A 243,793-nucleotide genomic window follows, 5' to 3' on the forward strand; every position below is an offset into this window, starting at 1 on the left:
TTGTTAAAGTATATCAGTATCAGCCAGGTTAATTGGAACTTTAATACATAATTGATGTTAATTTATGGCCCTTTTTGTTCAAGCCGCTTAGGCAGGCCCTCAAATCAGGATACAGTTTTCTTGTTATTAATTATATACCGAAAAGTAATATCTCCTGGAGATGAGGCCAGAATTATCCACAACTTCTAAGAATCAGCATGTCTGAGAGAGATTGGCACATCCATTGTCGCTCTCTGAAATCTGTGTTTTCGCTTTTAGGTCAGTTCATTGATATTCATCACAAGAAGTCTCCCACCCAAATATGTGTGTTGAACGAGTCCAGCACAGAAACCTAGTTGTGTATTCTCTCTGTCTCTTAAATGCAAAACAATAAGATGAAATTGTGCGTAGAACTGAATTCCAAGAAAGAAATAGTTTATAAAGTTACTTATACTTCCTTGTTCAAGGAAACTCTGCTAAAAGTACAGAAATATTCTTGCAAAGAAAGCAGTCCCCAACAATGAAAGAAACCCACCCAACTCGTTACAAGAATTGCAAATGACTTCGTCAGCTCACTCAGTTATTTCAATAAAAATCTCATTTTCTATGTCTACATATTCTAGCTATAAATTTTTTAATTGATTTTTTTTAAACCCTAAGATTTTTCATCCTTCAGTGATCTTTCAAGCAATTACTTTAACATCTTTCTTATGCCATATTTATGTTTACATATTTATTCAAAGCTTCTTGAACAGAAAAGGTACAAAGCTAACTGAGTAGCAGATTGACCCAACATATTAAACCACAATAAACAAGCAAATAAATAAGGTTACAATTTTCCAAGTTCAGCACATGGTGAGCAGGCTGCTATTCACCTTTTAAAGGATGATGTCTGAACTGAGATGATGCAATTCCCATGCATTTTCCATGAAAATCTGATTCCAGTAGAAACCAAAATAAGAGAGGAATTTGGGAGACAGGCATGCCTTGTTGTGATATCATTTTGGGAAGAATTTGAAGCTAACCAAGGAAACACAATTGAATAACAGTTTTGAAGGAAAAATTCCTTTTTTTCCTTTTTTTAATCCATTACTGAAACATACAAAAACAATCAAAATGTGACCTTAACAACCATCACTTATAGGGTTTGTTTGGAATAACACTCTCTATGGGTCTACTTGAGTATGTATCCTATTCAAATAATGGACATGATTTTCATTGAGTAGAACAATAGAAGAGTACAAAATAACAAAGTTGGAAAGGACCTTAGAGATCTTCTAGTCCAACCCCTTGCTCAAGCAGAAGACCCTATACTATTTTAGATAAATGGCTGTCCAATCTTTTCTTAAAAACCTTCAGTGTTGGAGCACCCACATTTTCTAACAGCAAGTCATTCCTCTGATTAATTGTTTTGTCAGGAAATTCCTCCTTAGTTCTAAGTTGCTTCTCTCGTTGATTAGTTTCCATCCATTGTTTCTCACCTTGCCTTTTGTTGCTTTGAAAAATAGCTTGACCCATTCTCCTTTGTGGCAGCCCTTTAGATACTGAAAGACTACTATCGTGCAATTATAAAATGTAATTAAATGAATAGTTGGTGTCTTCCTCATTTTTAAAAATGGTAAAACTTCATGTCCAGTTTCTAAATAAGATTTTGGAAATGGGTGAAGTGTTGCAGAGGGTATTTTATTTCTGAAGCAGCTGCTGGAGTCTGAACTAAAGCAAAGAAGACCCCCACAGTCATGGTTTAGGATAGGTCTAGTAAATTTAAAAGCCACTAAATTACAAATCAATCCATTTTCCTCTGCCTGTTTTCTCAAAACTATGCCGACTTGACTTAAACAGTTCATCTAGTGACCATTCTAAGTTACACTGTTACTGAAAAAGTGACTTATGACCGTTTTTCACACTTAAGATCGCTGCAGCATCCCCATGGACATGTGATCAGAATTTGGACACTTGGCAACTGACTCATAAAGGTTGCAGTGTCCCAGGGTCATAACAAGAAAGGTCATAAAATGCGGTCTGGGGGGAAATGGGTGAGCAATGTTGGAATTTGTGTGTTGTATTTTAATTTCTTATGTATCTGAATTTTTTTTCTTATGATTGTAATGAAAATAAAATAATAAAAATTGATTAAAAAAAAGAAAAGAAAGGTCATAAAACGGGGCAAAATTCATTTAACAAATGTCTCACTTAGCAAGAAAAACTTTGGGCTCCATTGTGATCGTAAGTCGAGGACTACTTGTTGTCCATATTGGTAGCTTAGCAGATTTGATGGGCATGTAAAGTCTTCTTTACCTGCGATGATGCAACACCATAACCTGTCACAATTGGATACCTGAACATAACAGCTTGGGAGTTTTTGGGGTTTTTTTTTCTTGAGATGCTCTACCAGGTAGAAGGACCAGTTATGCAATTTCTAATCCTTCCTCCTCCGCCATCTCCTTTAATTTGTACCTTGGCTTGCTTTCTTCCTGGAGAACCAGATTTGACAGAACACGATAACATGCCTGTAGGTCATGCTGGAACAGGACACAACACGATATGCTGCGTTTCCTTTGAACTCCGTGCAGATCGTGTGTCAGCCGAAAGGAGGTCATTTTAATTATCAGATGATTAATTAATTAGACAGTAATTGTCTGACACATGAATCCAAAGATTATGTAGCACTCAACACGGATGTCTAAAATAGGAGGGGGGGGGGAATAGCTTTGCTTCGCTATTTAAAAATGCTTTCCTTTTTCACCAGAACAAACATTTATTCAAGGGTATGCAAGAGAGTTCACCTTAAATCTTTAAAAAAAAAAAAAAATGTCTTTCTTACCTATCCAAAAGCTGATCTCAGTATTCTGACTTGGACTGAGAATGATTGATACTTCAGAAAGTTTATGTTTTCAGGCAATCTAGAATGGAACAGTAGAGAGGAAGGGGGAGTTTATTTGTTTGTTTTGAAAGACCAGGACTGAACAAGGTTCAGCTAAACTCAGGAGGAAATCTCTGGCTAAAGCCTTGAAAAACTTTGAGAAACAGCTCCAAGTTGCCTACTCAATATCCCAGTTGCCAAGGGAAACCAAAAACTCACTTCTCAGCCATAACAATGAAAAGCACTTACTATTTAAACGGGGGTATATTTTAATGGTCTCTCCTAATCCTGCTCCAGACATTAGTACAGCCACTACGATAGTTTGCAAGGTTTTATGTGTTGCATGATAAGCAATTAGAGCAGTTTTAGTCATGGATAATAAATGCAAAAGTGGGTCTGCTTTATTATGATCAGGAAGGAGCAGCTAAGAAGAAGCTACTGTTGTGGTGGTACAGAAGACTTTGGATAGATTCTGAATGCAGTTGTTTCTCTTGTTTTTAGATAGAATTTGGTTTATTTCCAGAGGAGGCAGACTGTATTTTTTTTTTATTGAGAATTTTTTAAAAGTTTTTACAAATAACAAAAAAATAACAAAAATAACAAATAACAAAAAAAGAACAATAAAAAACAAAAAAACAAAACAAAAATACAGGCAGACTGTATTTTTGAGACGTTTTTAGAGTTCAGTTCCTATAAGGATGCTGGTATGTTTTGTAATAGTGCTGGAGAAGGGTATGTGCTGATGGTGGGCCACAGGAGGTGGTTGTGGAAGCAGGCAGTAATAGTGGTTATGGGGAGAGGGGGGGAGAGAGACAGGGAGAGAAAAGGAGGAGGAGGGGGAGAGGGAGAGATGGAGAAGGAGAAGGAGAGACGGACAGGGAGAGAACAGGAGGAGGAGGAGAGGGAAGGAGGTGGAAGAAGGGGGAGGAGGGGGAGAGGGAGAGATGGAAAAGGAGAGAGGGACAGGGAGAGAAAAGGAGGAGGAGGGGGAGAGGGAGAGATGGAGAAGGAGAAGGAGAGACAGACAGGGAGAGAACAGGAGGAGGAGGAGAGGGAAGGAGGTGGAAAAAGGGGGAGGAGGGGGAGAGGGAGAGATGGAAAAGGAGAGAGGGACAGGGAGAGAAAAGGAGGAGGAGGGGGAGAGGGAGAGACGGAAAAGGAGAGAGGGACAGGGAGAGAAAAGGAGGAGGAGGGGAGAGGGAGAGATGGAGAAGGAGAAGGAGAGACAGACAGGGAGAGAACAGGAGGAGGAGGAGAGGGAAGGAGGTGGAAAAGGGGGAGGAGGGGGAGAGGGAGAGATGGAAAAGGAGAGAGGGACAGGGAGAGAAAAGGAGGAGGAGGGGGAGAGGGAGAGATGGAGAAGGAGAAGGAGAGACAGACAGGGAGAGAACAGGAGGAGGAGGAGAGGGAAGGAGGTGGAAAAAGGGGGAGGAGGGGGAGAGGGAGAGATGGAAAAGGAGAGAGGGACAGGGAGAGAAAAGGAGGAGGAGGGGGAGAGGGAGAGACGGAAAAGGAGAGAGGGACAGGGAGAGAAAAGGAGGAGGAGGGGGAGAGGGAGAGATGGAGAAGGAGAAGGAGAGACAGACAGGGAGAGAACAGGAGGAGGAGGAGAGGGAAGGAGGTGGAAAAAGGGGGAGGAGGGGGAGAGGGAGAGATGGAAAAGGAGAGAGGGACAGGGAGAGAAAAGGAGGAGGAGGGGGAGAGGGAGAGATGGAGAAGGAGAAGGAGAGACGGACAGGGAGAGAACAGGAGGAGGAGGAGAGGGAAGGAGGTGGAAGAAGGGGGAGGAGGGGGAGAGGGAGAGATGGAAAAGGAGAGAGGGACAGGGAGAGAAAAGGAGGAGGAGGGGGAGAGGGAGAGATGGAGAAGGAGAAGGAGAGACAGACAGGGAGAGAACAGGAGGAGGAGGAGAGGGAAGGAGGTGGAAGAAGGGGGAGGAGGGGGAGAGGGAGAGATGGAAAAGGAGAGAGGGACAGGGAGAGAAAAGGAGGAGGAGGGGGAGAGGGAGAGACGGAAAAGGAGAGAGGGACAGGGAGAGAAAAGGAGGAGGAGGGGGAGAGGGAGAGACGGAAAAGGAGAGAGGGACAGGGAGAGAAAAGGAGGAGGAGGGGGAGAGGGAGAGATGGAGAAGGAGAAGGAGAAGGAGAGACGGACAGGGAGAGAACAGGAGGAGGAGGAGAGGGAAGGAGGTGGAAGAAGGGGAAGGAGGGGGAGAGGGAGAGATGGAAAAGGAGAGAGGGACAAAGAGAGAAAAGGAGGAGGAGGAGGAGGAGGAGGAGGAGGAGGAGGAGGAGGAGGAGGAGGAGGAGGAGGAGGAGAAAGAAGGTAGGAGATTGGGTTAGGCTGCCTGCGAGGAAGATGGGTTTGACGCCTCAGGTTGATCCGATGTGCCAGCCCCCAAGGGCTATTCGCCTGTGCCCAATTACTTAGTGGCCCTGAACTCTGGCTACTGCTACAAATGCTACAGTTAGCTTATGTTAAGTCTCCCTCAAACATGACTTAAGAGTGGAAGAGAGGACTAATCTGGTATGTATAACTGTGGCCTAGTTGGCCACAAAGGAGGGACTCTCTTCTCAGGGATGTGAACTCTTAGTTTTGAAGGTAGCATCAGACAGAACTCCAGGACAGGAACAGGCATATTCTAGGCATCTGATCAAGCAACAAATCCACTGTGCAAGTTCAATAGAGCTCCTTTAACAGGGAAGAGGGAAGAGTTTGAACCTGTTAGTCCAGCAGAACCAGACAGGATCCTCAGGATTGTTGGCTCACTCACCTTTGGTTTAGACCAGTGTTTCTCAACCTTGACAATTTTAAGGCATGTGGACTTCAACTCCCAGAATTCCACAGCCAGCATTGCTGGCTGTGGAATTCTGGGAGTTGAAGTCCACATGCCTTAAAATTGTCAAGGTTGAGAAACACTGGTTTAGACCCATGTTCTCACTGGTTGGTGAAGATATCCCGGTAGATGACATGTAATTGTGTCTGAGCAGGAGTGAATTCATCCTTGGATAAGGGGGTGATCTTTATTGATGGTCTACTGATGGTCAGAACTGAAGACGCTTCTTGGATGAGAAGTGAAACGTTTTCAAAAGTAAAACCCAGAAAATCCAGTTGCCTTTTGGAATAGCACTTTTATGACAACCATGGCCTGGATGATTGAGAACCTTCATAGACATTTGATGCTCTACTTCTTGTTTAGAAGCCATCCCTGGGCCTAAGGATGCTGGACAACTTTTATCCATCTTCAGATACAAATAAAAAATTGACAGAGCTTTGATTGCACTGGGTATGTCGCTCTCTTTTTTTTTTAAACCATACCCTGTGGGCACACCTGGTGAACTGGCTAAAGGGCAAAGAACTTTAATTCTTTAAAATAAAGACAATATTTTTCCTCCACTGATGGGCAATAAATAAATAAATACAGGTAGTCCTCAATTTACAATCACTTGTTTTAGCGGCCATTCAAAGTTGAAAAAGTTATTTGTAATCGGCCCTTGCATTTACAACCATCGCAGCATCCCCGTGATCACGTGATCAAAATGCAGGTGCTTGCCAACCAGCTTGTATTTACAACTGGAGTCATGTAATCACCATTTGGCACCTTCCTAACCAGCTTCCAACAAGCAAAATCAATGAAGGAAGCCAGTTTCACTTAATGACCACATGATTCACTTAACATTTTGCTTAACAACTGTGGCAAAAATGATCATTAAATCACGTATGATTCACTTAGCAACTGCCTTGCTTAGCAACAGAAATTCTTGTCCCAGTTATGATTGTTAAGTCAAGGACTACCTGAATGGCAGAAACAGAGTGTTCTCACTTTTTCAAAGAACCTGATTGTAAAATTTCTTGACAGCCAATGTGGGAATGCACCAACACACTTGTCCCATGCAAAATAAAAAATCTGGCCCAATTGCAGAGCAAAAGAACGAAATTCCAAGATGGCAAAATGTGATTATATCTCTAGTTCTAAAAGGTAAGCAACTCAGTAAAAATTTGAGATATGTCAGACCAGAAGATTCAATCCCAGACAAATCAGTACATGCCAATAATACAACAGATACCCCAGGATTTACAATTTCTCTAGTTTGCTGATTTGCATACTCCTAGCTCTTCCCTCATGATTTGATTAAGTTTGTTCTATGAAAATGGCCTTACAACCTCGCTCTTAGATTTCTGCACACTTCATAGTTATTAAAAAATAGTATGCAAAAGAAGTATAGTCCCCATTAGCAAAAAGATTGGTTGTCCTTGATCTGTATCTCTAATTACATCTAAGAGCAATTGAAGATGAGTAAACATTGATACATAAAAGGCCCATCTATGCTTCCATGCACGTAATTCTTTGTAAATAGTGAATTGTTTTATGTACTTACTACATATTTCAGCTCTATCAGTGTCTAGTATTCTTTTCTGATAAGACCAAAAGCAACAACTTAAACATCTTGATGATTACCTTTAAAAGATCTGCAAGCCTTTTAAAATCGATATGGATGGGTACAATAAAATTACAGGTCTACAATCTAACCCACTTCTTATCCCAATGCCAATTTTACCTACAGTAGTTCCCTTATATGTTCAAAAGATTTCCATTTGCAACAGAACAGACATAAAAAGAGCCAGAGTGCCAGAAAATGTACACGTTAAGAACTGTTATCTTCTCCACCTCTGGTCGTATGGGATTTGTGATCCCATCAATTAGACTCAGGAACCTCCAAAGGTCAAAATCTACAAGATGGTGGCTGTGACAGGACGATTTAAGTTCCAGCTTCTTTGTTGATGTATACCGTATATGCCGGCGTATAAGACGACTTCCGGAAGTGCTAAACTCGGCGCCAAAGACGGGGGTCGTCTTATACGCCAGGTCGCCTAATACGCCAGCATATACGGTACATCTATCAAAAGGGCAGGCTTCAGTCTCAGTGCCATCTCCACCATCTTAAAGGTTTTATCTGACACACACACATACAGGTAGTCCTTGACTTACGACCACAGGTGAGCCCAAGATTTCTGTTGCTAAGTGAGACATTTGTTAAGTGACTTTTGCCCCATTTTATGACCTTTGTGACCACCATGGGTAAGTGAATCATTGCAGTTGTTAAGTTAGTGATATAGTTGTTAAGTCAGTCTGGCTTCCCCATTGATTTTGCTTGTCAGAAGGTCACAAAAGGTGAGCACATGATCCCGGGATCCTGCAACTGTCATAAATACGAGCCAGTGGCCATCTATCTGAATTTTGATCATGTGACCATGGGGATGCTGCAATGGTTTAAGTATGAAAAACACTTGTAAGTGCCCCTTTTTCAATGCCGTTGTAACTTCAAACAGTCACTAAATGAACTGTTGTAAGATGGGGACTACCTGTAATTCCATAGCATTCAACCCAATGGGAATGTTCCAGGTTACCTGGGGATTTGGTATTTCAGTACATCTGGATGAGACTGGGCCGAGAAACAATGTTTTAGAACATGTTTCACACAGTTGGACGTCTAATGAAACAAAGAGACGCACCACAGAATTTTGCCTAAAGACTAAAATTAGTTGAGTTTTTCAAATTGTTTTTTCACCCATTTCTTTATTCAAGTTATATCCACCTCTCACCCAAATATTGAAGATACCTAACCAGAGATCACTCTTCATTTTATTCCCACAACAACAATATCAGTGGTTGGCTGAACTGAAAGTGTGACTGATTTCAAATCAGCCGATATGTTTTGGACCTGAACCAGGGTTTTTCTAATGCCTTAACCATCCCACCATCTAATCTTAAGTTTCATGTTCCTACAGAAATTGAATATCTGAATGTCAAAATCCATAACTTTTGTGGTTATCTGACAACTGTATCTACAAATGGATGGAAAATGTACTTAGAATTCATATTTAATATTTGCCTGATATCAAAAACATGACTGCTAGCTAGAAATTGTACTTTTTTTGAAAATCAAAGCTTAGTTGATATCTTACTGGAGAAGCAAAATATTCTAATACTTACTAGTCCGTCTTTCTGCCATCTTATTTTGCATTAAGCCGCTTTGGGATTTAATACTACCATCTAGTGGGTATTTTAAAGTATTGAGTTTTCCAATGTCCTCATTGCAATGTAGAGTTAAACAAAATGTTTGACTGTCTTTTAAATGCGAAGTATGTGAGGGTTATACACAGTGCTTTTTTCTAAAAAAAAAAAAAAAAGTTGCTGGAACTCACACACGTCATACAACCAGCCTTGCCTACCCTACAAAGTTCCATCCAAAAAAGGTGCCGGAACTCCGTTCTGGGCATTCTATGAGAAAAAAAGCCCTGGTTATATATAAAGGGCTATAAGGAAGTGTGTAATAGCCATTAAAAGATTAGTTTTTGTTAGCTAATGATATAAAGTAAAATTGGGGTGAAATCTTATGAATATTAAACACCTATGGTCATCCCCATCACTCATCATGGTTAAATTTGGACCCTGGATTCCAACATTTAATGCTAAAGTTTCATAAATTAAATGAACATGGATCCTTACAATCTGACTGCTTTTGATCCATCCTCTATGTTGGTAAGATGGATTCATTATTTATAAAAGCAACTTTTTATTCCTAAACATGTTGGATCTGCATAACAAGATTGATAGAGCAGTCCAATCACACTGATCTGGATTATTTCCCTTTTTTTTGTAATTTGCCTAATTAAAGATATAAACCATACCATTAGAAGGCATCAGATAAGAACAAAACTTTTCATAAAACTGAACATTCTAAACACAAAGTCAGCAGTTGGTTTTTCATGTCACAGCACTTATGCATTCACACAAGCTCTCCCACAGTAACAGATGCTATCATCTTCTCTTCCCCTCTGACTAGAATTTTTAAAGGTCCCTGCCTTGTCACTTCCTAGAATCTTCTAAGAACCTTTCTCTTTTGGTAGATATTATACAGAATGCAGAATAACAGAGTTGGAAGAGACCTTGGAGGTCTTCTAGTCCACCCCCCTGCTCAGGCAGGAAACCCGATACCATTTCAGAAAAAATGGTTGTCCAATCTCTTCTTAAAAACCTCCAGTGTTGGAGCATTCACAACTTCTGGATGCAAGTTGTTCTACTCAGGGGCTGCCCCAAAGAAGAGGGAGTCAAGCTCTTCTCCAAAACACCTGAAGGCAGGACAAGAAGCAACGGGTGGAAACTAAGCAAGGAGAGAAGCAACCTGGAACTAAGGAGAAACTTCCTGATAGTGAGAACAATTAACCAGTGGAACAACCTGCCTCCAGAAGCGGTGAATGCTCCAACACTGGAAGTTTTTAAGAAGAGACTGGACAGCCATTTGTCCGAAATGGTATAGGGTTTCCTGCCTGAGCAGGGGGGTTGGACTAGATGATCTCCAAGGTCCCTTCCAACTTTATTATTATTATTAATAATAATTGTTCTAACTGTCAGGAAATTTCTCCTTATTTCTAGGTTGGTTGTCTCCTTTCACTAGTTTCCATCCATTGCTTCTTGTTCTGCCTCTAGGTGTTTTGGAGAATACAACAATCTTCTTTGTGGCAGTCCTTCAAATATTGGAAGACTGCTATCCTGTCCCCCCTCGTCCTTATCTTCATTAAACTAGATGTACCCAATTCCAGCAGCCATTCTTTATATGTTTTAGCCTCCAGTCCCCTAATCATCTTTGTTGCTCTTCTCTGTACTCTTTCTAGAGTCTCAACATCTTTTTTACATTGTGGCAACGAAAAGCTGGATGCAGTGCTCTAAGTGTGGTCTTATCAAGGTATTATAAAGTGATATTAACACTTCACGTGCTGTGATCGTTTTTATTAAGTGCCACTAATACATTGTCAGCTGTAGGAACCATGAACATAAACCTTCTCCAGGGATGATCTGTCCCCAATCTCATCCTCTAAGTCTTCCACAGTTCACCCATTGCCCCTATAATTTAGTCCACTGGGCTGGATAATTCAACACTGGATTAATTATTGGTGACCACATTTTGTCCATGACATTCTCAAGACTCTTTCCTGACATCACAGTTTAAAAACATCAATATTCTTTCTAATGCTCAACAGAGCATTACGGGGGTGCTGTGTCTATAAAAGCTCTTTTATTCCAGATTACACCTCCTTACCTGTCCAAAAACTTGATCCATTCAGTGATGTGGCAACGGAAGGGAGTCAAACAAGCAATATGTGGCCACAACATTACAATGGAACTATGTAATACTATCTTACCTGTTTTGACACCCTCCCTTTCCTGGGACAACACTACTAAGCATGTTTCCATGAGCCTGGGGTTGACTTCAATAGTTCTGCACAGCATCTTGTCTTGGCCACCATTAATCTCTTCTCTTCAGAATGTCATTGCTGTTTTATCATCCTTTCTCACAACATTTCTTTATTTAACTGATTTATACCCCCTGCAATTGCAAGACTGTCTATGGTTTACAACGTGCATAAGCAGACAAGTCTGAAATAAATCATTCACCGTAGGACTAAAACATACACATTTACTTCATGTTTATTTACTTCATTTCTATAGCCACCCAACTCTAACAAGTGACTCTGGGCGGAGATTATGAAACTGTAGAATCATAAATTTTACCTTCATAATTATGAAACTGTAGAATCATAAATTTTATAACCATAATTATAAGATCATAGAATCATAAATTTTATCATCATAATTATGAAGCCATAGAGTCATAAATTGTATAAGATCATGGAAACTGAGGTGCCTATCATTCAGGGTAGAACCTCTGGATCAACTGGGTTTTCTGGAAAGCCAGACCACTGGCAGACAACATAATTTCTGCAGCAGGGATGCTGATCCATGATAGAGCAGCTACTGCTGAAAAGAAGTTTCTGAGAACCTTCACTTGATTCTACCCTGAGGTTGTACCTCATAATATCTTCCTGAGACATTTATCAACCAGTATGGAAGTTATCTTCCATTGCTTTCTTCTAGGACAGTGGTGGCGAAGCTATGGCACGGGTGCCAGAGGCGGCACTCAGAGCCCTCTCTGTGGACACACGCGCCATCCCCCAGTCCTAGGCCTTTGGCTGGGTTTTATAAAACCTTTTTGCTTTGGCCTCCACCTCATGTGCAAAAAAAAAAAAAAGGTTCAATCAGTCAATTTTAACTTCTCACGGGGAAAAAAAAGATCTTGCAAAGTTGGAATTGATTGATTGAACTTTTTAGTCCCACCCAGTCTGCCATTACCATTGCAGCCACGCCCACCCAATTGGCCATGCCCACCCAATTGGCCACACCCAGCCAATGGGCCACACCCACCCAGCACTCGACAATGCATAAGTGGGTTTGGGGTTGCAGTTTGGGCACTCAGTCTCTAAAAGGTTTGCCATCACTGTTCTAGGATGTTTTTTTTAAAAAAAACTTCCAAATCCGACTGCTTTTCCAAATCTATGGACATATTTTGGTTGTCCCTAGAGTTATCTTATCCTGTTTATATCTCACTTTGATTCAACTAATAGTTCAGTTTTCACTTGTCACAGAATAGAATAACAGAATAACAGAGTTGGAAGGACCTTGGAGGTCTTCTAGTCCAACCCCTGCTCAAGCAGGAGACCCTATACCGTTTCAGACAAAGAGTTGTCCAATCTCTTTTTAAAAACCTCCAGTGATGGAGCACCACAACTTCTGAAGGCAACCCATTTCCTTATTGCTGTAAACGTTTCTAGATTTTCCCAATTTTTTTTTTAAAACACACATTTATTCTCCACTTATACATAAAAATGGCAACATATAAGCAAGTATGTCTTTTGTTTACCACTGTTTACCATTGCTAATTACAATATATATAATTCAGTAGGAATGTTCAAGTACCCTGTTGTGATATATCATTTTCCTTAGACTTCATTCCCACGAGTTTTGGAAATAAGTCCCAAGGTTTACGAGTTGAAGCTTGATCATAGTAATTAGATTGTTGCATTCTCTTTTTAAGAATATATTTTAAATATATTTAAATATTAATTAGCATATTCTTGCTCAAATATTCTGGAAATTAGTTTATTATACAGATAGTTATACACGTGTGCACAGCTCCCACACACACACACACACACACACACACAAACACACAGAACACAGTACATAGAATAACAGAGTTGGAAGGGACCTTGGAGGTTTTCTAGTCCAACCCCCTGCTCGAGCAGGACACCCTATACCATTTCAGACAAAAGGTTGTCCAGTCTCTTCCTGAAAACCTCCACTGATGGAGCACCCACAACTTCTGAAGGCAAGCTGTTCCACTGGTTGATTGTTCTCACCATTAGGAAATATCTCCTTAGTTCTAGATCAGGGGTCTCCAACCTTGGCAACTTTATGACTTATGGACTTCAGCTCCCAGAATTCCTCAACCAGTTGAGGAATTCTGGGAGATGAAGTCCACAAGTCGTAAAGTTGCCAAGGTTGGAGATCCCTGATCTGGATTGTTTCTCCCCTTGATTAATTTCCAACCATTGTTTCTTGTCTTCTGGTACTTTGGAGAATAGGTTGACCCCCTTCTTCTTTGCAGCAGCCCCTCAAGTATTGGAACATTGCTATCATGTCTTGCCTGGTTCTTCTTTTCCCTAGACCAGACATATCCAATTCCTACAATTGTTCTTCAACCTCTAATCATCCTTGTTGCTCTAAAGACTGCGTTCACACAATGTGCTTAATTATTCCAGGTACAGATGCACCTTAAATATTCTAACTGGATTAGTATTAAGATGGTTTAGTTTTGTTTTATGACTTAAACTGTTGTATAAAGCCAACCTCGTTGATTACTTTATGGTTCAATCTATTGAGCAGAACCAGAAAGTGAATTAATTCAAGAATCAGGTTAAGTGTGTTGCCTATAATTTATAATGAATTGGGCAGCACACAACTTTATGGAATTAATCAATCAGCTACTTATATGTTCATTTCTTTTCTTTCTTCCCATCCTGCTTTCAAGGGGAAAAGATTCAGCTACAACGTTGAGCATTTTGAAAGCTAAAGTTAGTGAAATTATAAATTAAATTTGTTGTTACATCTTTTTTTTAAAACCTTTAAATACTCAGCCTTCTTTCTCACTTTCCAGTGCTTTATTGTGCAAGTATCCTTCAAAAATAATGCATAAAATTACTTGCACTCAGAAACAACTAATTAATCCCATTTACGTTGTAAAAGAGCTGTTTCTTTCCTTCCCTGTTTTACTATCTTGTCCACTTCAATAGGTAGATTTGTTCTGAGTCTGGAGCTCCCCTTAGTGGCTAGAGCTACACTATAGATATTTTGCTCAAGCTAGTCTAAAACTCAAGAAAGAACTGCAAGTAGTTCTCAACTTACAACCATTTGTTTAGTGACTGTTTGAAGTTACGACGGCACTGAAAAAAAGGTGACTTATGACCGTTTTCCACACTTAGGACTTTCCAGCATCTCTATGGTCATGTGATCAAAAATCAAACACTTGGAAACTGGCTGGTATTTATGACGGATGCGGTGTGTCCTGAGATCATACGGTCACCTTTTGGGGCTTTCTGACAAGCAAGGTCAATGGGGGAGCCAGATTCCGTTAACAACTAACTTAACAACTGCAGCGATTCACTTAACAATTGTGGCAGGAAAGGTCATAAAATGAGGTGAAATTAACAACTGTCTCGCTTAGTAACAGAAATTTTGGGCTCAACTGTGGTCGTAAGTCCAGGACTGTCTGTACAATGAGGAAAGCCTAACAAAATGTCAGCAGGTTCTTCATTCCTTCGTCTTTCATCATGCGGATGCAGAAAGTTAGATTTTTAAAGAATTCCAGATCGTTAGCTGAACAGTAGGTACTTGAAATAAAAACTGGACTGCAGTTTCTCTTCATGCTTCAATTACGTTATCAGTGGTTTTAAATTATAAAAAAAAACCCAGCTGTTTCAAAAGGGTGCTAAAATGCAAAGGAAATGTTTTGGATTCTTCTGTCTAGCATGTAGATAATTCTATGAAATCAAAATAGAACAGGCCTAAATTTGATATGAGTGACACGCAGATGAAAGGAAGATTGAGTTCCAAAATGGCCACATCAAACTAGAAACTTGTAAAGACGAAATAAGATGCCAAGATGGCCTCCTGAATCAGGAGTTCCTCATTTCAAGTGCCAGCATGCCAGGGAGCAAAGAGAAAAGCTAGATCAGATGTTGTAAAGCAGAGATGTCTAACTTTGACCACTTTAAGACCTGTGGACTTCAACTCCCAGAATTCCCCCGACAGCATTCTGGGAGTTGAAGTCCACAGGTCTTAAAGTGGCCTTGCTGTAAAGTCTCCAGTTAAAGACCATCCTTGTGAAGAACATCTCAGGATGTGAGAATAATAATAATAATAATAATAATAATAATAATAATAATAATAATAACGATGATGATGATGATGATGATGATGATGATGTTGGAAGCGACCTTGGAGGTCATCTAGTCCAACCCCCTGCTCAGGCAGGAAATCCTATACCATTTCAGACAAATGCTGTCCAGTTTCTTCTTAAAAGCTTCCAGTGTTGAGCATTCACAGCTTCTGGAGGCAGGTTGTTCCACTGATTAATTGTTCTAACTGTCAGGAAATTTATTCTTAGTTCTAGGTTGCTTCTCTCTTTGGTTAATTTCCATCCATTGCTTCTTGTCCTGCCTTCAGGTGCTTTGCAGAATAGCTAGACTCCCTCTACTTTGTGGCAACCCCTGAGATATTGGAACACGGCTATCATGTCACCACTAGTACTTCTTTTCTTTAGATTGGCCAGACCCAGTTCCTGCATCTGTTCTTTATGTGCTTTCATCTCCAGCCTTTGATCATCTTAGCTACTCTTCTCTACAGTTTTTCTACAGTCTCAACATCTTTTTTGTCGTGTGGTGGCCAAAACTGGATGCAGTATTCCAGGTATGGTCTTACTAAGGTTTTATAAAGTGGTAATCCAAAGCATAACAGAAACATGATGTATTACTTTTAAGTCCAAGGTAGCCCATCCCAATAAAGAATATCTTCTCATCCACCCCACTCCCCCAAAAAAATCTCCAAAACCTTTTGGAATTGTCCTGTTGACCTATAACTCGTGTGTCTCCTCAAGTCCCTAAGGTGCTCCATTTTAACGGGTAAAAAAGAGATGATATGATGTCATCAAAACTGCTACTTCTGACAAACTTGTTTTATTTAATTCCAGCCCAAATATGTGTTCTATCTACTCTTCATGAGCATTGAAATTGCATTTTTCACAGGGATGCTAAGAGGTGCATGATTAATGGGGGCTGTGGGAGGTGTGCTCGCAAATCCAGTTATCAGATAATGGGATTAGCCAGTGTAGCTCTGGAGAGCTGCTGCCACGCTTTCAAAAATGCCTTTCTGAATCTACATATTCAGCTCCAAGTCCAATCATGTTATTGCATAACAAATAAAAATGCTAGGCAGGCATTTTAAAGAGCAGCTGTCATAATTTAGATTTTTAGCAATAGCAGCAGCGAGAGACTAAGGACAGGTAAAAGAGAGCACTTCCCTATCAGGGCTGTCCCATGCCGTATGCAGAAGGCAAGTTAATCCATTGTCTACCTTTTATTTGCATGTGATAATAATGGGTAGGGGGGGTCTATATCAAAGGGCCATGATGGCTCAGCGGTTAAAGTGACAGCCTGCATTCAAGACCCAAATGCTGCACAACAAGATGATCTCTCATTACTTGCCCCAACTCCTGCCCACCTAGCAGTTTGAAAACATGCAAATGTGAGTAGATAAATAGGTACCATTTTGGTGGGAAGGCAGCAGCATTCTGTGCACCTCCGCATATAGTCATGACGACCAAATGACCACGGAAGCAATCAACACTGGGTCTCTCAGCTAAGAAACAGAGATGAGCACTACCTCTAGAGTCAGACATGACTAGACAAGGGAAGCCTTTCAATTTACTTTTAGGTGTCTAAATAATAGAAACAAATCACAAAAACCACCTGGAGAATTGCCTCTTTGTCCAGGATTTTATTTATTTATTTATTTATTTATGAGACTTATATACCGCTTTAAGTGCAAGCACTCTCTAAGCGGTGTACACCAGTAAGCAATGTATATATATATTTACATTGCCCCCAACAATATGGGTCCTCATTTTACCTACCTCGGAAGGATGGAAGGCTGAGTCAACCTTGAGCCGGTGAGATTTGAACCGCTGACCTGCTGAACACAGTCAGCTAAAGTGGCCTGCAGTACTGCACTCTAACTGCTGCGCCAATTCATTTTGGTGTCTCTTAGATTCTCATCATTACAGATCGGTCAAGTTTGATTTATTGATTTATTTCACTCAAAGTTTGCATGAAAAACTGTGTGTATATTTTGATGCCCTTTTGTCTAGTGGTAGATACGTTCACCTACCACTAGACAAAAGGGCATCAAAATATACACACAGTTTGTCATTTGGCCTCCTATCTCACGTTTTTATAAATAATTTCCCCATATGTGAGATAGCATAACATCTGTTCACTATTTTCAGGAATGCCTGTAAATAGAGATTTATTTGGCTGAATAGGATGCTGGAAGTCTTTTTAATGTCTCTGAGTCTACAGGAATATGGAGATAGGCTTGAAGAAGGACCTCAAGGACTATTATATAAACATCAGGGGATAAGGAAAAAACATAAGATTGCCTTAACAAGACTGACTTTCTTTACCGATAAAGAAGCATCTTTGTAAACTCGGGGTTGAAATGGGGGGTCTTTGGTGCTTTCTGAGCTTGGTTGTTTCCTTGCAGATGTTTCATTACCCAAACTAATTAACCTCATCTTTCACATCTGCAAGAAAACAACTAAGCTCAGAGAGCACCAGATACTCCTGACTTCCTTTAGACTACGAAGAGAGAGAATCTCAGCCATGCTTTCAATATTCTGTTATTACCTATATACTGCCAAAACTCTCATGTCTGTTACCATGAACTGGGTGAAACGGTGTATCCTAGGTCAAAATGTTTTCAACCAAGTTGCCTCAAATGGGCTAATTTAAAGAACGTATCCAAAATCTGGAGCCCACATGGAATTAAAATTTGGTAGATCAGTGGTTCTCAACCTGTGGGTCGGGACCCCATTTGGGGTCGAATGACCATTTCACGGGGGTCGCCAAACAACGCAGTCCGCCATTTTTTTCCCCCTTTTCCTTAGCTGTGCTACTCCCTTTTATTCTATTGGCTTTTGAAAGCAATAGAATAGACTCTCTTGAATAGAGTCTAATTCTATTGGCTTTCAAAAGCCAATAGGAATTGTCCAGGCTGTCTCTGCCCTGCTGAGCCCATTAAAAGTCCCATTCTGCAAACGGTGCTGCACCAGTTGAGTAGTCCTCGACTTACGACCGGTTGAGTAGTCCTCGACTTACGATCGGTTGGGGGTCGCGGCATTAAAAAGGTTGAGAACCACTGTGGTAGATTTTATAAAACATTTTATTACATACAAATGATCACAAGACATTTGATGACGTGATACAAAAGGTCATAAAACATTTCCTGTGCTCAACTTCTAATGTTTGACCCGGCTATGTAGTTCAACATGGGCTACTTTCAAGACAGATGCATTTTCTGAATATCCCTCTGAATTTTTGAGAACATACAAGTACATTAGAAACTGAAGCCAGAATGGGACAACTAACTGCAGCCAACTCGCCGTGGTCAACTCACGGCAGTGCAACTCACCGTGCCCAACTCACAACTCACTCGCTGTGAGAAAATTCAACAATTCAATTTAAATATTTAAAATAATTAATAAAATACTTTAACTTTTGTCATTCACATTTCCTTCGGTCTCCCCTTTTGCACCCTTTCTTTAATAGTTCTATTTTACCATTTCTTTGATATTAATGTAACTCAGTGGTTCTCAACCTTTTTAATGCCGCAACCCCCAACTGGTCGTAAGTCGAGGACTTTCCCTGTCCGGGAGCGCCACACATGTGTGGTGCCGCCCCCTGCGCTGGCCGAGGCATAGCTGGCAAGCAGCAGAGACAGAGCAGGCCGACCACCAGCTGGGCCACCAGCTGGCCCAGCCCAAGGGAGGTAAGGCACTCGCCAGGCCCCACGCGTGCCAGCAACCCTCCCTGCACCCACCGGCTTCCCACCCCTGGCCTTATATTTTTAGTAATTGCTCAGCAGGGAGGGGTGGAAACTTCCAGACAGCTCGCCTTCGCTGCAGACAACTTGCAGAACCGTTTGCAGAATGGGACTTTTGGCGGGCTCAGCAGGGCAGAGACAGACTGGACAATTCCTATTGGCTTTTGAAAGCCAATAGAATTAGACTCTATTCAAGAGAGTCTATTTTATTGGCTTTCAAAAGCCCATAGAATAAAAGGGAGTAGCACAGCTAAGGAAAAGGGGGAAAAAATGGCGGACTGCGTTGTTTGGCGACCCCCGTGAAATGGTCGTTCGACCCCAAATGGGGTCCCGACCCACAGGTTGAGAACCGCTCATGTAACTCTTGTCCTGCAGAGAGTTATCCCATGGAGATTTGGCTGTAGTGAGTTGTCCCAGAGCAAGCTGGCCAAGGTGAGTTGTCCCACAGTGAGTTGGTCACACTGAATTGTCCCAGACTCATTGGAAGCTCTGCCATTGTTGAAGGCATTGAGGAATTTGGTAAGGAAATATCTCTGAAAAGAGATCCAATGAGTCACTGGTTGCCTAGTACCCTATAACAATAAACTGGAGTTCCAATACTATAATGTAGCATCTGATCCTGATGTGGCCTACTTCGAACTGCTGATATTGAAATGACTGGGCAGAATATTCCTTTGTTTTTCCATGCCCATCCTGTTCTTCAGGAATTCTTTTCCTTCAGTTCATACTTATCCAACAGCTGAGTCAAATTATGAAGTGTGCAATACAATCACATAACAGGTTTAGGGCTCATTCTAAATCAGGTTATTTTTCTAAAGCAGTGTTTTTCAATCTTGACAATTTTAAGGCATGTGGACTTCAACTCCCAGAATTCCACAGCCAGCAATGCTGGCTGTGGAATTCTGGAAGTTGAAGTCCACATGCCTTAAAATTGTCAAGGTTGAGAAACACTGCTCTAAAGCAGACATTGACTGACTGATTACATGACATCAATGGTTCATTCATTTTTTGACCACATAACTACATTTATTTACAGTGCTTTTATCTCATTTCAATCATGGGGCTTTAAACTTCATTCTTAGCAGGAATTCCACAGAACTAGATATTATAGTACAGATAATCCTTGATTTAAGGTTGGCAATTGGGACAAGGATTGCCATTGGTAATGTAGTCATAAGAACAGTTTGGTCTAATGGTTAAAACATCAGGCATAGAAAATGGGAGACTGTGAGCTTTAATCCTTTCGTAGACATGAAAGCCAACTGGATGACTTTGAATTAATCACCAGGAGACTGTGAGTTTTAGTCCCGCCTTAGGCAGGAAAAAGGGCTGGGTGACTTTGGGCCAATCACTCTCTCTCAGCCCAACGTACCTCACAATGCTGTTGCTGTGGAGAAAAATAGGAGGGGAAGGAAGTATTATGTATGTGTGCTGCCCTGAGTTACTTATAAAGTAATAAAGGCAAAATAAGAATCTAATAAATAAATGAAGTGCAATGTCAGATGTCTGCATCGCTTAGCAAGGCACGCCTGGTTGCCATAACCCAAGGCTGTTAAATACGATGTGGAGGGAGTCCCAAGTAATGAGGATGGGGTTGCTGTGGAAAGTGGCTAATGAGTGGGTGGGAAAGATCTGGTGCACATGTTGAGACAGAGGATACATTAGCGCATTGCAAGATGCATGAATTCAGGAGGGCCAGAGCAAAAGGATTCAGGATGAGTGCAAGCACAAGAAGAGGGAAGGAGGGCATTCATGGTGTGTGTGTGTGTGTGTGTGTGTGTGTGTGTGTGTGTGTGTGTGTGTGTGCTTGTGCATGTATGTGTGTGCCTGCAAGTGGAAGGAGACCTAGGAAGGAGGGCACTAGTAAATGTGAGCATGTGTACAAAGCAAAACACATTTTAAAAGCTCTATGTAACACCACACAGCAGTACTTTGCCAGTTCGTCTGAGCCTGGAAGCTAAATAGAATTGTGTCTATTAATACATGGATGATTGTCCTCCTTTCATGTCCAGACTCCTGGCCAGCTTGTCCAACTTAATCCTTGAGTTTGCTAATGTCTGAAGAAGAAGTGAGGGAAATCCATATAAATCTTCCATGTACTCAGAAGTCCTGTATCAGGTAAAGATCTCTGCTGCCTCACCTGCTGTAGACCTAGGAGGTGTGGGGAAATTCAAATACATAATGGTATGATAGCTAAACCAGGGCTCTCCAAACCTGGCGACTTTAAGACTTGTGGACTTCAAGTCCCAGAATTCCCCAGCCAGCATGGCATGGCTGGCTGGGGAATTCTTGGAATCAAAGTCCACAAATCTTAAAAGTTGCCAAGTTTGGAGAGCCCTGATCTAAACAAATCAGGAACCGTTCAGGACCTTGGATAGCAGAATTCCTTGGCTGGAATTCAATGCTGGCTGTGGAATTCTGGGAGTTGAAGTCCACATGCCTTAAAATTGTCAAGGTTGAGAAACACTGCTGTAGGGATTGCCACAAGGTGGCACTGTCATATTAGCCTTTCCTCGAAGAGAATTGCAAGAAGCCAAAAAGTGTGGTGTCAGTCTTGGAAGATGCAATAAATCACAGCAGCCCCATTCCCATTTAGGGCACAGCTGGGAAGAAGCTGCCTACTTGCGAAGATTATTTGAACAGGTCTATTCACTAGACATTAATTATTGGCTTTGCTAGACGGAAGAAAAAAATTTGTTCATCTCTAAGTGAGAACTGAAAAAGCTGAGCAGGTATAAAAACTGGGAGGTTTAAAACTAAACCAGACACCAGGACAGTGTTTCTGAAGCGTGGCAACTTTAAGGTGAGTGGATTTCAACTCTCAGAATTCCCAAAGTAAAACTCACAGTCTCCTGGTGATTGGTCCAAAGTCATCCAGCTAACTTTTTTGCCTAAAACAGGACTAGAATTCTCAGTCTCCTAGTTTCTGGTCGGCACCTTAACCACTAGACCAAACTATGTTCATATTTGGGGGACAACCTGAATAGTATACAGTACATTACCCAGCCTACTTCTGTAGGTTCCTATCTTCTCCGTGGACATTTCATGACGTCTAAGGATTGCAGGATTAACTTCAATCTTCCTATCCAATATAATTAATGCCACTAGCCTACTCTATTTTTAGCCCGGCCTGACCTAGATTATTATGGGACACTCCATTGATAAAAGTAACTTAATCAGATGTGGCATTGTACAATGGAATCACTATGTAGTAATATCACAGCCAGTCTCCCCAGTCCTCAGTGAGAAAGACTGAAACTGTACTGCTTCATCTGTTTGAATCCAGTAAAGGACATTGAGACTTTCTTCTGTCCAGTAAACTCATAGAATAGAATAGAATAGAATAGAATAGAATAGAATAGAATAGAATAGAATAGAATAGAATAGAATAGAGTAGAGTAGAGTAGAGTAGAGTAGAGTAGAGTAGAGTAGAGTAGAGTGTAGAGTAGAGTAGAGTAGAGTAGAGTAGAACAGAGCAGCACAGAGCAGCACAGAGCAGAACAGAACAGAACAGAACAGAATAGAATAGAATAGAATAGAATGTTGGAAGGGACCTTGCAGGAAACCCTATACCATTTCAGAAAAATGGCTGTCCAGTCTCTTCTTAAAAACCTCCAGTGTTGGAGCATTTACAACTTCTGGAGGCAGGTTGTTCCACTAATTAATTGTTCTAACTTGCAGGAAATTTATTTTTAGTTCTGGGTTGCTTCTCTCCTTGATTAGTTTCCATCCTTCGCTTCTTGTCCTGCCTTCATATGCTTTGCAGAATAGCTTGATTGCCTCTTCTTTGTGGCAGCCCCTGAGATATTGGAAGACTGCTATCATGTCCCCTCTCGTCCTTCTCTTCATTAAACTAGACATACCCAATTCCAGCAGCTGTTCCTTATATGTTTTAGCCTCCAGTCCTCTGATCATCTTTGTTGCTCTTCTCTGCACTCTAGAGTCTCAACATCTTTTTTACATTGGATGCAATATTCCAAGTGTAGCCTTACCAAGGCATTATAAAGTGGTATTAATTCACTTTTCTTGTCACTGTGGGCTGTTTTCTGCATTCTGGTATTGCAGTCTAGAGCAGACTGGAAATGTTAGGATAGTATTTCTCAACTCTGGCTGCTTGATGATGTGTGGACTTCAACTCAGAATCCCCCAACCAGCCAGTAGTAAATATAGACATCAGACGAGGAAGTTGGCTATAGTACAGGTAATCCTCGACTTACAGCCGTTCATTTAGTGAACATTCAAAGTTACAATGGCACTGAAAAAAATTGACTTATGATAGTTTTTCACAGTTATGACTGTTGCAGCATCCCCACGGTCAGATGATCAAAATTTAGACAGACATATTTATGATGGTGGCAGTGTCCAGGGGTCATGTGATCACTTTTTGAGACCTTCTAACAAGCAAAGTCAGTTTCACTTAACAACCGTGTTACTAACTTAACAACTGCAGTGGTTCATAACTTAATAACTTTGGCAGGAAAGGTCACTTAACAACACCTCACTTGGCAACAGAAATTTTGGGTTCAATTGTGGTTGCAAATCAAGGACTACCTGCATTCATAGTTTCTCCTTCCCCAGTGGATCTGATCCTCAGATGCTGTATCTTTTTTCTAATATCTTTATTGTTCTTCAAATTCCATTTCTTGATCTGCAAAAACAATGGTTTTTTTATCCAGTTTAAATCTTTCAGACAATTGCATATAGGTAAACCAGTGGCAAGTATAACCTTCCTTTTCCAGTTTTCTTCTCATTTTGGGTCTGAATTTCGCATCATCACAAACCACCCAATCAGCATATATCATCCCTGGTTGTTTGACAATCCTTTCCCTCCTAAAAATAGCTTTTGAGGTGACACCTGTAAAAGCAATTTAGGAAATGCTCTTGTTTTATATCTATTCCAAATTCTCAGTATGGCACATTTGCAAAATGATTCTCAAATGCTACATTAATTTTTGACTTCTCATACCATAAATAACCGTACCACCCAAATCTCAATTCACGACCTTCTAACTCCAATAGCCTTTTAGTTGCTTTTTTTAAAAAAAGTTATCTATTCTTTTATCCAACTCAAACAACATACCTCAAAGTATCGTTTTAGGTTGGGCAGAGCTAATCTTCCTCTTTTCATAGCATCTTGAAGCAATTTATATTTAATTCTAGGGGTTTTTTCCCCTTGTCACACAAATTTAGAAATATCCATTTGCCATTGTTTTAAAGGTAAATCAGTTGTCATATTTGGTTCAGTGTAAAATAAAAACAACATCTATGATAAATTTATTTATTTATGTGTAAAATTTATTAGCCACTCATTAACAGTGGGATAGAATCAAAATCACATGAAGGGTTAATACCACTTTACAACGCCTTGGTAAGGCCACACTTGGAATACTGCATCCAGTTTTGGTCACCACGATGTAAAAAAGATGTTGAGACTCTAGAAAGAGTACAGAGAAGAGCAACAAAGATGATCAGGGGACTGGAGGCTAAAACATATAAGGAACGGTTGCTGGAATTGGATATGTCTAGTTTAATGAAGAGAAGGACGAGGGGGGACATGATAGCAGTCTTCCAATATCTGAGGGGCTGCCCCAAAGAAGAAGGAGTCAAGCTGTTCTCCAAAGCCCCTGAAGGCAGGACAAGAAGCAACGGACAGAAACTAATCAAGGTGAGAAGCAACCTAGAACTAAGGAGAAATTTCCTGACAGTTAGAACAATTAATCAGCGGAACAACCTTCCTCCAGAAGCGGTAAATGCTCCAACATTGGAGGCTTTTAAGAAAAGACTGAACAACCATTTGTCAGAAGGTCGCAAAAAGTGATCACATGACCCCAGGATACGGCAACCATCATAAATATGAACCAGTTGCCAATCATCTGAATTTTGATCATATGCTCATGGGGATGCTGCGACGGTCATCAGTGTGAAAAACGTTCATAAGTCACTTTTTTCATTGCCATTGTAACTTCGAATAGTCAGTAAATGAATGGTTGTAAATCAAGGACTACCTGTATTTCAAAGCGGAAGGCCACTGCAGAGGGAAGCTACATGAATTTTCTTTTAAACCCCCCCCCCCTTTATTGTCTGTAAATAAGGAGAGAGGGGGTTTCCTGTATTTGCTGGGATCTGAAGAAGCTGCTCAAACAACATCATCCGCAAGAAAAACACAACGTTATCATTTTCCATTAATGCCAGTGGCCCAAAATATGGAGATAACTCTTGGGAGTCATATGTTACCAACAGCAATCAGAGTTAGGAGAGCAGAGAAGGAAAAAAGTTTGGACCTCAAGGGCCAAGTTCACTTCGATTTAATTTTTAAAAAATCCAACGTATGTCTGCCTTGTTCTTGTGTTTGTGTGTGTGTGTGTGTGTTTCTTCCTCCCACCATCCCCATCTCTTCCCCCTCACTCAATTATGGATAAAGGTCTGCAAATGGTTTGGGCCTCTGAAAGGATTTGATTTTAATTTATTAGTTTTCCTGCATGAGATGAAAAGGCAATAAATTTTATGCTATCCATAGAATGATCCAGGTCTGGGCAGTTGTACATCATCATCCCCAGTGGATACAGGTGCAAAGAGAACCACAAAATTTCTCAAGATAAACTCAAAAGAGTCTGGACTCTCCTTCTGAGTGTAACCTTTTTTCTTTGGCGAGATAGAGAGAAGTCCCAGGCAAAAATGTGTGCAATGATATATGACACAAGCTTCACCCTTGCATTTGTCTTCCTGACACATGTTTTATCCCATGCCCTCAGCTCCCTGCAGATGCACATTATAACTTCACATTAAATCATCAAAGCCACAGAAAATTAAGGAGTGTGCTTCAGAATTTTTGTATAAAATTGGATAAATTTCCAGGTGGGCCAAAGAGAGAAAGAGAAAGGGGGAGGGGAGAGGGAGGGAGGGAGAGAGGGAGGGAGGAGGGAGGGAGGGAAGGAAGGAAGGAAGGAAGGAAGGAAGGAAGGAAGGAAGGAAGGAAGGAAGGAAGGAAGGAAAGAAGGAAGGAAGGAAGTTATAAAACTCTCCTATGTAGATACTGTATAAGAAAAAAGTGACAAGAAATAAACTTGAGTCTAAATAAGCATGTGTGTGTGTGTGTCTATACACACACATATACATACACATACATACATACACATACATACATACATACACAGAGGTAGTGGTATCTATTAGCAACTGGCATCTTTTGATTTTTCCCTGCCAGCATCAAAGCAATCAAGGTGGACAGGAAATTCTGAAATGTTGAAAATCTAGGCAAAATATTAAGTTTGCAAGCTGAATTTCACTTTGCTGACAATTTACCATTGGATGAATTCTGAATTTTATTGGAGATATTTTTACCTCAAAACCAAATATCAATTAATGTGACGAGGTAGGGACACCCAGCTTGGAACCACAATATCTGAAGAAATCCCCATTCCTGCAAATTTCTACTTGAACCCTAAGATTGTCTACCACAGTTGAATAGCCAGAAATGGGATTTCTCTGTGGTATCCATCCAGTTCTGAGATGCCTCTCTCTGAATTCCTATTTAACTATTTGACATCAATCCAAACATGGTTATTATTTGAGGGAAGAACCACAAGGAAATTTCAGTGCTAAGGGCTACATTGGAAAAAGAACAACCACATGAAACGGGTTTTATTCTGGAACATCTATGTAACCCTAACTAGAGAGCAGATATCAGCATGTTAGAATGTCTGGCAGTTATTGGGTTAAATGCTAGGTATGTGGATGGGTCAGTGGGAGGAGTTCCAAAGGGTCATTGGGAGACTTCCTGGACAAAAGCCACATGGGAATCTCTTTGTCTGTAAGAAGCATGGGCCATGGAAGGTCACACAATAAATAAAGATGGCATGGAAGAGCATCATACTTTTACCTAAAGAGATAGTCTAAAGAAATGGACAAAGGATGTATTTTCCAGGAGTATCAACCACAGCATGAATGCAAATAATCTTTCTAATAAATATATTTTTTGTTTATTATAAGATCTTTTCTTTTGAGTTATCTATCTGACTGGATTTAAAAGAAGGCGTTTTTTTATTTCTGAGTCAGAATAGGTCTCCTTAGAAAACTAGATGGACAAGAAGGTTGACGTGAAGGAGACTTAAAGGAGCATTGCTTGATGTTGTCCTAATTGAGGGAGACACATAAGGAAGCCAGCTCCTCGGAGACTGAGCAAGCAAACAAACAAGAGAGGGCAGTTAAGGACAGAGAAGAGGAACAAGTCAGAGGAGAAGAAAGAGAATGGAAGAGCTAAGAAAAGTTGAGACTATGGACTCTGGATAGCTGTTGCTGCCTCCTGACTGCTCTGAGATGCTTGCTGAGTGTGTGTAAGTTTGTCCATTGTGTAAGATTGGAGCATTGTTTGCTGTTGCATTAGGCGAGGCTGCTTCAGAAGATATACAAGGATACAAGTTCCCCAGAAAATGAATTTATTGAGCCAGCAAATAGGAAAGCAGATGGAAGCAAACAGTCAGAGGAATACAGGTAGCCCAATGTTTTGTTTGTTAAGCAAGACAGTTAAGTAATTTTTTTTTCGCTTTTATGACCTTTCTGGCCACAGGAGCTAAGTAAATCACTACGGTTATTAAAGTAAATCTGGCTTTTCCCCAATGACTTTGCTTGCCAGAAAGTCAGCAATGGGGATCACGTGACCCCAGGACACTACAACTGTCATAAATATGAGTCAGTTGCTAAGTATCTGAATTTTGAATACGTGACCATGGGGATGCTGCAACGGTTTTAAGTGTGAAAATGGTCATAAGTCACTTTTTCCGGTGCCGTTGTAACTTTGAACGGTCACTAAATGAACTGTTGTAAGTCGAGGACTACTTGTATGCAGGGGGAAAACCAATCACGTTCATGCAGCATGGAGAGCAAAGGAAGCTTTATGACAATCTGTAAGGTATATGCAATGTTTTTTCCTCTCATCTGAAGTGAACCCAACTACCGTAGTCCTTGACTTATAACCACAATTGAATCCAAATTTTCTGCTGCTAAGCAAGTCAGTGGTTAAGTGAGTTTTGCCCCATTTTACGACATTTCTTGCCACAGTTGTTCAGTGAATCACTGCAGTTGTTGTTAGTAACACAGAGAGGGAGAAATGGAAGAAGAACTTAGATATCCTCAGAATCAGTGGTGGGATTCAGCCGGTTCTCACCACTTTGGCAGAACCGGTAGCTAATTTTTTGTTGTCCAGGCCCAGAACAGACTTCCGGATGCGGCATCCACACAGAGAACTGATTGTTCATATATTTGAATCCCACCACTGCTCAGACTACTACAGCAGAAGAACAAAGGCAGGGTATCAAACAGAATATCAAACATACCTGCACCAGCACACAGAATCTGAGAACCAAACAAGAAGAATTTGAAATCCTAACAAATATGATGACCATGACATCACTGAAACTTGGTGGGAGGACATACATTAGCCCGGAAGGCTACAACTTACTCAAAAGGAACGCGCAAAAAAGGAAAGGGGATGTCATTCCTCATATCCATTCACATAAATTCATGACACAAAGCACAGAAATCCTGGTAAAGACTTTGAGTGAGAATTAAAAAGACAGAGGGGGAAAAAAGTGACATCACGATGAGAGGTGGTACAGATTGGCTGGAGAGGCGATGGATGAAGTCTTTTTGTGCCAGATGATCAGACTTTTGAAGGGCACAGGTTGGGGACACTGGATGTTAGCTATCTGACATCTGCAGGAAATCTACGTCTGCCAAAAGTCAGAGGCTCAACACATTCTTCATTGTCAGAAGAGGTTTGTGGTCTTCAACCTAATCCCATCAACAGCTGGCCACATGGGTGAAGGTGGCTGAGTTATCCTTGAGTGTCTCTGATATCAAAGGGAGAAGAAATTGAGATGTTCAGATATATACGCCATACTAGATTTTATAAGAATTCCAGGCCAGTATGATCCAAAGTCAGAATAAACTCTTAAGAGGGATTAGGAATAAGTAGGAATTAGCCCCAAAGGTGCTTTCTCAAAAGGCAACTGGATTTTGTTTTTCCCTTGAAGACGTTTCGCTTCTCTTCCAAGAAGCAGTTCTTGGAGAAGAAGTAAAACATCTACAAGAAAAAAACAAAGTCCAGTTACCTTTTGAGAAAAAGCACCTTGGGACAACCATGACTTGGATGACTGAGAATCTCCATAGACGAGTAGGAATTAGGAATAAGTAGCTCTCAAGCATCTGATTTCCCCTTGTCACCTCCTGAATCCATCATTTGTTATTGAAAGATTCTTAGAAATAGAGATCTAGAACAGTGGTTCTCAACCTTTTTAATGCCGCGACCCCCAACTGGTTGTAAGTTGAGGACTACTCAACCGGTAGTCTATTCAAGAGAGTCTATTCTATTGGCTTTCAAAAGCCAATAGAATAAAAGAGAGTAGCAGAGCTAAGGAAAAGGGGAAAAAATGGCAGACTGCGTTGTTTGGCGACCCCCGTGAAATGGTCGTTTGACCCCAAATGGGGTCCCGACCCACAGGTTGAGAACCACTGTAATAGACCAACCCGTAGACTGGAAACCAGAGAGAACCAGTATTTTAAACAGAAAATATAGTAAAGAAATACAGTACTTAATTCTACATATAACAACGGCAGCAAGAATAGTATACGCATAGTTCTGGAAAAGTGAGAATATACCATCAAAGGAAGAAGTGATAAGAAAAATCCTGGACTGTGCTGAGATGGACAAATTAACAAAAGAGATAAAAGAAAAGGAAGACACAGAGTACTATCTAATATGGAATAAGTGCTATGACTGGTTGGAGACTAGAAATAATAAATCAGAATAAATGTGGAAAGGTCAAAAATGGAAAATGTGTGTATAATAATGTATAGTAATAATATGTATTATTTTTAGTAGGAAGTATAGTATGAAGGAAAAAAAATGCAAACAAGAAACAACGGGACAACAAGGACAAATATATCTAAAGAAGAATAAGGGGGAGAATGTAAATAATAGAAGATTACTGTTACGAAATTGCTGTTAAAAAAAAGGAGGAGTATACACTGTGTGTGTATGTGTGTTATGTTTCATTGTTTTAAAAAATAAAAATTTATTAAAAAAAATAACACAGTTGTTAAGTGGATCTGGCTTCCCCATTGACTTTGCTTGCCAGAAGGTCGCCAAAAGGTATCACATGACCCCGGGACACTGCAACCATCATAAATATGAGTCAGTTGCCAGGCATCTGAATTTTGATCACGTGACCACAGTACATACATACAAATAGACATATGCCTTCTAATACAGGTAGTTCTCAAGTTACGACCACAATTGAGCCCAAAGTTTATGTTGCTAAGTCAAACATTTGTTCAGTGGGTTTTGCCCCATTTTACAACTTTTCTTGCACAGTTATTAAGTGAATCACTGCATTTGTTAAGTTAGTAATATGGGTGATAAGTGAATCCGGCTTCCCCATGGACTTAGCTTGGCAGAAGGTCGCCAAAGGGGATCACATGACTCCAGGACACTGCAACTGTCATAAATATGAATCAGTTGCCACGTGTCCGAATTTATTTATTTATTTATTTATTTATGAGATTTATATACCGCTTTAAGTGCAAGCACTCTCTAAGCGGTGTACACCAGTAAGCAATGTATATATATATTTACATTGCCCCCAACAATCTGGGTCCTCATTTTACCTACCCCGGAAGGATGGAAGGCTGAGTCAACCTTGAGCCGGTGAGATTTGAACCGCTGACCTGCTGAACACAGTCAGCTAAAGTGGCCTGCAGTACTGCACCCTAACTGCTGCGCCACCTCGGCTCTTTTTGGTTCACCTGCCCACGGGGATGCTGCAATGGTCATAAGTGTGAAAAATGGCCATGTTACTTTTTTCAGTGCCGCTGTAACTTCAAACAGTCACTAAATGAACTGTTGTAAGTCGAAGACTACCTGTACTGGGGTTTTTTTTTTAATTTTTGTTTTTGTTTTAGAGGAATACTGTGCCAAGTTCTGTCCTTCAGTTTCCTAGAATTTGGCTTCACTTGCTGTGAAGCAACATGGAGGTGACCTTGAGAACGGGGAAGGCAGGAAGGAATGAGCTGATAAAAGGACATTTTGAGGGGAAAAAATTACCCTAGTTCTGAAAACGAGAAAAGAGAGAGAGAAAAAAATCAAAATAACCCCACCTTGAATTTTTGGAGCAGAGAGAAACTTGGACAAGCTTTTAAGTTTCTGTTATTCTACTCTGCTCCAATAAAGAGCATTCCTGAGAACTGTCATGTCTGTTTCTTGACCCGATTTTCCTTGAAGGGCTGATACCTGCCAAAGACTTTTCTGTTTTTCTACTTAATTCTCCAAGTATGTAACATTTCTTCAGATCATTATAGCAGTAGAAAAGCAGTGAGGATTCTTTTATAGGATCCAATCTGGATTGATCACCAGGACCAGAATTTTTGTCTTCCGAGCTTTTGAAGTTGTGCCGGAGCCCAACTTCCGGGAACTTCTATCTAGCAGAGTGTGTGCTATTCTGTGTGTGGTATTTGTATGGTGCCTGTTGTATGTGGCTTTTTAGATATTATTTGGGGTGTGTTGATGGTTGGCTTTTAAGTCATTAGCTGCCATTTACTTGTGCTGCCCAGCCTTTGCTTTCTAAGTACTTGATAGGCTGGTGGTAAATCAGCACTCCTGTTCACTGACAAGAGGCCCGTTTCCCAGGCTTCAATCACGTCCCTGGCTGTTTTTGTACCTGCTTATCCAACAATCTTAGTAGCTGCAAAATTTAAAGTGTGTCCTTGTTCATTGCAGTGTGAGGCTACCAATGACCACTCACTTCTGTTCTTGCAGTCTGGTGGTTAGCTTCCTCCCCATCTGTCCTACATAGTCATAGGGACAGTCCATGCAGGGGCTGGGCAACACAACAAACAACAGCTAATGACTTAAAAGCCAGCCATCAACACACCCCAATCAACATCTGAAAAGCCACATACAACAGGCACTATAAATAGCACACACAGAACAGCACACACTCTGCTAGAGAGAAGTTCCCAGAAGACGGGCTCCAGAATGAGTCGGAAAGCTCAGAAGACAAACACCTCTGGTCCCGGCGGCCGATCCAGATTGGATTGTTGTTGTTGTTAATTGTGAAGTCGTGTCCGACCCATCGCGACCCCATTGACAACGTTCCTCCAGGTCTTCCTGTCCTCTACCATCTTCTGGAGTCCATTTAAGTTCACGCCTACTGCTTCAGTGACTCCATCCAGCCATCTCATTCTCTGTCATCCCCTTCTATTGCCCTCAATCTTTCCCAGCATTAGGCCCTTCTCCAGTGAGTCCTTCCTTCTCATTAGGTGGCCAAAGTATTTGAGTTTCAACTTCAACATCTGGCTTTCTAAAGAGCAGTCAGGGTTGATCTCTTCTAGGACTGACCGGTTTGAATGCCTTGCAGTCCAAGGGACTCGCAGAAGTCTTCTCCAGCACCATAGTTCAAAGGCCTCCATTCTTTGGCACTCAGCCTTTCTTATGGTCCAACTTTCACAGCCATACATTGCAACTGGGGAAACCATGGCCTGGACTATACGCACTTTTGTTGGCAGGGTGATGTTTCTGCTTTTTAGTGTGCTGTCTAGATTTATAGTTCGCCTTCATTCGTAAGAATTCTTTTCCCCAGTCAGATCCCATGAGTTTTTTTTTCTGCCCCCTCCATAGATGATGACCCCTCTTCCTGAGGGACCATAGCCCGACAGGAGAAGCACTTTTATAATGTCTTTGCTTCAGACTTCATTGATGTTGGAAACTCCTGAGTACACAATTGGAAGGACACACCATTTAGCATAAAGACTCTGTGCCACATTCTCTGAAAATGTTAGCAAAATGTTATTCAGAAGCCTGTTCATTTACCTTAAATTGAATGGTGAAAGAATACAGAATGTTTGCAAAGCACCAACAGAAAATGATCTGCAGGACAGAACTACATTTAGATTTTGGATACCCAAAGGATAACCTATGTAAAATAATTTTATGAGTCTGTCTTCCATTTCAAAAACTTCTAAGATCCTCTTGGTTAGGACAAGCAGAAGCCAAGAAATGTAACAGAATAAGAGGGTAACATAGGTGGAAGGGACCGTGGAGGTCTTCTAGTCTAATCTTCTGCTCAAGCAGGAAACCCTTTACCATTTCAGACAAATGGCTGTCCAACCTTTTCTTAAAAACTTCCAGTGTTGGAGCACCCACAATTTCTGGAGGCAAGTCATTCCACTTATTAATTGTTCTGTCAGGAAATTTCTCCTTATTTCTAGGTTGGTTCCCTCCTTGATTAGTTTCTGTCCATTGCTTCTTGTCCTGTCCTCTGGTGCTTTGGAGAATAGGTTGACACTACCCCCTTCTTTGTGGCAGCCCTTAAGATATTGGAACACTGCTACCAGTCTTTCTCTTCATTAAACTAGACATACCCAATTCCTGCAACCGTTCTTCATATGTTTTAGCCTCCAGTCGCCTAATCATCTTTGTTGCTTTTCTCAGCACTCTTTCTAGAGTCTCAACATCTTTTATATATTATGGCATCCAAAATATGTTGCAGGCTAACATTTGGTAGAATCAATGAAAAAAATATCTAGCTGCTGTGACTTTTCTCGTCGTACGTAAATAAGAACCATATTTGCCATGTTTTTCTCTGTGACGCTCTATGAAAGCTGAAGTTGGACTTTGAAAAGGCTGGATAGAAAGAATATTGATGTTTAGAGCTTAGCTATTAACATATACAGACATTCTCACTGTAAAATTTATAGCAATCGGAACATTTGAGGCCAGACAATTCATTAAATGTAACTATGCATTTTGGCAGATCTCACGTTACACCCAAAATCAAAGAAGGAGGAATTACACTGAAATAGGAAACATCTGTGCAGGAGCTTCAAAGATTTGTAGTTGAAAAACCAACCATTGGTGACATTTTAGTTTTCATAAACAAGCGTCCCACTTCTCAAGTCCCAAATATCTGAAAAACTCTTATCTTATTTCCTCCATATTTTCCCATTGTTCTTCTTCTACTGATTTGCAATTCAGAAAGGTGGTCATTCTTTGAGTTAAAACATTTACTTATTTATTTATTTAGAAATTTATTTGCTACCCATCTTGTATCTAATGACTCTGTATTTAAAAAAAGCATTGTCCTACTATGATCAATGTTTTGAAACAGGTTTTAATATTTTTTTTTCAAGCTACTTGTTCTTTTGGACGAAAAGGATGAGTCTGAAATTCAGCGTTCTTTTCTCTTTTGATGCTGTAAACACAGCCTAATGTGAGTTTGGAAAGAATTCAACTCCTTTTCCAACTGGCAGCTGTGGTTTTCCCATTTGCACAAACATTGCATTATAGCTGGAGAAAATGGCATTTAATCTTTAAATTCCCCTTGGTGCTCCATCTGCAATCATACATCAATATTTTGGAGGAGAATTTATTCAATGTAATGTGATCCTTTATTGCAAGAGCAATTGTCATTGTGCCACCCTGATGAAGTCTGCATCACAACTTTTTTCTTTGCCTTTTTCCAGGACAGCTCCAGAGGTATAAAGAGCCCAGAGTGGAATATCCAAGGTCTAATCCCCATTCGCCCCGATATTAGGTCCAGCCCAGAATTAGCTCTGCAAATAAGGCCTTTTTTTTCCTGCAACAAAGTCTGCAATAAATATTCTTGATTTATAATACTTCCCTTTTCTGCTTCCTTAACGTCTCTCCCCCTTCTCTGTCACATACAAAGACCATTTTACAAATTAAAGCCATAACATTTGACCAATAAGCACTCCATTATTATCTAGCTACCTAGCTGTTTTTCCCTATTGTATGTCCAGTTGCTATTTCTTTATTTTGCAAATTCATACTTCCCCTTTCTGCTTATATTAGCACTCAAGCCTACTGACTGCAACTAAAAAAATAAACCCAAAGTAGAAAATGTGACGCTCAAAACAATCTATTTAAAATCTGTTCAAAACTAAAAGCTTGGGGGGAAAGGCATATTGTTACCATTTCCTTAAATTTTGGAAAAGAGAGGGCTGAAATTTCTAAGGATGACATTGTTCCCTAAACTGGGATACAGGAGAAGGCTTTGTCTTGTCCAGAAGACAGCTGAGCTTGTATCAATGGGGAGATCCTAAAGGGAAGTTTTTGATCTAAATAACTGGGTTGTTCAGAGCAGGTGAGACAATTCCTCAGATTGTTATGCTCTAAGTTGTTGAGGGCTTCAGCAGTCAACTCCAACATCTAAATTATGCCTAGTAGATGAAAGGTAACCACTGCAGATGTTCCAGGAAAAGAATTGTGGAAGCCCATGAATCTTGTCCTGATTAACAGCTTAGCAGCAATTTTGTGCTATAATGGTATCTTGCATCTCTGAACTTTAATGGCCAGCTGTTCTCCAGTAAGCCCATAGAAGGTCAGTTTTTCTTTTCCATGACAAATTCTGATGCTCTTGTCCACTGGCGTCCAATGAAGACACTTTCTAAGCACTGCAGTTGTCACCTTCAGTTAAAACTCTGGAAAGATTTCAGAGCCATTACTGTTTTCCCTGTGGGAAAATTAAGGTTATTCAGCAGTCCTGGCAAGATGTAGTTTTACATCTCCTTGGACAAGTTCCAAAATAGGAATAGTTTCTGTTAAGCAAGAGGATCTGTTGCTTGATAGACAAAAATCACAAGATAAGAGGAGGGTGAATAGAAAAGTGGGGTGGGCAACTCACAGTCTGAATGTCCCCTTAGTCTTGCTTTGGGATTCAGTATTCCCCATCACAAAAAGGAGGTTGAAAAACGCATCCCAATCCTACTGGAGACAATACCGTTCAATGGCCAAAGATGACCTCATAGAACATAGAATAATAGAGTTGGAAGGGACCTCAAATATCTCCTAATCTAACCCCCTTGACCAGGAGACCCCATACTATTTCAGACAAATGGTTGTCCAGTCTCTTTTTGAAAGCCTTCAGTGATGGAGCACCCATAACTTCTGAAGGCAAGCTGTCCCATTGGTTGATTGCTGTCACCGTTGTGCTTAGTTCTATGTTGCTTCTCTCCTGGGTTAGTTTCCAACCATTATTTCTTGTGTTGCCTTTTGGTGCTTTGGAAAATAGTTTGACCTCCTTGTCTTTGTGGGACATACAAAATTCTTCATACCTCAAAGAACTATCAGCTCATGTTGCATTTTCCCCTTGGGGAAAAGCTAAAATACCTTCTGCTAATTGGTTCTCGAGAATCTGGGACCCTAGGGAAACCATTGGAAAGAGGCAGACCTAAAGGCATGCTGGTGGACAGTTTTGGAAATATGGCTATTTCCCTGACGACAGGGAAATGGTTAGCTCTTTACAGAACAGATTCCTCTTCAGGACAAAATAGCCAAAGCCAAGAAGCTTGGAGAGTTATTTAGGAAAGGCTAGGACATAAAATAAGATGTTCTGGGTAAAGCAATCACAGGGTAATCTCCAGTTGACTATAGGGTGAAGGATCTTGCCTAAAATGGGGGAAATCATTCACAAGACCCAGCAGCCTTTCTAAACAGAATAACAGAATTGGAAGGGACCTTAGAGGTCTTCTAATCCAGCTTCAGCAAGAGACCCTATACCATTCCAGACAAAACACTGTCCAATCTCTTCTTAAAAACCTCCAGTTTTGGAGCAACCACAACTTCTGGAGGCAAGTCATTCCACTGATAGATCATTCTCACTGTCAGGAAGTTTCTCCTTAGTTCTAGGTTGCTTCTCTCCTTGCTTAGTTTCCATCCGTTGCTTCTTGTCCTGCCTTCAGGCACTTTGGAAAATAAATTGACCCCCTCTTCTTTGTGGCAGCCCCTGAGATATTGGAAGACTGCTATCATGTCACCCCTAGTGCTTCTTTTCATTAGACCAGACATACCAATTCCTGCAATGGCTGTTCAACTGTTTCTAAAGTCTTTGTAACCTAAAGATGTGTGCCAGCAGAGACCCCAACATGTGAAAAGCGTGGTTGTAGTTCCCAGACCCCAAAGAAATTGTTAACAAATTCTCATTTGCTCATGAGACACAACAGAACAATATTAGTTCTATGAGATAGGGCTGCACAGTGCTTTAGATCCAGTTCCGAGAACGTGATTCAGAGTACATTGGAGGGCAAACATAGCTGCCCTCTTCAACTTTTTAAAACAGCTGTATCTATTCTCAGGATGATGTGACAGCCAGAACAGGCAACTCCATAATCCCAGAAAGAGACACTGGTGCTTTAAAGATTCAGAGGTATATTTCCTGCTACCACCCTCTCCAAAGCACCTTTTGAAAACACTTCCAAAATGTTATACACATTAACTGAATTAGTTTTTCATTCAATATAAATGAAATAAAACAAAACTCGAGTTTTGGTCCCAGCCCTCCAACTCCTTTTGGGAATATAGACCAGAGCTGAAAACCAAGGGTGACTCCTCAGCTAGAAAAAAATTGGATATCCATGATAAAGATTGCCTTTTAGCCTACAAATTACAGTGTACTTTGCAAAATGACAGGCCATAGCTATTGGCATTCAGTATAATTTATGTGTATACTGTGTGCATGCGCACATACACAAGTGTCTTGGCATTTATTAATGCAGAATGGACTGTGTCCTTCTGCTTCCACAATCTATCACCCTTGCCCCAGGAAACAAATCAAACTGAAAAATGCAAATGCCCCAAACCATTGAGAAATGCAAGGCAGCTTTTTAGTTCCAGAACTGGCAGCAGGACGAGAGGGAGAAATATCCGGAGAAAGATTAAGGTTAGCATCGCTCGGGCAATTAAATAACATTTGACTGCAATTTGATTTCAGAAAAAAAAGCCAATTCGATTTTCATGAGACATGGTCACTTGGGTAGTGGTGACTACAGGTGGTTCTCAACTCACAACCACAATTTATGTTGCTAAGCAAGACAGTGGTTGAGTGAGTTTTGCCCCATTTTACACCAGCTGTTAAGTGGCTCCCTGCAGTTCTTAAGTTAGTAACATAGCTGTTCAATAAATCTGGCTTTCCCATTGACTTTGCTTGTCACGTGACCCCGGGACACTGCAATCGTCATAAATGTGAGTCGGTGGCCAAATGTCTGAATCTTGATCCTGTGACCGTGGGGATGTTGCATCGGTCGAAAGTGTGAAAAACAGTGAAGTCACTTTTTTCAGTGCCATTGTAACTTCGAGCGGTCACTCTACTGAGTGTTGTAAGTTGAGGACTACCTGAATTGTATCTCCAGCCCAGGATAATATTTGCGAATATTGTAAAACTTCATTCTCATTCATCACCCCTCCAGAAGTTCATTTGTGACATACAATAGAATACAATAATTGTTTCGATTCTAGCAAGGAATCAGCTGGGTACAGAGGTTAAGGCATCGGGCTAGGAAGCAGAAGACCAAGAGTTGTGCAAAGCGCCAGAAGGCAGGACAAGAAGCAACGGATGGAAACTAACCAAGGAGCGAAACAACCTAGAACGAAGGAGGAATTTCCTGACAGTGAGAACAATTAATCAGTGGAACAACCTGCCTCCAGAAGTTGTGAATGCTCCAACACTGAAAGTCTTGAAGAAGAGACTGGACAGCCATTTGTCTGAAATGGTATAGAATTTCCTGCCTGAGCAGGGGGGTGGACTAGAAGACCTCCAAGGTCTCTTCCAGCTCTGTTATTCTATTCTACTCCATCCTTAGGCACGATGCCAGCTAGTCACCTGTCCTCTCTCTCAGCTCTACAAAGCAGAAGGCAAGGGCAAGCAATTTACAACTTTTCTTGCCACATTTGTTAAGCGCATCGCTGAAGTTGTTAAGTTAGTTCTTAAGTGAATCTGACTTTCCCATTGACTTTGCTTGTCAACAGTTTGCAAAAGGGGATCCCTTTTTTCAAGGCCGTTGTAACTTCGGCCACTAAACAAACTGTTGCAAGGCGAGGACTACCTGTATTTATTGGTGTAAGTTATTATAATCAACACGGGTACACTTCCCCTTAATTAGGAAAAGTCTCCTAACCTGGATGATCTGACAGCGATTAGCTGCTCTAACAGAAAGCTCTGCAATTGCACCCATTCAAGAAATACTAACCGGTTTTATGTTAAAAGGGAATTAAAGTGTATTATGGATTTGGTTTTTATATAGTTGGTTAATGTTATTTAGATTATGATTGTCATATTTGTAACCCTGTATCCAGCTCTGGGAAGTGTGGGAGGGGGTGGGGGGGTTGGGGTTGTTTTGTTGTAAACTTTTGTAAAATTTTAAGAAAGGTCACTGTTTGTTCACATTGTTGGTTAAAGTGAGCCAGTCCCTTTTTCTCAGCCCTGGGGAAAAGGCAGTGGCAAACCACTTCTGAAAACCTTGCCAGAAAAGCTACAGGGGCTAGTCCAAGGAACTGGAAGGAGTTAATACTGAATCTGAAGCACTGGAAAACAAACAACAGAAAAAGGAACCAGGCATTCCCTTTTATAATAACTAACTTTTTCTTTCTTTTTTAAAAGTGTGCACAAATATTATAGGGGTGAGTTCAAGGATGGTCTGCCAGTTCATTAACAAAGGGCTCTCTAGGCTGAGACAGGAGGGGTTTGTGAGAAAAATGGAGATACAGATAGTTCTTGATTTACAACCACTTATTTAATGATCATTAAGGTGACCAACTTTTTTACAGTGAAAAGGAGGACACAAATAAACTGAAGAAAAAAATATCGTAAATAAAAGAAACATTTTATTCATTGCAACAATAATACAGACAACTTGCATGTGCAAAGTTTGCCGGCTGCGCTCAGCAGCAATTCCTATTGGCTTTCGAAAGCCAATAGGGGGAGTAGCACAGCTCAAGCAAAAGTTGAAAAAAAAAACATCAAAAAAAGGTGCCGGAACGGCGTTCTGAGCATTCTATGAGGGAAAAAAAATGCCCTGCAGATTAGTCTCCAAATATCGAAAAGGAGGACATGAAGGAGGACACTTTTTGAGGGAGGACAGAACTTACAAAAGGAGGACTGTCCTCCCTAAAGGAGGACAGTTGGTGACCTTATGATCATTCAAAATTACAATTGCACTGAAAAAAAGTGATTTATGGCCAGTTTTCCGCACTTATGACAGTTGCAGCATCCCACATGGGGGTCACATGGTCAAAATTAAAATGCTTGGCAACTGACCCATATTTATGACGATTGCAGTGTCCCAAGATTATGTCATCAGCATTTGCAACCTTCTGACAAGCAAAGTAAATGGGGAAGCCAGATTAACAACCAGGTTACCAATTTAACAACTGCAGTGAATCACTCAACTACTGGGGTAGGAAAGGTCATAAAATGGGGCAAAACTCACTTAACAATTGCCTTGTTTAGTATCGGAAATTTTGGACTCAGTTGTGGTTGTAAGTCGAGAACTACTTGTGTATGGGAATATGCAGATCCAGAAAAAAAAAAAGAAATCCTATTTTGTTTTGTCTCTTCATTCAGAACTAAGTTAGTCAGGAGAGGGTCTAATACAGTGGTTCTCAACCTTTTTTTTGTGGTGACCCCGTCATAAGGATGCACCGCGCATGCGCGGTGCAGCGCCCATGCGCGGCAGCGCCCCCATGCGCGGCGCCCATGCGCGGCGGCGCCCCATGTGCAGCGCACATGCCGCGGCAGTGGCCCCATGCGTGGCACGCATGCACAGCGGCATCCCCGTGTGTGGCGCACATGTGCGGCGCGCCCCGTGCATGGCGCACATGTGTGGCGCACATGCGCGGTGGCGCCAGCTGACAAGAAAATGGCGGATCGCGTTGTTTGGCGACTCCCGTGAAATGGTCATTCGACCCCAAATGGGGTCGCAACCCACAGGTTGAGAACCGTTGGTCTAATAAAAGTGGGTAGCAATGCATCAGCTCACCCTTTCTTGGGTCTTCCTTCCTCCAATGCTTGACATGGGATCAAGCTGTGATGCTTGCCTGAGTTCCTTCACAGCTTCAGATGCAACCAAGTGCATCTGATTTCTCAGCCCGTTCCATGGATGCAATATTACATTTATTCCAATCATTTTATACTGAAACACAAAGGGGCTTAACAAGCCTGGTTACATTTCCGCCACACATTTAACCAGATCCGGGATGGAAAGAAGTGCTTCCATTTCATGATACATATGCTTGGTTGCTGGTAATCTAGGTTAGATTACTTACGGTTTGGAGCAGGGTTATCTCAAGCCTGACACCCTCAAGATGTGTGGACTTCGATTCCCAGCATGCTGGTTGGGGATTTCTGAGTACTGAAATTGCACATTTCAAGATTGAGAAACCCTAGTTTAGAGAACAATGGAAACACAGCCCATTTGACTCACTGATGCTTCAGAATGGGGGTTTGTTACCAAATGAAATGTGTTATGGGATCAAAGCCTGCAAGAAACCAGAACAACTCAGACACACTGAATCAGATTGCATAATAGCCTGATTTCATAAGGAATAGCTTTTCATTCTCCTGTAGATGACAGCTGTGAGTCTTAAGATTGTCAAAAGCCATTTTATTTTGCTATGGTACTATCCCACAGAGAAGAAAAGAGTTTAGTTGGGGACTGAATTGCAACCAAGATTAATATATCATCACAACTCTTGGTGAGGCTGCAATGAAGTATGTACCCATTATGACCGTGGCCATTAATTTAGAACAGCCGAGACATTTGGTCATTTGCTTAATGCACAACATTCTTGATATATTTTTTAAAAAAGAAATGGCTTATTGAATAAGATTCCGTGATTACGACACCAGCTGCTTGGATTCATTCCATGAATAAGATGGAATAAGGCAATCAGAGAAAAGCAATTGGAAGATCTTGATGAGACAGACACAACTGCATTTGATCTGCAGGAGATCATAGCAGGTAAAGTAGCATTAGCAGCTGTGGCTGGCAGTTGGCAAATGAAACAGAGTTAGATCTAGTTAGTACCTGAGGATATCCCAGCACTATAAGCTAGGCCAGTGATGGTGAATCTTTTAGAGACCAAGTGCCTAAACTGCAATTCAAAACCTACTTATGCATCATCAGGTGCTGAGTGGGTTTGGCCCGTTGGGTGGGCGTGGCCCATTGGGTGGGCGTGGCTGTGGTGGTAACAGCAGACTGGGTGGGACTAAAAAGTTCAATCAATTCCAACTTTGCAAGATCTTTTTTTTTCCCTGTGAGAAGTTGAAATTGACTGATTGATTGAACCTGTTTTTTGTTTTTTTTTTGCACACGGTAGTGGAGGCCTAAAGCGAAAAGGTTTTATAAAACCCAGCTGAAGGCCTAGGACTGGAGCGACGGCACACGTGCCCACAGAGAGGGCTCTGAGTGCCACCTCTGGCACCCGTGCCATAGGTTTGCCATCACTGAGCTAGGCTCAGTAACAGTGAAAAATAACCTACAAAGGAAGATATGGACAAACACTTCCATTTTGTTGCCAAAAAACACACATAAAAGCTGAGCTTGACTAAAGTAAACTCGTTTTTTGAAAGTTTCAGTATGGACATTAATAGAAGATCATTGAAGCAATTACTGTACTCAGAATATTCAGAATTTATATGTTATTTGCCGTTATCTGTGCTGATTCTCTTCAGGAAAGTGCAAACTCTCTGGGGTAGACTTCAATAAAAATCTAAGTGTAGGAGAAGGTCAGGATGAGCCCGAGGGAGGAGTCAAATTCGTCATCAGCCATGAGTCCATGTGCACCCACAAGCCATCTAAGTCCAACCCACTTTGAATTCCTATCTACCGCTAATTTGCTTGGACCGTTAGTAGTTCAGATTCTTGTAGAGAGCTTACCATAAGTTTGCAATCTTTATATCCTTTTGAACTGCCTGGATCTTCTGATTTCCCTGAAGCTTAAATATGTTTTAATATGTGTAAACATATTTAATATTTCTAATAACTGCCTTAGGAATTTCATTTAAGATGGGACTATAATTTACCCTTCCTCCTGTGATCCAAGTTGTTGGTGCAATACAACAAATTACACAAAATAGACATGATTGCCTAAAATATTATGCAAATCCAAAATTGCATAATATTGCACAGTCCTGGGTAGGGCAATAGTATTAAAAGATTCGAGATAACGTTTGCCAGCTCACTGGGGCCTAAGAGGGAAAAAGAAGTACAATATGATTTTACACAATGTGTAAAAATCTGTTATGGGCTATCTCAATAAAGTATAGTTTAGGTCTTCCTGTAGTGCAGTGGTTCTCAACCTGTGGGTCGGGACCCCATTTGGGGTCGAACGACCATTTCACGGGGGTCGCCAAACAAGGCTGTCCGCCATTTTTTCCCCCTTTGGCCACGCCCCTGTCACCCGGTGATGTATAAGTGGTTGGGGGTCACCACAACATGGGGAACTGTATTATGGGGTCACAGCATTAGAAAAGTTGAGAACCACTGCTGTAGTATATTGATCTGGTCTACTTCAAAGGGCTGACAAATAGATAGATGAACTTAGACATAGGCTATTTGCATTAAATACCCACCGCATGAGACTCTAATCTTTCATCATTTGCACTGGTACTGATGCTGGGAAGGAAAAAAATATATTGATCCCCTAACATAGAAGGAAAGGAAGTCCAATCACATAGAAACTTCAGTCCCTTTTGCAAGATCATTCTTTAAAATCACCCCCATCTGTCATTTTTAATACACATGAGATTGAGATGTGATCAGAGTGTAAGGTCCCAGTTCCTTACGTGAACTTGAGATATCATATCAATCTAATCAGAAAACCCAAGCGGAGACTTCTTGATCAAGCAGCATTTTATTTGATCAAATTAAGCAGCTGGGTGGCCAACAATCTGGAACGCTGGCAGAGTTATGTCCAGAAGTGCCACACCTTAGAAAGTTGGTAGCATTGCTTTATAATAAATCAGACAACAGAGCCATTTCATCATAAGAAAGACATCAATCATTCCTGTACACTCCCTTATTCCTTCTTTCAGTATATCATATCCATGTACATGTTTCCTACACTTGCATGAAATTTCTCTAGTGCAAAAGCTGATTACAAAAAGCAAAAAAGCAACAGTTAGACTAAACAATTTGCCTTTGTTCCAGAACCCTTTCAAGGGTCTTGTCTCAAAGGACAGGCAAAATATTCTATCATTGAACATCTATAAGCAAAGCATAAGAAGATCTATGGACATAATGGAAATGTGGACTTTTTAAGGCTAAGCAGACACAAAGACCTGGAGAAGTATACTGCTGGCAAAGGAAAAATTTAGCTACACTTCCTTTTATTATCTCATGCCTTTAATTACTTTGGCTTACATTTTTTTTTACTCCTTGGGGCACTTAAATAGCAATAGCACTTAGACTTATGTACCACTTCATAATGCTTTACAGCAGACATGTCAAACTCGCGACGTCACGTGACATTGCACAACATATCGGAGCTTTTTCACCATTGCCGGCAATGGGGTGGGCGCGACTCCGGTATGATGAAACCGGCCAGCAGGCCGGCAGTTTGACACCCCTGCTTTACAACCCTAAGTGGTTTACAGCAGAGGTCCTCAACCTTGGCAACTTAAGACTTGCGGACTTCAGCAAAGCTGGCTGAGGAATTCTGGGAGTTGAAATCCACAAGTCTTAAAGTTGCCAAGGTTGAGGACCCCTAGTTTACAGAGTCAGCATATTGCCCCTAACAATCTGGGTCCTCATTTTACCGACCTCAGAAGGATAGAAGACTCAGTCAACCTTCAGGCAGTCAGGGCCAAACTTGCGGTAGTGGGCAGAGTTTTCCTGCAATACTGCATTCTAACCACTGCACCACCAAGTTCCTTTCCTGTAAGTGAACAGGATGATGGGCAGAGATGAATGGAATGTTCCAAACCTGAAAAGGGCCTATCCCAACCTTGGAAAAATATTCTTCTGACCTTGGGTTCCAGGAGTGGTCAGACTTGAAAACGGGGAAACAATTTCTGGAACGCTTAGAATGACTTATTTTCCAAAGTCTGGCCATTTCCATCACACTTGAAATGGCTTTTTCCAAAGTTCAAATATTTTGCACATTTGTTCTTCTTCCGTCTAGTTTGACTGCCAGAAATGCAATTTATGACTTTTGACAGTGCAAAAAAACTTAATTCTTGTCTGCCTTGTAGCTTTCTTATGGAGAACAGCACAGAGCAGAAGATGCCAGAGAATTTTTAATGTAGCCTTTGGTGAAATCTGTCAAACTCTGTGATTTTCTACACAAAGAAGGGTTTGGGGGTTTTTTGCTGAAAATTTGAACCTCAATGCAGAAAGACAGCTGAGCAATGAATCCCAGATGTTGGAGATGAAAAGGTCATCATTTTCCCAAATTCCTTGAAGTATCTGACAGATTGCTGTGATAGCAAGAGGATTTTTTTTTAATTTAATAACACTACACAGTTACAGACTCTGTCAACATTGGGGTGTCATTAATCTGAGTTATTCTCCTTCGAGAGAGCATATGAAGACCTATATAAGACTGATATTGGTTGAAATTAAAAGCCAGTTTGCAGCAACCTGAGGTATTCAAATAAATTAATAAGAGGTTAATAGCACAAGATGGTGAGATTCCACTTTTTAATTAAATGATGCACTAAGCTATCACCAGATCATAAAGTAACTATTGTTTTTTTTTTGCAGGTGGTTTGCCCTTCTATTAGCAGTGTATTTTGTACTCAATTGGAAAGGAAAACTATTTCCCTTATACACAGAGTCCTCGACTTACAATCGTTCATTTAGTGACCATTTGAAGTTACAATGGCACTGAAAAAAAGTAGCAGTAGCAGTAGCAGCAGCAGCAGCAGCAGCAACAACAACAACAACAACAATAATAATAATAATAATAATAATAAAGTTGGAAGGGACCTTGGAGGTCATCTGGTCCAACCCCCTGCTCAGGCAGAAAATCCTATACCATTTCAGACAAATGGCCGTCCAGTCTCTTCTTAAAAACTTCCAGTGTTGGAGCATTCGCCACCTCTGGAGGCAGGTTGTTCCACTGGTTAATTGTTCTGTCAGGAAGTTTCTCCTTAGTTCTAGGTTGTTTCTCTCCTTGGTTAGTTTCTGTCCATTGCTTCTTGTCCTGCCTTCAGGCGCCTTGGAGAATAGCTTCTCTCCCTCTTCTTTATGGCAGTCCCTGAGATATTGGAACACTGCTATCATGTCCTCCTCGTCCTTCTCTTCGTTAAACTAGACATATCCAATTCCAGCAACTGTTCCTTATATGTTTTAGCCTCCAGTCCCCTGATCATCTTTGTTGCTCTTCTCTGTACTCTTTCTAGAGTCTCAACATCTTTTTTACCAAACATAAACACATTGTTGTTTTATTTTTGCCTTAGCGGTTGAGTATACTCAGATACTGTTGCTTGTAAACCATGGTTTATTGTTTAATATGTAGTACACGATGGTGATGATGATGATATCTATTCAGTTGTGTCTGATTCTTGGCGATTGGATGGGCCAGGTCTTGTCTCATCTTCTGGTCTTGCACTACATTTTTGAGTTGTTCTATGCTCTGGCTGGTGTCAGCTTTGATGGTGTCTAGCCACCGTGTTCCTTGATGGTCTGGTTTCCTTTTACCGCTATTATTTCCAAACAATTGCTTTCTCCAATGAATTCTCTTGTATATCATGACCAAAATAAGCGAGACAGTTTTGTGGGTTTTTTTTCCTTCGAGTGACATGTCTGGTGTTATGTGCTCCAATAATTAATTGTTGGTGTCCAAAGAATACACAGGAGCCTTCTCCAGCATCATAGTTCAAATGAGTTGATTTTCTTCCTCCCTTGCTTTTTTAAGGTCCAGGCTGATTCCCTTGCTTTTCCATATTTGGCTCATGTTCCTCATTGCTGTGTGACCCTGTGCAATCCAAAATATGTACCCAACTGCAGTGTACTCATGTTAAGGAAAGTATGGTTGGGTGTGATATTTGAAGAAGAAAGTAATTGGATCTCTCAATCCAAAGAAAAATGTTTTAAGACATAGATAATTATTTTAAGGCTTGCTAATTCCCAAAACACTGAATTATTCAGCAGAAGGACCAGTGAATGAGAAATCAATAGCTAATTTCCCATCACAAGCCTTATTATCATTAGATTATGGCCCAGAGCTCTCGCTCTTATTGGAAACAAAGCAATGAATAGAAAGTGAAGTATTTAAAAAGAAAACAGTCCCTCTAGACAAATGTTGCTTGCAAAACAATCTAAAACAGTGGTTCTCAACCTGTGGGTCGGGATCCCATTTGGGGTCGAACGACCATTTCACGGGGGTCGCCAAACAACGCAGTCTGCCATTTTTTCCCCCCTTTTCCTTAGCTGTGCTACTCCCTTTTATTCTATTGGCTTTTGAAAGCCAATAGAATAGACTCTCTTGAATAGAGTCTAATTCTAGTGGCTTTCAAAAGCCAATAGGAATTGTCCAGGCTGTCTCTGCCCTGCTGAGCCCGCCAAAAGTCCCATTCTGCAAATGGTGCTGCACCAGTTGAGTAGTCCTCGACTTACGACCAGTTGGGGGTCACGGCATTAAAAAGGTTGAGAACCACTGATTTAAAACATTAGGATTCAGTTTGAAAATAGGACAATATCAGTTGCTGCATGCAACAGGAATCAACTGAGAGTGGCTCAGATAAATATTTTCCATGATAAATATTTTCTCTGATTTAATCCAACATGGTAAACCCTAACCTTGTTGACAAAGTGCCATTTCTTTGCTCATTGGACATGCTAGAGGTCAGATGAACTGTATTAAAATTGTGACGTTTTGGATGATGCAACATGCTAAGATATTTAAAAGAAAAATTCATTTTCTCAATGAATTGATATAGATGCAATATTGCCTAGAGGGGAAGACTATTACCTCCCACTTGGAAAGTTGAGAGTTCAATCCTAGGCAGCTGCAGATGTTTCTCTGTCAGGATGCAAAGAGGAAATATCTGCTGTGAACTCTGTGTAGGCATCAGGAAGGGCATCTGGCCAGTAAACACACAGCTCCATTCAATTGCCCTGACTCCACCCTGAATAAAAGGGATTAAACTAGGGTTGTAAAAGGAAAAAAATATCAATAAATATATTGCTGCAATTTCTTGCAGAACCAGACACGACTTAGTGTGTAACTCAGTGTTTTTCAGATATAAGATGTGTGGACTTCAACTCCCAGAATTCTCAAGCCAACTTTGAAAAACGTTATTGTACATTTTGAAAGTATGGTATTCTACCAAAATTTGGCATATCCAATTAATCTTTATTGCCAAGAGTCAACTTTTAGCAACTAGATTTCTCCATGACAATCTGCCCTCCCCCCCCCCCCCCGTTTGTCCTTCAGGTCTTCTAGCACTGCACACATCATCACTGTAACTGAGTCTATCTACTTTATAAATATTTGACTACAGGTATACCTATTTCTCTATCCTGACATATTCACCTTTATAAAACTCATAGTTCGTGAAATTTGGAAATCCGCCTGGAAATGGAAATGCTTCACTATGATCCATATCTTACTTGCACAGCTTTGATCCTTTGATATGAAGTTTTTGATAGAGAGGAAAAACAGGAGACCAGGAAGCACAGCAAGAGAGTTGTGTTTTCTTTGGCAGTTTGGTTGCTGCAGTGTAAATGCAAAGCCTTGTGACAGGAAATCAGATGGTTATTTTTCTCCGTACTGTAAATGATGCTATTGCGCAGTAATTGGACATCTGGGAACACGGATGCCATAATATCAGTTGATATCCCTTGAGTAAATGTTTTTCACTCCCGACTGATCATGCAATCACAGGTTTTCTGTAGCATGTGTTTAGATATAAGTGAGCCAGTGTTATGTCAGGCTTATGCAGTACCTACAGCACAAAGAGTTTCCTTGCTGAATTAGAAAACTATTCTGGGGGATTTCCAATTTAGGGCATGTGGAGCATACTCTGAGTCAATCTATATTTTCAGATTAGAGCATGTACCCACATACTCAGTTCAACTAGCAAAAATATACCTGGATGTTTATTTGTTAAACTTCAGCAAAGATCAGAAACAGTTACTGTAATTGGCAAACAGAATAAAAGGCAAGCAAAAAAAAAAAAAAACCTCACAGGAAACAGTTTATATTAGAGTTTGCAATCTTGGCAACTTTAAGATTCATGGACTGGCTTTAAGACACGCTAGCTGGGGAATTATGGGAATTAAAGTCCACATACGATTTATCCATATATTTATATCAAAAGGCACAGAACCATCAGAGCTACTGGATACAACACTTCAGTTAATTATTTAGCATGGTGGGCTCTGAAGAAGCAGGATAGAAGGAGTAGTGATGCTTTTCAACTTTGCTATTGGAGAAGATTCCTGAGAATACCTAGATACTTCAAAAATTGGATCACATTGGATGATCCATATTAGATGAATGAATGTTTGATCATATTGAACAAATTGGGTTAAATCATCCAAAGTTCTTGCGTGCAGCAGAAAGGGCCAGTCTCAAATTATCATTATTTTGGACACATTATGGATTGAGAAATCCACAATACAGCAAATATGGAAAGAAAAAAAGGACCACTGGCAACAAGGTGGATGGATTCAACTACATCAATGATAGAGGCACCTTTGGAAAATCTGAAGGGTCAGGCTGGAGATAGATCTTCCTGGAGAAAAATCTATTTATCTAGTCCAGTGTTTCTCAACCTTGACAATTTTAAGGCATGTGGACTTCAACTCCCAGAATTCCACAGCCAGCAATGCTGGCTGTGGAATTCTGGGAGTTGAAGTCCACATGCCTTAAAATTGTCAAGGTTGAGAAACACTGATCTAGTCACTAAGAGTTGATACTGACTTGATAGCACATAATCAATAAATCGAGTAGCATGGACAGTCCTAAAAGGAGTGACCTCTGGTTATTCCAGCCTTTTAATGAACATAATGGCAGCTGAATAAAGAAAGTAGGACACAAGGTCAACCCTCCTATATTCTGCACCAGGAAGCAAACAATTCAGTGGATTAAATGGACATGATGTATCCACCAACATGGACCTGGCTAACCTACTTCACAGGGCTGCTTTGGCCAAGAAAAAATGAAGGAAGACCCTCCCCCCCCCCGTGCACACCACCACTTTGAAGCTCTTTGTAATATCACCTAGCCATTGTTTGATTATAAAAAGGCTCTCGTTCTTATTGTTCTTTTGGCTCCAAAATGGTTGGACGACTCTAGATCAGCGACTTCCAATCTTTTGGGCACTAGGGACCAGTTCCGTGGAGAAAGATGTACCGGAGGGGTGTGTGGTTTTGCATGCTGCCTGCATCCCACAGATGGGGCTTCAATTATTTGTGTAGACCAGTTGCTGGCATGCCATGGACTGGTCCCAGTCTACGGGTTGGGGACCCCTGCTCTAGAACATGGGTCTTCAAAAGTGGCCCTTTTATGACTTGTGGACTTCAACTCCCAGAATTCCTCAGGCAGGCACTCTGGCTGAGGAATTCTGGGAGTTGAAGTCCACAAGGCATAAAAGGGCCAAGTTTGAAGATCCCTGCTGTAGAAGATTCTATTAAGTCTGTTTCAGGAAAATGACCATCAAGAGAAAATGGGATAGAAATATAATAAAAATATAGACATTTTGGATGTAGGGCTAACAACTAGAGCCTAGGCTAAAGGCTAAGCCATAGAGTGTCACTACCATCTATTTTGTTTGCTAATGTGCTCCTTAAAGCCTAAAATGGATTACACAAAGCTAGAGTTAATAACTTACTTATATGCAGAGCACATCATGAGAAAGGCAGGGCTAGATGAATCAAAATTAAGATTGCCGGGAGAAATATCAACAACCTCAGATATGCAGATGATACCACTCTAATGGCAGAAAGTGAAGAGGAACTAAAGAGCCTCTTGATGCAGGTGAAGAAGGAGAGTGCAAAAGTTGGCTTGAAACTCAACATTAAGAAAACCAAAATCATGGCATCCAGTCCTCTCAATTCCTGGCAAGTAGATGGGGAAGAAATGGAGGTAGTGACAGATTTTATTTTTCTGGGCTCCAAGATTACCTCAGATGGGGACTGCAGCCAAGAAATTAAAAGACGCTTGCTCCTGGGGAGGAAAGCTATGGCAAATCTAGACAGCATACTAAAAAGCAGAGACATCACCCTGCCAACAAAAGTGCGTATAGTCCAGGCCATGGTTTTCCCGGTTGCAATGTATGGCTGTGAAAGTTGGACCATAAGAAAGGCTGAGCGCCAAAGAATTGAGGCCTTTGAACTATGGTGCTGGAGAAGACTCCTGCGAGTCCCTTGGACTTCAAGGCGTTCAAACCGGTCAGTCCTAGAAGAGATCAACCCCGACTGCTCTTTAGAAGGCCAGATCCTGAAGTTGAAACTCAAGTACTTTGGCCACCTAATGAGAAGGAAGGAGTCACTGGAGAAGAGCCTAATGCTGGGAAAGATTGAGGGCAATAGAAGAAGGGGACGACAGAGAATAAGATGGCTGGATGGAGTCACTGAAGCAGTAGGTGTGAACTTAAATGGACTCCAGAAGATGGTAGAGGACAGGAAGACCTGGAGGAACGTTGTCCATGGGGTTGCAATGAGTTGGACACGACTTCGCAATTAACAACAACAAGAGTTAATAACAAATTGGGGATGAGAAACTGCAACAGTCGTGTGAAAAATGGCCATAAGTCACATTTTTCAGTGCCATTGTAATTTCAGTCACTAAATGAATGGTTTTAAGTAGAGGACTACCTGTATATATTTACAGAATGCTATAGACAGTGGTTGATATTGACTTTCCCTCCCCTTAGGCTGCTTTCTTCATAGCTAAGAATAAAACTGCTAGTTATGTCATTATCTGTTTCTTACATACATTTGGATACAGATGGCAATTACTTGGGCTACAGTACAGCTTATGTTATGTCTGGGAAGGGCTTTAACTGCAAATTAAGCCACTAAAACCATTTTCATTGGAAAAATACACATAATATTGCTGGCTGATAAAAGGAAAGTTGGTCAGCCAGTCTGTTCAACTATGTAATCTATCTCAAAGTTTGTAAACTGTAAAAGAAAATCTGTAGCTAATTTAACAAACATCTGCACTTTGCTTCAGAAGGTAGCTAGTTTAACTATTTGAAATATACAGATGTCAGGGATCTAATACTAGTAATACTAATAATAAAGTTGGAAGGGGCCTTGGAGGTCATCTAGTCCAACCCCCTGCTCAGGCAGGCAACCCTATATCATTTCAGACAAATGGCTGTCCAGTCTCTTCTTAAAAACTTAGTGTTTGGAGCATTTGCAACTTCTGGAGGCAAGTCATTCCACTGGTTAATTGTTCCGACTGTCAAGAAATTTCTCCTTAGTTCCTGACAGTCAGAACAATTAATCAGTGGAACAACCTGCCTCCAGATTGTTGTTAAGACACTAGAGTTGTCTTAATGATGTAACCGTGTTTTTCAAATTTGACAAATTTTAAGAAGTGTGATACTTCAACTCCCAGAACTCCCCAGACAGCGCAAAAATCTGGAATATTAAATTTCTCTCTCACACGCACACCCCCAGAAAGAAAACGATCTCCCCTGGAAAACATTCCGCAAATGCAGGAAGCTGAGTTCAAGCAAGTTGCATGAACGCAGCCCGTGAGACTTCAACTCCTCGGATTTCTTCACCCATCATTGCGAGCGCTGCAGCTCCGCAGTCCTGGGGGCGCCAGCTTGGGGAAGGAGGAGGTGGCACGTCATTAGCAGACCCCGCTCTCCGATCACTTTCAACCAGCAGGAAAGAGAAGCGCTGAAACCGAGCCGCTTATAAAGGCAGCCTAAAAGTGGTACGTTCCACCCCTCCCTAAAAGATGCTCCCGCTTCCGCTCTCCCCTCCCCCCGCCGCTTCTCGAAAGAGACAGACTCGAAGTGGTACAGCCCGCTCCGCTCCTCCAAAGACTGCCCCACCCTCCCGCTCTGCCACGTGCCGCTCTCCTTTCCCCCCTCCCTCCCTCCCTCCCTCCCTCGTTTCTCACATCTGGCCCCACCCCTAGCGCGCGCCTCGCCCGACTCCTCCCACCCATTTCCCGCGACGCTTCCCATTGGCGGTTGGCCGCTCCCCTTGTTCTCTTTTCCCCGCCCTTCCATCACTTCCTGGGCTCGCAGGCGCGCGCGCGCGCACACACACACGAAGGGGGGGGAAAGGGGGGGGAGGGAGTAAGGGGGCCGGCCCTCAGTGACAGGCCGCGGTCGGTCTGGCTGGCTGCGTGATGGCGGGCGGCTGGCGGCGGCCGCTCCGAGGTTTCTTGTGGTGGCGGCGGCCGCTGCGGGTGCCACGGTCGCTGCTAGCGGAAGGACGTCCGCGTCGCGGGTAAAAGGGAAGCGCTCGGCCTCTGCGCGGATGGGGAGCGGCGGTTGCGAAAGAGGGCGGCGGCCTCCTCCTCCTCCTTCTTCTCAGCACCGCCGGTCTTTCTGACAGAGCGTGTTTCTTCTCGGGTCGGGAGGGAAAGGAAGTTCGCCCGCCGCCGCCGGCTGGGAGCCACCGAGCCGCCCGCCGGACGAGGGGATGTTGCGCTGGATCCGGCAGCAGCTGGTAGGTGGAGCGGGGCGCGGGGCGGCCTTCCAGGAGCGGCAGGAAAGCCCCGTCCCCTCTTCTTCAGCTTTCTCCCCCATCCACTGAGGAGGCCCCGGCCCTCACAGGGGGCCCCACGAGGGTTGCCGACGGGGCGGCTTTGGACTCCCGCGCTTTCCTCCTCCCAGCAGCTGCTCGGCCCCGCAAGTGCCCAGCACACGCCCCAAAGGCCAGTTTTGAGAGGCCCGTTGCAGACTTTTCCCTCTTTTTTAATTTTTAATTTTTATTGTCATTTCGTCCCAACCCACATGGCCCGGCGCAGCAAGAAGAGCTGCCTTTGCTTTGCAAAAGTCCCTCGTCGCAGGAGGTGCAGGTCAAGGAAGTGCTGCTGGCTGACCCAACGTGGATTCGGGTCTCTTGGCTGGGATATTTGTAATTTGTGATCGCCTCTTTCTGTAGCTCCCCTGTGCAAGTAGTCCTCAACTTAACAACAGTTCATTTAATGGCCATTCGAAGTTACCATGGCACTGAAAAAAGTGGCTTCTGACCATTTTTCACACTGATGACCAGGGCAACGTTGCTTGGCAACTGACTCATATTTATGACAGTTGCAGCGTCCCGCAGTGTTGTATGATCCCCTTTTGCGACCACCTGACAAGCAAAGTCAATGGGGAAATGCAGAGTCACTTAACCACCGTTTTACTAATTAACAACTGCAGTGATTCACTTAACTGGGGCAAGAAAGGTTGTAAAATGAGGCAAAACTCCCTTAACTGTCTTGGCAACAGAAATGTTGGGCTCAATTGTGGTCGTAAATCGAGGACTACCTGTAAACCCTTAGCTTCAACCCAAACTTTTTTTTTTTTTCTGGTACTGTTTAGAGGTGGCAGGTGAGTGAAAAAGGTTACTCTGATAATTGCCAGAAAGTTCACTTGGGAGCAGCTGGGTTTCTGGGAGGAGAAGGAAGTTGCCAAGCTGTGGCCAGCTGAGCCCTTTGCTTGTTCAAGGTGTTTTTCCAAAGTGCAGTGGATTTGCAGTGCTGTAATGTCAGAATGGGTGCTCTTCATTTTTCCACTTCTTTCATAGAGGTTAGCACTACATCTATGATTTCTGGGCTTTGTTCTGGTTTTTTTCCCTTCCACAAAAATGTCAGAATTGAAATTAAGATCTGTTCTAGCCCCATTCCTGTGATAATTAATCATGGTGATTTACTTTAAAATCCTGAATTGTGTCTTTTCAAGGCATAACAAAGCTGTGGTTTGTTAGGAAGCAGCACATTTTTTAGGAATAAAGGTGGGCGGATCAGCTGGGAAAAATATACTCATTTCCTCTTGGCTGTCTCTTTCTAAATGTTGTTTTATCTTTTGCTTTAACTCCCAGCTCCATCTCGTTTCCTAATGCCTAGAAAACATTTAGACAGATAAGGTGTGATTCAAATTTCCTGCTTTTTAGAACAAATGTTAATAAAACAATTTGGGGCATGTTTTTTTGGTAACACAAAATACAGTAAATGAGAGCGTATATCTGGACCTCATAGTAAAAGTAAATATTCATTTATGTTAATTGCCTTCTCCCATCCCCAAGACCATCTTATGTTTGTGTAATCAAAATTATTTGCCAGCTAATGGGGAAAAATAATATTAAAATTGCCTGAATGATTCATGAGGAGCGGCAGTGATAGCCAATACGTCAATTTTAATTGTTAATATAGTAAATATCAAATATAACTAGTATAAACAAAATCTGGGCAGGGGGATGACTTCTATTTTTTTTAAAAGTGGGAAGAGGTTCTCAGAAAAAAAGTTTAAGAAACACTCTTTTAGATCAACCATAAAATGAGCAATATAATTTAATAATGCATCAGAAAGGTGTAAACTACTACAACTAAATGAAGAAAAATGCTTCAAATAACTCAAGATCCATCTAATCAATTTTAATAGCTTGTTTATTTTTAACGGATTACATTTACAACACTGGCTTGGTATTCATAGCAGGATTAAACCTTCTTATATAACCACCTCAGAGAAGGTTCATTATAAATAAAAATATAATACACTTCTAAACAGCATTTAGTGATTTAATATCTCCTGGAATTTTATTAGCAGTAATTCAAGAGTCCTTTTCACAAATTGGCTCTAGAGTATTTCATTTGAAATGCAGTTAGCATTAATTTTTCTTGACAGCATATAGTGCTTTGGTGTTGAAGCTAAACTAGTTTTGGTATAATACGGTTTTTCATACCTAGGGGCAAGAGCTTTCTTTCCCCATGGGGCTTGGTAATTCACTTCATACATTGTAGGAGACTGTCTTAGATTAAATTGTTTTCACTGTTTGATTAGAGCTGAGAAATGGTTGTGATGATTTGTATTTCGTCTTCCATATATGCTAATTACATTTGCTGATAGGATTTAACACTTGACAGCTCCCTAATACGATAATCCAAAAATTTCCCAGAAGGGTCAGACAAAAATGACAAAATAGTAAATGTGCCGGGTACATAGCTTCCTCAGTCTGATGCTCTCCAGATTGCTGCAGATCCTGAATGTGCAGTTAACTGAGTGATCTGATCATTTTTGGTCCCATCATTTTTAAAGAGGACCTGGCTGAGGAAGGCTGTCTAGTATAATCTTAGGTATCTCTGCATTATTCACTGGGTTTTGATTTTACTTTTCTCATTAGTTGTGTTCAGAACAATGAAATTGTGTAATTTTTATAAGATGCACTTTTTACTCTTTATAATGTATTCTAGAAAAGAAAATACCCTATGTTGATTACCCAAAAATAGACATATACGTTCTTCCTTCATTTGTATGCTGTTAGATATATTTAGCACTCTTTGTAGAAAGACTGTTTATGTCTCATTAATGAGAAACTTCATTCTAGAAGGGGCTATTAATCTAGATATTTAATTATTTTTTTTAAAAAAATGTTATATTAGCCTAAGTCAGTGGTGGCGAACCTATGGCACGGGTGCCAGAGGCGGCAGTCAGAGCCCTCTCTGTGGGCACGCACGCTGTCGCCCCAGTCCTAGGCCTTCAGCTGGGTTTTATAAAACCTTTTTCACTTTAGGCCTCCGTCGCCGTGTGCAAAAAAAAAAAAGGTTCAATAAATCAGTCAATTTCAACTTCTCGTGGGGAAAAAAAGATGTTGCAAAGTTGGAATTGATTGAACTTTTTAGTCCCACCCAGTCTGCCGTTACCACTGCAGCCACGTCCACCCAATGGGCCACACCCACCTGGCACCCAACTATGCATAAGTGGGTTTTGGGTTGCAGTTTGGGCACTCAGTCTCTAAAAGGTTCGCCATCACTCGCCTAAGTATTAATTGTATGTGCTCATTTATTAATCATCTATACAAAATTTTCAGTATTTCACGGAAGTAGGAAGGTAATGGACTTATGATGAGGATTCGTTGTAAACTAGATGTCTCTGAGGAAGTGGAGATGGCATTGCAATGAGTTCAGCTACACCAGGGGTCCCCAACCCCCAGTCCGTGGACTGGCACCAGGCTGCGGCATACCAGCAACCGGGCCGCGCAAACAAGTGAAGGCCCATCCGCTGGATACAGGCAGCACACGAAACCATGCCCCCTCTAGTTCATGGAAAAATCTTTCTCCACAGAACCGGTCCCTGCTGCCCAAAAGGTTGGGGGCCTGTGAGCTAGACAGCATTTTCTGGACAGCGAAACCTCTCCAGATAAAAGAGAGATCATGAGATCATCCAGTTGTACTCCGGATAGCCGTTCGTTGTGAGTCAACTGTTAGGAACTGAGTTGGCTCATGAATGGAACGGCTGAGAGTCTAGGGACTCCATCAAGCTCACAACCACAACGTAGCCTTATGGACACAAACCTCTGTCAAACCTAATTTTTAAATCACTTTTCGGAATTGCTTTTTAGCTGCTTTTCAACTATTAATTTTCCAATCGACCTGTCTAATAATATGCATTGGGTAAGTTCACAAAAAATATTATAAAAAGAAGTATAATGACATTGTAAAATGTTTCTGGAATAAGCTGCAAAAGGAACATTGATTTTTTTGAAAGTTTTAAATAGACTAGGGTCCAGATATATTTGAAATAAAGATTTTGAAATTGTTTATGGGAATCCTTTCCTGTAGAAAAACGCTGCTTTGCATTCTTTAAAGAAAACATGATAGAATGACAATTTTGACATTGGACACTAGAGGGAGCCAGGGGCAACTAAAGATTTAAGGAGAACGCTTAAATTTGACTTATTTACAAAGAATGGAGCAAAATAACATGGAACATATTTTAAATTATTTGTGAGCAGTGGTTCCAGAAGTTAATCTTCAAAGTATCTACCATTATAGATAGACGGCTTTTAAGAGATGTTGTGGAAGAGGAACAAGTTTTGCCGGACAGGGTTGGGACTGATCTGAAAAAAACATGCCAGGCTGCAAGACTGACATGGAAAAAAATGTTACCCTGGATATACAAATAAAACCAGCTGATGTCTTAATAACTGAAAGGAATGTACAAATTGCAAACCAAAAGACTTTTTTATATTGGATTTACAAAAGAGATCTATTAAAGTTCTGAAGGATTTAGTAGGAAGGGACAGAGAAAAAATGAAAAGAAAACAAGCTCCAGGATATTATTTGAAGGAATTAAATTGTATAAAAGGAAGGAATATAAAGTGGCTTTATTTGATCAAGATTAAAATAGTTTTATTGTTATTTCTGGCATCTCTTAATGGACTTTTTGCTGATTAGGACTGAATGATGAGTTTATAAGGATCAGTTTATAGATGAGATATGGGATGAAGAGATTTTTTTGTTGTATTCTAAGTTAAGGTGATAAGTTGTTAAAATTTTTTATAGTTGTGACAAAAGGGGAGTTATTTATATATTTTCTTTTCCTTTGGTGCATTTTACCATTTTTTCCTTTTTTGCACTATTTTTCTTTTTTATTTTCTTTTTTGTAGTTTCTACTAGTTTTTATATGCCTATAAACGTTAATAAAATTATTATTTGCAATAGTGATGAATATCTGTAGCTTGGGTGTAGGATGAGGGTAAAGGTTCGTTCTCTGAGCTTGTGGGTTGGTTTCCAAACGTTTCGTTATAGCAGAGTAGAAGATGTTACCTAGCCTGTTCACACAAGCTCGGAAAACGAACCTTCATCCTCAAAATTATTATTTTAAAAAAGGAAATATATTGTTAAAATAGGTGTATTTAGAATGGTAAGTGCTCTCCAGGCTGCTCTTCCTTTATAGCAATGTCACCATTGTATTGTAAATTTTTTTCAAGGGCTGATTCATCTTTGATCTCTTCAATCATCTTTGATCTCTTCGTTTTGTAATAGTAGGCAAGGCAGGCTATCATGCTATACTAGTGTAATCTCAATGAACTGAGATTAAATTTACAAAAATCAGTGTAACATGATTGAGCTGATAGCTAATGGGACTTTACTCCCATCCCAGTCCCTTGGCTGAGACTGCAGCCAAGAAATTAAAAGACGCTTGCTCCTGGGGAGGAAAGCTATGGCAAATCTAGACAGCATATTAAAAAGCAGAGACATCACCCTGCCAACAAAAGTTTGTATAGTCACGGCCATGGTTTTCCCAGTTGCAATGTATGGCCGTGAAAGTTGGATCCTAAGAAAGGCGGAGCACCAAGGAATTGAGGCCTTTGAACTATGGTGCTGGAGAAGACTCCTGCAAGTCCCCTGGACTGCAAGGCGATCAAACCGGTCAGTCCTAGAGGAGATCAGCCCTGACTGCTCTTTAGAAGGCCAGATCCTAAGTTGAAACTCACATACTTTGGCTACCTAATGAGAAGGAAGGACTCACTGGAGAAGAGCCTAATGCTGGGAAAGATTGAGGGCAATAGAAGAAGGGAACGACAGAGAATGAGGTGGCTGGATGGAGTCACTGAAGCAGTAGGCCTGAGCTTCAGTGGACTCCAGAAGATGGTAGAGGATAGGAAGGCCTGGAGGAACGTTGTCCATGGGGTTGTGATGGGTCAGACACGACTTCGTAACTAACGACAACAAAGTATTAGCCGAGAGCAATCCTGCTTAAGGTTTTTTTTTTTTTTTCAAGATTAGCTAAGGTCAGCTAGGTGCCAGCTGTTACTTAAAGCAAGTAAATCTTTTAGTTCTAGCCAATCCTACCCATGTTTGGAGATCAAACACTAAACGTCAAATAGTTTGTAACAACTGAGTGGAAAGATAGCAAGTATTCTAGGAGTATCAGGCAATGGTACCCACTGCAGCCAAGATTTGTTCCATTGCGCACACCCCACCCCCAAGCAAAGTTCTGGCACTAGTACAGTTTCAATGACTTTTGTTTGATCTCTGGCCTTGTGAGTCTGCCAGAGAGGGGCTGTCTCAAAAAAAGTATCAGCTCTGTAGCATCCTCAAGCTGTGCCTTCTTTATATTATGCTCCTGGGTCTCTATTGTATTTTATATTTATACATTGTATTTTAATTGTTATATCGTTGGGGGAGGTTATTTTTGTTTTTCATGCTGTACACCCACTCTGAGTTGGGTGGCCTTATAAATCTTGCTAATAAATCCTTCAACATTTTTTGTCAGCACAATATAGCTCTGTCTGGATTTTGCACATGGTGGGTTAAACCCAAGATTTAGCAAATAACACACTTGGCAAGAATATGGACATTTTGTATTTTCTATAATGAGAAGTTGAATGAATAGCAAATGAACAGGAAGGAACTAATGCTTTTATTAAATTTTATGCTGCCCATTTCACTGCCAAGTGACTTTATTCTCTAAATTAATTTTGTTTCCTCCAAATTATGCTATCCATTACTTTTTTCAATAGCAAATTCAGGTGGACCAAACAAACTCGAAAGTTGCTTATTCCTTTTCCCCCATGTCCAGATCTGTTTTTATTTTCTTTAAAATTGTTCCTTGATCTTATTGCCAATATCATTTTCTCTGTATACAAATCATTTTTCTGTCATCCCTATTTTTGCAGCAGTTAGACTTACATATATTACAGACATTTTTTTTTCCATTTTGTCACTCTATTAAGTATCCTTTTCCATATTTCTCATTAGAGTAACTATGAACACTTGTATGGTAACATAATTCTTTTCACTTTCTTCTAAATAACTTACTTCCTCTTTCCATATGTCTACTTAACATTCATTCTGTTGTTATATTAATCTATTATTACTTCCTCAAGTGGGAATAGTATTTACTTTTCATACAGTCTTTCTACTTTTACTCTCATTTATTTAATATTTTTCTCCCATATTTACATTCACTGAAGAGTCATTTCTGACTATAATGAAGGACTTTTCAACTTTTTTGCATCCTCTAATTCAGGGGTCCCCAACCCATGGTCCGTGGACCGGTACCAGGCCACAACATGCCTGCAGTTGGTCTGCACAAATAAGCAAAGCCCCATCTGTGGGATGTAGGCAGCACACAAACCCACACACACTCTGGTCTACGGAAAAAATTTTCTCCACGGAATCAGTCCCTGGTGCCCAAAAGGTTGGAGACCTCTATTCTAATTCTAACAATCTGTCCTTACAAATAGTGAAAAAATCATGCTTTCCTTGTTTAATTATGAATAAACCGTATTTGAAACCGATTTCTCTTTAAACAGATAGTTATCACTTTCATTCATGCTTGTTCCTGTAAATGGCCAAATAACTTTCTATTGTGTTTTCACTAATTCAAACATGTTACCTAATTTTTCCACAAATCTATCTGTAGTTCTTCCATTTTCACCATTTACTGGACTGTAACATGGAGATAACAGCAACTTGCAAATGCCTAATTTTATATAAAAAATCTAGGTGCTACCAAATCATATTTTTGTGATAAACACTTTAATCTATTCATATTAACTGTTCACTTCGAGCCCAGCTCACCCCACCGCGTTATTGTAGTGGGAAAAATAGGGGAAAAATTTGATCAATGCATGTTTTCCTATACTCGTTATTAAGATTGAGACAATGCAAGTCACAGTCATGCCACATTCAGCCTTCCCTGCTATCAGTGGAACAAAGATAAGCTTTGATTTAATCTTTCAGAGCACAGTGCAACTCAGTTTCTTTTCAAATAAGAATATTCTATCAATATCCAAATATAATAACAAAGGCACTAGGCTGAGATTGCCATACACCAAGATCTGATAGCTATAATTCAAGTAGAAGGCAGCATTTTTTGTTCCATAGGATTAATAAGATGAAGTGTAGAGCTATATTTAATTAGTGCAAATTAGGTAAATTAACCAGTGTAAATGTTTATTATGAATTAGATAGAGCTGTTCTTTCTCCTTACTACTGTGTAGTATATGCTTATGTTTGTGTACATGTATATGTATGTCATACATATACTTGGCGCTGGCAAAATTCCTTATTGTATTTTCAATGCTAAACTGGTTCTTTAATTGTTAATATGTACAATGAATAACTTTTATCATTGCTCTAGAATATTTTAGAATATTCGTTCTGACAAAAAAAGTAGTCTAATGTGGCTTACACTTGCAATGTTAGAGAAAAGAACAGTGTAGTATTAACAAGAGATTCTTCTCATTTTTCTCTCTGGAGTAAAGGACCAGCCCAGAATCGCAGGGAAGATGGAATTTATTTCTGAATGACAATTCACTTAGTCTAGTGCAGGGGTAGGCAACCTTGGCTCTTTTATGACTCATGGACTTCAACTCCCAGAATTCCTGAGCCAACCATGCTTGCTCAGCCATGCTGAGGGGAAAGAATTCTGGGAGTTGAAGTCCACAAGTCATGAAGGGGCCATAGTTCCCCCATGCTGGCTCAGGAATTCTGGGAGTTGAAGTCCACAAGTCATGAAGGGGCCATAGTTCCCCCATGTTGGCACAGGAATTCTGGGAGTTGAAGTCCACGAGTCATGAAGGAGCCAAAGTTCCCCCATGCTGGTTCAGGAATTCTGGGAGTTGAAGTCCACGAGTCATAAAAGAGCCAAGGTTGCCTACCCCTGGTCTAGTGGTTAAGGCACCAGGCTAGAAACTGGGAGACCGTGAGTTCTAGTTCTGCCTTAGACATGAAAACTGGGTGACTTTGTGTCATTCACACACACACACACACACACACACACACACACACACACACAGCCCAGCCCCTCTTACAGAATTGTTGATTGTGGGGAAGACAGGAGGAAAGAGTATTAGATATGTTTACCATCTTGAGTTACTTGTAAAGCAGTATAAAAATCTAAGTAAATAAATGAAAAGTATGGTGACAACCTTAAAACTGATTCACCTATTCCCCGGTGTGGGAAGTTGCAATAATAGGATTATGGGGGAGAATTTAATGACCCCTTGAGAATGCTCAAAAGCCAACCATGACATCCCTGTGTGTATGTGTGCAGGCCTTTGTTTTATTACAATATAATATCCCTGCATTATGATCATACAAGTCTGGCAGAACACCCTGTTCCCCCCCCAAAAAAAAAATTGATTAAGGCATTATTCCTATCTGTATTGGGCCAAAATTGCAATCTGTGTAGTAATCTGAAGTAAAATAAGGAAAAGCAAACGCATCCCCCAATCTATTCTTCCCTTCTCAATTTGAAATGCCAACTGTTACCTTAAATAATCCTAATATTCCCCAGAGCAGAATATGTATATATGCCTTCATTGAAATTAAAAGCTATTCTTTTTAATGCAATGCATAAGACCAGTCTAAGGGGATTTACGAGTTAACATTGTAATGGAGTCATAAAATAAACATGAAGGATAATTGGAGAAGAGACCCGATATGATTTTGAGCACTTCTGCTGCTAAAACATTAATAGGCTGGGAAGGAGGAAGTTAGATTGTTTCAAAATCCAGTGGTAGAGAGTTTGCATTTCTTCATGTTTTGTTCTTAGTAGATTGAGTTAGGATGGTCCCGTAATATCTGGATGAGCACAAGTTTTATATAAAACTTGTTATATAATCTAATATTATATCATCAAAAGACTAAGTCAAAATCTATATGCAAACCAGCCTCTTCATTGCCATTGAGTTCCCCTGGAAGCTGAGGTGGAATGCTAAAAGGCACAATGTTCAGATTCTTAGTTCCAAATGCAGTCTTATCTGTAAGCATAAATAAGAAACATGAAGTCATACAGCACTTCACCTTTTCTCCCTTGGAAGGGAGAATGCTACCTTGTACCACTGAGAGGATAACAGAGATAAGGAGCACTGTGTAATTGAAATCAAGTTTTGCTAATCAGCAGTGAAGGAGCCAGTTTATTCCACTACTTATGATTTGAGAGTTTCATAATGTGCTAGGACAGGTGTACCCATAGGAGCAGAAAAATCCTACAGGTCATATCGATGCTGTTGGTAAGTCAATTGCCTGATATTATAATATTAAAACTAGTAAAACGGGTTTGAAATGTCTATTATCTTTATCCCGCCTTCCTCTACAAAGTTCAGCTAACAGAGTTTGGATTATTCTGTTGTGTTTTTTTTTTTTTTCAGTTCAGAAAAACAACAAGGATATGATCAGGTTATCAGCAGAGTTGAGCTCAACTAGAGGAAACTCTTTTTAATCACTATGAAATAGTTTGAGAACAACAATCCAAGGCAATTTTGTTAGCTTTATAGTCTAAGACACAGGTCAGCAACCTGCGGCTCCGGAGCCGCATGCGGCTCTTTGAGCCTTCCCCTGTGGCTCCCAGCCTCTCTGCCTTTGCAGAGAGAGACAGAGACAGAGAGAGGCAATTGCACTTCCCTGCTTCTCTCTCTCTCTCTCTCTCTCTCTCTCTCTCTCTCTCTCTCTCTCTCTCTCTCTCTCTGTGTGTGTGTGTGTGTGTGTCTGGGTGTGTGTGTGTGTGTGTGTAAAAGTGTAAAAGAGTGCACTCACAGTGTTCTCCGAGGAGCTGAAAAGCTTTCTGGGTGGAGCTCCTCCCTTTGCTGCGTCTCTGAAGGAAGCAGGAAGCAGGAAGGGCAGGAGAGAGCTAGCTAGCCCAGCTAGGCTGACTCAGGAATTCTGGGAGTTGAAGTCCATGAGTCATAAAAGAGATGAGGTTGCCTACCCCGGAGGTTGTTGGACAACAGCTTGAAGCTTGCCAGGTGAGCAGCAGATAGGAGGGGGGGAGAAAGAGAGAGAGAGAGAGAGGGAGAGAGAGAGAGTGGGGGAAGAGGAGTGGCAGACCAAGGGCAGATAGAGAGGGAGGGAGAGAGAGACCCTTTTGACATCTAAAATGAAGATAACACTGCATATATCCTTTTTTTACCTGTGTGTGTATGTAATTTTATTCTCTTAAAGCATTCTCTTGGTGATCATTGTTTTAATAGTATGGATATTCCCAAGAGTCATATTTTTACTTTTATTTTTAATGTGTATATGTGTGTGTGTCTCTGTGTGTATACACATACACACACACACATACACATACACACACCTGTAATAAAGGTAAAAAAGGATATATGCAGTGTTATCTTCATTTTAGATATCAAAAGGGTTTTGCGGCTCCCAGTGTTTTGTTTTTGGTGGGAAACGGGTCCAAGTGGCTCTTTGAGTGTTTTGGGTTGCCTACCCCTGGTCTAAGATTTGAAATACTGAATATTCAGACACTTGTAGAATTGCTTGTTTGTTTGCCTTGGGGAAATACCCCCCCCCCCACATACAAACACATTTGCTTTAGTAGCTACAGAGTACTTGAGATATACATATGTAGATACCCAGTGATTCAGATAAAAATCCACAGTAATCCAGATTACAGGAGTTCTCAGTTTATCCTCTTTGATCAGCATGCTGCAGCTTGGCTTTTTTTTTATAGATGGGAATGCTATAGTGGTTTGTGACTGTATGTAAATAGGTTTTGATTTGTTGCTTTGCAAACTATCAAAGACTGGGTTCACAGAATAATTTTAATTGTAATTACCTGGTTTAGGGATAAACAGATTTCAATTTTATTGTAGTGTAGCATAAATCCCATCTATTTGTGATTTCACAGTTTATGGTTCAAACCACAGGAACTCAGCCACTTTTTAAACCAGTAAGAAAATATAGCTAATGATTCTGGCCAGTTTGAACTGTAACACTCAAACAGAGCTTGTTTTCCCTCCAGCCTGTTTTATCTTCATCAAAAGACCAGAGGGGCTTCTGGAGGCAAGACCATTCTCTTATCAGAATCTAGAATCAATTTCCATACCCATTAGCTGTTAAAGAGCAGATATACTAAAAATATATATCAGATTGAGTCAGAAGCAAATTACATACTATCTACATTCCTATTTTCAGTAGTTACTCCTTATATGTTCGCTTCTGAAAGAATTACAAATGGGAAGGCTCACTATTCCATCTTTTGCACAGATTTAAGACTATTTTTTTTCTTGAAGCAGAACAGTAAAACCTGCCACAAAAGTAATAAATTTATTTGTCATACAGAGTAGATTAGTGGTGATAGGAGGAGTCGTACCAAGCAAGATAAGACATATATTCAAGCCACGTGATAACTGTAAAAGTGAGAGCAAAGAAGCAAAACTGGCTTCCTGTCTTGCTGCATTTGCTGCATTCCTTTAATAGGTTAATAGGCAAGTGCATGTTTAGTAAACAAAGGGGTAATTTGGACTCTTAGTCAAAGTCACTGATGGATAATAAAGTGAAACTACCCACATCCATATTTATTGCCAAATGTCATACACCAGCTTTCATTTCTTAACACAAAGTGTTCATTGAGCAGTAGTGCATTATGACTATAATAAAATGTATTCTTGAGAAGCAACTTGTATAATCTAGGAACATAATTCAAATATTTGTTTTAAAGCCTATAAAACTGTATTTCTTGGATAACAAAAGACAGATTCACTGTCTTGCTTGCACCTCACAGCAAGCCAACATACAATTTTTGAGGTAAAAATGTGAATGGCACAGGCCGTGCCCGCTAGGTTTTTCATATGTCTGGGTGTAGATAACAGGTTTTGGATTGCTTGGTCCATAATGTGCACAAGTTTTTGTCTGAGGATCACGATTTGGTATTCAGTGGCACCATTTAGTACAGTTAATTTAGTACACAGAACCGGGTCTCAGGGGCAAGGAAAAATATATGTATATTTTAAAAAAATAATTAAATTAATGATTTAAATATGTAGATGCCTAATATATTTGAGGATTTCAAATTCATGGGGGACACCTACTCATAGTTTCGGGGGCAGTAAAACTTGGGCATCTTCTGTAAAGCAGCTTCCCTGAGAGAGGAATAAACCAGTGTCTGAAGAAATTTAGAGAACAATATCAACAGTTAGCTATTCCTCTCTTTGTGAAAACTGACCCAGTTAGTCAGGAGTATTTATATAATTGAAAGCTAAATCCTATATGTCAGTCATTTGGAAGGGAGTCATACCAAACAAGATAAGGCGTATATTCAAGCATCTAAAAACTTACAGAATTTAGATGTGGTTATTACTGGATTTTCTAGATAATCCTAGAATACGTAGGATGGTGTATCTTGGTTTCTGCAGCTATTATTTGGTGATTCCTCAATCTGCTGGGAAGAACAGTGTAATAACGCACAGCCTATTGTGCTATTTAAAGAATGTTTGTTTTAAATTATAAGGCATAGAAAAGTAGCTGCTCTTTCTGTGAGGACAACATACTGATGATTCAGTTTTAGTCATTACAGTTTACCGAAATTTCAGAGGTTGTGTATCTGTGCTTTTAAATTTGACTTGTCCACTCTGAACAGGCATCCTGATCTCAACATTGATGAGTGCCTGTTTGAGCAGATTTCCCCCCCCCCCCCATTTTTCAAACTGGAGGCAGAACTAGAAGAGGACACAACTTCTGTGTCACCTGAAGAAAGAGAAAGATTGAGAGAAAACTGAGATTGTTGGATCAGAAGCATTCTCATTTGACCATTGTTCGTAAAGAGATATATCACATATATTCAATTGTCTTGCTTTGTAGAACTCTCCATGTTCCATAAGGGAGTAATTAGGAACCTTGTTGGATAGCTGGAAAGATCAAAGATCTTGCAACACCTCCATCTTTTGGGAACAGTTTCTGCCTCTATCTTTACTTTAAAATTCACACATGATACTGGCTGCATTTCTGACTTACCTTCTAGAAGTGTGAGAAACTGTTCTGTGGTGTAACTATTGTGTTATGGTTTTCCTGTTTTCTTCTCCAGAATGTCATGTGACATTCAAACTTTCATATTGTGCTTTTTTCTAAAGATATGCTCTCTGTGTATTGTTACATCACAGGTATTTGAATGTAAAACTGTCCTGGAGATTAGTTTTAAAATGTCTAGTGACTCCTAAGATTTTCCTATTAATGTCTGGCAATCTACAGATGGCAATGTTTTTCTCAGTTGGAGATTCTAGCATTGTTTCATCATTTATGTGGAACAGATGGTGAGCTTCTGAGTGTGGATGATGAACAGCTAAACCTGGCTTGGCTCCATAAATCACCGTGGCCTCTGATCCCTGGAGCTTCAGAGTAACATGTAATTGGAACATTACATCTACCAGAATCATTTGAGAATCAAGCAGTTTTATCAGCTTCTTGAAACACACATTTCAAATTGTCATACGTTTGAACAAATGTGTGATGTGGGTTTAAAGGGGAATTATTTTTGTATCTGACTAGACAACCCATGACCTGTTGGGACCATCTTTGAGAGAAAGAAGTAATACATTTTGATGTGACCAGAATGAACATTACCTTTTAAGCCAAACACATTCTTTTTTTATCCTGATGCTGAACTAGATACTTTAGTACAACAGGGATAGCAGTACAGGTAGTCCTCGACTTACGACCACAATTAACCCTAACATTTGTTGTTAAGTGAGAAATTTGTTGAGTTTTGCTCCATTTTACGACTTTTCTTGCCACAGTTGTTAAGTGAATCTCCACAGCAAATAAGTTAATAACTTGGTTGTTAAGTGAATCTGGCTTCCCATTGACTTTGCTTGTCATAAGTTCATAAAAAGTGATAACATGACCCTAAGATATAACAAAGATCATAAATATGAACCAGTTGCCAAGCATCTGAATTTTGATCACATGATTATGGAGATGCTGCAAAGGTAACTATGAAAAATGTTCATAAGTCACATTTTTCTGTGCTGTAGTAACTTTGAACAGTCACTAAACAAGGTAGTCAAGAACTACCTGCATTAGATATGCTTCATATTTTGGCTCACATAACAAGGCAAGGTATATATTTGAAAAATGAAAATATCTGGAAAATAACGTCATAAAAGCCCAGCTACCTCGTCAGCTCTGCAGTCCCAGGATAGCTAACACTGAGTGCCAGTTCTACGGTGTAAGACGCTAAGAAAAAGACACAGGCATGTCTTAAGCAGAGGTTAAGCTGCAGGACATAGCTTGACAAACTCTGAGTTTATTGCTTCTTATATACTTGTTACATACTGTACATAGGCTTTACCATTAAATGTTGACAAAGGTTTCTTCATTGGAAAATGTCTTCATGTAAGCAACTATTTTCTAGTAACACATTACATGGTCAAAGATCAGGTAAAGAGCAAACAGGAGAAGGAACTAACAAAGGCAGGAAGAGATAGGAAGTAACTTAAGCATATTATCTATTTAGGTAGATAAGGCATTAAGTCAAAAGGGGATGACCTTCTGGCTGCTTCATTAGGACAAAGGGTATCAAAAGGTTATGAGGTTTGTGGGGGGGAAAGCATGGCAGTTTGCTGCGCATGCATTTTCCCCCACACTACAGTGCAAGATCTGTGAAATATTGGATCTGTGAAACAATATCATTAGTTAGGAATTTGCACCCTAGATAAAATTGATTATTTACAAAATTTATTTGACAAGTTTCAGCATAAAAATGCACATCTAGTAATTTACCCAGAAACATTCTCAGTGGATTTGGCTCCATCTGGGCTTTGGGAATGTGCCCAGGAGGATGTCCTCTGTTATATCACTTGTACTGTGTAATGTGAAGCTGAAACTAAAGCTGCTATTCCACCTGGTACTAACTTTTGGACTGTAGGTAAATTTATCGAGATCATCAACTTTCTAAAGACATCTCAAAATTTAGCACTTAAATACTGCAACTGAAAATCTACACTTTCAGCAATAATTAATTCTAGTTTTTGCGTGACTTCCAGCTGTTGATCCTTTGCTCCTTCAAAATATCATTTTGAGCTATCCAGAAATCTGGGTGTGGTGCAGTTTATTATCTTACCAAATGCATGCTTTGCATTTTATTTCAGTCAAGTTGAAAGGCAAAGTGTTTATTTAGAACTTTGCAGAGTACAATCATCTTGTGGGTCAGAAACTTTGCATCTTAAATTTTCTCATAGGCAAACTCTTTCCAGTGTGGTCCAGCTCATTTTCAGAATAAACCCTGGAAGTTCAGAAAAAAAAAACTGAAACCAGAATCAATATAACTTCTAAAAATTAAGCACTAATATACTATGTTTTCCACTGATATTCCTATCACCTCACGATGCTCTTTACAGCTTCTAACAATAACATCTCAATTGAAATAACATTAGAATTTCAAACAGTAAACTAAATTTAAACATTAAAATAATGTTTTTTAATGTTTTAATAAAGCAAGGGTCTTCAAATTTGGCAACTTAAAACTTGTGGACTTTAACTCCCAGAATTCCTCAGCCAGCTATACTGGCTGGGGAATTCTGGGAGTTGGAAGTCCACAAGTCTTAAAGTTGCCACGTTTGGAGATTCCAGCTATAAAAAGCATACCTAATGGGATCTGGGACGTCCGTTTCTTCTGCCCATGATTCAGTGTTATAAGCCAACCCATGTTCTTAATGAGAACATTGATGTAAAGCATTCAGCAACAGCATCAAGTAGTGAGTGGACAAACTGGTAAAACTACCTGGGTCTGTGCCAGAATAATAAGGTAACCCAGTTCTTAAGAGCTGCCCCAGATCCTGTATCTTCTGTTTCTGGAACATGTGTACAAGCCTCCCATTTATCCTGACACATTTTAATCCTTTCTTAAGAATTTTTTTTTATTAAAAAGTTTTATAAAAATTACAATATAAACCAAAATGAACCCACCCAAAACCCCCCTCTTCCTCCCCCACTTCCCAGAGCTGAGTACAGGGTTACAAATATAATAATCATAATCTAACTAACATTAACCAACTATATAAATAACCAAGTCCATAATGTGCTTTAACTCCTCTTTAACATAAATATAAACAAATTGAAAATAAACATAATAAAACAAACAAGTTGATATCCTAATTATTGAACAATACAATCTCCAAATTGTTAAACAATACTAATACTAAAAATAATAATATCATAATAATACTCTAAAATTGACTCATAGGATAAATGAAATGTTTAGTCCCATATTTATTCTGAATATAATTTATCCATCTTCTCCACACCGAAATGTATCTTTCTTGTGAGTGATCCTTTAAGTAAGCAGAATTCTTAGCCATTTCTGCTAAATTTGACACTTTAAGTGTCCATTCTTCTATAGTAAACAAGCAACCCTTCTTCCAATATTGCCCTACTAATAACCTTGCAGCTGTTATCAGATTCAACATCAAATTAATTTCTTTAGCATCACAATCTGTAATAACACCCAGTAAAAATAATTGTGGGGTAAACTTTATCTTTCTCTTGAAAATCTGTTGAATGTTCCACCAGATCCTTTCTTAAGCATCTTGAATCCTTTTTTCAAGGTCAAGATACCCATTAGGGCACTCCTTCATAGGCTACCTCACTGCCACCCCATCTATCTTTGCGGGCCAGATAGAATCAAGAAGGGCTGCTTGGTTGATGAACCTCTGCTGTGCTTCAGTTTTCTCCAAAGCAGGTGAAAGGCCCTTCTGGCTGGTTTGTTAGGGCTGCAATCTGATGAGTCCAGAGGAAAAAGCAAAGGAGATTATGTGTAAAACATGTCACAACATTTCAGCTGCTGTAACGAAACAACATTTCACCTTTTTTTTTTTTTTTGCCAAATGCACACATATGAGAAAGGTGGATTAGTTTTTTCTGTAACGTGAAGGAGTGAGCTTTTCAATAGTTTCTTTTTACAGTCTTCATTATATTTACAAATACATTTCTTTATGAATGTTAAGAGCCTCTCTAAAACAAAATTGGGAATTAGTGAGTTCCAAAGTGCTGAGGAGAGTTTCTCATTTAACATTATCCTTTTTATTAGCTGTACCTACAGATAGAAATCAGTTTTGTTAAATATCTTGCTTGATTTTTATGGCAGGATGGTAATAGTGAGACTGCAAGTCTGAGTAATACTTAGTGAGACTAACAGGTTAACAAGTCTGGAGTTCTAGTAAAAAGGGCTTTTTGAACATTTGAAAACATCCGAGCATCTGGTCCATACCTTTGGCTAATAATCTGTTAAGTACTTTTGGCCCTTACATGTGATTTTGAATTTATACCTCTGATTAACTTTCTTTCTCTAGCTGTGCCTTTTAAATTGCTTGTATAAGTCCTCTGAGGGCCAGCAGATATCAGTGAGCCAAATTGATTTGACAAAGCATTTGGGGAAATATAAGGTCAATTTTGTCTTTTTTCCACTGAAATTGTTTTTAAGAGCTGCCATTTAAAAAATAAAGAGCATTTATGATTGAAAGGGGGATGGGTTGACATATGAGTGTAGCCTAGCTGTAATTAAATTTTCTTCTCCCCATCCAGTGCTTTCTTTCACTTTGCTTAATTCCTGGTTCATTTGACAGAAAGATCTCCTTGAGTAAAAACAAAAGAATGAGATCATGTTTTTGTGCTGAAAGTGAGGAAGACAAATGAGGATTCCTTTTCCTTATGTCCTTGAAGCTGAAATATGAAGCCCAGCAGATATCTTTTAGGCAGAACTGTACTTGTAGAGTAAGCATCTTACTACAGCCTGCAGTCTGTTGTCTCTCTCTTACTTAGAAGCTTTAAAAACTTTTTAAAAGAAAGCTGTCTCTCAGATAAGAAACAAAATTTCTGTTTTAATGACTAGATTATATGAAATTTAATTGTGGCATCTGATTACAGCAGTCGTTTTTTGCTACCAGCACATTTTTCCAAACATCCCTATAATGTTATGAACTAGTTACAAAGATCAAAAGGGGAAAAGGTGTTAATTATACTCTACTTTTCTATGACCAGATGCCAATTAGAATAATAGTTGCTTGCTTTATTAGAGTAATCCAGTTTATGTCAATTGACATCCGCATAGCTTACTTGTATTACATCTGTAAGTAGACTTGTTTCTATTTACTAGAAATTCTTTTGTTAGCCAGGCTGAACCAGCTCCCAGACTGTGCTGTTCTTGAGATTAGTGATTTCCAGAATTAATTCTTCTGAAGTAGAACTGGAACTTATACAGATTTTGTTACATTCAGTCTAAGTGAGGTCTAAGTGGAATAATAGCACCTGTGTAACATTGTAATTGACTATTTTCATACATTGCAAACTATCATTAGTTAAGTGTATTTAAGATTTAAAAAACCAACAATGAAACCACCCTGTGGTTTAGTGCAGTGTGAGAATTGAGCCAATAAAGATAACAACAGCATACATCTTCCAGTTAAGATAATGCTGATTTTATTATCCTGTTTGTCTGATGGGCCAAGAATCTTTTAATCTCTGGGAGTCTAGACTGGAAAAATTAATTTCAGTTTTCCTCAGTTTTTTGCACTACAGATGTCTCTGCACTTATTGTCTTGTTGATTAATGGATGACTTATGTGTCATCCTAGCAACCATACAGATATATTTTCTCTAGGATAATCTACAAGTAGTCCTTGACTTACAGCCATTCATTTAGCAACTGTTAGAATTTACAACAGCGCTGGAAAGAAATGACTTATGAACTGTCCTCACATTTACAACCTTTGCAGCCCCCCCCCCCCACGGCCACATGATCAAAATTCAGATGCTTGGCAATGGACATGTATTTACAACAGTTGCATGTTTTGGGGTCATGTGATCATTATTTGTGATCTTCCCAACCAGCTTCTGACAAGCAAAGACTACGGGAAAGCCAGATTCCTTTAACAATCACATGGTTTGCTTAATAATTGCAATGATTTGCTTACGGTGGCAAAAGATCATAAAATTAGGTGTGACTCACTTAACCACCTTGCTTAGCCCCAGAATTCTGGTCCTAATTGTGGCTGTAAGTTGAGGACTATCTGTATCCCTAACCTGTTTAATTCAAATCTCCCAACAGTGCACTGATTGCTACTCTAAAATGAATTCATCTGCCTCGCTGCTGGTTATCGTCTTCTCTTTTCTTGCACCTTTCCCAGCATTAGAGCCTTTTCCAAAGAGTTGGGTCTTTGTATAATGTGTCTAAAATAGGATAAGAGGAGCCATTCCTGCTTTGTTATATAGTCAGTTTATTCATTACTGAGTTACAAAAAGTTTAAAGAAGTTATTACAGTCTAAATATTCTGCCTCTAACTGTATTAAATCTAAGGAAACTTTTAACTTGTTTCATTCACCCTGCAACACAGCAGCAGCTCCTAAACCAAGTAGAGTGCCAAATGAGCTTGTAATTAATTTGTAATTAATGTGTTAATTTAGATTCCAGCACTTAGGGGAAGGTTGGAGTCAGTGGCACGAGTGCAGACTTCTGCTTTTATCAATGTGTGTTCTTGGCTTTTACCCAGTTGGAGAAATCTACTCTAATTGTAACTTGGATGTCATTGGATCAGATTAAACAGAAGACAGTGAGGGCTTAATTCTCCAGAAAGCATCATCAATCACATTGGGGAAATATGCAGGGTTTGGAAAGAGGAGAATTTGATCCTTCTTCCCACTTTCACTTCAGCTAGACTTTCACTGCTGTTTCCAACCTCTGGAGGAAAAAGCAGCTTCTTTAGTATTACTGCCTATAAATCCCTACCTTAGATATTACTTTTAGCTTTGTGCAAATGTATGGGCAGCAGACTTCGGGGGGGGGGGGGGGGCTGATGGCAGTCCGTCCACGGATTCTCTTGCTAAACAAGTACATTTGCTGGAAAGAGAGAAATGTGTTTCAGCCTCCATTGGTGCTCTTTAGGGCTAACACTAGTACTGGTGAAACAATCAAGAGTTATTGATTGGAAAATGCCTGTAAAATCATAGGGACATAACTTTGTCTAGTTTTATATGAGTTATGTTGCACAAGGCTGCACAAGCAGTGAGCTCTTGGTCGGATGAGTGGCGTTATTTTGATATTTGGCTCTACGTTATAAGAAAGTTGGAAATCATGAGTTCTCGAAGCATAGGATAAAGTGAAAAGACTATATAACTTTATCTTTTGGCTGTTTGGAGTGTGTTTCTCTGCCAAATCCAATTCTTCCATTGGAGAACTTGAGGAATGGGAGAACTTGGATTGCGGTCAGCATCTTTAAGTTTTGGTTGTTAACCAAATATAAAGCCTAAGTGCTGGGCTAGAGTGAATCTGGGGCCTTGTAAAGTGGAATGCTGATTTGTGTTTGAGTGTTGCCTTTGGGGCACTCACTGGAAGTTGCTGTGGCTTTATGTTTTTTCATTATTTTGGGGGCAACTCAGCTTATGGTAAGAAGAGGGAGCCATAGAAGTTTACTTTAGAAATAAACACTGATTATAAAGTACAGTACCGATTTCTCTTAATGCTACCCACCATCCCTCTTTGTCACTCTACAATCACTACAATTGTTTTTATTTTTTAGGAAAGTTTATAAGAGCTGTTTGATGTAAAGAACCGTTATTGGACTTTGCTTTGGCCCTTCAATTGTCACTAGATGACAGTTTCCCATTTTATTTATTGTTGTAGATTCAGGTAGGGCAGAGAGCTTGGGAAACACCAAGTGAGATATTTACAGTCACATTGGCTACCCTGTCCATGTTGTTGGGGGGGGGGGGTCCTAGCAATAGAAGACCCAGAGCCAGTTGGTCACAGTTTCTTCTTTTCTGTGCACTGTAAGGGGAAAGAATAGTTTGGTCTTTATGTACAGTACATTGACAAAAGCAAGCAAGAGGAAGAGAGATCATCTTTTTGGACAGTTTTCTCCTCCCTCCTTCCTTATACTATCAGATACTAAAAGTTGTTTTGAAAAGCACACACCGGAAATTCTATGGTGTTAGCGGCTTGGTGATATTTTCCCAGAAGTTTCAGATTTGAGCAAGAGATCTGAAAGTTCTGTTTTTAGTTCCTTTTATGTACTCTGTATTAGACATCTTATCACTCCAGCTGCAAATTTCAATTTTATACATGTATTTTCCTTCTTCCGTTTAGCTTCACTTTTATCACACACCACCTGCACTATTTCCCATGGTTCCTGCCTTTCATGAGCTTTGAGGGGGAAACCAGCAATTTTTGGTTTGAGATGAGTTGTTTGCCAGGGGCTAATTTCACCTAATAACAACAATATACCTTATCTTCCACCCAGCACTTCCACCAAGTATTCCCTGCTATTAAATGCCAAGGGGTTCCATAGCAAGGCTCTCCTCGTCCGAGATCTGGATAACTCAGATGTGAGTGTTCCCATCTCTGAGATGTGCTATGAGGAAAAAAGGAGCGTAGCTGCACTTTGGAAAATACTGATTGGACTAACTCTGCCAGGCAGAAACAGCCACCCCATTCCAAGGCTACATTCAGCTCACCCCTCCATATCAGAATTAGTTATGAGGTTCTGGCTCTACCAGGAAACCTGAGGGAGAAGCACTTAATCTATCCCTCCCCTACAGCCTGCTTAGCGAGGCAGAATGACCAGCAGAGATTTTCCCCTACAGCAGTGGTTCTCAACCTTTTTAATACCGCGACCCCCAACCGGTCATAAGTCGAGGATTACTCAACCGGTCGTAAGTCGAGGACTACTCAACTGGTGCAGCACCGTTTGCAGAATGGGACTTTTGGCGGGCTCAGCAGGGCAGAGGCAGCCTGGACAATTCCTATTGGCTTTTGAAAGCCAATAGAATTAGACTCTATTCAAGAGAGTCTATTCTATTGGCTTTCAAAAGCCAATAGAATAAAAGAGAGTAGCACAGGTAAGGAAAAGGGGAAAAAAATGGCGGACTGCGTTGTTTGACGACCCCCGTGAAATGGTCGTTCGACCCCAAATGGGGTCCCGACCCACAGGTTGAGAACCACTGCCCTACAGACTCCCACAATGATATTTCAGCTAGCCAGTTGTCCACACCAAGCTGTTTGACTGGCATAACAGCCTCCACAGCTGGCTAATTGAGTGACACTCCGGCCTTTTCGAAAACATGCTGATGCCCATAGGTAGCCAGGTTAGCACACCTTACTCCTCTCAGGCCTTCAGCCTAGAAAAGGGGAATCAACCCAGAGAATACGTGACGAGCAGAAGAAGAAGAAGATGCATGACATAGATGAGGAAATGGGAAGTGACATCTGGGCAACAGCTACAGGTTATAAATAGGGCTGCCATCCAACTGCCAGGACCAGGACCAGGGGAAGCAGTCAACCTTGCTTTATCTCTCTGCCTGGAGCTCAGCTTGAGTGCTCAGCAGCAACATTTCTTAGAACAGACCTTGAAACCTAGCCAGGAACTCGGCAGCGAGTTTGCTATGCAACTGTATTTACAAAAAGTGTCGCTACGCTGAGGCAGCATATCCAATGAGTGCAAGAATTTTTGGATGGAGACGAGGACTCTATGTCACTTCAAGAACAGTAAGGATTGCTCTCCAAAGACTTGTTTATATGTGGCTAAGCCAACTCATAAGGACCAGGAGGAAGGAGTTAACCCTGCTCAGCCAAGGCAAAAGCTTTACATTGGAGAGAGTGTGTGGGGATATAATAAGGTGATGTGTAAAGTTTTCATCCAAGCTACGGTGTAGTAGTCTGTAGTTATTTACAGAATCCCAACTTTACACATATTTACTTGCTTTTTAGTTTGTCACCAGTCACAGTTTTAGAGCAGATGTAAGGCTGATGGTCTGCATTCCAGATGTTGGACCATCTATGGTGAAGTTGGACTCTAGAGACCATTTGGATTTTTAGCTGATACATCAGTTTTCCTAAAGAGGCTACTTGTCTCAGTTAACTGCATTTGCAATACAATCGAAAGATACAACAGCTCTCTGAGATTTTAACTTGCCTTCCTGTGGCATAGACCCTGGGATGGCTCAGGACTTTCTTCTGGCCACCCCTTGGTTGACCCAAGTTATTGAAACCCCAATGGGTTGTCACACCCTGGTTCTTCTCTCAGGCCATTTGCAACATGATATGACGTTGAGGACATTAACCTCAGTCCGAGTCATAAAATGTTATGGTTGCTTTTCAGTATGCCGGTGCTGCCTCTGCTTTCCCTTGCAAGGATGTAGTGTCAATTTGATCAGTCCACCCCAGGTGACCAGTGCTCCCAGTGGGGTTCAGAGGGAGCCTTTGTTTTCCTGAGAATCTAGTAGGCAATTTGACTGAGGGCAAAATTTCCAACTGAATGGATGGCCCTGGGTCTCACACACACACACACACACACACACACACACACACATATAGAGAGAGAGCGCCAGTTTGGTCGAGTGGTTAAGGCACCAGGCTAAAAAACAAGAGAACATGAGTTCAAGTCCCGCCATAGCCATGAAAGTCAGCTGAGTGACTTTGGGCCAGTTACTCTCTCAGATCAACCCACCTCACAGGATTGTTGTTGTTATGGGGAAAACAGGAGAAAGAAGGTGTGTTGGATATGTTCACCACCTTAAGTTATTTCTAAAAATAATAAAAGCAAGATACAAATAAATAAATATTATTTTTTGTTTCTTTTTAGTTATTGTATTTGTTTTTCGTCTGTGTTTCACCAAGAATATGTATTCTGAATAAGGAGACATTATTTCTCAGAATTATTGTGAAGAATATCAAGACGGTTTAAAATGTATTATAAATATTGAGATACAGCTATCAATAATATAATGTTCTTGGTTTTTTTTTCAGGGTTTTGACCCACCACATCAGAGTGATAATCGAACTATTTATATTGCAAATCGTTTCCCCCAGCATGGCCATTATGTTCCTCAGAAGTTTGCAGAAAACAGAATAATCTCCTCTAAGGTATGGGAAATTTTAACATCTATATGTATGCTTGGTAGAGTGCCATAGTTAAAGATAAATTTTAGTTAGATACATCAGATTTTTTTTAAAACAACAACAACTCTCAAATGTGCATCTGAATAGGATTAGGGCAGGGTTCCCCAACCCCCGGTCCGCAGACCGGTATTGGGCTGCGGCCACTTAAGAACTGGGCTGTTCAGCCGGAGGTGCGCTGAAAGCGCGTCTTCCACCTCCAGGAATGCTGAAAGTCTGCAGCGGTCTGGGCAGGGGCGGGAGAGTGGCAGGGCAGAAGCCGTCTTGCTCAGTGCAAGGTTCTCCCGACGGGTGCACTTACAATGTGTTTGCAATATCTGAGCTCCACATCCTTCATTCTGGCCCCTCCTCCTGCTTCTTCTGCCTCCTCCTCTTCCTGGTCCTGCTCCCTCTTCCTCCTGCTGCTACTTTTTCCTTCTCCTCTTTCTCTCTCTCTCTCTCTCTCTCTCTCTCTCTCTCTCTCTCTCTCCCTCCCTCCCTCCCTCCCTCCCTCCCTCCCTCCCTCCCTCCCTCCCTCCCCCCTCTCCCTCATGATTTTCTCAGTACTTCCTCAACATGCTGGGTCTTTGGTTTGTATTGCTGGAAGGCTGAATTTAGGATTGTCTCTTTTCCTCCCCACTTCCTTAGAACTGGTCTAGTCTAATACAATAATAAGTGGATTATTTATTTGTTTGTTTGTTTAGAAAATTTACAATAAATGTAATGCACTTGAATCATCCTGAAACCTCCCCCCCCCACCCCGCCCCGGTCCATGGAAAAACTGTCTTCCATGAAGCCAGTCCCTGGTGCCAAAAAGGTTGGGGACCTCTGGATTAGGGCATTTTATGAGCCATACTATCAAACTGGTCCATTCATATATCATTACAGAATTTTTTTTTGTGATGCATCTTATTTCAAAATCTTGCCTCACTAAAAAAGTTCTAAAAACTGTAACAGGTGAGTATATTTTAGGCTTTATAAACAACTTGCACAAAAGCAACGTGATTCCAATTTTCAGTTCTAGGTATGATTTGAATCAATATTACACTCTCCAGATATTTTATGTATTTTATGTATTCCAAATGTGATATCACTTATCAAGAATTCATACTGTAGGTTTGTGATTTTTATTTTTGATTAGAAACAAAGTCAAATTAAGCAAATGGCTTAATTTCGGCTTAATTATATTCAGGTTCTCAACTTTGACCACAATTTGGACTGGAATTTTGGTCACGAAGTGATGTGCTAATTAAGGGAGTCATCACATGAAGGACCCAATTTTATAACCATTTTTACCAAAATTGTTAAGCAAGTCACGTGGCATAGGTGAATCACACAATTGTTAAGTGAATCTGTCTTCCCCAATTGACTTTGCTTGTCAGACATTGACTGGGAATGTCACAAATTGCAATCACGTTGACCACAAGATGCTACAACTATCAAAGATGGTCCAGTTGCTAAGCACTCAAATTGCAATCGTGTGACTACAGGGTGGTTCAACGGTTATAATTGTGATGACAAGTCCTCAGCCACTTTTTCTAAGGCTGTCATAACTTCAAATCATCATTAAATGACCACTTATACGTTGAGGATTACCTGTAGGTGTTTGTGTTAACCTCCCTATTAATATAAACAAAGTTTATTTATTTACATTGTTTAAATACCACCGATTCCACAAAGACACTTAGCTGTTATAAAATTGAAAACAAAAAATGTTGAAACAATTAAAATTAGCAATGCAAGTTCACAAATTAATCTCAATAAAGCTCAGAGCACTGATTTTCGCTAGCATTTTCCCCTGTGGAAGTAGCGAACACCAGCATTTTGAAAGGCATTTGCTGTCTTTTTTTGCCAGAGGGAGGGAGGCCTGTTTCACTGAGGGATTTCCAGTAGCCAGCATTCTTACAGTTGTTCTCCTTGGTGGGGCGCGGAGAAGGCTCAGGACAAGCTGGGTGTGGTGGGAAGCCCAGGCAGGCATTCTCTCCAGCCCACCACACCTGGGAGGGCAGGACTCTCCCTCTCCAATGCTCCGCTTCGTGACTGCAAATGGGAGACTGTGATTGCAGTCATTGATAGAAGTGGTTGCATGGCATCAACCAATATCCCACACCTAGTTGTGCTTGTGGTGGAGGCAGTTGCAGTGCATTTATATGGTAAGCAGCTTCATAGACAATTCACTTTACAGGTTGTCCATCCGTTTAATGACTATTTAAAGTTAACAATGGCACTGAAAAAAAGTGACTTATAACCACTTATGACCATTGCAGCATCCCCATCAAACTTGGGGTGCTGCGATCAAACTTGGGGTGCTTTGCGACCAGCATGGTTGCAGCATTCTGGGGTTCTGGAATTGTTATCTGCAACCTTCCTAGGGAGTGTCTTGCAATGGGGGAAGCCAGGTTCCCATAATGAGTGCATGATCCACTTAACTGTAGTGATTTACTTAACCATGGCAAAAATGGCAAAATGGGGTATGACTCTCTTAACAACTGCCTTGCTTAGCAATTTTGGACTCAGTTGTGGTTGTAAGTTGAGGATAACCTATATTGTAATCAGAATGAAGCTTAGATGCTAGAAAACCCATTATCAGATGTAGGTTAATTCATTTTCTTTATGAATTTCAGTATTTTGTTGCAAATTTAACACATAAAGGTAAACATGGAACTTAGTTGGCTGATATGAATGTTCTAAGAGAGAGCTTGTTAACATATGTGGAATTTTGAATGCAGAATATACAATTCTTAAAAAATGATTAAAGCTGAAATGAATTACTTCAGCAGTTTTTAAATGTTACTTTTTTTTTTCTCTTGCAGTATACTGTGTGGAATTTTGTGCCCAAAAATCTATTTGAACAGTTTAGAAGAGTGGCCAATTTTTATTTTCTTATAATATTTTTGGTTCAGGTAAGTTGGATAATTTAACACTACTTAAACATGTGCAATTGAAATGAGGGATTTGAAAAAAAAATCTTGTTGAATATAACAAAGCATAAAGCTTAGTATATTGACTTTTGCAACAATTAGCAGCTTACTCTCAGAGATAGAATTCATTTATATCTAGTGACGTTGCACTGCCATTATCCGGACGTTTGTCCATATTTTTCTGTGGTTTCATAAGACGTTAGCTGATCTGCTTCGTAAGGTTTATTCCTAGTGACTAACATGTTTTCTTCACTCTAAAAGGAGGATGTTAAAATGTTGATGCAGTTTAGTTATTATATATAATATATTTTGAAACCTGGTTATCCATAAATTGGCATTTCACTTGATTGAATAGCCTCTCTTAATCCTTCCCACATGTAAATACAGACTGAGGAAAGATTAGTTGGCTTTAGTTTTGCAAAACAAATGCATGGTGATATGAATTAGTAATATTGTCAAAGAGACCTTTCCTAATTTGATATTTAATCTCTGAATGTGAGTTCCTGGAGGAATTTAAGCGTTAAAGCTATTTTTCTATTTAAAACCGGCCAGATGGGTGGTCATTTACCTCCTTCATCCTACCTGGAACCTGGTCAGTAATATAATCAGAAATTTAGCTATCATTTGGGGCTTGTGCTGTTGAAATTATATTGATTTTTGCTGTCAGGTCCATCACAAGATTTAGCAGATATTTAAAATGTTGTCATAGCATTGAAAAAAAAATCTATGTGCCTTGATGGCACATAATCAATCAATAGCATTGTAACAACAGGTGGGATACATAGGGTTGACTCATGGACTTGATTGTTGTCCAAAGCTAACAGGAGGGAAGAAAGAACAGGCTCTCAAAAAAATCCCCCTAGAAATATGAAATTATGCTATTCAGGGGAATATCTGTCTTAATTCTCTCTGCATGTGACAAGATTGCAGTTCTCAACTCTTTTTAAATGTGACGCAAAACCTTGTTGTGAGGGATGGACTGAACAATGTATTACTCAGATGTGTTTTGTGTATCCTGTAAATACTCTATTTCATAAGCCAATATAGTATTAGATTCCATTTATGTCTTATATTTTATATCTTTTGTAAATGCTGCCTCAGACCTAAGTTGCAATGAAATCCAGGTTGTGGCTGTTTCAATAAAACGGTTAAAAATCTCCCACCTACTGCATGTAAAGCATGCTTCCCCCCCCCTTTCATTATTCAGTGCTCCTATTCATATGACGATGTAATCAGAAAATAGTTGTTACTCGTTTTTGCCAAGTTTTTCTTCTCAACTTGTACTTATGCTTTCACAAGTTGTGCTAAAGCTTCTTTTTTCTAAAAACTTTAATAGAAAGGATTCTAAATTTAGCAAAAAAAAGTTCTATGGGTTAAGCTTTGTTTAAGTGTTAACTGTTAAGTACTAAGCTCAATCAGTAAGTCTAGTATGTGTTTTAATTTGGTTTTTTTTTTACATCCAGCTTCATCAGTATTTTGGCTGGCCTACATTTGAACTGTTCACATTTATGCTATGAAATAAATTCAGAAAAGCTATCTAATTTGGAAAATTTGTTTTGTGAGCAAGAGAACCATCAATAGTGATAGGATAGTAATGCTAGGCATTTAGTCATGAAATGGTTTACAATTTCTGTATTTCACTATACCTCTCTTTTCCTTCAATGAAATCAGAGTGAAATTACTTGTATTGTTTTTAGAAGAGAAACATTTCTCAGATTTTAAGAAACAAAGAGCAATCTACTATTAGTTGTGCAGCCATCATAGCCAATATTTCATAAATAATCCTTCAACAGATAATGAATAGATGGCCTTATTCAAAAATGAAGATCTGTTGCCCTTTAACACCTTAAAGTACTCCTCTTTGATTCCAACACAATTTGCTATGCTTTCTGTATTGATTCCTCTTTCTGTTGACATATAGCATTTCTTTATTGTGTCACCAGTATACATATCCTGTGGATTAGTTCATAAAGTAAACAGCATTGATTGATTATGTGCCATTAGATCAATGTCATTTCTTAGCAACATGGATAAATGTTCTCCATGACAAAGTATCCCTAACCTGGTCTTTTAGGTCTTCCAACATAGTGCCTGTTGCCTCTGTAATTCCACTTTGGTATTCCTGTTCCTCTCTTTCCTTCTACCTTTTCCAGCATTGTAGCTAGATCTTTCACAAAATGTGTTCTGAGTGTGATCATTTGAGCCTGATCAGTTGTATCTTGAGTGAGAACTCTGGGTTGATTTATTTATTTCTTTATTTATTTGTTACCTATTTGTTTCTTTGGTTGTACATGGTATTCTCAAAGGATTTTTTCCAACATCAGTGTTCATACTTTCACTTCCATAGAATGTCACAGGAAATGCCATTGCCTATATACAATTCTGATCATAGTTCTGCCACATCTCAAACACCTGAATACCTTTTCCAAGACTTCCATGGTTGTTCTACTGAGTGCTAGTCTTCCTACCATAGAAAGCATCCTGGTTTAAATAAGTGAATGAATGAACACAAACCATACTGCTCTTTATATTTGCAAGTACCCATCCATGGAGCAATTGTGGATCATTATTTCCAAAAAGCAAATTGAAGATTGTTCAAGAGGAATGAAGTACTAGTGGAGAGGGACTTAAGTGACACCTATCAGTGATGTTTATTGCTTTGCTTGTACGGTGCTTAGGCATAAGCATATTTCATGATTTAAAAAAAAAACAATTACTAGGAGGAATAGCTACCATACCTGTAGAGAGACTATTCTATTTAGTATGTCGTTCCAGGGTTTTCTTGAAGTGTATAACTGGGGACAGTAATATGATCAATTATTCTTGTAGAGTTTAAAAAGTAGAAATAGCAGGAACATTGAGAAAAATCGATTAGCAGGCTCAAATTCTTGACTTTAAAAAAAGCTAAAACTATAGTCAGATGTCCGGAGCTTGAAAAGATGGCTTCCTATTTGATAGGTAGGATTTCATGGCAGCAGATCCTGATGGGAAAAGAGACTTATGATAGAGGGAAGCTCATAGAAAGGATAGAGGCAAAAGCACAACCATGAACATTTCCATTGAGGAAATACAAATGGAAATCAGAAAATGTCAGTATAGCTGTACGTGAAGGTAAATGACTACCTGAAAACAAACAGTGAACACATAAGATCTGGGAAGAGGATCAGGCCATAAGAGAAGTGATATCTGGAAATAGTAGAGATTATTTCAGAAACATTGAAGTCAGAGCGAACTGAAGTTGACAAAACATGGTAAGAGCAACAAGGCCACCTTCAGATGAAAACGAAAAAGCAGTGAAGCAACCAAATGATACAGAGCCACTCAATTCTTATTTTACATATCTGTCTTCTCCAAAAGTGGGTACATACCTAATTTTTTAAAATTATATAACTTACTTACTTTCTTTCTTTCTTTCTTTCTTTCTTTCCTTACTTACTTATTTAATCTTGCATTTATTTGGTTAACGAAAGCATATTAATTTTTTTCAGAAAATTATGGTTTTGGCTTTATAGCATGCATGGTCAATTATCCTTGTAGGAAGTAAATCTCTTAGACTGATAACTAACTTAATTCTCTGTAATTATATTTACTTGTTTTTTCTTGAATTCATGCTGTGTTCTCTACAGGAAGGGGCTTTACATTTGACAGCAGGCAAATAATAGAAACAGAGTGGCGTGAGCTTTTTTTCCTTTTGCCTCAGCACCACAATATAATGCACACATCCCCTTCAAAATCCCTATCCTGTTTATACTGAGAAGGAAAAGCTCATTACTTCTGAGCTTTCAAAGGTCCTTCCAGACCTGGTTATATGAAAGAGGTCTGTGTTTTGTCACAATGTCCGCAATCTTCTTCCATTTCTACTTTGAGTGGAATGCTGTGTTCACACTGTGTGTTTAACCAAGATCTTGCAACTGAACTTCCACCACGTGTTATCCTGCAACAATTCTTAGCACAGTCTGTATTTTTAATTATTAACAACACATTGGTGTGATTGCCCGCAAGCATCTTTTAATCTGCCAAGTATAGAAGGGAAATTTTGCCAAGTTCATTTTCAGTTTTCGGGCATTTTAAAATCAGTGAGAATCTGGCTGCTTTCCAAATGCCATTAAAGTACTTTGTAGGTAGTCCTTGACTTATGACTGGTCTCTTAGCAACCATTGAAGTTATAACGGACCCCCAAAAAGATACTTATGACTAGTGGCTACATACACACACACACACAGAGAGAGAGAGAGAGAGAGAGAGACTGAGCTCATGTGATTGCATTTTGGGTGCTTGGCAACCAGCCCCCAATTAGGACGGTTTGCAGCGTCATGTGATCGTGATTTATATGTATTGCGAGATATTAGTATTTAATTCCAATTTCCAGCTGAAATGGGTTCACTTTATGAACTGTTACAAAAACAGTCATGTGGTGACCCACTTAACGAATGGCATGATTTACAATCATAATTCCAGGCTCAGGTTTGGCCGTACGTTGAGGACTCCCTCTATGTAATCAGCAACAGGCCACATCAAAAGACAGCCAATACACATTACCTCACAAGGATCTCCCAGCAAGAAGCAGCAGCATGAGTATTGAAAATAAAAAAGTGGTTAATGCTGTATTCTGTTACACCATAAAATATAAATAACATCAAAAGTCTATCCACTAACATTAGGCTGGTTTTGGTAATTTTTGGAAGCTGCAAACCATTTCCAAAGAGTAATAAAATATTGTAGTATATTCAGTGTGCAGTATTATAGTAGCAACCACAAACCACTATTTACAGTTTTCTAAATATAATCTACAAATGTAAACATAGATTTTCCAAAATTTGACTCATATGCATATTATTTCTGTCTGTTTTCTCTTCCAGCTTATGATAGATACTCCTACTAGTCCAATTACTAGTGGATTGCCATTGTTTTTTGTTATAACTGTGACGGCCATAAAGCAGGTAAGAAAATGTGCCTTTTTTTGGTAAGTTGCTTAGCACAGAACATACACATTATGTTCAATACAATACAATTATCAGTAGGCCATCATTGTTAGCTCACAATGTGCTAATGTGTTTAGCGATATCCGCACATGGTGTATTTCTTCAGAAGCCATGCCAGCAAAAGCAAGGCATGGTTCCAAAACACTAAATATGCAATCTGAAATATTGAACCAAAAAAGGAGAATGTGTTTTTAGTGGGATCTTTTTGTACAGAATAATGTTTGATGCAACCATTCTGCATTTTAAACATGAATATTTATACGTAGTGAGGGAAGAATCCTATAGATACTGGGTGGACCTTTTACCTTTTTGGTCCAACTGTGATATGAAGGAGGTAACTTAAATTATTTTGTCCCTAAAAATACCTTGTATCTTAAATCATTGCTATTCTATATTTTTTTTGCACTTCCTTGCATTGAAATGTAACTGTCAACGCTGCTAACATCAGATGTTCTTGCTTTGAGAACAGATAGAAATGCAGCCATTTTTGTCTATTGCTTTTAGAGTTAGTTGATGCTGGGAGGGGGAATGTGGATGAGAGTCCAGCTAGTCATAACAGTAATAACTCAGCCGTGGGAACCCAAGGTCATTGGGCCCTGAGTTGATAGAGTTTTGGAGAGCTGGGGAGAAAGCCTGTGCTTCAAGCTAATTGGGGAATGTGATTTATGACTGTTTATTGGAGGAGGGAAATGTGCTTTGTTACTTTGTATCCAGGGGAGGGGAATTTAGTTTTGGTTTCGACTATGTAGTGCCGATACGTTGTTTCTCGAATAAAAGATTATTTGAGATAAACAATGCCTCAAAGTTCTTTTGAAGAGGTTCATCTGTTGGAACCATGACAGCAACAGTATTTTGTAAGGGTTTGAGCATCAATTGAAATAAGAAAATATATTTTGGTGTTAGGCATTAAAGCACAAAATATGTTTTTACCTGGGATTTATATAGCTGACATGTTTTTGTGATTCACAAGAAAAGCCTTCAGTGGATACTAATGACACATAATAGTTGTGGTGGAGTTTTGTATCTCAATTTGTATTACAGTATATATACCCTTTTTTCCTGCTGTCTTAAAGGAATGAGATTTTGCAAAGAAATCTTCTAAAATTGATTTACACAATAAGATGTTGCATTGTTCACTTGTTTCTAGAGCCAGTATTCTGGCTCCTGGAAGTTGATGGGTCCTGATTTTTTCCCCCAGTGCTTCCATAATACCTGTGGATAGAAAAGACTTATTCACTTGTTTATTTGTTTAAAGAACAACAATTCAAAATTAGTCTGCATAATACATTGAAGCAGCACAGGCTGGCTCTTGTTTACTATAGAACTTCCACTGTCTGCTTTAAATGAAATTACCGTCAGTTCAGTTTTACCTATCATTCTTTATAGTTGATGAAATTTTGTTTTGTTGTTTTTGTCAAGACTGTGTCCTGTATAAACATAACTTTCTACAAACATGACCTTGGGAAGGACCAATAGGTAGACAAAAATGCTAAATCCAGTCTAAACATCTGGCTGACTGTGTGACCAACCTTAATTCATATATTGAGTGGCAGATGTTTGTCTGTTCAGTTCTTCATTTTCTATTACTTAGCATACTAGCAAGAACGGGTGGGACCACAAAAGAGACAAAGTAATAGAAAATAAAGTCCTCTGGGACTTAAGAATTTAAATGGACAAGCATCTGCCACACAGTACCCCAGACTTTTAACAGTTGTTGATAACAAAGACAAAAAAGTCTGGATACTAAACATTACAAGACTTGAAGGCAGCAGAATAGGGAAAAAAACAACTGGAGAAAATCATAATGACCTGTAAATAGAAACTGTGGCAAAAGAAAGCAAACATAGTGCCAATAGCAGTATGTACCTTGAATACAATTCCAAAATATCTGGAGCAATGCTTGAACACCATCAGCATTGACAAAATCACTTATCAGTCAATTGCAAAAGGCAACTTTACTTTGAAACAGCTTACATCCTGCAATAGTACCTTTCATCATTAAACAATATCTGCCTGTTCCAGGTCCTTGGGAAGGACTTAATAGGTGAACAGAAATGACATATCCAGTCTAAACATATGGCTGACTATGCAACCAATCACATTTTATTAAATCTATATACATCCCAACTCCCATCTGAGTAGGAATGACCATGCAATTGCACTTTTTTCCTCTTTTCTTGAAGTATACGTGCAAGACTTCTCAGGCAACCTATATCTGTTTTGAAAACTCTTCTGTAACATAACCACAATCAGACAGCAGAATTGCCATTAGCACACTTGCTTGAATTTATCACTCCTATTATATATGTTTTTAAAAGAGAGATATATGTTGTCATCTCCCTCACCTAAAGTGGCAGGAATATCATGTTAGAAGAAGATTGTCTGCTTTGGCTTGGCTCCATCTCCCCCAACTTGATCCCTTCCAAGTTTTTGGAGCTGATCAGAGTTGTAGTTTTAATTGGTATGGGCCATTAAGGAATATTGAGACCGTAGTCCAGAGCATTTCCATTTGGGAAAAATGGAAAAATACTGTTTCCCTTTTCTGAGGCTCTAGTTTGGTCCTCTGATAAAATTTGAGATGGCAGCCAAGTAGCAGGCAAGATATATTAGTGACTTCCTTTGCTTTTTTTTTTTTTCAGGGTTATGAAGATTGGTTACGGCACAAAGCAGACAATGAAGTGAATGGAGCTCCAGTGTATGTTGTTCGTAGTGGTGGCCTTGTAAAAACAAGATCAAAGAACATTCGGGTATGTGTCTTACTGCCGTGTTTCCCCAAAAGTTAGACCCAACCCTATAGTAAGCTCTACCTTGATATTTGGGGGTGGGCCTAATATAAGCCCTACTCCAAAACTAAGCCCTAGTTTGGGGGCAAGGCACACCCCTAAAAATCAAGCGAGGGTAGGGGGTTGAAGCTGCCCCATGCGCACCCCGCACCCGCTTTCCTTACCGGTGGACCACCATAGCCAGGTCTCCCACACCCGCACATCTGTCACGCCGCTACTTGATTTCTTCTGTGGCCGCTTGGCTTCACTTGTGGCCAGCCACCATGTGGCACATTGTGCCGTTGCCGCTCCTCCCAGCAGCATGGCGCTTTGGGGCGCTTCCGTTGCTCATACGCTTTGGGCTGCTTCTGTTGCTTGCGGCAGGAGGCCACGTGGCACATCGGGCCATTTCTACTGTGGAAATGGCCCAAAGAGCCATGCAGCGTCCTGCCACAACCAGCAGAAATGATGCAAAGCACCATGCAGCGTCCTGCCGGGAGGAGCGGCAACGACGCAATGCACCATATGGCATTAGGCCGCAAGTGGCGGCAAGCGACCACAGAAGAAGTCAAGCAGCAGCACAACAGGTGTCGGAGTGTGAGAGGCCTGGCTGTGGTGGTCCTAAGGTAAGACATTCTCCGAAATTAAAACCTAGTGCCTCTTTTGGAGGCAAAAAAATATAAGACCGGGTCTTAATTTCAGGGAAACACGGAAACATAAAACGAATGTCTTCGGTAATTGTGGGGTTTAAACAAAACAGTCATAGCCATGTATTCAGTTTTACAAAGAATTTAATTAGACCAAATAAGGTTTCGTTGGACTGTTTTAATCCAGTAATTTTGCAAATCAGTTTTTCCATACGTTCTTCTGTCTCTCCAGGTAGGAGATATTGTGAGAGTAGCCAAAGATGAAACTTTCCCTGCTGATCTCGTACTTCTGTCCTCTGATAGAGAACATGGCTGTTGCTATGTTACCACTGCAAGTTTGGATGGAGAAACTAATCTTAAGGTCTGTGGTTCATACTGTTAACATGAATTATTTTTTTGTTTCTTTGAAATTGTGGCTAGGGTATTTTATTACCTTTATGTAGAAAAGAGTATTTAATTTATTTTGAATTTTTTTGAGTTCATATCAAAGCTTTAGATTTTTTTTATAGCCAAAGGCCATGTTGTATTAATTTTTATGAATTTAAGGAAAAATATTAGAACGAGTTTCTTAGGCACAGTTAATATGATTCATTGGAATGTGTTGTGTAGTTAGTTCTGATTATAATCAAGGGACTAGCAAATGTAATAGAGAAGGTTATGGATATGCTAGAAAGCTCTTTAAGGACAGATACTTCTGTTTTCTATGTTATTTTCCCCTAGTTTGCCCAATTTTTGTCCTATTTTGTGAACTGGTATAACAAGACAGTAAGGTATGCATAATGTCTCAAATTTAAAATATTTGAGCTTGAAATACCTGTTTCTACTTAAGTAAACAAATGTTGAGTTCAACATGTGACATTATATTTTAAAATATTTAGAATGTGAGAGGTTTATATACCTGTCCAAAATAGCCAGCAGTAGGAGCTTTCTTTTTTCCTTTCCTGTTAAGACATTCATGCTTCCTTCCTTTATTTGTCCTGTCATTTAATGCTCATTAATTTTTTCCAGATAACCAAATCCTCACTTCTATGTTTTTCTTTCTCATTGGTTGTTTATTTTCAACTATTTATTTCTTGTCACAGACATAACTACCCACAATCCTTTTTTACTGGCATCCATATACCTTAATATTTCTCCAACTATTTCCCCCTTTTTAGTAAATATTCTACAAGAATACAGAGCTTCATCCAATTTATGATCTGGTTTTTTGTTTTTTCTACTTGTCAAGTGGTGATCATCATGTGAGGGAGTCTTGCACTCATTAGGATGAACAAAGAGCCCTCACAGATCATTTTGCCAGGCCTGAAATTTATGAATGCAACACCAGATGGAAGAAATGTATAGTTTTCCTATTGACAGATGACCAGTTTACCAAATCGTGGCTTGTTTTAACTCAGCATTTTCTGTAACACTGACAACTTATTGGCAAATTAGGAATGCAGTTTTAAGATCTCACAAGGGTTTTTTTAAAAAAAAAAAAAAAAACCAGGGCTTTGGACCTTTGGGGATCTGTCGAAAGTATTAACCGAGACTTGTCAATTCATTGCTTTTTTTTCTTGCTTTTTTTTTTTTAGACACACATTGCAGTCCCAGAAACTGCTGTGTTGCAGTCTGTTGCCAATCTGGACAAACTTGTAGCTGTTATTGAATGCCAGCAACCAGAAGCAGATCTTTACAGGTTTCTGTTTTTTATTACTCTCTCTTTTTTTTTTAAGGATTTGGGAAAGAAAGTTATGGCTATTAAAAATTAGGCTAAAACTGCTCTGGAAATTCTTGTGATGGTGTCGTTAAATGCCTATGTTGCTTAGGGAGAACAAGGGCATGACTTACTGGGAATGCTCTGTTAATTTCATTTGGGAGTTTCCCTGAGTTTGGAAAATTCTCCCAATGTTCAAGCATTCAACTCCCCACTCCCCAGGGAAAAAAAAACCAGGATGAAGCATTTGATTCTCTGTCATCCTAACACTGAGAGGTCTGCCAACAACTCTCCAAGACAATGCAGATTTGCTGTAGAAAAATTGTTACAGGTAGTTCTCGACTCACAACCTTTCATGTAACCGTTCGAAGTTACAATGAAAAAAATGACTTATTACCATTGCAGCATCCCCATGATCACATGATCAAAATTTGGATGCTCATGTTTATGACATTTGCAGTGTCCCGGGGTCATGTTGATCACCTTTTGTGATCTCTTCACAAGCAAAGTAGCAACCGTGTTACTAATTTAACAACTGCAGTGATTCACTTAACAACTGTGGCAAGAAAGATTGTAAACTCAGGCAAAACTCACTTAACTGTCTTGCTTAGCAACAAAAATTTTGGGCTCAATTGGGGTTGTAAGTCAAGGACTACCTGTATTATTTTATAGCTAAGGAAGGAAAAGTCCTACGTTAAACTATTGTATTTAAATGGAAGAAAGTTAAAGAATGTGGCTTTGAATTAAGCTAACCAGGAAGCCTCCATCTATGGTTTGTTTAGCACTATGTCTGAACTGGGATTTCTGATTGTTGCTTCCTGGTTTGTTCTTGGCTTCAGATTCCTGGCTTTGTTGATCATGGCATGCCAGGAATTGGGCTTACCATTACATGCAAACCAGGTCAGTTTCTTTAACTCATTTCCTGTGCTGTTATGGTCAGGGTTTAGTGGCATATTGAAAAATTAAATTTTCCTTTTATTTCTTGAATGGTAACACATTAATATTGTTTTACAGATTTGTTGGGCGTATAACCATAAGTCATCAAATTGAGGAAATAGTGCGGTAAGCCAAATGCCCTCAATCTCAGTGAATGTGATTTGTGACCAATTCTATATCCAGGCAGTCCAACTTCTGTAAATAAAATGAAATAAAATGCCTTTATATACATCAGGCACAGGGAAGATTAAGTACACTGACAAGATGTTCCTACACTAGTTTTGTGATCACTTTGCAGCTTTTTCTGTTCCTTGTTTTTTGTTGCCCTATTCTGTGGATCTTTTTTTTTTTTTTTTTGACTAGAATGCTTTTAGAGAACTACTGCTGCATAAATAATAAATTGTAGTGGAAGTATCTTAAACTGTGACGAATACAAGCTATTGCAAGTTATTGTAATTTGTGGTTATAAGCTATTATTCCTTCCTGGTTTGAGTGATGTTGCAAACTGCCAGTTAGTAATTTGACCAGCTTGGACTAATTCATACAGCCAGTTGTTTTTTTCTGTTATATAAAAGAAACCGTGTAAAACTAGTTTTCTTGTAACAGTTCATTCTGGATTTGTATAGAACAGTTCAGTCCCTATGTACCTGTTAAACTTGCTATTTCTTCTAATAATTACTCAGACATTTCAAGCCATAATAGACAGGTGCCCAACAGGTTTGTCTTAAAATTGAACATTGGGTCAGCGTGGCTGACAATTTTATTTGATTCAGGGTCTTTGCTCACCCTTTGTAAACATCTATATAAATATTATAAGAATTATTGCTGGTCCAAGGTTCTAGTCATTGCAGAAAACCTTAAGAGAAACAGGTGGAGTTGAAATTATCACCCTTGTTTCTCCGATAACAACAACAGAGCATTTCATAAATCAAGTATCTTCTCTGTAAGGAGGAATTCAAAGTATTGTTTGCTTGTGGCATGAGGGAGTTGTTCTTAAGTGGCACATTCAGATGAATCCAGAACTCCTTAGAGAAGGAGTTGTGGTAAAAAACAGCAAAGCGAACAGTAGCTGAGCAGCATGAATAACAAACAATATCAAATGACCTGAAATACTAAAGGAATTTTTGAATTACTTGTAAAATACTTAACTTTTGTTGAGGTTGTTTAGTTTCAATGTATACTTCTTTGATAGCACAACAGAATTAAAAAAAAAAAACCTTAAGAGCTTTACTGGATTGAAAAAAAGGATTCATGTAGGATCTGTTGTGTCTTATGACCTGCTGATGCCCCCATGAAGTTCACAAGTAGAATGAGATGGGCATTACATGACATGCTCTTTATGGCGTCTCCAAACTATATGTGTAAATTAATTGGGTTTTAGTGACACTATTCTATGAATTTATCTCTTCCTTTTTTAGGAAGTTGCTTACTGATAGGTCCAATAAAATTGCTGCATTCCAGAGAGGGGTAGTTAGTTCAAAACGATTTTGATTCCCAAAGACAAAATTATTCACTCTTTATCCTAGAGCAGGGGTAAGGAACCTTGGCTCTTTTATGACTTGTGGGCTTCAACTCCCAGAATTCCTGAGTTAGCATGGCTGATTCAGGAAGTCCACAAGTCATAAAAGAGCCAAGGTTCCCTACCCCTGTCCCAGAGAATCCTCTTGTTAGTCCTATAGCCATTTCATCTTTGACAAACTATTTCAAACTGTTCGTGTGTGTGCCGTCAAGTCAGTTTTTGATGCCTGACGATTTGCCTGGACTAGTCCCTTCAGTTTTCTTGGCAAGATTTTCAGAAGTGGTTTGCCATTGTCTTCTTTCCAGGGCTGAGAAAGAGGGATTGGCTCACTTTATCCAACAATGTGAACAAACAGTGATCTTTCTTTTGCAGACCCCTTGGACCCGAAAGTCTTCTACTTCGTGGAGCAAGGTTGAAAAACACTAAAGAAATTTTTGGTGTGTGACAGTAAAGTTTCACTAACTGGTTAATATTTCTTGAATGGATGAAATTGCAGAGCTTTCTGTTAGAGTAGCTAATCGCTGGCAAATCATCCAGGTTAGGAGACTTTTCCTAATTAAGAGGAAGTGTACCCGTGTTGATTATAATAACTTGCACCAAGAAATACAGGAAGTCTTCGACTTGCAACAGTTTGTTTAGTGGCCGAAGTTACAACAGCCTTGAAAAAAGTGACTTATGACTGTTTTTCACACATTGCAACATCCCCATAGTCACGTGATTGACATTTAGATGCTTGGCAACTGACTCCTATTTATGACAGTTCCAATGTCCGGGGGGTGTCACACGATCCTCTTTTGCAATCTGTTGACAAGCAAAATCAATGGGGAAGCAAGATTCACTTAACAACTGCAGTGATTCGCTTAACAAACGTGGCAAGAAATTGTGGTTGTAAGTCGAGGACTAACTGTAGTTGATGCTGGTGTAACCCAGAGAATCTGGATTCTATGTCTGTCTGTCTTTCACCTTTTTAAAGTCCTATTAGTGCTTTGTTCCCTCTGTTGTTCCAGGAACCTAGACCACTTAAGACCTCTCCTTAAAAGTTTCTATCTGTTGCCTCCTGGTCCATTTGATTTGGTTAAATATTAGAATATCTTTCCAATTTAAAAATCTGGACAAAAAAACTACTCACTTAAAAAAAAATCACGACTGCAATCATAGAGTGGATTTAGAAACCCAGTAGAGTGATCAGCCAAAAATTGAAGGAATCCCTCTGTGTCTGGCTCCTCAAAAGAAAGGGACAAGAATGAGCCTAGAACAGGGGTAAGCAACCTTGGCTCTTTTATGACTTGTGGACTTCAACTCCCAGAATTCCTGAGTCAGCCACGCTGAGGGGAAAGGGAGAGTTTTTAAGCTGAGCCATGCTGGCTCAGGAATTCTGGGAGTTGAAGTCCACGAGTCATAAAAGAGCCAAGGTTGCCTACCCCTGACCTACAGTAATACACAGTCTTGCTGCCATGCTGAACGTTCTTTTACTCTTTATAGGTGTTGCTGTGTATACAGGAATGGAGACAAAGATGGCATTGAATTATAAGAGCAAATCACAGAAACGATCAGCAGTAGAGAAGTATGTGGTGGGCAGTATTTCACTCTGTTAAAGATTAATGTATTAATTTAAATTGTAAAGCAAGAGGAATTCAGAAGAAGGGATGCAACGCGCAAGGGAACACTTCAATTATTTTTTATGGTCATAGACTAGCAGGATGGAATACAAAGAATAATTTTAAAAGCTAAAAAATACAAAAGACACGTAAGTTAAAAAACAAAGGAACATGTTGTAAAAACATTTTTTGAACATCTCTGTAGCTTGAACCATTTGATAAGTATTATTAGGCTAATGTTCTCACGTTCTACTTTAGCGAAATTAATATTCGCTTTTGGAATATTCAAATGTATTGAATGTGGACTTTGTTCCTCAAGGGAACTTGGAAATAAATCACCGCGTGAAATGGGATGTAGTCAGATCAAAGTTCTTTTTTTGAGAACTATTCTGATAGGCAATCAATGTATGACAAAGCACAGTCCTAGAAATATTGAATTCATTCTGCATATCGGTTTGCCCTTAAGTGTTTTATATCAGGGGTGCCCAACCCCCGGTCTGTGGACCGGAACCAGTCCACGGCATGCCAACAGCCAGTCCACACAAACAAGCAAAGCCCCATCCGTGGGATGCAGGCAACACACAAAACCACACACTCTTTGGTCCATGGAAAAATCTTTCTCCACGGAACCGGTCCCTGGTGCCCAAAAGGTTGGGGACCTCTGTTTTACATGCTTCACTTCTAAATGAACCAGCCTGTATCTTTTCCCCAAATCTTGTCCTACCATACCTGTTGTGATTCTGTGCCAGCCTGTGCTCCCAACAGCTGAGTCTGAGGAATCTGAGGAGGAGGAGGCATTTGAAGGGCCATCAGGGACAGAGGGAGGCTCTGATGAATTACAGGACTCACAGTTTGATGCAGAGCCTAGACCCTCCAGTTGCGTTCCTGATGAAGCTCAGCTGTGTGAGGAGAATGAGTCAGACTCAGAGGACTCACACCTGATGGACATGCTAATTGATGCACGCACACGTCGTCAATTAGTGAGAATAAATCAGCAGCAGTCAGTACGGCAACTCCAGGGTAAAAGGAGAAGGCACTGAGAGGCAACACCTTGGGACTGCTGTATAAAAAGAGGAGGTGTGGGCGGTGCTGGTTGCTGAAGGCAACCGTTTGCAAAGTACTTCTTTGAATCCTGGTCTGTTCGTCTTGCTTGTGACTACTCTTTTGTTTGCATCGTGTTTCCTGTGGACTATTTCCTTCATTTGGATTTGAGTTTTGCTGTTTGTGTTTTGGACTATTTGGCAGGTTTGTCACCCATATTAAAAGGGGTTTGTTTTGTTTTAAAGTCTCTAGCCTATTTTATCAACGGGTTTGGTCCTTGTGCCTTTAACAAAGACGGCTATAGGCTGGGATAGAACAATACCTTGAAGCTAGAAACTTCTCGTGATTTTCCATTTTCTGCCTTTAATAGAGAACTCTTTTTTTTTCTTTTTTTTGCAATCAAGGGTTAAGAGAGAAAAAGCAAAGCTGGTGGTTTTCAAGAAAAATTTGGACGTCCATTGGTCCAGGATGGTAGGACAGGGATTTGAACTAGAAGACCTCTAAGTCATCTCCAACCTAATGATTCTATCAAACGCTTCCTTTTTCAATCTCCACCCTTCCCCGTATGCAAAAGTTTAAGTTGGTTGAATACAACACAAAGATTGTTAGAATTATTGTTGCTGTAGTTTTTTTTTTAAGTAATGTGCAGATATAGTTTGAATTGCCCAGAGCTCCCTTGGTCTTCAGTGCTCCTCTTAGTTTTTTTAGCTATAGGACAGTTTTAATTCAGTAGCATTTGGGTATTCAATTGTCTCCCCTCCAGGTCTATGAATTCTTTTTTGATTATCTACCTAATAATCCTCCTTTGTGAAGCTGTTTTAAGTACAATACTGAAGTATGCCTGGCAGAATGAAGAGAAGTGGAATGAACCTTGGTATAACCAGCAAACGGATCATGAAAGAAACAGCAGTAAGGTAAAATGTAAATGATATGTCTGATTTAGGTGTTTTTTTCCTGTATCGGAAGTTTTGATTTGACTTATAAAAATAACTAAAGGGAGACAAGAATTCTCTTCAGTTAATTTCTTGCCCCATTATTGTAGCTGATAATATGTGACTATTGTGACTTACTTTTCTGCTTAAAGGGATGTTTTTTTAAAAAAACTCACATGCTTAGAAGTTGTTTCTATATTCTCGTCTCAAGCAAGAAGACCAAAATAATGCCTCTATGCAGCAAAGAAAACCTATCTTTACATATTAACCAGCAGTCTTAAGAGAAGAAAATAGATACATTCACATGTCACATTGGTCAAACTGAGATTAGATTTAGTATGTTATCTGAATCTACTCTTGGACTGATATTATGATTAAGGCTTCCCTGTCTCCCTTTAGCTATAACACTATTTGCCAACAGAGGCAAATGGAATGAGTGGCTTTTGTATACAGATAGTCCTCAACATATGATCACGTTTGAGCCCAAAGGTTCTGTTGCTATGTAAGACATTTGTTAAGTGAGTTTTGCCTCATTTTACAACTTTTCTTGCAAGAATTAAGTGTCACTGCACTTGTTAAGTTAGTAACATGCCTGTTAAGTGAATCTAGCTTCCCCATTGACTTTGCTTGTCAGAAGGTGATCACATGACCCAGGACACTGCAACTGTTATAAATATGAATTATTTGTCAAGTGTCTGAATTTTGATCATGGGGATACTGCTATAGTCGTAATGTGAAAAATGGTCATAAATCACTTTTTTTCAGTGCCATTATAACTTTCAATAGTCATTAAATGAACTGTTGTAAGTCAAGCACTACCTACACCAGTGGTTCTCAACCTTTCTAATGCCGCGACCCCATAATACAGTTCTCCATGTTGTGGTGACCCCCAACCACTTATACATCACCGGGTGCCAGGGGCGTGGCCAAAGAAAAGGGGGAAAAATGGCGGACAGCCTTGTTTGGCGACCCCCGTGAAATGGTCGTTTGACCCCAAATGGGGTCCCGACCCACAGGTTGAGAACCACTGACCTACACTAATTTCAGCTCAGTTGGAAAAGGGATGAGACAAAAGTATATCAAATATGGGGTAAGATTCCTGTTCCAGATTAAACTTATTTGATCACAAACAGAAAAGACACTACTTTTGGAAGAAACATAAGCTTGGTTTAGTAGTTCTTAGATGATATACAGGTAGTCCTTGACTTAACTACCAGGCATTTAGCATCTTTCAAAGTTACAACACTCCCAAAAGTACGTGCGACCCAGATTTGAAATGTTGATAGTCATCCCTTTCCCCATAATGCAACATGATTGCATTTTGGGTGGGCTCTATGACAATTCGCTATGCCTAACTTGCCGTGGCCAACTTGCTGCAGCTAACTTGCCATAGGCCAACTCACTGCAGGACAAAAGAAATGATGGAATGGAATCATTAAAGAAAGGATGCAAAAGGAGGGACAAAATGAAATCTAAATGACAAAAAATTAAAACATTTTATTTATTTTAAATAATTAAATTGAACTGATAAATTGTCCTACAATGAGTTGGCCTGCAGAGTGTTGGCTGTGGCAAGTTGACTGTGGTGAGTTAGCTGCGGCAAGTTGGCCATAGAGAGGTGGCCATAGCGAGTTGGCTGTGGCAGGTTGTCCCATTCCATTTTGGGCATTGGGCAACCAGCCCACATTTATAACAGTATCCCAAAGATACATAACTGTGATTTACAGCTTTTTGCCATAACCAGCGTTTATTTCCAGTTTAACAACCATGGCATTTGCGTAATGACTGTTGATTTGTTTAACAACCATAGTGACTTGTTTAACTGCCACAAAACATCATAAATCGGGTCAGTTACAGGATGACCACCTTAATGACCAGCACAATTCTTGGCTCAATTATGGCTGTAAGTCAAGGACTACCTGTTAGTTAGGCTGTTACAGAATATGCCCTCGTTATCTCAATATCACTGTTCTATAGAATTGCATTTTGATTGTATCTGTTATAATCTTGTCCTCAAATGCTTTCTCTCTTATTTTTTAGTTTAATAATACTGTTCCCTTTCTTCTTTTAGATCTTGCGCTTCATTTCAGATTTTCTTGCTTTCCTGGTACTTTACAACTTCATTATACCCATTTCACTTTATGTGACTGTGGAGATGCAGAAATTTCTTGGGTCTTTTTTTATTGGTTGGGACCTTGATCTCTATCATGAAGAAACAAATGAAAAGGCCCAAGTAAATACTTCAGACCTCAATGAAGAACTGGGACAGGTATAAAATAATTCAAAATAGTGTTTGAAACAAGATGAAGCTAATTTTGATTTAATTAATAAAAGTGATTAAATGCATAGTTGTTCTTTTTGCATAGTTAATATTCCCTATAGATTTTATAATTTTTTCCCCTTTTGTCTCACTAAAAAAATTGTAATTTGGAAGTGGTTCAGTAGTGGACCACAGTCTGAGATTTTAAATGAGCATTGTTGCCCTGTACATTGTGTAATTATTTGAAAAGTTTATTGAATGCTTATTTTCCATGTATTTATAATAAACCAATTACACCTATTTCAGATAAGTACAATAAATATGCACAAGTTGAAATGAGTGCAGTATATCTGCAGACCATAATGAATGTCCCACTAGTGGATATGAGGGAGACTTGCTGCCTTTTTTAATTCTTAAACTTATTTGACTGACGTAACTTCTTAACTCACTGTAGGTGGAGTATGTATTTACAGATAAAACTGGTACATTGACAGAAAATGTGATGCAGTTTCGGGAATGTTCCATTAATGGTCTCAAATATCAAGAAATCAATGGCAGATTAGTTCCTGAGGGATTGATAGAAGACTTTCCAAGTGGAGTACCGCCCAGTTTTGTAAGTTCTTTCTAAAATTAATTTCTTGAAATTAATTTTGAGCTTTCTACAGTCTAAAGTTCAGGTCCTTCTTGACGTTATCCCAAAGATGCTCTTTCACGAGGCAATTGGACTTTCACCATCCAGTGAGAGTCGAAGAAGTTTCTTGGATGAGAAGCGAAACATCTTCAAAGAAAAAACAAAGTCCAGTTGCCTCGTGAAAAAGCATCTTTGGGATAACTCTCATCTGGATGACTAAGAATCTCTATAAACATCCTTCTTGAAGGTTTTTTTATGAGTGTTTTTCAAAAGTAACTTCTAAACTTTCCGCTATATGAATTTTCTTTAATTCTGACTGCAACTAAAATCTGTTATTATTTAGGTTTCTAAGAGCAATTAGATATTGTCTGCAGGAGATCAATTGCACGATGCTCCATTTTTTATGTTAATGTTCTTATTTTTCCTAATGTTCTGTGCTAATTGAGAATGAGCATCTGTGTTTGGAATCCTATATTTAAAAACCTTGCATTCAAAACACTGATCCTTATTACTGTTTGAGTATAATGTATCAATTATCCAAAAGAATTACTTTCAAATCCCATCTCCAACTCTTATTTTTTAAAAATGTATTTTTACTCTGTCAAATTCAGAATATAATGGCAGCAATGCTAATGCAGTTTTAGCACATTTAGTGTAATACGTTATTAAAACTCTTCTATATTTTGAGGAAAAGAAATTCAAATTGATCTTAAAGTAGGAAAAGTATTGAATGTTTTGGCCAGCAGGTTGGAGAATTATGTATTCTGCCTTAAGATGCACAAAACAAAGGCAGGATATGAATTTAATAATAAAAAATACAAATTTTATTTTGACTGGCTGTATCTAATAGCTTTTAACGAAATTTTAATTAGAATAGGACAGGACAGGACAGGACAGAACTGGAAGGGACCTTGGAAGTCTTCTAGTCTAGCCCCTTGCGCAAGCAAAAGAACCTATACCATCTCAGACAAGTGACTTGTCTAACCTCTTTTTAAAAATCTCCAGTGATGGAGCGCCCACGATTTCTGGGGGCAAGCTATTCCACTGGTTAATTGTCCTCACTGTCAGGAAGTTTCTCCTTAATTCTCTCTTTGATCAGTTTCCAACCATTGTTTCTCGTCCTTCCCTCTGGTGCTTTGGTGAATAACATGACCCCCTCTTCTTTGTGGCAGCCCCTCAGATATTGGAACACTGCTATCATGTCTCCCCTATTTCTTCTTTTCTTTAGACTAGCCAAACCCAAGTCCTGCAGCCATTCTTCGAATTAAACTAAAACATATTCAAAATTTAAACTTATTACATAAAAACTCCTATGGCTGGGAAACCTATGTGAGATTGGGTATTCCTAATTCTGTCTCTTAGATTATAAAATGAAAAAGAAAGGTTTGACAAACTAGACTTCCTACATACATAATATCTATATGTACAATAATATGTTCATTATAAGGCCCATGTTTAGATACTGCATGAAATAATAGTAGAAAAATTTGGTAGCCTGTCTATATACAAGTGCTCCTCAACTTATCACTAAAGTTACAACAGACCCTTAAAAAAGGACTTAAAAATTGAATTTGAAATTCCAACATCCATTGTCAAATGACCATATTTGGGGCACTCAGTAAGCAGCCCACATTTATAGCCATTTGTGGCATCCCACAGTTCACAATGTTTTACCAGAAACTGGCATTTACTTCCCAATGCTCTGTAGTGAATATGGGTTCATTTTACAACCATCACATTTGCTTTACAACCACTGCATTTGCTTAATAACTCACACACACACACACACACACACACAAAACCAGCTTGTAAAATCAGGCACAGTCATGTAATGAGCCATTTTATGACCTCACAACTTATAACTGAATTGCGGGCTCATGTTATGTTGATAAGTTGTGGAACATCTGTAGATTGTCAATTGTTAATAAAATAATAATCTTAATAAAGTCGTAGACAAGTCCATTTGTGAAAAATGTAAAAACCCTGTCCAAAATTTTCATAAAACATTGTGAGACCTTGTTCACTACTTTGGACAGTATTGTGTGTTGTATTTTTAGTTAAGAGGGAAAAAATGTTCTCTAGCTATGATAGCCCAGATATTCACTATGAAAATACATAGGCATACATTGTTGTGGCTACTCCTAACTTTTTATTTTGGTAGGAGTTTGCTTCATAGGATAAAGATAAAATTAATAAATCAGATTCATCGCAGTGTTTTGTCTTTAATTTTTTTTTAACAGACACATGAGGAAGAACTCTTCCTGAAAGCTCTTTGTCTCTGTCATACAGTGCAGATTAATAATGACCAAACTGATGGCATTTGCGACAGCCCGTGGCGTAGCAATGGTCTACCATCTGAATTGGAGTACTATGCCTCGTCTCCAGATGAAAAAGCTTTAGTTGAAGCAGCTCGCAGGTAAGGATCATAAAGCCAGGCTCTGCATTATAAAAGGCAATACCAGTTCAATCTTTGTCTGGGGTCCAATTAGAGCAAGCAAGGAGAAGAGAGGTCCAGATGTGTTGTCCAGCCTTCCTTTAACCCTTACTAGATGTGCTCTTGTATTATTTCTAGAATACCAGGGATGAATGACCAGGAATGAGGGCATTGCATTGCTTTTTATAACACAACTATGGTTGGTTAGTAAAATAACAGCCATAATACCAAACTGATTATCTCTGGGCCCTCTGCTAGAGTTATCCTGCCTCGCTCTTCCATTTAGTAAATTCAGCTGATGAGTCTCAACAGAATTGCAGGCCCTTGAGAATCAGACATCATTATCAGCCATTCAGTCATGTCCGACCCTTGACCACTCTATCAATCAGCATTCAGATCTGCCATGGTCATCCTGGTGTCATATTTTATAGTGTCCAGCCAGCAGGTACTAGGGTGGCCCTTTCTCCTTTTTCACTGATTACTCCCAGCATGATTTACTGATTGAGAATAGTAATAGTAGTAAAGTTGGAAGGGACCTTGGAGGTCATCTAGTCCAACCCCCTGCTCGGGCAGGAAACCCTACACCATTTCGGACAAATGGCTGCCCAGTCTCTTCTTAAAAACTGCCAGTGTTGGAGCATTTACTGCTTCTGGAGGCAAGCTGTTCCACTGATTAATTGTTCTCACTGTCAGGAAGTTTCTCCTTAGTTCTAGGTTGCTTCTCTCCTTGATTAGTTTCCACCCGTTGCTTCTTGTCCTGCCTTCAGGTGCTTTGGAAAATAGCTTAATTCCCTCTTCTTTATGGCAGCCCCTGAGATATTGGAATACTGCTATCATGTCCCCCCTTGTCCTTCTCTTCGTTAATGATTGATTGACATGATTGAGAATTGGAAGGGATGGAGAAGTGTGACACTGAGAATGGCATTTAGGCCACAGTGTCCCTTCTTACTGTAGAAACCCAAATAAGGGGTCTACAACAGACACTTAACCTGGCATCAGCTTGTACACATCCCTTGAGGGAAAGCCACCAAAATTGCTCCTACTGTTTTTGTCATGAAGGCCATACTCATTATTCTCCAGTGCTTCGGAAAGCCTTCAGAAAACTTGTGATGTTTTCCAGAGCAACACAGGGATGGCCCCTGTAATTTGGAGAACTGAGTGTGTGGCCTCTGGAAGAAGGCCTAGGACAGGTGTGTCAAACTCAATTTCATTGAGGGCCACATCAGCATTGCGATTGCCCTTGGGGGGCTGGTGGGTGTGGCCAGAGTGGGTGCAGCCTACTGGGTGGGCGTGGCCAGCTCTACATCGTTCGCATCAAGGGTGCCTGGGGGGGCCTGGTCAGGAGTGGGACAGATCTGAGGGTCTCTGGCAGAAGGGGGTGGGACCGGGGCAAGTGCCAAGGCATGGTGCATTTCTTCATTCCTCAGAAAAGGTGACACCTCCTCAGCATGCACCCAGGGGGTGGGGCCAACGCAGCAGGGGCTGGTTCCTCGCTGTTTCTCGATGGCCTTGTGGAGCTAAAACTGAATGCATTTCAGCATAGATGCCCACCACAAAATTGTACATTGACTCCCGGGCGGCCAGGGCCGGGGCCAAGGCAGCAGGGGCCGTTCCCTCACTGTTTCCAGGATGGCTTCGTGGGCCACATGAAACCACTTCGCGGGCCGCATCTGGCCCCCGGGCCTTGTGTTTGACATGTCTGGCCTAGGACTTTCAGCATTTGCCTTGCATAGGGACAGACCTTAGTGTGCCTTGTCAGTGGCAGGAGGAAGATGGTGAACATCAGCTGGTCACGCCAGGGCTTGCAGAGTGCAGAGTGGTAGGGATTTTGCATTGCGGCACTGGTGCAATCTTGTTCCTTCTCCCAGTGTAACTAAAGTTATATGGCATACATTTTAATTGTTGTTCTTTAATAGAGTTGCATAGAGATTAGCAAAAATGGATTGGAGTCTAGATGTCAATTTCAAATTTTCATTTTTGATTAAATTAACTGGCTTTAATACAACTTGTTACTGTTAAGTTCAACCATCCTTAATTAGGAGTCTATTATGAAATCTGAAAGCACCTTCATGGAAGAATTATTCAAGATTCTTTCTAAAAGCATTTTACTGCTATGCATGGATAATTGGGAGCAATATTACTTTTCTACGTAAGACACTGTTTTTAATGTTCATAAGGTTATCCACTTATTTCACTTTCTTTTGAACTTTTAGGGTTGGTGTTGTGTTTACTGGGGCAAATGCAGAAAGCATGGAGCTGAAAAGCTGTGGAAAGCCAGAAAGGTAAAGAATACGTTTCCTTGTTTTTTTAAAAAAAATACTGAAATTCTGTAGTGTAGGAGTAAAACTTACAGTCCTAGAAATGTTGCTGAATGCAACTACCATCAACTTCAGCCAAAATGCATTAAAAAGATCCTAATTTCTGATATGGAGGGGGGGACATGATGGCCCAGTGGTTGAAGATCTAAACTTGTCAGTTGGAAAGCTGACAGCCCGAGTTCAAAACCCGAGCACCACATGATGAGGTGAGCTCTTGACACTTGCATATCTCCTGCCCTCTTAGCAGTTTAAACACATTCAAATTTGAGTGGGAAGGTAACAGCGTTTCATGATTCTTGGTGTATAGTCAAGTTGGCCACATGGCCACGGAAGCATCTTTGGACAATGCTGGCTCCCACAGCTAAGAAGATGAGCACCTAGACTGAACAGGAGAAAACTTTACCTTTAATTTTTGATATAAGGAATCTTAGCACATTTTGATATAAGGAATCTTCGCACATCTTCATCTCACTCCCTCTGTGTAGAAGAAGCAATATAGAAAGAAATAATAACTTAAGGAACATATTTGTTTCAAAGTGTTTCTTCAGATCTTGGGATCACCAGTTATATGTTTGTTGGAGTTAAGAAAAAGATGGTTCCCTCCCAATTGAAGGAAGCAATTAAATAGGCTATAGATTAGGTTAGCTTTTATCATTTTTCATCCAGGCTTTCCTCCAAGTAACTTGATGATCATATATATGAGGTGTTGTTATTGTTGTTGTTATTAGATTTATCTTTTCTATTATGCTGTCTGCCATATCCACTATCCAGACTTTTTTTTGTCTTTCTTATAGACAGTTGTTAGACTGAGTGCTTTGTGCCAGGTGATTGACTATTTGAATTCTAAAGTCCCGGAGTGCTTTAGCTTCTTCATTTCCTATTCCTTTCTCTATTTTATGGTGCCATCAGTTTTTGCTTGCAGGCAAATGGTATTTCTTGCAGATTTTCCAATGCACCATTGTTGCTACTTTGTCATGCCGTTGTTTGTGGTCAGTCTGTACAGTCTTCTTGCAGTAGCTAACCAGGTGGTCCACTATTTCTTCAGCTTCTTTGCAGAAGCAGCACTTACTGTCTGTTACTGTCTTGTCAGCTTGCATTTTGTTCTTAAGGCTTGGTCTCCTGCATTGTGCAAAAGACCTGGCTTTTCCCTCAAGCAATAATTGCACATTAAAAGAGATGAATGCCAGGTTTTTGTTATTTTTAATGTTTTAATCAGTCTTACAATTTTAAAGTGATGATATATGTCTTTTAATTTTGATTAGGAGCCACCCAGAATTGGTTGAAGGATAGGCGGCTATATAAATGTTTGAAATAAATATAATAAAATAAAATAAATCACCATTATTATTTGTTGTGATTATTCTGCTATCGTAACTGCTTTGCAAGGTAGCTTTGTATTCTTTTTTTATAATATAAAGGTTATTAAAAGTTTTAAAGAGAACATAAAACCTAAGACAAACTAATACAGAATAGAAGGGGAAAAAAGACAAAAGTTTGGAAAGAAAAGATAAAAATAAATTTAAAAAATGTTTCCAATGCTGCATTTTTCCTTTGTAGCAAATATTAAAGCATGATTTTGAAGTGATCTATTACTCTGATTACAAAAAAACTCACTTTTCTATTCCCTATTTTTTTTCTAATCTTCTAAACCACAAGTCATAAATGCATTTTTCTGTTACATGCAAAAAGTCTACAAAAGGTTTCTAGCGAACCATAAATGTAGATGCTGTGTTTTCTCTTAATATAAAAAAATTAATTTAGCCATTTCTGCGAGTTCTATCATCTTCACCAACCATTATTCTATTGCGGGTAATATTCAAACTTTCCCACTTTTGAACATATAGTAATCTCCCTGCAGTTGTCATATATAAAAACAAAGTTCCATGGCTTTTTTCTAGCTGTTTGTCTGTTAATCCCAAAAGAATCCCCAAAAGAAAAGTCTCTGAGTATACATTAGTCTTTAACTTTTTTCTGAATTAGTGCATTTATTTATATCCAAAATTGTTTGGCTTTTTTACCGATCTACCATATATGATAAAATATCCCTTCAAGTTCTTCACATTTACAGGAAAGATTTGAAATAAAATCCACCCTGATTCTCATGAATAAATTAAGTACTAACCTTGTAAACTCTAAAGCTTCCTCCTACCGTTATGTATTCAAGATGGACAGTGATTAATATTTATATGTTATATGTAAGTGTGTGGGTCTATACATATGTTGTATATAGTATGTTTAAATGTGTGTTATGTATGTGTACACTTTGAGAGCAAGCAACTAAATTTCATTTTTAATGTGTGCCATTGCGCCCACAGTAAAAAATGACAATAAAGGTTATCTATCTGTCTGTCTGTCTATTTGTCTGTCTATCTAAATTTTTGCAAAATTATTTTCAGTCTTTCAGCTAAAATCGTAATCAACTTTGTAGTAATCAACATTATAGTATTGATTGTAGTTTGTTGCCAAAGTCAAATTTATCCCTCTTCAGGCATTAATATTATATTAGCTTCTTTCCAACTCTCTTGTCATTTTTCTTCCCTGTAAAATAGAGTTCTCAGTGCTTTGTTGAGGTTGTAAACATTTATCCTTGAAACCCTTATAATGCCGCCTCAATAACTCATCTGGTCCAGGCTTAGTAGCTTCTTAACATTGTATCTTCCACGAATGTGACCTTACCATAATGGCATTCCTCCTAAGCTACACACCAGAAACTCCTCTTCTTAAATATCATGTCAGCTTTAAAACTTGCCTGCCCTGAGCATTTTGTTTTCCTAAGTACAGGCTGCATTTGGTTACACGGAAGAAATAGAACTCTACTTAAAATGAATCGCTATAAGTAAGCCACTTGGTGAAATGAGATGTGAAGATCAAGTGAACGGCACATGGCTTTGGGGAAATGGTGTCCCTTCACCTTTGTTCCTTCCTTTTTCTGTCCCTCCATCAATTACAGAAATGGCTCTCATGAGCCTCTCAGTTGAGAGGAGTCCTCTTCTCCAGGCCCAGCATGCCCATCAAGTATAACCTATGCGTGCAATGTCAGGCATGCAGTTTTCATAACGTTCTGCATTTCACGAGCATGGCCTTTATTTCATACCCAAACTAAGCATGAGCCTCTTCTCCTTTAAAGGTACAAATTACTACATGTCCTGGACTTTGATGCCAATCGTAGGAGAATGAGTGTGATCGTAGAAAGTCCATCAGGTAAGATTTTTTTTTTTTTAAAAAAAATGATGCTTTTGATGTTATGTATTCTCCGACCCCCTAAAACCAGTTCTATAAAAGGAACATGAATAGCCTCAGATAAGCACTACTAACTTGTATTTTTTTTGTTTTCATGGATAGGTGAAAAGCTTTTATTTACCAAAGGAGCAGAATCTGTTATTCTTCCTTCCAGTAAAAATGGTGAGGTAGAAAAAACAAGAATCCATGTGGATGAATTTGCATTGGTATGTCAGAGCCTGTTTTCAAACTTTTTGATAGAAAATCAGTGTTTCTCAACCTTGACAATTTTAAGGCATGTGGACTTCAACTCCCAGAATTCCACAGCCAGCATTGCTGGCTGTGGAATTCTGGGAGTTGAAGTCCACATGCCTTAAAATTGTCAAGGTTGAGAAACACTGTGATAGATCGTGGTAGAGGTGCTGCTAAATCAGGGGTGGGGAACTACGGCCCTTTTATGGCCTGTGGGCTTCAACTCCCAGAATTGAAGTCCATAGTTGAATTGAAGGGCCATAGTTCCTCACCCTTGTGCTAAATTAAGAAGCAATTATTACTGTAACAAATATAATGATACTATAATAAACAGTACAATGTATAATATTTCAGATCCTTTAAGTGTGTGGGTTAAGAACTGGTTGAAGTATGTGTTGGGCATCGATGGGCAATTTTATTCAGAGTGCTTTGGCTTGAGATCCTGGGATAGCTACCTGACGCCGACCCTATTTATGGATTTTGTTTATAAAGCTAGGGCTGATGGGAGTGTCTTGATTTTACCACAGACTTTCCCATCAGCCCCAGCTTTTATGTTCAGGGATCATAGGAACTGTGGTCAAAACATCTTGAGAGAATGGCATTTGGAAAAATAAACCATTTCAGCTTCTTCAGACCATGAGCCTTTCTCTACTTCCCTCTCTTCCTTCTATTTCTCCCTATAACCAGTTGCCTCTGATTCAAGTAGCGCCTTTTTCTCCCAGAGAGGAGAATCTCTTCATCGCCTTCCAAAATTAGCATTATTTGACAAGCTACAGACCACATCTGTCCTTGAACTTTGGTCTGTTTTGCTTGGTTCCATCCTCTTCCATTAATGGGAGTAAAACTGAAGATGCCTTGTCAAAAAAGGCACTTTTGGGGAGATCTAAACTGTCAGGACTTTCATTTCATGAAGCAGTACACTCCATCAGTAAGCAAACATTTTTGTCAGTGTCCTATCTAATAATCACTTTCTATTCTTTTCACAGAAAGGATTAAGAATTCTTTGTGTAGCTTACAGAAAATTCACAGAGGAGGAGTATAAAGAGGTGCAGCAGCGTCTTTTTGAAGCAAAAACTGCCTTACAGCAACGAGAAGAACGGGTGGCAGAGGCATATAACTTTATTGAAAAAGACTTGGAATTACTTGGAGCTACAGGAGTAGAAGACAAGTATATACTTCCTGTTTGGTTTATTTGGGAAAGAAATTCTGGCACAGACTAGCTCGATGCTCGTTCTTTTCTCCATAAATAGCAGTGTGTGTGATACATATAATTTTTCCCATCAGCATAAAGAAGGAAGATGGCAATTGGAGCCACAGCGCCCAGCCTTGTGTGAATTAGTACAGATAGTCCTCAGCTTAACAACCACGCGTTTAATGATCATTCGAAATTACAACAGCACTGAAAAAAGGAACTTATGACCATTTTTCACACCTGTGACCCCGGCAACATCCCCGTGGTCACATGATCAAAATTCGGATGCTTGGAAACTGGCTTATATTTATGACAGTTGCAGTATCCCAGAGGTCAGGTGATCACTTTTTGCAACTTTCTGACAAGCCAATCAGTGAGAAATCCAGGATTCACTCAACATTCATGTTACCAATTCACTTAACAACTATGGGAAGAAAAGTGGTAAAATGGGGCAAAACTCACTTAACTGTCTTGCTTAACAACAGAAATTTGGGGCTCAATTGTGGTCATAAGTCAAGGACTACCCGTATCCTATTGAACATGTTGCACTTCAAAGAGGAAAAGCTTTGTAGTTGCCACCCCACAACCATAAGATGAATTAGGAAGGTGGCAATTAGTATTTAACAGGCCCAGTATGTGATTACTGTTTAAAAAGGATTAGTGTGGTGAGACTGGGAATTGATACAGATAGAAAATAATATTTGTAGCTCAGAGTTGGGACTGTGGAGTCCTTGTTGCTTTCTAAGTTTAGATGTCTGAGTGGAACCTCTGCGAGAAAACAGCCAAGCTCAGAAGGCAACTAGGACTCTACTGGGAATTGAGACTATTAAGGTTTAGCTTGCATTAACCAGCGTGTTCCCTGTGACATGAAATCTGACCTGTAGCAGGGGTGACCATCCTATTGGTGGCCTAGATGTGTTTTATACTACATAAAGTAACAGTGTGAGTAAAATTCAATTCTCGGTGACATTTTCTTCACCACAGTGTGCAAGTAGTTTGCCCCAGTATTCTTTGGGAATACTTTTTTTGTAGCTACCTAGTCTAGCTTATACTGTAGGGTTTCCTGGTGATCTCCTAGTCAGGGGTAGGCAACCTTGGCTCTTTCATGACTTGTGGACTTCAACTCCTATTGGTGGCCTAGATGTGTTTTATACTACATAAAGTAACAGTGTGAGTAAAATTCAATTCTCGGTGACATTTTCTTCACCACAGTGTGCAAGTAGTTTGCCCCAGCATTCTTTGGGAATACTTTTTTTGTAGCTACCTAGTCTAGCTTATACTGTAGGGTTTCCTGGTGATCTCCTAGTCAGGGGTAGGCAACCTTGGCTCTTTCATGACTCGTGGACTTCAACTCCCAGAATTCCTGAGCCAGCCATGCTGAGGGGAAAGGGAAAGGTTTCCAAGCTGAGCCATGCTGGCTCAGGAATTCTGGGAGTTGAAGTCCACGAGTCATAAAAGAGCCAAGGTTGCCCACCCGTGTCCTAGGTCCTTCCTACTTTTCTTTTCTTCAAAATCAACCAAAGTCACTAGATGTCACTTCCCACTGTTGGGCTTGTTAAAAATGAACGTAGTTTCTTCAGTTGTTGCTTCTTGGAATAAGCCTGAATATGGAAATAGCTTGATGTAAACACCAAGTTTGAGAAAAGCATTGGATGCTTAGACATGAAATATCCAAAGCTGAAATAGTGCTTGAATATAAATATCCAGTGGTCGGAAGGCATACCTTTCGATCTTCTCCATTAATAGTAAAAACAGGTAACCTCCACAAAATCAAAAATCAGAAGGAACCTGTAGCTCCCTTTCTGACAAACATAATTTATTCTAAGGGATAAGCTTTCCTGAACTACAGTTCACATCATCACATCCATCTTCATCAGCTGTAATCATCTTTGAGTAAAATTTGTTAGTCTGGAAAGAAGCTATCAGAATCTTTCTGATTTTGGACTAACGGGTATGCTACAATGTCCAAGCAGAGACGTTTATGATCCTGACCAATGAATTCTGATATTGTTCACCAATGCAATTTGTTCACTTTCAGGCTGCAAGATAAAGTCCAGGAAACCATAGAAGCTCTTCGCTTGGCAGGGATTAAAGTGTGGGTGCTCACGGGAGACAAACATGAAACAGCAGTAAGCGTCAGCTTATCATGTGGACACTTCCACAGAACCATGAATATCCTGGAACTAGTGCAACACAAATCAGATAGCACGTGTGCAGAGCAACTGAGACAGCTTGCTAAGAGGTAAAACCTTGCACATTTCTGGTGATGTCAACCGCCTCTGATGGGGAACCGAGGTTTCTAAAATAGTTCCCCCAAGAAACTGTCAGGGGAGCTCAAAATCAAAATTATGTGCCAGCCTATATTTAAAAATGATACAGTATTAAAATCCTATCAAGCAATTGTGAGAAATGGCAGCAGCAGTAAATGCATCCGTTTTAATTTTTAATATGGCAGACATCGATAAATGTAACCCATACAATGAAAAGCTCTTTTGGGGCCCTCCATAATTTTTCTGTTGTTCAAAATATTCCAAAATAACCAACACAGTTCTAGCATTGGAGTCCTGAGAGAAAAAACAGTTAAGAAACACTGTTCTAAAAGATTCCAACATTCTTTTTTGTTTTTCAATAGAGACCTGACTTTAAGCTAGGAAAAACTTGGTTTTGAACTACAAATAAGTTGTGTTGGCATTAGCAACAATACTCTAAGCTCAACCTGGCCCCATTTTGAACTTGGAGCACTTCTAGAATGGTTGAAAACAACATCGAGGATACTTGTGATCAGCTCAGAACAACAAAAACAAAGCACTTCCAACTCGAAATGTTGTTTCGCATTACTAGCAGAATTTTCCAGTATGAAAATAAAGCAATCCTATTCCATCATCATCTTCGCTACAAAATGAGCATACAAGATGCTAATGAGCCTGCTGCTTAGCAGGTGGGAAGGGCTCCTAGTTCAGCCCGTTCTCATTGTCTGTAGTTGTTCTTAAAGCACTTGATGTGTCTTGACTGGTGGCCTTCATGAAACAATAACGGATTTGTTTCTCCCGTTTTTCTCCCTCCTTTGTTAGAATAAAGGACGACCACGTAATCCAGCACGGGCTGGTAGTGGATGGGACCAGCCTCTCCCTGGCCCTCAGGCAACATGAGAAACTCTTCATGGAGGTCTGCCGAAATTGCTCTGCTGTGCTCTGCTGTCGTATGGCACCTCTGCAGAAAGCCAAGGTGTGAATGAACAGGAGCTCATGGAGGTTGTGCGTCAGCCGTGTTTGGCTGTTATAACCTGCCACAGCCTCTCTCAACCTTCCTGTTTCAAGCTGAGTTTAGAACAGCGGTTCTCAACCTATGGGTCGCGACCCCATTTGGGGTCGAACGACCATTTTACGGGGGTCGCCAAACAACGCGATCCGCCATTTTTCCCCCTCAGGGGCCGGCGCCGCGCATGGGGCCGGCGCCGCGCATGCACACCATGCATGGGAGTGGCACCACGCATGCGCGCTGCGCATGCGTGCCGTGCCGCGCATGTGCGCCGTGTCCGTGTGACGGGGGTCGCCATCACACAAAGGTTGAGAACCGCTGGTTTAGAAGGATTGAGGGTTCTGCCTAATGACATCTGTCTACCTGACTACAAAATAGACAGGCAGTAGGGCTTGCTATTGACTGCCTTGTTCTATGACTAGCATGTGCTCTTAGGTGTACAGGCTGTCCTCAACTTTGAACGGTTTAGTGACAGTTCAAAGTTACAACAGCACTGAAGAAAGTGACTTATGACTGGTTTTCACACTTATGACCGTTGCAGCATGCCTATGGTCACGTGATCAGAATTCAGACATTTGGCAACTGGTTCATATTTATGAAAATTGTAATGTCCCGGGGTCATGTGATCCCCTTTTGGGAAATTCTGACAAGTCAGTTGGGAAGCCAGATTCACTTAACAACCATGTTACTAACCTAATAGCGGCAGTGATTCTCTTAAGAACTGCGGCAAGCAAGGTTATAAAGTGGGGCAAAACTCACTTAAAAACTGTCTCACTTAGCAACATAAATTTTGGGTTCAACTGTCATTATAAGTTGAAGACTATCTGTACCCAAAGTACGCCAACATTTCCCAGCTAGTCAGCAATTGGTGTAGCAATTCCTTTCAGCCAGTATGTACTGTTTAATAAACACTGCAGTGAGCCTTAATTATTTGCTTTGGGGTCCTGCATTTGATTCCATACAGTGAGCATGTGAGAAATGCTGGGAGCTAAAATTTAGCAGAAGGGGAGAAGCTCCCTATCTCTGATACAGAAGATGTGCCGTCCTTTTCTCTAAAATAGCTTTCCTGGGATTTTAAGAGAAGAAGCCAAGTAAACTAGCATTTTAGTTATGCGCCATATTTGCTTTGAGGGGGAAAAAAAATCTAGCTGTATTTGGATGGCGTTTTAGATCAGGAAACACTAAGTCTAGATCAAAGCCAATGTTCCTTCAATCAGTTTTCAGTGGAAATAAATTCTCAACTTGTTGGAAAGAGACAGTTTTAATCTCTGAATTGTTTTCTATCCATTAGAAAATGTTTTGGTTAAATGTTTGAATTTTAAGCATTGCCTTCTCTTGAGTTTGTTGAGAAACCTCAATGTCTCAAATCACTGATTCCCAAATAATGTCAGTTTTGTTTTAAAGAAGTCTGTCTTCCTTTTACAGGTTGTACGGCTGCTGAAAACATCTCCAGAGAAGCCTATCACATTAGCTATCGGTGATGGAGCTAATGATGTGAGCATGATACAAGAAGCACATGTTGGCATAGGTAATATTTAGGTGATGGTCAGAGTCTCACTGTATTTAAACTTCATTAATTGGGATTACAATGGGTATCATCTCTACAAATGAAAAAGTAATAAACTAAGTTCTGTGTATACAGGAGCCTTTCAGTTAAATAAAATAATAAGTAAAAGATATTTAAATAAACAAAGCATCTTTACATCCAGCTTGCCAACCAGGAATGGCTTTATGATTGCATCTTCTCAGTTGCAAACATTTTCTTTGAAATTTAGTTGTAATTGTTAATTCTTAGATTATAATTTTGTTTTTCTTTTAATCGTCTTAATGTCAGATGGAAATGCAGGCCACTCGAAATCTTTTCAGATTCATTAGAATTATAAGCCAAGTAAGTAAATAAATTAATAACACCACACATTCTGCAACTTGATGTCCTCTAAATATGCTGTGAGTGTTAATGCTGGCTAAGTATATACTAATAGCCTATTTGAAGGAACCTAAGTTAGTAAAGAAAGTAGGAATAATTGTTATTTTTTCTATGGGAATTGGTGGCTTGCCACTGCTTCCAAGCAGCTTTCTCTAGAGCAGAGAAAATGTAGCATGGGGTCCTCGAGATCCTTTCAAGTGTCTGCAAAATCAAGTAAATATGCTAATATTTCTCAGTTTTAATTTCGAATATAATATCGGTACATACTGATCCACATAAACCAAAGCTCTCTGTGACTCTCAGTCATTTTTAATAAAGAAAATTGGTTCTGAGACCAAAATGTTTGAGAACCACTAATCTGGAGCAGGATAGTAGATGGTGAGGATGGCTATTGGTAGAAGTATGTTCCCTCCCCCAAAAAAATATTTCTTTCATGAAAAAAGAAATTGGTTATGTACTTCGGCAATAGAAAATATTTACTCATGTTTACAATCTTTTTTTAGTTGTGGAATAAAAGGTGTGCTCTTATCTGCTCAGGTCTCCTTTAAATCTCCAAACAGCATACTAAAAGGCTGAATCTTCTGTTATTGTTGTACATGTTGTTTCACTTTGACTTACATGTGTCACTTAGAAAGACAAGTTATTTTTGTTATTTTTGCTTATCCAAATTGCAGGTATCATGGGCAAAGAAGGCAGACAAGCTGTAAGAAACAGTGACTATGCAATAGCAAGATTTAAATTCCTCTCCAAGTTACTTTTTGTCCATGGCCACCTTTATTATGTTAGGATAGCAACCCTTGTACAGTACTTTTTTTACAAGGTAAGTATCTGTAGCCTATAATTGGGGATTCTTTTAGCTCAGAACTTTTTCTTTTTTTTTCTAATGTTTACAAGGGTGATATTTAAAAAGAGGTATTGTAGAAACTGAATCTACTTCTATCTCATTGTTGATACCAGCATTTTCCCAAATTTTATTTCAAGCCCCAGCATTAACAATGACAGCATATTAACCATACTAAGACATTATGGGTAGCCTACATGTTCTATGCATCTGCTTATGCAGGAATGCATGCACAAATGTCTCCATCCTATTCATTTTCCTGATTCCCTTAATTATATTGAATGTAGGTGACACAAACAAAAGAATCCAGGTGGAATTCTGTATCTAACATTTCACCCCATCTTTCCTTATTGTTCTAGAGCAGTGTTTCCCAAACTTGACAATTTTAAGGCGTGAGGACTTCAACTCTCAGAATTCCACAGCCAGCGTTGCTGGCTGTGGAATTCTGGGAGTTGAAGTCCTCACGCCTTAAAATTGTCAAGTTTGGGAAACACTGTTCTAGAGATATATTATAGCATTCTACAAAGTACTTTTTAAAGTGAACTATAAACATGGAGACTTGGTCTCTAGGAAAAACAACCTTTGAATGTAGACGCGTAGTCCTCAGCTTTTGACTACAATTGGGACTAGAATTTCAATTGCTAGGCAAGGCAGTTGTTAAGTGAGTTGTGCCCAATTTTGCACAACTCACTTTTTTTTTGCCATGGTTGCTAAACGAATCACTGCAGTTGTTAAGTGAAGCTTCTGGTCATTAGGCACATCTAGCTTCCCCTGCTGAGTTTGCTTGTCAGAAACTGGGAAGATTCCAAATGGCCATCATATGACACTGAGATGCTGCAACCATCCTAAATGCTAGTTGCCAAGCATCTGGATTTTAATCACATGATCACGGGGATGCTGCAATGGTCATACGTGTGAGGTCCAGTCATATATCACTTTTTAATGCCATTGTAACTTGGAACAGTTGCTACATGGATGGCTGTAACACAAGGACTACCTGTAAAGTTTTTGCTTGATAATATTCAGTAGGAGCTCTTATCGCCTTCCGCTAACTTGCTGCTCATTTCTTCACTTCCAAGCCAAACACATCTGCAGTAAAACTATTTTCTTGTAAACCAACTTTTAATCATGGTTGCAATCTAGATTATAAACAGGTTGTGATCTCTTTTGATGTGCACGTCATCCAGATCGTAGTTTAAAGGCAAAGTGAGATGAGAGCAGTCTGGCGAGGTGTCAGGAAAAAAAAAAGGACACGATTTCCATTTCAGGCAAGGAGTCACGGAGCTTCTAAGTCTGAAGTGGATTAGGGTGATGGTATTAGTGAAGACTGCTTCATTGGTTGTGACAGTGATGGAAGCTGAGGTGCCTTGTGGGAGAATTTTCTCTCCACTGCTTCCTTCAGAGAGTTTAATTCCAGTCAGTGATATCATTATCCATCAGGAAGATGAGTCTCAGTAGACAGGATTGTTTTACTTCAGGGGTCTTCAAACTTGGCCCTTTTATGACTTGTGGACTTCAACTCCCAGAATTCCTCAGCCAGGCATGCGTGCCTGGCTGAGGAATTCTGGGAGTTGTAGTCCACAAGTCATAAAAAGGCCAAGTTTGAAGACCCCTGTTTTACTTCTTTACTTTTTCTGATATTCAAGATATGTTTGGATGAGTATGACAGAATTTGGTGTTTTATGTTTCTTAACTGGTTGCATCACATCTTGTTTTCCAGAATGTGTGTTTTATTACGCCACAGTTTTTATATCAATTCTTCTGTTTATTTTCACAACAAGTGAGTAGTCAACTGGGTTTTTTTTATTCTACTCCTCTTTCTGTCTTCATAGTCTGATTTGTAGGCAACCATTACTAACAGCTAGATCAGGCATGTCAAACTCGTGACGTCGCGCGACGTATGGCAACTTTTTCCCCATTGCTGGCAATGGGGTGGGCGCAGTTTTGGCGTGACGCATCCGACCTGCGGGCCAGCAGTTTGACAGGCTGAGCTAGATGGTGTTTCATTAGCATCTGTTTCTCCATCCCTATTCTGTCTGCAAAAATGGATCTAAGAGCAATCCCATTTCTTGTGGGGAAGCATTTTATTGTTAGGAAGTCATAAAGATAAAAATTGAAAGTTGTGTTAAAGAGTTCCATGCGGAATAAGAATTTAGTCAAAGTAATATTTACCTTTGGATAATGCTGATTAGTTGCTAATTTTTTTCTATGTTACAAAGCCAAAAGCACTTTTAAAAATGGGTTTCATTTTATATCTGGGAGACAAGTGACAGTTATAGCTAGGTATATTTAAATGTATATCAGTTTAAATTTAAGATTTAAATTTAAGATGCGCTGTACTCAGATTATCCATAGCCAGTAATGTTTGTCCTTTCTTGCATTTCTGAAATTAATTGCTCTTACTATATATATAGTAAGAGCAAATAAAACCTAGTAAAGACTATTGATAATCCTGATTGGCCCCATTTAAGAATGATTAGTGATTGAGTCCTATCGCAGGCTGATTTTCCTACCTCCAAATTCAGTATTTTAAGTATTATTCTAAACAGGCAATAATAATATGAAATTAAAAAGTGGGCTGACTGAAAAGAAGTTGGGCAACACTCAAGCAGAAGGAGTTTTTGTCTCAAGTGAAGAATAAGATGATAGCAAATGCCCACCCCACCTTCCTTGCAAACTACTTCAGTTCTTATTTTTCTTCTACATGGATCGTGGGATGGTCTGCACTGAATTTGGTGACAAGTCGCTTCCTGCTTCAATAAGGAAAAAAACCTTTAACCAATAAGGACACAGACCTTTTCTTGACCACTCAGCATCTATCATCTAATGCAGCGTTTCTCAGTCTGGGCAGCTTTAAGATGTAGGGAGTTCAGTTCCCAGCATTCCTCAGCCAGCAATGCTGGGAATGGAAGCCCACACACCTTAAAAGTTGTCCAGGTTGAGAAACACAGACATAAAGTGACTATTATGATAGCCTTGCCCAATGTTAAAGCCTCTTCTCCTCCCTGATACATACACACAGAGAGAGAGAGAGCATTTTCCAAGTTGATGTTCTTTTTTATACCTTTTTGGATGTTGCACCAAAGAACTTCTGTTAACCCATACTTAGCTAGAATTAAACACAACATTTCCTGTTCTTTCAAGACTTCTCTACACTGATATTTTTTTAAAAAAGAATGTTAAGACTATTCGCGTTTGAGAGGGAGAAAAAGAAATTTAAGTACGGTATGGAAGGAGTTTGTAATAATTCTTTATAGTTGTACAGCTTCAAGTCACAGAAACTGGCTTTCTTGCATTCCTTTGTTAATGTTACCATAATAAAACAGACATTTAGATCTGGTTGTTGTTTTTTTGCTGAATTCTCCGTATATGGGTTTTAAAACAATTCTCCCCCTTTCTCACCTTTCAGACTCTGTATGACAGCGTGTACCTAACTTTGTACAACATTTGTTTCACATCCCTTCCAGTCCTCATGTATAGTCTTTTTGAACAGCATGTGCATCCTCATGTATTGCACAGCAAGCCAACACTCTACCGGTAAGCATAAGTCTTTTCAAGGGAGGGTTTTGCTTGGTAAGACACAAGTTGTATGGCTCCTCCTACTCAAAAACCACTTGTTAGAGACCCAAAGGGTGCTGGGTTTTAAAGTCTAGGTCAGGGGTAGGCAACTTTGCCTCTTTTATACTCGTGGACTTCAACTCCCAGAATTCCTGAGCCAGCCATGCTGAGGGGAAAGGGAGAGGTTTCCAAGCTGAGCCATGCTGGCTCAGGAATTCTGGGAGTTGAAGTCCACAAGTCATAAAAGAGCCAAGGTTGCCTACCTCTGGTCTAGGTTGTTTATAGAAAAACTAATACTAATTTGATATATTAGAGGAGTCCCTGTGCTGCTAAGCCAGTGGTTCTCAACCAGTGGGTTGGGACCCCATTGGGGTCGAATGACCATTTCACGGGGGTCGCCAAACCACGCTGTCCGCCATTTTTTCCCTTTTCCCTAGCTGTCCTACTCCCTCTTATTGGTGGCCACACCCACTTGGGGGTCACCACAACATGGGGAACTGTATTATGGGGTCACGGCATTAGAAAGGTTGAGAACCACTGTGCTAAGCCATGATGGAGCATATTCTTTATATCGTAAGTATTTAGGGTCGGTTCTACCATCTTCAGTTAATGAGTTTGTTATTTTATTTTATTATTTTATTTTATTTTCCTCCTCACCCATCTCATAGCAAAACGACTATGGGTGGCTTCCAGAATTAAAACAGTAAAATCCTAACAAATACCTTAAAAAAATAGAAATAGAAATCCCAATCAAGGTAAAACATAGTTAAAATAAAGTGGAGGCAGGGAAGAGGATGCAGGGGTGGGATTGCCTCTTAATCCAATAACCATCTCCAGTGTGATGGTCCTCCATTAGGGCCCCCACCATCTGGCAGAGCCAGGTCTTCAGGCCCCTGCAGGAGGATAGAAAGATGGGAGGCAATTTTACCTCAGGAGGCAAGATGTTCCAAAGAGTTTCTGGAAGCAGAGCCAGAAATTGCTCTGGCTGGGATATGGATAACCCTTACAAGGTAGAGAAGAAGACACTATACTAAGGATCAGAGTATAGAAAGCAGGGGGCGTTCAAACTGGTTGTTCACATAATTTTAGAGGCCCTTTGCAAGCAGTTAGCTTAACACTCTGAGGAAAGATGTCTGTGGAGATTCTCAGTCATCCAGGTCGTAGTTGTCTCAAACGTGCTTTTTCAAAAGGCAACTGGATTGTTTCTTTCCTTGAGGAAGAAGAACCAAACATTTCATTCCTCATCCCAAAAGCTTCAGTTGTAATGGTGAGGGGGGTGGGACTGGAAGGCTAGGTACTAACAGTTGGGACCGGGATGGTAGGGGAATGAAAGGATAGGTTTTGACCAGATGGTGCATCACAGTAATTTCCATTCCTTTGAAAATAGCTGCCAGAGCAATGTATCTTTTTTTCATTTCTTTCTACAGAGATATTAGTAAAAATGCCCACTTGGGCTTTCAGCCTTTCCTCTACTGGACCTTCTTGGGATTTTTTCATGCATTTGCTTTCTTCTTTGGTTCCTATCTTCTAATGGGAAAAGACACTTCATTGTTAGGAAATGGCCAGGTAAAGTAGAATGCTAATCTATTATGAAAACTGTATTGTGGGGAATGTAATGTGCTATGTAAACTAAATCATTGTAAAACATATATCAGCCAGAAGTGTTTGTGCTTTCTTAATATCTTCTTAACATAGCTATTGAGATCCAAATTTCCTTGAAAAAGAACTGAACTTTAATTACCTGGAGAAAAACTAAGTATTATGTAAATTGAAATACCAAAAAGTTGGATATTAACTCTGAGGTTTCAGGAACTGACTGTCAACTGCTCATATTTCTGTTTTATATTCTGTGTGGTGTACTTCCTCTGGATTTCTCCACACAAATTTGCAACCAGAGGATTGGGTGCCCTAGTTATTTATTGACAGTTTATGAATAAGCATCTTCTGAAAATGACCAGAACTGAGCAAAAACCTGTTTCCCACATCCCTTATTTGACTTACTTGTAATCTGTTATACTTCAGTTACACAACTATCTAACATATCCTGGGTGGACCTGGTTTTGTCTCATTGTGTGGGCACAGTCAGGAATCTGGGATAGTCTAACCACAGTCTGCTATTTTTAGCTGGAGTACAAAAGTACACCATGGGTTAACTCTTAATTTCAGCATAGCTGGCATGCAGGAAGAAAGAATCCACATTGTTATGTGTGAATTCTGTGGGTTGGTTTAGCTTTGCACTGTAATGGCTGTATACTACAATTTTGCACTTTTAGTTTCCTTCTAACCTACCCCTTTTTTTCATGCTGTGCATGTCATCAGCTACTCAAACCTAACAGGCAAATGGTAAGATTTTATGTTGTAGGATAAAAGACATGCAGACGCTAAATGCAGTACCTTTGTAGCCGTGTTCAAGAATGTATCGCTCATTCTCCTTGAACACATTAGGAGAAACTGATTGGAAGAGCTTTCCAGTCCTTCTCGTTCTAAGTGGACAACTAATAGTGTTCAAGGAAAGGTTCTTGTGTATTAGTGAAATGTTGCCAAGTTACGTGCTTTTTGTCTTCAGTCTCTTCCCCCCCCCCCGCCCGCCTTTCTACAAACACAATCTTCATGCAGATTGTGGGTGGTTTGGGGTGTTTACCAGAATCTTCTCCTCTTCCACCTCTAGCAGTCTCCATGGCAAACACCTACTAATTAATAGTGTTGCTTTCTGCCAGCTTAAAGAAAGCTCTTTGCAGACAACCCATCTTTACGTGAAGGGGACTTGCATCCTCAGCTGTTCACCAAGCCTAGATTTTTCCCAGTTCTCAGGATTTTCAATTGCCTGGTTGCAGATAGCTGTCCAAGAAAAAGAGAATTAAAAAAGGATCAACATGCTGTTAATAGGTACAAAGTGAGAGGACAGCACTGCTATTGAGGATGGAATTTGCTTCTTCCTTGTGGGCTGGGCTGGGCTCTTTTGCAGGGAAACTCGGATAACCTTTCTGTTGAGCTGTGTATCAAAATCCCTTTTCTGGCGTGGAATAATTTCAGTTTTAAAATGTCTTCTTTAGAATGTAGTGCAATAAATGAATGTAATACAGTTAGTGGATGCTCTTTTCCCCACAACCATACTTATACTGGATTTTTTTTCTGTAGGATCTGTATTTATCAAGTTGAGGCTTCCTATACCATTACAACACAAACAAGCAGAATAACTACATTTTAATCACCCGTAAACTAAAAATAATTCATGAAATGAGGAGAAACAATATTTAACACAGTCTAGCTCTTTCAAGAAATAAGTGCATAAGTCTAGATCAGCGGTTCTCAACCTATGGGTCGCGACCCCATTTGGGGTTGATCGACCATTTTACGGGGGTCGCGGAACAACGCAATCCGCCATTTTTCCCCCCAGGGGGTGGCGCCACGCATGCGCGTCGCGTTCGTGTGACGGGGTCGCCGTCACACGAAGATTGAGAATCGCTGGTCTAGATTTTCCATGAAATGGGGTAAAGGAAATACCAGATTTTTGTGGGTGACACTAAATTGGGTGAGATAACCAGTACTCTAGAAAGAAAGCAATTAGATTCAAAATGAGACATGAGCTGAAAAATTACACAGAAATCTAACAGGGACAACTGCATTTTTTTTTTACCGAAGAAGTAGAAATTCATTTATTTATTGGCTTGTTTTGTCTTTTGCCCTACTGATTTTACTAAGTTGTTCTAAATGGGCAAGTGTTCATTTGAGCATCTGATAGGTCTAGCTCAGGGGTCTGCAACCTTAAACACTCAAAGAGCCACTTGGACCTGTTTCCAAGAGAAAAGAAAACACGTGGAGCCGCAAAACTCTCTTTCTCTCTTTCCTCTCCCTCCCTTTCTCTCTTTCCTCTCTCTCTCTTTCTCTCTCTCTCTTTCCTCTCCCTCCTCTCTCCCTCTCTCTTTTTTTATGTCTTTCTCCCTCTCTCTCTCCCTCTCTTTTTTTCTCTCTCACTCTCTTTCCTCTTTCTCTCTCTCTCTTTCCTTTCTCTCTCTCTCTTTCTCTCTCTCTCTTCCCTCCCCTCTTCCTCTCTCCGATCTTCTGCTCACCTAGCAAGGTGGCTTCAGGCTGTTCTCCAACAAGCTGACACACATTATTGGGCTGGCTCTCTCCTGCCCTTCCTGCTTCTTGCAGAGACACAGCAAAGGGAGGAGTCCCGCCCAATAAGCTTGTCAGCTTGTCGGAGAACAGCGTGAGGCCACTCTCTTTTGCCACTCTCTTTTTTTACACACACACACGCACACACAGAGAGAGAGGGAGGGAGGGAGGGAGGGAGGGGGGAAGCTTAAGTGCCTCTCTCTGTCTCTGTCTCTCCCAGGAGGCTGGGAGCCACAGGAGAAGGCTCAAAGAGCCACATGCGGCTCCGGAGCTGCGGGTTACCAACCCGTGGTCTAGCTTGTTAGCTAACTGTGTTGCCTCTTAGGTGTCTTCCATCTAATTAAATTTCTTGTTTTCCTTTTTAGATGTTTGGAAATTGGACCTTTGGTACTCTGGTCTTCACAGTTATGGTTATAACGGTTACAATGAAGGTACTGCAGTGCATTTATGATTTTGCTTTCTAAGCTATTTTTAATTGTCTTTAACAACAGTCTGAGATCAATGCTGGAGCGATTTGACTATATTTAACTGGAAGAGTTCAATTAATATTGAAACCCATCAGTTTTGTTTGTGTTGGGATTTTCCTAACTGAAAACTCCCAATGTCAGTGAGGTTGTATTCTTCCAAACTCAAGTTTTCTGAGACCAAATTATTTATTCAAGCGAGGTCAAAAGAAGCTTCTTTGTCTTTAAACCCAGCTATGAAGAACTCCTCATCTGGAGAAAAAAAACATAGGCTCAAGAAAGTCCAGAAGTTAGTGCCAAGAGAATACTTTGATGCCTGAACAGATGCCTTATTATTGTTGATCACACAATCAACAACGTTTTTACTGTTTTAATTGTAATATATGTTTTGAACCGTGATCCACTGAGAGTTATTTGCTGAGGTGGATGGTTTTTTATATATATATAATTGAATAAAACCAGATGTTTAGATTGAATTTTGCATTGTTATACACCTACTGAGTCCTTCCCAAGGACAGAGTCAGCTATATTCCACCATGATCGTTTGATCAAGAACTGCCCTTTTTTTTTCAGTTGACCAGCGTAAAAGTCAGCTACAGGGAAGAAGCCATTCACGTGCAGAACCAAAATTGTGTTAGGGGTTTCAGAACTAAGGTTGTGCACAGCTTGGATTTAGAATACCAGTTCTCAATAAAACATATAAAGTTAATTTGGTGTAGCAGTTAAGACATCAGGCTAGAAACCAGGAGACAGGCCAGAAACTGGGATGCTCTGAGTTCTAGTGTCACCTTAGGCACCAAACTAGCTATGTAACCTTGGGCCAGTCCTTTCTCAGCCCTGGGAAGCAGCCAGTGGCAAACCACTGCTGAAATCTCGCCCAGGAAACTGCAAGACTTGTCCAGACAGTTGCCAGCAGTCAGCACTGACTTAAAAGTACAAACAAACAAAAATAATAAAACATGCAATGTTTTCACAGGCCTTAACTTTGTAATTACTTGTTTATTAAGAGATACAATTTTCTTTTTGTGTGTGTGTGCATAGATGGCAATAGAAACCCACTTTTGGACTTGGATAAATCATTTTGTTACTTGGGGATCCATTGTGTTTTACTTCATCTTTTCCTTATTCTATGGTGGAATAATCTGGTAAGTAGTTAGTGTACCCAAACAGAAGAGTAGCGAAATATTGCTGCCTTAAATTCTTGCCATCAACAAAACCATGTTTGGACCTGTAAGCAGGCTGTGACCAGTGACGCATGTGTTTGTGTGTACACACATGGTGCATACGTATGCACACAAAACTTGTATTGCTGCATTTTTCTGAGCAGCTAGACTAACAATCCGGCACACAAGATGAAAAGAATAATAAAAAATAGAAATACTGTCGTGTTACCCATGTGTTGTTCATTTAGCAGGGCTTTGTTGTTCTGTAGTGGCCCTTCTTTGTTGCCCAAACTTGAAGATGCAGTTTTAATTCTACTTCAAAATAGAATTTGACATAGTATCAGAGATGGATGATCACATCAAACAGCGGTAGCTTTTACACAGGCAATCTACTATGTTTATAAAGAGGGAACAAACTCCACATTCGCTAGCACTAATGATATTACCTAGTTGGGTAATGAAACGTCTACAAGCAAAGAACCAAGTCACAACGTACCAAGCACCCCAGAATTCAACCTTGAGTTACATGTTTTCTCTTTTTGGAGGAAAGGCAGGAAATAAATCTTAAAGGAACAAATAAATAATTGATTATTTCAATGTCCCATTTTTCAAATCTATGAAAGCCAAAACTTCTGCCAGATTAATTTTTAGAGAAATGGATAAAAAGCTGATGCCTCCAGAATTTTAGAGCTTAACTGTACATGCTGACATAGCTTTCAAAACGCAAAATACAATTATCAATTTACTAGTGGACAGTATTAAAAATAATAATGTATTTGGAATGTACTTCTCCTTTTTTTACTTTAGATTCTCAGCCCCTAGGTTTTGCCTCATTTATTTCTAAACCACAGTCAGCCTTTTAAACTTCAAAAGTTTGGAGCTACATTCATTCATTGATTACTTAGGAATGCAAACTTACATCTCTTTAAGTTCAAAATGTCATATGCCACAGCCTTCATTAGAGAAGCTGAGTGCTGATTTTTATTATTATCACTATCCATATCCCTAAATTTCCTCATTATCTCCTTCAATGTTCTAAGGAGATCTGTCTCTACACAGTTTCACATGACCAGCCAAAGTTGAATATGTGCAGTTGTGAACCTGCCCAGACCTTAAGATCAATGTTAGAAGTGATATTCTCTAGCTCCAAAGCCATGAGGCTGGTGGATACTAGTAGTAGGAACAGGGCTTTCTCTATTACAGATTTTATATCTTTGGAATTCAGTCCCTGGGAAATACAAGTAGCCCTAGATCAGGGGTAGGCAACCTTGGCTCTTTTATGACTCGTGGACTTCAACTCCCAGAATTCCTGAGCCAGCCATGCTGAGGGGAAAGGGAGAGGTTTCCAAGCTGAGCCATGCTGGCTCAGGAATTCTGGGAGTTGAAGTCCACGAGTCATAAAAGAGCCAAGGTTGCCAACCCCTGCCCTAGATTAATGACCACAATTGAGCCAGAATTTCCATTGCTAAGCAAGACAGTTAAGTGAGTTTTGCCCCATTTTACAACCCCATTTTATGACCAGTGGTTAAGTGAACCATTGCTGTTGTTAAGTCAGTAACACAGTAGTAAAGTGAATCTGGCTTTCCCCCATTGACTTTGCTTGCTAGAAGGTCACAAAAGATGATCACGTGACCCTGGGTCACTGCAACCGTCATAAATATGAACCAATTGCCAAGTGTCTGAATTTTGATCACCTGACCACGGGGATGCTGCATTGGTCATAAGTGTGGAAAAACAGTCATAGGTCACTTTGTAAAATGCTGTTGTAACTTCAAACAGTCACTAAATGAATGGTTGTAAACTGAGGACTACCTGTACTATAATTTCATCACTTTTTAATATTTAATATTTCCCACTGCTCTTAATAGTGTCATCTAAATCAGGGGTCCCCAATCCCCAGGCCGTGGCCCACCACTAGGTTACGGCCTATTCGGAACCGGGCTGCACGAAAGGCGGGCTGATGCGCACACGCAGTCCACTCACAAGTTGCTCGCTGGTGTGCATATGTGCACACGGTAGCCCACCACTCACGTGGCCCGCTTCCCCTCCCCCCCCAGCCAAGTCACAAAGGTTGTGGACTGCTGATCTAAATGTTTTCCTTTGCTGCTTGTTAATGTCCATTTTCTTGTGTCCTTTATCCTTCCAGGCCGTTTTTGCATACCCAAGACATGTACTTTGTATTTGTTCAGTTGCTGTCCAGCGGTTCTGCTTGGTTTGCCATAATCGTCATAGTTGTCACTTGCTTATTTCTTGACGTCGTGAAAAAAGTGTTTTACAGACATTTACAGCCCACAAGTACAGAAAAAGTCCAGGTAACTTATGCTTATGAGTTGTTTGATTAACATTTGAGTTATTGGAAAGATTAAATTTTTGAGCGTTTCTCTGGATCTTTGTTGCTATTTTGCCTTCAGTTCTTAATTTACTATAATTCTATGGTGAGTAATTTTTTAAAAAAATCTATTTTCCAGCTTTTAAAATGTAAATTTTTTGTTTTCCTCTTGGTCATATTGCAGTGTAATGAAAGTATTAATAAAGCTAAGGAAGTAAGATTTCTAAAAAAATTTAACTAAGACATGGTGAGATAGTAAATATCCAATGATTCAGTCGTGAACTAATTCCATTCTTGCCACTCAATTGCTTATTTATTAGTAATGAGTAAATATTAACTTAACATCTATTGTAATGATTTAATAATACATGTAATTACTGTTATCAAATGACCTTGGGTTTTGGGGTAGCTATTTTTTTCCAAGATACATAGATTTCTTGCATGGACAATATTTAATATTTACTGTAACATAACCTAGAATAGCCTTCCCCAACCTAGACTCCCAGCAGATGGATGAACTATAATTCCCCAAATTCCCAGCTGCCTGTGGAATTCCAGAAAAGTCTACACATCTGGAGAACAGATACCATTCCCAACATTTCTTTGCTTTTGACAATTGCTTAGAAAAGGGGCTGGTAAATGTTTGAAAACGCAGCAGGTAAAAATACTTCAAGGAATGGGACTGATTAATAAATGTATATTGACAGAGATTAGATCCTGCTGATCGTAGGTTCTTTTTTAAACTTTGGGGAGCGGAGTATCTTAAAAACTGCTCTATAGTTCTGCTTTCCCATATTTGAGTTTATCGTATGATCACTTATTGGTCATCTCTTGTTTGGAGAAAAACACTTTTCCACAGTCTCATTGAGCTGCACTGTAGTGCATTTTCTGGGAGATGTTACGAGAGTGCTGATGGACATTTGGTTTCCATTACAGAATCATTTCAAATACAGTAGAAACTGGCATTTCTGGAATGAGAAAATTCAGCTTTCTCTGTGGTTCACAATAGCCTCAGAGTATAATCTTTGCAATGCATCCTGTATGTTTCATGAGAGCAAAGCATTCTTCATCACTTTATGCTACTTTATGAAAAATGACCATTATTAGAATCATATGCTTCCTTACAAGCTAACATTATGGTAATATTAACCATCACTTAGTTGGACATGCAGTAATCATAAATTCATTCAGCAGAATGAATATGCTAGATCAGGGATCCCCAAACCTGACAACTTTAAGACTTGTGGACTTCAACTTCAATGCTGGCTGAGGAATTCTGGGAGTTGAAGTCCAAAAGTTTTAAAATCGCCAAGTTTAGAGATCTCTGTGCTCGGTCATTCTTCCTTTTTTCACATACTGTAGTTAATGAGTGAAAGTGAAGCGTCTCTTGTTTTTTTAAATGGCAGTTGATTTTTCCTTTGAAATCCACTTATTAGGAAAGCCTATGCCAGGGTTCTGCAACCTTAAACACTCAAAGAGCCACTTGGACCTGTTTCCAAGAGAAAAGAAAACACTTGGAGCCGCAAAACTCTCTTTCCTCTCCCTCCCTTTCTCTCTTTCCTCTCTCTCTCTTTCTCTCTCTCTCTTTCCTCTCCCTCCTCTCTCTCCCTCTCTCTTTTTCTATGTCTCTCTCCCTCTCTTTCTCTCCCTCTCTCTTTCTCTCTCTCTCTTTCCTCTCTCTCTTTCTCTCTCTCTCTTCCCTCCCCTCTCCCTCTCTCCGATCTTCTGCTCACCTAGCAAGGTGGCTTCAGGCTGTTCTCCAACAAGCTGACACAGATTATTGGGCTGGCTCTCTCCTGCCCTTCCTGCTTCTTGCAGAGACGCAGCAAAGGGAGGAGTCCCGCCCAATAAGCTTGTCAGCTTGTCGGAGAATAGCGTGAGGCCACTCTCTTTTTTTACACACGCACACACACACACACACAGGGAGGGAGGGAGGGAGGGAGGGAGGGGGGAAGCTTAAGTGCCTCTCTCGGTCTTGGTCTTGGTCTCTCTCTGCAAATGGCAGAGGAGGCTGGGAGCCACAGGAGAAGGCTCAAAGAGCCACATGTGGCTCCAGAGCCGCGGGTTGCCAACCCGTGGCCTATGTGATACGTTGAATGTCCTTGGATCTGTGCAGGATGCTGTTAGCTGTGCTTAAGACTTCCTAGCAACATTAGGCAGTTGCAGTACCCACTATTACTCCCACAGACAATTGATGTGGTGTGTGCTTTGTTTATCTTGACCAAAACCACAGTGGCTTATATTAAGCAAATAGTTATGAAGAGACAAATGGACACAAATAAAAGGCCTAGGTTAGATTACCTGCTCGTTATCTCCTGTTCCTATGTTTTAAATGTAGCTATTTAAATAACATGGCAATCCTAATCTGTGTTTAAATCTCCTTCCCAATCAACCCTGTGCAGTTAATACCTTTTTTAAAAAAAAAAAAAAATCAGGAATTTCTGTAACATAGAACAGCCTCCCCCAACAAAATTGAAATTAATAGATGAGTGGGGTGGGAGTACAGTCTGAATACATCCAGAGGGTGCCAGATTGAATATCACTGGTATGGGATAACATAAGAGTACTGCTTTAGAGAATGGGACCCATAATGACATCTCTTGAAAGCATGGATCTGAAGAGGGCACTTGCACTTAGAGATAAAGCAAGATTGTTTTTCCTGTTTCTTTCAGGAAGGTGTTTCTGTATGCTTGTAAGCGTTTTATTTTCTTCATCCTCTCTATGATGTGCAGCTCATTAACTTGTCCACGTCGTAGGACTGGATCATGTTGGGAAGTTAATCAAATATATGTGCAGTAATGGAATAAATTGATTAATCTGTATCTGAAAACTTCTGTCTTCTTACTTGACTGAAGATGTTGTAGGTTCCTAAATGTTGCTGAACTAGAACCTCCTCTTCAGTTGGCCAGTCGAAATCAGGGCTGTTGCAAGCTGTACTTCAGCAAAATCTGGAATATTCCATGTTCTCCATTCATGTCTCATTTGACAGATGTCGGCTGTACTGAAATGAGTCCCTGTTTCTAGTTGGATCAAATCTGAGGAAAATCCCCATGTTGTGTCTACCTATATAACTGTGTGCAGCTCCTGAATATAGCTTCATTTTTAAGAAAATGAAATGAATATTTGTTATTGTAGCTTTTCTGCTTCTTTAAGCAAAAGTATTTTGCCATATATATTTTATGGTTCTGCTGAACAAACAACTTCTACTTTTCACTCACTTTCATTGGAGTTTTATTTTTAAGTAATAAGAACTCCAATTTTGATGATAAAGGGCTAGTTGAGATGAAAAATCCAGGTAGAAAAAAATCTAGATTGCCCACTTTAGTAGAGAAAATGATCCAAGAAAAATCTAGGTCCATATAACTGATCTGACTGGTATCTTGAGAAAAAGCAAGGTCAAAATCTTTCTTTTTGACGTGCTACCTTAAACACTTCTTGCAAAATGATTTCAGTACATATACAATATGTGAGAATCTGCTTATGAAGCAGAATAACACCCTTAACCAGGTTAGTGTAAAAACCTTCAGCTGCATTTATACAGGTAATCCTCAATTTACAACCACAATTGAACCCAAAATTTTCGTTGCTGGGTGAGACGGTTGTTAAGTGAGTTTTGCCTCCTCCCTTTACGCCTTTCTTGCCACAGTTGTTAAATGAATTGCTGCAGTTGTTAAGTAAATCTGGCTTCCCCATTGACTTTGCTTGTCAGAAGGTCGCAAAAAGTGACTGTCACAAATAGTTGCCATTGTTGCAATAGTTGACTATGGGGATACTTCCATGGTCATAAGTGTGAAATCAGTCATGACTCACTTTTTTTCAGTGCTGTTGTAACTCCAAACGATCACTGAATGAACTGTTGTAAATCGAGGACTACTTGCACAACATTCTAAAGGGGCAGGGTGTGATGGTGGAGTAGCTCAATCCGTTGTGTGAACTCAGCTGATTTAATTATTAACCACCTTAAGCATCTTGCATGTACCCAGCTAATAACTGCTATTCTCAAGATTTGCTGAGAAGTTTCTGTGCTAACGTTCACAATCATTAATGGTGATAATACAAAGTTCCTATTGAGTAAGCCTGTTATATCTTCAGATTATTTTTATGTAATTAACTTGACCTTCATGGTGAACTAGGAGTCTGGCTTTTTAAAGGCTATTACTTGATTTAGAAAGCCATGGCATTTCTTGTTGAAATTGATACTGAAAGTCTGAGTGGGGATGAAAGGTACCATGCAGAAGTAGTTGTATTCCTTTTAAAAATTAGCTATATGTAAATGATCAATTTTTAACTTTAGAGCAAAAGAAACAATTCTCTGCCTAATTAAATTACATTCAAACAGCAAATCTGTGATCATCTGATTATACTACTACTTTATCTGGAGGGAACAAGATTGGAAAAAGCCAAGTTAGAATCATGTACTCATATAAAAATCAAGGTTTTTTTTAAAGTGTTTAAGAAATAACAAGATTTGATTTATTTATTTTGCTAAGAAATCCCAGTTAAATGGAAGTCCTACTCTATTGACAATAAAAACCTGTGTTTTCAAGACAACCTTTTAAATTACTTTGCATTGTAAATACAACAATGAGTCACACAAGCATTTAAGAAGCCCTTGAACACCAAATTTATTTGCATCTAGTATCTATTTTAAATTTGTACTTAATTGTGGGGAAGTTCCTGAAGGCCTGTTTTGTTTACCGTGTGATGGCTGTTTCTCAATCTAATTGGAAGTGGAAATGCAGTTTTGATTTGACTTTACTATTTTGTATCTTGCTCTCATCTTCTATGCCCGTGGTGGCGAACCTATGGCACGTGTGCCACAGGTGGCACGCAGAGCCCTCTCTATGGGCACGCACGCTGTCACCCCAGTCCTAGGCCTTCAGCTGGATTTTATAAAACCTTTTCGCTTTAGGCCTCCGCCACTATGTGCAAAAAAAAAAAAAGGTTCAATCAATCAATTTCAACTTCTCACGAGGAAAAAAAAGATCTCACAAAGTTGGAATTGATTGAACTTTTTAGTCCCGCCCAGTCTGCCGTTACCACCGCAGCCATGCCCACCCAATGGGCCACACACACCCGGCACCTGACGATACATAAGTGGGTTTTGGGTTGCAGTTTGGGCACTCGGTCTCTAAAAGGTTCGCCATCACTGTTCTATGCCATTATGTAGTATATAGAAGGAAAAAAACTACCTCTAAGGAAAACACCTCTGTAAGAAATCCCCCTTTTTCCCTTTTTAAAAAATAGAATGTGGTTATCTGTCCATCCCAACCCGCGTCTCTAAATGCAAACAGCAGCTTTAAAATTCGGCAGCTAAGACTGAATGACATAGATGGTTTTAGAAAATGGCTTACTTATATTAAGTCTCCTATGTGTAAGGAACACTGGTTTGCAACAGCCAACAGCTAAAGTCGAATTGTAACCAGGAAGTAAATTTAGTACAAATTCCCCTTAAACAATGCAGATGGATATAAATACTGAATTAAACTGCAAACCAAAATTCTTCTCTGCATTGATCATGTGGTTTCCCCACCCTTAATCGTTCAGAAACCAGTGTCTCTGCACATATGTGCTTTGCAAATGAAAGTTGTGTCTTTTTGAGACCTTTGTCCTGTATCTGCCTTATTGAACAATGTGACTACTTCTCACTGATCTGTGTGTTCCATCCCTTCTTTATCCACTTGTAGATGTACTCCAGCAGAGTTGCTTTAAGTGAGGAATGCATCGCACTACAGCCTTTGTCCAGGGCAACGAGTCAGCTGAGCAAAATTAGGTAGAGTAGGAGGGGCAGTTCTCCATCCAATTTTATGCATGATGAAGGTCAGCTAACCAGCACTAAGAGAAGGGGAAATGGCATGTTGGACTCTAGTGTGAACTAAGAGGGGGCAGTCACAGCAGCACAAGTTGGTATCTTTCTGCCTTCCCCTTAGCTTTGCTACGTATGTTCGCAGGCCAACTCTAGCATGTGTTTCATTTCTTCCCTTATACTTCTTGGGGTGGAGGGGCAAGGGGAAAATTGCAAGCATGATGATCGAGTGCAGAATCCCAGTCTACTCCATGTTCTGTGATAAAAATAACACTTTAAAAAAAAATCAAGCATGGTCTGAGCGCTTCTGCCTAACTCAACTATCCATGATGTTAACGGTGCATGTGGCATGCACTGTCGAATAGAAACAGCTGCAGCAAGAGTCTCTCCTTTGTAGATCATTGTGCCTTTTGCTAACTAGATTCTTTTTCCTCTTACTGTTTACGTAGCTGTATGTTTATGTTTTGCATCTAAGTGTATTATGGGTATGTCTACTTAACAGGACAGTTGATGGAAAGGGAATGGGCTGGGTGAGGACTTTTGCAGTTGAAACCCATAGCTGATTCATTGGGTCAGGATTAAATTTGCCCAGAGATGGGATGCTAGAGACTAAGCATCCCATCTCTGGGCAATTAAGATAGAGCCATGGTGAGGCAGTGAATGCAGTATTGCAGGCTAATTCTGCTGACTGCCAGCCTGACCAGCTCAAGGTTGACTCAGCCTTCCATCCTTTCGAGGTTGGTAAAGTGAGGACCCAGATTGTTGGGGGGCAAATATGCTGACACTATAAATCACTTAGAGAGGGCTGTAAAACACTGTGATGTGGTATATACTGTAAGTCTAAGCACTATTGTTATTGCTAAATATAGAAGTAATTTGCACCAATATGCAAGACCTTGTTCTTAGTTTCCAGATCTATTGTTAACATTGGGAACCAAATGTTCCCTATCAGGGAAATGTCCAGGTATGTGGACTTTAGCTTCCAGAATTTCCATCTGTGACTATCTGGAAAGTCTAGCAGTTGAAGTGTCTCTATTTTGCAGGTGCCCAAGTTAGGGAGAGATGGCACAAAAGGTCGTGTGTCTTTAAAATGTAAAGACTAGAGCATGGTCTAGTTCTGCTTAACTAGCCAAGTTTTATCCAGTCATTCTGCGTGTGTGTCTCAACTTGTGTCACCCCCTCTTTCCTTCCATCAGCACCAAATGGTGGTTTAACCATGGTAACTGCTCTAGAAATAACAAACCGATAGTCATTCTGTGCTTCAAAAGAAGACTCGGTGAATAAGGAGCATTAAGACATCCAGCATTAATGTGTCCCTCCAAATTTGGCCAATCTGTTGATGGCAAGAGGAAAGCCTTAAGGGGATGTGCAGTAGGATTCACAAAGTCTATCCAACTGTCAATCCTCTTTCCTGTCTACTATGTTGAAGGCCAGTGTGAACTAATAAATACTGGTAGTGGCTTTGTTATTGGAAATACAAAACGAGAGAGCCAAATATATTAAATAGTAGAGATTAAGCATATACTTTTGGACAGCATTTCCCAAGGTAGTAGTGAATTTGCATATCACATAATCATAAATCATAGAACTGGAAGAGACCTCGGAGGTCTTCTAGTTCAAATTCATACCAAATTTGTTTTGACATTCCCTAGTAAATTGTCCATTTTCTCTTACTTTTAAGGGCTATGCAAGATGCAGTTTGTCTGCTGTGAAATTAATGAAAAAAACTAAGATTAATCATAGATAGTTTCGTTCATGGGTAATAGCCCTTAGATTTAAAGGGTGTCTTCTGTTAGTAATTCTGGAACTGTGGTCTTAATTAAGTCAAATATTTTTGAATAACAAGAGTAAAAATATATTTGCTGGGGTTGTTTGGAGATACTTCGCAATTGTCAATCTTTCCCAACCTGTCTTGGTAAGTAGAAGATTAGAATGGTGAAGGGAGTATTTTCATAGGTTCCGTAGGCTTCCTAATAAACATTCCTAGGTTTCCTTTTTATCTTTGTAAATTTTATCCTTTGCTATCACTGCCTCAAATCCAGTTCCACTTGAATCTGTATGTTCATTTGAAAATAGTTGTGACTATTTTAAAGGTCTGCAGGTATCTTGTTTGTTCTACTGCAATCAAGATACACCCTAGACTCGAAAATGCCAATTTTCTGTTCTTGGTTACTGCAGAGTATCCTAACAGTGACAATTTGAACATTTGTGGGCTTCAACTTCCAGAGATTCCCAGCCACTATGCTGGCTGGAGAATTCCTGGAATTGAAGGCCACACATCTTCAAGTTGTTAAGGTTAATAAATGCTGGGTTACAGGTTAACATGTCAAGTTCTCCTCTAATTAACAGGTAGAAAATCCTGTTTTAACACTTCCCTCCATTGATATGTCTGATAGAGACCCTCGGGGTCTACTCTGATTTGAGCTTTGTATTGGAATGGCTATTATTAATATTAGACTTAGTAGATTTCTTTCGATATCTGTCTCCATTTCTTCCATAATCAGGGCCTATCTCCTGAATCAGAGTGAAAGGTGAACTCAGTAAGTGCTGTGTAAAGTTTTCTTTTGAATCCATTGAGCTGAAAGTTTTGAACTGAGCCTTTCAGCGTAATAGAGTGATCTACCATCCGGTGGCCTTTTTAAAATTTGGACTGTTACAGATGTCAAAAGTTTGTGACTTCCTTCCAGTCATCCAGTTTTCCACATATTGGGCAAAAAGCTTTGGAGATTGATTGGGTGGCTGGGAGAGTTCTCACCAACTGCTCTTTTTAAAATTGGTTATATAATACCTTGTTTCCAGTTATGAAGCACACTACGGAAACAGTTTACAAGTCCCAACGGTGCTTTTCCGAAAGGCAACTGGATTTTCTTGGGGTTTTTTTCTTTGAAAATGTTTCATTTCTCATCCAGTTCAACTGAACAAGCTTCTTGGATGAGAAGTGAAACACTTTCAAAGGAAGAAACTCAAGAAAGTCGAGTTGCTTTTTGGAAAAGTACCATTTGGACAACCATGACTTGGAGGATTGAGAATCTCCATAGATTCTATTTCAAGCAATAGCTTTATATCTTAATTGGCCTGAGGTATTAATTGTATTTTGAAACTCAAATACTTTGGCCACCTAATGAGAAGGAAGGACTCACTGGAGAAGGGCCTCATGCTGGGAAAGATTGAGGGCAATAGAAGAAGGGGACGACAGAGAATGAGGTGGCTGGATGGAGTCACTGAAGCAGTAGGTGTGAACTTCAATTGACTCCAGAAGATGGTGGAGGACAGGAAGACCTGGAGGAATGTTGTCCATGGGGTCGTGATGGGTCGGACACGACTTTGCAACTAACAACAACAACAAATTAATTGTATTAGGTCTTCAAATATAACATGTGCTACAACGTGCATTTATATTATCTACAAAAAAGGGAAAGGGACAGATTCAGACAATCTTGGTTCTAACAGGCTGTTTGGGGGAAAGGAAATGCTTACTAATTCAGAGAACACACTATCTTTGCTGAAAATGTAGATTAACATGAATGTAGGATAAGGCTGTTTTACTTGAATGTTTGACCCGGTGTGATCTTTTTCCTTGGGTTTTTTTTTTTCACATAATGTGATACTGAGTAGAGCACTTCATCTGTTCTTCTATCACTGTGGCTGTTAAATTGGGTGCAAGGGGGGAGAGACTTGGGCACATATTGGATATAATAGAGCAATTTGTAATTGCTTGTTTGTGAGTCAGGGATCCCGTTTGGATGTCCTGTTGCCAAGACGCCTGTAAAAGAACAGAATCCTGGGGTTTTTTGGAGGGAGGGATAATAACTTTATTCGAAACTGGGAAAGGGGGTAATTGGGTCCAGCAGTTTAAAGAATTACAGATTTACCAGGATCTGTCTTTTCCACAAATTCCATTCATGGTTAACTGCAAGTAAATATTTCAAAGCCAGCATCGTCTTGTCTTTTTTTAATTTTGATTCCTCTACAATATCTGTGAGTCCAGCTGGATTTTTCCAGCTCTGACCAGGTGGCAAATTATGCCACTTCTGCTAATATTTGCAACAGCAAATGAGCAATTAATTGTTAGTAAACCTCTTAAGTTCAAACTGTAATGGAACAAGTAAATATTTTCCTTTGAGAAAAGGGAATTTTTCAAGTGTTTCTGAGCAGCGTTACGATATTTCTGGCATAGATTTTAAAACTAATTTTAAAAGGTATTTAGTAAGTAAATTACTTACTATGTACAGTAAGTAATTGCTGCCTCTTGTTTTTAGTCCTAAATGCCTCACTAACCTCTCACTTTTCAATCCTCAGTGCCATTTTTTCTAATAATGAGTTTCCATATTAATTTTAAGTCATTCTGATGATGAGGCAACGTTTTGTAATTTCAGCTGAATGTCCTGCTTTTTTCCTTGTTTTTCCTTGATGACATTGATTCTTCTCTCAGATAAATAATCTATTTTGCTTTGCTTTGTTCTCTCTTTAGAGCTTCTTGTGGCCACTTTATGCAAGATGAAAATTATTCCCAACTCTTTTTAAGAACTGGTGTCATGGTATTTAATCACCACTTTCTTCGAGCTTTGATGGTATACTGTAGGCCATTTTATAGTGGAAGGGGAAAAAACTAGGTATGAATAGAGAGAAAAAAGGTAGTGGCACGGTGGCCTAGAGGTGAAGATGCTCACCTCACGCTCAGGAGGCTGAGAGTTCAATCCTAGGTAGAAGCAGATGTTTCTCTATCAGGGCGTAAAGAGAAAATATCTGCTGTGAACTCCACATAGGTGTTAGGAAGGACATTTGGCCAGTAAATGCTCAGCTCCATTCAGTCATTCCAACCCCAACCTGAAGCAAGGGATTAAAAGGGTCATAAAAAGAAAGAGAGAGAGAGAGAGAGAAGCAATGGATGGAAACTAACCAAAGAGGGTAACCTAGAACTAGGCAGAAACTTCATGACACTTAGAACAATTAACCAGTGGAACAACCTGCCTCCAGAAGCTTAGAATGCTCCAACACTGGAAGTTTTTAAGAAGAGACTGGACAGCCATTTGTCTGAAATGGTATAGGGTTTCCTACCTGAGCAGGGGGTTGGACTAGATGATCTCCAAGGTCCCTTCCAACTATTATTATTATTTATTATTATTATTATTATTATTATTATTATTATTATTATTATTATTGATCATCGCACAGTCAGCCAGATGTTCAGACTGGATTTGGCATTTTGTCAACCTATTGAGTCCTTACCCAGGACCTGGGATAGGCAGATGTGGATGTTTGATGGTATTACAGATATCGTCGCAGAATGGAAGCTGTTCCTAGTAAGGCCCCCTTTTCCAATTGATTAATGGCAATTTTGTCAATGCCAGTGGTGTTCAAGTGGTGCTCCAGTTGTTTTGGGATTGCACCCAAGGCGCCTATTACTATTGGTACTACCCTTGCTTGTTTTTGCCACAGTCTTTCTATTTATATTTGTAGGTCTTTATATTTTGTTATCTTCTCCAGTTTTTTCTTGTCTGTTCTGCTGTCTCCAGGCACTGCCACATCCAGTGAGATGTGGAGATATTGTTGTTGTTGTTACTACTACTACTACACCACTACTACTAGTAGTACTACTACTACTACTACTATTACTACTACATAGATATGAATAGAGATTTGTTCATAAATCTAATTGTAAACAAATGTTGAAAAATCATTTTTTGCTATGTGAATAAGAACGGATTTGCTCTTCTCTTTCAGTCTTTCTCAGTATTTTTTTTAACAGAGGGATCCTTGAAACAATTTTCAGACCTCAGGGAACTCTTTCATAAAACATTATTGTATGTACAGCTTTTTCCCTTTCTTATTGCAAAAGGTATGAAAACTTCGCAAAAACCTTTATTTCAACCCACATTTTACAACCACAGCAAAGTGGCAGGCCAGCAACTGAGTGGAGTGCCTCAAAAAAATCTCACTGCTGTGAATGTTAGCATCTCCATGAGTGTCATGACATTAAAAAAATGATGTTTATGTTTTAATGATGATGTCTCAGAACATCCGGTGGGAAAAAGCTGGTTTCATTATTTATTCATCCAGTGTATGATAGAATGAGTATAATCAAATGATTAAAAATATATTGTGCAGCATTTGGAACATAAATCCATCATTCTCGCCTTCTTGCTTCTGATCCCATAGCAATACAAGTAGCCCTCAACTTAGGACCACAATTAAGCCCAAAATTTCTGCTGCTAAGCAAGATGGTTGTTAAGTGAGTTTTGACCCATTTTATGACCTTTCTTGCTATGTTGTTAAGTGAATCACTAAGGTTGTTAAGTTAGTAACTCGGTTGTTAAGTGAATCGTGTGTCCCCATTGATTTTTCTTGTAAGAAGGTCGCAACGGGATCACATGATCCTGGGACACATGGCAGCATCATAAATATGAGTCAGTTGCTGAGCTTCTGAATTTTGATCATGTGACCACAGGAATACTACAACGGTCATAAGTGGAAAGCTGGTCATAAGTCACACTGCCATTGTAACTTCAAACGGTCACTAAATTCATTGTTGTAAGTCAAGGCATACCTGTATTCAATCTTTGAATATTTAAACCATTTGCTACATTTATAACTGTTCAACTGCTTCACACGCCTTTCCCAATAACAGTGCAGGCATAGTTGATTTGCTTAAAACCATCTCATGAAACATTCTCAGCACAGAGATGTATTTTTGACCCTAATGTAGCCCTAGCAAAAATGTTAAGTCAAAGCATATATTTCAGAACTGGGGTTCCTAAAATAGGCATCTATTATTTAAAAAAAAAAAAAGAAAGAAAAAGAAGTGTAACTGGTTTTGCATTTGTCTTCATGCACGTTAGAGCAGGGGTCCCCAACCTGTGGGCCACAGCTCACTTCCGGGCTGTGGCCTGTTGACCACTGGGCCACGTGAGTGGCTGGCCAGTGCATGCACGTGTGTGGGTGCACTCGCCTCTCCCTCGCAATAGCGTTGCTGTGATACACGCATGCACGAGTGTCGCTGTGAGTGTTGCTGTGAGTGTTGTGCATGCTAATGTCACCGTGAGCATTGCACTTGCGGCCCTGTTCACATGCGCGCGTAAAGGTGCCTCCCCCTCCCTTTCCCTCCGGGCCCCCAAACCAGAAAAGTTGGGAACCTCTGCAGTAGGGTCACAAATTGTATTCTGAACTCTGAACTATGTATGTCAAATTGCAGCCATTGTACATAAAAATAAAATATCTAAGACTATATTATTTATGCCAGTGGTTCTCAACCTTTCTAATGCCGCGTTCCCCATGTTGTGGTGACCCCCAACCACTTATACATCACCAGGTGCCAGGGGCGTGGCCAAAGAAAAGGGGGAAAAATGGCAGACAGCCTTGTTTGGCAACCCCCGTGAAATGGTCATTCGACCCCAAATGGGGTCCCGACCCACAGGTTGAGAACCACTGATTTATGCTAACCATATTAACATAAATAAGACAATGGATATTGGATACTTTCTTTTAATTATTTATTTTATATGCCGCCCATTGCTCAATAGGGTAACTCTGGGCAGAACATAAAAAATAAATAGAATGCAATTAAAATTTAAAAACTGTTCTACTTCTTCTTCTTGTGCCATATCCGTTATCGGACGTTGGCGATCATGTTAAAAACTATGCACATTAAAATTTCAAAATTCTGCAAAAAGTTAAGAAGAATTAGATGGATGGCACAGGGATAAGATCATCTTAACCCATCAATTCTGCACGAGCTATAGCTTTGGACTATTCTTCAAGGGTAGCCCCATGTAGAGTGCATTGCAGTAATGAAACCGAGACGTAACTAAGGTATGAGTGACCATGCAAAGGGCTGCCAAATCCAGATAAGGACAAAATTGGTGCATAACATGAAGTTACACAAAGGCCCTCCTACCCACAGCTGCCTCACAGAGCAGGAGTCGTGAGTCCAGGAGAACACCCTGGATTAGTGCAACCCCTATCCAGAACTAAAGGTGATAAACAACTGGACCCTGAGGCCCCTTGCACCCACAGCCATCGTCTTGCCAGGGTGCAGCTGAAGCCTATTATTCTCCATCCAGGCCCACATAGCCTATAGGCACCGAGAAAGGGCAGCCACAGTATTGCTTGGATCAGTGTATTCTCAGTGAATCTGATTTACTGTGCAGGAAGTAGAAAACATTGGCAAGCAGCTATGAATGATCCAACTTCAGTCTCTTTTCTCTCAGAATATCTGTCCGTTGACTTCCCTTGAAGTCAGCCAGACTTTGCAAATAGATTCCTGAGTGCTGGTTTTGTTAATTAGTGGTAGAGAGACAAGTGATTGGTAGACTGGAACCTACTTCTCAGATCTTCTGGCCTTCAGTTGTCAAATAGACAAATGAATCGTTACTACTATCATAACTCTCAGACTTTTTATAGAATTAAGCTTCCCAGCGTTTACGGGAAATACACAGAAGATGCATGCAAGCTAAATCAGAACTGCATCTCTGCTTCTAAAACGTCTGTAACTATACTAGCAAAAAAAAAACAAAGATCCGGTGAGGGTTTGCTAACTTCTCTCCTGCTTGGTTTCCCTGTCCCCCCCCCCACACAGCTTACTAAGACAGATCCAGGTGTCAACTGCTTGGAGTCCATGTGTTGCTTCTCCGATGGGGAACCAGCCTGCACATCTTTTAGAAGAATGCTGGAGCGAATAATGGGACGATGCAGCCCCACCCGAGTCACCAGGTGTGGAATTTCTCTGAAATGCCTTTGCTGCAGACAGTTCTCCTATAAACTGGAACACGATGAACCGACAACTATAGATGTCTAGTCCAGTCCAAGACAGGAAACCATCTTCCTAGGTTCAGTTTGGGATCTTAGAGAAGATCCAAGTTTGTGCTTTTAATGTGGGGGGATGAGAGATCGTTGCGTTACTGGTTGTTGTTGAAAAACTGGTTGAATTTTTTTATTATTATTATGCCGTCTTTTCTCAGATCCTGCAACTGCTGTTGTGCCTTTAGTGGCTTTGGCGTAATAAGCTGTCTCGGGACCATTTCCCTGTTCTTTTTGAGCACCGGCCAGTGATTCAGAAGTGTCCAAGGAGGCTTTTTCTTGCTCTGAGCTCCCTGTGTGCATCGTTTTTGCCTGTCTACTTATCTGCGCATTTCAGTGTAGTTTCTCCCCTTCCCTTCTATGTCCTTTTCTTAAAATCAGACCACTGTCCTCTTTTCCCTTCCCATGATCTAGCTCAGTGTTTCTCAACCTTGACAATTTTAAGGCGTGTGGACTTCAACTCCCAGAATTCCACAGCCAGCAATGCTGGCTGTGGAATTCTGGGAGTTGAAGTCCACACGCCTTAAAATTGTCAAGGTTGAGAAACACTGATCTAGCTGCTTCGCCTTTTGAAATCAGAAGGCTTGTCCTGTGTTTGATCAACCTGTGTCTCCGCTTCTAGGCATGCAGCCAAGTTTCCTTTTAGCTCTGCAAGGTTTGCATTTTCTCCCCAGAAATTTTCACTTCAGGAAAAAAAAAAGGAAAATTTGGCAGGTCTCCTCAAATTCTCGTTCATCGACTGTGCGAAAATCAATTATTTTTAACAATGTGAAACAAAGCTCACATCTGAGTAAAAAATAATAATAATCTAAAGCCACCCCAAATTATGATTTCTGCCATTCAGAAATAAATGCTAAACCTATTTATATGTTCGCTAATTTATACAGGTCTGTTTTGTAAATTTTGAAAAGATCCTCACCAGGAAGATCAATGAGGACCATTTCTTAATTTACAGAAGGTTCTATCTGTTGCATCTTAGAAAGAACAGGTGAAAACTCTACAAAGATGTTGTAGAACGAGAAGGTCAGGAGCTTTTGCCCAATGTTTTTATATGCTTGTCTAAGTGCCAGGTTAAGATTGTTTTCTACTTTCCTTGATATTAGCCATCTTTCTCAAGCATCAAATGAGAGCACTTTGTTCAGCCTTGGTCACAATCAAACAGCAGTTTGAGTGGAGATATGTTGAGATCAAGCAAGCTATTAGGCTAAGATTCCCAGTTTGGGCGAGACAGACTTGAACAAAGAGAGGGCATGGGTGTCTTACAGTCCTCTTTGGATGGCAAGAAAAGTAGGATACGGCTTTCAAAAGATCAGTAGAAAGATCTGGAGAGCTTGCAAAGGGCCCACACAAGTTAGTAGTACAGGTATCAGGTCTCTATGGCAAAAAAGGACAGACAACCATTGGATGGCATAGACTAGAGCAGAGAGGTAGGCAACCTTGGTTTTTTTATGACTTGTGGACTTCAACTCCCAGAATTCCTGAGCCAGCTATGCTGGCTCAGGAATTCTGGGAGTTGAAGTCCACTAGTCATAAAAGAGCCAAGGTTGCCTACCTCTGGACTAGAGTATTAGTTTTCTATGTTTGTTTGCTGCCATCTATTGGTCAGCTGGATGTTTGCAGTCCTAATCTAAGGATGCAGTAGTTTTTTTATTAGTAGCTGGTTACTTTAAAAAAAAATGTTGGAAAACTTAACTATGGTCACTTCTAAATTGTAATTTTCAGTGCTCAGCTCTCCTGAATGTTACTTTCTCTTATTGTTTTTTTGTTTTGTTTTGTTTTATTTTTGTTTTTTTAAATAATATCCTCAAGTCTATTTATCCCTGGTGGAGCTCCATTTTAAGTTTTTTACTCAAACGATTATTTTTCCTTCATAAAATGGGAACTGTTACAAGCCGGATTAAAAAAAATAAAATAGTAACCTGTCTCTCTGTGTAAAGAAAAGAAGGCAAGGTGTATAAAATAAAATATTTCCTAGACATTTTTAAAACGGGAGCAGTATCTGATTGATCTCAGATTAGCTTTTTTTCTCTCCCTGGGTAACGATTTCTGATAAGGTATCTTTGCACCTCTTGGATATTCTCTACCATTAGAATGCCTGCCTGCCACTACTTATGATTGGAATGTGTATGGAATGAGGTCTTGTCAGTGTCAAGGTTACCCGTCAGGAGGGTATACAGTGTGTCTCTATAATTCACCATGCAGAGGTACTTCGAACTCATTCCTCTGCAAATTTCAGGATTACTTCCACCCAGAGGTTAACAGAGCCTTGATCAAACCATCATGGTTGCTGTCTTGATTTTTTAACCACTCCCTGTGGATAGTCCCTCTTCAGCCCTATGGTCAAGGAGAGCAACCTTGATTGCACCAGAATTTTCATATCAAGCTCTTTCATGTCCACCCTTTAAAATGATTGTTATCCACGTCATTCTTCCACGAGAGAGAGTTATGTTTGCAGTCACTGTTGGGTTGTATGTATGCAACAGGTGTAGCCCATTCAGGCAAAAACATAGCAGATTCATCTTCATTATATGCTAAGCTTAGTTGGTGTAACCTTGGCTAGTCTTTTTCTCTGGTTTAGCATGATGTGCAGACTATGACCAATGATGGCATGAGGGATTGCACAAATCCACAAAAGTGGTTTAATAATTAATGTCTGAATGCAGCCTTGGATCAGAAATTGAAATTATTTTGGAGGAGTTTACTCCTATCTCATTAGCCCCATTTTAGTCGTACAATGTGATGCTACGTTGGAAATGAAGCAAGTGTTATATTCAGAAGTCTGTGCTATCTTGTACATTGTAAGTTTAATGTAAAAATGTCACTAAGACAGAAGGTCATAAGTCCTAGCTATGGTTCTTGCAAAAGGTAGGTACTGCCAGCTTCGAAATCAACTTTGAATAAATACATCTTGTGATTTTTTTCAAAATGTTTTTCTCTGTTTTATCATCTTGACACACACAAGGATATGATTTGACTCTCATGTTTGATAGAAGATGAAGTACTCACTCATCTAATCTGCAGCTGACATGTGGAAGACGGATTGCCAAAAGAGTACTTTGAAATTCTGCCAATTAGAACAAACTTCTAAATTGTCTTTAATTTATATTTTGCAATACAAGATTTAAAACCGTACTGCCTTCCAGGCACTTTGACACTGGGGTCTAGACTGGAGTATTTCATAATGCAGCAATTGATCTTATTTGTATACAACTTGATTCGTTAAAATCAAGGATTTAACAGTAATGACAATCTGGGAGAATACAGTCATTTCCCAGAATTATCTGGACAGTATTTAGTTCCCTAAGCACAATTCCAAGAAAGGCATATTTTCAAGGTGCAAAATTTTCACACACTTTGTAACCCTTCCTTATGAGTAGGCAGAGATGCAAAGTGGACTTAGCCTTATATTTTGATTTGGAAAACGTATTAGTCACTTTCCTTGCAATAGTAGCTGACCTGGATATAAGTTAAAAACATTTGCACAATGGTTTACAGCAATGATCCATAATACTTTACAGAAGTGATCCAAATAAAATGTATTCTGCAGGCCATCTCTTCTTTATTTGTTCCATCGTAACATAATTAGTATAGATGGAACAGATGGAAATCATCTGTGCTGCATTAGCCAGCCCTTCACTTCTGACTTTGGGGAGAGGATCGGTCTCATCTGAAGCCCATTAAGATACATCTCAGGTGGAGAGTCCAGGTCTCCTATCCAATTGGCAGATGTACAGTCTCCCAGTGTCTACAAATCTAAACTGATTTCTGTAGTCTTTAAGGAAAGTTGCGTTACCAACCATATCTTCTTCGTACTTAATATTCTGTCAAATATGAGGATCAGAGTATGAAATCAAACCTATTGAATAATTTGGACGAGTGATCTCACATTTCATCTAATTGTGTGCTTAAATGCTTGGAGTATAAAGGAAAGCAATACAGTGCCTAACATTCTCTTTAACAGAATGAACATCTATTAAATCGCTTAATAGAACCTTAGTTCCATTTCTTGTTTTCATTGTGCACAGTTTTCTCCAAATCATCCAACTCTGTTCTTCGTTTCTCTTCCATCCAACTGTCCCTGCATTGATTGCTCCAAATTCAGCGTTGTGTTATTTAAACATATCCATTTGCAGTGTTTTGCTCAGCTGATTTTGGGCGGCTGGGGTAAATATTCACTGGAAGTTTTTAAGAAGAGACTGGACAGCCATTTGTCCGAAATGGTATAGGGTTTCCTGCCTGAGCAGGGGGTTGGACTAGATGACCTCTAAGGTCCCTTCCAACTTTATCATCATCATTGTTATTATTATCTCTCATTTGGGGGTTGGACGCTAATTATAGGATTCCTTCTGTTCCTTCGTAGCTCTGCTTATGTGCATAATCAGCAGTCTGGGGGCATAAACCTCCTAGAATACAATGGTTTGGCCCTGTCTTCTATGAGAGGGAAAAGCTTTAGAGCAGAGGTGGGGGACTGTGGCCTTTGCTGGCTGGGGAATTCTGGGAATTGAAGTCCACAAGTCATAAAGGGGCCATAGCTCCTCACCTCTGCTTTAGAGCGTGCCTGTGTTTACATAAAACCTTCACGCATACGGAACTCTGGATTAGAGTAACTGTATGAAAACAAGTCGTAACTCTGATCTAACAATAACACGTTCCCAAGAACGTATACAACCCTAACATTTTTGATCATGGTCCTGGGAGTTTCCTGCATCTTTGTGCCTAATTTGCCACCAACTTTAGATCTTATCTTGGTCATTTTGGATAAATGTTTCTGAAAACGCATGGGACCAAAACTCGGGCTTCCCATCAGCAACGTTTCTTTCTTGTTATTACTTTAGATCATGGAGCTCTACGGAACCTTTCTGTACCAGCGACCGAAGCTTCTTGACGTTATCCACAATGGAATCCATTACTTGAGACTTTTCTCAATGCCTTGTGGAAATCCATATGACAACTGGGTTGTAACCAATCTACCAGCCCCTTATGGCATCCTTTTTAAATGTCATGGCCAAGTTCATATATTAGGAGGGGGAAAAAGATTTAAGCCTGGTATTTGCAACAAATACTGTTGAAAAATTGTACCGTTAGCATTGTTTTGATGGATGCTTTTAATTTTCCATGGTCACGTTATTATTATTAATAATAATAATGCTAAAAACCCTTTAGAAAAGCGATTGCTTTGGCTCCCAAATATCCACAACTAATTATTAAAACTGGGAAATGGAATTCTTCTCCATGAGCTAAAAAGCTCGTCCTTCATAAATTGTCTTAGCTTAATTCTGAAAGATTTTGAACATTGAGGGGGGTGGGAATGCATATTCCGGAGAGGGAGAATGAGCTCCAGCACAAGCCCAAAAGCTTGGAAGAATAAACCTTTGGTCCCAGTGACCGACTCAGATTGGATCCTGCAACATTATCCTGGGACACATATATTTATTTTCATTTGCAGGGGGGGAAAAGGAAGCTGTTAAATAAATTAGCTTTATTTCTGGACATTTTTGATTTAAATCTGGGGGAAGGGATGCTTTTTGAGGCATTATTTTTCTTCTTCCCTCCGCCCCCCCCCCCAAATCTGTTTATGTAGAGATGTTATACTCTTGTTGAGAGCACTTAAGAATTCTCCCTGATTTTGCAGGGGCGGCAAAAATACACAGTGGCGCTTGTACATAGTTTATATCACATGAAGCTGCATGCTGTTCAGGACAAGAAACGAGATGATGGCCTTAGCATAAAGAAATTGTGTCTGTGAATTCTTGATCTCAAACAGGTTGGTGGACCCAAATGCCACAAAAGGATCATTGAAAGCATTAGCTCCCCACATCCTCTTCCCACATTTTCCCGATAAGCTGTGTGGGGGAGAGGGGGTTGAGCTGAAAAAGTTTGGCATTTGCTTTTGCTACTCCAGTCACACCTCTGTGGCTGCAGAAAACCCATCATAAATTATCGGGGGCGGGGTTCTTTTTCTTTCTGCCAGCAGCAAATTTCAGAATGCCTCTCTGGGTCCATTCCAGATCAATTACAGGGTCATCTTCCCCGTTCCAAGATTTGGGCTGGGCCCCCGATTCCAAAATTAAGCAATTATCAGAAAGCCCACTTGTTTAAACTCTCTGAATTGGCCATATACTTGCATAGCTTTTAGGAATATCAGTTCCTTTTATTTTGCTGATTATTTCCCCCCCCCCCCCCGTTACGAGCCAAGAGATTGATTCAGTGTGGCAGTGGTTTTCAAACCAGAGAACTTTTAAGATGTGTGGATTTCAACTCCCAGAATTCTGGGAGTTGAAGTCCACTCATCTTAAAGTTCCCTAGGTTAGTAGCCTTCTGGCAGAATGCTATTCATTTCAAGGGAGTAGACAAAGCAAAGCTTTTCAGGGAAATGGCCCCTCGCAATCAGCCCGCGCTTATTCCAACATCTTTAATGTGCTCCCCTTATTCCAAATATCATTTACTCGTTTTATTTCTATCCTGCCTTTCTACCCCAAGTTCTCATTTAAAGGAGCACCATTTCATCGTTGTCACAGATCACTCATATCCATCCTTTCCATTCTGGTTTGTCTTCTCCTTCCCCCCCCCCCCAAAATAATAATTTTGAGAAAAATCCAAAATTGAAAGAATTATCAAAACTCCAAGCATTTATTTAAATCCACGTCATCATGCGATTAATATTTCCACTTCGGTTTTGTATGACGTTTAGAATTTAATTCTTTTTCTCCACAGATGTACAATTCTTACTGGAACTGACTTCCGTGTTTTTGTTTTTGTTTTTTAAATTCCCATTTCTTTCTCGTCCCTCCTCAGTGTGTGTAAGGGTGCAGAAGAAGCATGCATTTAAACAAATTCAGGAAGAGTTTAAGACTCCATCTGTCCAAGCCTGGTATCAGTTTCTAACTAAGGGGCAAAAGTAACAACCGAGTGAAGACCTGTTTCCTTCTCCTGTTGTTTGATCTGTGACCAGCAAGTTGGGTCAAATGGAAGGAAAGCAAATGTATTTTACACCGGATCACGATTAAGTTTCGTCATTTCTTTCTCTGAATGTTTGCGTGTTATAGTAACTCACGTTTCCTTCTAGGTTGAGGATTAGGCAAAATACATTGAAGAACAAAGAAAAAGCAAACGTGGAAACTCACGTCAAATTGAGTTACAACAGATTAAGCAAGAGTATGAGTTAAGCCAAAGGAAGGAACCCGGCTGATTTTTCATTATATTTTGGGGGATGATGGGATCAATTCTATTAAGTCTTTTGAGGGTCTGCAGAACACGAAAAGAAAGGCATTTTTTTTTTCCCCCTCAAGACCAATAACTCCACGGACGGACATGATCATGTCATTTTTCTTGGCAGCTATACTGAAATGGATTGTTGCATTTTGTGGAATAGTTTTCAACTTCCCAGATGAGGCTACCGCTCTGGTAACACCTTCTTAGTATTTTGGCTCCACTGCTTTCCACTAAGTTGCAGAGTCCCCTGTTCCAAATCAAGATGCCACTGATGACGTGTTCAGTCTTGGTCCTGATGAACAGAGTGGAACAACTCACTCGTAGCGCAACGGTAGGGTAAAGGATTCGGGGCAGGAGGAGCTCAAATGACAGGACTCCAAAAGAGCTTTGGATCCGTGTTGGCTTCAGGAATTTCTACATCAGTTGCAGGATGAGTAGCTAAGTGGTTTGGAAAGCCATCTTCTCTATGCTCATTGAAAATGAAGCAAGTCCCGTTTGTCTTTCCGCCACAGGATGGTCTAGGTCATGGATAGGCAACTTTGGCTCTTTTATGACTCGTGGACTTCAACTCCCAGAATTCCTGAGCCAGCACAGCTCAGCTGGGGAACTCATCAAATTTGCAGGCGACACCAAGCTGGCAGGAATAGCCAACATTCCAGAAGACAGGCTTAAGATATAGAAGGATCTGGAAAGACTTGAACACTGGGCACTAACTAACAAAATGAAATTCAATGGTGAAAAAAGCAAGGTTCTACATTTAGGCAAGAAAAATCAAATGCACAAGTACAGCATAGGTGGCACCATGCTCAATAGTAGTAACTGTGAGAGGGACCTCGGAGTCCTAGTAGACAATCACTTAAATATGAGCCAGCAGTGTGCTGCAGCTGCCAAAAAGGCCAACACAGTGCTAGGCTGCATTAACAGAGGGATAGAATCAAGATCACGTGAAGTATTAATACCACTCTTCAATGCCTTGGTAAGGCCACACTTGGAATACTGCATCCAGTTTTGGTCACCACGATGTAAAAAAGATGTTGAGACTCTAGAAAGAGTACAGAGAAGAGCAACAAAGATGATTAGGGGACTGGAGGCTAAAACATATAAGGAACGGTTGCTAGAATTGGGTATGTCTAGTTTAACGAAGAGAAGGACAAGGGGGGACATGATAGCAGTATTCCAATATCTCAGGGGCTGCCATAAAGAAGAGGGAATTAAGCTATTTTCCAAAGCACCTGAAGGCAGGACAAGAAGCAACGGGTGGAAACTAATCAAGGAGAGAAGCAACCTAGAACTAAGGAGAAACTTCCTGACAGTGAGAACAATTAATCAGTGGAACAGCCTGCCTCCAGAAGCAGTAAATGCTCCAACACTGGAAGTTTTTAAGAAGAGACTGGACAGCCATTTGTCTGAAATGGTGTAGGGTTTCCTGCCTGAGCAGGGGGTTGGACTAGATGACCTCCAAGGTCCCTTCCAACTTTACTACTATTACTATTACTCTCCCTGTCCCCTCAGCATGGCTGGCTCAGGAATTCTAGGAGTTGAAGTCCACGAGTCATAAAAGAGCCAAAGTTGCCTACCCCTGGCCTAGGTTTAATTCCCCCAGTGAGGCATGGCATCATATGACACACAAGTTGACAATAGAGTTGACCGACCATCTCTCAATATGGCTGTTGAAAAGAAATAACCTAGGATTGACATTCACATTCAGCCACCACAGGAACACAAAACCCACGTTACAAACCATTCAGTTAAGGGACTTGGTTCTTGATGATCCTATAAAGAGAGATGCCTCCTCAAATTCAGTCCATTGTCTTTGCAACTAAAAAGTACTAACTTTCCACCTGTGAGATAGATGCCAGGTTGATTTTTTTTTTCCACGTGAACTTAAAACTACAGTAAAGGAGATTTCCAGTGCAGGAATTCCCTAATGGTAAGAACTGCCAGCCAATCATCTGTCCGAAAGGCTTTAGCAGTTCCTGCACTGCATAAGGGCCTGAATTAAATGATCTTAGAGATCCCTTCCAACTCTAGAATTCTATTATTTTATTCCAGTACGTCCTATTAAGAAAGGGTGTGCTGTTATGAATTTTGATTAGCTTGCAAGTTGATGGAAGTGCAGCTGAATTTGTATAAACTCACTCAGTAAATCAATCACACTCAGGGAGAAAGATGCATTTTAAATCGCTAAACATTGCCCAGCGATCCAAAGAATCATAAATTTACCCTTTTTTAAGTTCGAACTTTTCTCAGGATAAAAGGAATTAGTATTTGTTGGGAAATGATGTCTGGATTGTCTGTGTTTTTAACAAGTGATCAGAAACTTCACTGTAAAACTGCAAAGTTCAGTCACAATTTGTCGTTCCAATACTGGGTTTCTATGTACAGAAAATAGACGGCGGAAGGAGTATTGTGTATGTTCCCTGCCTTGAGTTACTTGTAAAGTAATAAAAGCAGACTAAACCTCTAACAAAAATGTGACGGGGCAGATTTGTTTATACATGCCAGGTAGTCCTCGACTTACGACCACAATTAAGCCTAGGATTTATGTTGCTAAGTGAGCTTTGCCCCATTATACAACCTTTCTTGCCACAGTTGTTAAATGAATCATTGCAATTGATAAGTCAGTAACACAGTTGTTAAATGAATCTGGCTGCCCCATTGACTTCGCTTGTCAGAAGTCACAAAATTTTGATCACGTGACCAGGGGGATGCCTCAAAGGTCGTTTAAGTATGAAAAATGGTCATAAGTCACTTGTTGTCAGTGCTGTTGTAACTCTGAATGGTCACTAAATGAATTGTAAGTTGAGGACTACCTGCACTTCCATTTTGTTTTTAAGTATTATATTTCTTGTTCAATTTTGTGCAAAGGGTTATTGGAAAGATTGCTTTCTTGGTTGTTAAAAATTGTGTCTTTCAGTGATTAACATTAGCTAAATAACATGGGTTACTATCTGAAAAATGGATTGGTTGAACTGCTTGGTTTGGTCTTGTGTAGGCACAGATAAACTGTCTACGAGCGATCTTGAGCATGCCTCAAGCTAACCCGCAGCATGCTAGTTTTGCCGAACAAGACATAGATGTAACCATACTGTGGCTGAGTACTTGATGCTCTAAGCCAGGAGTGTCCAACCTTGGCAAGTTTTAAGACTTGAGGACTTTAACTCCCAGAATTCCCTAGCCAGCCATGCTGGATGGGGAATTCTGGGAGCTGAAGTCCACAAGTCTTAAAGTTGCCCAGGTTGGACACCCCTGTCCTAAGCCATGCAACCGTCCTGCTTTACGGAATTCTTCCTATGGTATGCCATTGACTTAATAGGGGAGCCTTCGGTCTTGGTCTACAAATAGATTTAGACCTGCAGTTGGATGAGGTCAGTGATCCAAACTATATGTTGCATGACGAAACAAACTGCTCCAATACCGGCATCAGCAGGTACTGTTGAAGTAGACTCTGCTGAAACTTAGGAATTCAAGGGCTGAAATGTTATGATAAAGGTCAGGAGTGTCAAAATTGCCAGGCTGCAGGCCGGTTGCATCATGCGGAGGCCGCGCCCACAGCTCCAGCAATGTGAAAAAAGTTGCAATACAGCACAACACGTCAAGTGACACGGTGAGTTTGACACCCGTGATATAGGTAGTCCTCAACAACCACAATTGGGATTGGCAACTATATTTCTAAGTGAGGCACGGTCATTGCCCAGGGTCACGAAACGAGTCATTGTGTGACTGACCAGTGACTTCACTGCACTCCTTGCTTGTCCATTGTGCTTGTTGGAAGCTGGCTGTGGTGATCACGAAGGATCTTCTGACAGCAGGACACTGATCATAAATGCACAGCAGTTGCCGTATGAATCAGAGAGGCTGTAAAAAGTTGTAAGTGGGAGGGCTGGTTATAAAATCAGTTTTTCAGCACTGTCATAACTGGTTGCAAAACAGGACAGTTGTTAACTGAGGACTACTGAAATTTGATATAGGACAGTTTCTTTTAATATGTATTGTCATTGTAGTAAAACTACTAACGAAACTGTCATTGTTGCAATATGGAGATTGCAGTTTCTTCAACATAACTTAAGCACTTACTAAAGATCACCAGCCATCCTAGGACAGATCTACTAGAGCAGCCGAAGTAGAACGTATAATTGTTAAAGCTGCTTTTAGTTCTTAGGGGTGGATGGAATTAAAGGTATATCCTAGTGCTAGAAAAAGCTACTGGCTAAGTTGATGCTGTCACAATTTAAATAAAAAATGCTAGCAGTAATGTAGAGAATGCAGCTACTTCGCACATTTGGTCTTCTGTCTTGTTCCGTATTTTAGAGGTTCTTGAGATAAATTCTGAGGTTCTGGAAGTGGGCTTAAATGTTTTAAAGCTTTGTCCTCTATAAACTGTAACACACTTGAGTTTGTTGTCCTATATGTATTTAATCTGGGAGTAGCTTCCATTAAACATAATCATGCGTAATTGTGGGGGAAGCGGAACATAAAGGACTATGCTTCAATTAATGAATTGATTTCAGCAAGAAATAACTATCACGAGATTAGAGCCAAATGTCCGGTTTTAAAGAAACCCAACATAATCGACATAATTTTTGTACTTTCCAAATGAACGGCCATTGTTTAGGAGAAACCCGTCTCGTTTTATTTTAGTAGTAGATTGAGAGATGTACACTCCCCTTTGTAAAATGCTATATTTTTTGAATTTTAGATTGCAAAAGAAATGTTATTCCCACTATGCCAAAGATGGCTTCCTAAAATGTGCTTGACTGATTCTGCGCTTATGCTCGTGAAGAATGAACCTTAATGGTGATCTGTTTTAAACAAGTATGATGGATGATGGGGGTTTACTGGCCTTAAATTTTGGAAAGGCACGGAATATTCCAATTGGGAGGACAGAAGTCATCCCGAGTTGCTTCAGTCATATGCAGTGGACAGAGCAGAGCAACTGGAAGCCAGAGCAATCTGTAGTCCAAAGGATTCTGGACATCAGTCACTGTGGCCACCCGCTAACATGTTAAGATGCTTTGTGGCAAGACAGTCGAATGCAGCTTCCTGTACTGCTAGGTCAATATGTTGTTATACAAAACTTTATGGAAATTATATTTATTGAATAAAATATTTGACTTTTAACTGCCTTGACTTTATTTCTGAACAGGTCGGGGATGATGAATTGCAGGTTGAATTGCAGTGCATGGACAGTGTTACAGAAAGGAACAAGAGTTTTTGAACAAAGCACAAGCCTCAATTCATCCAGTTTTATTTTCAAACTTTTACATATTTGAATGCATGTTACTTCCACATACTTTCCTTCCATTGGCCTTCAAAACATCTAATTACCAACATTGAATCTAATTCAACCCACATTTGAATAACATGAGAATAATTTGACATGAGGTTTGAAATGTTTCTTTCTTGTATTTGCCTCAGAGTAAATGCCTTCACTACGTTGTCCCTCCACACACACACACAGAGACACACACAATCTGATCAGATGAAGATTTGGCAGATAACATTTGCAGAATGTGCTACACTTTTTAAAGAGTTGCCTCACCTGGAGCACAAACCTTGAGTCATAAACTAGCCAATGTGTTACCTGAACTCACAAAATAAAACTCAGTGAACTGGTTAATCAGGTTTTATGAATGCAGCCATAGTATTAAAGAAAGGTCATTGCCTGTTGTTCCTCTTAATGATGGAGATTATTTTGACACCTGGCTTTAATTGGTGGCATCAATCCTTGGGCTGTTGACTCTGTTACAAAAAAAAAAAAAAGCAATGCACATGTCTAGGACACTGCCCAGAAAACTGCCTCACCACCACCAGGCACTGGGCTAGACTCAAGGTCATTTTTAGATACCTGAGGATGAACATTTCATAGCACCTGAAACACCTGTTCCTTTTTTATTGTAATAACAGATTTGGCACTGTCTCAGAATCCATCACCTGTTGCAGGTAAGACTTTCTTTTTTCAATGACAGATACCTGCTTTATTCTGCAATTCGCTGACAGGGCTTTTTTTTTTTTTTTTTTTTTGCCAGTGGATATCTGAAAACTACAACTCTTAGCAACTGACATACATGATTTGCAAGCAATATTCAGTTGAGACCCAAAGGTGCTTTCCAAAAGGCAACTGGACTCCTGTTTTTTTTTCTTCAAAGACGTTTCGCTTCTCATCCAAGAAGCTTCTTCAGTTTTGGCCAGAATTCTTCAGTTCAGTTCTTCATTGTGTTTAACTTAAAAGTTATTTTTTTTAAAATAAAAAGTCCTTCAGAGGGGTATCACAGGGTAGTTTTCAAGAAATAAGTTACTTTATTTAGCAGGTTCACAATTCATAGCTTTGGACCAACCAAATAAAACATCAAGGTACCATTTTTTTTCTCCCCCCCCCCCCCAAATTAGGAACTTCAAACCATGTTTGGGAACAAGAGACCCTCCTTTGTGCAACCGTAATCTACATTTTTATGGCAAGCACAATATTAATTTGCAATATTCTCTTATTCCTCTCACCATGATTTAAAAAAAAAAAAAAATCAAGAAACAAAGTCATTTTTGCTTCTTCTCCAATGGCATAATTCATGTGAAGGTTTGCCATGACAACTGGGCTAGTATTTTATTGACTCTGGATTGCAGCAAGTATTTTTCTCAGTAATTACAATTCAAATTACAGAAAAAATGTTGATCACGTGACTGAAATAAAATTACCAAATTATCTGTATGGCTGAGAAGATCTAGTCTTACATACAATAAAACTCCAAAAGTAGATAAGATTAAGCATTTACTGCTTGTCTAGTATTTGGCAAAAGGAAAATGATTTAGGGTCAAGTTACCGTTGGATGCACGTATGGGTTGTTTTTATTAATTAAATCAACCCAAGTAGAAATTCAGTTTACATTTTTAAAACTTAAAAAAAAAAGCATGCACACATACATGGGGATACGTCTGAACATTTTTAGTCTTTGCTAGAGCCAGGCATTTACACTCAGAAACAAATAATTAAGCCAAATATTTCTGCCACTAAACACAGTCAAACCCTAGCACCACTTTAACAATACACATCCCACTGAAAAGCAGGTGACCAATTTTTGCCTCTGGATTTAAAACCATTTTTTAAAATTCAAGAATGCTATCACACAAACAACCTCAGTTTCTCTGCTACTTAAGACAGCAATGCTTTATGTAATGCAGTTTTATAATTACACAGTAATTATAAATTGTGTAGTACCAAACTGATGGCAAATTCCATTTTGTTGAAAAGGCCTCAACATTGCAAAAGGAATCATCTTAAAAAACAAGAACAGCATGGCATTTATGCCCTAATCTTCAGCACAGGGATAGAATTCAGTACATCTCATTAAAATTAAAAACAAAACATTGGAACACAAAAAAAATACATAGCATACATCAATGACTCATTCTGAGAAAGCTGTACCCAAATTTTAAAACAGCACACGCACACTTTGTAGAGTTTTCATAATTCAAGTCTTCGCTGATATTTACACAAGAAACAATAAAAGAGTAAATAACATACTTGACTTTGTCAATTCCAGCAGCTAAAAGATTTCCAATTTTATTCAATGGTTTCCTTAAACTTTTCCAAAACGTTACTGAGGGAGTGGCTATAGGATCCTGACAAGAGTTGTTTCTTTAAAAAAAAAAAAAAAAGCAAGATTTTTCCTCCTATTATTTTAGCATCTGCATAAAAGTGCATTCTAATGTCATGGATACAAGAGACATTAGCAAGAAAACATCATGAACTTACATCAAACCGGCCCTTCTCGGTCTTAAATATTACAAAGGAGTTTTAAATACCTCAAATCCATGTTTCCAATATTGTTCTATCAAATGATTATTTTTTTTTTCCAGAAAAGAGCAAAGTGGTGTTAAATGATTAAAAAAGCCAGGAGGTATTTCAAGTGCTGCTATCATATAAAAACACAAAGAATAAAACCACAAGTGTTAAGTTAAAAAAATGTCTCCTGTTGGACCAAAAAAAAAAAAAAAAAAAGTGGCAAGCCAAACATAGTGGGACCACAGTGGGTGTAGCATTTTCAATCTCTCATCATGATTGAAAAACATGAAAATGCTGGACTTCCCTCTATCTCTCTTGCCTGCGTAAATTCTTTCCATTTCAGCGTGTTTCAAAACTGTGAACTTTGCAGTAATGGCAATCTGCAGTCTTGAGCTAGCTCTTGACCTAAAGTACACGTTCCAGTTTTCAACTACCTTATTGTTAGCGTCCACCTTCATTGAAATTTAAAGCTAAATGTGCTTTATGCTGGAAAAGAGAAGAGAGCAATGTAAGTAGATGAGAAAGGAACAACATACGTTTCCGGGGCACTTAATGGTATCTGCAGCAAGTTGCAGTGACCACTAAATTATTATATGTGTGTCATGATGCTTTCATGCCAATGCTACAATTATATGCATGTCTGGTGCAAGCTGCAGCATTGATATGATTAGGGCATCATGCATATTGTCACCTGCCCCATCCCCTGGCTGGTACCCAAAAGGACAATTTTGGGTTTTTTTTTTCTTTACCACCAAAAACATTACATCTGCGTTAGTCTCAGTTATGATCCAGCCACGGTAAAGCACATAGCTAATCTCCACTGCATACAATGGCAGAATCAAATTAAAAGGATTCTCTTTCTTCCATTGAAAGTGCTGAACCTATTCGGGTGGGTTACCTCCGATACAATTTGGAGTGGCATGTTAAAGATGGATAACCAAACAGAGAAGGCCCAGCAATAAGTAGGAACTCCAGTTACTAAACAATTACTCCATACAATTACTCCCACTATGGTCAATGCGAAAAGGAGAGGGGGTTACTGTTCACGCAGTTGCTATCTAACACCCTTCCCTCATCTGGAGGCTATCAGACCTGCAAACCATCTACTCCCACTGTCAAATCTGAAATTCTAAATACCTGCAGGCATCAGGCTGATGAGGTTTGCATGGGCTCACAGAAAAAGCTTGTTCTGGGCACTGATGTCTCTGCATGATGATCACAGTGAACTGCAGCTATAAAACAAGAACCAAGTCAACCCACCACCTTCGTGGTAGTTCTATTCATGCTCCAGCGGGTTTGGCTTATGCTACTCAGCCTCAGATAAATCTGCATTACATTCATTGTTATTTTCAAAAACTTTCCTGGGCCCAAATCAAGAATTTTATAAAATGTAGCAAGTATTACAAGTTGCGTATTGCATTCAAGTCTTAACAATTCAGTAGAACTTAGTGGCTGGGGAAGAAGGAGAAGACAATGAGCATTTCGAGGCTAATAAAACTGGGCAATTAATGAATGACTAATAAGACTGGGTAACTGGAGATATTTCAAGACTAGTAAAACTGGGTAAGTCTAAGAGCAATGATGAGCAATATTTTATTCCTGCGTTAGAGTGCCCACTGTCCTTGCTGAGTAAAGCCTATTGAAACTTAGCAATAGCCAGGCTCAATAATACTCCAATTTCAACCACTCCATATAAAAACAAAAAATAGAAGAGACAGAAATAAACAGTTAGGTGATCAAATAGGGACACTTTCTCTCACTTTGGGAATATGGGATAATGATCCAATTCCCAGAAGAAGCTGCCCACATCTGCCTGAGAAACAGTGCGACCCAGTTAAGTTAGCAGGACAGCTATTGATGATCAGATGCAAACAAGCACACTCAATATCATCCTTCCTTCTTTTGATGCTGCACACACAACATGGTGCAGAAACAAGGTGGCAAAAGGCTGTTGTGTTCATCAGCAAGCAAAGCCACCCATCAGAAGCGGGATGCTAAAGGAAGCTTCCTCTGTCGACATGAGACACCCAATACATCTGACATCAAGGATACTGCAAAGTCATTAACCAACCTATGTTTTAATGGCCCTGAATCTCGCACCAATGCAGCCGGCAAGCCTGTTCCAGAGACGGACAACGATCCAAGTTTTTGCTGGGTCATTTCAACACCTGCTTTCAAGCACACAAGCAAACCACAACAACAAGCCCTTGCCACTCACACTGACAACCGCTGTAAATCGACCATTTCCCCCCCCAAAAAAAAAAAATGGATCCAAACACACTGTTTTAGGGATAGTCTCAGCACAGTCTTTGCAGATAGCGCCAAAATATGTTAGCTGAAGATAACTTTTCTCTTTCTCTCTCTCTCTCTCTCTTTCTCTTTCGGCATTTTAGAAATAGGACAAGTGGATTGTGAGACTGAACTGTGAAACAGGAATACCAAAGAGTTTGCTTGGTGAAAAAAACAGAATGTACTTTAGGTGGAACCGGAAATGTCAAAAAGAGTCATCCAAAAACATGAAAGATCTATGGAAAGCATTAGGAGGCTCCGATAAAAAAAAGGGGGGGAGGGAAAAAGATGATATCCACAATGCTGGAGTTTCCAAGGGGTTAAGGGCAGCCCAGGCTGGGAGAGGGGCCCAAGCCACCTGTAGTCTGATATGGTCCAAGGTATATCCTTACACTTTTGCAGCCACCCTCAGCTTTTTATCTCTTGAGGGTTGGTCTTCGGTCCAGTTCAGTCATTGGCAGAAAGTGACTGCAATTTTTTTCCCCATTATGTTTATTTGTACAGACTAGGTACAATGTTAGAAGGTTCAGTTAGCACTACACTGTCGTACTTTTTATTCCAGCAATCTGAGGTCGTGCAAATTCCACAAAGTCGTCGATAAGAACAGGCCAGGCACCTAGGGAAAAGAGAACAGGAAAAGACAAGGGATTACATCTTCCCAAAATTTTAGTGGAAGACTGTGGCTTTCCCCCCACACACACACACACCCCCTTTCAGAGGAAGGGTCCCCAACCTCTGGGCTGTGGCCAACTACAGGGCCTTGAGCTGTTCAGAACCGGGCCACCGAAGTGGCGGGCAAGCGTGCACATCTCCACTCGCGCGAATGATGGGCGCACATGTCTGCCACTCACGTAAATGGACGTGTGTGTGTGTGTGTGTGTGTGTGTGTGTGTGTGTGTAAAGCCAGAAAGTTTGGGGAACTCTGTTTTAGATCATAGAAGGGAGCTGAGGAAGACCGCCTCAAAATCCACTCATTATGTCAAGCATAGACAGGTGTTTCTTGTGATATATTGCAACAACAAATACAAGTCTGTCAAGTTCTCCTTCTGATAAGAAATGTGTGTATACACTGACCCAGAAATCAATGGATTAGGATTTGACGTGATGACAAATGATAAAGACTTCACTCGCCAGGAACTATATTAAAAGTGTCTATGAACGCAGAAGTGCAACCTCTGTGCTACTTCTTTTATAGTGTCCCCTATACAGGCAGTCCTCAACTTGTGACCAAAACGGAGCCCAAAATTTCTGCTGCTAAGTGAGACAGTTGTTAAGTGAGTCTTGCCCCCATTTTATGACCTTTCTTGCCACAGTTGTTAAGTGAGTCCCAGCAGTCATTAAATTAGTAACACCGTTCTTAAGTGACTCTGGCTTCCCCGTTGACTTTTGCTTGTCAGAAAGTTGCAAAAGGGGGATCACCTGACCCTGGGACGCTGCATCCGTCATAAATACAGGCCAGTTGCCAAGCATCCGAATTTTGATCACGTGACCCATGGGGATGCTGCAAAGGTCGTAACTGTGAAAAACCATCACAGGGACTTTTTTTCAGTGCCGCTGCAACTTGGTCACTAAACGAACGGTTGTAAATCAAGGACTTCCTGTAATGCTTTTCAGATATATTAAACAGTATTCCATCGTGCTGGCAGGGATATCATAAACAAGGCCTTGTTGTTTGTTGTTAGTTGCGAAGTCGTGTCCGACCCATCGCAACCCCATGGACAACGTTCCTCCAGGCCTTCCTGTCCTCTACCATCTTGTGGAGTCCATTTAAGCTCACGCCTACTGCTTCAGTGACTCCATCCAGCTACCTCATTCTCTGTCGTCCCCTTCTTCTATTGCCCTCCATCTTTCCCAGCATTAGGCTCTTCTCCAGTGAGTCCTTCCTTCTCATTAGGTGGCCAAAGTACTTGAGTTTCAACTTCAGGATCTGGCCTTCTAAAGAGCAGTCGGGGTTGATCTCCTCTAGGACTGACAAACAAGGCCTAGTGTTCCACAATAAAGCAGTTCAGAGACTTTTTTCCTAATTTCCATCAAAAGTTCTTCCAAGAAAACCCTTCTTACTGAAGCTCTTCAAGAAACAGGCTTTAGAAGAGCTCTCCTCTTCCTACTTGAGGCCACACAGCCATTAAGCCTCTGCTAAACACAGTCCAAGCGACCTTTCATTTATAAAATGAAAGGATCGGTGTGTTTTTTTCTCCCACTGAAATCCACCCACGTTTTCTTTCCTTCCTTGAACAAAGCTTTCCTTGGTTTTCTTTTCACTCTGGCCCAAGAATTTCAGAATTCAGCTAAACCAGGCTTTCCCATCCTGGGCATCTTTGCGCCTGCTCCCAGAGAGCGTGTTTGCCATCAGCCCCAGGGAAGCGTAGGCAATGACTCCGTAAGAGGCAAGCCAGACTAGTTTACCCTTTTCTCTCACAAAGAAAAGAAAACAACAACAAATGCCATCTCTTCAGATGATGATTATTCTCCTATACATAAGCCCTGAAGATGGCTTTTGACAACAAAATACAATTTAAACCAGTGTTTCTCAACCTTGACAATTTTAAGGCATGTGGACTTCAACTCCCAGAATTGGGAGTTGAAGTCCACATGCCTTAAAATTGTCAAGGTTGAGAAACACTGATTTAAACGTAAGGCATTAAAATCAAAATCGAGACAATTTAACAGTTTATTTATTTGTATCCTGCCTTTATTATCTTTACAAATAACTCAAGACTGTGAACACACATAAATACTCCTTTCTCCTATTTTCCCCACAACAATCACCCTGGAAGGTGCTTTGGGCTGAGAGACGGTGTCTGGCCCAAAGTCACCCAGCTGGCTTTCATGGCTAAGGTGGGACTTGAACCTATGAACCTTGGCTGGGGAGTGTATTCCATGGTCTTGGGAGCTATAAAGAAGGTTGTATCTATCAATATTTACCATATGAAAAGTTAAAATGGACACGCTCACACACTAATTATTTCTTGAATCGTGTAGAAATGGCAATAGTAAACCCAAACAATAATAAGGGTGACACTAATTTAAATTTTTGCAAATAACTTCGGCATCTAGCAAATAGTTTTGATTTGACGGGCGCCTGAGAGGGTCTTGAGTGACCCCCAGGGGTCCCAGAACCACTTAAAAAAAAACCCCACTGATCTAAACAACCAGAAAGGTAAGTTGTAAGAGACATGAACCGTCAAAGAACCAGGCCCTAAATTGTTACAGGATTTAAAGGGCCTTTTTTATTTTAAGACGTTTTATTGGTTTTTTAACATTCTTAAACAAAAAGTACTCAAGACCCACCATGATGGTTAGGTGGTCAAACATTCAAAAGTGAAAATATATATAAACAACACAACTCAATAAATTTCACTATCCCCTCTCTATTCCCCTCAGTTAACATAATACATTTAAATATTCCATTTCTATTTTAAATTTCTATCACTATTAAACCTGTGTTATAACTTTATTAGTTTACAAATACAATAGTTTAAATTTAAATCAAAAAATTATCAACTCTAATTCTTAATCTCAGATTCCTCATTTTATACCAAACTCATTTATTTCTTCTTCCACTACACAACAGATATCTTAATAGCAATAAAATATTGATCAGCCCTATATATATGTAATCCCAAAGTCAATCCATATCTTTAAAATAACAAAATAATACTAAACCTTGATTCATTCATATTCATTAAATAAAGTTCAAATTTTCTCCAGCTTATCATGCCTTATCATGTCTTTGTTGTCATACAAGAAATCTACCCTAGTAATTTAAAACATTCCATAAATTTATTAAAAGCATCCCAATCTAAGCAGTCATCATTTTTGCAATTCCAGTAAACAATAAATTTCATATATTTCCCAAACGCTACATAGGTACAATCCAATACATTCTTAATCTATTTGAAATATCTACTCTAATAATCACGCTCCTATATTTATATATATATATATATATATTTAGTTGCTTCTAACTCTGAATCTTAGTCCTTAAAACAATCCATAAATCCAGTATTGCCTTTTATTCCATTACACAATTTTAAATTTCTCTTTTAAGTCTAATTCTAGGTTTTTTCCTGTACCAAGTAGGTTTCCATAAACACGCTTCCCAGGATTTAAAGAGCCTAAGTCAACACCGACATATGTCAGTAGGCCTTTCAAGCAATCAGAGAAAAAACATACACAGGAAAAGGTGTGACGGATTGTTAAAATTTGCCCAGTCAATGCCCTGGTGAGTTGCAGAAGGGAAACACGGCAGGATTAGTGACTCAGCAGTAGCGGGTTTGGCAAGCTGGTTTTGTTGAAATAAGGGGAAAAAACCTCATAGCAGGGAAATGCCTGTGAGCATCATTCATTTTAAAGCCAGGTTTTATACTGTAGCTTGCTTAAGGCTGCTCTCTGGGATTAAGATCATGGTCTCTATGGCAATGACCAATCAGCCTTATTTTCAGATGTTGGACAAGCAGATCTTTGTTTACTCTCTGGGTTCTTCATAATTAAAAAAAAAAAACCCCTCTGAGAACTGATGAACAAATCAGATGGTAGATAAGGGTTGAAGAAAATAACTACTGCATTTGAGCAGCATCAGTGGCACATGCAGAAGAGAGTTCGGTCTCGCACTTTAGGCACCAGCTAGAAGCCAGGCGACTATGAGTTCTAGTCCCACCTTAGGCATGAAAGCCAGCTGAGTGACTTTGAGCCAATGACCAGGAGACCCTGAGTTCTAGTCCCACCTTAGGCATGAACACTGGCTGGGTGACTTTGGGTCAGTCATTCTCTCCCAGCCCAACCAACCTCACATGGCTGTCTTTGTGGGGAAAACAGGAGAAAGAAAGAGTATTAGGTATGTTCACCACCTTGAACTATTTTTAAAAATAATAAAGGCAGGGGGTAAAAAATTTAAACCGGGGAACGTTGGTTAAAAAAAATGTGCTTGGACAAAGAGTTGCAACAGCATCAAGAAGCATCATTACATTTATTGGTAGGGTTATATTGGAGGGAAAATTTTGTGTTTATTGTGGATGAATGATTTTTTAAAAGAAATATGCACCTCGGCGTGGAGAAGATGGATAAATTATATAGAGAGTAAATATGGGATTTAATGGATAAATTATGATTAGACTTGTTATGGGATTACAAAGTATTATTTAGATTATGATTAATTTTTAGTTTTTAAAAGTATTATCTTGCTTATGAGTAGATTTTAGATTATTTTTAATAGTCCAATATGGTTGAATTTATATTATTTTTAGTATTTTGGTTTAATTATATTATCATTTTTGTTTTTAATTTGTTAACCTTGTTTTGAAAAGGAATTAAAGTGTGTTATGGATTCGACTGATAGTATAGTCGGGTAATGTTAGATTATGTTTGTTTATTTTTTACCCTGTAATCAGCTCTGGGAAGTGGGGGAAGGGGTGGGAGGGGTTTGGGTTATATTGTATTAAATTTGTAAAACTTTTAATAAAAGAGGCATCATTACCTTCCTCGTCGTAATTTGACATATCGTCTGCTATCATTGCGCTGAAGTCTAAAAGAAGGTTCCAAGTGTCCTTCGGTATAGATCTTTTATGATGTTCCTATTTGAGAGAAAAATCCCACCGTCATAATTCAAGATGTTACTTATCTATTGATTCCTCCAACAGGACTCTATGCTTAACAGGTTGTGGTTCCAAGACTGGAGAATCCCTCTTCACATTTCTTGGGACAGCCAGGCTGAAATGATCTGTATCTCAGATCTCAGCATCATGGTATTTTAATCATTTGCTGAGCACCATGGTTCTGCATGGCGACCTAGCTTTGCTTCTCAGAGCAGCTTCATTCGCTTGATGGAGTAAAGTAGGACTGGGAAGGCATTCAGCTTCCACACTTTCAAAGCACTGAGAGAGACTGTTTCACTTCCAGTGAGGGGGCTGCTACTGTGCTGAAGCTCCCGGGCAGTGCTCAGAAGTAAGGCTTTGCTCTGCTTTGGGGAGGGCCATCAAAGGAGGCCCTGGCTGGAGGCTCAGTTAAAATAGAGTGCCTTCTCTAGGCTCTGCGCCAGATTTAATGGGCTGTAGATGCTCATGCAGAATCCACAAAAGCAGAAATGGTCCGGTCAGCAATTCCTAGACAACCCTTTCAAGGCCAAGGACAGGCTGTGTTTAAAACCACTGAGAATTCACACATTCCTTTGCTCAGTCATCAATCTGCAATTAAAACTTTAAACATTGTCTTTTGCTATTTTTCTTTTTCCTTCCTTCCTTCCTTCCTTCCTTCCTTCCTTCCTTCCTTCCTTCCTCCCTCCCTCCCTCCCTCCCTTCATTCATTTCCATAGCCGTCCAACTCAACCAAGTAATTCTGGTGCCTTACAAATACAGGTAATCCTCAATTTATGACCATAATTGTGCCTGGAATTACAGTTGTAAGACACGCCAATTAGTAAGCGGGTCTCCATATGACCATTCCAGAGTTCACGATCTTTTTTGCGGCAGTCATAAAGTGAATCCAGCAATGGGTGTTTTGATTGCATAAATTTTGACATCATATATTATGGCCACACGACTGAAGGATGCTACAAACAGCTATAAACGTGGGCCGAATGCCAAGCGTTCAAAATGTGATCAGGTGATTATGGGGGGAGGGTTTAAGCCTGACTGTCAAAACTTCACATCTGGGTGTTAAGTAGCTTTGGAAAAGTCTGTTGTAACTGAATGATCACTAAGCCACCTGTTGTAAATCAAGGACTATCGGTAGAGACAAGAAAATCCGCCAGTTCACTCTAACATCAATCTGACCTATTATGTTCACAGGCAAAAATTCTTGATCTAGACCCAGTTTCATAATGGTATTGATTATACCATACACACACACACACACACACACACACACACACACACACACACACACACACACACGCTCGACATGTATGTATTTGTTAAGACACAATTAATATTTGAACTTACCAATAAAAATCTGTTCCACAAGTCTAGGAATTTAAATCTTCCATGAAGTACTAAGTTCCAATAGGCAATGGCCATTTCTAAATCTGTAACATTAAATAATTTATTCTTTAAAGCATTATGATCCAGAACAATCATTTCTGGAATGCACAGTTAATTAACAAAGTAAAACAAACATTCTGTAGCACAAGGATGCTTCAAATGTTCCTGGATTTCAGGATTTTTCCACCTTTACCCCTAGCAAAGACTTCTCAGACTATCCCAACTAGACACTAGGCCAGAGATAGGCAACCTTGGGTCTTTTATGACTCGTGGACTTCAACTCCCAGAATTCCTGAGCCAGCATGGCTCAGCTTGGAAACCTCCCCCTTTCCCCTCAGCGTGGCTGGCTCAGGAATTCTGGGAGTTGAAGTCCACGAGTCATAAAAGAGCCGAGGTTGCCTACCCCTGCACTAGGCTAAAGGAAACAAACATTTGCAGTGGGTTTTCTCTTTTCCCTTGTGTCCCTTGCTGAGCTCTTCACAGTCACCAGAGTTTGCTTCTAACCCTACCCTAAAATTTCAGGGGTGCCTTGTTGTCTTGATCAGCAACAGAGCCCTTCGGGGAGGGAGGAAAAAGCTAGAAACGCCACTAAACAACTGTAAAGCTTTGGCAGCAGGGCTTCGTGTCTGGCAAACTACAACTTTGTGAAATGACACTTGCTGAGGGAAGGTCTATGGAGATTCTCAATCATCCAGATCATGGTTGTCCCAAAGGTGTTTTTCCCAAAAAAAGGCAACTGGTTTTTTTGTGTGTGTTTTGTTTCACTTCTCATCCAAGAAACGTCTTCAGTTCTGAAGTGAACTGAAACCGAAAAACCCAGTTGCCTTTTTTTGGGAAGGGCACCTTTGAAACTTTGCTGAGGGACCTTAATGGGCTTGTCTCAATCGATCGGCATCACGCCGGAGAGGAAAAGGCAGTTTCCATCATCCTGTTCAGCCCCGGTGACTGCTGAGGAATCGGTTTTCCGGTGCCTGAGATGAGTCATTCCTCCCTGAGCTAGGAAACGCTGGCATACATACCTAAACCTTTCTGTCCTGGATTCTTTGCAAAGTTGAAAGTAAACTGGTAAAAGTCTTTAAATCTTCCCGGCTCTTTCAATTCTTGTTCCATTTTAGGAAGCTGGGCCTTTAGTTTTTCTATGCTGTCACATCTGTATCAACACATAAAAAGGTGGGGTTGTTTTTTTCTCCTCCTCCTCCTCCAGTCAGCACATCATGCTGCGTGTTTTTAAATCCTTCTACAACAGTGTTTCTCAACCTTGACAATTTTAAGGCATGTGGACTTCAACTCCCAGAATTCCACAGCCAGCATTGCTGGCTGTGGAATTCTGGGAGTTGAAGTCCACATGCCTTAAAATTGCCAAGGTTGAGAAACACTGTTCTACGAACTGTACTGACACGGGCAGTCGTAGGCTTGCCACCTTTTTGTTTGGTGACCATTCGAAGTCACAACGGCACTGGGAAAAAAAGTGACTTTGACCAGGTTTTTCTCACTTAGAATCGCAGCAGCCTCCCCCGTGGTCCCGTGATCGAAGCTTGGGCGCAAAGTCAGTGGGGGAAGTCAGATTCGCTTAACGTCTACGCGATTCGCTTAACAATTGCGATGCTTCGCTTAACAACCGTGGCCAAAAAAAGTGAGCAAACTGGGGCAGAAGTCATTTCACAATTGCCTTGCTTAGCAATGGAAATGTTGGACTCAATTGTGGTTATAAGTCGAGGGCTCTCCGTATCCCATATACAGGTAGTCTTTGACTTAGGGCAGGGGTAGGCAACCTTGACTCTTTTATGACTCTTGGACTTCAACTCCCAGAATTCCTGAGCCAGCATGGCTCAGCTTGGAAACCTCTCCCTTTCCCTTCAGCATGGCTGGTCAGGAATTCTGGGAGTTGAAGCCCACGATTCATAAAAGAGCCAAGGTTGCCTACCCCTGACTTAGGGTCACAATTGGGACAGGAATTTCTGTCACAAGTTGTTGCAGTTGTAGGTGAAGTTGGACCTAACTTTATGCCATTTTTTACTGGGGTCATTAGGAGAAACGCATGGCCATTAAGCGAATCATGTGGTCATGAAGCAAATCCTGGTCCTCTGTGGGTGTTTTCAGCAAGAGCAGTAGCACTTAGACTTATATGCCGCTTCACAGTGCTTTACAGCCCTCTCTAAGCAGCTTACAGAGTCAGCATTTTGCCCCCAACAATCTGGGTCCTCATTTTACCGACCTCGGAAGGATGGCAGGCCGAGAAAACCTTGCACCTGTCAGGATCAAACTGCAGGCTGTGGCCAGAGTTAGCTTGCAGTACTGCATTCTAACCACCGTGCCACCATGGCTCCCTTTTTTGCTGGAAATTGGCAAAAAAAAAAAGGTAGCAAATCAATCGTGTGACTGCAAGATGCTGCAACTGGTCATAAATCTGAGCTGGTTGCCGAATTCCCAAATTGCTATCACATGACTTTGAGGTAGTACAACAATTATAAATGTGAGAACAGGTCATAAGTCACTTTTTCCAACATCATTGTAACTTCAAACAGTTGTTAAACAAAAGGTTGCAAGTCAAGGGCAACCGATAGCTGCTTTTAGAATGGATGATCTCTGAAGTTCTCTATCATTTGCTTTATTACAATACCAATTTAATCTATACATTTGCAAATCACTTACGGACGAAATTTCCACACGAAGCAGAGGTTTAGAACAATTCTGCAAGAATTATCACAGCTTCCCTTTCAGGTCCTCTCCAATAATTTATTTGTTTTCAAATAAGTGAATATGGCAACCAAGACAAAAATATATACCAGGGAAAGGTTACATCTTAAAGGAATTTCTTAGAAATTAAAGTCAATTATGTGATAGTCTGTGTATTTGCCTGCTCCTTCCAATAAATAATTCATTTCAGAAAACATCGGGAGTATAAAAACTGCCATATGGAACACTATCATCTATGTTGCTTCACAGTTTTCTCACACCTTGCATCGACACACATGCCAAAGGAGTAAACAAATACACAAGTGCAGTTCTAGTACTAATATATCTGTAAGGAGCATTTTCTTCTACACTTCCAGGTACGAATATTCCAGAGGAAAAGCAGTAGAGTCTCCATGGCCCAACAGACAATGCAACAAAAATACAATGATTTCCCACTGTGCATAGTGAAAATAAATGTTTTCAATGATCTTACTATCCTTACGACAATTAAAAGACGAAAGCTAAACACAAGTCTTCAAAAACACAATTTAAAAAAAGAGACTGACAATGTTGTTCCTCTTAATTCTGTCACCACACCACTGCCATTACTCTGTGACTCTGTGTTTTTCAAGCATGGGCATTTGAAGAGGTGTGGATTTCAACTCCCAGAATTCCCCAGCCCACCAGCCTATGCTGGTTGGGGAATTCTGGGTGCTGAAGTCCACACATCTTAAAAGAAGCCCAAGTTTGGAAAACATTGCTGTAAAACACTTGATTTTTTCTTTAATCGTTTTGCACTTCTGTCAGAATCACCGTATCAGACGACTCCTGGGTTGAAAGGATTAGCATTAGCTGGTGACATCGCCGGTGACCTGGGGACACCCAGTTGGGGGCTCCTTTTATGTCCCCAGCAGGAGCTGGAGTCAAGAACGAGAGCTCCACCCCACCCCAATGGCAATTCTTGGGTCTCAAACTTGGGCTTGCTAACCTCCTGCCCACCGTTCCAGCCACTCAAGCCACTTTGCTCCTTACTCTTGATGATTAAAAAAGACAATATAATAGTCCAAATATACATGCATACATATACACACCTCCAGGCCACAAAAGAGCTTGTAAGTGCAGAGCTTATAAGCCTTGTTATGCACCAGAATCAATGCGCAACTAGGCCAGAGACTGGTTTGGCAGGAAATTAAGAGTGTCTTTCTGTAAATAAAACAGTCCATGGGCAGAGTTTTAGTGCCGCTTTAGCCCAACGGGCTCTGCATGCATTATCACAGGATGGGCCCCAGCACTTACCCAAGTTCTGTCATCCCGTCCATAAATTCCATCCTTAAGAATTCACACTGCGTCGCCGCTCTGAACTTCCAGGCAATTATCAAGACACTAATGCTGGCAGGGTCTAGTGCCAAGTCATCGCAAAACTGCTGTATGCCGTCTATGCCAATTTTATTCTCATCTTGAGGATCTTAAGGTTTAAAGGAGAAAATAAATAAATGAATGAATATTTAAAAATTCCTAGAAATAAGCACTCCAGCAAGAATGGAACTGGTAGGTGCGACTTCAAAGCAAACCATGTGCCCGAGAAACTAATTTCTGATTCAAGGGACATTGACTGCTGGCAGGTGCCATTTAACAGCCCTCTTTGCAATTTAAAATGTGTAAGAAGCGTCTCTCAGTCCGTCTCTTGCCTGGAATCACAACTGCAATTTAAAATGGGTCAGTTCCCTGGTTTCACAAAGGAGAGAGAATAAATCGCAATTCACTCTCACGAAGGACTTTTTTTTTTTAAAATCCATTTCCCTGCAAGTCCAGGTTAAGAGGCAGCTCAGAATAGGAGGCTCCGGATAGAAGAAAAAGCAATGGCTTGACAAATAATTATCAGGAAAGTCACAGAAGAAATATGGGCAAGATCAGGTAACTGGATCAAACATAAGAACAAACGTGGCTTTTGATGTTAGAAGGTCCCCAATCTTTTGCTCCGAGTCAGCTACAATATTTACACATTGGAAAGAGTTATAATCTGCTAAAACTGTGGTTATTGTATAAACCCAAAATGGTTGAATTCAGACAGCATGCTTTATCAAAGCCTTTCCTCCCCACAATTTCTAGAAAGAAATGAGCAATGTCTTCAAAGAGGAAACTTCAATCTAGTTTCCTAACCAAGGGAAAGGTGGCCTTCCAGAGATACAAGTGGAAGAGGCAAGCATTGTCTGAGACTAATCTTTCTAAATCAGTGGTTCTCAACCTGTGGGTCGGGACCCCATTTGGGGTCGAACGACCATTTCACGGGGGTCGCCAAACAACGCAGTCCGCCATTTTTTTCCCCTTCTCCTTAGCTGTGCTACTCACTTTTATTCTATTGGCTTTTGAAAGCCAATAGAATAGACTCTCTTGAATAGAGTCTAATTCTATTGGCTTTCAAAATCCAGTAGGAATTGTCCAGGCTGTCTCTGCCCTGCTGAGCCCGCCAAAAGTCCCATTCTGCAAACGGTGCTGCACCAGTTGAGTAGTCCTCGACTTACGACCGGTTGAGTAGTCCTCAACTTACGACCGGTTGAGTAGTCCTCGACTTACGACCGGTTGAGTAGTCCTCGACTTACAACCGGTTGGGGGGTCACGGCATTAAAAAGATTGAGAACCACTGTTCTAGAAATTTGGGATTGGGGTTGGGGGTTAAGGGTGAAAATGAGAGCAATTCCTCTCCCATTCCCATCCTTATTTTTCTCAAAGAAAAAAATGAAGGGGAGAATATGCTTCAGGAGGTTTATTATTTTGGCTGAACTTCAGAGACGTGATTTTTGAGTCTTAGGAGTTATTGGTATCTCATGAGATGTATACCCCTAATTTAGTTATCTGAACCTAGCTACGTAGGAACCCTTTTCAATCTCAAACTCACCCTCAAACTCACCCTCAATCAAGTAGGTCATTGGGTGAAGTTACCCACCAACTTTAGCCCATCCAGAGTCATGTACATGAGAAGGGTTGTTGTATAAAATGAATGAATGAAATATTTTCCACATGTGTGGTAATACAGGTGGTCTATGACTTACAAACATTTGCTTAGTGACTATTCAAAGTTGTAACAGCACTGAAAAAAGTGACTTATGACCGTTTTTCACACGTATGACTGTTGCAGCATCCCCATGGTCACGTGATCAAAATTTGGACGCTTGGGAACTGCTCCCAGGGTCAACGTTTGCAACCTTCTGACAAGTAAAGTCAATGGGGAAGTCGGATTCACTTAAGAACCCTGTTAACTGAAGTGATTCACTTAACAACTGTGGCAAGAAAAGTCATAAAGTGGGGCACAACCCCATTAACAATTGTTTCACTTAGCAACAGAAATTTTGGGCTCAGGTATGAACATAAGCCAAGAACTACCTATAATTTAACACTTGATAAATATGTTTGCTGCCCTCCCTCCAAGCTCCTTAGGGGAAGAATGGGTCAAGGACTACTTTAAATTGGTAGGTAAATAAATAAACCTTGTTGCAATATGTAAGGGCTAAATAACTATCCTTCCCAGTCACAGTTTTCCTCCGCTGAAACCAACAACTATAGCAAAGTTCAAGCATTCAAAATGTTAACCAAAAACTTTTTTACTCACCTTTGTATCTATTATATAGTTGCTCTAATTTCTTTCGATCCAGTGATCCCTTAATGTTTTCTCGTATATACAGTTCAGGATTTTGAAAAAAATTATCTGTTGCAACATCTAGCTTCCAGTCATTCTGGGACAGACAATTCACTGCTGTTTTTTCACTAGATTGTGTGAAGATCATAAACTGCCGAACTTTATCTTTTTGCGATGACTTCAACTTGTTCTAAAAAAAGTTTGAAAAGAAGAGCAGTAAAACTTCACATCTGTTTTGCCCTAAGAGGCAGTATCTCAAAGGAAAACTCCAGAGATGATAAATACCAGTTGTGGAAGAAGTAAGGCAGACATTCTGATTAGGATATTGATTTCTTAATTTTGCACAGATAAGTTAAAAAGTTACTTGCAAGCCATGTTGTTCACCACTGCTCCAGGCATCTCACAAGTCAAATAAGCTTACTACACGGTGGAATTAACCCAGTGAAATACTCTGAGCTATTTCTCATCCCTAAGTGTATTACCAATAACGTGATTTATGGGCTCATCCAGATTATTCAAGATAGAAGCAGCATCCTTCACAATATCCGCCAAAGACACCAGAAAATGGAGGGCTTTAAAAAGGACAATAACAGACTCTAAGGTTATTTACCAGGAGAGTCTGCAAAATATGGCCAAAAAAGTCAAGATGGCAGCTGCAATGGTGTGATTGAAGTGCCACTTGTTTGATTTGTTTTTTAAAGCATACCCATGGATGCTCCTGACGATCACATATCCAAAGTAATTCATTAGCATATGAAAGCTAATTGATTTGGGAATATGACACAACAACTTAATGAGAAAGCTAATATATCACTCCTAATTTCCCTCTAAATTATTCTTATATGAAATCCAACAAGACATCAACTGAACTCAGGAGAGCAAGGGAAAAAAGTTTTGACTGACGGTTAAATATGGAAGAATAAAAAAAGTAGCAGTATCAAAATTCAGCACCATCCACAGTGATACATACCTATGTAGTCCTCGACTTATGAGTCTGCAATTTTGGTCATAAGTTGCAGTGATCATTAAGTGAATGCAGCATTGTATAAAGCAAACACCGCAGTTGTTGGGTGAACCCACTATTGGCTATGGGGTATTTTTTTGACAGTTTCTGGCACAAACAGCATAAATTGTGTTTGAACTTTGAATTCAAATTTGGGTTGCAAGTCTCTTTTTCGAGGTCTGTCATAATTTCAAGCGGTCACTGAGCAACCAACCATAAATCGGGGACAACCTGTATGACTTTTACGATTACACTTTAACTGAAGTCGTATTGTTCTACCTTTGCAGTCCAGCTATAAACACAATTCTCCAGACAATGTGATTGTGGAAAGGCATCATAGTAACAACTGTTAATTGTATACCCTGACTGGAAATAATAGAATAGAATAGAATAGAATAGAATAGAGTAGAGTAGAGTAGAGTATAGAGTAGAGTAGAGTAGAGTAGAGTAGAGTAGAGTAGAGTAGAGTATAGAGTAGAGTAGGAATAGGAAATAAGAATAGAATAGAATAGAATAGAATAGAATAGAATAGAATAGAATAGAATAGAATAGAACAGAGCTGAAAGGGACATTGGATGTCTTCTAGTCCAGCCCCCCCCCCCCGCTCAATATCATCAATTAAGACATTCAATATGATCATCTGGTGGGTAAACTTTCCTATAAAAAGCATACGTATGACGAAGCAAGCATTTAGCTATATTCATCTATGGTAACCCATTTTTCCCTGGTTTAAGAAGGCAAGTGTAGAAATCTATGCCCTTTAAAAAAAATGTTCGTCACAGTTCTTAATATACACTAGTGATAGGAGACCGGTTGAGGTGTCACATTTATTTAGTAAAAGGTTATTTCTTTTCATTTTTCCTATTCATAAGTAATGATCAGAGGTCTACATTTTATTATTGGTTTATCTCTTACCAACCTATTTAAATCTTCAAGTCAACTAACAAGACACAACTGCTATGGCCATGTAATATGCTATTCCAAACAAATACAAATGAACCATTTTATGGCACCCACATTTGAGGTTCAGGGGTGAAAGCCCATATGCCCAAATTTCTTTCTTTATATCGCATTGTCAGTTTAATGTAATTTTTCTTTTTCCCTTGAGTCATTTTGCTATCTTAGTTTTGATTTAGCAGTTAACTTTTTTATATTGTTTCTGCTGAATTTGTATATGCTACATCTGACTCTTCAATGACTATAAATAAAACTACGACTATTAAATATTATGGCCTATCATGATAGCCTGGTACACACAACACACCAAGACACAAATACCCCTTCCCATTTTAGCATTGTACAAAACCAGTTATTGTCTATTAATGAAACAAAAAATATTAGCAAGCAACAGATGTAAACTTTTTACTTTCCCAGAACAGTACTTGAAACAGCAGTTACATCTACGTAATATCTACCTCTGTCTCTTAGCTAGCTCTATCTTTGGCCAGCTAGCATAAGTTGATGGCGCAAAGTGTACAAAACAGCAACAGAGAACAGGATGACAGAAAAATGTGCCTGAGAAAGTAGAGCTGCTTCTTTTACCCCTGCTCTGGGAATATAAAGCAAAAGATTTGTCTGAAAATTACAATAATAATAATAAAGTTGGAAGGGGCCTTGGAGGTCATCTAGTCCAACCCCCTGCTCAGGCAGGAAACCCTATACCATTTTGGACAAATGGCTGTCCAGTCTCTTCTTAAAAACTTCCAGTGTTGGAGCATTCACCACTTCTGGAGGCAGGTTGTTCCACTGGTTAATTGTTCTAACTGTCAGGAAGTTTCTCCTTAGTTCTAAGTTGTTTCTCTCCTTGATTAGTTTCCATCTGTTGCTTCTTGTCCCGTCTTCAGGTACTTTGGAGAATAGCCTAACTCCCTCTTCTTTGTGGCAGCCCCTGAGATATTGGAACACTGCTGTGGAAGTGCTATGTGGTTATCGTAGATTGTCATCTTACATTATTTTGGATTATAATGTGCCCAATTTTGCAACCAACATTTAACTTTTTATAAGGGAATCAATCCAATTTAGCCTATTTTTAATAAGATATTCCTTTTATATAAATTCACATTTTTAAAATAGGCTAAGGCTAAGGGTTTCCCCTGTCCAGTCTCTTCTGACTTTTGTGTGTGTGTGTGTGTGTGTGTGTGTGTGTGTTTATCTCCGTTTCTTAGCTGAGGGAGCCAGAGTTGTCCAAAGACTCTTCCGTGGTCATGTGTCCACCATGACTATACAGCGAGGTACACGGAATGCCGTTACTGTCCCACCAAAATGGTATCTATTCATCTTCTCACATTTGCATGCTTTCGAACAGCAGCAGCTGGGGCAAGTAACAGGAGTTCACTCTGTCGAGCAGCGGTCAGATCTCGAACCTTGTCGAACTTTCCAGCCAACAAGCCCAGCATCTACCGAGCCATTGCACCCCTATTTTTTAAAAAATAGGTTCATTTAAATGATTTATATAACCGTCCACCACACAACAGTGATTTGGGGAGAAGGGTACAAGGACTAAAAACAAAAACATACAAACAATGGAACCCAAGGTTAAATCAGCAGGAGCCAAATAATAATAAAAAAATACATCACCAGTAGAGTTTGCCTGGCTCCTGGTCCAAATGCCAGCCAGGTCTTCCAAGTTTTACAAAAGACTAACATGCTTGGGGCCATCAGGATTAGGGCTGTGGGTGTCATTGTTTGATGGAAGGGATCCACAGCATGTCTTCCCTACTAGACCTGGTGGAGTGGGCACAAAAAATGGGGGACAGGAGCCCCTTATAACTATAGGAGTAAAAATGTGAACCATAAATTTAATCCAGATGACATATCAGTACAGTTTTCTTGGTAGTATTAAAGTAATTAGTTGTTATTCTAAATTGTACTCCTCTTCCAGTACTAACTCCTCTTACTTTCTGAGTTCAACTAAGGTTAACCAGATGCTGGCTACAGTTCAAATACAGTTTGGCAGAGATAGAGAAACAGCCTATCACATCTCTTCCTAGGAAGCTAAATGCAGAGATATTAAATTAGTCTAAGGAGAAACATCCTGGGTGTGTACCCTGAAAGTAAACTGCCCCTAAACACAATTGTAAGTACTAAAAGAGCCCTGGGTACAACTTACTATATTTCCTGAAGAATTTTACATGCTGTTTTGGGCAGCACATCACTGAGGTAACAAGTATCTATAAAGTGTTGTGTGTGTGTGTGTGTACACACACATATGTATATTGTATATGTATATTGTATATGGATATGTACATATATATGCATATATATATATATATATATATATATATATATATATATATATATGTCTTTGGTTATTCGGGTTTTCTCCCGCATAAAATTGAAAGTGTCTTGGTGATGTTTCAACGAAGTCCCATTTGTCACCTTCAGGCTGGTGTTTTCAGCTTCATGCTTCTAGGATCAAGAAGCACGAAACCGAAAACACCAGCCTGAAGATGACGAATGGGACTTTGTCGAAACATCACCAAGACACTTCCAATTTTACGCGGGAGAAAACCCAAATAACCAAAGACCTACATACAAACACCTGCAAAAACCTCAGAAAACAAATATATATGTATTTATATATACATATATTCAGGAAAAGGTTGCCAAATAATATAAACTCATTTGCAATATTAATCTGCTCTAAATTATAAAGCAATTTGCAGACTATATGCTTCAATACAAATCATTTGAAGAATGCACTATAAAGGAAATATGAAGATTTTAACCTAGATATACAGATGTTTAAATCCCCAAAGAACGTTTAAGAATTCCTAATAGCAAAAATAAAAAATTGGGAACTAAAGTGTCTTTCCGCATGAAACCTAGCCATTTAGGAAAACAGGTGAAAACCTCAATGTATTTCAAAATCAGCGGTTCAAATCTCACCGGCTCAAGGTTGACTCAGCCTTCCATCTTTCCGGGGTAGGTAAAATGAGGACCCAGATTGTTGGGGGCAATGTAAATATATATATATATACATTGCTTACTGGTGTACACCGCTTAGAGAGTGCTTGCACTTAAAGCAGTATATAAGTCTCATAAATAAATAAATAAATAAATAAATAAATATGATATGCTGGATTCTTAAATTGTTAACTTAAGCATATGGATGCTATGAGCTGAAAGCCAACATTTGAATAAGGCCCATGTTCTCATCCCTGCCTCAAATACTGACCAACAAAATATAATACTAAGATTTTGCGGAACATAGACATTTCCATCAAATTAATTAAAAATATTCCTCAATTTTCCAGGGTTATGACACTGTATCAACAGGTCAACACACTATTCAAGTAAACAAGACCTACATAGCATAATGCATTCCAACAGTAATTAATGATGAGGTCACTGCCTTTTAAAGATGTGTAATACTAGTTTACACCAAGAGTGGAAAACAAATTAACAGTCTGAATTAAATTTGGACCAAACTGAACTAAATCTGCCATTAAATGCTAGTTCTGCCATTTCAAACCAGATTCTCACAGAAATCTGTGAGATTAAATAAACTGGCAAGATGTTTCAAATACTGCCTCGTCATCCTCTGAAAGTTGGTGTCAGATTTTGGTCTAGTTTCTTCTTTTTGCAGAAAACTGTTCCTTTTATAAGAAATAAATAAACAAACAAACCTTGGGGTTGTTATTGATATTGTATTAAATTGATATCCTTATTATTAAATTATTAGATCCTGCAAGAACATTCTTGAGAAGATGTTGGGACAAAACTTTGCATTTACATTTGCTGCTGTATCTATGTTTTTTTATATGACCTATCCAATAAACTAAGTCATGGTTTCATTCATATTCTAGTTGCTTGGCTTCATACACCTAATGTTTACAAAGCATAATTCTTGGCTTCACAGACTACTCTTATCCCCTACCTATCCACACTATACTGTAGCTTCATCTTTCTGATGAAACCTGCCATCAGAATCTCTATCGGGGACTCAGTGGATGAAGAAATTAGTGTGTGTGTTAAATTTATACTCCAACAAGAGATAAATTGGGCTGAGAAAGAATGGATTGACTCCCAGATACCAGAGCTTAAACTGGAGTTGAATCAACTCCTAATCCGTCAGTCCATATCAGCTAGCAGGAATCCCTCTCCTTTCTGAAAATCAAGCCATCCCAAATCGGACAGCACCTTTTCCCACAAATACACAAAAAAACGTGTCTATGGGAATCTTGCGCACCCAGTTTTGTAAGCACACACAAAAACACTCCTGGGATGTTGGGCACAAGATCCTGGACAGCTCGGGAAAGTGAGAGCCTTTTTTTGTGTGTGTGAAATGGCGGGGGGGGGGGTTAAGAGGATGGGGAAAAGGGGAGACTCCTGATGTTTGGCTACCACGGATTAACCCAGTTCTCTCTCCTCCTGCAATGAAGACCAAACCATTGTCGGACTTTTCTCCTCCGATTCCCTCTCTTTCCCACCCGCTTCCATCCCTTCTGCGGGAGGGGGAGGGAAGAGCCATCACTTCACCGACACCCCTTTACCCAAAACCTGAAAGAGGGGGAGTACCCCAACCCCTTGTTGGATGAAGTGCAAAAGGAATCTCCCCCTACACCTCATACACAACCCAAATACTTTTGGGCTCCGGAATTCACGCCTGGCCTGGTTCGGGGGGGGGGAGAGTAAGAGACCCCCGACCCCAAAGGCCCCCACACGCCCTCCCGCAAGGGCACGACCCCGGCGGCCAGAGCCGGGCGCCGGAAAGAAGGGCGGCCCTTTCGCCCTCAGCCAAGCGATGGCCCATCTCCCCACCGCCGGAGGTCCCCGTTTCCCACCGGGCCTGCCCTCCCGGCCGCGGGTTTGGGCCCCCTGCGAGGCCTGTGGGGTCGCGCCCTCCCGCCGCCGGCTAGGCCGCGCGTTGCCAGGCGATGGCGGCGGCGGTTCCCCCTCAGCGGGCGGGCTCTCACCATGGTGGGGCTGCGCGCGGGCCTCGCTCCCCGCCGGGCCGGCTCAGGAGGACTCTGAGGAGGAGCAGGAGGAGGCGGACCGAGGTTGGTGTTGGCGGCGGCGGCGGCAGCGGCAGCGGCTCCCGGGGCTCCTCCTCGCGGGCCCTGCCTTCCGCCGCTCATGCGCACTGCGCCCAGGCCGCGCTCGCCGGGCCGGCCCTGCCGGCGGACCTCGAGCGGCCCCGGCTGCCGGGCTGGGCCCTCTTTCGTGAGGACTTGGTCCGCCCCAGGCCCTCAGCCCGGCGGCGCACGGGGGTCGCGTTGAGCCTGTCGGCGGGGAGGGAAGGAAGGACGGCGAGGCTGGGTCGCCCATTCCCGCCGCCTGCGGCCACCCGACTCTGGCTGGGCCCCCACCTCAGAAACGCCTCCTGGCTGTTCGAACGGAAGACCCCGGCGGCGGGCAGGCAGGCCGGGAAGTGTTGCTTGCACCGAGGCTTTTAATCAGCTGGGGAAGCCGGCCAGTTGGCCCAGGACTGGGGGCGGTTGGCCTAGTTCAATGGGAAAAAGGGGGGGGGGGGGAGAGAAGGAAAAAATACAAGTAGTCCTCGACTTACGAACCACAATTGAGCCCAGAGTTTATGTTGCTAACCGAGACATTTGTTCAGTGAGGTTTGCCCCATTTTATGACCTTTCTTGCCACATTTTGTTAAAGTGAATCACTGCAGTTGTTAGTAACACGGTTGTTAAATGAATCTGGTTTATCCATTGATTTTGCTTGTCAGAAGGTCACAAAAGGGGATCACATGATCCCAGGACACTGCAACCGTCATAAATGTGAGATAGTTGCCAACAGTCTGAATTTTGATCACGTGACCATGGGAATGCTGCAAGGGTTGTGTGAAAAATGATCATAAGTCACTTTTTTCAGTGATGTAACAGTCACTAAATGAACTGTTGTAAGTCGAGGATTAGCTGCAGTTACAGAGCAACTGTAGGGTTAAAATCCCCCATCAGTTGCTAACTAGCTAAATAAAACAAAATAAAACCCACACATACCAGAAACAGCCTGACTGATCTCACGATCAGGATGTGCAAAACTCTTGCAAGATTGGAATTGCACGGACCTCTGGGTTAGGGGTGTTGTGGGACAGGGGACAAGTGCCCCAACTGGAAAGATGGAAGAATACGATGCAACCCTCTTTCCTTTTGTTGCTCAGAAAGCTTTACAAAGTGTCCATGAAGTTGTATTGCACCCCAAGGAGATTTCTGCAAGATGGATGCTTGGCCAGAGATGTTCCTCCTGTCTCTACACATCTGGACCATTCCCTAAACTTCTGGTCTTATCAGTGTTTGGGGCAGCATTTTTTTTTAAACTGCAATTCACAAGTGGCCCAGCCAGTTATCAGCAGCTACCCACACTCCAGGCTGCCAGTCTCCCAAAATTAAACAGGTCAGGCTTACTACATCAAGAACATGGGGATGTTGCCTCAAACTGACAGGAGCGAGGTTCAAATATGTAATGTTAAAAAGAAAGTGGAAGCTTGGAACCAACTTCCAGCAAAGGTCAATCCTCAGTAACTGAGTTTAAACGTGCTTGGGATAAACATCATCCAACCAAAATTAAAAAATAAATTAAAATAAAATATAACAATAATTAAAAACTAATTAATTAAAAAGAAAATCTGGCTCTGATGTGCTATGCTTCTGGGGAGGGTCCTTTTCTCTAATCCCACCAGTGTCCTTGAAACAAGCAGGATGGATTTTGCTGTTCTTGATCATCCATCATAGCTTCTGCCAGGGAAGGACCATCATGAAAAAGGATTGGCAAATCAGAAGAAATTAAGTTATCTAGGACAGCATTTCATAAAGTGTGACTGAGGACCCAGGAGTTCCCCCAAGACCCTCTCAAAGGTCCACAAAATCAAAATTATTTCCCAGTCTATGCTGAAAAACAATAAAATATTAAAATCTCATCAAATGATTATGAGAAGTGGTCGTGGCAGCGAATGCATCTGTTTTAATTTTTAATACAATAATTATCAACAAAAAATAATTCTTTAGAGGTCCTCCATAATTTTTAAAAGTGGGAAGAGGTCCTTAGAGAACAAAAGCATAAGAAAGACCTATGGAAATCCAGAACTAGATACTAGGCCAGTGATGGCAAACCTTTTAGAGACTGAGTGCCCAAACTGCAACCCAAAACCCACTTATGCATTGTCGGGTGCCGGGCGGGTGTGGCCCATTGGGTGGGTGTGGCCCAATGGGTGGGCATGGCCCAATGGGTGGGCATGGCCCATTGGGTGGGTGTGGCTGCAGTGGTAATGGCAGACTGGGTGGGACTAAAAAGTTCAGTCAATCCCAACTTTGCAAGATCTTTTTTTTTCCCGTGAGAAGTTGAAATTGACTGATTGAACCTTTTTTTTTTTTTTTGCACACAGCGGCGGAGGCCTAAAGCAAAAATGTTTTATAAAACCAAGCTGAAAGCCTAGGACTGGGGCGACGGCGCGCATGCCTACAGAGAGGGCTCTGAGTGCCACCTCTGGCACCCGTGCCATAGCTTCGCCACCACTGTACTAGGCTGTTCTTCATGTGCACTGCTGTATTTGACCCATATATGTATGGGTAGAGTGTGCTACTGGTAGAAATCATTGACTTCCTTTATTTTTCTTTCCCATTGTGTTTTTATTACTAAACTGGTTCTTTAATCTTAATCTGCATACTAAGTGGCTCGTATCTTTTTTGAAAACGGTAGGCTCATTCTGATGGGGAAGTAATCTAACGTGCCTTACAGCTCTGACACTACAGCAGGGTTTCTCAACCTGTGGGTCGCGACCCCATTTGGGGTCGAACGACCATTTTACGGGGGTCGCCAAACAACGCGACCTGCCATTTTTTCCCTCAGGGGGTGCCGCCGCGCATAGGGGTGGTGACGCGCATACACATCACGCCGCACATGGGCGGCGCCACGCATGCGCACTGCAGCGTGCATGGGGGCGGCACTGCGCATGCACGACGTGCATGCCCGGCACGTCCTTATGACCGGGGTCGCTGTATAAAAAGGTTGAGAACCACTGCACTACAGAGAAGAAAAGGAAGAAAAGCAGAAAGTTGTTTCACTTTCTTCTGAATGAAACCCAGCAAAAATGAAAGTGTGGGTGGAAGCCTTCAGAGCAAGACAGTGGTGGGATTCAGCCGGTTCGCACCACTTTGACAGAACCGGTAGCTAATTTTTTGTTGCCCAGGCCCAGAAAGGACTTTGGAAGTTGTTGGATCCCACCACTGGAGCAAGACCCCCTTCTCCAGTTATGTAGAGAAAAGGGGCACAGGGACCCCTGCTTGAGGGAGTCCGAGAACTCTGTGTAGATGTATATAACTAGTCCTTGACGTACAAACACAATTGAGCCCAAAATTTCTGTTGCTGAGTGAGACAATTGTTTAAGTGAGTTTCCCCCCATTTTACAACCCTTTTTGCAGTTGTTAAGTGAATCACTGCCGTTGTTAAATTAGTAACGTGGTTGTTAAGTCAATCTGGCCTCCCCATTGACTTTGCCAATCAGAAAGTTGCAAAAGGTGATTGCAAGACCCCAGGACATTGCAACCGTCATAAATATGAGCAAGTTGCTAAGCATTCAAATTTTGATCACGTGACCATGGGGATGCTGCAATGGTCGTAAGTGTGAAAAATGGTTATAAGTCACTTTTTTTTCAGTGCTGTGGTCACTTCATACGATTGTAAGAGAACTACCTGCAACAGTACACATTCCATTATCCCTTCACTATTAGATCCTCATCCTTAAGATGGTAAGATAAATGACCTTTTTTTGCTGTATGGCAAGATGTTGTAATTTTCATTAACATAACAATAGCAAAGAACCCCCTTCTCACTATGCAGGTGGTCCTCAACTTATAACCGTTTGTTTAACAGTGGTTCAAAGTTATCATGACCTTGGAAAAAGTCAATTATGACCTGTACTGACACAACTGTCAAATATCCTCCACAGTCATGTGATTCCACAGTCATGTGCACTTGGCAACTGGCTTCCAATTGTGACCAGTTGTGGTGTCCTGCAGTCGTCGGATTGCGATTTGCTAGCTACAGATCCTCCTGGTTTGGGAGGGCAGAAAAAGAGTGCATTAATGTTCCTTAACCTCATCAAGTTTAAACTAAGTCAGTGGTTCTCAACCTGTGGGTCGGGACCCCATTTGGGGTCGAACGACCATTTCACGGGGGTCGCCAAACAACGCAGTCCACCATTTTTTTCCTCTTTTCCTTAGCTGTGCTACTCCCTTTTATTCTATTGGCTTTTGAAAGCCAATAGAATAGACTTTCTTGAATAGAGTCTAATTCTATTGGCTTTCAAAAGCCAATAGGAATTGTCCAGGCTGTCTCTGCCCTGCTGAGCCCACCAAAAGTCCCATTCTGCAAATGGTGCTGCAAGTTGTCTGCAGCGAAGGCGAACTGTCTGGAAGTTTCCATCCCTCCCTGCTGAGCAACTACTAAAAATGTAAGTAAAAGAGGGCCAGGGGTGGGAGGTGGGAGACCAGCGGGCGCAGGGAGGGTTGCTGGCACGCGTGGGGCCCGGTGGGTGCCTTACCTCCCTTGGGCTGGGCCAGCTGGTGGCCCAGCCGGTGGTCGCCCTGTGCCGTCGCTGCCCCTTGCCAGCTACACCTCAACCGGCGCAGGGGGCAGCACCACGCATGCGCGGCGCTCCCGGGCAGGGAAAGTCCTCGACTTACGACCGGTTGGGTAGTCCTTGACTTCCAACCAGTTGGGTAGTCCTCGACTTACGACTGGTTGGGGTCGCGGCATTAAAAAGTTTGAGAACCACTGAACTAGGTGGACTTCAACTCCCAGAATTCCCCATCCAGCATTTTGGGAATTGAAGCCGCACCTTAAAGTTGCTGAGACTGAGGCACACTGTACTAGTGAATGAGTATGACACTCAAGGACACTAAGTTCCAAATGCTGTCATCAGTCTCATTTTCTTATTAGCCTTGGGATAATTACACATATCTCATTTAATGTACAGTATCTCTCAGGTTTGTAATGGAACAATAGGATAATCTCTATTCTTTGTTATCCCTGTCTCCCAGTCTAGGATTTAAATTCAGTGACAAACACAGTATTTTGGTTTGAAGCATTAAATGGTAAGTGTCGAGATTCTATCAGGTTTTTGTTTCCTGCAAATAAAGAAGAAAAGTATTCCCCTGGAAGCGGTAGATTCCAGTGAGTTCCAAATGGGCAACCTGCAAGATGCAAGGGATTCAGTTCCCATAATTCCCCAACTAGCATGGCCATTGTTTATATTTCTGGGAGCTGAAGTCCATACATCTGGAAATTGCCTAGGTTGAGCAATGCTGATGTAGCTTTTACAAACCTTTGTTATGCTTCAACTCTCGTCCTAAGCTGATTAAGTCCAACATGTCTGACTTGCCCTAGGTTGGAGAAGATTGTTCTATTCAGAAAAGCAATCCCCTGTTGACTAAAATTTGGGCGCCTGTGGGGTGTGGATGCACATTTCAATAAGGCAGAGAGAAAGGAAGGGTATCAAGTAAAGAAACATGAGTAGGAATTGCATTATAGAGCTCCTCACTTAACAATTGTAATTAGAACCAACTGCTCCATTCTAAGCATAAACGGCCATAAAGCACATTTACCTGCCTGCACTGACTTACGGTGGAAATTGCAGCAGTACTAGTTGTGTTTGTTAACTGAATCTCACACAGTTGTTAAGATACAATGTCACATGATCACCACGTGCAACTCCTGCCGGCTTCCCCATTAACTGCTTGTGGGAAGATAGGCATGAAGGTCACAAATGGGGATCCTGGGACATTGCACCTAATGATTGCATGGGATTCATCTAAGGCAGTGATGGCGAACCTTTTAGAGACCGAGTGCCCAAACTGCAGTCCAAAACCCACTTATGCATCGTCGAGTGCCGGATGGGTGTGGCCCATTGGCTGGGTGTGGCTGCGGTGGTAACGGCAGACTGGGTGGGACTAAAAAGTTCAATCAATCAATTCCAACTTTGCAAGATCTATTTTTTTCCCACGAGAAGTTGAAATTGACTGAACCTTTTTTTTTTTCCCACACAGCGGCGGAGGCCTAAAGCGAAAAGGTTTTATAAAACCCAGCTGAAGGCCTAGGACTGGGGCAACAGCGTGCGTGCCCACAGAGAGGGCTTGAGTGCCGCCTCTGGCACCCGTGCCATAGGTTCGCCACCACTGATCTAAGGAGTGCTGTAATTGCAAACTGGTTGTCAAAAGCCTAATCATGATCATGTGATTGCAGATTGTGGTTGATGCTTCACCAGCTGCAACCACAAGGACAATAATTAGTCTGGTGGTTCAGTGCTACTTTGAACAGTTGCTGAACAAGTGGCTGTTAGGAGTGAGGACCACTTGTATTTCCTCTTGTCTTTACCCCTTAGGCTCCCCAAATAGAATTAGGAATCAAATGCGGTATCACACCGACAACTTTCTGCGCCTTCACTCCTTTGTGCAGCTCTTGTTCCTTTTTTGCCTGACCTTAGTGATAAAATCTTTTGTCAAATTTTTTTTTGCCTACCCTAGAAATTGAAGAGCACAGGCAGGTTTTGCAAAGCTTTATTAATCAACAACTTAGTTACGTGAATATCACAAAAACATGTCAAGTACAATATATACCTATAACAGAAAAATAAGAGTTGGAAGGGACCTTGAAGGTCTTCTAGTCCAACCCCCTGCTCAAACAGAAGATCCTACACCAGTGATGGCAAACCTTGTAGAGATTGAGTGCCCAAAAACCGCCCCCCACCTCCACTCCGCCTCCTGCCCTGCCTGCTCCGCCCCTGCCCACACCCTGCCCCGCCCACCCAAAGGGCCACACACCGCCTCCATAGCCTGCCGCAGCAGATTGCCCAGGCCAGGGGTAGGCAACCTTGGCTCTTTTATGACTCGTGGACTTCAACTCCCAGAATTCCTGAGCCAGCCATGCTGAGGGGAAAGGGAGAGGTCCCCAAGCTGAGCCTTGCTGGCTCAGGAATTCTGGGAGTTGAAGTCCACAAGTCATAAAAGAGCCAAGGTTGCCTACCCCTGGCCCAGGCAGTCCTGTAGCGCCATGGCAGCCACGCTCTCCGCCCGCACCCCGCAGCATCATCTGCACAGTATGGGGCGCGAGGGTGAAGTCTTGTCCCTGCTGCCTGTCTATGTCCTTGGCTGCACTGCTCCGTGTGGGCCATGCCCGGGGGAGACTCTCCTCCAGGTGGGCTGCTGGGGAGGAGGGGGCCACTGGGGAGGCGGGGCTGGGGCTATAGTGCGCGTGCCCACAGAAGCGGCTTTGAGTGCCGCCTCTGGCACGCGTGCCATAGGTTCGCCACCACTGTCCTACACCATTTTGGATAAGTAGCTCTTAAAAACTTCCTGTGATGGAGGTCCCATAACTTCTGAAGGCAAACCATTCGACTGATTGGGTTTATACATATCACACAGCCTGCATGGAATATAGGAATAAAGATATGATCGAATTCTCACACCAGATGTTTTCTGTTTTTTGGTGGCTTAGTGTGTGAACCCAGGAATCTGTGGCTTACTTAATATGTAATCCGGCATTGAAGTCTTCTTCCCTGCTGGCATTTGGGTAGAGCCAGGAGACCGTTCTATCTGAAATGCATCCAGTTCGATTCCTGCATTGAGCCACATGGACACGATAACCACAGTGGCCCTTCCAAGCTTATGGTTCTGGAAAACAATGTTTAAGGACACTTATGACATAACAGGGCCATATAGTCCGGAAGAGATCCAGCCAAGTGATTCTTAATCTGCCTTTCCTGGCTGCTCATAGTTCTGTGATTCAGTAAGCCAAGCATTTCTTCCCCATTCCTTCAGCATCCAATCATTCACAACAGCTCTTTTAATTTTGCACACACCCTTCTTAACGATCCTTCCCCCCCCCTTTTATGTTTCTTCTGATGTATTCAACTCTTCTTATAGCATGGGCAAAACCTGGCATTTGTGCTAACCATCATCACCATCTTCCTAGCATTATTCCCACAGTTGCAAGGTCCATTTTTTTTAGATTGACAGATGCCATCTTGCAAATCAAATGCAGCATCCAAGTCTCTATGGACGTGGCAGTTTGCAAGGATGGAAATCTACGGAGCAGTATGATGAATATCAAACCAAGTTTGTCCCCTTTTTTTTTTTTTTTTACTTCCGGCCTTTGTTTCTTATCCCTTTTCTCAACTTTGCATAATATTTCTTATTCTGAAATGGAATAGTGTGATAGATACATTTGTTTGCATTTGGAAAAGCCTCTATAAGTGGGATGAAATATCACCAAATTATGACTGAAAAACAAACTATCCAACATTTAGTGTCAGAGTGCTAAAACACAGCCTATGATTTCTTGGCTGTGACAAATGAAGCAAAAATTTATATCTGTAATCTAGGAATACATTTATAATACAGGTAGTCCTCAACTTACAGCAAATCGCTTAGTGACCATTTGAAGTTACAATGGCACTGAAAAAAAGGTGACTTATGACCATCTTTCTCACTTATGACCATTGCAGCATCCCCAAGGTCAAGTGATCAAAATTCAGATGTTTGACAACTGGGTTCATATTTATGACGGTTGCAGCATCCCGGGGTCACGTGATCCCCTTTCGTGACCTTCTGACAAGCAAAGTCAATGGGGAAGCCAGATTTGCTTAGCAACCGGGTTACTAACTTAACAACTGCAATGATTTACTTAACAACTGTGGCAAGAAAATGGGACAAAACTCACTTAACAAATTTCTCACTTAGCAACGCAAATTCTGGGCTCAATTGGGGCCATAAGTCGAGGACTACCTGTATTTTAGATTTTATACTTCATATTTAGTATTCTTATTGCAGGATCCAATCTGGGTGTCAAGACTGCTAACATCGGATGTTCTTGCTTGCCATATATGAAGAAGCAAACCTGTTTGATTTAGCCGTATAGCATTTCTAGAGTTAAGGCAGATAGTAGTAGTTAAGGGATGGGAAAGTATGCAAGTTAACCATAACAATGTCTGGGCACAGTGTGGCCAAGGTCAGCTCAGCTGCAACGGGAGGGGCACCTCACGCTTCACATTAATTGGAGAATGTGATTGATGACTGTAAAATGAAGGAGTGAGTTATGCTTTGTTACAGATGTTTGGGAGAGGGAGGATTCAGTTTCTGGCTTAACTTTGTTAGTGCCGAAGCTATGCAGAATAATAAAAGATTCTTTTAGAGGAAAAAGCCTCAAAGTTCTTTGAAAATCTGCTTTCTTTCGGAACCATGTCATCGGGTCAGTCACCGGGAGCAGAGGTTTTTAGAAAGCCACAAGTCATTTGGTGAGGACACGCATCCTCAATTTCATCACATTTGTGTTCCTGAGTTGTAATCATCTTGGTTGCCTCTGGGCATGGCTGCGTAATTATTCTCGTCACTTCCTGACGAATGTTGCGAGAGCTGTTTTTGTTTATTTCTTACAATCCCTAGTTTCTTCAGAAGAGTCTCTGAGTATCCAATGACTTCAGCTAAAACGGAAAAACGATAAACCAGGTTAAATTGTGAGGGGAAATCCAACAGGAAATACAGGGCAGTCCTCAACTTTCAACAGTCCATTTAGTGACTGAAGTTACAATGGCACTGAAAAAAAGGTGATGTCAACGCTGCTAACATCGAATGTTCTTGCTTTGACAACATATGGAGATGCAGCCATTTTCCTTAACTTGTGTATTACTCTTAGAGTTAGAATTAGATGATACTGTGGGGGGGGGGAGGAGGAGGAAGAATGTGTATGGGAATTAGTTAGACATAACAAGATGGTAGTAGTGTGTGATTCAAGCTTGTTTGAAATAAGAGATGATAAGAAGTGGCGGGTTGGAGATCTGGAGGGAAAGTCTGCATTTCAAATTAATTGGAGAATGTGATTTATGACCGTAAATTAGAGGAGGGAATTATGCTTTGATACTGTGTGTTCAGGGGAGGGGAATCCAGATTTTGGTTTTGACTATATACGTGCAGATGCCATGCCACTCAAATAAAGATTCTTTAAGATAAACAATGCCTTGAAGTTCTTTGAAGAGTTTCATCAGTCAGAACCATGACAGGTGACTTATGACCATCTTTCTCACTTATGACCATTGCAGCATCTCCATGGTCACGTGATCAAAATTCAAAGTTTGACAACTGGTTCATATTTATGACGGTTGCAGCACCCCGGTGTCACATGATCCCTTTTGCAACCTTCTGACAAAGTCAATGGGGAAGCCAAATTCTCTTAACAACCGTGTCACTAACTTAACAACTGCAGTCGTTCACTTAACAACAGTGGCAAGAAATGGAGCAAAACTCCCTCAATAAATGTACACTGAGGAATAGAAATTGTGGGGTCCATAGTGGTCATAAGTCGAGGACTACCTCTACCCAAAGTGCTAGATTGGAAAGTTGGGGGAAATCCTTAAAAAGACAAATTATTTCCATATTGTTTTCAAAAATTGTAACTGTCCATGAAGTCACCAGGGATCAAACTCAGTTTGATTTTCTTTTTAAAAAAATAAATAAAAGAACCCTGACTCTATTTAGCTTCTTGGTTGCTTGTAGAAAGGGTATGTATGCCTGTGTATCTGTGTATTTATACACACCCACACATAACAAAATAAATTGCCATCATTTTTATTTCCAAGACAGTCTCTCTGAATATTTATCAATGATATCCTTAGGTGAAAGGATTAAAATAAAAATAATGGGTGGATGTCTTGCTGGGAACTGGGACGCTTCTCCCAAGAAAAATAACAGAACAACAGAGCTGAAGGGACCTTTGAGGTCTTCTAGTTCAACCTAGTCCAACCCCCTGCTCAAGCAGGAGACCCTAAACCAGGGGTAGGCAACCTTGGCTCTTTTATGATTCGTGGACTTCAACTCCCAGAATTCCTGAGCCAGCTAGGCTGAGGGGAAAGGGAGAGGTTTCCAAGCTGAGCCATGCTGGCTCAGGAATTCTGGGAGTTGAAGTCCACAAGTCAAAAAAGAGCCAAGGTTGCCTACCCCTGCCCTAAACCGTTCTGGACAAGTGGCTTTCCAATCTCTTCTTATAAACATCCAGCAATGGAGCACCCTCAACTTGTGGAGGCAAGTTGTTCCACTGATTAATTGTTCCACTCCTTGATACGTTTCCATCATTTATTTCTTGTCCGTAAATATTCAAGTAATTCAGAGAGGAGCAGGAGCCTATATTATGTATGCAGATATAGTCTCCTGTTTTATCATTTGGGAAGTTGTTTTAACTGACTTATATGCTTCAGGGCAGGAACAATCTTGGTTTTTATTATACTGTGATTGGTTCTTCCCGCTTTGAGATTAATAGGTAGAGTATAAGTGCTTTAAATCAGTATTAGATCTGATTGGATTGCGAATAGTTAAGGATGATGCACTTGTCTCCAAAAACATGGTCAATACTTCCTGGAAAACATCCAGGGACAAACAAATGTCCTGTAGAAACTAGGCTACCTAAATTTAAATGTCATTAAAATTCATAGGACAAGTTGTGCAAATAGCCAGGAGTTTGGGAATAAAATAAGATGAGCACTTTTATTAACATATTGTCTTTTAGTCTGTGGATTTTGAAGTCAGCAGTCAAGTATACAGACAGCTCATTATTTTTTACCCATCTATTTCATACTCTTCCCTCAGTGGATAATTCCTTGTTGAGCAAAGTCTGTGTTCGGTATGATGCATATACAGCTGGTCCTCATTTAGCAATAATTGGTTTTGATGACCTGGTCATTGAATGAAGCAGCTGCTAAGTGAAAAATCACATAAACATCACAGTGCTTAAGGTTTTACTTCAGCTTTGCTTTGCTTTACAGCAGTGGTTCTCAACCTGTGGGTCGGGACCCCATTTGGGGTCGAACGACCATTTCACGGAGGTCGCCAAACAAGGCTGTCCGCCATTTTTCCCCCCTTTTCTTTGGCCATGCCCCTGGCACCCGGTGATGTACAAGTGGTTGGGGATCACCACAACATGGGGAACTGTATTATGGGGTCGCGGCATTAGAAAGGTTGAGAACCACTGCTTTACAGCATCAAAAAGATACAACCTCAGGGGAACTCAAATGTTATGGAAGGTTTCCAGGAAATTTTTACAGAGGTACGACTGACAGCCTTTTAACAAACTGCATCACTGTCTGGTTTGGTGGTAGCAGTGCCTCAGACAGAAGGTCCATACAGAGAGGATACTGCTTATAAGGACTATGTGCTTAGAGCTCGAAGTATTGTTAGAGACCCCACATACTCACTTTATGGTCTGTTTCTGTTGCTCTCTTCTGGGAGGAGGTTTCGAAGTATTTATAGCAGAACTACTAGGTTCTGCAATAGCTTTGTTCCTTATACTATCCATCTTGAAAATTTTCAGGATTCTTTTTTTTCCCGCCATGTATATGTATACATCCAAATTAGACTGTGATGTTTCTCTGTGTCATATATGTGTGTGTGGGGGGGTATTTTTTTGAGAGCTGAATGCAACAAAATTTCATTTTAATGTATGCTGATAGAGTACATTTCAAGTAACAATAAAGTTTCTATTCTACTCTACTCTATTCTATACTCTACTCTAACTCAACTCACAAGATAACTGGGTAAAAGGGCAAATACTATAGTCCTCTTTCTCTAAGCTCTTGTCCTTTGAAATGCTCATGATAATGTGATCATGAAAGATGTGATCATTAACCAGAAGAGAATTGATATTTGTATTTACATTCATTGGAGAGGAAGGGATTGTAAGAGAGTAAGTAGTCAATGAGGAACATACATCAAAAGGAATGGCAAGCATTGGTTGCACTTAGGAGACAAAAATAAGCCTTTTGTGTGAAACTGATTAGGGTCTAGTTAGTTTCATATAGCAGCACAAGCTGGTTGGGAAGTTCTATTAATTAATCTAAATCATAGAACTGAGCTTGTAAATGCAGTTAGTGCTTTAGGGTTGTTAGAAAAGCAGCTCAGAAAGTGATAGTTTGTTTAGGCCATTTCTCTGATCTGAGTTGGGGAGAGGAAAAAACAGATCAGGCCCAGGTCAATGTACCTCTAACTTCAACAGTCCTCTTTTCCCACAGAATTGTTCTCAAACCAAAGTTCATCTGTTTGTTCAAACTGCTGAAATTATTGGAAAAATGGCTTCCACATTCAAATATACATCCAATCTAAGTTGCAGGAACTCATATGCAAATGCTTATTTCCACTCAAGAATTCTACAAATTAAAATAAGACAATGAAACTATAGGAAAAATACTTGGGAGAGCTGTATTATTACCACATATTAGTTAGCCTTTTTAAATGTACTGTATAAAATGTGGACATCTGGTATTAGAAATTCCATAATCAGACAACCAAACGTGGGACAAAAGGAGATCAGAACAAACCGTGCCTGTTGAGAATGACAAATTAAAATTTTGTCATTCCCAACCACAGCTCTCAAAATATTTTAAAACAATGCAACAATTGAATCAGACCAGAAGCTGTAGTCACTGCAGCTGTTTTCCAAAGAGACAACACATGCTAAGGAAGACGAGGGACAAAAAGTGTTCGTACAGTGTTTTTTTCTATTATTTTTCTGGCTACCATTGATCCCTCGATTGAGTACGGAGGCTGGAAAGGTATATTACTTCTCTTGTCTTCTGTTCTTTAGTGCACTCAATCCAGAATTTTTTCATCCACGCTGACCTCCCTGGGTCAAGCTATTATTATACCAATGGAGATGTGAGAATTCAGCTTGTCCAGGACTATCAGATTACACTGCTGGCTAAATGAAAATGTAATCACAAACTTTTCAAGTACCCAGGCAGGCATCACAGTTTCTACGGTAACAGGCAGCCTCTCAGGTGGCGGTTTAAAATATTTTTCAGTGGAGACCATTTTTGCTTTCATGGAGAATCAGCAGCTGCTAAGAAATCCAGCAATTGTTTTAAACAATGAGGACCATCAAATATGGCTGTGCTGAGGTAAATCCTTGGACTCTTCTCTTTCGTTCTCATGAGTAAAGAATTTGGAGGCAGTTCTTCCTGAAACTGAGAAAACATCAGAAGAGTACCAAAAAACACAAAATACAGATAGTCCTCGACTTATAACCATTTGCTCAATGACCGTTCAAAGTTACAATGGCGCTGAAAAAAGTGACTTAAGACTGTTTTTCATACGACTGTTGCAGCATCCCCATGGGTTCAGGTGATCAAAATTCGGATGTTTGACAACTGGTTCATATTTATGATGGTTGCAGTGTCTCGGGGTCATGTGATTCCCTTTTGTGACCCTTCTGGCAAGCAAAGTTAACGGGGATTCACTTTACAACCATGTTATTAACAACTGCAGTAGCTCACTTAACAAGAGTGCCAAGAAAGGTCATAAAAACAACTGTTTCGCTTAGCAATGGAAATTTTGGGCTCAGTTGTGATTGTAAGTCCAGAACTACCTGTAGAAAAGATACATTAACAATCTAGTCAGTAAATAAGAAATAAATATGGATTCTTGAGAAATGGGAAAAAGAACAGCTGAGAGGCAAAATGCCTTACCTCCAATCGCTGGGGATTATTCTGAATCAGTCTTCCTCTGCTAACTCAACAAGCAGAGCGTTTCTCTTGACCTGGGAACCTTCCTGATAAAGAACTTTCTTTATTATCCCTGCGTTGGTAGCCCGGATGATATGCTGCAGACAAAAGATATGCTACTGGTTTAGTCCACATAGTTTCAAAGGCACATTATATACATCTTAATTCCAAATTTGAAATGACTTCAGGATCGAACCCAACAGAATCCACGTCCTAAACCAGGGGTGTCCAAATTTGCCAGCTTTAAGACGTGGACCTCACGCTGGCTGATGAATTCTGTTAGCTGAAGTCCACAAGTCTTAAAGCTGGCAAGTTTGAAGATCCCTGTGCTAAACCGACGGCTATTTTCTCTAATAAAAATGTGAAGCTTTCAAGAGAAGTTTTCATTTGAAATTAAGACATGCTTTGTGAGGCTGCCATCCCAATGTATATTGGAACATCATCCGTAGCAGAGTTCCTCCACCTCAACCACTTTAAGGTCCTCCAATTCTCAGATTCTTACCCATCTTGAAGTTGGCAAGGTTGAGAAACACTCATCTGTAAGTACTTCTTGACTTGCGACCACTCAAAGCTACAATGGACCCCCATTTGTAACCCAGTTTCAAATTATTGAGGTTGGCCCTCCCCTGCAGTCATGTCATGCAATCACACAAATCATTTATCACACAGTCATTTATGGCCGTTTGCAGCACACCAGTCAAGTCACCATGATTTACCATGATTTTGCAGCATTTGCGACTGGTTTCTGACAAAAACCAGTCCGTAGCAAGTAATGGGTTTACTTAACAGCTGTGGCATTCACTTAATGACCACAGCAAAAAAAAAAAGGTTGTAAAATTGGGTCTGGTCACATGGTCACCTATCTTATCACCGTCATGACTTACAACCATGATTACCAAGCTTAAGTACAATGATAAGCCAAGGACTTGGTTGTTGTTAGTTGCGAAGTCACGTCCAACCCATTGCGACCCCATGGACAACCTTCCTCCAGACCTTCCTGTCCTCTATCATCTCCTGGAGTCCATTTAAGCTCACACCTACTGCGACCCCATGGACAATGTTCCTCCAGGTCTTCCTGTCCTCTACCATCTTCTGGAGTCCATTTAAGTTCACACCTACTGCTTCAGTGACTCCATCCAGCCACGTCGTTCTCTGTCGTCTCCTTCTTCTATTGCCCTCCATCTTTCCCAGCATTAGGCTCTTCTCCAGTGAGTCCTTCCTTCTCATTAGGTGGCCAAAGTACTTGAGTTTTAACTTCAGGATCTGGCCTTCTAAAGAGCAGTCAGGGTTGAATCTCCTCTAGGACTGACCAGTTTGAACGCCTTGCAGTCCAGGGGACTCGCAGGAGTCTTCTCCAGCACCATAGTTCAAAGGCCTCAATTCTTTTGTGCTCAGCCTTTCTTATGGTCCAACTTTCACAGCCATACATTGCAACTAGGAAAACCATGGCCTTGACTATACGTACTTTTGTTGGCAGGGTGATGTCTCTGCTTTTTAGTGTGCTGTCTAGATTTGCCATAGTTTTCCTCCCCAGGAGCAAGCGTCTTTTAATTTCTTGGCTGCAGTCCCCATCTGCGGTGATCTTGGAGCCCAGGAAGATAAAATCTGTCACTACCTCCATTTCTTCCCCATCTATTTGCGAGGGATTGAGAGGGCCGGATGTCATGTCAAGGACTACATGGATGGATATTATCACTCCAATGGCAAAGAAGGTCCTGACTGTCGAAAACTCACACGGAATTCATCCCCTGCTTGTTTTGAGACTACATGATTTCATTTCCAATGCAATTTTGTCATGTCTTAGACTACAGCTGGCATAATTCTCTTCTACAAGTAGTCTTTAGCTTACAAGACAGTAAGCCGAAAATGTCAGAAGAGTACCAAAAAGAAAAAATACAGATACTCCTCGGCTTATAACCATTTGTTCAGTGACCGTTCAAAGTTACAATGGCACTGAAAAAAAGGGACTTAAGGCTGCTTTTCATACGATTGCTGCAGCATCCCCGTGGGTCACGTGATCAAAATTCAGACGTTTGGCAGCTGGTTCATATTTATGATGGTTGCAGTGTCTCGGGGTCATGTGATCCCCTTTTGTGATCCTTCTGACAAGCAAAGTCAATGGGGAAGCCAAATTCACTTAACAGCTCTGTTACTAACTTAACATGTGCAGTGATCCACTTAACAACTGTGGCACGAAAGGTCGTTAAAATGGAGCAAAAAGGAAAAAGACACTTAACGAATGTTTCACTTAGCGACAAAAAAATGGGGCTCAAGTGTGGTCCTAAGTCAAGGGCAGCCTGTCCTGACTTGATACAGTGCAGTGTTTCCCAATATTGCCTATTTCACGAGGTGTGGACTTCAACTCCCAGAATATACCAACCAGCATTGTTGACAGGTATTCTGGGACTTGAAGTTCACACATCATAAAATGGTTAAGGTTGGGAAACACTAGTGTAGTAGAACTTTTCTCCAACCTATGGAGAAAGCTACAGTATATTTTGAAAGATCATCCAACGTTTCCAATATCTCATGGACTGCCACAAAGAAGAGGGAGTCAAGCTTTTCTCCAAAGCACCCGAGGGCAGGACAAGAAGCAATGGATGGAAACTAATCAAGGGGAGAAGCAATCTAGAGAAGCAGGGGGTTGGAGTAGAAGACCTTCCAACTCTGCTATTCTATTCTATTCTGTTCTGTTCTGTTGTGTTCTCTTCTCTTCTATTCCATTCCATTCCATATCCTATTCTATTCCATATTCTATATTCCATATTCCACATTCCATTCCATTCTATTCTTATTCCATTCCATATTCTATTCCATTCCATATCCATTCCATATTCCATCCCATCCCATCCTATCTTTTATGGAGCCATAATGGAATATTCACTTCTGGACAACGTAAGTACAGTTACAATCAACAAATTATCTGAAAAACAGAGCAACATTCTGAAACATTTTATCTAAACATTTTAGATGGTATGCTAATGATATTAAACCAGATCCCAATAAGCATGAGATTCCTTTGCCAGTACAAAAACATATTTTCTAAAGATACCTCCATTTTCATAGCTGTCATCACCACAAGGGCGTCTCCCTTTTGAACTGTATCTCCAGGTTTCACAAACACCTAAAAATGGAAAAGCAAAGGAGAACGGACTAGGGTGTTCCATTCCTCCCCAACGAACTTCATTAGGATTGCATTTTCTTTAGACTCACAGATAGCAAAAGAAAACGAAATTATTCTCTGGTCAAAAACCGAAGAATGGAAACCTGTTGCTTTTATTTTTGGAGCTTTTTTCCCCAGCAAGCTATTTAAAGATAATGCCTGTTCGATTGTCAACTTAAATATATTTTTCATTCTTTTATTCAATTTGTACAGTCGCCCACGTCATGCTTGTGACTCTGAGCAGCTCACATAATTATAATGAACAAAAAGAAATCCAAAATTCAGTAAAATACCATAACTCCCTTTAAAAATCTAATTAAAAACTCACTTAAAATCAAAATTACAATGGAGAAAACAAAAGCAGGTAAATGAATGTCAGGAATGCAGTGTTTCCCAATATGAGCCACTTACAAATGAATGCAGTGTTTCCCAATATGAGCCACTTACAAATGAATGGTCTTCAACTCCCAGAAGCTCACCGGCAGCCATGTTGGATGGGGAAATTCTGGGAATTGAACTTCACGTATCTGAAAACTATCCAGGTAGTGAGATAAGAAATGGTAAACAGCCTGAAATAAGTGGTGATATACTAGCCTTTCTGAATCATTTTCATGTCTTCCATACTCATTTTTTTTAAAAAAAAATGTCCTTTAACAAATGTTTCATAAGGGTCATGCTCAGAATTACCTTTTCTACTGTGCCTGTCATGGGAGCGACAGGCCCAATGTGGTCCCCACCTGAACTCTTGCTGGTTAAATATTTTGGCACCGGAAGACCAATCTGCTCATGACTTTCCTAGAGAAAACAAAATCAACCATGTAATATGAAGTTTCCATTTGCAACTATTTAAAAGCCTAAATAATTCCACCAACCATAAAAAAAATATCTTACAATAATTTAATGGGTGACTTCTTAGGATAAAAATAGTAGCCACTGATCTCCAATTGCATTCTAGGACCGTCATAGTATTCCTTTTGTTCATATAAATAAAAATTGCTGATACTGTATACAGATAGTTGACTTACAACCGTTGGTTTAGTGATGGTTTCAAGTTACAGTGGCACTGAAAATAGGGCTCTATGACCATTTTTCACACTAACCAGAGCTGCCGCATCCCCACGGTCATGTGATCAAAATTCAGATGCTCGGCAACTGATTCATATTTATGACAGTTCCAGGGTCCTGGTGTCTTGTGATCCCCTTTGGTAAGTTTCTGACAAGCAAAGTCAACTGTGTTTCTAACTTAACAACTGCAATGATTCACTTAACGTAAAATGGGGCAAAGCTCAATTAACAAATGTCTCACTTAGCAACATGAATATTGGGCTCAGCTGCAGTCATATGTTGAGGACTACCTGTAATGTAAAAACTGCCAAGACAACGTGCTAACTTCAGAATAACTTATTTCCAAGCCTGCTTAGGTTTATTGATCTGCAAATGGTGGAAACAGTAATATAAAAGAAGAATCAAGAGGTGGGCAGCAGGCCAGTTTGCCTAGTTTTATATCCAGTCTGCTAAAAGTTGCAAGAAATGTGGAAGTTATTTCAACAGTACAGCCAGAGATTAGATTTTTGGCTCTTTTACCAAAAGAGGTAGCTTGGAAGTATTTAAACAAGATGAGTACCCTAAGCCATCCGAGGCTGACTGCACTTATTTTACAGTTTAATTCGACCAAAAAGACATTTATCCATCTAAATTGCCATTTTTACAGCCAAATTCTGACAATGGAATCCCTGGGGTTGAATATGGCCTCTAAGCCACCCTCCCTAACTGGACACATATTTTGGGTATGATGCATAAAGAAGATGTGGAGGAAATTTAAGTTTTGCTGGTTTATGTATGTATTTATTGATAATTCATATTTCTAAACTTCCCATCTCTTTCAAAGAGGAGCTCTGGGTGGTATACAATATAATACAGACAGTCCTCGATTTATGACCACAATTGAGCCCAACATTTGTTGCTAAATGAGACGGTTCTTAAGTGATTTTTTTGCCCCATTTTACGATCTTTCCTGACACAGTTTTTAAGTGAATCACTGCAGTTGTTAAGTTAGTAACACGGTTGTTAAGTGAATCTGGCTTCCCCATTGACTTTGCTCGCCAAAGGTCACAAAAGGGGATCACATGATCCCAGGACATGACAACCATCCTAAATATGAGCCAGTTGCCAAGCATCCAGATTTTGATCATGTTACCACGGAGACGCTGCAATGATCGTAAGTGTGAAAAATGGTCATAAGCCTCCTTTTTCACTGATGTTGTAACTTTGAACGGTCTCTAAATCAGCTGTTGCAAGCTGATGATTACCTGTACAACTGATAAGTAAAACAATGTCAAAAAATTAATATTAAAACATTTGTCATTAAAATTTAGAACTGAGATTTCAGGTGGCTTCAGGAAGTATAAAAAGGACTGTAGGCGAAGAGCAGGCAGAACGGGGGGTGGAATTAAGGGCGTCATCAGCTTAGAGTCATTATGTATCCACAAGCCATCCAAGTCCCGCTCTCTTTGAATTCAGTTGACTCTTATCAAGCATGATTTAGAGCTGACCATTAATTGATTAAATTCTTGTGTACAGGCATGAGCAATAATCTGAATTGCAAGTTAACATTTGGTCCTGATCTTTTTGAGCCTGACAACCTGCATACTAGCCACAGCCAGAGATTCCCTTTCCCTAATACAGAGCTTTTCAACCTTTTCACCCATTGTACCGCTTTTAGGATATGGCAACATCCGAGTACTACCAGTCGCCTAGCAAGGTGTTAAAAACTTGATGACCAAAAAAAAAAAAAAAGGAAAAAAGTGATAAAGTACAGGTAGTCCTCAACTTACAACAGTTTGCATAGTGACTGTTCAAAGTTACAATGGCACTGAAAAAGTGCCCCCCAAGCCACAGCTGAGCAAGACACCTGCCTGCCCGCCCGGGTGCTCTTCCTCCTGTCTGAGGTTTTCGTTGTTGTGAGCATTTCCGTTGAGGATTGGCAGCGGGGGTAGGGTGGGGGGTGTTTGGTTTTTATTCCCCCCATCTGCTGGGTGGTTGCAGCAGGCTTTGGTCACTTCACATGACCCTGGGATACTGTGACCGTCATAAATATAAATCAGTTGCCAAGCATCTGAATGTAAATCACAAGACCCTGGAGATGCTGCAACATTCCAGTTGATCGGTGCTTCTTCTGGGCTCAGCAGAAGCACCAGGATCAGCGCCGAGCTCCAGCTGCAGCCTGGCGCTGATCCTGGCGCTTCCGCTGAGCCCTGACAGTCCTGCAGCTCCAGCCATCTCTCACTCAGGCTAGTGAGGTGCTGCCATCAGTTCAGCTCATTCCCCTCCCCCACTACCACTTTTCTAGGATGATCGCATACCACCTGCCAGGTGCCAATGTACCACCTGTACCACTGATTGAAAAGCCCTGCCCTAATATTTACAGAAATAATAGGTTAGACGTCAATGCTCCTTTTTTAACAGTTTTTTATTAATTTTATTCCCCGTGCAAATAAAATAGAACATATTACCGACGAGAAAAGGTGGATGGCAGTATCCAGGACTACTAATTTGCACTGGGATACAACTCCATTCACTGAACATCTTATATATTCTATGCCATCATTCATCATCAGGCAGCCAGAAACATGGAAAAGCTGATCTTCTATCTGAAATAGATTTACAAGGGTTTATACACCATTCCAGAGGAAAATCAACCTGAGAGAGAAAAAATCACACAGTTTTCTAAGGGAATGTTTTTGAGGGGAAAAAAAAACTGAAAAGAATTTAAAAACAAGGACAAAAATCCGTGTTTCTTAGAAATCAGAACCTTCTCAAGTCTTGTTTTCTCTTCCCTTTTTTTCTGAAACTCAAGAAAATATCAAAAATAACTTGTATTTTAGGAGAATCCCACTCAATTTATTTTTTAATGTATCTTGGCAGCTGCAATGGAGTCAATCAGCTTTCTATGTTAAAAACATGTCCATCTGTTCAAACTATGTCATAAGTCTTCCGATGTTTTTCCTATCCACAACTTTGTACAAAATTAACTTTGAGAAACAGTGACGTATTTAAAAAAAAAAGAAGAAGCTAAGTTTTATAAATCAACAAGGACGACATGTTTCTCTCTTCATACTACTATCTTTGGAAGCCAGCATATTTGGACTTATCATAAGCTTCCTTGCTCAAAAAATGCACAGTTGTAAAGCTTAAAAGGTTTCAAGACAGGGCAGAGAAGGAAAAAATAGAATAAACTCTGGATATCTTTCATGGGAAAGAAGAAAAAAACTGGAAAGCAAAAAAAAAAAAAAAAAAGAGAGAGAGAGAGAGAGAGAGAGACTTTTTTTCCCCCATACTCCCATTTTTCTCTGCAAGCAAGTTGGGTAACTGACAACATTAATCAATAATGACACTCAGTAAAAACAGCACAAAATAGTAACATTATTTCACAGTCACTGAACTGTTTTTCCCTCTTAATTCTGTCCAGAAATGAGACTGGGCCCAATAAATATGTGCTGTTACATTTTTTATACAGTAGATTGAATGGGCCGAATAACACAGGGCTTAAGTTGTTAAATACATTATTATGAAGAGGTTTACCCGCATGTCATAAGATCCATTGTGATTGTACTGTATGGCAATATTCACATCTGGTGTAAAAATAAAGATTTAAATTAATTCAATTAATTAGAGAACATTATAAATCCAACACGAAGCATATATAGTTAACCTGACACATCAACAGTAAAGAAGTCTCAGTCTCTCTCATTACCCACTGTCTCTCCTATTTCATTTGCTGATTTTTGTATTCATTTATTCATTCATAAAATTATATGGTCACTCAACTCATAGCAGAGAAATGAAACCCCAATACAAAACCCAGTAACTCATAATCAATCTCAACAACTTTAAGACTGGTGGGCTTCAGTTCCCAAAATATCCCAGCCAGTTTGCACAATAGGCTACTTCACATCCAACCTAATCACACATTTTATATCTTTTTGTCCTTTTCAGCTACACAATAGTACAGTTAAGAAACTTTCATTATCATTTTGTAAGTAATTTTCAATTATTTATTTACAGTTCATCCACTTACTTTTTTCATTATCCAGAAGAGTGATGTTTCTAACGTAAGGGATATTTATTCTCTTGCCACTGCTGGATGCAAATGGAGAGAACTTATCTAGAATATTAAATGTATACAGAAAAAGATAGATATTTAATACATATTTCTGCTGAATTGGACAATGCTAGCAATATCGAAACCTGCTTGCAATTTGATACATTACTTTGCGTAACGCTGCACGCATGGAGACCATGTACACAGGAACGTCTCAGTACAAATTTGTTATTTGTGGACAACTGTTCAAACTAGAATTTTCCATGCAACGAAACTGGGAACCTTTTTTATGCACATTGCTCAAAGTCTCCATCGATGAGAATCAACACTGGACCAGAACATCTGTTAATGAATCACTCAAATGCTTGCAAAACAGATTCTGAATCCCAGCAAGTCAACATACAATCAAATCTTGCAATTTGATGGTATGCTTATGAGGTTATGTGTTCTGTTTTGTTTAGCAGCTACCCCAAGATAATCAAATGAAAAATAATTAAACAGGATGCACAGAAACACCGGCAGTTTTTAAAGCACATGAATGTTTCTCAACTGGGGCAGCTTTTAAGATACGTGGATTTCAATTCCCAGAATTCCCCAGGAAGAATGAGTTGAAGTCCCCAGTTGCCAAGATTGAGAAACGCTGATATACACTGTATGCAAGTAATATGTAAAGCACATTTTTCAGCAATAAAACAGGAAAAGCTGCAGCTTTCTTACCTTCTGTCTGGAGTCTAAAGGTATTAGTCATCAGCTTCTCTTTCAAAATGAGCCCAAGAGCTGCCTGGCACAAAGTCACTTTTGAAATTGATCGTTTGGGTGGAAAGAGCTCACCGTGGTGTTGAGGGATAAAATTGGTGTGAACCTTCCCAGCCTCAAAATCTGGATGGGCTGAGAGATTCAATAAGAAATCCACATTGGTGCTCAGTCCAACAATCTGTCATGGGAGGAAGAAATGCACCAGAAAAAGGCAAATCAGCCAACAGATGCTCTTTGGTCCTAACTAATAAATTCAAAAATCTGCAGCAAGGTATGGAAGACCAAAAGATTAATTCATCAATTCAGCTTGCATATTGCTATGTCGGCAAAGCCTCGTGGTCGTTTATAACTATACATGTGCACCACCATTCAACTAAAATATCTACCATGAAAAAAAATAAAGCAATAGTTCCAGAAAATATATTCTAATGCTAATGAAGAGGTACAAGTATACCACCAAACTACAAAAGCAAAACAAAGGAATGAACTTGAAAATGTAAATGTGCTAAGATGGTGACAGTAACCTATTCTCCAATGGACAGAAAACTTTTGGTCTTAAGCAACTTTTGGAACATTAAAATGAATGGGGGGAAATCTCAACGCCAAGGACTGATAGTATATTCCATAGCCTTCCGTATTTTGTGGAAATCTCTCAAGGATGCATATTCTGAAGGTGTGCTCAACACTTGAGTAGCAGGTAGCAGAGAAGAACAGTAGCCAATGTCTAGATTGCAAGGGTGGGGGAGGGGAGGAAGGAGACTAATCAAAATCTACAGAGTATGACTTGCGTCCCTGAGCAATCAACTAACAATGTCTCAGGATGGTTTCCATCAACCCAATTGCTGGCTTTCACCTGTTGTAGTGGTGAGATTTTGTGTAACTACATCTGAAGAGTCACTTTGGTGTAGTGGTTCAGGCACCAGGCTAGAAACCAAGAAACCATCAATTCTAGTCCTGTCTCAGGCACAAAACCAGCTGGGTGATCTTGGGCCATCACTCTCTCTCAGCCTTAGGAAGGAGGCAATAGCAAACCATTTTTGAAATCTTGCCAAGAAAACTGCAGAGATTAGTCCAGTCAAAACTGTCTTAAAGGCACATCTATCTATCTATCTATCTATCTATCTATCTATCTATCTATCTATCTATCTATCTATCTATCTATCTATCTATCTATCTATCTATCTATCCCAGTGGGTCTCAACCTTTTTAATGCCGTGACCCCCCAACCGGTCGTAAGTCGAGGACTACTCAACCAGTCGTAAGTCGAAAACTACTCAACTGGTGCAGCACCGTTTGCAGAATGGGACTTTTGGCGGGCTCAGCAGGGCAGAGACAGCCTGGACAATTCCTATTGGCTTTTGAAAGCCGATAGAATTAGACTCTATTCAAGAGAGTCTATTCTATTGGCTTTCAAAAGTCAATAGAATAAAAGGGAGTAGCACAGCTAAGGAAAAGGGGGGAAAAATGGCAGACTGTGTTGTTTGGCGACCCCCGTGAAATGGTCGTTCGACACCAAATGGGGTCCCGACCCACAGGTTGAGAACCACTGAGATAGATAGATAGATAGATAGATATAGATATATTGCAAAATAAATAAATAACGATCACCAGGAGAATCAACGAGAAAAATATTTAATAAAACCTAGCTTTCGTTGGGAACTTCCAACATCATCAGGGTTAAAAGCAGTTGATGGGAAGAAACTTATATAGGATCACCAAACGCCTGCATCCGGCTTCTGGACCGCGTCATTGGTCCCAGCTGATCAAATTGCACTCTGAACATACCCTTAGCGCCAGCGCCCAGCCCCTTCCTGTTTCTATTCCATATACTCTTATTCACTCCTCCATCACTAATTCTGGGGCTGAGTGGGTGTTTTTTTTTCCAACGAAAGCTAGGTTTTATTAAATATTTTTCTCATTGATTCTCCTGGTGATCGTTATTTATTTATTTTACAATATGAATATACCCAGGAGTCGAATTTTTACTGATATTATCAACCAGATATAGATATATAGACAGATAGACAGATAGACAGACAGACAGATAGACACACACGTACATCTGTCAATGCCTGAAGACACAATATAATACTATGTACAACAATCTTCCCCAATTTGCTGTTTTCCAACATACCATTGGACCTTTAGCTATCTTGGCTGATGATTCTGGGAGTCATAATCTCTGCAGGCCTGATAGCATCAGAGAAGGGAAATCTGGAAAATGTTTTTATCAGGGGTATCATTTTAAACACCTAACAGAGTTTTACACTTACGTTATATTGTTGAAGGCAGTATCTTAATTTCCTTAAAGCAGCTGGGCGATCTTCTGCCCAAACAACTAATTTAGCAATCATCGGATCATAGTGTATAGAAACCTCATCCCCTGAAATAGAAACACAGAGAAAAAATGATTTGCCAGAATAAATATTTATTTATATTTCACATTTTTGAACTGCCCATCTCCCTCAGGAAGGAGCTACTGGATTTTCCACGTTGTCACAGCTTAAGACATTTGCAGTAAACTAAACAACACTTTTCAGGCAAGCTACTCACAGTTCTGTATGAATGTTTTGCAGCTTGGAAGAACAGGTCTAGAAACTATTCTAGATCAACAATATCAACTGTAATGTTGACACTAGAAAGAATCATTCTAGATTAGCCATGAAGTACTTCTACCCCACAGAAGCATGTTATAGGTAGTCTTCGACTTATAACAACAGTTCATTTAATGACTGTTCATAGTTGCAATGTCACTGAAAAAAAATGTCTCATGACCTTTTTTCACACCTAAGCCATTGCAGCATCACGTGATCAAAATTCAGACCCTTAGCAACTGACTCACATTTATGACGGTTGCCATGTCCCAGGCTCACGTGATCGTCTTTTGCAACCTTCTGACAAGCAAAGTCAATGGGGAAGCCAGATTCACTTAACAACCGTGTAACTAACTTAACAACTCCAAAGATTCACTTAACAACCGTGGCAAGAAAGGTCGTAAAATGAGGCAAAATTCAATTAACACCTGTCTCACTTAGCAATAGAAATTTTGGGCTCAATTGTGGTCGTAATTCGAGGATTACCCGTACTGAGATTCTACTGAAAAATTGCAGAATGTTTCAGAATCAAACTCTTGGAGAAGGTATTATTGAAATTGGTGGCAAGGAGAGACATGAAGCTTAACCTCAACATCTGAATAAAAGAGAACTTGGATTTGGGGGAATGGGACAGTTTGTCTTGGCCAATTCACCACAGTCAACTCACTGCAGGACAACTCAACATGGCCACCACGGGACAATTCAACATTTCAGTTTAATTATTTAAAATAATTTTAAAAATATTTTAATTTTTGTCATTCACCTTTCATTTTGTCCCTCCTTTGGCATCCTTCCTTTAATGATTCTATTCCACTATTTCTTTGATATTAGTGTAACTCTTGCCCCACGGTGAGTTGTCCACGGCGGATTCTCCTGCCGCAAGTTCGTTGCGACGAGTTGGCTGCAGCGAGTTGGCATAGACCAGTGGGGGCGAACCTATGGCACACGTGCCATAGGCAGCACTCAGAGCCCTCTCTGTGGGCACGTGCGCTGTCGCCTCGGCCCCGCCTCCTCCTGCAGCCCACTCTTCACCAGCAGCCCCCCCCCGGAGGAGAGTCACTCCCGGGCACAGTCTGCGCAGAGCAGCGCAGCCAAGATCATGGCAGCTGGGAAGTGGGGACAAGACTTTGCCCTCGTGCCTCATTGCGTACAGATAATGCTGCAGGACGTGGGCAGAGGGTGTGGCAGCCATGCCGTTGCTGGGCCGTCTGGGCAATCTGTGGTGGGTGTGGAGGCAGTGGGTGGTCCTGCGAGCAGGCAGAGCAGGGCGATTTTGGGGCACTCGGTCTCTAAAAGGTGCGCCATCACTGTGGTAGACCCTTGATTTGGTACTGTAGCAGGAAACCAACAACTTTGGTCACCCGTCCCGTGTTTCAACAAAGGCAACCGTCAGCAGGTTGCCTTTTAAAACCAGAAGACTGTCAACGCTGCAAATATTGTATATTCTTGCTTTTGACAATATGCAGAATTGTCTGGTAAATATGGGGTTAATAAAGAGCAGAAGGGGCGTTGGGGGTAAAGCCCGGGAAAGAAAGAGGAAGAAAACATTTGACCTTCACACTAATTGGATAGTGTGAGATATGACGGCTAATTTAGGGAGGGAACATGCTGATAATTTAACTGCTCGGAGGAAGAGAACTTAGATCCTAGCATCCCTCCGTTGTGCCTGTGCCGACATTTTGTAACAATAAAAGACTTTTAGGAAAATAAATGCCTGGAAGTTCTTTGGAATGTTTCATTAGCCAGAACCACAACAAAGACATTTCTGCCAATCCTAGTGAGAGGGCTTCATTTTACCTTGTCTTACCCCAGTTTCTATCCTGGTGCAGCTGTCAGCAGATGGCGTGGACAGATGCAGTAAGGGCCCAGCTCCTGGCATGAAGTTGTTGTTGGGATCTTCAGCGTAGATCCTAGCTTCAAATGCATGTCCTTTGAGGACAATCTCTTCCTGAGTCAGAGGAACCTTCTCTCCTGCAGCAACCTGTAAAGAACAGCACTGCTCATTTTCTCTGCACACACAGACTGATTTATTTTTATTTATGAAATGTATATGCTGTCCATCGCATTGTCAAGTGACTCTGGCGGGCTTACAACAGTGTCAAAATATAATTAAAACATTAAAAAAAATCATAATCACAAATAATAAGATAAACAAAGAAGGGAACACCCCAGAAAAGTTTACCTAATATGAGATTGAAGAATTGAAACCTGCAAAATTTGGAGTAGGTTATTAGGCAATCAGAATATTAAAAAAAAAAACTTCAAGAAAAAATATTTGATCACAGGCCGAGGAAATGAAAAAGCTTCTGGAAAAAAGCTAATTGATAGAAAGCAAGCTGCATGAAATTGTTCCCTCTAACTCTGTCCATAATTTAACGACAGCCTTTATAATAGAACGTAGAGCTGAAAGGAATAATCAAGTCACAAATTTCTTGTTTGATGCTTAGACAGAATTCCAAAAAATTAAAGACAACTCTTCAAACACAACCCATAGCTTAATAGCAATAGCACTTAGACTTATATACCGCTTTACGGCACTCTCTAAGCCAGAGGTCACCAACCTTTTCATGCTGGGATCCCAGAGGGAGAGGGAGCAGCCGAAACAGGGCCACGTGCACCCTCACAACACTAGCGGCCCTGTTTGCGTAGGTACGAAGGCGCTAGCTGCTGCTGAAAAAAACCCTGCTCTCATAAATACATTTGTGAATTCCTTATCTGCTGACAATCTCTAACCATTAAACGTTTCCAAAACCTCTGGTGCTCTCTCAAATTTTGCTTTTCCAGTTGGGAATCTGTGCCTCTCAAGGACTACGAGCGGAATTCTGTCCCAAAGATACTGTAAACCAGCTAAACTTTCCATCTTTCATTTTCAAAGCCCCGAACCTCACAAAATGCACATGTGAGAGTGTATATATCAACGCTGCTAACACCGGATGTTTTTGCATTGACGACAGATGGAAATGTAGCCATCTTTCACCTTTTGCTTTTAGAGTTAGATGATGCTGGGAGGGGGGGGGGATGTGAATGAGAATCTAGCTAGACATAGCAACACTAAACTTAGTGTGAGAATCAAGGTTATTGAGCCCAGAGCTGATAAAGAATTGGCGGGCTGGAGAGCTGGAGAGGAAGCCTGTGCTTCAAGCTAACTGGGGAATGTGATTTATGATTGTTAATTGGAGGAAGGAATTGTCCTTTCATACTATGTGCCCAGGGGAGGGGAATTCAGTTTTTGGCTTCGATTATGCAGTGCTGATATTATGTTACTCCAGTGGTTCTCAACCTTTTTAATGCCGCGACCCCCAACCGGTCGTAAGTCGAGGACTACTCAACTGGTGCAGCACCATTTGCAGAATGGGACTTTTGGCGGGCTCAGCAGGGCAGAGACAGCCTGGACAATTCCTCTTGGCTTTTGAAAGCCAATAGAATTAGACTCTATCCAAGAGAGTCTATTATATTGGCTTTCAAAAGCCAATAGATTAAAAGGGAGTAGCACAGCTAAGGAAAAGGGGAAAAAAATGGCGAACTGCATTGTTTGGCGACCTCCGTGAAATGGTCGTTCGACCCCAAATGGGGTCCCGACCCACAGGTTGAGAACCACTGTGTTACTCAAATAAAAAATTCTTTAAGGTAAACAATGCCTCGAAGTTCTTTTGAAGAGTTTTATCTGTCAGAACTATGACAGTATAATTAAATGGGGGAGAATGGATCTGCACGGTGCCACCCTCTGCCCAAGTCTAACAAGAAAAAAAATCATTCCCAAACTCCTTCTCTGAATATTTCTACAGAAATAATATAATTAATGGTCCCAAGTGAAAGAACAGTCTTGCTTCTTGAGAATCCAACAGAACTCCTATGCTTTACTACTTCTTACCTTCAATTGCCATTCCACCAAGTCAGTCCCTGTGATCATCTCTGTAACTGGATGCTCTACCTGCAGCCTGGTATTCATTTCCATGAAATAAAAATTATGTGCACCGTCCATGATAAACTCCACAGTTCCTAAAACATTTAACAAAGGCATAGTATACAAAGGTCGGAATATTAAAACTACAAATGAATACAATCCCAGTATAGCTTCTTTGTCCCTGCGATTCACTCTCTAAGTAAGCATTGTAAATCAAACTAATGGTTAACATTATTTATCTCTATGTATACCTGAGAAATCCTTCAGAAAGCAACATTTCTCAGTTTAATTAACATGTAGATCCTTCAAAAGAAGCCTTAAAAGCTATTAGGCTCAGATATATTGCAACGTGTTTTGTTGAATTGGAATCTGAGCTCTCCAAAATGCAAATAAGGTAGAAAAAAACCTTTAGCAGTGTTTCTCAACCTTGGTCGCTTTAAAATGTAGGAACTTCAACTCCCAGAATTACTTAGCCAGCATGGGTATGCCCTCCTTTAAGCTGAGTTAAACTGAGGTTACAGCAGCCAAGTATCTTATTTTATAGCAGACTGTTGATTTCAGTCAGGAGTGTCAAAAAAAGAAGTCAATACGGTGGCCATGACAGTGCAGTTAAAGCTCTGTCTGGTTTTATGTGCATTTATGTGCTTTGATTAGTCCAGTGTTTCTCAACCTTGACAATTTTAAGGCATGTGGACTTCAACTCCCAGAATTCCACAGCCAGCATTGCTGGCTGTGGAATTCTGGGAGTTGAAGTCCACATGCCTTAAAATTGTCAAGGTTGAGAAACACTGGATTAGTCTGTTGTGGGTGCCATTTTGACTTTTTTCATCACACCCTGCTGATACCTTTTAATTCTTTTTTGGGAACCTGATCTATGTGTGAGAGGCTAAAACAGGGTTTCCCAACCTTGGCAATTTAAGATGCATGGACTTCAATTCCTAGAATTCTCCGGCTAGCTATGCTGCCTGGGGTATTCTGGGAGCTGAAGTCCACACTTCTTAAAGCCACCAAGGTTGAGAAGTACTTGACCTATAGAGCTAAGACTTGACTTCTTTTCAGCTCCTATCAGCAGCACCACACAAAGTCATGTGACCAGGAGGTGGTGGGAGGAGCAGGAGGGAGACTTGGAATGTGTCCATCTATCCTTCTGAGCTGTCAATCAAACTGCTGCTCCTGCTGGAGACACACTGGGAAATTTCTCCTAAAATGTTTTTCTTTGGAGTCCCAAGGCTGAACTTGGTCATTTTTGAACCTGAGATTTCTTTCCCCCTATATGCTAAATTTGGTCCGATCCTATTCAGTTGTCAGGGGAGTTAACCTGCTGATGGCTAGAAAGAGTCCCAAGATTCTTTACGTAATTTCTTTCCAAGCATGGAAAGAATAAAAAGGAGAAATACCTTTCCCTATGAACCTGTGTTCAACATTAAAAGGAAGTTGGGTTTGCAATACCTGCTCCTACGTAGTTCACGGCTTTTGCTGCTCTAACAGCAGCTTCTCCAAGCTTCCTTCTCACTTCAGGCTTAATTCCTGGCTAACAAGGATAGCAATAATATTATGTTAGGGTCACACAATGCATCAAGACACCCTTGCATTTTTATTGACTGCACATTCACTCTGGACAACTGGTATTAAAGTTTGTCCTTACAGGTAGTCTGCAACTTATGAACATAATGGAGCCTGCTGATCAGGGCTGTAAGTTGTGATGGTCGTAAAAACAAGTCAATTTTACCTTTTGGGGGGGGGGGCAGCGATTGTTATGCAAATGCCACAGTCATTAAGGAAATGCTGTGGACCTTAAGCAAACCAATACGGTGCAATTTTGCCAAAAACTCAAAGCAAATGCAGGTTTTCTGCAAAGCACAGTCACCTGGCAGCGAGATGGGAGGAAAATACATTTAATAAATAAATAAATGTGGTCACATGACCATGTTGCAAACAGCCATAAAAGTGGGCTGGTAGCTGAGTGCCCAAAGCTCAGTCATGTGACTGTTGGGGGGGGGTAACTGTTGGAAATTCAAATTTTAAGTAGCCCCAAGGTACGCCCATTGTAACTTTGAACAGTTGCTAAACAGCAGGTTAAGCTGAGGACTACCTGTATTTCTTAATATCCATTTAAATCCCATTATAGTCCCAATTAACTCAACTTCATCAACTTTCCAGCATTTTGGAAAGAGCAACGTTAAATTCTTTTAACTGAAGTAGTATATGTTGACAGAAAGCTTAACATATATGAAACATTCAAAATATACAAATGAGTTGCAAATAATGGGCAACATAGTTTAGCCCAACTTATGCTGAGACATCATAACCATTTAAATGGATGTTAGGAACACATGAGGCAGAAAATAAAGCCAGTAAGAACTTTCTAAAAAAAAAGTACGGTAAGTCCTTCCATGCTCAAATCAAAGGAAGGATAGCTGCATTTGTAGAACTGCATTCTGTTCAATACAATACAAAGAAAATTAATATGCTTTGAGAATTTCAGGACCTTGAAAAAGATACTATTTTCTGCAGAAATACTGGACTGAGACTGCCTTAACAGCATGCATAAAAACAAATATTACACTAACATAGTAAACACAAGAATCATGGCTATTTGAATTGTCTTTCAAGAGCTGACTACTTACCCCTGGGGCTTCCTCAATAATTTTTTGATGTCTTCTTTGTACACTGCAATCTCTTTCAAACAGGTAGACGGCATTGCCATGTTGGTCTCCAAATACCTGAACTTCTACGTGCCTGTTTCACATTTTAAAATTTGTAAGTGGGACTATAATATTGTCCATCGATGCTTATACCTAATCCCAATTTTTTGAATTTTTAACATGACTAACAAAATCCATCAGATACTTTGGAGGTATTTTAATTTTTTAGATATAGAAATGAAGATAGCAGAAATAAGCCTCATGGCGTTAAATATATTATGAGGAGGGAAGGAATCCATACCTCAAATGTGGCAAAACTGGGATTTTCAGTTTGCTATTTGGATGAGAGGATGTGGAACAATTTTCTTTTTTTGTTTCTTTTTCAATTGCCTTCATGCGTTTTACAGCTTATCGCATAGATATTTATGTCAGCCCTTCCAAGGAAGGCCAAGTCAGAAAAAAAGGCACAAGAATCTAGAACGTTATCAATATTACTGTAAAAATGGAATCCTGACATCCCAAAGATATTTCTTTTTTCTTCCCTTTTAATATGAAAGAGAACCAAGGCTGGCAATACCATGTTTCTTTCTCATGCTTTCTTATTTTCCAGGGGTAAGCTGCAATGCTTTGTGGGAATGACCTAAGCAGGCAGGGCAATGAGACACCATCAAGAGAACAGTTAGATAAAAGGCAGCTAAGTCCACAGCAAGAATGTAGGGAGGGCAAAAGCTCAGAAGAAACCATACTTAGTTTGGGGGTTGTAAATTGTTCCCAGGGAGAGATATTTTCAAACTTGAAAGATTCTATTAATGTAACCTTCAATAAAGTAGAATTGGCTCATCTAGCCATGCAGAGAAGAGCAACAAAGATGATTAGGGGCCCAGAGGATAAAACATATGAATAACGGTTGCAGGAATTGGGTATGTCTAGTCCAGGGGTAGGCAACCTTGGCTCTTTTATGACTTGTGGACTTCAACTCCCAGAATTCCTGAGCCAGCATGGCTCAGCTTGGAAACCTCTCCCTTTCCCCTCAGCATGGCTGGCTCAGGAATTCTGGGAGTTCAGGTCCACGAGTCATAAAAGAGCCAAGGTTGCCTACCCCTGGCCTAGTCTAATGAAAAGAAGGACTAGGGCTGACATGATAGCAATGTTCCAATATCTAAGGGACCGACACAAAAAAGAGGGGGTCAATCTATTTTCCAAAGTACCTGAAGGCAGAACGAAAAGCAGTGGATGGAAACTAATCAAGGAGAGAACCAGCTTAGAACTAAGGCGAAATTTCCTGACAGTTGGAACAATTAATCAGTGGAACGGCTTGCCTCCAGAAGTTGTGAATGCTCCAACACTGGAGGTTTTTAAGAAGAGACTGGACAACCATTTGTCTGAAATGGTATAGGGTTTCTTGCTTGATCAGTGGGCTGGACTAGAACTCCTCCAAAGTCCCTTCCAACTCCATTAATCTGTTGTTCTGTTTCCTGTCTGGCCTATCTTGTATGGCTGACATTGCTTACGTTCTATAAACGGTTGCTGCATATTTTCTTCAAGATCATCTACAACAGTGGTTCTCAACCTTTTTAATGCCGCGACCCCCAACCGGTCGTAAGTCGAGGACTACTCAACCGGTCGTAAGTCAAGGACTAATCAACTGGTGCAGCACCGTTTGCAGAATGGGACTTTTGGCGGGCTCAGCAGGGCAGAGACAGCCTGGACAATTCCTATTGGCTTTCAAAAGCCAATAGAATAAAAGGGAGTAGCACAGCTGAGGAAAAGGTGGGGGGGGGGGAAATGGCGGACTGCCTTGTTTGGCGACCCCCGTGAAATGGTCGTTCGACCCCAAATGGGGTCCCAACCCACAGGTTGAGAACCACTGATCTACAATGTACATCCTGCGCAGTAGTGGAGCTATCAAAGGGGGTGATAAAGAGCTGCCCAACAGATTGTTGCGTTACCTTGGATTGTCAACAAACTTCTCTATCAACATGGCATCATCGTTAAAGGACTTCTTTGCTTCTCTTCGAGCTGATTCCAATTGCTCCTGAAATTCTTTCTCAGTAAATGCTATTCTCATTCCCTAGGGGGAATAAATGATAAAACTAATATTAGCAAAAGAATTAAATAAATTACTCTGAAAAAAAAGTAAGAAATGTTTTTTGTTACATTAACAACAACAGAGGCAGCTCATTTGCACAATCACTAGCTTAAACAGTAAAATTGGAAGTGTCTTGGCGACGTTTCGACGAAGTCTCATTCGTCATCTTCAGGCTGGTGCTTTCGGCTTCATGCTTCGAGGAGCACGAAGCCAAAAGCACCAGCCTGAAGATGATGAATGAGACTTCGTCGAAACGTCGCCAAGACACTTCCAATTTTACGTGGGAGAAAACCCGAATAACCACGTTTCGACGAGGTCCCACTCGTCATCTTCAGGCTGGGGTCTTCGGCGTCGTGCTTGTGTGAGCAAAGTTTGATCGGAGCTGCCGTCTCTCTATATATATTGGTGGGGGTGTGTAGAGTGCTGGCTTAGTTGCTGTAGGTGGATTGGTTGGCTGTGTAGGAGCTATTGTTTGTGGATTGTTTGGCTGTTTCGTAACATCCTGAGTAGTTGAAGGCCTTCAGCCCTGGACATCACATCACAGAATTCAGGAGGCTACAACGCCAAAGTTCAGGATGTTACAACAGAGCCAACCACCCAGGATGGTGCAACACAGAACTCAGGATATCACTACACTAAACCTCAGGATGTCATCACACAACCCATTACCCAGGTCGTTACAACACAAAAGACTAATGAGCACACAGCCAGCACCTCAACTACTCAGGATGTTACTTAACAGCCAAACAATCCACAAACAATAACTCCAACACAGCCAACCAATCCACCTACAGCAACTAAGCCAGCACTCCACACCCCCCCCCCAATATATATAGAGAGACGGCAGCTCCAATCACACTTTGCTCGCACAAGCACGAAGCCGAAGACCCCAGCCTGAAGATGATGAGTGAGACCTCGTCGAAACGTCGCCAAGATACTCTCAATCTTACATGGGAAAAGACCTGAATACACCAAGACCTATATATTCTTGATAGCCATAAAAAAGGATTGACCTGGTGCCTATATTTTATAAAGATTCTTTAAGGGCTATGTAGGGCACTTGAGATGAGACTGCAAAATCAATTCATCTTTGGCTTTCTAAACTTATTAAAAATAGATGGCAACATATATAAAAATAAAAACCACGTGATAAAATGCAATGCAACTTTGCAGTCTACAACTTGGTTCCCCCAGGCTTATTTATAGTCCATTGTTGCACACGAGTGTGTTCTTTCACAACAATCTACACTCAGTTCACACAAGCAACAGGAACCCTTAAATCAGTTTTGGGTTAGCATCATGTTAACAAAATAAATTATATACTGTGATTGCTTATCCAAGTCCAGTTTGTTTAACAAATGGTCAGGTAGTCCTTGACTTATGACCACAACTGAGCCCAAAATTTCTGTGCTAAGCAAGACATTTAAGTGAATTTTGCTCCATTTACAACATATCTTGCCACAGTTGTTAAGTGAATCACAGCAATTGTTAAGTTAATAACAAGTTGTTACGTGAATCTGGTTTTTTCACTGACTTTGTCAGAAGGTTGCAAAAGGGGGTCACATGACCCCGGGACCCTGCAACCCTCATAAATATGGGTCAGTTGCCAAGCGGAATTTTGATCACATAACCATGGGGATGCTGCAATGCTTGTAAGTATGAAAAAGAGTCATAAGCCACTTTTTTTCAGTGCCATTGTAACTTTGAATGGTCACTAAATGAACTGTTTTAAGTTGAGGACTACCTGTATTTAAACATGTTTATTGTAGGGGGGGATCTCCCAACTTGGCAACTTTAAGGCTTGTGGACTACAATCCCAGATTTCCTAAGCCAGCATGAATGTACTGTGAGCACACAGATTAACTCCTGCACCAATACAGAGGTAGGAGATTATATCCTAAGCCAGGGGTAGGCAACCTTGGCTCTTTTATGACTCGTGGACTTCAACTCCCAGAATTCCTGAGCCTGGCTGAGGAATTCTGGGAGTTGGTCCAGGAGTCCTAAAAGATCCAAAGTTGCCTACCTCTCTCCTAAGCAGAGATGCAACAAACTGCGAAGTAATTGATGAAATATCATCCAATGGATGCTACCTTTCCTCCACCTCCACGGACAGCTTTGATCATAACTGGGTAGCCGATCCTTCTGGCTTGCTCTTCCAGAAACCTATCCGATTGGTCTTCACCGTGGTAACCTTCCACCACAGGAACTCCAGCCACCGACATGATGGCCTTAGAAGTACTTCAAGGGAACACACCTTCATGTTCAGTGTCAACAATAAAAGGAACTGTGCAAGAAAGCTTTTCACTCCCACAACCCACCTCTCTTTCAACTGATGCACTTTACTTACAGCAGGGGTCTTCAAACTAGGCCTTTAGGACTTGTGGACTTCAACTCCCAGAATTCCTCAGCCAGCCAGGGCCAAGTTTGAAGACCCCTGCCTTACAGTATTGAGAAAGAAAACCACATTCCATTTTGATCAAGGGGAAAATCTAGGGCTCCACCAAGTGTCAAGACTGATTGATGCCTGTAAATCAACCAATACTACATCTAGATTCCTTCCCTTTCCATCTCTAATTTAACCTCAATTAAATTATATAAAGCAGTCCCCTGTGGATTTTACTCTGCTGATCGTTGCTGATTCTAGGGGACAGTGCTCATCTCCATTTCAAAGCTATTGAGCCAGGGCTGTCCGAAGAAATTTCTACAGTCATGTGGCCAACATGACATCATGGAGCAAGGTTATCTTCCCGCCAAGTATCTGAATTTTGATCACATGACCATGGGGATACTGCAATGGTCCCAAGTGTGAAAAATGGTCATAAGTCACTTTTTTCAGTGCTGTTGTAACATTGAATGGTCACTGAATGAACTGTTGTAAGTCAAGGACTACCTGTATTGCATTTGGGTGCTCTGCGCTGACCCTATTTCATTTGAGACCATAATTTTCAGAATACTAAAGAATCAAAGGGTCAATTCACTGCATTTATCTAAGAGGGAAACCCAAGTCAAATACAAGGAAGAATCTAGTAGTTCCAACAAAAGAATCTCTTCATAATAAATTTAGCAAATGAAATAACACAGAATACCTCTTAATGCCCATATCTCTGATTGCAGATGAAGGAGGACCTACGAAAATTATCCCTTCTTGGTTACAGAGTTCAGCAAATTCTGTGTTTTCGGATAGGAAACCATAGCCTGGATGGATGGCCTAAAACAGGAAATATCAAGGGCATAGTGTGAGGCTTTAAGGCTTCTTGATGCTTCTGCTGTTCTAGCAGGTCTACAGAAGCTGCATCTGACCTCCAAAATGCAGAAATTTCTGCACTGCTGTTTCTGTTTGCCAAACTCTCAAAAGCAGATTGAAGCTACTTGCAATCTTTTCCATTGCCACCGACTTCAGAATACTATCATCAATTGGTCGTTTCTTCAGCTGACCAATAGGAGAATGCAAAGGTTAGTTAGTGCCCACTCCTCCCACCTAACAATTACCACTGTATGTGACCAGTAAAAAATCTGATCAATTGCTATGACTGATCTGCAAAGCCATCCAGGAACTATCCTTCTGCTGCATTTAAAATACCTATGGAATAGTAGCATAGTTACATGTTGTTAGGATGGCTGAACCTCTACAATTAGCAGGCATATTACGGCACAGAGTTTAACCACAGAAAGAGCTGGGGCATTAGCAGAATATTTAACGAAATTTGTGGGAAATGAGAGCATTTAAAATAGGAGAATTGCTGATTAAAATTAAACTGCTTTTTTTTTAAAAAATCAGAATATCAAAGATTGCAATGTGTGAGCTTACACACAGACTCTTATGTTATGTTGCACTAACCCAATTTTAGGTAAAAAATTAGTTGATATAAAGCAAATCTGTACCTGTGCTGCAGACTTTCTGGCCACTTGTATTATTTTTTCCATGGATAAGTAACTCTGCTGAGCTGGTGCTGGGCCAATGCAATAGGCTTCATCAGCCTACAAGAAAACACCATCATTTTATTATTGTGTTATGTTTCAGGCTAACTTTTCCACAATATTTTGATGCATCTTTGAAGTACAAACTCAGGCAGTAGAGGGTTGAGCTGGATTAGTTAGAAGGTAGCTTAACAAAATGGCAGCTGAACCATGCTAATAAAGGCCCAACCCTTTATAATTTGTGAGGTAACCCTGGTTAAAAAAAAAGAGACAGGGCTTCAATTCTTCAAAGCCACCATCTTGATTTTTTTGACCACTGCTGTGGACACCCCATGCATAGGACTTCACATTAAAGTTTGAATACTGATTATAAACATTGCTTTATTTAGACCTGAAATGTGATTAAACCCTATGCACTGAATTACAGTATTTTTCAACCTTAGCAACTTAAATGATATGTGGATTTCAACTCCCAGAATTCCCCAGCCAGCAATGCAGGAATTCTGGGAGTGATAGTCCACATATCTTTAAATTGCCAAGGTTGAAAAACACTGAGCTAAGCCATGATTATTTTAAAGCCTGAACATATTGTCTTCTAAACATTGTGCAAACCACCATGGTTAAGTTTGCATATAGGTTAGTCTTCAACTTACGACCACAACTGAATCCAAAATGTATATCACTAAGGTGGTTGTTAAATGAGTTTTGCCCCATTTTATAATCTTTCTTGCCCCAGCTGTTAATGAATCACTGTAGTTGTTAAAAACATGGTTGTTAAGTGAATCTGGTTTCCCTATTGATTTCGCTTGTCAGAAGGCCACAAAAGGTGATCCCATGACCCAGGACACTGCAACTGTCATAAATATGAACCAATTGCCAAGTGCCCAAATTTTAATTACATGCCCATGGGGATCCTGCAAAGATCATTTGGATTAAAAACAGTCATGTTACTTTTTTCAGTGCTGTTGTTACTTTGAACAGTCACTAAACAAATGGCTTTAAGTTGAGGACTACCTGTATTGTGATCATTCTAAAGCAAGCCAACCACAATATCACCAAGTATGATAAGTGAATGTATTATTCATTCAAGATTATTTGGCTCCATAATTTGCCTCCTTTAAGATCAGTCCTTAAGAGTGTCAGCTGATGAGTTTTACCATGGCTACATGCATTGAATTCCGGTCAGCCTCACTATAAACTGCCACCGACTTCACCCCCATCTTTCGGGCTGTCCGCATCACCCTGCAGGCAATCTCTCCTCGGTTTGCCACGAGGACTTTCTCGATATTCCTTTGACCTGTTTTTCAAATAAAAAGCATTTCAAGGTCCGCAATAATTATGCCAATATCCTATTACTACTAACTTGCAGAACAGAATGCCAGAATAATGTCATTATTTTTATCTGACTGCAAGTTCATTTTCTAGGTATTATAAATATGTTATCATTTAAAAAAAAATCTAGAAAATTTCCCATAAAGAAAATAAGCTAAATAATTTACCTGTTACAAAAGAATATTCTCTGGTACACAAAGCCCAAAGCCATTTTCTGTGAAAGGAAAAGAACATTGTCAAAAATCCAAACAGGAATTTAATATTCATTTAGCGACCATTTAAAGTTACAACAGAACTGAAAAAAAATGATTTATAACCAGTCCTTGCACTTATGACTATTGTAGCATCCCCACAGCCATGTGATGATTATTTGCACACTTGGCAAGTGGCATGTATTTACACCATTGTAATTGGTATAAATTGCACCATTGCCATTTGTGACCTTCCAAGCCGGCTTCTGACAAGCAAAATCAATATGGGAAGCCAATGATCATAAAACTGGGTGTGATTAATTTAACAATCACTTTTGCTTAACAATGGAAATTTTAGTCTCAACTGCAGTCGTAAGTTGAGGACTAGCTGCATTCCTAAGTTAGCCCACTGACATTCCAAAAAGTACCGAATGAATGATTTACAAACATTTTCTAGGCATAAGATATTCCAGAAACATTCAAAGACTCCACCCCTTGCCAGCAGCTCCAACCATTAACTCTGGTTTGTGTAATATACTTTCCCATTGTTAGTTCTACCACTGTTTTTCTCAATAAACACATTCTTGGAGCTCAAATAACATTTTGACCCAATTCCTAAATCAGCTTGCAGAAGATACACTAAAAAAAAGCAACCTTGTGTGAACTTGGAACAGCTAAGCAAGGATGAGAGCTTGTTCAAACCTGAATGGGAGACCACCAGGAGATTTGACAAAATCCCAAAAGCAGCTTTGGCAAATCCATTCTATACTGTTGACAAGGGAACAACCTGGATCCAACCCGTACTTCCTGGGGGAAATTCAAGCTTGCTTCTAGAGAGGATTCACTTTGTAGTTCAGTGTATTGTGTGAACACAATTCCCCAGGCCTGATACAGCCGTTCTCAAAGAACAACAATGCTTGTTAAAAGGAGATTAGACAATCCTTGTCTGAAATGGTATATCTCCCCCTTGAACAGGGGGTTGGACAAGATCCCCTTCTGCAATATGGTGGAGGCAATTTGTGCCATATGTCGGGGACAAACGGCTGACAAATCACCTATTACCACTAATGCTTCAGTTGTCCCAAAAGTGCTTTTTTTAGGAGGCAACTGGACTTCCTCGTTTGAAGACATTTCGCTTCTCATCTAAGAAGCTTCTTCAGCTGTGAGGTGAAGAAGCTTCTTGGATGAGAAGCGAAACGTCTTCAAAGAAAAACAAGAAAGTCCAGTTGCCTCTTGAAAAAGTACCTTTGGCACAACCATGGCCTGGATGACGGAGAATCTCCACAGACATTTAGCTATGCTCCAGTTACTCCATGTTATGTGGGGGAGAGGCCGTGTGAAAGCTTAGACGCGCGTCAGACCCAATCCATACGTGCAGGTTGATCTCCAGCAGCAGTTACAAAGGGCGACCTCAAAAACATTCCTCCCACTCCAGGAAGGGAGACGGCGGGGTCCCCCTTTAATTCGAGACCGCCAGCCAAACGGTGGGGCTCTGCAAGTGGGCGGCTCGGCGCAGAGCTCCCCACCCGAAGGGGAAAAGCGGCCTTCTCCTCTCCCGGCCTCCCGTGGGAACCCCGAACGGAAGGGGGGGGGCTTCCCGCCCGCGCCCCTCTTCCTCGCCCGGCGCACTCACAGGCTCTGCCGGAGCTGGCGTGGCCCCTCGCCGGCCAGCGCCAAGGCCGACGCCGCCATCGTGCGCCCGAGCTGAAGACAGGCGGGGACTAGAGCCGGGCTAGCGGCGGCGTTCGGGCCTATCAGCGACTTTGGAAAGGAGGCCGGACTCGGGCGGAGCAAGCGGCGGAGCTGCCAGGTAGCTTCCCGGGCGGAGGAAAACTTCTCAACCTTCGCCAAGGAGAAGGGCAGGGCGCGCCCCGTCCGGGGCTTTTCCAGCTGCCGCTGCCCCGCCTTACCCTGCCCAGCCCAGCCCCGTGTTTACCTAGCCCAGCCCCTCATGGCTTCGTTCCCATTGAAACTTGGTCTGGTTAGCCAGTTTTCTAACTGGATTTGTGCAGGGCTTTGGCAAAGGCGAGGAAGGAGTTGGGGGCGCTTCTAAAGCAGCCGCCCCCCTCCCGGCCAAGCAAGATTCGCTCTCCTTGCACCGGCGTTGGCGAGAGGCCTGAAATCGATGGCTTGGGTGAACCCAGTTCCCGAGATGTATGGACTTTAGAATAGAAAATAGAATATTAGAAGAGCAGAGAGAATATAGAATAGAATAGAATAGAATAGAATAGAATAGAATAGAATAGAATAGAATAGAATAGAATATTGTCAGTTTAAATGTACACTAATCCGCATATATTAAAATGAGATTTCATTGCGTACAGCTCTCAAAGGGTAACCACTTCCAATATACACTGCATAAACTTAACAAAAATAAATAAAATCAGTTATGCATATGCCCACATATGTGGCCCAGAGAAACAACACAGGTAGACCTCAACTTACACCCTATTTGCTTAGTGATCATTCAAAGTTAGAAGGCACTGGGGGAAAAAGTGACTTATGACCATTTTTTTCACACATAGTCCCACGGTCACGTGATCAAGATTCAGAAGCTTGAAAACTGGTTCATATTTATGAGGGGTTGCAGTGTCCTGGGATCATCAGGTGATCCCCTTTTGTGACCTTCTGATAGGCAAAGTCAATGGGGAAGCCAGATTCACTTAACAACTGTGTACTAAATTGACAGCTGCAGTGATTTACATAACAACTGTGGCAAGAAAAGTTGTAAAGTGGGGCAAAGCTCACTTAACCACTGTCTCACTTTGCAACAGAAATGTTGGGCTCAGTTGAGTTCATAAGTCAAGGATGCCCTTTGGCAAAGTTGAGGATGGAGTTAAGGGTGCCATACTTCGCATCCTTTGCATGGGTATCAGCAACAGGCTTGAAATTGATGGATTGGGTGAACCACCCAGCCCTGAACTGTATGGACTTATATATAGGAAGTCCTAGACTTATATATAGCAAGTCCTGGCCCTTTTATGACTTGTGGACTTCAACTCCCAGAATTCCTCAGCCAGCACCAGGGAAGCAGGATATGACCTTTGGGACATAATAGGATTAACCCATCACCATCAGAATACCAGAAAAGCACACTCAGACCCAGATCAAAGTTCATGCCACAGGAACAGGAAACAACTCAAAAGGTACGCTGGTTGAGGAATTCTGGGAGTTGAAGTCCACAAGGCATAAAAGGGCCAAGTTTGAAGACCCCTGGTTTAGACAAATCACCTGAAAAACAAGCATCTCACAACTTTTGAAAGCTAAAATTTGCCTAAAGAGGAATATTTTGTGCAGAAAAAGTTGACTTGGAAAATCATTGTCTTGCATTGCAGTGTTTTTTCTGAGCGTCAGAAGTCCAAAACACATCTCTAAACAAAGGAGTGGCAGATCACTTCTATTCTCTGCCAAGAAAATTTAGGCTGAGCTCCAGGAAGGTTATGCTTTTTATTGAATAACTAAGGAATAATTGATAAAATACCAGTAAATACAAGGCTGTGTAACCTCAACGTCAACTGATTTAGCAGAATTTGCTTGGCTTTTTCCATTCTGTTTCATCAGTTTGAAAATTAGATTAGGTAGCTTGAATTGCATGAGACAGATAATGCATTTTGAACCAATCTGTGGTTAACTGAAACATGGCTTATTTAAGTATTTCAGATTCCTGGGTTTGTACAATGCAGTGAGCTACAAATTTAAGCATTCTGGCCAAGCATATTGTGAAGCAACAATCTGTATGTGAGAAAGCCTGCAGAGCTGGTTGAATTCACATGCTATGACAGTGATGGCGAACCTTTTAGAGACCGAGTGCCCCAAAACTGCCCCATCCCCGGCTTGCCCCCGCTCTGCCCTCAGCCCGCCCGCTCTCAGGGCTATCCACGGCCCGCCACAGATCACCCAGGCAGCCCTGCAGCGCCATGGTGTCCACGCCCTCTGCCCATACCCCACAGCATCATCTGCTGCCCAGCTGCCATGTGCTTGGTTGTGCTGCTCCGCGCAGGCCGCACCCGGGGGTGACTCTCCTCTGGGGGGGGGCTGCTGGGGAGGAGGGGGCTGCAGGGGAGGCGGGGCTGGGGTAATGGCGTGCATGCCCACAGAGAGGGCTCCAAGTGCCGCCTCTGGCACTTGTGCCATAGGTTCACCACTACTGTGCTATGATATGCCATAACATGGCTTGGTTTTACCTCAGCACAATGTGGAAAAAAAAACCAGCCTGAGTGTTTCATAAACCATTATTTATTACCAAGCCAGTTAATGGCTTCTCAATAAGCCATGATGAAGTCATGGCTTAGTATAAAGGGTGTATCCACTCATTATTGTAAACTTGAAGTTGGCAGCAGGTATGAAATAATGATCTCTGAGTGATTAGTTGGCATGGGGTTAATTTTGAAAATATCCTACATTCAGAAACTAGAGAAGGGCTGACATCCTATCCCTAAACTAAGGAGTAATGTAAAATAATTAATTTCAGTCATAGAACCATTGAAATATAGGACTGGAAGAGAGTCTTCTAGTCCAGTGTTTCCCAAACTTGACAATTTTAAGGCATGTGGACTTCAACTCCCAGAATTCCACAGTCAGCGTTGCTGGCTGTGGAATTCTGGGAGTTGACGTCCTCATGCCTTAAAATTGTCAAGTTTGGGAAACACTGTTCTAGTCCAACCCCCTGCTCAAGACAGTAGTCTTTATCTCATCCTAGAGAAATAGCTCTCCAGTCTCTTCTTAAAAACTTCCAGTGTTGGAGCACCCACAATTCTGAGCGGCAAGCTGTTCCACTGATTAATTGTTCTTGCTGGCAGGAAATTCCTCCTTAGTTCCAGGTTGAATTATCCTCTGATAAACCTCCACCCATTGCTTCCTGTCCTGCCCTCAATGCGTGACAAAACTGTTATTAAAATGCAGAGCATAATGCTTGTTGAAGTTTTTGCCTAAGCATCCCTTACAATGTGTCTACTGCAGACAGATCTGTCTGATAAATTGCGATAAAGGGACACACACATTATTACTACAGTATTAATCTTAATTGAATTCATGGATTACAATTGCAAATACATGCAGATGAATTAAAAAAAACCCAATAGCGCCCAAGCAAATAAATACTTTGCTGCTGTTGTATATAGATAATAGACATGTTGGCTCATGCATTGAGCTGATTAATTTCTGATTAAGTGTTAAAAGTGTCAGAAATTTAAAAATCATTTAAAGATGCTCAACTGCTATTGGCATATCTGATTGACACCGCAAAGCAAGTAGAATCTCCCATTCTTGCTGTTCTTATCATTTGTTGCTCTATACCAGGGGTCTTCCAACTTGGGCCTTTTATGACTTGTGGACTTCAACTCCCAGAATTCCTCAGCCAGCCTGGCTGGCTGAGGAATTCTGGGAGTTGAAGTCCACAAGTCATAAAAGGGCCAAGTTGGAAGGCCCCTGCTCTATACCCATTCATAAATAAACTTCGGGATTCAGATACGGCTGTATCCAGAGTGAGTATTCCTTCTATAAAGCACACAGGAGAACAGGATGATGATGATTAATCCCGACAGACTGAAGCCAATTGTTGCTGGGATCAGCCTCTTGTTTCTATCCAAAGTGCACTCCTCTTCTGCAATTTGGAAAAAAAGAACATTAGACTTCAATAAAGAAGCATCATATGATTCCACGGTGATTTTCATCATAGTCAAATAAAGCTATAGAGAATTATCCCAGACCTTGTGAGCACCCTATGTAAAAGTTATCTTTGTATGAGTTGAAATCATCTGAACTATGGGAAATCTTTAAAGAGGCAGTTTGGTTTAGTGGTTAAGGCACCAAACTAGAAAGCCAGTACACCAGAGGTCTTCAAACTTGGCCCTTTTATGACTTGTGGACTTCAACTCCCAGAATTCCTCAGCCAGCCAGGCATGCTGGCTGAGGAATTCTGGGAGTTGAAGTCCACAAGTCATAAAAGGGCCAAGTTTGAAGACCCCTGCAGTAGACCATGAGTTCCACCTTAGGGATGAATGCTGGTTGGGTGACTTTCAGCCAGTCACTCTCTCTTAGCCCAACCCGCCTCCCAAGGTTGTTGTTGTGATGAAAATAGGAGGAGGAAGGTGTGTTGGATATGTTCCCTTCAGTTATTTATATAAACCATAAAGGCATGATAAAAATAATGAATAAATAATGCTATGAATGTCTTGACAATCCCAATAAGATTGAAATTGGTCGTGTGCTGCCTCCTGGTAGTCAGTACATCTGAAAATTATAAAAGCATTTGTTCTTTGGGGGGGGCTACTGGGGAATTTATTAAAGGCAGGAGTCCTATGCACATATTTATATGCATGCATATCAATTGGCTTGGATTAAATGCAGCACACTGAGAGAGAATCGGTGAAATCTTCATCGCTTGGCATCTAGCCCAAGACCTATGGTGTGAAAATGTCTCTTTGTACCCTCAGCAGGAAAACTCTTACTCATAGGACCCCCCCCCCCAGGGTTGAATTTACTAACCTTTTCCAAATTGGTTGTTTACGATATCAAAAGCTTGAAGCTGGGAATTGGCAACCTGCAGTTGAAAGTTGCTGGCCAAGCTCACCGTTTGCTTACTGAGACATTTGAAGGAGTTTCCCACAGCTGTGGAAAAGAGCTGCTCGTTTTTAATTCCGTTGTACACAAAACCTGAAATTTGCAGAGAAAGACACATCATTGCTGATTTTTGTGGCTAATTTTCTCTCTGGGATATCTCTGGGTCTGTGTAATACTAAACCCTAAAACTAATGCCCTGTTTTTTGCCCAACACTGAGCTGTGCTTTAGATGTCCTGGTTGGAGTCATATAATACAGGGGTTCCCAACCCCCGATCCGTGGACCTGTACTGGGCCGTGGCATGCCAGCAACCGGTTGGCACAAACAAGCAAAGCCCCATCTGTGGGATGCAGGCAGCACACAAAACCAGGCACTCTCCAGTCCGTGGAAAAACCTTTATCCACGGAACTGGCCCCTGGTGCCCAAAAGGTTGGGGACTTCTGATATGATAGACTAATCCAGGGGTCTCCAGAGTTGGCAATTTTAAGACTTGTGGACTTCAACTCTCAGAATTACCCAGCCAGCATGGGGGATTCTGGGAGTTGAAGTCCACAACTCTTAAAGTTGCCAACTTTGGAGACTCCTGGACTAGGCCAATGTTTCTCAACCGTGGCCACTTTAGGATATGTGGACTTCAACTCCCAGAATTCCCCTGCCAGCATGAAGGTTGAAGTCCACACATCTTAAAAGTGGTCAAGGCTGAGAAACATTGGGTGATTCTAAGATACAGTTGGTTTGGCTATGGTTCCAGGCTAAGTTAATCTGCAGTCTTCCAGATCTTGAGCTGGTATCAACAGGGAGGGATCTCAATGCCTGAACTCTGTTCTGCTTTAGTATTGAGGGTAATATCCTTACAGCTTTAATGCAGGATAAATTAGTGGAATTCCTAAAAAAGTTCCATAAAAGTGTTTCATGCCAGTGAGAAAAACAATCCCCGCTAATAGATAGATAAATAACCTTTGTCATTTTTTTACTGTGGGCACAGTGGCACACATTAAAAATGAAATTTAGTTGCTTGCTCTCAAAGTGTACACATACATAACACACATTTAAACATACTATATACAACATATGTATAGACCAGTGATAGCGAACCTTTTAGAGACCGAGTGCCCAAACTGCAACCCAAAACCCACTTATGCATTGTCAAGTGCCGGGTGGGTGTGGCCCATTGGCTGGGTGTGGCTGCAGTGGTAACGGCAGACTGGGTGGGACTAAAAGGTTCAATCAATCAATTCCAACTTTGCAAGATCTTTTCTTTCCCCCGCGAGAAGTTGAAATTGATTGATTGATTGATTGCACACAGCAGCGGAGGCCTAAAGCAAAAAGGTTTTATAAAACCCAGCTGAAGGCCTAGGACTGGGGCGACGGTGCGCGTGCCCACAGAGAGGGCTCTGAGTGCCGCCTCTGGCACCCGTGCCATAGGTTCGCCACCACTGGTATAGATCTACACCAGTGGTTCTCAACCTTTCTAATGCCATGACCCCATAATATAGTTCCCCATGTTTTGGTGACCCCCAAGTGGGTGTGGCCACCAATAAGAGGGAGTAGGACAGCTAGGGAAAAGGGGAAAAAAATGGCGGACCACGTGGTTTGGCGACCCCCGTGAAATGGTCATTCGACCCCAAATGGGGTCCCGACCCACAGGTTGAGAACCACTGATCTATACCCTTACATATAAGCAACGTATAAATACTAATCACTGTCCAACTTGAATACATAGCGGAAGGAGGAAGCTTGAGAGTTCACAAGGTTAATACTGTATGGAACAAAACTGTGACTGAATCTGGATGTTCTGCTTCGGATATCACGGAGCCCCCTCCTCCCAGAAGGTAACAAGGAAAACAAGTCATGAGGAGGATGTGTAGCGTCCCAGACAATCTTATGGACCCTGCTCAAGCAACGCTTCTGTTCTATGTCCTGGATGGGAGGGAGGAAATTGCCAATGATCCTTTCTGCCATCCTCACCACTCTCTGCACTGCCTTCCTGTCTGAAGCAGGGATGCTTCTAAACCAGATGGTGATGCTGTATGACAGGATGCTCTCGATCGTCCCTCTGTAGAAAGTGGTCAGGACAGAGGAAGGAAGATGTGCTTTTCTCACGCAATGCAGAAAATGCAGGCGCTGCTGTGCCCGCTTCACCAGTGTCTCACTGTAGAGTGACCAAGCTAGCCTACATGTTAACTGCACACTCAGGAATTGGATGCAGGTAACCATCTCCACAGGTGAATCATTAATGAACAGAGAAGTGTAGCTGTGCCTGCCTTTTCTGAAATTGACAATGCTCTCTTTGGTTTTTGCAGTATTTAAAACTAGGCTGTTTTCCTTACACCAGTTCACCAAACCCTCAACTTCCTTGCAGAGGTGGACTGTGGACTAGGGGAAGAGATATGTTTTGAAGTTGCTGGATTTGGGTTAATCTGAAAAGATCAGCTAGTTGTCTCTAGAGTTTAGTTCTTTAGAGCCTTTCTGCTTCAGTTCTGGTCACCACGATACAAGAGATGCTAAGACTCTAGAAAATGTGCAGAGAAAAGCAACCAAGATGATGAAGGGTCTAGACGCTAGAGGCTAAATCATATGATGAAGGGTTGAGGACAGTTAGGTATGTCTAACCCAGTGTTTCTCAACCTTGACAATTTTAAGGCATGTGGACTTCAACTCCCAGAATTCCACAGCCAGCATTGCTGGCTGTGGAATTCTGGGAGTTGAAGTCCACATGCCTTAAAATTGTCAAGGTTGAGAAACACTGGTCTAATCTATCAAAGATGGGGGGGGGGGCATGATAGCTGCCTTCCAGTACTTGCGGGGCTGTCACAGAGAAGAAGGGATTGACTTATTCTTCAAAGCACCAGAGAGCAAGAAAAGAAATAACGGGTGGAAGCTTGTTAAAGAGAAATCCAATAGAGAAGTTAGGAGAAATTTTCTGATAGTGAGAACGAGGTCCCTTCCAGTCCTCTGATTCCATGTTCTATTTGTAACCCAGCATTTAGTTGTGCCAGTATCTCAGGGAGAGATGGATGCCTCTTTAGCAATCATCTGAATGTAGACACCGTAATACCTACCTTGTGAGAGAACTGTCAAAGAAGCTTCAGTCACGCTGATATAATAGACCATTTCTTTCTGCAAGTAGTAATGGAAGGAGAGAGAAAGGTTTTGTAGCATTTTAAATCCCAATGACTTTTTAGGGAATTAGCTTGGATTCATGCATCACATTATGCCTTTATATTTTTCAAGGCTGATCTTGTGTGCCCAGCACTTTCATTGCTACCTCATGTTGGCTTCATATGGCTAGTTTCATTCAAGCTTAGCATGTTATTTGAATCTCCAGCCAATGTAATTTATAAACTATAGGAATGTAGAAGTCTGCGTGAACCCAACTGATGGTGCTTTACTCTGCAAATTACAGATAAGCAAAATGTGTTTTACTATTTATTTACACCAGTTTATTATTTCTTTATGGCAAATTCTTTATGCCACCTATTCATCAGATTCAACAAGCTACAGGTAATCCTCAATTTACAACAATTCATTTAGTGACCGTTCAAAGTTACAATGGCACTGAAAAAAGTGGCTTATGATCATCTTTCTCACTTATGACCGTTACAGCACCCCCGTGGTCACATGATCAAAATTCAGCCGTTTGGCAATCAGTCCATATTTATGACGGTTGCAGGGTCCCGGGGTCAGGTGATCCCCTTTTGTGACCTTCTGACAAGTAAAATCAATGGAGAAGAAAGATTCACTTAACAATCGTGTTACTAAATTAACAATTGCAGTGATTCACTTAACAACTGGAGCAAGAAAGGTCCTAAAATGGGGCAAAATTCACTTAACAGTTGTCTCACTCAACAGAAGTTTTGAACTCAGTTGTGGTCATAAATTGGCTTATAGTCCACAGTGACTAGAGTCACATATCACGCTGAGCCTCATACAGACTGAAGATAAGGAACAGATTCACCTCTACAAGGTGACATCCTGAAGCAAATGCCGCTATTGTGTTTCTGATGTGTGAAGCAGATACATAAATTATGGCATTTCTGCAAATTCAAAATACAGCATACATGGCCTCCATACCTGGCACAACCAGGGTTGCACACCCAGGATTGCACACCTGTAATAAAGAAAGCCCAAAGTAAACCACCATATTAGAGCTTAACGTGAGAGTGAATTTGAGTCTTTTTCTTAAATCGACGGCTGCATTCATATCACATCCTTCACCAGATTGGGGAAGGTCTTTTCAAATGCTTTGGCTAAGCATGATTAAGACTGTTGAGTCCGTGGCGGGAAAACAGACACGAGAAGCAGCTGGAGTTCTCAGTTTCATTTATTCAGCATTCAGCTTACATGAAGATGGCTTCAGCCTCGCCCAAACGCCTCGCAGCCTCTTATATAGGCAACTCCCGGGTAAATGGGTTACTTTTCCCGCGCCAGCACCCGCGCATGCGCACGGCGCTGGCGACAGCCTGTCTGGTCCCGGGCAGCTTTGCACCTGCCCGGGACTGCCTGCAAACGCCCGAGCCGTTTGCAAGGCTCGGGACATAACACCCCTTTCCCCCGGGCTAAAACTACTACCAACATACAACATTTATTTTATATGACATTTTGCTCCCCAGTGCTCCCACTGATTACTGGCTTTTGCCTTGCCAGCAATGTTATGTAATCTTCTAGATACTTAGGAGATTTCTTTGCTCTCTGTGACCTTCTTAGCTCTGGGTTACTGGCATAAGTCCCCTGACTGGAGGGAGGCGTGAGCCTGTTCTCTCTATTGTGTCCTGGTGTCTTCCAAGGACTGTGCCCCGATGCCTGGCCTGCTTGCTTGCCCACCGGGCTCGTCAGGCCAGGGCTTCTGTTACTTTGTGACCTGGTTGACCTACCTAGCTGTAGACCCTCAGGCCCCTTGAAGTGATAGCCGCTGCTGGGCGTCTCTGTAGAACCTCCTAGGTCAGTCCAAGACCTGTCAGGAGGCTGTCCATTCCCTGAACCCCATTCTGTGTTCGGGCTCGTGTGGGTTTCTGTACTTTCCCAAAACTCAGGTGTTCCCTGATTTGTGCTAGGGTTGTTGTAGTCGGGACTTGGTTCCTCGACTAACTCTGTGTATGTTTGACCCCCTGTAGGATTTGGGGTAAGGTCAGGCCAACCTTGGGAATTGTGTGCCAGTTCTCTTGCGGGGAATGATTTGTTGGGATGCCCCCGGGTATCCTCCGTTGCTGGAGTGCTGTGTGATGTGTGTGGAAAGTGAGTATGCCCCCGGGGTGACTCCCTGGCTGGAGTAGGCGTGAGTGCCTGTTGTGTGGGTAAGCTCCATGACTTTCTTTTCGGAGCAATTGCAGAACCTGGGACGAGCCGTTTGTGGCTCCCTCAGTGGAGATGGGCAGTAGCTCTTGCCCTTCCCTTTGCTCCAAAGGGTCCCCCTCCCCCCCTGGAAAAGACCCAGGAGTCTCAGCAGAAAAGTCTCGCCTAGAGCGAAGTTGGTCGATGTGCCGACGCAGGACACGACCGTTGTCCAGGGCAACCTCGTAGGAGAGAGGACCTGTGATCCTGGACACAGAAGCGGGGACCCATGTATGACCAGGCCCGTAATTGCGAGCCCAAACCGGGGCACCCACAAGTAGTTGTCTAGGTGCCCTAGGATGTGAGGTAGATGAAGGCAGTCTGTCCGGATGCAACCGGTCAAGTCTAGTAGTAAGTTGGCGCCCCCAACGAAGTTCAGCTGGACTTCTCCCTGTAGAAGTGGACGGTGTGGTGCGATAAGAAAGGAGAAAGTCAGCCAACCTGTGATGCCAGTCCCCGTAGGTGAGTCTCTTCAAGGCGTCCTTTGCGATGCGCACCATGCGTTCAGCCATACCGTTGGTGGACGGGTGAAAGGGCGCAGACGTGGCATGACGAATCAGGTTTGCCTGTAAGAAAGCTTGGAATTCGGAGGAGGTGAATTGAGGGCCGTTGTCGGACACATGACATCTGGCAGCCCGTGTGCAGCAAAAATCCCCCTCAGTACCTGAATAGTCTTTGCAGTGGTGGTGGATGAGACAGGCACAACCTCAAGCCATTTTGAATGGCTGTCAACAAGGACCAAGAAGAACTGGCCCTGAAAGGGCCCAGCGTAGTCAATGTGCACCCTAGACCATGGGGACTGTGTCTCCTCCCATCTATGCACAGGAGCTTGGGGCATCTCTGGGCGAGATCGTTGGCACAGGTGGCATGCGTGTACCTTAGCCTCAATATCTTTATCTAAAGCAGGCCACCACAAGTGGCTGCGTGCAAGAGCCTTCATACGAACAATGCCAGGATGACCCTCGTGGAGGGATTCTAAGACCCTAGTCCTCATTGAGGTGGGAATGACAACTCTGTTTCCCCAAAGCAGACAACCCTGAGAAAGGGACAGTTCGTTTCTTTTGGACCAGAAACTCTGAAACTCAGGACTAGGGCAGTGCTCAGGCCACCCGGACAGGACCCAGGAGCGGACACGTGAAAGTGTGTGATCTGTACCTGTTTCAGCGGTAACATCCCTGGCACTAAGAGGGAGCTCGGGCAAGGCTTGGATTGATAGAATGTTGACAGCTGGCGCGGGGTCAGCTTCTACTACTGGCAGAGGCAATCTACTGAGGCCATCAGCATGGCCCATTTCTTTCCAGGCTTGTGGAGTAATGAAAAATCATATGCAGACAAAAAATAGACCACCTAAGCATTCTAGGGGAAATGATTTGGGGAGTCTGCTTACGTGTGGTAAACAGTCCCAGCAGAGGCTTATGGTCAGTGAAGACCGTGAAATGCCTGCCATATAAAAAATCGTGGAATTTTTTAATTCCAGCAACAACAGCCAGAGCCTCCCTGTCTATCTGAGCGTAGTTGCGCTCAGCAGAAGACAGTGTTCTGGAGTAGTATGCAATAGGAACCTGAGTTCCATCAGACCTGAGGTGACTCAGGACAGCTCCAACCCCGTAGGGGGACGCATCACAAGCGATGCACACAGGGAGAGACTCGTTGAAATGTGCAAGAACACTGTTAGAAGTGAGCAAGGCCTTGACTTCTTTAAAGCAAGCCTCATGCGCTTGTGACCACAGCCACACAGCCTGTTTGTCTAGTAGCCTGTGAAGAGGCTCAGCTACACTAGCTTTATGTGGAAGAAAAGAATTGTAGAAATTCAGGAGGCCTAGAAGGCCTGAAGTTCGGCCTTAGACTTTGGCCTGGGTGCATCTAAAATAGCAGTTAGTTTGGATTCAGCAGGATGAATCCCAGCAGCATCAATTTTGAATCCCAGAAATTCAGTAGAAGGCACCCCAATCTGCATTTGTCTTTTCTGAGCTTGAGGCCTGATTTCCTGAATCTTAACAGGACAGCCCTAAGCCTTTCAGCTAGAATGTGTGTGGAGTCTCCTGCAATCAAGACATCGTCAAAGTAGGGGCAGACCCCTGGTATACCTCGTAGTGTGTTTTCCATTACGCTTTGGAAAATCCCAGGAGCGACATTTACTCCAAACTGTAGCCTTTTTACCTTTAAAGGCTCCCCTGTGGGTCACAATGGTCTGAGCTATGGCAGCATCATCATCAACAGGCAGCTGTTGATATGCTTGAGCTAGGTCAAGCTTTGCAAAAACACGCCCCCCCTTGAGAGAGGCCAGATGTGACTGACCACAGGAACAGGATAGGCATGTTGCTGCAATGCCTTATTGAGTGTGCATTTGTAATCAGCACAAATGCGAATGTCCCCATTTGCCTTTAGAGGCGTGACAATGGGGGTCTCCCACGGGCTGGAATCAACAGGTTCTAGGATTCCCTGTTGGATTAGTTTGTCTAATTCAGTGTCAATCTTACTTTTTAAAGCAAAAGGGACCCTTCTTGCTTTAATCCTAATGGGAGTGACAGTGGGGTCTAGCTTTAAGGACACAGGTGGTCCTTTGAATGTGCCCAGCTGGGGGCTGAAAACATCTGCAAATTCTTTGCAGACTTCCTGTAGGTCGAGTGTTTGTAAGCTATTGAGTCCTGTGACGTGTATCCCCAGGGCCTCAAACCAATCGAGTCCTATGAGACTCGTTCGTTCACCCCCTACTACTAATAAGTCTAGTGGACCTTCAAAACTCTTGTATTGCACGTTAAGGGTGGCCTCCCCCTTAACACACACTCTTGAGTTCTGAAAATCTGTTAATACAATATCAGAAGGCCTTAACTTGGCCTTAGACCCACTTCTGGAACAAATCTTCCTAAATGTATGCAATGAAATGATGGACAGGGCAGACCCTGTGTCTAGTTCCATAGATAATGGAACCCCTTGTAGCTTCACGTTGAGTGACAGCTTTTTCTTCATGGGCTTGTGTGTGCCTGTTCTACAGATGCTTCTTCGCGAAGCGCAAAAACCTACCCTATTCTGGCTGGGGAATCTGGTACCCTTCAGGCGTTCTTCTTGGGGTTGTGCCTTTCGTCGGCCCAGGCACACAGCTGCAATATGCCCTTGTTTACCGCATGCCCGGCAGGTAGCGGAGCGGAACTTGCAGTCGGTTCTCCTGTGGCGACCTCCACAGCCGATGCACTTGAGCGGAGCCGAAGAACTTCCCTTCTGGTTCTCTTCCCTCGCGGGGTGTAGACGGTCGACTTCCTCGTCCGGATCCTCCTCGGAGTTTCGTCGGACGTCTTCCTGGTGCACGGACGCACCCTCTGCACTGTTTCTGATCGGCCGCATGTTTTTGACGGCGCCGCCTGCTGCTTCTTCTGCGGTGACTTCCCTTAAGGCGTCTTGGAAGGATAATTCTTCCTTTGCGAAAAGTCTCTGTTGTAGCTCGCGATGCCTTAACCCGCACACGAATCGGTCCCTCAGTCGTTCCTCGAGGTCCTTGAACTCGCAGGGCTTGGCGGCCTTCCGTAACGCGGCGATGTATTCCTTGGCTGACTCACCGGACCGTTGATCTCTTTGTTCGAAGGTGTGGCGCCATGAGATAACGGACACCCTGGGGTTGAAGTGCTCCTTCAGCAGCTTCTTCAGGTCTGCGTAGCTTACAGACTCTACTGGGACAGGTGCTGCAAGGTTTTCTGCGATTTCGAAGGCGTCTTGGCCGCAAACGCAAAGCAGGGTGGCCGCCTTCAAGCTATCTTCCCTCACTTGGTTTGCCTTGAAGTAGTTCTCCATTCTGGATACGTAGGACTCCCACCGCTCTGGATGTGAGACGTCGAATTCCGAAAGCCTTCCGATTTTCGCCATCTTCGGATCTTCAGGAGACGGGTCTATCAGCCAGCCTACCCCCGAATGCGCACCGGATTGGCGGGCAGCTGCCGAGTCGACGCCGTTCCTCTTCCGCCGCTCAGGACTCCTTGGGTAAGCTTACACTTCTTCCTTTCCAGGTAGTGCAAGGCATCCCACCTTCGTCGCCAGTGTTGAGTCCGTGGCGGGAAAACAGACACGAGAAGCAGCTGGAGTTCTCAGTTTCTTTTATTCAGCGTTCAGCTTACAGGAAGATGGCTTCAGCCTCGCCCAAACGCCTCGCAGCCTCTTATATAGGCAACTCCCGGGTAAATGGGTTACTTTTCCCGCGCCAGCACCCGCGCATGCGCACGGCGCTGGCGACAGCCTGTCTGGTCCCGGGCAGCTTTGCACCTGCCCGGGACTGCCTGCAAACGCCCGAGCCGTTTGCAAAGGCTCGGGACATAACAAAGACCAATCTTTTTCTCTCCGCCTTCTTTGTATAAAACCAATCCATTTGATGGGTTTATGATTCCAAGTTTCACACAACTCAGAACCAAGGTTAATTCAGCAGTCTGATTATAGATATTTATGTATTTATTTATTTATTTTGGAAAATTGATATAGCCACCTACTCGCTCACAATTTACAGAAAATAAAACAGAATATAGGAAAAAAATAAAAAAAATTATTATCATTGTTATGGTTATTACCCCCCATTGTGTGCATGCCACCAGGTAAGAATATTTATGGTATGGCCAGCTCTTTCTCTTTCCAAACCTTTTCTAGTGTTTTTTTTTTTCCTTTTTTGAGTGCCAATAAAGAAGGAAAATTAAACAGCACCTAAATACTAGGAATCCAGTAACTTGGATTCTGGTTGGTAAACATGCTTCTTGAGGAAATGGGAGAGAAACTTCATATCTACTCATATTTCAAGGAGCAGATTTGACCTTCCTCTTGTATCATGAAAGGATCGGATTATGCAATGCAGTATCTTTAGCAATACTGGCCATGGAAGGCAGTGGGAAGGTTTAGGCAACTCAAAATTTAGAATAGAGTGGAGTGGAGTGGAGTGGAATGGAATAGAATAGAATAGAATAGAATAGAATAGAATAGAATAGAATAGAAGGATTAGGCAACTCAAAATTTAGAATGGAGTGGAGTGGAGTGGAGTGGAATAGAATAGAATAGAATAGAATAGAATAGAATAGAATAGAATAGAATAGAATAGAATAGAATAGAATAGAATAGAACCTTGGAGGTCTTCTAGTCCTACCCCCTGCTCAGGCAGGAAATCCTATACCATTTCAGACAAATGGTTGTCCAGTCTCTTCTTTAAAACTTCCAGTGTGGGAGCATTCAAAACCTCTGGAGGCAGGTTGTTCCACTAATTGTTCTAACTGTCAGGAAGTTTCTTCTTAGTTCTAGGCTGTTTCTCTGCTTGATGAGTTTCCATCCCTTGCTTCTTGACCTGCCCTCAGGTGCTTCGGAGAAGGCAGCACAAGAAGCAAGGGATGGAAACTAATCAAGGAGAAAAGCAACCTAGAACTAAGAAGAAACAATTTGCACCATTGTTTCGCCACAGCCATTAATGTGCCTCTCAACTGCACAGCCCTTTCTCAGAGCTTACTTGAGTGAAATAATACTTCACTTGCAGAGAAGCAAAGAGATAGAACAAACACTAGAAGCTGAGCCTTTATTTCCCAGTTGTCAAACTGGCCACGTCAGGTGACATGTCGCGACGTATCGTGCCTTTTTTTGCACTGCCGGAGCTGGGGTGGGCGCAGCCTATGTGTGATGCAACCGGCCGGCAGTTTGACACCCCTGCTTTATTTGAAAGGGGGTTGGAGAGATGGGGAGGGGCTTACAGAGCGTATGCTGTGCAGTAATTTAGGTCTGTGTGAAAGACAGAGACAGCCTTTTCATTTTTCTCCGATCTGTCGTGAAATCTGGAACTGTCTGATACAGGTAGTCCTTGACTTATAACCACTCATTTAGCGACTGTACAAAGGTACAAAGGCAGCCCCCAACCTTTTGGGCCCCAGGGATGGGTTCTGTGGAGAGAGGTTTTCCCACAGATTGGTGGGGACGTGGTTTCGCATGCTGCCTACATCCTGCGGATGGGAGCTTCGCTTGTTTGCGTGGACTGGTTTCTGGCATGGCGTGGACCAGTACTGGTCCACGGATCGGAGGTTGGGGACCCCTGCTATAACCGGTCCTCACGCTTACAACTGTTGCAGCATCCCTATGATTACATGATCAAAATTCAGGGGCTTGGCAACTAGGATGTATTTACAAATGGTTGCCGTGTCCAGGGATCATGTGATCGCCATTTGCGACCTTCCCAACCGCGTTCCGGCAAAAGCAGAGCCAATGGGGGAAAGTTTAACAACTACGCGAGTCACTTAAAAACTGCAAAGATTCACTTAATAACCATGGGTAAAAAAGATTGCAAAATTGGGTGCGGCTGACTTAACAACTGCCTTGCTTAGCAAAAGAAAATTTGGTCCCAATTGCAGTCATAAGTCAAGGGCTATTTGTAGCTTTGTTATCAGGTTGTATGCATGTGTGTTGCATACACGCCAATTTTGTGCCTTAGAAACTGACCTAACTTCAGTAAAGCAAAAATAATTATTTACTAATTCATTACTTGTGTTTTCTCTTAGTTTCAAGGCTGCCCAAATCTCAAAGAGTGCAAAGAGTGGGTCAACGGGCAGTGCTAAGCTATAACAAGCTAAGTAAGCCAGAACTAGTTGGACTGACATACATGTAGATAGTCTAATCTGTGGGGCTAACTATCGTAAAGTAAACATGCTACACACAACTATAATTGAAGCCCCTTGTCTGCTCATGTGTTATTTTTATCTTCTCTGCAGATATTCCAGAGTGGATGCATTTCAACAAGCCACAAATCATAGATTACATCCCTACACTCCCAGAACTAAAGAAAGGCATTATGATTCGGCATAATCCATGAAGCATGAGAAATTAAAATAGTAGGTGGAATTGCCACATTAAAAATTGAAAAGAAATCACATGAGGGCAAATTGGAAGGAGAAAAGGTTAAAGTCAGAGCAACACAACTAGTAATTACTTGCAATGAAGATGTATTGCATTGTTTTATTTACACGTTTTGTCTTACCATTCCCCAATGACACAACATATTTTTCCTTCCCAGAAATTTATAAGCTACCTTTCTATTAAAGAGATATATTGTGTGGCTATATTTCACTTTGTATGTATTCTGGTTTTCCGTATCATATTCTTCCCAGTTTTATGTGATATGCAGAACTGATTCAGTGAATAAAAAACATGGCTTGGTTAAGGGAAGGAAACCTCAGCTTAGAAACCTGTTTAATGTTGGTTTAATTCCAAGAAGTGAAAGCTTTATGGCTTATTCTTACTTTGTTTTTATTCTGTGCCTAAACTTGTAACCAATTCACAAATGTTCAAAGCAAGACTTGGGGAAGCTAGCTATGATCAATTTTCTGTTTGAGAAGGCTGAATTTGCAATGGTTTGGACTTTTTAAATTAAATATGATGTCTGCATTTATTTTAGCCCCTTCACTGGGGCTGTTGGCATATGCAAGGTGATATACGTGTGTAGATAACCATGATCTGAGTACTTCTCTTGAAAGAACATTCTTCTCTTGAAAGAACATGAAAGAACATAAAACTAAAGCCAAGCATTTCACAACACTAAAGTAAGAAGTAGAAAGTCAATATGAATATAACCCTTGTGGTTAGTTTGGCTAGTTCATTGTGTGTGTGTGTGTGTTGCATTTTCTGCCTGCTGGATACACCATTTGGTGTCATAGGAAACTTGACCTAACTTCAGCAAAGCAAAGATAATGACTGAGACCTATAGAAGTATCAATTGTATTAGTCATGATTTTGTTAATCATGGATTGTGACATGCTCATTGAGTCATTTCTTTGAAGAGGATTCCAAAGCCCTCAATTCTCCAATATACAGGTAGTCCTTGACTTACGACCACAGTTTGAGCCCAAAATTTCTGTTGTTAAGTGTAACATTTGTTAAGTGAGTTTTGCCCTATTTCACGACCTTTCTTGCCACAGTTGTTAAGTGAATCACTGCAGTTGTTAGGTTAGGAACAGGGTTGTTAGGTGCATCTGGCTTCCCCATTGACTTTGCTTGTCAGAAGGTCGCAAAAGATGATCCAGCACGCTGCAACCGTCATAAATATGAGTCAATTGCTAAGTGTCTGAATTTTGATCACGTAACCCATGGGGGATGCTGCAACAGTCATAAGTGTGAAAAATGGTCATAAGTTACTTTTTCAGTGCCGCTGTAACTTTAATAATCACTAAATGAACTGTTGTAAGTTCAAGGGCTACCTGCAGCGGTGGGATCCAGCCGGTTCGCACCACTTCAGCAGGACCGGTAGCTAATTTTTTGTTGCCCAGGCCCAGAATGGACTTCCGGAAGAGGCATCCACACAGAGAACCGGTTGTTCACATATTTGAATCCCACCACTGGCTACCTGTACCATCTCTAAAGAAAAACTTACCTTAGTAAAAATAAATTTTATGAAGCCACCATCAAACGAGATGTTGAGCATTGATTGGCTATATCCGCAATATCCTGCAGTCTGTGTGGCGTTGGGATCAATATTAAAATATTCTAGTTCGCCCTGTGAAATAGGCAAGACACCAGTGTGTTAATTTCAACAAAGACTGAGAAATTATTATTGCTTACAAATTTAGAGCAATAAATCTGTAAAAAAACTTCATTTTTAGGCTCATGGAACCAGATTGGGGAAGGCTGGATTAAACCCTTTCTGACCATACAAGGAACAAAAACAAGGAAAGGGGGTGGGAGAGCTACACTAGCCACTTACCGTTTTTGTGTTCGTAACAATCATCGTCAAGCCAGTTAAGGCTTTAATGCAATCTGCAGTTCCGTTGGAAACACTGTAAGTGCCCGTAATAGCTGGTGATGGTTGAAGTGCCAATCTTGGTCCAGTTTGACTTGTTGGTACAGGCGAAGTGGCCTGAACAGATGTCATGCTCTTGTGTGCTGCAGAACTTGTTTTCTCAGTGGTTGTGTGTTTCCTCAGCTTTGTGGTGTGCTGGTCAGTAGCCCTGGAGAGAGTCTTATATACATTTTCCTTAGTTGTGCTCAAAACAGGAGTCACTTTTTTTCGACTAGCTGATAGTCGCAGTTTTGAGGTTGTTTCTTGAGACACCGTTCTTGTTTTTAAAGCTTTGTGGGTTTCGGTCCAATCAGTTTGTGTGTCAGATGGCAAAACTGTTGTCCCTGCAGCCGCTATGGATTCCCACAAAGCCTGTAATTCTGTCAATGGGATGGATTCTGCCTTAGCTGTAGGCGCTGAAGAAATTCCTTGTGCTATTCCATGGCCTAATCGATTAGCCAATGCTTGTGAATGACTATATGGACGAATCATGGCTTGGGAATTGGAAGGAGTGGAGCTGTCAGGAAATGCCTGCAGAGATGAGGTGGGTCGTAGGTTTGTCCTATTTGATGCCTCTTTATCCAGCATGTTACCAGCGCAAGAAAAAACTGCTGTGCACAGAAAAGAGAGTTAGTCTTGTTTTTAACCAGCTTTCGTTATTATGCATGTCCCTGAACTTCTTTATGTACCTCAAGAAAAAAATGAAGTCCTTTCTCCTTAGCCTAAGTTCTTGGTGTACGTTCTGAATTTGCTCACCATTATGGAACTGTAATTATGGAAGTTTATAATCTTTATTATTACTGCTTTGCAAAGCCTTACTAAGACCATACGTGGAATACTGCATCTAGTTCTGGTCACTGCAACATAAAAAAGATGTTGAGACTTTGGAAAGAGTGCAGAGAAGAGCAACAAAGATGAACAGGAGCCTGGAGACTAAAACATATGAAGAACGATTGCAGGAATTGGGTATGTGCGGTCTAGTGAAAAGAAGGACTAGGGGCGACATGATAGCAGAGTTCCAATATCTAAGGGGCTGCCACAAAGAAGAGGGGGTCAACCTGTTCTCCAAAGCACCTGAAGGCAGGACAAGACGCAATAGATGGAAACTAATCAAGGAGAGAAGCAACCTAGAACTAAGGAGACATTTCCTGACAGTGAGAACAATTAACCAGTGGAACAACGTGCCTCCAGACGTTTTGAGTGCTCCATCACTGGAAGTTTTAAGAAATGATTGGACAACCGTTTGTCTGAAATGGTGCTTGAGCAGAGGGTTGGACTAGACCAGAGGTAGGCAACCTTGGCTCTTTTATGACTCGTGGACTTCAACTCCCAGAATTCCTGAGCCAGCCATGCTGGGGGGGGGAGGGAAGGGAGAGGTTTCCAAGCTGAGCCAGGCTGGCTCAGGAATTCTGGGAGTTGAAGTCCATGAGTCATAAAAGAGCCAAGGTTGATTACCCCTGGACTAGACCTCTTTGTTATTCTGTTAGAGTTTCTTCTACTGAGAAGAAGAGGAGGAGGAGGAGATTGCTTTAGAGTTAGCATCTTGAACTCCTTTCAGAATGTCTCAAACATACAGTTTTATGAATCAATTTCATGCTAACTCTATTTCTTTGGGGTATTTGTTTCAATTGCAAAATACACAAGAGTCTTCAATTTCCTGTTTCTCACTCTCCCATCATAGGGTTTTTCCATGTTGAAAGCATTTGCCTGCTCGTTTTTGCATAGAATGAAAAACTACCTTGAAATGTGCTGTGCCTATTGCCATTGGCTATCCTGCTGCAATGACATCTATATTTACTCATTGCAAGCCCCCGATTTCTCTCTAAGATTCTGGCTAACCAGCATTAATAGAAGATGCACCAGCTGAGGGTGCCCTGGGACAATATAAAATAAAAGAAAGTGTTCATGTTATTACCACTAAAGGCCAGTTTGTTTTGCTCTTGGACTGGGGATGAGAGGGCAAGCACAGGATGAGGGCGTTGAGGTTTACCAGAATTTAACTGTGCCATAGTTTGGTCAAGTGGGGCCACAGTCAGTGACCCTTTGCCACGGTGGATTTGATTAATCTTGGCAGGACTTTTTTTCTCATATAATGCCCAGAACGGAGTTCCGGCACCTTTTTTGGATGGAACCTTGAAGGGTAGGCAAGGTGGGTTGTATGATGTGTGTGAATTCTGGCACCTTTTTTTTTTAATAGAAAAAAAGCACTGAATCTTGGATCTAAAATGAGCTCTCTCTTTTGCACCACTTAGGATCCCAAGATTGCTTAAGAACTGCAACACTCATTACAAAAATCCAAAGAGGGGAAAATGGGTATGTTGTTCTCAGTCCCAACATCTTTGGTTTAAATACAGGCAGTCCTCGACTTATGATCACAACAATTTCCATTGTTAAACGAGACAGAGTTTTCTCCCATTTTACGACCTTTCTTGCCAGAGTTGTTAAGTGAATCACTGCAGCTTTTAAGTTAGTAACACAGTTGTGAAGTGAATCTGGCTTCTCCATTGACTCTGCTTGTCAGAAGGTCGCAAAAGGGGATCACATGACCCCAGGACACTACAACCGTCATAAATATGAGCCAGTTGCCAAGCATCTGAATCATGATTACATGACCATGGGGATGCTGCAACATGAAAAATGGTCATAAGTCACTTTTTTCAGTGATGGAACTTAGAAGGGTCACTAAACAAATGGTTGCAAGTCAAGAACAAAAGGTTGGATAAAAGTTATTTCACAGCAGATTTTTTTTTTCCCCACCAGTTGTTTACCTTAATCACTAACAAGCTACTTCCCGGATAGCCAAAACTGAACCTTCACTTGCATGCAAACATAATTCTAACACGGGCAAATAAAGTGTAGCATGTAGCCAGCTCTGTAGATGTCTACTCACCTCCAGCTGTGATTAGAAGAAATTCAATTAATGGCTTCCACCGACTCATGATGCAACCACTTTAAACTGAATTATTGTGGTAGAAGAGGGATTGGATTAATGCCACGTTTTGGTCCTTAAGAAGCCACAATGATCCTAGTGGTTTTTCTTCCCTACTAGCAGGTTCATTCAGCCACTTCTCTGGCGAACAAGAAGTCTACTGTTCCCTGATGAAGAGTTTTGAGCAAAGAGGAAGTAGTGCTCAAGAAGAGTGAAATCTCTGAGTTATATAGGCAGTTGGTAAGTCACATGTGAAAAGGAAAGGGTGGAGAAAAAGCATCTTTGAAACATGTGAGGGTGCTTTTTGAAAAGTTAGTGTGGAACTGAAATTAAGAGCAAGATTGCAGATGCTATGGCCAGTTACTTTCACTTTCTTTGTTAAAATTCTGCAATAGGCATTTCAATCTGAGCAGAAGAATGGATTCCAGAGACAAATGGATCCATCTAGATGAGCTAGGACAGGGGTAGGCAACCTTGGCTCTTTTATGACTCGTGGACTTCAACTCCCAGAATTCCTGAGCCAGCATGGCTCAGCTTGGAAACTCTCCCTTTCCCCTCAGCATGGCTGGTTCAGGAATTCTGGGAGTTGAAGTCCACG

The 243,793-nt window shown here is 40.8% G+C and overlaps 4 protein-coding genes across 20 annotated transcripts; 1 reads left to right on the forward strand and 3 right to left on the reverse strand.

Moving 5' to 3' along the window:
• The first annotated feature begins 52,959 nt into the window (after positions 1–52,959).
• On the forward strand, positions 52,960–155,966 carry ATP11B (ATPase phospholipid transporting 11B (putative)). Of its 10 annotated transcripts, none has more exons than XM_039321796.1 (31): positions 52,960–53,336; positions 78,121–78,237; positions 81,063–81,152; positions 86,030–86,110; positions 88,792–88,899; positions 89,794–89,922; positions 91,136–91,239; positions 92,272–92,319; positions 94,085–94,149; positions 95,195–95,276; positions 97,115–97,265; positions 99,355–99,552; positions 99,998–100,156; positions 102,415–102,590; positions 104,822–104,890; positions 108,054–108,127; positions 108,269–108,372; positions 109,384–109,565; positions 111,628–111,831; positions 112,661–112,814; positions 114,273–114,375; positions 115,449–115,594; positions 117,336–117,395; positions 119,025–119,152; positions 120,601–120,739; positions 121,493–121,516; positions 123,658–123,723; positions 124,798–124,901; positions 127,066–127,231; positions 141,630–141,763; positions 154,209–155,966. In XM_039321796.1, exons 1-31 carry the CDS (start codon positions 53,310–53,312, stop codon positions 154,333–154,335), a joined length of 3,519 nt encoding a protein of 1,172 aa, XP_039177730.1. In that variant the 5' UTR covers positions 52,960–53,309; the 3' UTR covers positions 154,336–155,966. The 10 variants fall into 10 exon arrangements, with proteins under 10 accessions (XP_039177730.1, XP_039177734.1, XP_039177736.1 ...); XM_039321800.1 differs by lacking the exon at positions 154,209–155,966 and adding an exon at positions 153,762–154,183; XM_039321802.1 differs by lacking the exon at positions 154,209–155,966 and adding an exon at positions 148,646–149,716.
• DCUN1D1 (defective in cullin neddylation 1 domain containing 1) lies at positions 154,294–179,809 on the reverse strand. 6 transcript variants are annotated; one of them, XM_039321810.1, is made up of 9 exons: positions 179,340–179,809; positions 172,392–172,608; positions 170,081–170,249; positions 167,128–167,258; positions 166,070–166,152; positions 164,608–164,704; positions 159,682–159,747; positions 157,980–158,074; positions 154,294–156,695 (listed from the first exon to the last, which is right to left on the reverse strand). In XM_039321810.1, the coding sequence occupies exons 1-8, from the start codon at positions 179,499–179,501 to the stop codon at positions 157,989–157,991; spliced, it is 1,011 nt and encodes a 336-aa protein (XP_039177744.1). In that variant the 5' UTR covers positions 179,502–179,809; the 3' UTR covers positions 154,294–156,695; positions 157,980–157,988. The 6 variants fall into 6 exon arrangements, with proteins under 6 accessions (XP_039177744.1, XP_039177742.1, XP_039177741.1 ...); XM_039321808.1 differs by having other exon boundaries at positions 154,294–157,328; XM_039321807.1 differs by having other exon boundaries at positions 154,294–158,074; positions 179,340–179,808.
• A 12,774-nt stretch (positions 179,810–192,583) lies between these two features.
• MCCC1 (methylcrotonoyl-CoA carboxylase 1) lies at positions 192,584–221,477 on the reverse strand. Of its 2 annotated transcripts, none has more exons than XM_039321836.1 (20): positions 221,236–221,477; positions 219,579–219,625; positions 219,237–219,376; positions 218,044–218,139; positions 217,248–217,369; positions 216,252–216,399; positions 214,022–214,143; positions 212,055–212,166; positions 210,877–210,958; positions 209,395–209,522; positions 207,321–207,504; positions 205,203–205,312; positions 202,891–203,107; positions 202,150–202,236; positions 201,654–201,703; positions 200,585–200,722; positions 197,760–197,867; positions 196,962–197,033; positions 193,874–194,007; positions 192,584–193,372 (listed from the first exon to the last, which is right to left on the reverse strand). In XM_039321836.1, the coding sequence occupies exons 1-19, from the start codon at positions 221,292–221,294 to the stop codon at positions 193,900–193,902; spliced, it is 2,130 nt and encodes a 709-aa protein (XP_039177770.1). In that variant the 5' UTR covers positions 221,295–221,477; the 3' UTR covers positions 192,584–193,372; positions 193,874–193,899. The 2 variants fall into 2 exon arrangements, with proteins under 2 accessions (XP_039177770.1, XP_039177771.1); XM_039321837.1 differs by lacking the exon at positions 192,584–193,372 and adding an exon at positions 193,711–193,773.
• A 2,345-nt stretch (positions 221,478–223,822) lies between these two features.
• Positions 223,823–243,385, reverse strand: LAMP3 (lysosomal associated membrane protein 3). 2 transcript variants are annotated; one of them, XM_039321893.1, is made up of 6 exons: positions 243,157–243,385; positions 240,192–240,874; positions 239,862–239,984; positions 229,225–229,282; positions 226,089–226,256; positions 223,823–225,204 (listed from the first exon to the last, which is right to left on the reverse strand). In XM_039321893.1, the coding sequence occupies exons 1-6, from the start codon at positions 243,203–243,205 to the stop codon at positions 225,065–225,067; spliced, it is 1,221 nt and encodes a 406-aa protein (XP_039177827.1). In that variant the 5' UTR covers positions 243,206–243,385; the 3' UTR covers positions 223,823–225,064. The 2 variants fall into 2 exon arrangements, with proteins under 2 accessions (XP_039177827.1, XP_039177826.1); XM_039321892.1 differs by having other exon boundaries at positions 240,192–240,877.
• Positions 243,386–243,793: the final 408 nt, after the last annotated feature.

The sequence above is a fragment of the Crotalus tigris genome, unplaced genomic scaffold (genome assembly GCF_016545835.1).
Source record: "Crotalus tigris isolate CLP2741 ecotype Arizona unplaced genomic scaffold, ASM1654583v1 scf7180000023829.5930981, whole genome shotgun sequence".
Classification (NCBI taxonomy): domain Eukaryota; kingdom Metazoa; phylum Chordata; class Lepidosauria; order Squamata; family Viperidae; genus Crotalus; species Crotalus tigris.

What these genes read in the sequence shown, in the direction of transcription:
- LAMP3 (XM_039321892.1), bottom strand. Translation starts at nt 243,205, where the DNA reads ATGAGTCGGTGGAAGCCATTAATTGAATTTCTTCTAATCACAGCTGGA. An exon ending in TCTTCTAATCACAGCTGGAG is followed by an intron (nt 240,878 to 243,156) that starts GTGAGTAGACAT and finishes TTCTGTGCACAG; the next exon opens with CAGTTTTTTCTTGCGCTGGT. An exon ending in TTGTTACGAACACAAAAACG is followed by an intron (nt 239,985 to 240,191) that starts GTAAGTGGCTAG and finishes CCTATTTCACAG; the next exon opens with GGCGAACTAGAATATTTTAA.
- ATP11B (XM_039321796.1), top strand. Translation starts at nt 53,310, where the DNA reads ATGTTGCGCTGGATCCGGCAGCAGCTG. An exon ending in TTATAATATTTTTGGTTCAG is followed by an intron (nt 81,153 to 86,029) that starts GTAAGTTGGATA and finishes TTTCTCTTCCAG; the next exon opens with CTTATGATAGATACTCCTAC. An exon ending in CAAATTGAGGAAATAGTGCG is followed by an intron (nt 92,320 to 94,084) that starts GTAAGCCAAATG and finishes TTTCTTTTGCAG; the next exon opens with ACCCCTTGGACCCGAAAGTC.
- MCCC1 (XM_039321836.1), bottom strand. Translation starts at nt 221,294, where the DNA reads ATGGCGGCGTCGGCCTTGGCGCTGGCCGGCGAGGGGCCACGCCAGCTC. An exon ending in CGCCAGCTCCGGCAGAGCCT is followed by an intron (nt 219,626 to 221,235) that starts GTGAGTGCGCCG and finishes TTCCTTTCACAG; the next exon opens with AAAATGGCTTTGGGCTTTGT. An exon ending in TTATTGAGGAAGCCCCAGGG is followed by an intron (nt 210,959 to 212,054) that starts GTAAGTAGTCAG and finishes TATCCTTGTTAG; the next exon opens with CCAGGAATTAAGCCTGAAGT.
- DCUN1D1 (XM_039321810.1), bottom strand. Translation starts at nt 179,501, where the DNA reads ATGAGCGGCGGAAGGCAGGGCCCGCGAGGAGGAGCCCCGGGAGCCGCT. An exon ending in GACGGGATGACAGAACTTGG is followed by an intron (nt 167,259 to 170,080) that starts GTAAGTGCTGGG and finishes GTGTTGATACAG; the next exon opens with ATGTGACAGCATAGAAAAAC. An exon ending in TCAGATTGCTGGAATAAAAA is followed by an intron (nt 158,075 to 159,681) that starts GTACGACAGTGT and finishes CTTGTTTTATAG; the next exon opens with CTGCAGTTCACTGTGATCAT.